Source organism: Melanotaenia boesemani, chromosome 16 (genome assembly GCF_017639745.1).
Source record: "Melanotaenia boesemani isolate fMelBoe1 chromosome 16, fMelBoe1.pri, whole genome shotgun sequence".
Lineage (NCBI taxonomy): Eukaryota > Metazoa > Chordata > Actinopteri > Atheriniformes > Melanotaeniidae > Melanotaenia > Melanotaenia boesemani.
Window position 1 is genome coordinate 26746495 of NC_055697.1, and position 275523 is coordinate 27022017.

General features: G+C 37.4%; 9 protein-coding genes and 2 long non-coding RNA genes across 16 annotated transcripts; 4 read left to right on the plus strand and 7 right to left on the minus strand.

Annotated features, from left to right (window-relative positions):
* The first annotated feature begins 25373 nt into the window (after window positions 1-25373).
* ciao2b (cytosolic iron-sulfur assembly component 2B) lies at window positions 25374-28268 on the plus strand. Of its 2 annotated transcripts, none has more exons than XM_042011256.1 (5): window positions 25374-25594; window positions 25775-25854; window positions 27362-27487; window positions 27581-27643; window positions 27748-28268. In XM_042011256.1, exons 1-4 carry the CDS (start codon window positions 25456-25458, stop codon window positions 27641-27643), a joined length of 408 nt encoding a protein of 135 aa, XP_041867190.1. In that variant the 5' UTR covers window positions 25374-25455; the 3' UTR covers window positions 27748-28268. The 2 variants fall into 2 exon arrangements, with proteins under 2 accessions (XP_041867190.1, XP_041867189.1); XM_042011255.1 differs by having other exon boundaries at window positions 27581-27626.
* A 3220-nt stretch (window positions 28269-31488) lies between these two features.
* Window positions 31489-54857, plus strand: wipf1b (WAS/WASL interacting protein family, member 1b). Of its 3 annotated transcripts, XM_042009857.1 has the most exons (10): window positions 31489-31625; window positions 37757-37848; window positions 48275-48377; window positions 48645-48774; window positions 49138-49293; window positions 49393-50110; window positions 50212-50312; window positions 50490-50711; window positions 51273-51386; window positions 53304-54857. In XM_042009857.1, the coding sequence occupies exons 3-10, from the start codon at window positions 48318-48320 to the stop codon at window positions 53354-53356; spliced, it is 1554 nt and encodes a 517-aa protein (XP_041865791.1). In that variant the 5' UTR covers window positions 31489-31625; window positions 37757-37848; window positions 48275-48317; the 3' UTR covers window positions 53357-54857. The 3 variants fall into 3 exon arrangements, with proteins under 3 accessions (XP_041865791.1, XP_041865793.1, XP_041865792.1); XM_042009859.1 differs by lacking the exon at window positions 37757-37848; XM_042009858.1 differs by lacking the exon at window positions 31489-31625 and having other exon boundaries at window positions 37449-37848.
* Window positions 54858-55452: 595 nt separating this feature from the next.
* gpr155b (G protein-coupled receptor 155b) lies at window positions 55453-63464 on the plus strand. Of its 2 annotated transcripts, none has more exons than XM_042009855.1 (20): window positions 55453-55570; window positions 56031-56227; window positions 56351-56498; window positions 56614-56743; window positions 56828-57006; window positions 57091-57243; window positions 57319-57386; window positions 57723-57894; window positions 58451-58606; window positions 58895-58978; window positions 59142-59265; window positions 59394-59478; window positions 59679-59766; window positions 60537-60744; window positions 60884-60961; window positions 61327-61484; window positions 61821-61916; window positions 62017-62081; window positions 62187-62324; window positions 62783-63464. In XM_042009855.1, the coding sequence occupies exons 2-20, from the start codon at window positions 56073-56075 to the stop codon at window positions 63285-63287; spliced, it is 2790 nt and encodes a 929-aa protein (XP_041865789.1). In that variant the 5' UTR covers window positions 55453-55570; window positions 56031-56072; the 3' UTR covers window positions 63288-63464. The 2 variants fall into 2 exon arrangements, with proteins under 2 accessions (XP_041865789.1, XP_041865790.1); XM_042009856.1 differs by having other exon boundaries at window positions 62725-62915.
* Window positions 63465-65874: 2410 nt separating this feature from the next.
* On the minus strand, window positions 65875-73105 carry LOC121655292 (transmembrane protein 41A-B-like). Its single transcript, XM_042009860.1, has 5 exons — window positions 72774-73105; window positions 69199-69349; window positions 68928-69089; window positions 68480-68618; window positions 65875-68391 (listed from the first exon to the last, which is right to left on the minus strand). The coding sequence occupies exons 1-5, from the start codon at window positions 72911-72913 to the stop codon at window positions 68156-68158; spliced, it is 828 nt and encodes a 275-aa protein (XP_041865794.1). The 5' UTR covers window positions 72914-73105; the 3' UTR covers window positions 65875-68155.
* On the plus strand, window positions 73059-76693 carry LOC121655295. Its single transcript, XR_006013136.1, has 3 exons — window positions 73059-73126; window positions 73230-73390; window positions 76398-76693. It is a non-coding gene; the product is annotated as an uncharacterized LOC121655295 (long non-coding RNA).
* Window positions 73637-75436, minus strand: LOC121655294. Its single transcript, XR_006013135.1, has 4 exons — window positions 75315-75436; window positions 75149-75236; window positions 74962-75055; window positions 73637-73975 (listed from the first exon to the last, which is right to left on the minus strand). It is a non-coding gene; the product is annotated as an uncharacterized LOC121655294 (long non-coding RNA).
* Window positions 76694-81470: 4777 nt separating the features above from the next.
* Window positions 81471-134124, minus strand: bean1 (brain expressed, associated with NEDD4, 1). Its single transcript, XM_042009861.1, has 5 exons — window positions 133601-134124; window positions 122486-122605; window positions 93997-94200; window positions 93541-93682; window positions 81471-84073 (listed from the first exon to the last, which is right to left on the minus strand). The coding sequence occupies exons 2-5, from the start codon at window positions 122508-122510 to the stop codon at window positions 83719-83721; spliced, it is 726 nt and encodes a 241-aa protein (XP_041865795.1). The 5' UTR covers window positions 122511-122605; window positions 133601-134124; the 3' UTR covers window positions 81471-83718.
* A 9379-nt stretch (window positions 134125-143503) lies between these two features.
* On the minus strand, window positions 143504-179845 carry cdh5 (cadherin 5). Of its 2 annotated transcripts, none has more exons than XM_042010254.1 (15): window positions 179519-179845; window positions 169201-169440; window positions 168654-168933; window positions 165910-166041; window positions 165610-165777; window positions 165326-165507; window positions 162733-162846; window positions 162368-162510; window positions 162132-162265; window positions 160796-160905; window positions 160473-160575; window positions 156477-156598; window positions 156211-156325; window positions 150889-151021; window positions 143504-149362 (listed from the first exon to the last, which is right to left on the minus strand). In XM_042010254.1, the coding sequence occupies exons 2-15, from the start codon at window positions 169438-169440 to the stop codon at window positions 148978-148980; spliced, it is 2361 nt and encodes a 786-aa protein (XP_041866188.1). In that variant the 5' UTR covers window positions 179519-179845; the 3' UTR covers window positions 143504-148977. The 2 variants fall into 2 exon arrangements, with proteins under 2 accessions (XP_041866188.1, XP_041866187.1); XM_042010253.1 differs by having other exon boundaries at window positions 178989-179845.
* A 45458-nt stretch (window positions 179846-225303) lies between these two features.
* Window positions 225304-233346, minus strand: mtx2 (metaxin 2). Its single transcript, XM_042011046.1, has 10 exons — window positions 233183-233346; window positions 231782-231829; window positions 231648-231694; window positions 230387-230459; window positions 227710-227786; window positions 227449-227541; window positions 227310-227348; window positions 227105-227230; window positions 226934-227010; window positions 225304-226472 (listed from the first exon to the last, which is right to left on the minus strand). The coding sequence occupies exons 1-10, from the start codon at window positions 233220-233222 to the stop codon at window positions 226313-226315; spliced, it is 780 nt and encodes a 259-aa protein (XP_041866980.1). The 5' UTR covers window positions 233223-233346; the 3' UTR covers window positions 225304-226312.
* A 1466-nt stretch (window positions 233347-234812) lies between these two features.
* Window positions 234813-237230, minus strand: LOC121655785 (homeobox protein Hox-D4b-like). The gene is made up of 2 exons (XM_042010626.1): window positions 236792-237230; window positions 234813-236077 (listed from the first exon to the last, which is right to left on the minus strand). Exons 1-2 carry the CDS (start codon window positions 237228-237230, stop codon window positions 235773-235775), a joined length of 744 nt encoding a protein of 247 aa, XP_041866560.1. The 3' UTR covers window positions 234813-235772.
* Window positions 237231-256748: 19518 nt separating this feature from the next.
* On the minus strand, window positions 256749-259436 carry LOC121655890 (homeobox protein Hox-D9b-like). Its single transcript, XM_042010800.1, has 2 exons — window positions 258752-259436; window positions 256749-256993 (listed from the first exon to the last, which is right to left on the minus strand). Exons 1-2 carry the CDS (start codon window positions 259434-259436, stop codon window positions 256749-256751), a joined length of 930 nt encoding a protein of 309 aa, XP_041866734.1.
* Window positions 259437-275523: the final 16087 nt, after the last annotated feature.

The following is a 275523-nucleotide window of genomic DNA, read 5'->3' on the forward strand; positions in this document are numbered from 1 at the left end:
CAGACAGTTTCTAGGAGATTTGGTCCACTATCAAGCAGTGCACCATCAACACTGTGTACAGTGGGGATGGGGGGGGTTGCTTACCTGAACTTGGGACATTGTGAGCCGGTGGAAGGAATATTTTAAAGATCTCCTTAATCACACACACGTCTTCGAATGAGGAAGAAGAGCCTAGTCCAGGGGTGGGCTGTCCTATCATAGAGGCTGAGGTCACTGAGGTGGTTAAAAGCTCCTCGGTGGCAGGGCCCCGGGGGGTAGATGAGATTTGCCCAGAGTTCTTCATGACTCTGGATGCTGTGAGGCTGCATTGCGTAGACATAGGCTCTTCTTTCTCAGGAAGTTGAAGCGGATGGGACACTTTTCTCATCTGTTTGTGAACTTTTACAGAGCCATCACTGAGAGCATCCTGTATCTCGCTGACGGTGAGGTATAGCAGCTGCACAGCACATAAGAGGAACTTGGTGAGGACAGCTCAGGGGATTGTGCCCCCATCTACCAGATATGTACCCAGACAAGTACTCCATCTACACCACCTGACTCCAGAAGAGGGCCAGATACACTGCAGCCGATTCCATCAGGAAAGCAGTACAGAAACATTAAAACCACCACAAAAACTCAGAAACAGTTTCTTCCCCGGAGCTGTGAAAGCAATACCCCCCTGTAATTCTAAACATGGAGAAGCAGCATTTAGCTGTTATGCTGCAAACAAATGGAACAAACTGCCAGTGGAGATTAAACTTTCCCCAAATGTAGACATTTTTAAATCCAGGTTAAAAACATTTCTTTTCTCATGGGCCTATGCATGAAATCTGCACGGTAACTTTTTTTTAACTAATCTTGCTTTTAATCATTTTAATGTAATTTATTATTTTATTGTGATTATGTGTTGATTATGTGTTGATGCCTTTTACTATTCTAAATATCTGTAATATCTTTGTTTTATGTAAAGTACTTTGAATTGTCCTGTACATGAAATGTGCTATACAAATAAACTGCCTTGCCTTGCCTAATTCAACACTTACAACCCCCTGGTTCACTGAAGGGTGTGCTCCAACTATTAGGAGATCACACTCCTTAGCCTCCCTGGTAAAGTCTGTTCAGGGCTCCTAGAGAGGAGTATCCATCAGATAGTCAAGTTCAATCTTCAAAGTACAATTTATTTTAATGAGCAACTTTTAAAAAGGGGCTGTAAACTCGTGTGATTTCAATGGCTTTATGGTTTTGATTAAACCAGTCTTTCTCCTATGCTGATGCCTCAAAGAAACAAAGGACCTTGGACTACCTTGGACTTTCTACAGACAAAGACTGAAAGAATAGAATAGAAATAATCCTCAAAGGGGAAATTCATTTGTCCAGCAGTTCACATTAAAAGGCACAACAACAGTTAAAAAAATAAATAAGTAGATAGAAATCCACTAAAAGTAGTCCAAACACAAAATAAAAGTAGACTCAGACAGTAAAAACAGACCAGATAGAAATGCGAAGGGCTAAACATTAAAATTGAATTGTCTTGTGGTACAAATGAGTGCCTAAATTTCTCTGTCCGGCAGTGCAGAGAAGTGAGCTGTTCACTGTGATAGCTCCTTCGACCAGCAGAAACGTGATGGAAAGAATGGTCTTTGTTGTCCAACACTGCCTGGTCCTTCCTCTATTTGCATCTCTTCACCACAGTGCACAGTGAATCCAGCCTCAGACCCACCACTGAAAAAGCCTACTCTTTGTCCTCTTTAATGCTACCTCCCCAGCAGACAGCTTCAGTAACAGTTTGATGTTTAAAAGAGTGAGCTCATCACCACAGATTGGTAAAACACGTGGAGCATCTTGCTGCAGACATTGAAGAACCTCAAACTCCTGAGGAATTACAGACAACTCTGTTCTTTCTTGTAGAGCCTCCATGTTCCCAGTCCAGTTCAGGTGGTGGTTTAAGTGGACACCCAAATACTTGTAGCTCTCCACTACCTCAGTGTCTGTATTCTGAATCTGCAGAGGCTGACTCTTGGACCCTGTCCTATGAAAATACATGACCAACTCCTCAGTCTTTGCAATATTCAAAAGCTGAGCATTCTTGTTGCTCCACTAACTGAAGGCCTCTATCAGCTGCCTGTACTCGTCCTCCTGCCCATTCCTGATACATGTCACCAGCTCTGTATCATCTGAATATTTCTGGAGTTGGCCCTGACAATAAGCTTTTTAAAGACAGTTTAATTTAAATTAGATGTGTCACAGCAGAAAAACGTGTAAAATATGCAGGATGGTATAGTCTTCGAGGACTGGAATTTGTGACCCTGTTTTACTTGATGCATTGTAAAAATTGTGTACTTTCCACTTTGATGAACCTCTTGTGTCTCAGGGAAAAATGTCAATAACAACTTTCTGCTTTTCCAATTTGACCATTGCACTTTTGTTGTGCCAAAGTTTTTCTTATGAACATTTTCCCAAACAACCAACAGTAACCTTAGAGCTTTGCATGGTAAATAGGAGCTACAAGTTGGGCTTATTTTAGCCACCTTATAAAGTTCCTGTGAGCCAAACTGTGCAACAGACATCTAATGATCTTCCCCACAGCATCATCAAATCCAGTGTACATACAGTAGGTACGCTCACATTTTCCCTTTGAAATATCAAGACTAAATGAGGCAGTGGTAGGGTGTGAAATTATGATAATACTAATGAGACCAAGGGTAGGACATTAGTGGGTCTTCTTGTGCAAATGTGGGTGTTGTCACCAGTCCTTTCCAATCCAACACAGATTTTATAGCTATACAGCAGCATCAAAAAACATATTTTTATGGGGAAAAAAATAATAAATGAGCCAGTGCAAGCCATTTCACATTTATTTTGTTTTGTCTTTCTTTTTCCACACATGAGAAACATGCCTTGTTTGAGTCTTTTCTGGGTAATGTTAATTGAGTTTTGCTAAAACTAAATGCTGATTGTCAGGTGTTTTCTCCATGATATCCAGAAGCATTTAATCAGCCTTAAACTAATGTGCTTGCTGCTTATCCTTGAAGTTGTTATCATGCCTTCCATGGAGCAAATTGATTTCTGATGCTGGTGATAGGTGCTGCTGATTGATTGCTCAGTGATTTGTTGGAAAGATGCGGGTGGCTGTGATTGCCAAGGATCACCGTGCTGGCAGAGACTTAATTTAAACAGAGATTAGAAAAGGGAGATAGAGTCTTAATTTTAAGAAAAAAGAGGGGAGCCTAATCCTTTTTCAGCTAACAAAGAAATATTTCCAAACATGCAATTTATACAATTTATATAGGTTTTACCAAAAAAGAAGTACAACTAATGCCGCTGTCAATTTGTCATAGCAACCCTTTAAATATCTCAGGGACTAAAATACAAAGAGACACACCTATTACAAATAAGCAAACTGACCTCAAGCACTTAAAGGGAAAAGTGGAATTTATAATTAAGATAATTATGGAGAATACATTTTTACTCTCTCACAAGACTTGGTAACACACAAGTTTCTTTCTTCTACTTAAATCACAATTCTTTGGAAGTCAAACCACAAGAAAGGAAATTCTTGTCTTTTCAGGGTAATGTTAAATGAGCTTTACCAAAAAACCAGGGGCTGTAAATGTCATAATGTGCATGGACACCATTTTGCAATGAAAATAACTGTATCTTCAATGTAATGTGTTTTATATTCCACTGTTTTTAATGTACAACTCTCCCATCACCCCCAATTTACACAGGTGGATGGGCACCGCTTTGGCTGCGCTGCGGTGGGTCAATCTACACAGGGAGCATGTCAGGTGCTGAGTTTTTTTAATGGTTTTTTAAGTTTTTTTGTAGTTTTTGTAAGTCATTTTGTTTAAATACAAACATTACGATTTTATCAATCAGTATCAACTTGGGCATAAGTGCACACAGCTTATTCAGTACTTGGTTGAGCCAAAGAGCTGGACAAATCTTTCTAACTCATTCTGTTGAGTAGAAGAGTTAAGCTAAGTGTGGAAATGCTCCTTAAACAACTGAGTCTTTAGCTTGCTTTTAAAAGTGGATAAGGACTCTGCGGATCGGACGGAGTTAGGTAGATCGTTCCACCACTGGGGAACAACAGAGGAAAAAAATCTAGCTACTGATTTTGCACCACGTTGTGGTGGGAGCGCTGTACATTTTTTGCTGGCAAAGCGTAACTGTGGAGAGGGAGTGTAGCTCTGGATTAAGGAGTGATGGTAGACAGGAGCCGTTTGGGTTATTGTTTTGTAAGCCAGAAGCAGAGCTTTGAATTTGATGTGCGCTGCAACTGAAAGCCAGTGAAGAGCAATTAGCAGCGGAGTGGCATGAGCTCTTTTGGGCTGGTTGAAGACCAGACGTGCTGCTGCATTCTGGATCATCTGCAGAGGTTTAACTGAGCATGCAGGCAGGCCAGCCAGTAAGGAGTTGCAGTAGTCAATGCGTGAAATGACCAGAGCCTGAACCAGGAGCTGAGCCATGTGTTCAGTCAGGTAGGGTCTGATCCTCCTGATGTTGTAGAGAGCAAATCGGCAAGACCGAGCAAACGAGGCAACATTGTCCTTAAAGGTCAGTTGGTTGTCTACCATGACACCAAGATTCCTGGTAGAAGACGTAGGCACAAGCGTGATAGAGTCAAGCTGCACGCTTATCTGTGGCAGTAAGTAAATATTGGCTGGAACCATTGCCTTGGTTCCCTGATTTTTATATACCCTGACATTTCAAAGGAATTTAAAAAAATGTATGAACTCAATCTTAAACACCTGATCACACACCTTTCTATGACCTTGCTGCCTCCCTGTACACCCTAACATCTCTTTAAAGATGAATGTTTTCACGAGGATTCCCACTGAGGAATGTGAAAGCTATTGATTTTTTCCTACACAGATCAATCAGTCCTGGAAGCTGAATTTGATCCTTGATGATTTTGGCATGATAGCTCCTTCTAGGACAGCGTTTCTCAATATTGGTCCTCAGGGACCACTGCCCTGCATGTTTTAGTTCTTTCCAACTCCCGCACACCTTATGCAGATTAATTGAACTGCTTGTCAAGTTCTTTGCAAGCCTGCTAATGAGCCATTAATTTGAGTCAGGTGTGTTAAAGATGAATACCTCTAAAATGTGCAGGGCAGTGGTCCGCAAGGACCAGGATTGAGAAACACTGTTCTAGAAGGTCATTTATACTTACTGCATACATGATCTTACACAGGATTAGATTAGATCTAAATCATTTTCTTTTTTAATATGAAGCTACACCCAGGAGTTTTTCATTGGAGCGAAAGATTTAAATTTTACTCATGTGATTGTACATACAATGCACACCACAGCAGTTGAAAACTATAGTATTCAGGAAAGCTTTTTGTTGTTGATTATTTATGAAATTATGTAGTTTTATTGCACCCATTTTATGTACAGCACTGTGATTTTTATTTGTGAAAAGTGCTTTATAAATAAACTTTACTTACTTTCTAAGGTTGGAGATCTTTTAAAGACACTTAGGCTTTTACGCTGTCCTAGCTCACATTATGATATATTACCAGTTGTTTCTTTTCATTTGTCTGAAAGTGAAAGTCATCCTGATCATTAAAGCTGTGTATTCAGCGAACAGAAGTCTCAGTCCTAAGAAGCTGTGCTCACCATTTCACATGCTCATACGCATAGTCCAGCAATCTGAACAAAGTGGCCAATTTTCTGACATTTAGCCTGATGAGTGATGAGGGAATTGCATCGTCCTGAATTAATGGGATTTATCCAGAAAGGCCAATGTGCTGATTGAATGGCATGTCTCCTTCTCTGATCTTTTAGTGGCCAGCAGACTTTTCCCCTAAAAGACTAAAACAAAAAGACAAAGCTCAAACTGCTCAAACATTTGGTATAATTAAAAATAATAATATAATATTATATATATATATATGTATATATATATATATATATATATATATATATATATATATATATATATATATATATAAAATCTATATATATATATATCATGGTCTGGGTGAATACTCAATTCTGATTGGCTGGAGGGTGCTCATCAAAAAGTGATAATGGACACCTATAAAAGAAGTTCCGGTCAAATAGCCTCATGCTGTAAATGATTGCGCTGTCTAAACTGTAGTTGGTAACCGTGGCAACAAAAACTCAGAGGCCAGGCGGCAGACACGCCAGATCAGAGCAGCCTGCAGGCTTATTGAACGATGTAGGAAACTATCTGTGTACTTTCACTGTTTGAAACAAAATGTCGCATCATCCTCTTGATACACACAAGCTATAAGAGCTGAACCCACCCTCTGAAATGACTCTTTGTGTCACGTAACATAATGTTTAGCAATCATCTCCCTTCCCTCCACCGATCAGGTTTGTCACAACAGCTGCGGCCAACCGAGCTGCAGGATCGGTGTTAAAGGGGGGGTAAGAGTCGCCGCTGGAGACACGTCAGATCACGTCTGTGACGGGGCGTTGCTATGAAAGCAGCCTGCAGGCCTATTTAACGATGTAGGAAACTATCTGTGGACTTTGACTGTTTGAAACAAAATGTTGCATCATCCTCTGGACACACACAAGCTGTAAGAGCTGCACCCGCCCTGTGAAATGACACTTTGTGTCACCTAACATTCTGCGGCCGACTGAGCTGCAGGTTCTGTGTCAGAGCCGGTTACCTTGGCAACGCGTCACAAAGAAACAATTTTATTGTTCAGGAAAACTTATTTACATATTGTTAAGAGCGAATTCGTCCTGAAAATCGGCTCTGAAACGGGTTGTGGCCGACAATTGAAAATATTAAACATGTTCAATATTTCCGACCAAAAATCTCAACGTGTTTGGAAAGTCGACGACTTCTGAATTGTAACTCTGTGGATTGTGAGGTGGAACAGACTGTAGCCAGTCCAGAAAGCAAGCTGGCTGGGGAGCAGGGAAGGATATAAAATCAACGTTCACACTGTCTCCAGTCTTTTCCTTTTTTTCTTTTCTGGATTTTACTGTTAATAATAGCTGTAAGACCACCATCATTATTTTATTATTTATATCCTCTGCCATGCTGGGTGTTGTGTTTTCCAGTTGTTGCCATGGTTCTTCTTCTTTGTTTTTGTTAGATCATGTCTGATCACGAAGATTTCTGGCTCGGAGGACTAGATTCTAGATCGCCTGCGTTACAGAATCATTATGTCTGTGTTGTTCTGTGCTGAGACACAGTGCTGAGACACACAGTAGGATCAAAACTGTAAAATGCCTGATTTTTTTCTTCATGTGTGGGGTCTAACAGATAAAAAAATCTCTTCAGATTTAAAAAATCCTATCGTGTGTACCAGTCTTTACATATTTTGCCATCAAAATCAAAGCTCCTCTGCATCCTGAATTCAACAAGCTGCACTGCCTGAGACATGCAAAGAATCTATTAGTCTATAACACTCCTCCTGGAATATTGTACATATTACAGCAAATTAATTCAATTCTGCACATGATTATTGATTCAAAACTGATCACTTTTTCTGTGCTGTGAGATTTCCAGCTACTGAAAGTAAAGCAATTCAGTCTCGTGAGAGATGCATTCACAGCAAACCTTCACTGTCAATGTAGTTAAAATAAATAAAAACAAAACAGCCTTCCTTTGTTCTAACAAAGCATAAATACAATGAAAGGCTTCATAAATACTGAACAATGCTTTGTGAAGCAGAATACTCTCCCAGTGGTTTCAATTAGCCGGAGCTGTGCTCCTTTTCCTCCCAGTCCTGTTTCAACCTGCGTTAAATTGCTTCGTATTATTGGGGGCAGAGTGAGATTCTGCTTGGCTTTTAAAGCCTGCAGTCACTCAGGCCTATCTTAATAGAGTTCTTCTCAGGCTGAACAATCTATTGAATCTTGTCACTCTGAAAGTGAATAGCACCTGAAAACAAAGGATGCTCAAGGGCTAAAACCTGCAGAGTGTGGGGGCAAAACATGTGTTGCCCAGTTAAACAAACAAGTTTTTCAGCATAGAGACTGAGAGCTTGCAGGTTGTTGGAGATTTTTTTTCTTTGGCTAAACTGAATAGTTGTGTGAAACTGAAATTTACTTTTTTTCTCTCTCTTTTTTTCTTTTTTTTTTTTTTTTTTTTACTTTCTACATTTGCAGAGGTATTGGGACCTGCATTCTGGTAACACAACCAAAAGAGATGTTTCTATTATCTATTATGAATGGTCCATTTCAAAGCAGCACAGCTGAACTCTAGCTTCCCCAAGAAACATCTGATTTGGCATCTGTCTTACATTCTGTCTTTTCTGAGCTTTCGAGTAAGTCAGTCAGTCTGCTGGTGCCTGTTGTCTTAACTCTTGCTCTGTCATTTTCTTTTACTCTTTTCCTCGCCTCCCCAGATAATGTCCTCTTGTGTTTCTTGTCTGAATCAGCCATGGTTATTGATATCCTGTTTCTGGTTGAAGTGTCACATGGTGCCACCAAGCAAATCACAACTGTCACGTGATGCTCCAGACTGGAAAACAAGGTTTGGTTTCTTAGTTTCCAGACCCTGCTGGACAATGATGTCTTTGGAAATGTGCACAATAAATGTCATTGTGCCATCAAAACATATCAGAAGCACAGATTTTTATGGTTTGAAACTTATGCAGGGTTACTGTAAGGTCAAATGTGATACTGTCCTAACCTAACCAAGTAATTTTTAATGCCTAACGCTAACAAATGACATCACAATGGTTAAACCTAACCACAAAAAAAATTTGCAAATTCATGTGAGTTTAGAAAGTTTTTTTTTTTTTTTTACTTAAGATGAAACTCTGATATGTTATTTGTGTATAACTCCACCACTAAATTCTTTTTTTCCCCTTATGTAGATTTTTTTCTTGCTTAGTCTGATTTAATGACAGGTTCAAATGAGTCTGTGCCGTTAGCTGACAGAAATGGTGGAAATTGTTGTCTTGTGCATAAGCTGCTACATAGAACCCATTTCGAGTCCTATTTTTGGTTCAAACAAGGGACAAAGTTAAGTAGGACTACTTTCATAGGGTTTGTGGTGCTGTCCCAGAACACAAAGTTCAGTGAGAGCAGTAGCATAGCTGAGTCTCGATGTGCTTTGTTGTCAATTCCTATTTTTATTTTTGATAGCCTGTTGAAGCTTCTCTGCTAAGTTTATCTTTCTTTTCCCTGGTGATCAGGGTGACAGTTCCCCATGTGATTGCTTACAGAAATGTCCAGTCAGAGGAACATGGAACAGCTGCACAGAATAGTTCAATCAATATTATCTTCAGATAATTTCCAACAAATCCTCCGGTTAAAATGACCAAGTAGGTAATTTTGTTAATAAATGATTATGACTCCTAATGGTGCCCTCTAAAATATTAACAATACAGGCAGCAGGAGGGAAATACGACTTGTGAGAGCTTATTAAAAACAAGCCTTAAAGCCCTCTTGAGGGCTTTAGTGGGAAGATTGTATAGTTATACAAAACACCCTAATTTTCTGCCTTTTCACTAATTTACAACAATTTAGTGCAAGTTCCTCGTTGATTTTAGGCAATGATAGATTTTGGCTGAGGTTAGAAATGAAAACAAAATAAATGGACTTAAAAAGCTACTACAACACCCTCACCTAAATGAATACCAGTTTTATATCCATTACAAGCACATCTTTGAACATAATTATAGGTCAGTTCTACCTGCATAAACCATATTTATTTCAGTTCGTTTCGGGCACGATGAGTCTTTCATTTTCCTGGTAGTGGCAGAATATGGTTGCGCTCACACACACACAAACACACACACACACACACACACAAACACACACACACACACCTCATTGATAACAAATGAAAAAAGTGCTGGTGCGAGGGGGGAATAAGAATAATTACTGAGATGTGAGATGTCAGTTATCAACTGAATAATCAGTATTTTATTTTTCTACTCAACTTATGTATGGATCAGAGTTGCATTAAAGAAAAAAAAAATCACAATTTCACTCATTTCTTTATGAGGATCTGTGTAATTTGTGAAGATATTTTGGGGAAATTCGTGCAGTCTCCATGTCTCCAAATATCTGTTAAAGGTCAAGCTCTTCTTATTGGATTATATGTAGAAATATTAAACATTGTACTGTAACCAAGCACAAAATTAACCAGGGTCTTGAATACTTTCCTTCCTTTGAGGAGTCAGATCTTTGTCTGAGTTTCCAGTACCTAAAGTGAACTTAGGCTTGGTTTGCCTTTCTTTGAATGGTTCTCTGCAAATCAGCAATTTTTCCAACTTGCTTAAGTTTTTTTGACTTTCAAATAAAGTGTGTATTTAATGAGTTAGTCCTGTAAACAAACTCTTAAAATATACAGTAGTATTTGCATGCATTTCTTAACATGTTAGGAAAACAGCACGGTTGCATCTTTTAGTTTTTATGAATTTATATTTGAGAGTTTAAGTGAATGTTAATAACGTCACACTAATATCATTAATTTATCACTAATTACTGATTGATGAATTGTGATTTTCAGTCATATAATCTCTTTCCCTCTATCTGATTATAAAAGGCTCATGTCAGATACTGAACTCCAAAGCAATGCACAAATTTTGTATTTTTTATGAAAATAATCTTAAAACAAACTCTCCCAATGTCACTTTTTATAGTTTTAATGAAACTTTATTGTGCATTTAGTCCACCTGAGTTCTTGTTTTTGAAATGCCAGCAGTGCCTAAAATAACTGGAAATTCAAAGACTACTGTAAGAATGGGCCCGTTCGTTTCTATGTATGACTACAAATTGGGTCCCAGTTTATAATGTTGGGATTTTTTTCATTACTTTCCTCCAACTGTTACACTCTGAATTCTTCATAAGATATGATGAGTAATACATTATTGAGTCATAATCCTTATTTGATATTAGAGAAATAGCAAAGAAATATGTCAGAAAGATGATATTCTATTTAAATACTGTCTGCTACCCTATTCCTTCTCCCCTCAGACTCTCCTCTATCAGTCTATCGGGATGTTGAATCCTGAAAGCCCTGATACATCAAGCTACAGTGTTTAGAAAGATCTGTTTTTCAACTATTGCACTAACAGTAAATCATTTTATATAAGTCACTGCTCAGCTGGAAGTTGCGACTGCTCCAAAAAATAGAGGGCCACACAATAAGAACAGATGGATGGAAGGATGGATGGATGGATAGATGAATGCCTTTCTTTGTACACTTAGTCTTTTTCCTGTTGTACTTCTTGTTGTAGACTGCAATTTTGCGGTCAGTCGGTTCTTTCTGCAAGGCCAAATATGAATTAGACTGAGAGCAGCTGACAAGCCGCACTGACAGAACGTAATTACAGTAAAAGGTCAACAGAGATCCAATCTGCTGTAATGACAGGATGGGAAGTGTTGGCTGAGCCAGGGGGTGTTAGACGCTGGCAGAGGGAGAGACACAGCTGCTGGTCGTTACCGAGCTGGTTGAAGCAACTGCACTGCACAAGCTGTTCGTACAGATGCATCTCCACTAGACTGTTGTTAATGCTAGCTAATTGTTTAGATGTTACAGCGCATTGTCCTGTATTGTGGTTTTTGTTGGTGGTGCTCATCTACGTCCAATGTAATGCCCTGGCATAATATACAGCCATAGGTCCCACAGTCAATAATAAAACATACAAACTGAGGAATAATTATCCAAATGTGTTATTTGCTGTAGTTATTATGTATTCTTTTCCAGGCTCATAAATCAAGCAATACATGTTGTTTCCCAGGTTGTTTTTGGTAAAGATTTTGTTGTTTTGGCCTTGTCCTTAACATGTACTTTTTTTCTTCTTTTCTTTTTTGGCTGAACTTTTAATTTTTAAAGCCATTATTCATACACACCTGATGATGGTAAGCTACATGTGTAGCCACAGCTACCCTGGGGCAGACGGGAAATGTGCCAGCAAGGAATGCCAACACTGGAGACAAGGAGGGTATGTCCTCTTGCCCACAGATATAACCATAGATTGACTGGGGGAGTGAGATTCAAACTTTCCGGTCACTGGATTGCTTGCTTTACCACCTGAGCCATTGCCACCCCTTTAGATATTTGCACATAAATATCCAGTTACTCAACAACTATATTAAGGAATGAAGGTGTCAGAATGTCTCATGCAGAATTTGGCTATTTAAAACAACACTTTAATGACACAGAATTTGATGCCTGATTTTAAATCCGACCCAGTCAGGCCTCAAGTTGGTGGGACAACTTTGAGAAAAGGATTTCTGCTGAAGAACGGCAGAATAATACTCTTACGTTCTGATACTCTGTCCAGAGGTTTGTTTTGGTGAATAGTTTTGACTTTTGTCCTGGACCCGTGCCCCGGTCTGGGTCCGACACCATGCAGCATAATTAGACTGACTGGTTTTGCAACTTCAGTTGTCTTATGAGAAAGTGTGAGAAGTTGTGACTGACAGTTTTGAGGAATCTGCAGCAGTATGAGTGGAAAAGAAGCATGGTAAGGCATCAATGATCAATCAGTGATTTGTCACCACATCAAGCTGATATAAGGTTACTATTACACTGATGCATTTTAAGAAAATCATGATTAAATAAAAAGATCTAATGTATGTAAATAGTAGTAACAGGTTTGATCTAGTTTGTTATTGACACACTGTTTTTATCTTGTATCAGAGATAGAAACTATATGAAATCCCTTCTCTATCTACCACATTCTTATGTTCTCTTAAATCTCAAGACTGCCTCTGGAACCTCGTGTTTCTCCCTTATCTCTCCAAAGACAGCAGCTACATTTATCATAGTCTTTCTTGTATGAATTTGAATTAATAGGGAGAAAAACAACTGTCTCCCGTTTGCTGCTGAGCAAGCCTAAGTGTCTTATTGCCCATCAGCTTGTTTTTATAATCCATCTCTGCTGTCTCTCTCCTTTTAGAAAATAAACAGACTTCTGGCTGCTCGTGTCAGAACATGCTGTCTTTTTTCTTTGAACAAATAAACATTTTTCCTCAGCCAGCCTTAACTAACAATTACCTGAAAGGCATATGGAAACCTGTCAGACCTTGATCAGTTTTCCTTGTCTTTTGTTCTGTCTCAGACTTTAAAACAATAAATTTTTCTTTCACATCAGTTTCCACACAATACTTGACAAAACAAAACAAAGTTTTTGAATGCTTTCTGAATTTAATGAAAGATGTACTCAGACCCTTTGTTTGGACATTCACTGAGCTGTGGGGCATCAGATGTTAGTTGTTATTTAGATTATTTCTAAAAGACTAGTACATCTCACCCTAGCTGAATTCAATTGACATAAAAAATGTCTCACAGCTGATTACTGAGTGTATGTAAAAATTAAAATGAAGTCATGTAGTGTGGAGAATTGCCTTTACATCTGGCACAGTAATGACCATTTTTCCAAGATGGAACAAACTAAGGGTGTAGAATTGATTCTTGACATTGGTAGGGACATAAAAGTGGCTCACAGGTGCCTCTGGAAGCCAAGTGTTTTGCTGCACTTATGACAGTATGACAGACATTTATTTGCAGAATCATATAATTGAGTAGATACGACATCTGAACAAGCACAACTTTAAAATGAAATTCTATTCAAGTATTGACAATAAATAAAGGTTTTTTTGTTTTGTTATGTTTTTTTTTTTTGTTTGTTTTTTTTTGTTTTTTTTTGGGGGGGGGGGGGTGGGTGATTTCCCCAAATTCTGACCCCTGAAAGTTGCAGCTAAAATGGAGACCAGTTTTGGTGAGTCTGTGTGATTTTTATAGCCTCAATTCCCTGTTCTTGGTGTGGTCTTCTGTTGTTGTAGCCTATCTACTTCAAGATCTGACATGTTGTATGTTCTAAGATTGATAGCATACCTTTGTTGTAACAATGTGTGTGTCTGTAGACTAAAGCATAGTATGGGCAAAATTTTAAAAGGTTTGAAATCTTTCTGTGTGCACAGCAGTTCTGTAGTCTAATTGTAAGGTGGACTCTTGGTTTTTAAAATGTCCTTACAAATCTTTTGTTTCCCCATGTGGTCTCCTTTCATGGTTTATGAGATCAGAAAGGAAATGTCAGTTCAAAGTTTCAACATGTAAGGCTTTTGAAAAAAAAAAAAACAACCATAAAATCAACCAAAATGCTCTACAGAGACAATTCACAAGTCTTGCAAGAGGAAAAAAAGCTTTGAAATAAAATTCAGAAAGAATAAGAAGCATAAAAAATCTTGCAGCACTTTCAAAGCAGACATTTGCTGTTTGGTGGATCACACACATAAAGAGCAGTCAGCCTGAGAAAACACAAGGGAACAGCAGAGAGTCGAGGCATTGATGTCTCCAGCTTCTGAAATATTTCCAAAAAAATGTAAAACCAGATCATCTGTTCTTGCCAGCATGAATGTCGATACTAACTGATGCTGATCTTTCCAGGTATGTTGGACCTCTAAGGATTCAGCCAACAGCAAACCTGCAAACATCAAAGAAACTTTACAGATCATGCTGGAAATTTCACAAGCTGGTTTTAGACTCCAGAGAAAAACAAGAAACAAAACCATATATATATATATATATATATATATATATTATACACTATCGTTCAAAAGTTTGGGGTCACTTTGCCATGGGATTCAATAGGGAAGTGACCCCAAACTTTTGAACGGTAGTGTATGTATATATATATATATATATATATATATATATATATATTTATACATTTTTGTTTCTTTCCTTGAGATTAAAATATTGCAAGTGTTTTTCACCAGCTCTCTTGACATTCAACTCTAATAATAAAAGATAATGAGAGATGACAAGTGACTCTGCTCAAATAAATAATCACATTTTATTCTCCCTCGCTCTGTTTTGTCTTCCTGGAAACTCTGCTGCTACTCTCCTGGGTCCCAGTCTTGAAATGATTAATTAACACTGCCTCTGGAAATAAACCCCAATATCCTGCAGAGTGCCATCAAATCTGCTCTGAAGAGCTGAGCTCACGTCACTACAAACAGTGAACAGAAAATAAGTTCTGTGAAGCTGCCTTGTCTCATTTAAGACAAATATTGTGTACCACGTCATAGTATATTATATTAAACTTGCTCAAATTAAAGGTAACATCTATTTGTTGTTTCCTATTAAATTTAATTGATTCTTCCATTGTTTATCTATCCAGTGTCAGAGTTTCTATGGCTGCGGCTTTGTTAATATTTGAAAAAAGAAAACTACTCTGCTGCTTTTGGCCATGTGTTTAACTTTGACCTTGCAAATGCAAATACAGTGTATGGTATCATAAATGATAGAAAGCACCTCTCTTTCAGAGAGCGTGCAGAGACTCTCTGTGGAAGAGCAAAACCTTAAACAAAGTAAAGTCTGCATAACATACATTAGGTTATTCACCAAAAACTGGATTAGAAAAAGCCATGGGCTTTATCATACAGTAACAAATCAAGTAGTAAATCTTTAACAATCCAAACCTGTTACTTTGCCTTCACTTATTATGTCTTCAGTATATCTTCCAAGTGGTTATTGATATGTTTAAAATTATAAAAATGGAATTAACTTAAGTTTATTTCCATATTATGCTCTCAGAGTTGATGGCATTTCCAGGTTTAGTGTACTGGAATATCTGCCTTTGTCTTGTTTCTCTTAAATGTGTTTGTAAGATTGTAACAAATCTGTGAGAATTTTCCTCCATGTTTTTAGTCAGGACTTTCTTTAGGATTCTTTTAAGACACTGAGATAGGGCATAATCTTTATTTATTTACTCTTTATTACCAAACAATATACTGACTTGCATCAGACAAGTTTAAAAGCCAGAGAGTGCTTGAATCACATATTATAGATAGTGTTTCTAACCTTACTGTCTTAAATAAGCACAGGCCAGGAGAACATTTCTGATCTAGCTATTCTTTGCATGGCAAAATTTTAAAGTGCTTTTGTAAATAAAATTAAAACTAGGGGTGGGAAATTTTTGGTACCTCATGAGTTAATTAGATCATTATTTTCAAATGGCTGATAGATGCATCTTTTTACTACATCAGTGGTTTTTCGTTTTTGTCAAGATGAACAACGAAGAAGAAAACTCACTCAGTTGTTGGTTAATGGTGAACAACTTCTGTTTCTGCAACATTAGAGAAAAGCTGCATCATATCATCTTCTCCTGGCTATCATCCTACATGCACATACATTTTGAAGTATTTACCCACAATGCCCTTTGCATATTACTCTGCTTCCTGTACAAGGTTCACTTGAGCCACCCTTAGAAGTTGAAGTACTTCTACCCGTTAGTGTTTTTTTTTTTTTTTTTGCTGTTTTGTTTTGTTTTTTATGTTATATAAATGGCAGCCCTTGATGTTTGGAATATTTTTATTATTTTTGTTATAATCTTCTTTTTTTTAGTCTTGATATGTCAGTGCTGAACCTGACAGGGAGACAGACGAAGAGATAAAAAGAGAAAATGACAGAAGTGAAATGTGGAAATAAAAGTTGTCTAGGCTGCCTAAATCACATCAGTATTCACAAAAACAATATAAACTACCACAGTACTACATGATACATAAAGAAACTATGATAATGATGATATGAAAACGTACAACAGTCATCAAACGTACCTGTAGAGAAACGTACCAACACACAAACATCAGCAACATCTAGTTGGAAGCAAATGGAGAGATGAGCACGTTTGTGAGCATGCACATGTGAGCGTGAACATGCATGTGTGACCATGCAACAAGGATGAAACATGTGCTTGCAAGTGGGCCGTGACCACGCTACAACCCGAAGCATCCAGGGGAGACAGGGGAGCCCGAGCCCCCAACGGCCAAGACCATCATCTAGTGGACTAGGTTTAAGCCAGTTTAGGACATATTGCAACCTATTAGCTAGGAAGTAATGTTGAAATTTAGGCAGATCTAATCCTTCCCTATCTTTAGGCTTCTGTAAAGTTTTTAAACTGATCCAGGGTGGTTAATTTTTCCAGAGAAATTGTGTGATTCTAGCGATTTAAACCAGGTGGGGTAGAACCATCATTTTTATAGTGGCAACTCTCCCCATAAATGAAATGGGTGGAGATTTCCAGAGAGCGGAGAGGTTTGATCATTTGTTCTAACACTCGCATTAGGAGAACTGAATAAGATTTTAATCCAGTTAAGAAAAGACGGTCCAAAGCCGAATCTGTTTAAAGTAGCTAGTAAATATTTCTAGTTTACATGATCAAAAGATTTCTCTGCATCTAAAGAAACTATTATTGTTTTCAGGTTATTGATGGTAGAATAATCTATGATATTAATTAGTCTCCGCATGTTAACAGAGGAATATCTGCCCTTCATAAGCCCTGCTTAATCAGGGTGTATAATGACAGGAGTTACTTTCTCTAACCTTCCAGCTAATGCTTTGCAGATTATTTTAAGGTCAGCATTTATCAGTGATATAGGTCTGTAGCTAGATGGTATTGTGGGGTCTTTACCTGGTTTTAATAGTACAGTAATGGTGGCAGAGTTTATGTTTGGAGGTAAGTAACCATTTTCCTTTATTTGTGTCACCATATTAAAAAATGTAGGGGCCGTGTTGACCAGAATTCTTTATAAAACTCTGCTGGGAAGCCATCCGAACCTGGGGCTTTTCTACAGGGCATATGTTTAAGGGCTTCATGTAGCTCCTCCACTGTGAGGGGGAAATCTAAGGCCGTGACTTGTTCCTGCTGTAAACCTGGAAGATCTATATTGAGTTTTTTAGAAATCTCTAAAGATGTTGTTTATTGCTGCTGGGTCATGCGTAATATTACCTACTGAATCTTTAACAGCTGATATTGTAGATTTTTCCTTATTTATTTTTAACTGATCAGCTAAAAATCTTCCAGCTTCATTACTGTGTTCAAATGTCTCCAAGCGTAATCTTTGCACCAGAATGGCTCTGTTCTCTTGTTGATTATTTTATTTAATTTAAGTCTAGCCTTCCTTATTTGGTTCATTGTTGGTTCATTTAGTGAAGAACTGTAGGAGTCCTCTAATGATTTAATTCTTAGTTCTAATTCTAATATTTTTTAGTTTTCTTTCTTTTTTTTTATGTGATGCAAAAGAGATAATTATCGCCTTCCCTGCTTCCCACAGAACACATGGTAAGACCCCTAATTTGTCATTGCTTTCTAAGTTTATAGGCCTTTCTTTTGTGAAGTAGCTGATAAAGTCAGGATCTTTAAGCAATGCTGTATTAAATCTCCAGCTTTTGGCCAGTGGTGTGATTCTTGTGTTCCTCAAAGTGAAGGAAACTGATGCATGGTCGCTGATAGTAATGCAGTGAATCTGGGTCTCTAAATTCTTACTCACCCAAGAGCTGCTAACCAGAAAATAATCTAGCCTAGAGTGTGAACGGTAAACTCGTTAGCTTTTAATACAGAGGTTACTGGTCGGATGTCACGCTCAGCCATCGTCTCCATTATGTCAATGCCACAGACTGACTGCTCTTCTGCAATTATGAGTTCTCAGCATTGTGTAATTATTAAACAGCTAAATGTCGACTTCTTTTAACATTTGTAAATTGCTTACAAATTCTCCACATCCACATCTTGATGCATCTACAAAACAACTTTTCCCGCACCCCTATGGCAAACTTCTCACTGTTATACAGTTTTTTAAGTGTTTCTGAGTTCACGGAAAGTTCTCTACACCTAAATTAGGCCTGCTTGTTATAAAGGGCAGCCTGACAACCCCAAGATGGCTTCAAAACACCTGCACCACACTTGCCAATGCTGTAATTGAGCCATGAATGCCAGTCATGTTTTAGTCAAACTGATATTTGCTGAACATGACCTTCCTAAGACTGCTGATTCATAGTGTATCATTGCCAATAAATCCCTATAATATGTGTTTTATAGTTATGTTATTAGATAGAATGGTTCCAAATTAAAATAATGCCAAATATCATTAAATACAATACCAAGGCCAAGCACAGTTGTGAATGGACGGTGGTCATCAGTGTCCAGAATTCTTAAAAACACAAACATGTTTTCATCTACAAAATTTAGTGGCCTCAGGTGCAGCAATAACTGCACTACATGTATGTAATACTTAAAAATGATGTACTTGTGTACTGCCTTCTATGTGCCTTTTAAGGTGTTATTCATCCCAAATGGTGCTCTTGCACCAATCAAACAAAGCTGGTAGTGCAGTTTTAAAGCTCAGAGGGTTCTCACTTCACACACAGAGTTGTTTGTCCATTCAGAGACACCATAGTGAAAATGGCGGCACAAACATGGCAGCTGCCATGTATGTGGACCTACAATAAGTAAATATAAATAGGTCATTCTAAGAACGTAAAGATACAATAGTTATTTTTAAAAAAGTGATTAAATACCAATAGAAACAGTTTTAATGTATCTTTTTTTTTCAATGAGCATTGATTTTGTTACACACTGCATCTCTAAAAGTCTTTAATATGATTATGAAAATAGTAAAGACTGGCATAATTTATATATTTTTAACTTCAGTCTAAATCATGGCAAAGGGATTTACAAAGTCTTAGGAGAGTCTTTCCTGGGTCTAAACCATTTCAGGGGTTGTTGCGTGTTTTAGTTTGTGAAATCTATCAGTTAACAAAATAATAGGACAAACACAATACATTAACTTTGAGGGATAAAAAAATACTTGAAGAAAAAAAACACCCTTTGAAAAGACTTTTAACCATTTAACTCCTCACACTAAAAAGGGCAGAAAATTATATATTTTTTCTTCATTTTGATCTTTTTACCAAAGTGTAAAGAAGAAGAAGAAGAAACAGAAAAATTTTGCATCTGTTTTTCAGAATTATTGTAGTAAATAAAACACACACACACACACACACACACACACACACACACACATTAAAAAATAAATAAAAAAAAAAGGATTATTGTAGTGCACATAGTGTTCACTAGGGCGAGAAGACAAGAATCTTATTGTATACAAGAGGGTTTTGAGTTTTCACCATAAGATAATACAATAGGTCTCACAAAAAGTATGTATCTAAAATTATACAATAGGTGATTAGGGGTTAAATTTAAATAAAATGAACTTCATGAGGCTTTTGTTTCCTCAAATAACAATATTTGGGTATATAGGCTCACAGTTTCTTTTCATATCCATTCATGAAACTAACCCATTGCCAACAATCTTCATCAATGTGAAATATTCCACTTTTTCTTTTTTTATATATATTTTAGAATTTTGCAACCTTTAAATATTTTGCCACCTCTGTTCTAACTTTTGTGAAAACATGTTGATGGCATCAAATTTTGTTGAGGCATTTAACTTTATATCCCAATCTTTTTTTTTTTTTTTTTTTTTTTGTTAGGATTTTTCCATAATCAGACAAACTGACTTCCATAAACTTGATTAGTCGGTAAGCATGAAACCTGTTTAAGAGAAAAAAACATGTCACCTTTTTCCTTGTTGACAATTTGTGTTTCAACAAATTCACATTTGTGATCACTCTCGTTTCTGTTAGTCTTTCATTTATTGAATAGAGGATGTGAGTGCCTCTCTGATGAGGAAAACATCCATCCATCAATTTTCTGCCGCTTATCTGGAGTCGGGTTGGGGGGGAGGCTGCCTAAGCAAGGAAACACAGACTTTCCTCTCCCTGGCCACATTTACCAGCTCATCCAGAGGGACCCCGAGGCATTCTCAGGCCAGCCAAGAGATGTAGTCCGTCCAGCGTGTCCTGGGTCTTCCCCGGGGCCTCTTTCCTTGTGGGACGTGCCGGTAACACTTCACCAGGGAGGCATCCAGGAGGCATCCTAACCAGATGCCCGAGCCACCTCATCTGGCTCCTCTCGATGTGGAGGAGCAGCGGCTCTACTCTGAGCCCCTCCCGGATCACCGAGCTTCTCACCCTATCTCTAAGAGAGAGCCCGGCCACCCTGTGGAGAAAACTCATTTCGGCCGCTTGTATTCGCAATCTTGTTCTTTTGGTCACTAACCACAGCTCGTGACCATAGGTGAGGGTAAGAATGTAGATCGACCGGTAAATCGAGAGCTTTGCCTTTTGGCTCAGCTCCTTCACCATGACAGACCGATGCAGAGTCCGCATCAATGCAGACCCGCACTGATCCGCCTGTTGATCTCCTGCTCCATCCTTCCCTCACTCGTACACAAGACCCCAAGATACGGGAACTAGGGTCCTATTGCAGACCCGGAGAGAGCACTCCACCCTTTTCCGGCTGAGGACCACGGTCTTTGAGGTGCTGGTTGTCATCCCAGCCGATTCACACTCGGCTGCAAATCGCTCCAGTGAGAGCTGAAGATCACGGCCCGATGAAGCAAACAGAACCACATCATCCGCAAAGAGCAGAGACCCAATCCTGAGGCCACTGAACCGGATCCCCTGCACACCTCGGCTGCGCCTAGAAATTCTGTCTATAAAAGTTATGAACAGAATCGGTGACAGAGGGCAGCCTTAGTGGAGTCCAACCCGCACTGGAAACGATTCTGATTTACTGCCGGCAATGCGGACCAAGCTCTGACACCGGTCGTACAGGGACTGGACAGCTCGTGCAAGCGGGTCCGGCACTCCATACTCCCAGAGTACCCCCCACAGGAGTCCCTGGGGGACACTGTCGAATGCCTTCTCCAAGTCCACAAAGCACATGTATATTGGTTGAGCAAACTCCCATGCCCCCTCAAAGACCCTGAAGAGTGTGTAGAGCTGGTCTACTGTTCCACGACCGGGACAAAAACCACACTGCTCCTCTTCAATCCGAGGTTCGACTATCCGACAGACTCTTCTCTCCAGCACCCCTGAATAGACCTTACCAGGGAGGCTGAGACGTGTGATCCCCCTGTAGTTGAAGCACACCCTCCTGTCCCCCTTTTTGAAGAGGGGGAAAACATTATCCTGCTCAATCTAATCTGTAGCATTTCATTAACTGGCTGTCATTCATCAGTTTACACCTTTTTTTCTTTTTTTTCTGCTTTAGAAACTCTTGAGCCTCTGAAAAGACCTCCTCTCTACTCCTAACAGTTTCTCACAACAGCAAGTCTCGAGGGCTAACATTCTTTGTTAAAACTTTGATCTTTACCAGGATCTAGTCATAAGCTTTTTATAAAAGGTTTGGGACAGTTCTGCTATTTTAATATAAAAAAGTAACTAAGTAAAACTTCAGAAGAAAAAAGCCTGAGAAAAGTGTTTAGACCAAGAACATTGTCTACACGAGTCAGGGGATGTCAGATAACGCCATGTGTCACAAATGACATAGCTCCCTGACTATTAAACTGTGCAGCATGAGCCGTTTTCAGATGCTGTGTAATAAATAGAAATAACTCTATATCCTTTTCAAGTCTGATGTTTGTGAATAGATGCAAAATGTCATGCATTAGTTTGGAAAATAATATGCACATAAGTCTGTATATTGCTGACCATTGCAGCTATTAATATTGCAGGTTGTTGGCTGGCTGTCAGCAGCTTTGCCGCCTTATTAAAAGCACATAAGGTATGCTGTTCTGGACTTAGCATCAGCTTAAGCTGATGACAGAGATCTGGTTCCATGTGAATACAGGACTCAGCATGCACTGGAGACAAGAAAAGCATACTAGAATTACTTATGTAATACACACATTGCAGAACAGCACAAACATTGATTTGACAGAATTATTTCAGTACTATTTCCAATTTTTCCTCTGGGATAAATAAAATGTACTTCATTTAAAGTTTATTTCATAAGACTGGTTTAACTGCAGAGGATAAGGGAATAACACTTTGAGTGTTAACTTGATACAAACATCACTCATTTCCACAAAGTTTTCACAAGTCAGATTTTATGTCTTTTATGAGATGCAGTGACCTGTCTTTATACACACACACACACACACACACACACATATATATATATATATATGTATATATATATATACATATATATTTATGAAACTTCATAATCATTTCAACGGGTTTACTTGTCTTTCTAGTAAATCTTTTTGTTATCTAAAGGAAGTGGGAATCTGCAGGTTGGATATTTATATGGTGACAATTAGCGAAGTATTTCACACTTCACCTCTGCTACTGCCTATATTCATGACGTTTTTATCACTAAGTTTCAGACATGTGTTTGCAGCCTCATTATGCACACTTTTTTTTTCACCAAAAGGTGAACATATCAAGTTGAGGGGAAGTGTTTTATATCGACCTGTCTCCCACATTTCTACTGACTTCAGCAGCTCATTAGGATTCTTGCCTGATGAAATCAGCAACCTTTCCAGATAAGAAACTAATTGGGGCCCGTATTTGGGGAGTTGTGGTTCATTTTTTTTCCATTATTTGTCAAAGAATGCAAAAAGTGCACACAATCTTTACTCAAGCTGAAGTACTTGCGATTAAAAAAACATACTTTCGTGAAACAGAAACACTGATTTCTAACTTCTTTAAGTCAAAGTCAAAGCAAACTGGACCACAATTATTACATAATTAAATAATATTTATATTTCCTCATGTCAAGCACAATAAAGAACAATGTACTGCAAATAAACACATTGCAACAACCAAGAATTTTTCTCAGAGCCAATAAACTTAAAAACTTAATTCTCTTAAATAAATCTTAAATGATTTGTTGCATTGGATCAGATTATACTTGCTGTGTAATTTGCTTCACTTTACATACTTAAAATAATCCAATGGATCATTATTTCTAAGTGTTGCTCAATGTAAAGGTGAAAATAATCTAAATGTTGAGGAGACACACAATGATAAAAAAGCAAACAAAAAAAAATCAAACAAATATGTATACATATATATATATATATATATATATATATATATATATATATGTGTGTGTGTCATCAAATACTTAAACCCTAAATTGCCATAAGGTAGATCTGGGACATTCTTAATCTGTCTGGTTTATGATGGACTTGGTTCATCGTAACCCAAACACCTTCAGCTTTTCTGGGAAAGCTTTAGGATTGTGTTTATGGGAATTTTTTTACCATTCTTCCAGAAGAGCATTCATGAGGTCAGGCACTGATGTTGGGTGAGAAAGCCTGATTCAAAGTCTCTGCTCTATTACACCCCAAAGGTGTTCTTTTAAACTGAGATCAAGTTCCTCCACACCAGAAGTCTTCACCCTTGTCTTTACAGACCTGAGCACCTGAATTCAATGATTTGAAGGGGTGTCCCAATACTTCTGTCAACACATTTACATCTGTTATATATGTACTGTATATTTATTGTACACACAAACATTTAGTCAGTTTTCTGACTAGTCCATTATATCCTGTTGATCTCAAATATATTAGGAAAAACTGAGAAAATTCAGTCTATTGAATTTATTTCAATAGATTTTTCTTACATAATTTACTTCATTTGCTCTGAGACTGACATCACCTTCACTATTATAATATAGTGCCATAGCTATGAGGTTAAATTTTTAAGAGATTTGTGCAGCTGGATATAAACCACAGACATATACCAATTCACAAATTTACGATTCACCAACTACCAGTTTTCTTATTACTCTTCTATTTTAGCTTAATTGCAGCAACATTGTTCTATATTGCCATAATGACTTTTCAGAAACAAATATTTTTCACAGCCTACTGTTTGTGCACAGATCATGATCATGTATTATCTCTGGGTACAGTTTTAAATTTTGTCTAGCAAGCTAATGGAAAGTAAGCCTGGCTGTGTTGAATTTGTTTCATAAACATCTCCTCTGACAAACAGGAGCAGTGTGATCATTCCACATGATGTGTGGGCTGGATAAATGTGACAGGTGTGGGCCAAATCTGAACCACAACAGCCATCCCATCATATGTGGTTCTACATGAAGGATGATTGTGACACTGTAGTGGTGCTGAGGTGAAGTACTGTATAAATAATATGTAATATTTTTTCTTGCCACAAACATTTTTGTTTTCATATAGCACTCCTGGCAAAAACATACTTATACATTTGTAGGGGAACAAGAAATATATTAAATGCTTGCACATAATGTTAAAATCAACTAATATATTCTTGAAATGTGCTGAAAACATCATTAAAAGTGAATCACACAAGTGTGATAAAATTAGGTTCTGTGATGCTTATTTGCCATAATGTCCCCTGTACTAATTGTGCCATGAAGACCATTTCTCTGTTTCTTCAAACCATTTGTAATGTTTTTGTAATGCCAACTTTTTAAAAGAGTTTAACTGAAGTTTAACCGAAGGTGATGTCCACGAAAAGAGAGCGCCGTATTTTATAGTGACTGAATAAAACCAATAGTGATGCTGACTAGCTTGTAAAATAGGAAGTAACTGCCATCTAGTGGACAAATAGGGAGTTACAACCAGCTTGTAAAGAAATGTTCATCACTAAAGTCATAGTAATTAGAAGTCATATTTAAAAACTATACTGTAAAAAGTACTGTGCTTTTTTAAATGTTTATGGGCTTGGGAAACTCACAAAAAATACTTTGGGTGAGATATTTCTTTAAGACTTCCACTGGAGACTTTTGTCCGGTGTCGCTTTCCGTAATTCCAGGAAGCGTATTGGATGCTAGTTGAAGTGAAGCGCCGTTGGTTGCAGCTAAAGGGTGTTTAGTTTTAACGGGGGCTGAAATGTCGTCTAAAATGTCAACAGGGTCTCAGCTGGAGAATGCTAACCCTGTTATCTTCCAGCGGTCCGGGGAGAGACTGCTCACGGCGTCCGAGGAGGATGAAGACGTTCACGACCCCATCGACGACAGAGAAATATTCGATATCCTGTTTTTAAATATAAATTCTTCTCGGGTTCAGGCTGGTTTTACATTAATTTACTTGTTTAATTATTTGAAAGCAAACGTTTAAAAGCTAATTGACAACATGTATTTACTGATGGGTGGATCTAACCACATGTTTTTTTTTATTAGTTTGTTTTAAATTCTTTAATTGATATTACATCTGATCAGATCCATCAATGACCCAGAACATCCTCTGTCTCTGGAGGAGCTCAATGTAGTGGAACAAGTTCGAGTCAAGGTATGGATGGATAATCAGCTGGGTTTGAACTTGGCTGCACACATATGTGTATATTTATATAATCAGTTAAAGACAGAAAAGAAAACGTACAGACTATGATTCGCCGGTGTTAAATCCACCTGTATAAGCAACCAGATATCTGGTCAGATAGTCTTTGTTTTTGCTTCAAATAGTTTCTACTTGAGTGAAATGACCAGTAAGTATGTCGGAGCCATGATAAGAGCTTCTTGAAAGATCTCAGTGCAAGAGGCAAAATGCTTCAGTCCCTCATTATTTCTTTAATTGCTGGAATATCCTTTCAGAAGGAGAGGGAGAAATTCTGTTTTTCAACTCTGCAACTTTCAGATTGACATTCGATCACATTTCTTAGTTAATATTAAGATCATACTATATTTTAATTTATTTTAATTAAGAGTTGTGTGGATAAATATGACAGCCATATGATGACAGCAAACATTTTTCATTTTTGTGCCTTTTTCTTTCTGTTAATCTTAATATACTAGTTTGATATTTAACCTTTGTGTAACAATATGATGACATTAGATTAAACATCTAAATCTTGTTTTCTGGAAAATGAATTGAACCTCTGTAGAGTCAGTCCTGCAGATGTGTGTTGTCACATTCTTATATTTTTCTTAGTCATTACAGATTTCTCCTACCATCCTCCCTTAACCCAAGGAAAAGACACTAAGCATAAGAACATTAGGTGCATATTTGTGCAAAATAACAGACATGCAAAGAGATTTTCATATCCTGATTGGACAAAAAATGCAAATCCTAATGGCCTCCAATTTTATGTAGATTGTTAAATAGTTTTCACTCAAAAAATAGACCCATTTATTTTGTAAATGGATTCATCCTTTTTACTGAGCACTTCTATTAAACTTCTATTTCATCAGCCCTTCAACTCTTATTGTAACAAATCAGTACATGATGGTATGAGGAAAAAAGGATTATTGGATTTCATTATTGCCTCCTGAGAGTTTTTGTTGTAGCATTTGCTTTCCTTTCAAACCCTTTTAGCAAAAACTAAATTCTAACAACTTTGTTCCACCAGTCCTCAAGAGGTAAGAGTTCATGCTGGTGTATTTTTATAATTATGAGAATATGGGCATTCTCCAAGTGTGTGTGTATATATATAACTGATTTGACTTAAGTCTCTTCAGTAAGTGGTAACTCATTAAAGGACAAACACCAGAACAACAGCTTACGAGGCAGTCAGTATGAGTTAGTCTGGAAACATGAAGCTTATTGCTGCTTCTTGTGGAAAGATGTATAATGAACATATGCATTTACTGATGAATTAGCTCAAATGTACTCTACTATAATTGAATGAACCCCTCCTTCCTTTCCAAATGCCATGAGAACGATCTGTTTATGTTGGAAATACCTGGTTCTTTTGTGTCCAGTGTTTTGGTAAATTCTCCTCATGCTTTCAGACAGCTCTGACTCTCTATGCAGAATGTTATTTTTAAAGTCCCTCTCTATGTGTTTCTCTTTTCCTCAGGTTAATGATGCAGAGAGTACTGTGGGTGTTGAGTTCACACCGACAATCCCTCACTGCAGCATGGCGACACTCATCGGTCTGTCAATTAAAGTCAAGCTTCTGCGCTCCCTGCCGGACAGGTTCAAAGTATGTTCATGGATATTCTCACAGCTGATGCACATTTAACATCCTGTCTTTGTAGACTGTTAGTTAATGAGTTGTGTTTTTATTTTCCCTCAGATTGATGTTCATATAACTCCTGGGACGCATGCCTCGGAGGAAGCAGGTAAAACACTTATATAGGTAGTGAATTTTCTGAATCTGCTTATTACCATTAAATGCATAGGCTTTGTTTTTCAGTTGAAGTGACTAAAATATGGATTTTGTTTCTGATGTTTTGTGTGCAGTGAACAAACAGCTTGCAGACAAAGAAAGGGTGGCTGCAGCATTGGAGAACTCATCTTTGCTGGAGGTGGTCAACCAGTGCCTTTCCACCAGGAGCATCTGAGCATTTCTGTAGTTATCAAGCTTGAACCACTAATTTTTCCAGCACAACTCTGAACAGGAGGACATTTTTCATGCATTTACCCTGGGATGCTTCTCCCAAGCTTCATATGCTTTCCCTTTTAGTGACTGAAGAGCTACAACTGCTTTACAGTGAAGCAGAAAACAATGGGGATCATAAAAAGTCCTGAAGACATGGTGAGATGCGTTTAGAGAAAACCACAACATCATTAGCTGAGTGGGAAAATGGAAAAACTGCACAAGTCTATTATGTTCATTTTTAATAGAAGTATATTTGAAGTCTGCAGCATCATCTGTCACTTGTATATAATGCTTCTGAAGTTTTAATAAATGTGTACAGATCTGTAATAGTTTTTTTCTCCTTGTAGTTTATTTTATCTGATAATAAAAAAATGTAATTTTGTACCGAGTTAAGTTGGATTTTATAGCACTTTTCAAGAGCAAACGTCACAGTAATTAATAAAATTCAGCAAATGTAAAAACCAAACTATCCATTATTATTCAAATAAAGACACTTCAGTGTTTTGCCTACTTGAGTAGCAATAAAGACAACCAGAAAATTCCTGAAGAAATTTTCCAGGGTGCCAATGCAGCTACTGCCCACTCATAAACATGCCTACTGGCTATGGCATGTATCATGGGGGCAGCCATGGTGACAGAAAAGGCCGTAATGAGTGAGAGACTTGCTGTAGACAGAAACTCTGATGCATGAAGACACATTATGATGTATAGTGTGTAAATGAATGAGAGACAACGCGTGCTGATACGCTGTGTGATGGCACTGATTCACTGACATTTATTATAAAATAAAAATGTGGATGGTTCATTGGATGCATTCTGTTCCGCTGAATCACTATACATTAGTGATGTGTTGTTCATGACCGAACCAGCTGAAGAGCTGATTCCTGTCGGACAGAGCCGAATCTTTAGAAGAGGGAGAGGCTTTACTTTGATAGGCACCCCATGCGGCCAATGACATGTGAGGAAAGACAAGGACTATACCACAATGTGAAGACAAGGCATGTAGTGGTACAGACCAGGTACACAGAGAGAGATGGAGGGCCAGATTTAAGTTACAAGTCTGTCAGGAAAAAGTGTCATAATGTTCATACTTAGGCCTTTTTATTTGATTTACTTGGTGTGGTTCTGTGTTTAGCTGTTTGTTTATGTTTTTGATTTGAATGTAAAACATAACTATACTTTTTTGGGGGTTTTTTAAGCACAAAAATAAGGCTTTTATTTTGTAAAACAAAAAAAAAAAAATGCTTACCAACATACAAACAGCTCATAATTGCTAAATAAGACTACAATAGAATCTCTGAGTGATACTAAATGAAAAATTATTTAAGAGACGAATTTTCTAAGGGAGCCGAGTCCAAAGAGCCAAACTTCCCATCACTACTATAACTATCTGTGAAGCGTGTGCATAATTCCAATGTTACACATGCAAAACTGTGCATGCTGGCTGCCGTTGCTATGGCGACAAAGACGTTTTCTGTCTGCTGAGTCACTCAGAAACTGCAGGTGGATATATGAACATGATGAGATGAATATTTTTCTTGCTGATTTCTTGATCATAGTCATGATCAATAATTAAAGGCAAAATTATTAAAGGATTGTGAAATTTTAAGCAAAAGTATTGCTATCGTATCGGTATTGCTGATACTTGCACTGGATTTACTTGGTATTGGATCGATACTGAAATTTGCAGTATCACCCAGCCCTATTACACGTTAAAACTTTCAAATGGTGTCTGTGCTGTCGCAGAAGCCATGAGGCGACCCTTAATTCTTCATATTTTTTAAGGGAGCTGGATAGTTCTGAGGGTTTCTAAGGATCTTTGAACGACTCTCTGAACCAATATAATGTTGATATACAACAGACAACGTGGCAATGAAACTATTTTAGATGGTATCTTTAGAGGCTTCTTTAGTAGGAACCTGTTTACAAATACATTCCTATTTGTTTGACTGTATCTACACAAAATATGTTAGAGTAAACACATTTTGACTGGCATAAAAAATGATTTTGTACTAATAAAGTTCTTCATGGGAAACTGTTTTCTGAAAACTTGGCACATCTTTGCATGATGTGCAGTTTGCTCTTAGGGACGGGAAATGGGAAAATAGCCCGGATTATGCCAAATGATCCAAGAACAGAACTGAAAATCAGTAACAACAGATCTTATGGAATAGTGAATCCTCCCCAAAGTCTGGGCCTCATTGTTACAGTTTGGAACTATTTTTAAAGAAACGAGAACAACAAGCAGCCAACATACCAAAGGTGCTTTGGAAAGTCTTGGACAATAAGCCATGTACTTCTCAAGTTTACATTTTTCCACTAGGAGGCGCCATTCAATCATTGTACATTTAGAGCTACTGTAATGAGGTTTTTTCTCCATCAGATGAGGGGAGGCAGTCTGACAGAGCGCGCCGCAGTTCCGATGACAAACATGTTGTCCACATGTTCACTAAACAGTTTTCCATTAAAACATAATTCATGCAGACAAACTATAATTGTAGTCTACAATTATATTAACTTATTTTTAAAACTTGGAAATATGACTAACTTATTGGGTGGTATTAGTAACCACTGAACAAAAGGCCTATTAAAATTCTTACGTGAAATGTATTCAAGCAGAAAGGGATGGTTAAATGTATTCATTTGGATGTACTTGCTTTTTACAGTTTCTCAGACTAGTATATTGTATTAGTTTGCGGTCCCATGTTAAAGTTGACGCATACTGTATTGCGAAATAACAAGATAAATTGTTCCTCTGGCAAAGCTAACACATGCCTGTTTCTTCTTCTCTTCTTCCACATCTGGAAACATTGCATCAGTGTTAAAACCCCGGATAAAAGACACAGCCGCACAGCTGCATTAGGCGAAACCAGAGCGTTACATAAAGAAGGTTGAGTCAACGGAAACGGTCAAAACTAGTCAAGCTTGTGACGTCTCTCTCTCTCTCTCTCTCTCTCCCCCTTGCTTGCTTGTTTTAACAACACAAATAAAGTGCTTAAAAAGAGAGAGAGAGAGAAAGAGAGAGCGAGAAAATAAAACATCAATAATATTAGCTCATTTTAAATAGATAATTGTTAGTTTAGCAGTTGTCCTGCTTTCAGAGGTCACCACCTGTTAAATTAACCATAATGGAGAAAGACTCAAGTGGTTTGGTAAATTTTAACAAAGATATAAATGTATGTAAATGTAATGTAAACAATACCAACAGCATCCATTTGTCACTTGTGACTGTTTTTTTTATAAGATCATAACAGCAAAACTTGGCTTTTCAGCTAATGTTGGCATTTACAGTTAACCATAAGCTACCAAACTTCCTGTGTTTTAAATGGAGACCATTTATACTGCTTTTATAATACAATGTATGATGGGAAGTAAACTGTAAGATGGATGAAATTTCAGAGAACTTCCACTTTTGAAGGTGCATACCACAGAGGGACTTAATATGGTTGTAATTATTAACTCTGGTGACATTAGAAGTTAACGTTATGCTTTATACCAATTACTTTTGAGCAATTTAAAACTAAAACATTTAGGTTACCCAAGAGTTTCTGAAACCTTTGCTCAACCCAGTTTACGCAGGGCTCTGGGTTGGGCCAGTTAGCTTCTCTTCTCTCTGCCTGCCAGTCCTCCCTTACAGACTGCAGGATTGGCTGTTCAGCTGTCCTGAACACAAGAACCGCAGTATATTGACGGTCGATGGAAGATTATTAGCCGTGCACAGCATTTCATACTTCCAAAGGTAGGCTAAGCAAAGTTTACTTTAAGTTTGGTCTAAGTCTTGTTTTTGTGTGCGGGAGTGGAAAATAGCCTCACTCAAGCGGAAACTGAGCCCCGAGTTTGGTTTACAAGCAAAAAGAAGTTGTCAACTGCCAGAAAGGCAGCTGGGAATGATTCCAGCAGTGATGGCGAGTGAAATGAATTGTTTATTTCACCGTCTTAAGAAGAATTTAGTCGGTTACAGACGTCTTGCAGGCAAGGATGTAGCGTGGGTTTTGGCAGCAGCCCTGTTTGTTCTTCCTTCCACTCACAAATAATGGTTAGTATAAGGATTTTCTACTAAATCTCAATGTTGTTAAAGACTGAGGATGTCACGTATAGGCAAGCATGTGTTTTGAATTGCCAAGAGAGCTGCAAAACGGGGTTACAATGTTTTTCCACATATTTGTGTTTTTCCTCAAGAAAGCTTTGCTGGGAGAGGGGGCCACTGGTGGGTGCACGCACACATGCATGAACAACAAGAAGCCCTTGAATTTAGCTGCACAGAAATATCAAAGACGCAGAGTACAATATTTGTGGAGGACTATGTTCACAACCTGTTTGATTGCATGCCATTTAGCAGTGAGCAGCCACTGCATGTGCTTAAGGCACATTCTGTAGTGCTGTTTTTTTTACTCTTGTGAATGATTTCAGTTATATAAAACGGGTTTTTTTTTAAATTGCAGTAGTCTTCGAAGTTGATGTCTCTGTGCAGCTGGAGTGGAATTTTCTTATTGTGCAACTGGTCATCTTACACTTGTTATGAATACTTCTCCTTTTGCTGAAAGGGTGACATGTTCCTGATGTGAAAGATGGTCATGTAGCAAGGTTGAAACAAATACCAAACATGTAAAACAAGAAATGTTGTTAGAGTTCCAGTCCTGAGACACGTATTTGCAGTTATTGGAAGAAGCATTGTACTTGCAGTAGCTCTGATCTTGTGGATTTACTCAGGTCACCGGAATTCATTGTCTTTTGCAGTCACATTGAGTTATGTGAAGTTTTTGCACGTGTGTTTGCACTGATGTGTTTTAACTTGTTAATGTTTCATAGATTGTAGATAGGAAGTATGCTTTTTGAACATTTGGTCATCCCCTTCCTGTTTTTTATAGCAAGAATTGACTATATTTGGATAGAATGGCAGAAAGGGAAATAAAATAGGGAAACTGACTGAACAAAAATAAAATTGATCACAAGGAGTAAATTTAACTAGTCACGTCATAATTTATTGATTAATTAGATAATTTCCTGTTTTAAATCTAAGAAAGTGCAGACAAACCCAACAAACTAGAGCATCCAGATGACAGCAGATCATAAGCAACTAGTTCCTGTTTCACATGAGTCTTTCCCATTTAGCAATGACATGTTTTATCATAACTCTGAATAGAACAGCCATGTTGTGAAGAGGCTGGTGTCTTAACGTCTTGAGTGTTAATTTAAATTCCACGTATAATGTTTGTGTGGAAAGTAAATATGTTGTAATGTTTCCTGCAATAATATGCTGAATAAGTGTATGTATATATTTCTACATGTGCAATTTATCATAAATGAAAAACAGACTTAATTAACCCCTGCAATAATTTACAACATTTACAGTCACAGACTCAAACTCAATAAAAGAGAAACTGCTGACATCTAGTGGTCAAGTTGGAGATGGCAGCCATCTCAGTGCTGTCCACCCACTACCGTTTGGAAAAAGGCACATTATTTTTGGCGCTTTATGCCAACATTGATACAAAATTTGCTTCACTTTTTATGTTTTAGTTTACTTTTCCAAAGGTCAGTTCATGTTTGCATGATTACCACTGCTCAAATGTTTTTAAGGGGATTTTAATGTTGCTTTAAGTTGCCTTCAATTTTATTCATTTATTTATTTATTACAATTTTAAGCTCCGTGTATTTGATCCAATAATAAACAAACATTTATGCATTCTTCATTTTGGACTAGCTAGCTACTCTTGTGCCCGTCAGTTTATGGTAAGGTTTTATCAAAATATGTATTAGTCATTGAACAACAAAGAAGAGCCGTTTGCATGTGCTCATGTTGCCGCTGGTTGTGTTTTAATTCATGTGCTTTGTCACTGAACTGGGTTTAGCTCATTGTAGCTCTAAGTTCTTGGCATTCCTCAGGAACACAGTGGGACAATCCCAGCACCAGTTAGAAAGCGAGGAGCTGTGGGGGTTTCAGCCATGTCCTCCCTGATCTTCATTTGGGTCTGAGATGAACAGATCTTACAGAAACAGAATGACACTGTTCCTGGTTTTGTGGTCAGAGAAGAGGCTTGTATTTGTTTAGTGTGTGTGGATATTACCAAAAACATATTGAAATATTGTGCTTTCTTTTTGTGTTTTCTCTGTTTCCTGTGGGAGCATGTGTCCATCCAACACTGAAACTCATGACCAGGTCCCTCGTGTTGGTAGTGCAGCCAGCTCAGTATCCAGTCATAAATTAAACAATGATTTGTATGGTCAGGAAGTTCCACGGTCAAAGACTGCTGCATCTGATTAGTGTTCATCTTACAGTTCTGAGCTTTCTCTTTGTGTTGGCTTTGTGACAGCACTATTATTGGTCTGTATTTCATAAGTCGTATGTTGTCTGATGTCAGATTGCTGAGCATTCAAAGTGACAGAGTGGCCTCCAGGCAAGCTGCAGTAATGTTCATGTGACTGTGACATGAGCAGTGAGCCTGGAGCCAGACTATTAAGTCAAAGCACACTAATTAAACTGCTGCAGTTCCTCAAATGCTCACTTTAATTTAAATTTTTTCTTGTCCTGTCCAGCATGGTGGCAGGCAGAATGATGGTTTAAAAAAAAAAAAAAAAAAAAAAAAAAATTGCTTTGCCAAGGAGAGCTTTATGGGTGTATGGCTCCTCTTGATAATCTGATTTATTTATTTAGAATTATGGAATTTATAAAAACTTGCCGGACATGACATGAAGAGACAGAAAAAAAGGAGAATAATGAAGAGAAGTAAAGAGGAAAGTAGAAAAAAGGAAGCGACAGAGACACAATAGATAGAAGCAACAGCCCTTCAGTCCAACCTAACACCAGACAACCAACTGCTACACCTGTACAGAAACACCACTGACAATTTTCTACGGCTTTTACAGATAAACTAAGCTGACAATCATTAGGAGTTCCTAAAAAACAAAAAAAAAAGAAAAAAACAAGACAGTGACAGCATGGGGGTAGATGATTGATGTCTATCAAACTCCAAGCTGCCTGTAGCTAAGAGCTAACTGAGCCAACTCTGACCTAACTCGAGCAAACTGGCTAATGAAGGTAGGTGGGCTAAAGCTAAGGTGCACTGTTAGCCGGCTAAAAACCACGTTTGTGCTGCACTCTCTCTTCTTGCCACAGATATTTATACCTGTCAATGAAAAGGACATGCCCCTAATTATGAAACGGGGCACAGACCCATCCAGGCCAGAGAGAAGGGCACCATTAGTTTTGGTATTAATAGCTGTTTTTCATCACGACAGCAGTAACGTGGCTGAGTATGAATATGACTCAGTTGCATTGTATTAAAGTATAACATTATGGACGGTCACTTTGAGTCACGGGGCTCTCTTAATTGCTGTTGCTGATAGCAAGTATATTCGTAATTTTCTCATGTTCTCATACTTTGCATAACCTCTTGCTGCAAAAATACCCCAAAGAGCATCAACCAAAAGACAAGTTCATTTTGTCTGCTCCTTGCTGCTGAACTTTAGAGTTAGAACACTGAAGCTCAGCCGATGGTTTGTTGGCAGGCTAACTGACAAGCTTGAAACTTCAAACATTTTTCTACAAAACAATGGCAACATTAATCTTTTACATATTCAGTTTTTCAGTAAAATGCACTACTGTGGTTATATCACTTTGCTGCTTTCACTTGAACAGGCCCAGTTGAAGTCGATCATTTGGGCCAGTTAAATTGATTAGACATGAAATCATCATTTAAGTAGCATTACATAACTTTCTGTGTCTAATGATGAAGATTATTCAACATCCATCTTTAGTCCTACCTGTACTCTGATGTCTCTCCAGTGAGTAAAAGTCAGTCCAGTATTGACTGTTGTCTTATCTCTTGCTCTGTCCCTTTCTCTTTTTCTTTTCTTTCTCCGGTTATGTTCTTTTGCACTTTCAAAATGGTCAGTGTTGATATCCAGTTGCTGCCATGTGACATGCAGCGTAATGAGAAGTACGTTCTCTCAGCCTCAGAACGCTGCTGGGCAACAACGGCTCCAGGAATGTAATTAAAAAATGTCAAAGCAATTCAAACACATATTTTTTTTAAGGTTAGAAAGTTACGTTGTGCTATTTTAACTAAAACTTTGCGTTTAATGTGTTTAATTTTCCATATAAAAGCAAAAGTCAAATTCCTGTATAATTAGCATATGAAACTGATTCCTGTTTAATTCTCTGCCAGAAAATGTAATTCTTCCTTTGAAGGGTTTATAAATAGGCTAAAAGATTGCTCTTAACCTCAGCATATTCACATGATCTGTATAATCAAAGCTAGGGAACAACAAATTTGATTTCAAGGTAGCTTTAGAGCTGACTTGTGAGTTGCTGTGAATATGGTTTAAAATAGTTTTTATTGCAGCTTTAAGTAGTTTAAGCCTGAACTGCTGGTGCTGTAGTAGGACACTGCAGCATTATGTAAAGGGAAACATCAACCATCATACTGGTTTAAAGTGGAAAATAAAATAGATGGAAAACCGCATTTTAATAAAAAGGAAACTACTGTTCTGAAAGACACCTGGCCACAAGCTTTAACAGTAGAAAAGGTTTGACATGCGCTCAGTCATATTTTTTTTTAATTCGTATATCTGTATTTCTGAGGATCTGACTTATATTTTAACCTTTGTAGAGGGATGTTTGACTCTCTGACATTTTCTCATATCACTCATTTCAGGTCAAAATCAGTTTCCAGTATCTGGAATGACTCAAGGTTTCCATTCCTTTACACGAGTCACAAAGTCATTGTTGAATTTTTATGTGAGGGTGAAGCGCTGACTTATATAAGCATTTTATCTGATGCATTTACAAATTATAATGTGGGGAACACTGGACTTTTTATTCAATTAGCCAAAGTACCAGCTCAGATATATTTTTTCCCTTCTGTGGAGATGAAAGTCAGATGAAGAAAAACAGCTGAGTACACGGGAGCAAGCTAAGGTGGCTCTTTGTTGCTGAAGTTGGCTTTAAAGTGGAGATGAGAGTCAGAACACTGAAGAACAGCGATGGTGGGTTGGCAAACTGCCTCTGACTGTGTTGCGAGGCAGGAAGTGTGACACAGAGTACAGGAAGCGACTGCTGCGGAGCTACGCTAAACTTTTTGTCCAGCTGCACCATGAGCTGGGATTAATTTACGCTGAGCTAAATAATGGCTCTTTCTCTCTTCTTTCACACACCCACACACACACACACACATACACATAAATATATCTGTATGCAAATTCTAAACCATAAACCATTGTCTGGAAACAGTTTATCTATTTTTAACTTCTCTTTAAATTTAATTGCATCCATGTACATTATTGGCCATTTTGAACATTTATTTGTTTTCTGGTGATTTCATCATTGAATTGGGTGGAGATCATATAAGTTTCAGGTAAACTTGGCCTGACTGTCTGGTTATGAAAATATTGATGCATTACTGTATTTATGTATAAAAGTATCATGGAAGTTTGCAGCTAATTTCTGCTTATTTTATCCACCTATCAATTAAAAGATCTTTTTTGTAAAATAGTATGACATTAGCTAAAAGTCCATTCTTTTTTTGTATAAGCTACATTTAGAAGATTGTGTATAGCCTCAGTGGGTGATTTAGTTTGTTGTCATAGTGCTCGATTATTGCCTAGATGACTGAATATATCTTAAATGCTTTAGGAGTCCACTTTTTCTCAAGTGGGGACACCACTTCCCTCCCCCCTCCACCAGGTGGGGAACTGAAAAAGAGGAAGTGTTGTATACGTGTGTGTTGAAGTGGGACTTCTCTGAATGCATGTGCTGTGCATTTAGAGGAAGAGGATTCAAGACGTTTGCCAGTGCTAAATGTTTTTTCAAGGTTTTTAGATGCTGCTAACCTTCTGCTTTTTTTCGTTTTCTGCTGTATGTGGCTGCAGTTCACATTTTGCCTTTTTATGAGGAATGAACAAAGGCGCTTCTTCTACTGTCTTCTGAACATACGGCTAATTCTTCTATGGACACACACTGAGTAAGTAGGCTCCTTTTTATTTTCTTTCACTTTCAAATGTTCAACACAATTTGATTTTTGTTATGTTTAAATGTTCTTGTACATTACTGATAGATCTATTACTGTTGTAATCTCTCTGTCTTTAGTCTGGTCGTCACCAGATCAGATTGATTTACTGTAGATGATGTGATTTACTCCATCAGTAAAGAGCATGCCACCTGTTTATTTAATAAGCTTTCTACTAGCTTTGGGAGTATATTTACACACACACACACACACACACTGTTTTGCATCTGTACCACAGGAACTGTGAATGTAGTTCATGGCACTCACTTTAACTGGGTCTTACTATGTCCTATAGTAGTAACTTTCCCAACTTAAGGAGATTCATCTATCCAGTAACTGAAAGATGATTGATGAAGATGATTTAGGCTGGTGGTCACACAACCAATAATACAATCCACTGTTTGAGAAAAGAGGAAAAAAATCTTGTGATTATTGGAAATGGGTTGCCAATTTGTGCAACAATTCTTCCCATCTGTAGTCATGAATTCAACCAGAGAAGCCCCGTTGAAATAATCTGTTTTTAGGGATTATAACCCTCAGAATGCCCACAAAACCTTTTACTTCATGTCTGCCTTTTGGCAGCCATACATGCTCAAGCCATAAGAGAAGCACTGCTTTAGTAGACAAGATGTGTCTGAGAGATCTCTTGGCTTCCTGTGCAGGAACAAAGTGGTTTTACCTCTTGATGCAAATGTTCTCTCAGGAGAATGACTTCTCTCCTTGACCCCTCCATTTTCACAGTTATCCTGTTCACATCTACAATTCTTTTTTAAGTGTCATAGATTTTTATTTTTTTTTCCTGTTGTGGCTGCCTATGTCAAGCATGTCTTCCTCATACTCAGAAAACTCTGAGAATCTTTCAGTAAACTCTGAGCTCTTTTCTGAATGAGCAAATTTTGTAACAACACACTGTTGCTCCAAGCACTGGCTTTGGAGTCTTAAAAAGTCTTGTTTTCAGAGACATTTCTGTCAGTATGCACCAGGGGTGCCCATGTTCAGTCCTCGAGATCTGTTATCCTGCAACTTTTAGATGCATCCCTTCTCCAACACACCTGAATCAAATAAATGGTTGTCATATTATTTTGAAGAATACTTTTAGGTGAAAGATTATTAAAAAAAATCATTAAAGTAACACTATGTATGTAGTGTTTGTGTTTTTGACTTGTTTTGATGGTGCGCTGACATTCGTTATGCATATTCTTGGAGCTGTTGTTGCCCTGCAGCATCCTGAGGCGGAGAAACCACATTTCTGAATTTTCCTTTTTCCAGCCAGAAGTGTCATGTCCCACGTTTTGCTTTATGGTGCAATGTCACACCAGCAGCTGGATGTCAACATGGTGGCCATTTTGAATGTGCATCATGTCTGACTCAGCACAGAAACACAAAAAGACAATATAAAAGAAGCAAGGAAAAGAAAGAGAGAAAGTGACCGAGCAAGAGATAAAAGAAGATGAGCATCAGATTGACTTTTATTTGCTGGAGAGAGCTCCGATAGAGGCCGAATATAGAGCAGGGATGCCCGAGTTCGGTCCTCGAGATCTACCATCATGCAACTTTTAGATGTAACCCTTCTCCAACACACTTGAATCAGATGTCATTTGCATGTCATTCAGCTCTGCAGAGGCCTGGTAACGAGCCAGTCATTTGATTCAGGTGTGTTGGAGAAGGGTTGCATCTAAAAGTTGCAGGATGGTAGATCTGAAGGACCGGACTTGGGCACCTCTGACATGTACCGAATTAGCCTTCATTAGGGGATGCAGTGTGTGAAAATCTGCTTAAGTTTTGTAATGTGGCATTAGGATAGGTGTTTTGCTTTGTGATACAAACAGAAGGTAATAATGGTGTTCTTTTTTGGAAGAGGTATGTACCAGGAAATGATAGAAAATATTTTTAAATGTGGCTTTATTGCACTTTGCTTGGTACTTGGATTTTAAAAGGCTCCCCGTCTTCATGCTGAGACAGATTATATTTGAAGGTATGTACATTTGAGCGGGATTGCTGCTGATCGCCTGGGTCTCTGGGCCGCCCTAGTCTGCCTCTAGCCTCTGTGGAGGCGTGGTCACATTTGCACCATCACACTCATCTCTGATCACTCCTCTTTCCTCATACTCTGCATGCTGACAGTCACTGAGTTGTCCAGTGGGTTTGTTTAGGTTTTCTTTTGTGTGTGTGTGTGTGTGTGTGTGTTTCTGGTAATTTGGTGGTTGTTGTGATACATGTTGTTGTCTTGAATAATTATTTATTTTATTTTTTTGGGGACTCCTGATTGACGGCTTAGTTTATCTGTAAAAGTTGTAGAAAATTCTCTGTTATGTTTCTATACAGGTGTAGCGGTTGGATGTCTGGTGTTAGGTTGGATTGAAGGGCTGTTGCTTCTGTCTACTGTATCTTTGTCTCCTCTTTCTATTTTCCACTTTCCTTTTTACTTCTCTTCGTTATTCTCCTGTTTTTTTTGTCCCTTCCAGTCAGGTCCAGCAAGATTACATAATTTAAAAAAAAGAAAATCAGATTATCAAGAGGAGCCATACACTCATAAAGCTCCCCTTGGCAAAGCAAATTTGTCACACAACATAGCTGTCAGACCATCATTCTGCCTGCCACCATGCTGGACAGGAAAAGTAAAAAAAAAAAAAAAAAAAAGTATGCACATCACATTCCTCAAAATAAACAGACGTCCAGCATAGTCAGCATTTAAGTTTCTTTTAAAGATGCTGTAGGGGTGAAAGTAACCTGCTGAACCAAGGACTAATATGTCAGAAAGAGAACATCTGTGACCACTGCTGTGTGTGTGTGTGTGCACACATCTGAGCAGGTTCACGGGTATATACCACAGGATGTTAGCTTTGCTACTCAGCACTGTTTCTGTACAGCCTTAGACACATTTATTACTGCCCTGCACTTTATTCACAATGTCTAAATTTACTTTAGCCTCAAACTCAGTCACGTTTTCTGTAAGAAGTAATTCTGTACATTTCATTCATTTAAAGACATACCTGTATACACATGGTATATTTATAATTCTGATAGTGTGTTTGATTTGTGTTATGGTTTCTGTTACCTTTTGATTTGGTGAAGAATGATGGGAGGTTTCCCTTAATGTTACAACCCTTCAACCTAACATGGAACATATGTATTTCTTTTCTTTTTTTTTTCCTGTATTTTAAGCAAAGCCAAAGAATTGGTTAAATTAAGACCATTTGAGTCAGTGGTTTCCTTTCTCCTCATTTGCACTGCAATGTAAAACCATGTTTGTCAGGCTGACAAAGGAAAGTCAACCATCTCATCAATGCACACTTGATCTGTGATCTGTTTCTGGATTTTGAAGCTTTGAATCTTGTGTGTTTGAAGAAAAATCTATTGCAGTTCTAAAGCAGAGGATGTTCATGGGCAGGGTAAAGAAGCATTTTTTATGGCCATGTGTAAACTAAAACATGTGTGAACCATATTGAGTGTGTGTTTAGGTTTATCTCCTCATACCTCCTTTGCTTTTTTCGCTGTAAGAGGAGCCTTTACTAATAATAGGTGGTGTGCAAGCAGGAGATAGAGAGAAGTTGTGTAGTCTATTTAAATTTCAACACAAGTCTGTTGACTATAGCAGAACTAGCTGCGTAATCATCATCTGTAAATCCAACTCTTTATTACTGAAACAAGATTCTGCAGTAACATGTTGTTAAATTCTAAATTCCCCCTCATCACTTGAAGCCTCTAAGAGTCCCAACTGCTGGTCTTTTTATCTGCAGTTGTGTTGGTCTTATTTCATTATGGCTACAGGAAATGAGTTGACGTGTGAGCCTCAGTATCTTGTGCAAAACTGTGAAAACAAATGAGTCATATGAAAAGAAACTAACCACAAATTAAAATAAGACTCCATGGGCTTCACTGTCAGCGTTCCTCTGATGACCATCCTCCTCTTCAAGGTCAGCATTACTTGCTAACATTTCATGAATTCAGCTTATCTCCTTAACCCTTTACAATGCAGACGTACCGGTCCCGGTACACGACTACTAATCAGCAACATTGCAGCCATGTGTGCAAGCCCCTCCATCATGAATGCCCACAATATACAAATAAAATGAAAGCTCAAAGTCTCGTCTTTCCGATGATATAAACCATTTTGACACGCAACAACCACAGCGCTAACACTAAAGCCTTTTTTACAGAATAGCAGAAAGTTTAAATGTTGACTTTCCTTACCTTTGAGGGCTCTTTATAGGTCAAACATCAATATTTCCCATCAAGATTGGTCTCATTCTGTCAGTACAGGTTAGGCGAGGACAAAAAAATATTGTTTTCTGTGTGTTCTAAAGTGTATAACTTTTTATCAGTAATGCTTACAGTGATTCTGATTGCTGTGGGTGAAACTAGAGAGTGTTACCTTTACAAAAAGCCCAGGCCTGTACTTAAAATCCAGAGGGTTCAATAACAGCAGTAATTCTAATTTGGAGAGGTCATATTACAGGCTTTTTTGTCAAAATGACCCCTCTTGATAAGGGGTTAATAAACAGTTACACAGGAGCAGAGGCCAGACAGAATCATGTGTTTGCAAAGTGGTTTTAAATGCAGTTTATTGGGCGCTTCTTAATTTACAGGCCTATTTTCTAAGCGAAAGTTGGCTCATTAAGCTAAATTCATTTTTAAAATTTTTTTTTTTATTTAGTCAAATAGTAATAAATAAATATGTATTAAATTCATTCAAACTTTAAATGTAGTTCCCCTAAAAGGAGAAGACATTAACAGGAAGATGAGAAGATGTAATCTGGTTTGCTCAGATACAGATGATGCAGACTGCAGCCCTCAATTCATTTAGATGTTTTTAAATTATAGAGTATAATTTACTTATTAAAATCTTAACACCTTGCATCAAAAAATAGTTTTGAAGCTTGAGTAAATTTATACAATTTGAATTTGTAGAACTTCAATTAGTACGTACGTGAAGTTGAGCAAGAAACTTAATCAAATTTCTGTAAGTTGGGAATGATGCTTCACAGTACACATGATGATGTTCAGCATACTTAGATTAACTGATTAACTTAAACTGAGTGTTTTTCATTTGCTATTGTGTAATAAAATGGTGTAAATGTTGCCCTTGTGAAACTAATAAGGCACAGTTACGGTGCACCAGATGTCTGCACGATTGTACCCTAGGAGGTGGAGATTATCAAGGGTGACATGGGATGCGTTATTACTATGGTAAAATATGATGATTAGAATTTTTAATCAGATTGATCACACCTTTCAAATTAATTAATCATGATTAATCACAGCTTTGAAAGTGTGTTTAAATCAATCAAAGCTTACAAATTAATCATGATTAATCACCTTTCTCAAGTTTTTATATACCTGAAATTTGCCAGTTTTTACTGTATTGTAGACTGAAAGAGCCAATGCTTACAAATATTTAGTGTTACTGATCTTGAATGGTCAGTAAATGGAGCATGTAATGTACTTCTAAATGTTGTTGTAAATCATCTCTACTGTGTTCGAGATCATAATTCAGTATTCATATATCATCATCTCACCAACCATCTCCATGGTGATAATTTCTGACACAAAACCACCAGATGTGACGACTGAAGTTAAACAGCCGACATTGATGAAGAAACACATTTTTCCTTTTATCATATCAGTGTGAGTGTTTGTGCAGCAGTAATAAAAGTCCCTACAGCAGCATCATCAAACGTAAACACCTGTTGATAAAATAGATCATTGGCTGTTTTTCTGTTTTTCTTTTTTTCTTTTTTTTTACATTAGATGATCACTTTAGTTGTAATAATCAGTTCAATATTTCATAAAATCTAGACCTAAAAAATGTCTCATTTGTGCCCCTCTTTTTCCTGATCAGAACTTTTCTAGACCCGCCCCTGCATAGCTGAAATATAAATCTTTTCTACAGCTACATCCTTTTGTCAGCTACTTTGTTAGAGAAAGTTCTGATAAAAACAATACTTTAGGGTAAAAATGTGACTGTGTGAACCCTGAACCACTAGTTTCCTCCTTCTCAGCTGAACGATAAATGCAACGAGAGAGAAAAGCCGATCAGCTTGCTAACTGCTTGCTGCAAAGCTCATTTAGGTTCCAACTCACTTATTATCTATTTCTCTCATTAAATGATGTGTCAGTAATTTCCCACAACTCATTAGGGTAACAAGTTAAATTCATTTCTTCTGATCATAGAGTCGGTGGTTCATTTTCTATTAAGAATATATGGGCCCTCTAAAAGGCAAGTGTCAAGTTACACTCTCCAGCACCAGCCTCTTTTTTCTAAATATGGTATCTTCTGTCTCCAGAAAGGCCAAAATACTTACAACCTAACACAACAGTAGCTACCACAGAAAAAGACAACTGTACATCTTCACAGTCATAACTAATTTAATTCTCCAAATAACTGAACATGCATTTCTTTAAACTGTGAAGAAACTTAGTGTTTTACTTATTAAGCGCCAGGACAGTAAAATTATACAAAGTCCACACAGAAAGTCCTCAGTAAAGCACCACAGATTCTTTATAATCCTGTGTATTTCAAAATGTGCTTATATTTTACATCTTTTTGCCCATTTAAATAGATAATAACAAAAATAAACCAATAAAATGAGGTCTGTGTTGGACACACTGACTGGATTTTCAATTTTTTTTATGAAAGTACTACCCGCTTGCTGTGTAGTTGCTTCCTTATCTTTCTTTTTTAATATTATATTTAGTTTTTCTTGTGTTATTATTTCTGCTGACTAATAATGGGTTTGATGTTTAACATGAAAAGAGCAGTACAGTTACAGCAAGTTTAACCACTTAATCTGCATATTAGCTCTGAATATAGCTTCCAGCTGTTACCATCAGACCCTCCTCCTGGTCTGTATTAGTGGTAAGAGATGTCTTTAATTAACATGTAAACTACATCGAATGACACCATTAATATTTGCAAGTTTGTAGGTGAACCCTGTGAGGTGCTGCCTGGTATGGTGACAGTGGTGTATAACTGGCATAAGTCTGCATATGTGAAGCAGCAGCTTTGATGCACTGACAGTAATGTCACTGCACTGTTCATCAAGCTATAATGTTGAAACTGATTTGCTTTCAGATTTCAAATCACAGTCCTTTTTTGCATGCATTCCTTTGTGTAGTCAGAATAAAGCTACTATCCTCAATCTGCTTTAGATCTGCTGTTTCTGTCTACTTGGAATTCCTCACTTATTTGAATTGGACCACAGATTTGTGAAGCTAAATTCATATCCTTCAGTTTCTGTGTACTCCAGCTTCTCCTTAACATTGTTGGGGTTTTACTTTAGTGTTTGATGAAATTCACACAGTCATTTCCATGATAATTATGACAGGCTCACACTCTGATACTGAGACATGCGCACTGTACATGTTGTCCTGTTTAAGCTTATTTGCTGAGGTTCTATGTAAAAAGCCTAAATTCAACATGGAAGTTTGTTGAATGAGGTGAAGTTGGCATTAAGAGGATTAAAGAACAAGACTAGATGGCATGAAAGCCTTTGAAGTTGTAAAGGTGAATGTTAAGGTTGTGGAAAAAGATTAAGAGAGCAAACTAAAGGTGGAAGACAGATAAAGTGATAAACTAGTGCAGCCGACTAGTTGAAAATTTGAATACATGCTGAGGTGTCATTATCATCATCTTGGCAGGCGGATAGCTGCGGTGCTGGAGGCGCGTGGTGACTTCCTGTTTGTTGTAGAATGCAGGAAATAAGAGGCCCCTTGAGGATGGTCTGAAATGTGTGTGACTTAAAAAAAAAAGTGAGAAGCCAAGCTGTGTAAGTGTGTTTCTAAGGTGGATGAAGGGGTTTTCAGTATGAACTTGTGTACGTATTTGTGAGAGTCTGTAGCGTGCCGTTTTAACTGGCTTCCTGGTTCGTGGAAATTCACCCCACCTGGCCGCTGTAATCTTATTTATTTTCAAAGTTAATAAAGCAGGTGATATTAATGCTACTGAACAGATATCATATGTTCGGATATATATTTATTTTCAATTTTTAATTACATGGATTGAACATGTACATGTCATGTTTGAATCAGCACCTAAATGATTTCCTGTAGCATTTTAACAGATAATTGGATTTTTATCAAGATGTCATATATCAAATTCAACATGGCGCAAATCTAAACTGCCTCAGTAACATGAGCGAACAGATAGACATCACAGCTCTTCAGAGGGACTGATAGATTGGAAAAATAAATAATAGTGCCATACAAATGATTTCCTTACAATAATTCACCTTTTTTTCTTTCAGAATCTGAGCCAGTTTTTAAAAAATAAATTGAAATTGGTTGAGGTGCAGCTGCAGGTTCTGCTCTCTGATGGATACCTTTGTGTTAATAATTTCAGCTTCCCCCATTCAAACGGTTTTTAATTTATTTATGTAAATTACATGATGAGATGCAGAAGTTGGCATCAGCTATGTTGTAACTGTAATGCTTAAAACAGAAAGACAATTTGTTTTCTAAAGTTGCAACCAAAATGCGAAATGATATCTATATTCATATTAATCCAGTAATGCGTGAAATGAAGAAGAATATGGCTTCCTCTAAGTAGTCAAGTAGTACAGCTATTTTCTCCAAGTAGCAGAGTAGATTTCCTGGTAAGAATTAACTCAAACTGCACATCATGTTTAGAAGTTTAGTTTTAGGGAACTTAGCACTCAAGTTCCTTGTAGATGACACATTTATTGTAATCATGTCATGTCTGTGTGAGTCTATTAAATTATTTTTATTTATTACCTGCAGTTAATCCAGAATTTCAGACATATAATCTTGGATTCACAAGCTTCCCTGTATGTTTACTGATTTCTTTCACCTCCATTTCCTCCATAGATTATCTCACTGGGATGGAAAAGAAGTTGTATAAATCAGCACTGGCTTGTCAGTTTGGTCAATTACTGCAATTTTTACCCTTTAGAATCACTTTAGTCACTTTTCTACATGTTACTTTTCTACATTTCTACATGTCAACAAAACATATTTGAGGGAAATGAAAGTAGCTGCTGTGACCACTGCTTTTTGAATACTAAAGATGGAAGAGTTTCAGTATTTAAGAGTTGTTTTTTTTGTCCCCCCTTTTCTGCAGAGCCTGGTGCAAACATCTTGTTGTCATTAGATGCAACTGAGATTTTTAAATCTCAGTTCAACTTTTTTTCCTCCTTCAGTTATGTTATCATTCACTGCTTTAAATAAATTCCAGTGACGTGGTTAAACGTGAGAGTCTCGTCTGTCTGTGTAGGAAAAAAGATTCATCTTGAAACAGAGTCCTGCAACGGGTCAGGTATCCAACGGGTAAAAATAACCCACCGGTAGATTCATTTTCACAGGTACTGGTGTGGGCAGATAGTAAGATAGTTTTTTGGTTTTTTTTTGTGCAGATAAGACAAGTGTTTTACTTACCAGGCGCCATGGTCACCTTTTTTGTGTGGCCTTGCAAGAGTACTTCCAAACCTTGTTCTTATTACAAGGAATGTCCTCGTCATTCTGGCGTCCAGCGCAACCAGTGAGGGAGATTTTCCCACTGCTGGTTGTGTGATTTAGGAACTAAGAACGCAACTGAAAGCAAGGATAGTCAAAGCAATCTCCCAATTAAATGAATAAAGCCCCCAAGTGGCAAAATAGCAGAGACTATAGGGAGGTAGTCTAGTGCAGTGGTTCCCAACCTGTGAACCCCCAAGGGGGTCCCGCAGAACACACGGGACCCTGTGGCTTTAAACATTCAGAGCCATTGTGATTAATGTCCATACATTGTCCATATTTTAAGAAAAAATAATAAGGTTATATGTTAATTTGATTAACTTTAATAAACTTTGGCTTTATCAAAGGACAGCACTACAATATTTATGATGAGAATCTTCCTTTTTAAAGCATAAAACCAAGCCAAACCAAACCAGCATGGGGTGGGCAGGGGGTCCGTGGCTTTTTGGTGTAAACATGAAGGGGGTCTCCAAGGAAAATAAGCCATTGGTCTAGTGGTTCACTGCCATGTTATGCAAGTTGAACAATGTTAAGAGCAAGTTCTTCATAAAATAAACCTGAAAATAAATTTACCGTGTTGTCCTGTTTTATTTATTGTAAATAAAAATGATGATAAAACAACAGTATCGCATTCAGTATAAGAATGAATATTGAAAAGTAATGCAATGAAAGGAGAGACTGGGGTGTATTTACGGTTAGCCTACTTACTGTGTTAGGGGCAGGTCGCGGGTTACACATCGACGGGTCGGGTTTGGTAATCATCCTAACAGGTTCGGGTGGGTGTGTGTTGGACTCGTTCAAGACTTTATCTTGAAACGTGTTCAGCTGGAAGCATTCTTGTGTGTGTGTGTGTGCTGGTGGTTTTAAAATGTGAAGATTGCAATTTTATTAACTGTGCTTTGTCCTCCAGGGGTCGGCATCCAGTGCAAACAGAGTAAAGCCCAGAGCAGGAGATGCCAGCCCCACCTCCCCCACCACCCCCAGGGCCTCCCCCTCCTCCCACCTTTGCTGCTGTAAGTAGTTGTCTGGACCTGCTCAGCAGAGACATCTTGCGGATAAACCATGTCACAACACATGCTCTTCTGTTTGAGCTGTTGTAGAGAAAAGATTTATGTTTTTTTTCCACCACCCACAGTTTAATCTCCCTGTCATGATTCATTTAATTTCAAAACGCAAATATCCATAAGTTATAAAAAGGTTTAGTCACTTTTATGCTTTTCCTCTGGAGCTTTGATCATTTCTTTCATGATGACATGTTGATTCCTTTGTTTCTGTTTCAGGCCAACACAGAGAAGCCATCTCTAAACCGTTCCGAGCAGCAGGGAAGGAATGCTCTCTTGACCGATATTTGTAAAGGCTCCAGACTAAAGAAAACTGTTACAAATGACCGCAGTACACCCGTATTCGAGAGTAAGTCAAAGCAGAGCAAGAATAATCTTTGCTATTGGATATGCATTCTGAGTGCTGTACACTGAGACAAACTCTGTGCTTTTATTTGCATCAGACAAATTCTTTTAAATGACTGACCTCATTGTGTAAAGCAGGGGTGTAAAACTCAAATACACAGCTGGCCAAAATGAAAAAATTGGAACAAGTCGAGGGCTGGCCTGGTTCAATGTTTATTAAAACTTTTTTTAAAATTACCTTATTGCACATATTGAACCTGAAACTATCCTTGTGTCAGTGCACTCTTACAGAACATCATTCTAAAACAAACAATTCATATAAATTAAAACAATGTAGAGCACTTAAGTGTCTTTTCTCTTTTTTCAGAACCCAAAGGAGGTGGAAGTGGTGGAGGAGGAGGAGGAGGAGGTGGCGGTGGTGGTGGTGGTGGAGGTTTAGGTGGTGGAGCTCCTGGTGGTTTAGGAGGCCTGTTTGCAGGGGGGATACCAAAACTGAGGTCTTCAGGAAACAGAGACTCCAATGGTAAATGTCCTAACAGAACAATCCAGAAACGCATCATCTGTTGAGACCTGATAATTCAGTTTCTTTTCTTTTTTTTCTTTCTTTTTTTTTTCTTTTTAGACTCAGGACCTAGTCGCGGACCCATTCTCCCACCAGGAGGCCGTTCAAGTGGACCCACTCCTTTCGGAGGTGGTGGCAGCTCTCCTGGTCCACCTAAACTCCCAGGTGTTCCTGGTGGTCCTCGTAACAATGCCCCCGATCTTCCCAAGGGCCGCCCTAATTTTTTATCCAGACAAGACACTCCAGGAGGAGCCCCTCCCCCTGTACCAAACACACCTAGACCAAACCAGAACTTCCAGTCTCGTGGGGGTCCACCTCCACCTTCGCTCCCTGCAGCACCCAGACCTAGCCCTGCCTGTGCACCACCTCCTCCTAGTGTACCCCCAGCGAGGCACGGATCCTTACCTCCTCCGCCAGGAAACTCCTCACCTGGGTCTCGACCAGGTTTATCTGCACCTCTTCCTCCTCCTCCGAACAGCAGCAGACCTTCCTTACCTCCAGCTCCAGGAGGAAGACCTCCGCTTCCTGATGAACGGCCACCGCCACCGCCGGCTCCCATTGGAGGCCATCGGCCATCTATGCCCCGCGACATGCCCCCGCCTCCCCCCTCCTTTAACTCCAAACCATCTCCCTCTTCCAACCGTTCCCCAGTCAGTGGGGGTGCACCACCTCTACCACCGGGACGACCAGGCCCTCCACCCATCCCACCCACCCCAGCAGTTGGAGGGGAAGACCACAGCACGCCTCGCCTACCCCAGAGGAACAGCTCCCTCAACAGGTACTGGCAAAAAGACAGATCTGCTTAAAGTCTTGGGCTTATATTAAGATTATTTTATGTACAGCTGATGTGTAGTTTAAGATTCTGTTTCTCCTCATCAGCCATGGTCCGGCACCGCCACTTGGTCGAACAGGACCTCTCCCTCCTCCACCAAATGAGAGGCCACCATCTCTGGGAAAGAGCCAGTCATCAATACGCACAAGTGAATAGTCTTCAATTATCAAATGAAATATATGTTACTGCAGCTCACTAAACACTAGATTAGAAATCTCAAGGATACACCTTAACCGTTCACATTATTTATATTAAGAGCCAAATACAAGGTGGAAAATCCAGTTGATTAAAGAATTTCTATTTTTTTTTTTTTTTACTTCCAAAGGCCCTCTTCCTCCTCCACCTCCTTCAGGTCGCATGGGCGGCAGTAGTATGAAGTCTTCACCAGCTGCTTCTCCTATTGGCCGACCAGGTCCAGAGCCACCAAGAAGTGGACCCGGAGGCCGACCTCCCCTGCCTCCAGATAGGCCGGGGGCAGGAGGGGGCTTTCCTCCTCCTCCACCTATGGGGAATGGTTTCCAAAACTCTCACCACAACCAGATACAAGGTGTGTAATTCTTCGAAGTCTGATTAAGATGGAGTAAGAGTTAAACTGGATTTAAATCTATAAAACTACTTTTACTCCTGGATGGAAAAAGAACAAAATTAGGCTGAAATATAAACATTTTGACTATTTTGGAGAAAATATTAAGAGATATTCATGTGTGCCATGGAAGGCTTTGTAGGCATCAGCAGCAACTCCACCTTGTAGATAATTGGCCGTCTCTTTCAGATCGTGTTATGATAGTCTCAAAAAGAAAAACCCACTGCCCTCAATGTTGTTTTTACCACATGGTTCAGCTAAAGCAGAACCATGTGACCTCCATTTCTGCCATTTTATCCTCTCAGCCAAGCAGGCAAGTTTGTTTTGGAAGGCAGCAAGGACAAGGAGTCACAGGGGGGCTTAAAAGTCATGCCTCACAAAAGCAGACAGTAGTTTCTGATCATATTTCCTGCACTTCTATAGACATCTATCCCCTCCATTCATATTCTGTCAGGCATCATGTGAGATTAGTCACTGATGGAGACAAAATAAAACACTCAAACCTGAATTTCTTTCCTTGAACAGACGAGTGGGAGTGTCGGTTCACTTTTCATCCAGTGTCGGACTTTCCTCCACCTGAGCCCTACGTGCCGTTTCAGAAGACTTATCCCAGCATGGTTACAAAGACGGACGGCAAAGGTGAGTCACTCGTGTAGCAAAGCACACAGCTTATATGTCACAGCTCCAAAATAACTTGTAAGGAACTACAGAAAATGAGCAGAGCTCTCAGTTCCCACTTTACCCAGCAGCCATTAAAATCAGTGCCTGGTGGGTTTTTCAGTCATGGCAAGAATCATAATCCAGATTATTTTTATCGATATTAAGATGATGATTGTTATTGAATTTAAAAGAAACATATTCGTCCTTGTGGTTTGTTTTCAGACTCTGAAGCTAAAATGTTTCTTGACAACTGTATTTCTTCATCACCTTCATTTCATCTTTATTTGAAACTGTCGTTCACTTTGCTTTGATCTGATTTTAGTTGCCGCAGCCTGACAGGAAGTGAAATTGAGCCGTAAAGGAAGTGTAAAACTGCAATCTGTATAAGAAAAGGGTGCACTGAATTCATGACATTACTGTCAAACAAATCATTTAGTTATCAGGGCTTACTTTATTTCATAATAATTCCTCAAAGAACAAGCAAACTAGTATTTCTGTTTTATACTGACCCAGGCCCACTTTACCCTTTAAGCCAGGGGTGCCCGAGTCCAGTACTCGAGATCTACTGTCCTGCAAATTTTAGATGCATCCCTTGTCCAACATACCTGGAAATAATGGAAATAATGGATGCTTCACATCTGTTTATCAGTTTGGAAGTACTTGCCCACTCTGAACTGATTAAAATTATGCCCAATTAATGAATGAAAGAAGGAGACTGAGGAAAAAAAAAAGCACGAGCGTTAACAATGGCCTTTTGTGGAGCAATGTCTCCTACTTTTGTACAGAGGCATGTACAGACAATGCAGACGAGTCTTGCACGGGTCCAATTTTACCAACCTGCACCCGCCCGAACCTGTTAGGATGATTTCCGAACCCGATCCGTGGATAGAATTGTTAGCATGGTGTTATCTTCGGTCAGATAGGGGACAGAAAAAAAGGCCAGAATAGAAATGTTAAAGTTCTCTTCTTTTTTACGGTAATTTACTCAGGGATAGTAACAAACACAAAATTTTTTACACTGGGAATACATTGTTTGAGGTCCCTAGGTACCAAGTACCTGAATCTAAAAACATGCTATTTTGGAGCAATTCTTTGTTTTCTTTACTCTTATTTTTACAGAAAATATGACAAAGGCTTAAAGCCCCAGTGCTGAACTTTGACGGATTTCTATGCTTTAGCGCCCACTTAATGAAGGCTAATTCAGCATCCAAAAAAAAAGTTGTGAAAAGTGGTTTCTCAGCCTTGGGACGCTGTAGAGCAGTGACAGCTCCAGGAATGTACATAATGCCAGTGTACCATTGACATGAGTCAGAAGCAAGGAGTTTTAAGGTTGGAAAATAATGCAGTGTTGTTTTAAGGGTTAACATAAAAATGGCCTGAAATTCTCCAAGATCCCTGCTAGCTGTTCTTATTCTTCAAAAATGTCTCAGTACATGACAGTTTTTGTCCACTTCTGTATAGACTCCCACATATAAATCTACATTTTTGTCTTATTTTTTTATCTGATAAAATAATGGTTGAGATTTTGAAGATATTTTAATTCACCTTCCACATTTGTGTCACATCTAAAGGATTGCTTGTAATTACTCAAATCTATTAGAAGAATTTGCTTTTTAGCAGTCAGCAACCCAACTCATCTTACAAGTCCACACTTGGACCTGCTTCATCACAAAGCAGTCCAATTTGATTTAAATTTAGCACCTAACTGCTTATGTTGAACAACTACATTTGCAGAAGCCAAAGTTAATCTGTACCAGATGTGTCATGAAATCTCATTTCAATTTAAACATGAAGCTTGTGGGAATTAAAATATATAACCTGACTAGTACCACCTAGTAGAAGAAAATATATTTTTTTTAAATAATGAATGCCCTCTGTTCCTTTGCTTTGTTTCAGGTCCTGGTAAAAAGGAACGGGGAGCTCCTCCTCTTCCTCCTTTACCCAGGTGAAGAAAAGATGACAGCCATCTTGTAACTCCCTTCTGTTTCTATGCCTGTCTTTTTTTTTCTTTCCTCTGTTGCTCATTGTGCTTTGACCTGCAGCATGCCGTTCATATGAAGACTGCAGCATGAAAAATGGACCTTAAATGCAGTCGACCAAAATGAGATGAACAAATTTACAATGTTGAGTTTACATTAAGTGCCTCTGTAGTTGAAGAATGTCCGTGTTAAAGGCCAAAGCTTGTTATTACTCTGGTACAGGTATTTTTCACTTTTCTGTGCTGTTTTTAGATGCTGTTTGGGCAGCTGTTAAAAATTTTGCTCTGAATCAGATCTTTATTTCTGTTTTCTTGATGCAATTAGCTTTACTTCATTAACTTTTTGAAGTCTTAGCTTACACTGATTAATTGCATAAAAAGCTTGCAAAATATAATTTGATTACCAGTAGGCTACTGGCCACATCATTAAAGAACAATATAAAACTGTTATGTGACAAACATTGCAAACAGCTTTTGTTTGTGACTTTTACAAACAGCACAAATATGAGGTGAGACTGCAGTAACTCCATATATTAAAGTAATATTAAAATTATGTGTAAAGTAATTTTAATGGCATAGCAGTGCATAAGCCACTTTTTTTTCGTGTCACCCCTTGTGCCTTTTTCCATTGTGATTGCAACGCAAGATGCTTAACAGTAAATGGGAGGAATGCATATTGTGTCTCAAGATTATATGTTTGTGCTTCTCCTTGTTTGGGATCACCCCTGTTTGACATGTAAAGCTAAAGACAGTCTGGTTTAATCATGTAGCAGCAGTATTTTTAACCAAACAATAAACTGCCCCAACTTGCAGCCTTCACTGCATGAAACATCAGGGAAACATGGGTGTTTAATTAGCCAAAGCCACATGTGCCTTCACAACCTGAATGTAGATTAATCTGTGTGTTTCTGTTGGAACCACTGATCGGTACATTTTAATTACACAGTAATGTGATATTAATGTTTATGATTCTGATGTTTCTAAGGACGTTGTTGGGGCTTATGACAACATCAGTGAACAGTTGAGCTGATTTCTGTATTGCTGTTGAAGCTCTTTCGACTTAGAATGAAGGGCAAGTATGTGTATGTGTATGATTTGATCAAGTGACAATGATGGATGATATTATTTTAAGTTATGTTTGTGTTATGGTTTTGCTTTACACAGCACTGCTTTGAATGATCTTTTGTATACAAGATGTGTTATTATCATGTGTAAGTGTCAAAGAAATCTTTTCTTCAAGACAATCATACAGAAGTAAAACTAATAACATAAAAATAATTGCTTCAAGATGCTTTACTGAAGAATACTGGGAGTGAAAATGGTCTGTTTTTATGTCAATATTCCTTTAGGATCTTCATTTGATCACAGACGACAGCACACTGAATTAAAGTGTCAACAGTAAGATGAAGCAACAGCGTTTGATAAAGCATATGAATAATTTACATATTTGTGCAATAAAATTGGAAATAAATTCCAACAAGAGTGTGTGATTCTTTTTAAAAACGTCTGTTTGTATGAATCTTTCTTACTTTATTTTTTCCTGTCTGTAAATCTGTGTAGATCATGTCATTTAATACTTCACACCATAAAATCAAGTAGTAACTCAGTATGCCACACAGCACGTGGTGCAGGTCATGGTTTTGCAGTTAATCCGCCCACAATGCTGCAGCACATCTGGTGTTTGATATAAAAAAAAAACGAGTGGTAAAGGCGTTGGATTCGAAATTCAATGGCTATTACCCACGCAGGGTCAAATCCTGCTTACAGCGATGATCAGGATCCCTTTGCTCAAACTAAATTAAGTGCACAATTAATAGTTTCTATGAGCCTTGAAAAACCGTCCTTAGATGTTTTCATAATAAGCTTAAATAGCACGAGCACATATGTAAATATAAAACAAATAAAATGTGACAGTTGGTTTAAATAGTACATATAAATATAGTTTATTGCCCATTTGATTTATATACACTGCTCTTTGACGCTGATTTGATCCAATCACAGTTCACGCCAGAGCATGTCTCTACAATGATTGGTTGACTTTCCTGTCAGTCTTCCTCAGGGCGTTCCCATTTTTGCAGCTGTCAGATCAAGACCAAACGGCAAAAACAACAACTTGTTAAAGAAGTAACACAGGGAAATTATGGTCTTCGTCGTAATAATGGGCGTCTAATACACATATATGTAGGTAAGGAATATAACTGTTAAAAACCTCATTCAGATACGTGCTCATGTTGTGCAGAGTTTAGCATCTCCGATTTGTTTTTAGCATGCAGCAATGCTAGCTCTAACGGTCAGCTGACAATGACAATGGAGCTCTCATAGAAAACTAGTTGATCTGTTAGCCCTTTGATGTGACATTACATTTGCTTTAGCTTTCTTGTGTTGTTATGATGTTGAAATCCTTTGTAAGTGGATGAAATATTTTGACTTGGCCGCTGTAAAATAGCTAATGCTAATACAGATGGTGGAGTCCCCGTCAACCGCTGTCCTCCCTATGCAGTGTTTTACTATTCTCTCCAGAGAGGATGCATTGATTTCCAAATAGCTATTTAAAACAAGTTTAGTCTCACTCTTATTCTTTTGCTAATGTTTGTTGCTCATTTTGACTTGATTTACCCCTATACTTTGAATGACTGCAGTGTTGGTACTCATCGCCTGACACCTTTGATTGCTATACCATCATCACCATGGAGACTACCAACTATGTGTTGATCCATGGGAAGAACATATCCCATAACACCCTGACAGGCGCTGCAGCAGGGCCGCACATGTCCATTGATAAGCTTTTCCCAGCTCTCCTTGAATGTTTTGGCATCATACTGTGTGGTTATATAGCTGGCAGGTAGGTTTACTGATGAACATTTAAAAACTCTACATATATACAATATATACATATTTCATAGTGGGAACTTCATATTTAAACCTGAAAGGGGTTATGTGTCTTTCTTTTTTTTTCCTCCTGTAGGGCTGATATCATCACAGAGAGTCAGGCAAAGGGTTTGGGAAACTTTGTGTCTAAGTTTGCTCTTCCAGCTTTACTCTTTAAAAACATGGTGTTGTTGGACTTTGGAGACGTCATATGGGCATTTTTGTGGAGTGTCCTGGTTGCAAAGGTTTGTGTCTGTCACAACCTAAAATATTTTCTTTTCTTTGCATCCAAAATGAATGAGCCCTTGTGAGTTTATTTGAAACTGTAAATGTGAGTTGATTGCTTTGGTTTTTGTGTAGGTCACAGTGTTTGTGCTGGTATGTGTGCTGACACTGATGGTGGCCAGTCCAGACTGCAGATACAGCAAAGCTGGTCTGTATGCCATCTTTGCTACTCAGAGTAATGACTTTGCCTTGGGATACCCAATAGGTGAGACAGACAAAACTGACTCAACGTTTTCAGCTGAGGGATTTCTTCACATTTAGCTTTATGTTTCTGTCTCCCTTCTTCTAGTTGATGCTTTGTATCGAAGCACGTATCCAGAATATCTCCAGTATATATACCTTGTTGCCCCAGTCTCCCTCATGCTTCTCAATCCGATCGGCTTCGCTCTTTGTGAGGTGCAGAGGTGGAGGCAGACTAGCCATCCACAGCGCAGTAGTCTTGCCATCATGGGAGTTGTAGTCTTACAGGTATATACAAGTATTTATCACAAGTCTATTTATCCATATTATTTTTAGGTGTTGATTTTTTTACTCTCATTTTCACATATCAAGGTGTTGAAGAACCCAATAGTGTTCATGGTGATAGTGGGAATCGTCTCCCACTTTGCCCTGGGCCAGCAGATTCCTGCCGTGCTGTCGGAGTTCATAGATGGACTAGCTAACTCTTTTGGAGGCGCAGCTTTGTTCTACCTTGGCCTCACCATGGTAAGGTGTAACTCTTTTGTTGACTAAAACTTAAAAGCATAACACCACTATAAAACAGCTGTTTTTTTGTGGCAGGTTGGCCAGCTTAGAAAACTGACCAGAGACACTGGAGTTGCCTTGATACTCCTGATCACAGCTAAACTGTAAGTATACTTGCACGGAGTGTGTACTAGTTTTTATTTAAAACAAAAAGAAAGGACAGGGCTTATGGCTATGACTAGTTATTGGGATGTGTTGGACTGCTTTATATGCTCAGGAAATATGAGGGCTATAACTTGTTTAATGTATGTTTTCTGAAGTAAATCAAAAAGCTTTCAAGCTTCACAAGGGAAGTACCTTTTACAAACTACAGGAACCAGTTTAAAATTCTTATCTGGAGAAAGATTTTGGACTTTAGACTGAGATGACTTTTCATTTACTGTAATTGCACATCTAATTGTATGTTTTTGAATTTTTATCTCTTAATGCCCTCTTTTTAGCCTGGTGATGCCGCTGGTCTGTAAAGACATGGTTGACATTTTGGATGTTGGAGTGAATAGCACGAGCGCCAACCACACAAGTTTGTCCAACTTTGCCTTTCTGTATGGAGTCTTCCCAACTGCACCTAGTGTGGCCATCTATGCCGGACATTATAACATAGAGTTAGAGGTGGTAAGTGCTGCAAATGATGTGATTGTACTTAAACAACAGCTTGCACAAAATTTGTTTTAATTACATACAATTAAAGTTAAATATAGTATTTCTCAGATTTTAAAAGTTAAAATTCTGAAATTGGGACTGATAAAGAAAAGATGATCCCATTCTGATTTTAAAGGTGAATTCCTTTCTTTTTTTAAAGCTGTCCCATTTAAAACAAAGACAGCGCTCATCTCTTGAGCGTTTCACATGACAAGAATAAGCCTTAATGCGTAAGGGATCAAACCCACACATGTACAAAGCGAGGAAGATTGAGATTTTCTGGTAGTCATCTGCCATTCAGCTGCATTTGCAGTACTTTGTTCTCATTTCACTCTAAGATTCCTCCACCCCATGCTTTGGCACTACACAGTGTCATTCTCCTACTTTGGTTTGTAATGTTTATTTCATTAAGAAAAAGAACCACTGTTAACATGTTGAATTAAACCTGACTGTATTAGTTACATAAATTTTTTTTTTTTAGGAAAAAGTAGAGGTAATGAAAATGTTTATGTGACTTTATGCTTTTTAGGTGACATCAGGGATGGTGATCAGTACATTTTTGTCTGCACCGATCATGTATGTGTCAGCCTGGTTATTGACGATCCCTTTAATGGACCCAACCCCCCTTGTGACAGAGCTGGAAAACATTAGCTTCAACATCAGTATTGTCAGCCTCATAGCACTGGTAAGTGATCTGTCACACATTTGTCACGGATGAAACTCAAAGCTTGTTTTTAAAGTCGCCTAGTGTTTCCATCACTGTGAGACAGAGAAATTAAGAAATGTGCAGCAATAAGTAAAACTCAGTTTAAATTTAGGAATACAGGCTGGACAAAAAAAGTAATATTCTCAGATTAAATAACATGGTAGCAGTAGACATGTTGTGTAAACAGAGCGTTGCTGAAATATGCTTATGAAAGATTCCCAAAGATAAACTTACAGTTTGCAGTGTTGCCCCTGTGTCCTCTCTCAGGTGTGGACCATTGCTGTGATGCTGCTGAGCAGAAAATTTAACAGACTTCCTCATCTCTTTTTGTTAAATCTTTTCCTGGCTCAGGTGAGTTGTTTTTATTATGCTATGCAGCATTTGATTTAAATGTTATACTTCTCATAGTGATTTTTGGAGGTGTTTATGGTTTAATGTCTCAGTTCATTAAGTTTTAGGTTTTTAACCCAGCTCTTTAAATTTATGCCGCTCATCTCTGTAATTTACTCCACAGTTCTTGGTGTGCGTCAGTATGATCTTATGGAACTTCTTGGTGAAACAAGAGGATAATCTTGTTGGAAAAATTCTCACCTTTACTATGTTGTATGGGTCTCTGTATAGCACATACATTTGGACAGGCAAGTTTATATCTTTGTGAAGTATTAATAATCAAATATGTTTTTTATGAATTACTAAAGTACAAATTGTATTTCGTTTGCACACACTGGTGTTTGCATGTGTGTGTTTTCTTCTGTTATTTTTTCAGGTTTGATCCCTCTCTGTCTGGCTTTGACTAACAGAGATGATCTGCTGAGACTCCGACCAGGAGTCTTCATGATTTTGGGTTGGGGGTAGGTCAAAAATTCCTGGTAGATTTACAGTTTGAATGAGATAATCAAACGTCAAATTTAAGCAGTTTTCATTATGATATTGTTCCAAAGTTTAAGGGTTGATTTGTAGCGATAAGTGAGGATTAAATTCTGTATGCATTTGCCAAAATGACAGATTAGTTGACTAAATTGGAATTTATTTGCTATTTCTACTTGTACAGGGTTCCTTTCCTTATGGTTGGATGTCTTCTGATGTCGGGGGAGAGGACAGACACCATAGACTCTGCTTTCTTCTATGGAAGAGCTCAGGTTGGAACAACTTCACATTAAACTGTTTTTCATTTTTAGCTGGTTATGTTTTAGGGTAAATAATCTTTAATCATCTCATGTTTTGATTTGATTATGATTCAGAGAACCATGATCCAGTTATACAACAGATATCAACATATCTTGATGGATCTTTTTTTTAAATTTTTTACAGGATGTTTTTTGTATTTCTCATTGTGTGACTTATTGGTACTTAAAAGCATTTGTAACAATCCATTATGTATTTATATATTAATTAAACAAATAGAGGAGTTGTAACCAGTCAGCTGGAAATGTACATATTTTCCAGTACTGAACATGAACCAACAAGAAAAGTGTGCCTGTAGTTGCATAACATGTAGATAGTTGATTTTTCACCATTCACATTTGAGTTTATGGTTATTGGGATTGGAAATGCAGTTAAATTTATGTACTATATTAAAAGGAATTCAATCTCTTACAGCAGGGATCTCAAACTCTGGTTCCGGAGGGTCACTGTCCTGCAGGTTTTAGGTGCTTTCCTGCTCCAACACACCTGATTCCACACTCCACAGCTGAATGGTTTCAGTAGCTTGTTGTCAAGTTCAAAACAATTTGAGCTAGTTGGGTTAAAGTAGGGAAACATCTAAAACCTGCAGGAGAGTGGCCCTCGTGGACCGAAAGATGAGATCCTGTGTTAGTGACCCATAATTTCATTACTTTATATTTTTTCCATGAGCTCCCAGAGCACTTTCTGTTCAGCAATTTTAATTATTTTTTTTCTGCTACTCCAGATAATCAGCTCTGCAGTGGTTCTTGCAGTGAGCCTGGTTCTTGGTGCCATATCTCTGATGGGTCTCAGCCAGGGAGACAAGGAGCAGAGTGGCTACCAGGCCCTGAGCAGAGCTACAGTAACAGATGAGCTGAGGCCCCCTGGTGGTTTGGAGGATCAACAACAGCAAACACAGATGGCAAATTCACCAGCCTGCAGTGTAAATTCAGGTACCTCTGTTCTGCCTTTTAATATGAATTTTTAGAAAGCCTGAGTCTGTCTGTAATTAATAATTCTGAAACTGCAACCATTTAATGTATAAAAATTAGTCTACTTTAAATGCATTTATCTTTTTGTCTTGCGTTGCAGACCTCCACAGTTTCTCCTCTCTCCAGCCAATACCAGACATGATAGCCAGCACTCAGAGGGAGCACACAAATAGCACAGGTGACAAGACTCTTTTGACTTTGTAAATGTATAAACTGAGTTCAAATATATTCAAAATTCACTCAGATATGAAATTAAGGACTAATAGATTACTTTATATAAATGTTTACAAGTGGGAAATAAAACAGTAGCAGTATATATTTGTTTTCCCTGTTTTGTTGAAAGAAATTATCAGTAATATAAGATGTGAATTCAGATTTATTTTACACATGAAACATCTTAAGTTGGTACCATTAACTTTAGTGAGAATACTAGGATTAAAAAAAGGAATAAAAATAAAACTGTGAAAAAATATATTTGTAGGATACAATGAATTTCTCCAGTTATACTGGAAAATGATTTGTAATTCTGGGTTTCCTCTCCAGGCCACAGTGGGGTGCTGTGTGATGGGCAGCAGCAACAAAGTTCTTCCACCTCAGAGCAGCCGTTGAATCTGCCTCCACCAGGACTTCAGTCCACAGACGATAAACAGACTGTAAGACATGTTCTTCTCTGTCTGCTGCTCATCATCAGCCTGCTTGCGGTAAGCATGAAATAAATCCCTGTGTAAATAAAAACATTAGTTTTCTGAGGTGTTAGAAGATTCTTTTGGCAGTTTTTAGGACCAAAGTATTATTTTAAGAAGAAGTATCAAGGGAAAAATGAGCACATCAAAGAGGTAACAGGTATCTTCAGCTTCTGCAGACATCGTTATAGTGTGTTGCACCACATGCCATCATCCAGGTTGATTTATGATAGCAATTTCTTAAAGATACAGTTTTTACTTTGCTGACCTGTATAAAATAAAACTGTACATAAAGCTGTGTTGGAAGCTGCTGAATAGTGTTTGGTGACCTCTGATTGGTGATGCTGTCTGTAGAATCTGTCCAGCTGTTTGTGGTGGTTGTTCAACAAAGATCCAGGAAGACTTTACCTGGAACTGCAGTTCTTCTGTGCTGTGGCAAACTATGGACAGGTACCACTGTCTGTATGTAAATCTGTACACGAGTTGGTATAAATGTAAATACTGCATGTTCAACTCTGTCTTCTATTTTAAATCTCGCTTTCTGCTCTAGGGTTTCCTGTCCTTTGGAATTTTTGGTCTGGACAGACACCTCATCATCTTGCCGTTCAAGAAGAGGTGAGCTGAGGCTTCAGCAGCTCATCTATCTCACCTTCTTCACTAATCTGGAATTTAATACTCATCATATACTCTTTTAATTTAATTAAATTTTATTTTTTAAAGGTTGCTCAGCCTGTGGCAGGGCAGGGTCAGTGAGGAGCTGAGTCCATCAGGTGTACCCGAGGAGGTCAGGCTCACTTGTACCCAGTTTGTCCGCTACCATAAAGATCAGTGTGTTCAAGACATAGTACACACACGCAGGTATAAAGACTACTTTGTGCATGCATCTATGGAGCCTTTACTTTACCTTCTTTTAAGCTGTTCTTTTTAATCTGAGACCCTGCATGTTAAATTTTTGTCCTGCTAACTTCCACATTACTGCTGTCACATTTTTCTTAAAACAAAGACATTTAGACTTTTGGACATGCAGATGCTGAATATGAAAATTTTACACACTATTAAAAAAAAAACAAAAAACAAAAAGAAACCTCTTGTGCTTAAGTTTTGAGTCTCGGGTGCTGTTCTTTGCTGCATTCTAACACCATTCCTTTCAGTTTTCTCTGATTAATCAATCCTTTCTTTGCTGTTTCTTCCCTTTATGTTCACTTGCCTCTCTTTCCTTGGTTGTTTCACCCTTCCTCTCCTCACCAACACCTCTTAGTGGCTCAGGGGAGAGTGTGAACACTTCGACAGGTGAATCCTTCCTCTGATTTGCACAGGCCTAGAGAAGGACTAAAAGAGGAGAATGGAGTTGGACATTTTCCTTCCCTTCATCCCCATTATGTGCACTCAGATCAGGATCCTCAGGAGCAGCAACAACATGAGTCGCACCAAAATCGCAATCCAGCCCAATCCAGCAGCCAAAGTTTTCAGTCCCTACACAGCCCAGAGGTAGAGGATGAACACCAAGCATATATATCCACCTTTGATGCACATGAAGAGCAGATATCTCAGCTACTGTCTTACCAAACTTACAATCCTGTCAGTCCTCATCACCTACACTCAGACCAGTCCCGTCTGGAAAGCTTTTTTCGAGGCAGCGATTTAGTCACCTGGCTGGTAGAACGAGGCCTGTGTGCAGGCCGAACTGAGGCCCAGTGTTACGGTGTTCACCTTCAGCAGGGAGGAGTGATCCATCATCTGACAGGCCAGCACAGCTTTGAGGATGAGCCCACCCTGCTGTACCACTTCACACTGGATCAGAGATGGTTGCAGAACATGTGAGAGGAAGTTAGGAGACAGAAGAGAGACTTTTGTGGTACAAGTACCATGGCTGAGTGCCAAAGCAGGAGTGCCTTATGGTGCACTTTTTCCAGCAACCACAAACCACTGCATTATATGGGAAACTTACAAATTCTCTTCAGAATCACAAAAAAAACAAAAATAAAGGTTTTGGGTGGGTGAACCAAAAAGAAGCTATTAACTGGTACTTTTGATGGCGTAATTTCAATAGTTGCATTTTCCCAGGCTACTTGCCTTATTTTTTGACTGCACACTCAAGCATCCAGACCAATTTTGATAACAGGCTATGCCCACTGTGAGGCTGTTATTAAGGGTGACATGAGAGGGAAAAAACAAACAAAAAAGAAGATTCTAAAGGTTTGTGTTGTGGAGTGGTTTAAAAAATTAAAATAATAAAAATGTGCAGGGTGAAAGAAGGAAATGCAGCCTTCTTGTACTTGACTCCTCGTGGACCAAGGTTTCTCCGTTTTACTTGGATTTCAGTTTTTCACGCCTGTGAACTTCTGGCTGTGAATGAAACTGAAACACTGCAAGATGTGACAAAAACAGTTTTTTCTTTCTCCCCTTTTGCCCCTGATCGCTGTGTACTAGGGGATTCATCATAAGACTCTAAGTTTGTACATATTTTTAAGGAAAGGTTGCTTTCTTCATCCTCATCCTCATGTGTTAAGTATCTTGCATATCTGTGCTGGTAGTCAGAGGACAAATGGAGCAGAATAATACACTGAATGGACTGCTGACAAAAATTCCCATGCCTTTTTGTAGGCATCATGTTTTCTTTCAGGTGACATTAACAGTTCCCCTGAATCTGCCTGTTACTTCACTATTTACTTTTGGACCTTGTGTCCTTGAACCACTCTTTGTTTATGCTGACTATTTGCATGACTCAGCAGTACGGATGTCTGCTCAGCACTGAACCATTTGCACTAACTGAATAACAATGTTCTTCATGTTAAAATTATGCAACTCACTGGATGTTTCCGTTATGAAATTGTTGTGGAAGATGTTTATCTTTGCATCTTGTAATTGTGTCATTTCTGTAAAGCTTCATGCTGTTCAGGACAGATTTTTTTTTTTACTGGGTCTCATTTCTTCTTGGCCAGACCTTGAAGTTTTTTGTTTAGTTTGTTTTGTTTTTTCCTGTTCCTGCTGAGTTGAACCTAAACTTTTATGAGCCTAAAGCATGTGGCTACTGTGACAGAACACATCTGTTGTCTTGAATTTTTTTACATATTTGTAGGCACAGTTAAAGCTTTGGTATATTTTTTTGTCTTGCAGTATATTTACTCAAACCCACATATGTTTACAGCTGTTATTTGCCTGTTACTTTGCTGCTGATTTGCAAAATGTTTACAGTATGTTGGCGAGGTTACAGAAGATTGATGGTGGTTTATGCACATATAAATGGCCAGAGAATGGACAGAGATCTAACTAATATCAAACTAAATTAATACTGGTTTTGAATGTGTTTTTGTTTGTTTTCCACAGTAAATCTCGTTGACAAACTATCTGCCATCCAGATTTCTATTAACCATGCAGATATTTGTTCTCTGAGCAAAATTTGTAATCATTTGTTGATACCTGACCTTTTTTTAGAGCATGATGTCTGAATAGAGACCTCCAACAAACTCAAAGGTGCATTTATTCCATCTTTTTGTCCACTGTTGAGAAACACACCAGGTCAAACTGTTAACATCAGGTTCTTATGTTAATTGAGTTTAAACAATTGTGCTTATTTTTTATATTTTTTTTTTAAGCGTGCCTGTGAAGGTGTGTGTTTGTGTGTGTTTGCATGAACAAAATTGTCTCTTTCTTTGTTTAAGTGTAAATCAAAGAAGAGAGGTCTCCATGTGGGGTGTGTGTGCGTGTTACTGACATAAGTGATACCATGGATGTTTTGTGTTGCTGTAATTTAACCAGGGTTGATGACTGATGATGAAAAAGTCACAAATAAAACACTATTTGCATCCAGAATCCCACATTTCACTTTGTCTCAATACGATGATTCTGATTAAGAAAACTGTATTATAAGCAATATAATAGATTCAGAACAGGGACCTCAATCCTGGTCGTCAAGGGCCACGGTCCGGCAGGTTTTAGAAGTTTCCCTGCTACAACAACTCAGACAAGCTCTGCACAAGTCTGCTAATTACACATTGATTTGAGTCAGGTGTGTTGCAGCAGGGAAATTTCTAAAACTTGCAGGATGCCAGCCCTCAAGTACCAGGAATCAGGATCCCTAATTTAGAATATGAAAGATAAAAGACTCCCCATTTTTCTTTTGGTCAAAAACAAAAATGTCATCCTCAGCTGCTCATATAAAGTTCTACAACTTTAAGCAGCATGGTCTAAATGGAAATATTTACAGTGTTCATAAAGACTAACAGTTAAATGTCTTGTTCTAAACTCCCCTTTTTTATCTTTTTTTTTTTTTTTTTTTTTTTTACACTTATGTGACAGTAAACTGTAGATAAATACAGAAAGTTGACATTTTGGGTGTTTTTACATTAAAAAATAGTAAATAGAGCTTAAAGTTTGTGTTGTGCGCATAAGAACTGAATGTGGGACACCACTTTTAACCTTTAATTATTGAAGATTTCTAGTTTACAATATAAAACTGATAGAAAACCACATGCTGACAAACAAAGCAAACAGCAGACACAGGTTTATGAAAAGCTTTTTTCCATTTTTTTCTTATGAATCCGTTTCTCAGCTCCATCTAAATTCATGTAGCTATTCCACATGCTCCAGTTTTTGATAAAAAGCGACAATTTAAGACTATTTTCTACTGTCTGTTTGCCCTTACTTTTAAAGTAAACAGACATCCAACCTTACAGTAAAATCACCACTGGGTTAGAAGCTTCACATTAACAGAAGCTTATGATGTGGTCTTCTCATGAAAGTCTGCAATTTAAATGTTGGAAGTAACTTAATTCCTGCTGGAAGCTGAATTGATATTGCACTGGAATTTTATTTTTAAAAAGTATGGTGGTAAACATCTGCAGCAAATTTCATGGTTTGTTTTACCTTTGATTCCGCAAAAATAAGACTAAAAGATTTACTAACCTTAAAACTTCTATAATTTAAAAGCATGCATTTATATTTTAAAGTTCAGTAATCTCCAAACCTCTAGGTTAAGGAGTTTAGAAAATCACCACTTTATGCATGTTTTGTCTTTGCTGATGACATGAGTAGATCACACCTATAACAGCCGAAGCCACATTAAGACATGTGCTAGTGCTTTAAGAAAAAAAAAATTCTGTCAGACATCTGAAAGTCTAAACATTTTGGAGATGCACTGATGCAGCTATAATATGTAGAATTAATGATCACCACAGTGTAGCTGATCTCTGTACACAGTAATGCAGACTCATGAATATAAAGCAGTAAGTGACTGTACAAACATTTGGAGCCAGATGCATAAACGTGTACACACAAAAGCATGCATACATCCCATCCTTAACACAAACTGGTATGTTTACAAAGGCAGAATTAGTGCTCCTTATTTGAGCAATTTAAGCAATCCTAAAGAAACAGACAAGATTATTTTGCTCTTTAATATAATGGATATATTTTTCTGATTATACTAATTGTTGAGAAAACAAGTATACAGAGACTGTTCCAATTTTCTGGGACAAGTCTTTGTTGGATCAAGTGCTGCTTCACTTTTTACAGGAATCTTCTTCAACTGTGTTAGGAACACTGTTGGCTTGACTTATTTTAGGAGATCAGCACATAAACTTGGCTTCCAAATCTAATTAAGAGATATATTAATTTCTGCCCTTATGCACATGAAGTTTGAGTTATGAAACTACAGGGAGTTTTATGCAACTGGCCTCTAAAAAAAACTACAAATTTCTTCTGCAAAAATGAGTTAACTCATTAAGACCTGATGTAATATACCATTTCAGGCTTCAATAGGATAAAAATCTGTGCTTGGCACAATAATAGCCTCCTTAACACACCAAGAATCTGATAAACCCTGACAAGCAGTGAGTCCAACTCAAAGGAAATATTTTGCAATTAAATATTAACACATAGATCTTAAAGAAAATCAGGCTAAAAAACACGTTTTTGCATCATAGGAAATGAAAACCTGACAGATAGTTTCACAAACAATCAAGTCAGTGAAATGCACCAACACTGGAAATTACATGTCTGTGTTTTTTCTTGTTTGGGGACCAAGTTTAGAGGAATTCCAAAATAATTCTCCTTTTAAAAAAAATATTAGTGTTAAATACTGCAACTAAAAAAAGGTGATGATTTTTGTTCTCTTCAATAATAAACTCAATATTTTTAGGTTCTGATCAAAGAGTTTTCAAAAATCAGTGACATTTAAACTTTTTCTGACATTTTTCAGACAAAACAAGGAATCTGTTAACCAAATAAATAAACTGAAGACTGATAAAAAATAATCTTTAACTGCAGCCTTATTAAATATTAAACACCTACTTTTTAATGGTACAAATTCAATACATTAATCTCAAAGCTGCAATTGCATTGCTTTTATAAAACTCTAATCATAGTATTTCTACGGGATGTGTTTAGCACTTTCAGAAACAACGTCTCAGCCTTGGCAGCTTTGAAGGTATTCTGAGGAACTCCCGGGAATTTTATTGCCCATCTCAGAAAACTGTGTTTATTTATATCAGCACTGTGAGATCTTCAGGAAACTACAGGACTAAACTGTAACATGATCGGAGGACAAGTTCAGAACAGATCATACCCTGAGTATGACGAGCTTTTAGTGTGACCTTACAGAAATCACACGGCTGGCCTGGATAAAAGGTCGCATGCCTTCAAGTTCATCTGACATGAACTTCCATGAAAAGTCCCTCCTCGCACAGCCATCATCGTGTCTTCCTGTCCTGACTGACGTTGGCCAGGCTGGTACCGTTGCTGTCCATGCCGTCCACCTTGAGGTGAGCTTTGCTGTAGTGTTTAATCAGTGCTCCAGGAAGGAGAGCCATGAGGGCGATGGCCAAGAGCTGAGCCAGCGTCCCCCAGGAGAAGATGTCATCCAGAGAGGAGATCTGCGACAGGATGGACCCCGTACGAACGCAGATGAAGTTATAGGGGATCAAGCCTGAAGGAGAAAGCAGCAGCTGGGTGACTGGTGTTCAGATTTGTTTGTTTTTATATGTGTGCCTTGCTGTATGTGTGTGGGAGCTCACCGATAAACACAGAGAAGAAAAAAATAGACATAGGGATGTTGAGGACAGGACAGGTGATGTTAAGGAACCAGTTAGGAGTCATAGGGAAGAAACGAAGGAAAAGGAGGAAGAAAAATAAACTGCTACGATTTTCCTCTACCTGACATGGGGTGGAAAACAACATGGAAGGAAAGAAGAGAAACAAGGAGAGAAAAATGAAAGACATCTGGCTATGAGATGTGCAGTTCAAATCACATTTTCACCATGGTTAAACTTAACTTGACCCTCTCTATTTAGCATTTATAAGCTGTTTATGAAATTCAGTAAAGTGGATCTACCACAAATGAATGCAGTTGTAAACTGAACTGATAATGAAAAATATAACCAGAAAACCAGGAAAGAGAAAAAGAAAAAAAGAGTAAAGCCAAAGTACCAATTGTAACTGAACATCCCCACCAAACATGCCTACCTTCCTCTGCAGTAAGGCCACCTTTTCAGGAAAGAAGTGAACCACATACTGCTTCCCAAACACTGAGGACAGCAGGAAGCAGAATGTGGAGCCTGAAGTAGTTAGAAGGCAGGCCAACACCAGACCCTCCCAGGGCCCAAATATTGCACCAGCTAACATGTTCTGAAACAGGAGAAAATAATAATGACCCAAAAACCTGTTAAACACTCCATCAGATGACGTGGTTTAGAGTTTTCAGACAAGGTGTGTATAAAGTATGTGTGTGTCTCACCAGGAAGGAGGAGCCAGGTATGGCGAAAGACTGCTTGTACAGGTACGCGCTGCAGAACAGCAGCAGAACGTAGCCGTGATTTTCTCTTTTATAAAACTTGAGCATGTCTGCGAGCTCCCGCAGAGACTCCAGGTCAGACGGGAACTTCAGACTGGATGGAAACAAAGACAGGACCACAGTTTAGTGCTGCCAAGGTTAAGTAACAGTGACATAAACTTTACAAATTCAGCACTGAATTTACAAAACCTACTTCTGCAGTGCTGATTAACACTGTTCCTTCAGCCACATAAAACATGCACTGAGATGAGTTTTATTGTTGTGTAGTTGTATTTTAAGGCATGATTTTTTTTTTGTTTTTCTGTTATTGGAAAATGCCTAATGAAGGAGCTAAATTAATCTGAACATCTGAAATGTATAATGTCTAATATTGTTAGTTTAATTTCAGTTTAAAAAACCACAAGCTTCATGCCACAAAATGTGAACAACTTTTACTATGGAAACATACAAGAGGAAAGGTTTTCGTGTGTGTGTGTGTGTGTGCAAAGCCAAGTGCAAGAGTAACTGGATACATTTGATTGAAAGATAGAAATAGCATCGCTGCCTGCAGACAGGAGCAGAGAAAGATGCTTCTCAAAACTCACACAGGCCAAAATCCCCCCATCTGAAACTCAAGATGCCGGTTTCCTCTACCATCTGCTTGGGCATCCAGCATTCCTTGTTTGTATTGGTCAGTGGACAAATATTCTGCTCTGTCATTGGTCAGCAGTCTGATTATGTATAAGTGCAGACACATGAAACTGCACAGATGTATGTACAGTATTTGAGGAGAGTTGTGTCATCGTAGGCACTTTTAATTTTGCTGACATGTAACCCCATGAGAAACACGCTGTCTCTTCATATAACACACTGACACACACTCATGTAAATATTCACACATAGAGCTAGGTTAAGAAATACTGACTCCCCATGGAGGGGGATTCAAATCTAAAGTCACTTGTCAGTAATATCAGGTTTAAAGTCATGGTAAAAACTTATTTTCAGACAGCTCTGATCTTATAAAATTAAAGTTTAAGTCAGATGATTATTTGTTATCTGTCATTAATGCCCAATCTTTCATTTCCTGTGTGCACTTACGATGTTTTTAAGACTTAAACATGCCGTGTGTGCAAACATCAAATTAATGAGTAACAGTATAACATGAGTAATATCAATTTTCTGTTTGTGAAAACACACGCATGCACAGATGCTGCGCTTGGCATCGAAGTGTCTACGTCAGTGTTATTCTATCGTACCCCGGTAACCTCACAGTTTCAAGACTCACTAAAATACACACACACTTTTACACTGAGACATCTGAACAGATCGGTGTTCACACAAAATCAGAGAAGTTATCTGGTCAGTCTGATATTTACTTCAGGAGAGACAAAAAAACATTTTAATATTAAACAAAGTTAATGTTTTGATCTGATTATGTTAAAGTAATACGTAGTTGTAAACACCTGGGGTCTCACTATTTAAATGAAATCTATAATATCAATGTTAAAGTTCTTAGTTTGACTTCATGTAAAAGATTCTTAAGTCATCAGACAAAAAATAATAAATAAATACAAATGCTTCAAGATAGTTTTTATTATATATATATATATATATATATATATATATATATATATATATATATATATATTTTTTTTTTTTTTTTCACTCCATTTGAAAGGGTGAAAAGGTTGCAGGGTGTCTGGACTTTAGGGAATGCCCTGGGGATTTCTTAAGACATATGAGTGTGTCAGGAAATAATCTGCTGTAAAAATTGATGCTGACTTCACTGACTGTCCTCCTATATTTACAATTTTCCTTTCACCACTCCGGGACTGAGATGTGTGAGATGGAAAAGTATACACCAAGCAGTCATTACAAATATCATCACCTACCTATCATAGAGTAGGTCTCTGATCAGTTACAGCATGGACAACGAACATCTGAGTTCCCTGGAGTGTCTGATACCAGGATGTTAGCAATAAAGTCGTTGCACCCTGTGGATCTGAATCAGATCCAGTCAGATTCGTATCCGGGGTGTTTGGAGGCATGGGGCCTGTTCCAGAAAGCGGGTTATGTTGAAACTCTGGGAAACTCTGGGTTGTCTTTTCCAGAAAGCAAGGTAAGTCTGTTACCAAGTTCCTGACCCTGTGAAGTGGACCTGCTCGCTAACAGGTTCACCATAAAGGTTTCACTCTGTTTCCGGAGATTTAGACGTGAATTCCATAAATGTGTAATGAGTAGAGATCTACTGTCGACCTCTACATCCCAGCACATTGTCTCCTCACAATCCTCTTCCTCTCCTGTGATATAAGTTAAATATTCGGTCAGCAGACAAGTGGATTCAAACTTCCACACTGACTCAAGCAGCAGTTTTCATCCATGATGCTTATCTGTACTTAGCAGCAGCAGCAGCAGCAGCAGCAGCAGTGTCCCCTTCTTTACAGAATGCCTATAGCCCCTATGCATGAATAAAAACTTCTCGCTCCAACCGGGGGAGATAACTCCCTTTTTGTCAACAGTTTCCATGGTGAATCCAAGTATCAGGGATCTATTGATGATGGCTTTCTCTTGGACGGGTTTGTACTGGAATGCAATGACAATAAAGTTTCATTCTTTCATTCATTCATATATATATATATCCCAGGAAGCAAGTTTCCACAATAGATCATATTTGGTATATTGCTTTAACTGAGGGCCCCTTATATTTATGGGATCCTCTTAAGAAATACATATAACTGTATTTTCTGAATCAAAGATGACGACAATTGTTATAGATGTATTCGTTCAATAAAGCCAGTGTTATATATGGCGTTAACCAGTGTGTGAAATAAGGGCGGACACAGTATAAGGACGAAAGGTTTGAGAGTTTGGTTGGTAATCCTCTGTTATACATAACAATAAATACACACTTTAATCAGAAATTTTAATCCCTGTATTTCACACACTGATGCTAACCAAAGTTAACAATAATCCTGCTGTAAATTAAATCTATGAATTGGGTACCCCTCACCAACTTCTGTCTTATCTTGGCCACCCCATTAGAAATTTCCTTGATACGCCACTGCTTGTACATTAAACATGCTATACAAATAAACTTACCATGCCTTGCCTTACTTTATCTGTAAATAATCTGAATCCTTTGGCCTGTCAATGTAAGAAGATAGAAATACCTGACAGAGCTCCAAAATGCTACTACAGCTAATTATAATGAACCTTTATTTGTCACAAGATGCCAGCTGTTGTAATAACCAGATAGATGATTTCAGTTTTAGCTGACACAACCTTTTGGAGTTGAATTGTAAAGATTTGCCGTCAAATAGTAATTGACAGTTAGGCCTGATAAGTAACAGTGTATTATCCATATCTGATATGAAACACTTGTAACAATGTCCTATGATTGTTGAATTAAACACAATTTTATTGGCTTTATCTAAGTACACTTCTTTTGAACACTACTTCTATGGATTAGAAAATGAATAACTCTGGTACTAATATTGTCATACTTCTCCATGCCTACGTTTAAAAATTTCAGTCTTTACCTATACTCCTCGACTTCCTCACCTTCCCCCTTAGAGGCCGGCTGGACCTGCTTCCGTCCCGGGGGAAGGTGCATCGACAGCAGGTAGAGGTAGACACTTGCCGCCGCCACGATGGCAGCCAGTCCCGCTAAAGAGCGCATGTTGCTTCCCAAAGATACTTTCCGTTCACCGTTTACTTTCGCTGAAAACTCGGGTTAAATTTAAGCGGAGGGGAAACCACCAGCGAGATAAAGTTGACGTGTTGTGGTTCAGTTGGACAGCACCGAGGTGAGGGGGTGTCAGTTACCGAGAGGCAGGCTACAGATGACGGTTGACATTCTGGCTGGGCGGCGGACGGATCATATGGCAGTTTGGTGACTAACAACTTTCTCCAGACTGATGGAAATGTCGCTGTGAACTTTTGTGCAACTCAAACAGATAGCTACAGCACCAGCTATTTAACTTTTTTTCTTTTAGGAACTGTCATACAGCCTTGTTGAACACACAGTGAGCCTCGGAGATTTTACGATGTTTGTGTACAGTATGGATGCGCACTAATGCGCTCAGACCACTAGAGGGCGGCATGCTAAAGCTCAACATGAGTTCACAGGAGTCATATATCAGGATCATTATTATGAGTAAGTCTGATTTTGTGTGGGTCAGTAAAAAGTATAAAAATATAATAGGCATTTAATCAGGATTATAGGGTTGTTAAAGTGTATTTTGTGGGCCTACGCTGTTAAATCTCTACACATTTTGTTTTTTATCCAGAGATGCGCACTTTGTGGGATGACATCAATGCACTATTACGGTTATTCGGTGGCTACCTCACGGCACTGATGCCCACCGGTGGTTTGAATTAAATAAATGAGACTTTGGCGTCTTCATGGTAAAAGTTTTATTCGCAGCTATTTTGTACAATAAATCATATAGTGTGTATAGAATGTGCCAGCGCTGGTGCTCTCTTCTGGTAGGATTTGCTGGCAAGTAGCTTCAGGTGTGTCTAATTAAGTCAATATAGACTTAATTTTGATTCTGTTTTGATATTGCTGTTCTTTTTGGTGCCACTTTCTCTGCATGTCTCTGTTTTATCGCATCACACACACTGGACCATGTGTTTGATTATATCTTGATTTATTGAACATGCTTTGGCTGACACAGTATAGGTCAAATTCAAAAGACATTTGTTAAACTCTTTCTTCTCTTTCTTCACTCATATCTATCTGCAAAGACAAAAAATATAATTCAGTTACAAAATAATGTCATGTAATTACACCACACCACTGCATAAAAAATTCTTACATACAAACGAAAGACAGCTGCTGTTCTTGACAATTCATCCAGCTCCTTCTGTCTTTAAACCCCTCATCCTTTAACTCATCCTTTACTTGACTAAAAAACAAATTAAATCTATTTTATGTTGTCCATAAATTTCTATAACTTGCAACATTACTCCAATATTCTTCTTAGTTATGTGAAATCATTGTGGTATCCACTGCAGTAAATGAGTGAAGCAGAAAAATGTTTTCTGTATGGAGTGAAACTCGTCTCACAGTGGTTACATTCGTGTATTACATCATTTACAAAGGTGTAAAACAATTTCTGATAAACTTTGGGTAGTTGTTCAACCAGTTCAACCATGAAACATAACTTTACACATGCACACATTGCAACCTGCACAAATATCAATATTTTGCATTTCAACGTTAGCTTCAACCTTTCATGTTCTCAAAGCTTCTTCTGCCCATATGATGACATCAAAAGAGAATATAGTCCATTGTGTATCCACTGATAACGTGCTGGGAACGGGATAATGAAGTTGTGGTCATGCTCTACTCAAACTTAACCAACGTCTGGATATTGTTTTCATTTCAAACAATGCATCTTAGGCACCCAAATTAGGCTTTTCTCATTAATCATAACACTGTGCTTAATAGCAAGAGATCACAGATTACCATTAGTATCCATCCCAAGAATAAAATGAAATGATATTTATCCAAAATTTCCTAAGTTATATACATCCTATAGCCACAAAGAAGCTTGCTCATTATCTTGTGGCCCTAGTTTAATTATCACTTATGTACATATTAAAACATAGCAACAGCTTAGCCATCTCCTTCCCATGTATAAGTTTTCCATGCTTTATTTTCTGTTGGTGTCACCAGATGGACATCTTACCTTGTAAAGAAATTGTTAAATTATTATTTACCTTTCAGATTTTCTAAATGTTTCCAGTGTAACTGGGCTCCCGTTGTTCACGACACCTTTATGTATTTCTTGTAAGGCTTCATCTTCTGGGATAACTAGAAAATTTAAGCACACACATTATTGAAATCAAATCTTCAAAGTTTTTCATCTGTCACTTAAGTTTTAGTAAGTAAGTAAAAAGCACACACCTTTTGAATCCCCATTAAATGTAATGGGTATCGCTTGAACCCCGACCACAAGAACGAGGAGCAGGAGAAGAATCTGAGCTTTCATTCTCTATCTCAGAACACAAAAAAATAAAAGTAATTTTCTGTCTTTTATCAATAAAATTCCCCAGAAAATAAAATAACTCACCTCTGGTATTAAACTCGTAGGCTGCTGCTGTCTGTTGGTTTTTAGAGTGAAGTTACTGTTCCTGGTGCTGAGTTTTGATTTGCATGCATCACACCTGACCAACAGGTTTTATGCTGGGTGTGTTAATGTCTGAAGCATCTTAACAATCTGCCCAAGTCAGTTAGAAGAAGAATAAATTCTAAAAATAAATCACCTACTATTTGTTTTCAGGAGTGCAAAGTTCAAGACCATCTCTAAGCTCCTCAAAGTCATGTGTGATTTAACTAGATGATGTGGGCTTGCAGCACAGAAAGCACTGTATACAGCACAGTCAAAAGAAAGTGACACAATGACTATGAGCTGTGGTGAAATTAAGATTCAGGACTATAGGGATTACAGCCATTTATATAAACAATGACTTGAAATCAGAGCACCAAGATGTGAATATCTACAAATCTATATTTCTATACGTTTTTCTGTGCATTTCAATGGCTCACTGCATGTTGTTGTTTCCGAACTTAAGCTTTGCTGAAAACATCGAGACACATCCGTAATCAGGCCTCAGTTGTGTTGAAACAAAATCTTAAAAATCAAGTAAGAAAATAAAAAAGTTGGCTGTTAGATGTTGTCAGGCTGATGCAGGCACATCCTGTTCAGGTGAGACCTCTACACGGTGTGTACAGTTTTTAAGACTTTGCTCCCATCTGACTGTTGTTACTTGGAGAAAATCAGTTTATATCAGTATAGTTCAGTATTTTAGTTATTTGCGGTTTCTTAAGAAAGCTTCTACTTTTTCCTAAAAATAAACAAAGTTTGAATGTAGTCAAAATAAAACAGTGACTCTTGCAGCTTGTTTGCAAAATTCTAATATTTTAGTGGATTGTTAAAGTTTTCTGAATTTTCTAGCAAACGTTTTTGTCATGTAAATTCAGCACAGACGTGTGAACCAAAGGGAGGTTTTCTGTGCTATTAAACATAGTATGGGTCATCATTGCAAAGTTATTATTTTTAAGTTCAATGACACTTAAAGTTTTTGTGCTCACTAGAATTCTCTTTTTTCAGCCGTTCTTTTTCTCCTTTCCCTCTTTCTGTCTCTGATTGCAGAAGTAGTTCCTGGTGTGCAGGATTGAGCTCCAGCTGTCAACCATCTCCAATCAAGCTAAAAGCTGGTCCTCCAATCCACGTCTTCACCTGATCCTAGACTAATCTACAAGTCAACCATATTCCAGCCCATCAACCTTACAAATGTCGCTTCCACCGTCTCTCTTAAACAAAGCTCAAGAGTTATTCCCATGCTGCCACTCTGAGTTCAGAAAGCCCCATTCTTAGAAAGGCCATTCTCCCATTAACCAGGGCAACTCCACTCAAGGTACAAGCTTCTCAGGCATTTTATCCTCTGGTTTTCAGGAATAAACAGTCAAACTTGCTCCAAAGACAGCCCTTTGCTTTTGGGTTTAGTTGAACATTTTAGATCTCTAGAAGTGATTAAATTTAGTAAATGTCCAAAGAACATGTGCACATAGTAGAATAAAAGCTGTCTGTGGGTTTTTCATGCAAATTTACCATATTTGTGATGGCACTTACATTTTTATGCTTAATTTCTTACAGCTTGTTCATATATGAAGTAACATACTTGAACACATAAATCACTGAAGTAACACAAGAGTAAATGAAATTAAGGAGATTAGTTCTTCTCAAAGGTATAATCATGTGAGCGTAAACATTTACTGAAGTTTCTGTAACAGCAGGGTCATACAATTTGTGGTCAAATTTAGTAGCTGAATTAATTAGTTAATTGTGCATGTCTTGAATGAGTTATACCAGCTTTTGTTCAGGGTTTAAATTACTAGATGTTGAAATAACCACAGAATATTTAATTTGTGTAAACCAGTGTGAAATAAAAATAAAAGCTGTCCAGTCTAGCACGATTGAGCACATTATCTTTCTAAAAGATGTCTTTATACTTTCAATTGCCTACATGTATGTTTTTACTCAGTAGGACTGAATTTAAATTCAATTAAGATTTTATTTTATCCACCCATATTTTAACCCACATGCTACAGTTTTAATAAAGTTAAATATTCGGTCAGTGGACCAGTGGATTCAAAGGTCCACATTGACTCAGGTAGAAGTTCTCTCCATAGCAGCAGCAGTGTTCACTTCTTTATAAAATACCTCTTTGTATTGCCCATATGCTTGAATAAAAATGCTCCAATCGGGAGAAATACCTAGTTTTTTGCCAGTGGTTGCCATGGTAATTCGGGGCTCCAATGATTATGGATTTTTGGTTCCCACCTCTGGGTAAAAATACTCATCGAACCAACTCACAGCAGCTGATTTGGAACCGAAAACACAGTTGCTCGGATAAAGTTAACCCAGAGTTTCTGACTAGACTCAGTAAGTTGAACCTCTTTTCTGGAACAGGCCCCAGGACCGCATGCTGGTCAAATGTTTTTGTTTTACCTGTGTGTGTAAGAATTACTAACATCTAGTGGTAAAGATGAAGATGATGCTACTTCAAACAAGCACAGTTGTGAATGGATGGTGGCCCTCGGTGTCCACAATTCTTCCAGACATAAACATGTTTTAATCAGTGAGTGGATCCACTGGCCTCAGGTGCAGCAATAACTGCACTATTGATAACTACTTCAAAATTGTGTACGTGTGTATTTTCTTCTGTGTACCTTTTTAAGGCAATGCTGGTATACGTACCAGATGTGCTCGGGTAGTCAAATCTGTTCAGGGCCCTGCGCTTGCCAACAATGTCATATTATAAGATTCACTGAACAGAAGTAGTTTTTGTGGCTTTTAGTTCTTTTATGTAGAAAACATGGATGAATTTTACAAAGAAATCCATCACCTGTTGAAAGGGACTTACCACAGCCTGGCCATCACCTCTAAAAGTTCAGAAAGCAGAAACGTCACCATTTGCAAAGCATAAAAATTACACAATAAAAGGAAGTAACAGTGTGACTTAATGTTAATGTTATCGACTCCTATTCATTGAAAGCCATTGTGTTTCTGGAGCTTCATTTATTCAAAACGTAACCAGTGTTTGCAACCATAGCTGATATAGTTAACTTGTGATGAGGTCTTTTAATATACATGTGTGTTTCTATGAACCATAAAAGCTGCAGTTAGTGGCAAAATATCACTTCACTATAAACCAGAATTAAGTATAAGTTAGTGCCTTGTAGTTAAAATCTGCAGGGCACTTATTTATGTCCGTCCCCGTGTTCGTACAGAGTGGAAAAATTGCTTTTCAGTACTGTGCTCCTTCCAGCTGAGACTGTACAAAACACCTTACACCTTCAAGACCTTGTCTCTTTTAATTTTAAAAACTAATTTGAAAGACATAAAAATGCAATCATTAACCTGTCATTATTTTAATTTACTTTTTTACTGTTTTTTCTGTCTTTATTGTAAGCATATATATATATATATATATATATATTACTGTAATCAAGATTTTCTTTAAATTCAGGGCTAAGCATTAACAAAAATCGACAGAGGGTGCAGGGACATGGTAAGTTATGCTAACATACAGGAAAGAGAAAATAAGCTAAACAAAACAGATGGGACCTAGTAAGCAAGTGACTGAGAGAAAATGAAGGAAAAGTATACATATAGTAATTGACATATACATATGCAGTCATTAGGATGGCTGAGAAAATAAATAAATGAAAAATAAATTATAACTAATAATAATAAATATATAAATCTATAAATATACAAAAAACTGTTTTTAATTGTGGTTGCATCCTGTTTGTGGGTTGTGCTGGTACATTTCTTGACCAGGTCTCCCTTTAAAAGAGGTCTATGATCTCATTGTGACTTTCCTGGTCAAACATTGGCTGTTTGACCAGGAAAGTCAAACAGCCAATGTTTGACTTTTGACAACGTTTGAAAAAAAAAGAAAAGAAAAAAAGGAAAAATGGGATTATAAGATAAACTCTTTAATATGAATCTGTTATGTCATTGTGTCTCAGTCTTTCTGTCTTCCAAAAAGCAACCACATAGATTTGATGAGTTCAGATTTATTCACTCTGTTCTACAGAAAAAAAAAAAAACAAAAAAAAACTTTTACAAAACATTTGAATGTACAAAGTAATGAAACATTATTTAAGAAGATTATTTTTAGCGCATAAAGGAAGAAAAACAGAGGAAGATTGATGGGGACGCTTACATATCATTTACTTACAGAGACTGTGCCTACAAATTAGTAAAAGCTGGTGCAACCATATGCAAACAAGTGTAAGACTGATGCATTGGAAATACATTTTTTCTAGTCTGACACAGAATGGAGTCAAGTGCTTTCTCGGTACGTGTTTAAAATGAACAGATACTGTAATACTGACTGTCTTTACATTTTCACTTCTGTTCTAATCTAATAAAGCATCATCTTGCTTCTCATTCTATATAAACACAGCAATACAGAGAAAAATGACTGTTCTAAATCTAATTAAGTTTAAGAATCAAACCACCTTCTCAGAGTGATTTAAAGAAGTGGATTCAAATAAAGCTGAATTTCCTATCATAGCTCTGCTGCACCCTCTAGTGAGTGACAGTAAAACTGGTTTGGGTTTCTTGTAAAGCTCGTTTTCTGATGACTGACAGGCTCTGTCTGCTTCCTCAAAAATGTTCAACATATGAAGAATGTTGGGTATTATGTGTGACACATATGTTGGGTGTTATGTGTGACTTAGGGAACATCGGTTTAAATTATTCCTTTTGAATAAAATTAAAGTATATTAACTTCAAATTGTGTTTTGGGTGCTAATTTCTGGACATGTCTATAGATTAACTTAACCCTGCAAGAAATTGTGTGAGAAATGCTGGGGTTGAAGGAGACTTAAAGAAGAAGCAAAGTAACTAAGTGTGGAAAGTGGATACAACTGACAACAGATACTTAATCTTTTTTTGTTTGCCACATGAAAAAAGTATAAAATCCTTTAACTCTTCTGGTCATAAGATTTAAAATTAGATCAACATCAGGTGAACAGCGACACATGGTAGATTTATACAATGTTATTATATACCCAATTAAAAAACGAAACAAAAATTCAGAAACAGAATGTGAAATATTAAATACAAAAATGACCGAATAACTTGCTGAATCACTTTTAGCAGAAGTACCTTGAAGTAGTAATTTTTCTGTATATCATCAGGATCAGATTGTAGATGAATTTAGCCTCAATTTCCTGCACAACATGGCTTCACTTCATTGAGGTTTGCAGCAGTGATTAACCACTTTATTGCAAACCATTCAGATTTTGGTCTGGAATTTGACAAGGCCATTGCGAAACTTTGACTCTTTAACTTTTAAGCCTGGTGTCATTGTTCCATTGTGTATGCTAGTTTGAGCCAAGCTTTAGCAGATGGCACTTTTGACTCAAGAATAAACTCAATGACTCTTTTACAGTATGAGGTGTTTGTACTGATATGCTGAGTTTAATATTCTCCAAACATGATGCTGTGCATTACAACAAAACATTTCCTCTTTGGTCTGGTCTCCCCTAAGGACAATTTCTTTTGTTCAGCTTTTTTGTAATTGTACTGAGACAGATTTTAAGATTTAACACGTTGATTGAAGCATGTTGACTCTTAGGTGTAGCTCTTGGGTTTTTTGCAGTTTCTCAGTCTCGCTAGGACATCCACTCCTGAGATGATTGGTAGCTGTCTTAAAAGCTTTTCCATTTGTGAATTATTATTCTCACTGATGGAACGAATGGTGACAAATAGTTCATATATGGCTTCATTACCCTTCAACAGTTGCTTCTCTAAAATCACCAGCTTTTACATGAACCAGACCAGCAAAATGCCAAAATTTCTGCTTTTATAGAAGTGATCACACTTACTTATTGTTAATTAACCAACTGCATTTGATTAACACCACCTGACTGCTATTTACCCTCTTAATTCCTAGGGAGACAGTGAGGGTGGACATTGTTATTCATACACTGCTTCTACATTTTGGTTAATGTTACGTAAAATAAATAACAGGTAAAAAGCTTGAAATTTTTCTATTTTAAGACTTGGTATGGACGTTTTTTAATTCTCTCTCTCTCTCTCTCTCTCTCTCTATATATATATATATATATATATATAATGCTTATTTATAGAAGTGTACTGCATTTTTCATATAAAAACTGAGGATGTGAGTTATGTTATCTGCTCCCAAACTAGAAGATGTGATCTTGTGAAGCTTAAAACAATCAAAACTATGTTTTTTCCCCCGTTGGATAAATCATCCCCATCATTATAACTTGCTTAATAATGATTCAGTGAAAGGCATTTTTTCAAACTCACATCAATAAATGAATATGTGACCATCAGATGTTTATCAGCAAAAAGCATGTAATGGGTTACTTTAAGATAATTATAGATACAATGTTTAGGCTAACAGTCATGGGAGCATCTAGGCACATTGTCAAACATAATACAACACAGCACAATCGCACAATGACCATTTTCCGAATCAAAGTAGAAAATAAATAAACTCATAATCTGGATAAATAAAGACAAATTACAAAAACAACATTTATATTGTTACAGAAGCTCAGTCTCAAGACTTCCTGCTTCAATAACTGGTGATAAATGGTGTCTACAGGTCTTAGTGTCTCCAGGATAACCAAGGTTTATCTTCCACACGCTCCTCACACACACAAACACTGCTCCTTTGCTTCATAAAAATATGTTAAATTCATGCTTTAAATAAAGATTGTTTTGAAGCGATGCATCAAGCTGGGGCTATTATTCCAACAAAACCTTAACTTTGCTATATTGATGTCCTTTATCCACTTCGTTTGTTGCTTCTGAGCCCACTGCAACAGTACATTTTGTGTGGAATTCATGCATTTTAGAATGAATGTAAAATGTTAGGTATGACTGATGGCTTTGATGTGAGACAGTGTGATCAGAATAAACAAGAATTGCCACAGTTACTAAAACTAGCTCCAAACTAAAATCTGTTATTTTCCTCTTAAATGCACTTCACTCTGCCTCATATTTACACTAAAAATGTTTCCAACGGGCATTGATTTTCTTTGCCTTTAAAGTGTTATGCAGTTGTGAAATTTTTCATCTCTCTTAGGATAAATACATTCAAAGACAATAACATTCACAACATTTGCTGTGTCCCTGATTAGGAAAATGATACATCAAACATGACACATGCAATGTAACTTATAATTGTGTGAATAAAGCAGAATTGGTGGTTTGTAAATGACGGTAAATTGAAATGTTTGGGTGTGGACTGAAACCAGAAATGTCACCTCATCATGATCTTTCTTTCTTTCTTTCTTTCTTTTACAAATTTCTTGATGACTGATTTATTTTTTACACAATATAGACATTTTTCACCATCTGAGTATGGTCTTTGAATTACAGCTCATATTAACTTTATTTTTTAACGATGCTAACAGATATCTTAGTTTGACAAACACAAACCAAACGTTTTCCAGACTGGGACACAGGATGGAAAATGTTGATCAAGGTCCAATTAAACTCTTTCATGTGCCAGAAGCATCTATTTCTCAGGGAATGGTTTGATAAAGTCTACAGTTTTCTGTGTAACGTCTCTGTTCCAGCAACCAAACCTCATGAGGAGGAAGGCTCCGAGCTACATTTTTCTGCTGGTGCCTAGTTTCAGCATTGATATTAAAACCAGAGCCCTTGAGAGTTATGGCAAACACTGAATAAATCGAGACCCCTCTCCTGTGGTGACAAATGCATGCTGCAAGAATTTAGCATTATCTTTCATAACAACAAAGTGTGCTGCTGAAAAGTCCTCCTTCGGTTATTTTGGTTGCTGTGGTCACAACTATTTCATCACAGTCTTTCTTCTAATAACTAAGATCTATCATCTCACTGGAAGCTAGAGAACAGCACACTGCTCTATTGTTAACACCCTATAGAGACTTTAGATATGTGGTGTGTTTGTAGTGTAAGGTATTACGATAACAAATAAAAAAATAATTGAAGGATGGTACTTGGTGTCCGTGTGTATAACCTAAACTACACAATTAAAAATCACTGTTTTTCTTCATTTGGTACCTTAAACTCCACACAATGAACAATTATTATATCTGTCCTAATTTAAGAAACAATAACATTGAAGACATGGGAGTAAATGAACTAAGTAATTTAACAGATGAGTCTCTGTCCAATGGAGCATTACTAGGATGAGTGGTCATTCCAGTAATGTGGTGGTTCAATGCTCTGACCACACTGGCTGCATTGCAGTCCACAGTGACATCTGAGTCTCATAAGGTGTTTGCAGATGTGTGAACAATGTGTACATCCCACTGGTGTCCATTGCTTGGTGTCACAGCTGCTCCTAACGACCTTTTCCCCGCATCTGAGCGTTAGTTTAATTCAACTGGGGAAGGCCAACAGCTTGAGTGAAGAAAACAAATTAATTGTCCTAAGAGATCTGGTTTGCTGGGAGTTGCTGGGAGCTTCCATCGTCCCCCCTCTCTGATTGGTGTTTATAAAGGTCACATGGCATAAGAGGGAGGGGCTGTCCTTGTTCAGCCAGCACTGACTCATAAGGCGGCGCTGCCTCCAGCGGGAAGGAGATGGATGCAATGTGTTGGTGCTCATGCAGTCCCAAGGGGTAGTGGGAGGGGGAGAGCCAGGCAGCACTGGCTGAAGCATCTGGACTTGGCTGCTCTTCTGACTCCGCCCCGTTCTCACAGGGGTCCAGTAGAGAGTATGGAGGTGGGTCATCTGTGGGGATGTAGATCTGAGTCGAACCAGGGCCAACACACTCATCATAGCTATAAAAATGAAAACAAAAGTGACATTATCAGTGATATGAAGCTGGCAAACTCTGAAGAATGTGAGAGCACAGCTTTAATTAGTTCATTTTCTTCTTCTTCTTCTTCTTCTTGTAGTCCTCATTTCTTGTGACATACAGTATGTAGCTGTGAAAGATCATCCTGCTAATTTTATTCTCAGACAATGTCAGCACTGATTTGTAGTTAAAAGACAACTTTCAATGAGCTTAAAGGTACAATGTGTAAGATTTACTGACATCTAGTGGTAAAGATGGGCATGCAAATTACATTAAATGCCAAATACAGTTGTGGATGGATGGTAGCCGTCAGTGGCCAAAATCCAGTGGCAGCCGATCCAGTGGCCACATGTGCAGTGATGACTGCACTACCTTTAACTACTTCTTTTTTTTTTTTTTTTTTTTTTTTAACTTGTCCTGTCCAGGATCATAGCAAGCAAAATAATAATCTGGTTGCTGTATCGTGCTGAACAAATTTGCTCTGCCAAGGGGAGGCTTATGGTAAGGCTCCTCTTGATAATCTGATTAATTTATTTACTTTGAATCACGAAATCTATGTAATCTTGCTGGACCTGACCGGAGGGGAAAGCAAAAGATGGAAAACAGCAAAAAGAGCAAAAGGGAAAGAAGAAAGGAGACAAAAAGATCACAGACAGAAGGAAACGACCTTTCAATCCACACCATCACCAGACAACAAACTGTTACACCTGAACACAAATATGGTAGCTGCCATGTATGTGGACCCATAGCAAGTAGTTATAAATGGCTCATTCTAAGAGAATAAGAACACAACAGCTATGATTAAATACCAATAAAAATACAGGTTTAAGATAAGTGACCTTTAAATTTTGTTACACAAAATTAAAATTAAAATCAGTCAGCGTTTGATTTAAGGCTTAAATGCTCACTTTGAATCTCTTAAATTGAATCTATCCAACTGAAAAATGAACAAGAAAAACCCTACTACAACATTGTAATTTTCCTCTGGGATAAATAAAATAAACATCCAAAGCTATCCAGAGAATTTTAACAACATCAAAACATGCAATACATGTAAGTAACTATACATTCTTTTGATGCACAGTATAATTAATGTACTGTAACTTAACCCTAGAACAGTAATGTCAGGTGAGTAGCCGTTCAAAACCATTGCAGTTAGGGTGAAAATCACCTGAGCTTAGAATGGAAAATTTAAGGGAGAAGGAAGTTCAGAGATTTGACCACTAGAAAGTCAACCAAATGCTGATAGAATAGGGGACACCAAAAGTAGATTCAACAAAACACATAAGCAGCTTAAAAAATCATTTACTCACTGAATCTTTCACTTACCAGTGAGCCAAAAATGGTGAGCAAACACCAGCATGAGTTAATCAACTGGAGAAGCAAAAACAAGCTCACAGTCAGTATGAAATTACATAATCAGTGGTTCTAATAGAAAAGCCACCCTGGTGGTAATACAACACTTGTATGATACAGAATCAAGCCCATAAAGCCATATTGGGTACTCAATAGCAAAGTACAGTGAGATTTGTGATGTAAAAATGCAACTTTTCAACATCAATGCATAGTCTAACACAACAGGAATTAGTGTTGGCAAACACGTGATTTTTGCCTTCAAAACCATTTTATTTCCAAAAAGCTGACTTTCTGATGTACTCCTGATTTCTGCCGACTTTCTCCTTTACTAAGCAGAAACAGGAGAGGATGGAGGAGATTGTAAAATCGAATAACAGTAAATAGAAAACAGAATTATAAAATAACTGCATGTGTGTGTAGCAGTTGGCAGATAAGGATGGGACAACAGGAAGCAGTAATTCAGAGTAACTCAATCAGCACAGTGGTTAATTAAATCAGTTTGCTTCTACTGCTGTAAGCGTGTGTTCAGAGAGATTTTCTGTCTCTATTACTTTCTTGGCTCCTTCTTTAAATGACATTTTCTTGCATTTGTGTGAAACACCTTTATTTCCATATATCCCATTGTTCCTAACCATGAACCTCTCTACAAATGCTTAAAGAACCATGGACATCATCTTCCACATCCTAACATGAACTTGAACTTTAACCACAACCAGAATCTCATGAACAACATTCTGCCTTTTAAACTGGGCTTTAATCTCACTACTAACAAGCTTAAAGGAACAGAAGAAGTTCTGTGATCCCATCAATCTATCCAGTAATTAAAAATTAGAGCCATTACTGTAAATAAGTGTGGTCGCTTTATTATTTTAGTAATTACAGGTTTTAATAAGGTAATTAAGGTTGTTTATTCATGTAACTGAATCACTTCTGATGTCTAATGGAAAAGATAACTTGGATCTGGATTCACACAGAGGAATAGCAGTTATTTTTAATTCCAATTAAACTTATTGTGAACCACATGCAGATTTATCCGCTTCTTCATTGTATAAAATAAAATTATGAATAAAATAAATACAATAAATAAATGTTTCAAAGTTATAATTTTAACATAAGCAGTTCTTTTGGATTTTTTTAAAATGATATTATCAGACTTTCTATTGATCTTTCTCTCAGTTTTACCCAGATTATTTATTTATTTATTTTGTGACCTTGTACATTTGTGAAATTAGCCTATTGAGGTGAAAATTGAAGACAGTGGAAAGTTTGCAGCAGCCACAATGAGGTGTAAACACACACTGTAAACCTCTGTGTCTCTGGCCTCTCAGGGGTAATATGCTCCTCAGCTCCCACTGTGGATTCTGCTACGTCTGTTTGCACAAACCTCACATTAGATAATGAATGTAGGTTTTGCCCATTTGTGTGTTCTGCTGTTATGTGTGTTAGCTAGGTGTGGCTAGAGTAAAAATAATTTGCTACCCGTGAGATACATCCAAGGAGATACACAACTGGATTCTGTTTATCAGCCTGTTTTGTTTTGAGATCCAGATCCATTATGTAAATTGTTTTAAAACCTTTTATTATCAATCGATAATGGACGTTATTGCTTAAGCTGGATTTACTCGTGCAGTGTCTGTGTACGGTAGGGCAGGTGTTACACCAAAATCTGTGACCCATCAGAATCTGTGACCACAGGGGGGCGATAGTGTACATTTCTCTGGATGTATAGACGACGAGCAAAGTCTTGAAAACATTAGGTCTGAGTTCATTGTAATGCGGATACAGTAAAATTACACACTCTGATAACAATCAGAAATGGTGACCTCTGTGTTCTTGGCTATATAAGGGTTACATATTGTGTTAAAAGAGTCCAGACTAAAATGGGCTCGATACACGGGGGGAAACCAAGGTGAAACACAACACATGGGACACAACAAACAACAGCGACAGCATCGCTCATCGCGCTATTGGATTGCCTGTCTCCAAGAAATTTGATTGGTTATGATTTTGGAGGAAATTTTGACATTTTCAAAGCAGTCCGTGACAGACAAGGCATGAAGGATGAAGAGTCAGACGCTTTCGCCTCGAATTGACAAAAATCTTGCTGTTGACACTATTAAACAAAAGAAAAAGACAATCCTCGGTACATTCTATTTTACAAACAAGGAAATAGCATGGTGAATGTCATCATTTGATGGCCGATCTCAAGGCTGATCAGGATAAATCCAGGATATATGTATGTAACGTTAAACATTATTTTTGTTTTATCTATCCTGACATAAGCTGGATCCTCGTGATGAAGAGATATATTCATGTACTTAGTTAATGGATTGACTGTACTGCTTCTGTTGGCAGCTCTATGGAGAATTTCTCTCTTTTTGAAACAGTTAAAAAAAAACAAAACAAACAAACAAACAAAAAAAAAACAACTCATTTGTGATTTTGCACATGAACGCTGTCAATCAACAGATATTAGTGAGTAAATAGTGTCTCATCCTGTTCCTGCATGCAGTGGAAGTTTCTTTCAGCAATAAGCCCACCTTTCTGTACAGCCAGTGCTTGTTTTTGGAAGTGGAAGCCAGATACACACAGGTCAGTAGAAAGGGAGGACCTTTGGCATCTATTCATGCAATGGTTGTGACGCTCCACAGAGCTGAGCACCGTACAGCTCTAGCTACAACTGACAGCATATGGTTGAGTGTGTCCATGTGAGTGTGTGTATTTATGGGTGTACATTATAGCTGGCACGGCTGTGCTTTGAACCACTGAGAAAGGAAGAGAAACCACACTGCACAGCCGAGGTGTGTGCGTAGGAAAAGCATGATTTGATTTTACAAATTTTATCAGATGCTGCCCAGTATAATAGTGTCTGAGATACGTGCAGTTCAGAACATCTTTGTACACGCTAGGAAGCACCAATTCCAACATGTAACATTCTGAAATCTCAGAAAGAAATTCAGCTAAAAGACTCTAGCAAGCACAGGCATCCAAACAAAACACAATTCAAACCCCAAGCAATGAGATGGGAATGCAATAAAACACGGGTACAGTGTGCCCGTTTTAATTTTTCCACTTAAAGCAAACCACACGAACAAGGTGTCATATAAAAGCAGAGACTGCTGTTTACAAAGATGTCTTTCTTATCACTGTGTGTGAGCTGGCAGCTAAAGTGTAGCAAACAAAAAATATATTCATAAATCATGCTACAGCTCTGCTAACGTGCTCTCTTACGATTTTGCATTTGTTTGAAATGACGCATGAAGGTCGTTTCCATGAAGATAATGCAAGTTTTATAATGAATTTTGGGGCTATCCCTAAATTTTCCTGACTCTGACTGACAGGCAAGGCAAGTTTATTTGTATAACACATTTCATCTACAAGACAATTCAAAATTCTTTTCATAAAATATTAAATGTTACAATTACATTAATGCATTACAATTAACTAATTTCACATGTTATCTTTTCAAATTTTATTGCTGTCATCTTAGAACTAACTTGTAAATAAGATTTTAAATCTCAATGGTTTTCTTGGTTTTTGTAAAAAAATGGAAAAGTTCAGTTCTGAAAGTGCAACATGAAATGCACCATTTAAAAATTTGTAAAGATTTTAATGTCACAGACAGAAATGAGTTCAAGGATACATAAATCTAACATAAGCATTAGCTTCCTTTAAAACTTTAGATGTATTTCTTTAAAATTCTTTTCACTAATTGTCACAATTTAATTTATTTTGTTCACTCTCAGGCAGCTGGTTTCTGTCAACTGACTAGTATCACATGGCTAAAAGACCAATGGAGCAATTTGAGTCACATAATTCCTACTGGAGAAAGAAAAAAAAAGTGTGTCTGTATATATATATATGTATATGGATGCTATATATATATGGTGTGTATATATATATATATACATACATATATATATACACTACCGTTCAAAAGTTTGGGGTCACTTTGCCATGGGATTCAATAGGGAAGTGACCCCAAACTTTTGAACGGTAGTGTATATATATATATATATATATATTTTTTTTTTCACATGCTTCTACTCTAATGTAAGCACTGCTTTGAAATCTGTATAGCAGGGATCCCCAACCCTGGTCCTCAAGGCCCACTAACACTGCTGCAACTCACCTGGTTCAAATTAAATAGATCTCCGACAAGCTCTGAACAAGTCTGCTAATGAGCCATTAATTTGAGTCAGGTGTGTTGAAGCAGGGAAACATTGAATGTCTGCAGGACAGTGAGCCCTGAGGACCAGAGTTGGGGATCCCTGCTGTATAGCATTTCTACTTTTGAAAGGTTCAACAAATTTTTTAGGAAACGCAAATAAGAAAACGATGAGTGTGTGTGTGCACGCATGTGTGTATGTGTGTGTGAAGCTTGCCCAGCTTCTCTCTGAGAGGAAGCAGGAGCTTTCAGTCTCCACAGGTGCGCCACTGATCTGTGAGTGTGAGTCACTTCAAGGTGAGAGTGCATACATGTGTATGTATCTGTGTGTGACTGTGTGTGTTTGTGTCGGAAGCGTTAACGTTCACAGTCTCAGTAGGTAAGCTGTTGATCTGAGTTCTCTGAGTTTCCCCCAACCATCTGTGGCCCATACATAAATACACACACACACACACATGCACACCCTGCAGGAGCATCACATGACTGCAGCTACCTGCTTGTTGACAATGTTCCAACCATCAACTTGCCAGAATTATGATAAACAAAATGTATCATTTGTATGTATGTGTAGATATGTGCATTTGTGTCTGTGTTGGCTGCACTCCCATCATGCAGGCCAAAAAGTCCGGCGCTCACACAGGCAGTCCAGAACACTCTGGTTCTCCGCCAAAGTACTGACGTAGTCTGCTAGCTCCCCTTTTTTTCTTCTATCATCGTGATGCTGTTTACTGTTACTTTCATCTTCTTACTAATTGAGCTGAAACAGTAAGTAGTACAGAAGTACAGACTTTGTGTGTTCACTGTCTTGCTACTGAATGAAATTGTCAGGAACCCCTTTGGGGCTGAAGTTGCTTATAGCAACAACCTCTTGACCCACATTAGACCAAGCATCATTTAAACACCACTAAACCCCGCTGCTTCCAGGTGCATCCCTTCATAGATGATGTACAGTCATGGACAAAATTGTTGGTACCCTTCGGTTAATGAAAGAAAATATCACAATGGTCACAGAAATAACTTGAATCTCACAAAAGTAATAATAAATAAAAATTCTATGAAATTTAACCAATGAAAGTCAGACATTGCTTTTCAACCATGTTTCAACAGAATTATTTAAAAAAATAAACTCATGAAACAGGCCTGGACAAAAATGATGGTACCCCTACAAAAGACTGAAAATAATGTGACCAAAGGGACGTGTTAATCCAAGGTGTGTCCACTAATTAGCATTACAGGTGTCTACGATCTTGTAACCAGTCAATGGGCCTATATATAAGCTACAGGTAGTCACTGTGCTGTTTGGTGACATGGTGTGTACCACACTCAATATGGACCAGAGGAAGCAACGGAAAGAGTTGTCTCAGGAGATTAGAAAGAAAATTATAGATAAGCATGTTAAAGGTAAAGGCTATAAGACCATCTCCAAGCAGCTTGATGTTCCTGTGACTACAGTTGCACATATTATTCAGAAATTTAAGATCCATGGGACTGTAGCCAACCTCCCTGGACGTGGCCGCAGGAGGAAAACTGATGACAAATCAAACAGACGGATAATACGAACGGTAACAAAAGAGCCCAGAAAAACTTTTAAAGAGAATAAAGGTCAACTTCAAGCTCAAGGAACATCAGTGTCAGATCGCACCATCCGTCGTCGTTTGAGCCAAAGTGGACTTAATGGGAGACGACCAAGGAGGACACCATTGTTGAAAACAAATCATAAAAAAGCCAAACTACATGTTGACAAGCCACAAAGCTTCTGGGAGAATGTCCTATGGACAGATGAGACAAAAATGGAACTTTTTGCCAAGGCTCATCAGCTCTATGTTTACAGATGGAAAAATGAAGCATATGAAGAAAAGAACACCGTCCCTACTTTGAAACATGGAGGAGGCTCTGTTATGTTCTGGGGCTGCTTTGCTGCATCTGGCACAGGGTGTCTTGAATCTGTGCCGGTACAATGAAATCTCAAGACTATCAAGAGATTCTAGAGAGAAATGTGCTGGCCAGTGTCAGAAAGCTTGGTCTCAGTCGCAGGTTATGGGTCTTGCAACAGGACAATGACCCAAAACACAGCTAAAATCACCCAAGAATGGCTAAGAACGAAACATTGGACTATTCTAAAGTGGCCTTCTATGAGCCCTGACCTAAATCGTATTGAGCATCTTTGGGAGGAGCTGAAACATGCCGTCTGGAAAAGGCTTCCTTCAAACCTGAGACAACTGGAGCAGTTTGCTTATGAGGAGTGGACCAAAATACCTGCTGAGAGGTGCAGAAGTCTCACTGACAGTTGCAGGAATCGTTTGATTGCAGTGATTGCCTCAAAAGGTTGTGCAACAAAATATTAAGTTAAGGGTACCATCATTTTTGTCCAGGCCTGTTTCATGAGTTTATTTTTTTAAATAATTCTGTTGAAACATGGTTGAAAAGCAGTGCCTGATTTTCATTGGTTAAATTTCATAGAATTTTTATTTATTATTACTTTTGTCAGATTCAAGTTATTACTGTGACCATTGTGATATTTTCTTTCATTAACCGAAGGGTACCAACAATTTTGTCCATGACTGTATTTGTCCTGCAGGATAATGCATTGTCTGTGAAAACAACAACACAAACACAAGCTTTGGGATAGGCCTCCAGACCACAATCCCAAAGCGTGGACTATCTTCAAATGCAACATGATGAATGTTAGGCTAAAAAACCCGCAAGAACTGTGCGGCGCTGTTGAATCAGCATGAGCTGAGATCCATACGGAATATCACCAACACTGTGCTGAGTCGGCTGAAACTTCAGCACAAAGGAGGGTGCAGTGGTGTGGTGAATGTCCAAAGAAAATCAATATCAGTTCAAGTCTTGTTCAGCTTCTGCGTTGATGCCGTAGGTGACTTGTAAAGAAGACAAGTTACTCAACAACATCAAAAGGTCTGATAAAGATAAAATAAGGGTTGAAACAGAAGTTTGCAATCACTCCCATGAAATAAAAAAAACATCCACTATGAAATTAAAATGAAGACATGCAATCTAGCCTCAGATGGGATAATTTGAATTAAGAGTGAATGTTTAAGGCAGTGCAAAGAGGAGGAGGAGGTCCATACACACTGCAGGGTAGGGATTTATGTGAATTATTAAAGTTGCCAATTAGGCCAGCTGACATTTAGATCAAAAACACCATGACATTGGCTTTTAGAAATCTCTTTCTTTCCCTCTCTCCATCACACAGACACAGAAGATTCACAATCATTTTGGCACCCCTCTAAAGGGCAAGAAAGGTAGCAGAGCTCTCTAATAAATGGATTACCACAGAAGATGGGTCAAACTAAGTAGACTGAGAGCAGTGGGGGACGCTGGATGAACGGTCAGTTACATTTTATGCTGACATTTGACATAATTGGCAAAAAAGGAGGGTCCACTCTCTTATTTTGCTGTTACTTGTGGATAACTTAAGATTTAATGTGAGTTTCTTACATACAAACAAATCTACTGTTACGCATTTCAGAAACATTATTTTTTAAATCCCAAATTGACAATTAGATTTCACAGCTTTCTTAGTTTATCTAATATAAATTTAAACTTCAGAATAATCAGAATTGATCTTTTTTTATTGATTTTCATGTAGAAAAGGAAATGAATATATCAAATAGGTAAACATGATCAACACAGCCATGATTGTACCATGGACCAGGGTTCTTCCACTGCAGTCCTTGAAGGCCACTGCCCTGCAGGTTTTAGTTGTTTCCCTCACTTCAGCTCACCCTGCTTCAAATGAGGCAGATCTCAACGCCCTGTTCTGGTCTTCTGCCCAAGCCTTATAAGGAGTCATTCATTTAGGACAGGTGATTGCAAGCAGGGAAACAACTAGAACCTGTAAGACAGTGGCCCTCGAGGACCAGAACTGAAGGACTCTGCCACAGACTGACACCAGGACTTACCATGGTGGTGAGTCAGGATACAGACTATTGATCTGTGACAGATTATCTCTGTACGCGTCAAAGTCTAAACCAGGAGGAAAGTCCTCTATGCAGCTAGACCTCAGTTCCCCTGCCGAGCCTCCATAAGAAAAACCGTCTGGTCCTGGAGAGACAGAGACAAGCTAATGTTGAGACATTTGATAATATTATGAAGAAAAACACAACAGCTTTAATATTTTTCATCTTCAGTGAATTGTTTGACAGTAAGTTGTGTCTTTACTTCCAATTAAGCCGATGTATGCTACTGTATAGCTTTTTAAATGGCAGCTAAGCCGGATTCATATGTGAAATTGCCAGAATTCTTACACAGTTACACACTTTACTTCTCAGTCCAGCATTTGTTTGTCAGTCAGATGCTTCATTATTAATCAGTTGTGTCTGCCTTGGCAGAAAATCAATAACATCTCAGAGACTGACCATAGCTTGCTCGAAGGTGTGGGTTTCTAAGTCGACTGTCTTTGCGTAGGCTGCCAACGATGATGGTGATGCAGGAGAGGAAGAGGACTAGACCTATAACAATCCCGGCCACCACCAGCGGAGACACCAGGAGTGATGCCTCCCCTCCTGACTCCCTCTCACTCCGACAGTCTGGGTACTCCCCATGGCTCTGGTTGGAGCTCACTGCAGGGAGACAGACAGATATAGAGAAGGTCAGGTTTAATGTGTTTTTGTGTGTGTTAGTGAACATATGTACACATTGTGTTTATTTGTCTTCAAGACTAATAGGGTGCAGTCTGAGAGGGATGATACTGTTTTAGATAATGAGCATTTTGAGAATTGTGTACATGCATTTAAACAGCCAACAAGCTGTTAGATCCATTTGATTTGAATCAGGTGTGTTGGAAAATGAAGTATCTAAAACCTACATTATGGTGGCCCTAGAGGACTGAAATTGCCCGTCCCGTCTATTGTGTTCAGTCACAATTTTTCACATATGGTTTTAGTAATCTTGGCATCAGGGTCAAATTAAACAGATCAATTCTCTGTAAAAGAGTTTATACTTCAAGACCTGATGACCATTTTCATTTATATTTATCTATTTAAGGCTTGAGAGACTTTCTTGCCCATGAATAAAAGAAAGAAAATGCTGCATAAATAAAATGCTACCCAACAATTATTGCACATGTGGTTAGTGTCTCAGATGTAACAGCATTTGGCTAATTTAATTATTCTAAATATAAAAATAAATTTAGGTTTTTATCATATTAGAGAAGTTCTTTCATAGAGTTCTTCTTGATGTTGGAGATACTTTGCATGTTGGGGTCTGGCAGCAATAAGTCTGGACTTACAAGAAGAGCAGTGCACCAGGGGGTCATGTTGCATCACTGCTGTGTTGCCAAGCACACGCCTTCCTCTCCACTCACCCCCTCTTTCCAGCTTACACTCCCTGAGGACTTATTCCATTTCAGTGTGTGGCAGATAATTAGAGCTGGAGCCTACACACACCGTCATCATTATCATTAGATTACAGAACGATCCTGTTCCTCTCTGTTTCTATTTAATGTCTCATCTGTCTGTTTTGCCCATCCACCTTCTGCCTGCTTTTCTCCCTTATGTCTTAGTGCCTGTTGCTTCAGTCATCCACTGTATAGCTTCAGTTTTAGTGAAATGTTGCATTTGTTTTATCAAAGCTTTAAGCAAATTACTTCTGATAATGACATGTACTCCCTCAGTGTCATAGATGGCAGATCTTATGTTTTAACCAACATTCATTTGGTTTTACAATTTTAAACAGGTGAGGCAGTATTACTGTATTTTACAAGATTGCAATTTAATAAAGAGAAAATCTTTGAAATACTTATAATGATGCTTGTCTGGTATTGATATTGTCATGAAAATTAGACCATTTTGAGAATTCATCAGGTCCAAATTCTAAATAATCTATGGAGTTCTTTATAAAAAGTAAGTCAGGAGCAAAAGATGGTGCAATGGTCAATGGATTTTTAATTTTCTTGAAAGACAGGTCTGTTTTACAGAATATATACAAACAGTAAAATTTATGGTGGGGGTAATTGACTGGACCTTTCTCAAGGTTTGATCCTATCCTGTAAAAACCTCCACTATTAAAGCGAATGACATGATTTAAATTAATTTCCAGTATAAACACAACAATGTTGACCACACTGCTGAACAATAAAACAATTCAAATCATTTATAAAAACATATATATCTATTCATACTAAATACACTAAAGCATAGGCCAAAAAACATCAAGTCAAGAACATTTTACAAAAAAAATCCTTTGGGGCCAGACACTAGAAGCATTCACACAGTCTTATATTGTAAATATAAGTGTCATGTTATTTACTTGATATGTTATGTACTAAGTTTAGATGACAACACTGTCCTGCTTAGCTTTAGGCTCTTAAAGTACTTGGTTAGGTTTAGGGAAGAGATCGTTCTCGGGTTTAAAATTTTGCATTTCATAATTGTTGAATCCAATTCTTTCATTGGAAACTCAAGAATAAAAAAACAAGAGAAGGTCTCTTTATATTCAACCAAGATTTATTCTAATTCAGGTCACAGGTAAAGCAATGCAGCGCTGGGCTCAGGGGACTGTTCATCCTGCTGAGCCCCAAACACTGGATGTGATCACATTTTATCTTCTTAGGCCGGGAGACTGCCTCGTACAATGGGATGGCTTGACACACAACCGATTGTAATTGGCCAACTATTACAGACATATCATAGACATGCTTTATTGTGTAGTGTTTTATTTTTAACTGTGGAGTGTTTGTTGTTCTATTGTTCAGCACTTTGGACAACTGCTGTTGCAGAAAATGTGCTATATAAATAAACCTGAACTTGAACTTGAATGATGGGCTGTTCAGTGTGTGTGAATGTTGAATTGAGGCATGTGTCTAATGCAAGAGACCTGACTGATATCTAACTGATGAGTTACATCCGCGTCTTACTTATCTGTCACTATGTACTGGATGTTTTAGCTGAAGGGCACACTGAGTCAGATGAGTTCTATTAAAAAACAAGTTTTAAACATTCATATCAGAGCTAAAGCTGTTCAGAATGTAACCAAATGCTATTGGTTACGATGTTGCCAGTGAGAATGGGATACATCAAAAAGGGCCCCAGTAAAGTCCTAGAAAATAGGTGCCGCCATGACTTTTCTCCAGCCATGAAACTGGAGGATAGGTAATTGATTTAAACCTTGACAGATTTTAGTAATCCAAAGGTAATAACTGTGACCTGATTTTAATTAAACAATCATTTAAACACAAATTAATGAAATGTAAATTTAGAAAACTTGTTGGCAACTTTCTGATTGAATTCTGGCTCCAAATAAAAGCATTTGCATAAGCAAATGTTTGAAAGTTTTCCACAACATTTAGAAATAAGTGCTAAATCACGTACATTAGCGACAGCCCTTTTCCCTAAAATTCACTGCAGACTTGTTCACTTAACATAAGCATTAAATAAAGACTTCAGAAAATGGAGATATTAAGGAGCAACATGCAGAACCTGCCTTTTGTTTATATGCAAATCTGCAGCAAATTGCATCTTTCTGGCATAAAAAGAAAAGGAAGTGACCCAGAAGAAAACGTCCACGACTGAAATAAACATCTCCTGTTGCTTTTCTCACTCTATATCTCTGCACTGAATATAAAGCAGGGGGAGCAATCAAGACCTCTAAATGTTTTACAATCACAATAGAATTTTCATTTCACTTTCTGCGCTCCTTCATTGCTCAGCTCTCGTCTCGTTCTCCCCTGAATGGCATCGTATGTAATTCAGTTGTCTATAGTAATTTGGTTTCACACAGATTCCCCAGAGGAGTGAAATGTTCTCTCGCCCAAACGATTCCCCGCAGACCTCTTTACTCTCTCTGTAATGTCTCATTTCCTACAGACTTCTTTGTCTTTCTCTCTCGCTCTCTCTCTAACATGATTTTCTCTTCATTTCACTTCTCATCTCTTCCTCATAAACTCCATTTTGTCTCATTACCCCAAGAGATAACTCACATAGAAATCTATAATTGTATAGATTTACATTCACATAGACCTTGCTGTCTTTGGCACAAACACGGGAATTTTTTTTTCTGTACAAATGTTTCTCAGGTTTTCTCAATTTTGAACTGACACATGGAGCAGAGCTGCAAAAATAATTACATTTTGTGGCCTTTCTGGTGGATTATTCTTTATTCCTTCTTACAGAAAAGTATTTAATCTAACATCTACAACCACTTCTTATCATTTTAAGTAATGTTGTTAAATTGCTCATGTCTAACCTACAATAAACTGAAGCTGCAGTGGTTTTTATGTCATAATATTCCTTAATAGAGTTTCCTGCACTGATAAACCAGCGTGTGTGACAAAATTTTAAGTCAAGGTTACATGAGGATGAAAAAACTAACTTTATATTTAAAAAGGACAATTTTAATTTCTTTCTACGCTTGCAACATGAAAAAAATGCATTTCATGCATAAAAATATAAATAATACACAGCAAACTGACCTTTATCATAATCTTATCACATTATATCACCAATATATATTCCTGTAGTTTAATGGGTTATCCCCTAATTGATGCAGTGCAGATATGTTTCCAGTTACAAGGGTAATCCCTTTTGCATCCACTTCATCAACATAAATCTTTTGCTCACAATAAACTGCAGTCAGTGCTCACATGGGATATAATCCATCTGGTTCACTCCATCTGGTCTGTGCTATACCAGTGATGCTAACTCTGCAGCTCTGAATAGATCATTCAAGCTCATTTGCGCTTTATATGCTGACTAAACCAGGTGATATTACTGCAAAATACCAAGGAAAATAAAGCTAAATTATGCTGTCTCTAACTTTGTTTTAATTTAGTCTCTGTCAGGTTAAAATGAATTATCATTTGGAAATATCAGTAATTTAAAACTATTTAATGACATTAAATATATAAACTAAGAGCACATTCTGTGTCATTTGCATTTTCATTTAGTTCTGACACAGCAAAAAAGGTTAAAAAGTTATGATGACACACACAGACACACACAAAAAGCATAAAAGGGATTTGAATTATATGTCACATGATCTGGTGTGTTAGTACAGACAATTTCATGACGCCAGGCTGCTCATATAACCCTGATTTGTTCATTCTGCTGGCAGTGCAAATTTTATTGTCTTGTTTAACTGTTGCTACTTTTTAAATATGATTAAAGCAATACAGAGAGGAAAGTAGGAGAGGGGACAAAAAGGCAAGCACTCAATAATTTTAAGGGTTGGTTGGTAAGACACAGAAAAGATAAAGGGAGGGAATACTGGTAATAAAAGATGATGATGATAGATTTTTAAACCCTGAGGGGACTGGACACAGCTGCACTGAAAAAGTAGAAAAGGAATAGAGAAATTGTTTGGATGTGTGTGTACTGAAGATTTTGGGGACTTTAAAAAATGAAACATATAAAATTGTATATGCTTATCCTAAATAGGTAATAAAGAGCAAAGCTGGTTAACAAAAATCTTCAATGTGAGAAGACATAAATGTGTTCTGGTTTCTTTGTCTTACTGGAATTGTTCATTGTCAAAGAAAAGAAATCGAATAAGGTGACAAATCATCTCGGGTTAAGCTGGAAACAGACGCTCATCTTAAAGCTGATGAAAGATGACAAAACCCCATAAGCACACACGGAAACCTAAACTTACACAAAGAGAAGCTGAAAATCTTTGGCTGCAACATAACATGGTTGTTTTGTTTGTTTTTTTATCTTAATATTTCTCTGTATTGGTCGCTGCATCAGAAACACAGTGACTTTTTCACCACTGGGCTACTGCTGTGTGTGTGACGGTGTATGGTTATGTATAATGGAGGAAAAAGAAAGGTAATTCACTTTGACAGCTTGTCACTAAAGTTTATTGTTGAAGGAGCACCCGCCTCCCACACTGTATACAGTTGTCCTTTACAAACGCTGGTTTATTATCCTGCACTTGACACAGACCCTAAGCTGAGTGAAGCTTATCTTCTACTTCCTAATGAACCCACGTCAAAGTTGCCTTGAGCATAATATCTGCTTTTACAGTCAGGAAGGATTTTAATCAAAGAGACAAGAGCTTAGAAATGTATTCATTTATTTATTTTGACTTGTGACAGGTCAGTGTTGGGCCACTGTACCGGGTTATGTTTTCAATCCTGTCAGTGGTTTATAGCAACAAAGATCTTGAGTCATGCTTTTGGCCATTTACTCTAACTGATCCAAGACAGCAGCATGTTGCCTGTCTTTAAGATTTCATTAGACATTCAACTTATTTGTCATCTTGGCTGCTTTGACAGCATTATCCTAACAACTCAGGATCATATCAAACTGCCTTCCAGGTCAGTTTTTCTGACCTGGAAATAAATAAAGTTGTTGGTCTGTCCATCTGTTAAATAATTCTGGTTTATAATGAAGTACTTCAGTAGATATTAATGATTTTTTTAATGAAAATTAATGGCCCACAGATTAGAAATCATCCATAAATGATAAATAAACTTGCCATCTTTTACCTGAATAGCATTACATGTTATCAGTTGTGTTTTTATGATCCATTTCTTGATGGTTATTAAATAAACTAAGAGGAAATTTGGTGTACATGTTAAAAGTAGGCACATGGTAAAAGCATAAAGGATAAAGCTGACTAACTTTTGCATGATAATAAAGGTGATTCAGTGAAACTGAATGTATTTCTCTGAATAAATACTGACATTTGTGCTCTGCAAAGAAGAAAGGATATCTGCAAATCCAACTAGATTCAAGTATGGCTACTTTGCTCTGTGAGCAAACTGCTTGAAGAGGACATACTATGTTGATTTTTAGGCTTTGATGTTCTTTTTCTTCTGGAACTGCACCAGAGTATAGCTTCACATGATTCAGTTATAAAAATAATAAAAAAGAAAGAATAAAGAAAAATTCTAAACTGGCCAATTTCTTCTTGTGTTTCTTTGCTGAATCAGCAAACTCACCTAATCTTGAATCTTGAAATTGTGAAACATTGCTTGGTTTAAAAAAGTTTCAAGGTGAGCTATACATCCACAAGGTCAAATAATGTTTTGTTCCGGATTAGAAATAATAAATGGGCAACAAACATCTACAACACTGACAATGTCAAGAGCTGAAAAGTCAGCTCTATTACTTGAAAGGCAACAGATAGTCATAAATAATACTCTGAATTGCCCATAGGAAAATATGGACACTACAACATTAAAAAAAAAAACCAAAACGAACCAAAACAAAACAAACAAACAAACCAAAAAAAAAAATTTTGATTTCATAAAGAAGTTAATGGTTAATACTTGCTAATATTTAAAGGAATAATCACATAATAATCAATTAAAGTCTTGAAGGCCTCTCCTTGTTTTTCTCTTGTATATGGTCAGGATAATTACTTTTTTTGTGTCTTCACCGGATCACAGCAGTGTTTCTTGTAGCTTTACGTAATGCTGCTTGCTTGGTAAGGTTCAAAAACACAGGATATACACAGTTTATTTGATCCAAACTAGTTAACAGAAACACAACTGTTGTTAAAGTAGGCCAATACCACTTGGATTACTTCTGTCCCACTGTTCTTAGACAACTTTCCATCTCCTCAGTAAAGTTCATGACAACACTGTGCAGGAGCTGTTTGAGTTCTGAACTGATTGAAACTGCTTTTGCTTTTGCTACTGTAGACAATGAATAAGTGAAGAGTGTGTTTAACCATGGTGTTTTGGCTTTGGAGCATTCCTCCCTTTGTTTGCACGGCAGTGAATCTGTTGTAGATCGCTATCTAGTTATTTGCAACTTTTTCTGTCTTTAATTTCTTGAATTTTTGTAGAAACCACACATGTGTATGAAGTCCACAAATGAGGGGCATTTTCATCAACCCTTTTCATAAGGAATAAAGTGTCCTATCTGAAACCTCTGAAAGATTTATGATTAAACCAGTCACTTTAGAGTTGGGCTGTGATCTGTGTAAGAAAGGTCCATCAGTCAGTCTGTTTCTTTTATCTGTGATAAATTTAATCTGTTCTATTTATTCAAAAGTTCACATCTGATTCACTTGACAGGTGGATAGAAACATCCATTGTAAGGCTGTAGATTAAAGCAGTTCCGCATACCTGCAGCTTTGCTTCAGTTTGTTACTAACTGAATTACAAAAGAACGAGTTCATGATAATGGTGCAAATGTTCCTGAGGAACAACCTTTTATTTTTTCATCATTTACAGAAATGAAATACTTATTGAGTTTCTAATCATTTAAACCATGCATATTGACAATGCATTGGGAGTGTATCTTCTTATCTCAGCTTACACTTTTTATGCATGTGTATGCACTAACTACTATTTGTCTTCAGGTGTCATGGCATACAAGTTAAGATCATGTGGTATTGACTGCTGCTGCATGTGCTGCACCACTTTATACATTAGCTGCATACATTATACAAAAGCATCATGCAGCCACTCAAATTCAGTCTGACAGATTGTCATTGTGAGTTAGAACCACCTTCTTTTTAATATGAAATATACCATAGGCTTTTTTTTTTACTGAACATGCACAGAATTCATAACAGAGGAAAAGAAGTTCCTCCTGGAGGAGTGTTTGAAAAGAAATGACAACAGATTAATCTTGAGACAACAATGTCAGATGTGGATATCAGAAGAACAACGCTATGCTGCTATTATTTTTACCACTAATCATCATCACTATACATTTCTACCACAGATTTTCCAACATGTGCTTCGGTATACAGAAAATGGTTTTAAATGCTTTAGTACTGAATAGGAACAAACTTGAAAAAGAGAGTACATAGAGCTCCTTAAATTAACGGTAAAGTTTAACTGCATTGTGATGACTCAAGATTAAGTAAGGGCATATTGCTTAAAGAACACTCAGTACTCTGACTGTTCTACAGTATATAACTTGCAGGAGTGTGTATTTATCTCCCAAAGTGGCATCCATTTATCACTTTCTCTGACCTTTTCTCTCTAACAAATTTACATTCTTCCTTCCCTCCTTCCATCTTTCCATTCCTTTATGATCCTCGTGGTAGAGGCAGCAACCCGTTCAAAGTATAAACAAATAGCTGCATCTCTTTTCATGGCTCACAGCAGCATCATTGATCTTTTTTCTTCAAGATCTGTTTAGGCTGTTTATCCACCATTAAGCTCTTTAGTGACAGTGACCAAAACAAACAAACAAGAAAAAATTACATAGCCATGCGAAATTACATTTAAATTCATCCGAGATTTCCTTGAGTCCTTTTGAGTTACATGAGTAATATTACATTGTTATAGTGGTGTTTGCACCCATCCGTTTTGTACAGAAACATACTATAGATCTGAATTTTAATATTGTAAGACACATCAATCATAATGGTGGAATTTGTTTGATTTACTGTGTGCAAACAATGGTTTGAATCACAGTTTTCACATGTAGAAGTACTGGCACTGAGCTGATGTTTGACCCCATATCTGTGTGGGCTGGAGAGCTGAGTTAGATCTGATGGTATTCACTGACCCTCTGTAACCCAGCTGTTGTTACAGAACTCTATCTCTTGCCAGTAATTTGTTGTAGATTTTTTTTAACATGAACCCAAGTAAGAATTGTTGCTATGGAAACAATTTTATATTTAACTTATTTATTTTCACAATTGATCATCCAGCTCTTAGTTCTCCTCTTATCTTTCAAAATATTTAAACCCTACTTCTTTTTCTCTGAAAACCTGGTGGCATACTTAGCTCTTATAAAAAAGACAGAGGTAAAAGTCTTTAGATAATTTTGTGCACTGCATGACAGCTGTTTCTAACTGTGCATGCATTTGAAGCTGGTGTTGTGCACATGAGGGTAAAAACATGAGCAATCCAAACATGCCTTCCTGGCATGCTCTCACTGATCTTATTATATCATGGCTGCTTGAAGCCTGATGTCTTAAAAAGGTCAGAATGTCATCTAAACATTTTCTCAGATTATTCAGACTTCACATGATAGCAGCAAAAAGGATTTAAGAGGTCTTGATTCTTTTTCAACCTTTCACTTACTGAATACAGAATAAATAATATACAAAGAATATTGATACAAATAAGAGCTGAAAAGACTGACTGATATAGAGTGAACATTTGCATAATTAATAATCCTGCAACACTGAACCACACAAAGCTGTGCATGCTATTGAGATTGCAGAGGTGCAAATGTTCAGGATTTCAGATCATAGACATCTTTGTAACAAACTACCCACACTGTAGGATAAAGATATAGTCTAGACATAGGCCTACACCAGATTCAGACCCAGTTTTGTTCACTTGTAAAGCTAAGTAAAGCCCAGCATTTATCTCATTTGATACTGGAAGTTAATTAACCCTTTTACACAAAACAATCCATATCTATACAGTTAGACTGGAAAGCTCATTAGGATTCATTAACGTCATTGCAAGTGTCTGGCCACACAGCTGGGTTTTAAAGCCAATTAGTCTAAGTGATATTGAAATCATCTCCAGCTCAGCATGTAGTCGTCTCTCATAGGGTAGTGTTAGATTGGATCAGTTCAGCTGTCTGAACCAAACGACCCTACTCTTAACACCAATCACAGCAGAGCATCTTCCCTCTGCTGCTTTCCCTCAGCTGACACAATCCAGCTTCAACATGTTAGCACGCAGCAAACACAGCAGTGTTAAGAAGACGCCCCTATTGCACATCTTCTTTTTTGGATAAAAAACAGTAATAGGTGGTGTAAAAAAATCAATCATCTCATTTTAATGTGAAATACTGTCATGATCTGAGTTTTGATTTAGGTTTTCATAGTCTTATCATGTTTAGTTCTCTTTTCCTTGTCTTATAGTTCTTGCGCTTGTGTATTGTTTTTTGCTTTCCGCTTCCTGCTCATTAGTACACCTGGTTTGATTTACTCATTCACTTCATCTGTTCATTAGTCTATCTGTGCATACTGTATATACTCCTTGGTTTCCTTTTCAAATTGCCACTGTCATTGTCATGTTTTGTCCGTGTCATGCACCTGTTGTGTTTCCCATCTGGGCCGCCAATATTAAAACTTTGTTACTGCACCCGTCTGCCTCCTGCCTCTCAGGTGTGCAATTCTGCTGCACTGTGACACATATGAAGAAAGCTTAGATGCTATTTTGACTAATACAGCTGACTTACTTGAAACTACCTCAGACCAAGCACACTCTGATGTGGCAATGAAATGCTGTAACAACAGTAGTCTGTGTGTTCTTTAAGAAATTTCTGAGCAGTTTTAGCAATATAATGGGGTACACAGAACAAAAGGATCTATTTTGAAAACCTAATATGATAGCACTTGTGGGATGTGCTGGAACAAGCCCAATGTACAAACACCCTACAACCTGCCAACAACCAATGGGATCCAAAGGAACTGCTACAAAGAGCCAGACCCCACAAGCGAGGTATTGGGTCCATACAACATAGCTGTTTTTGATGCATGACACACTACACAAATTTAACCAAACATTATTAATTTGTCATTTAATTCCTTTATATTTGCACAACATATTCTGGTCACCTCATTTCAGTTTCTCATGAGCCACAATTTTAAATGGATAAACCAAACTTACTGCATTTAAAAGATGTTTATGACAACAATATGGTTTCAAGCAGGATGTGAAAATGTAATTTTTTTTTTTATTGTCCACTTTACTATCCCCTTCCGAGGCAGTGGCTGCTAAAGATGTGAAAGCATCACTTTAGAGCCAGAGTTTAGTTTTGGTTTGTCCATTCCTGGCACCTGTAGAAAAATACTGTTGCAAAATGATGTACAGTATGGAAGTCTGTGGACATGAATGGTTTATTTTCCTCCCGCCCTCCAAGAATGTCCTCTTGTATTTCTTTGATAAATCGGCCATGGTGGACATTCAAAAGGGTTGGGGTGTCTGAGGCAGTGGGGGGCCCTTGATCCAGTTCAAACTCACGGGGGCTCAGGGGGGGCTGTGGGCAATTGTCTCTGGTCTACTGGGGCCCATACGCCATGGCCATGAAGGCTCTGATGCTAGCCGTCCTTGGCCTCTTTTCAGGTAGGTAGTTGGTCATCCCTGGGGTGGGCTGTTTTGGTTCTTTGCTCAGTGGTAGCTACAGGTAGCCCAATTCTCGGTGCTCTTACTGTCTGCTTCTCATTCTTGGAGGGGCACAGTTGCATTTGCACAGTCACTTAACACAACTCATTCATTCCTTGTACTTACACTCACACATACTTGCTGTTGTTGTGATTGTTCATAGTTTTCAATGACTGTCATCTTGCAGGTGCTCCTGATGATTGTCAGCTGTGTTTTCTTACAGAGACTGTGGGATGTTATCTGTTTCTTTACAGGTGTAGCAGCTGGTTGTCTGTTTTTTTATGTTTGGGTTTGACTGCACAGTTGTTTCCTGCCTTTTGTTCTTCCTGTCAGGTCCAGCATTAAAGACCATAATGTAACTTTCGGACCTTATAATTCAGTGTTCTGGACTAGTTTGATGCCACAGTGACATCTATCATGTGCATTTCTGGAGCTGTTGCTGCCTAGCAGCAATTTGAAGCTGAGAAATCGTACTATACAACGTTTTTATTCAGAATACCGTTGCAAGTGAGTTTTGCTTCACATGCTAGCAAGTGGATGTAAAAACAACGGACACTTTCAATGTGCACTGTGACTGATTCAACAAAGAAACACAAGAAGACATTATTGGAGGAAGAAAGAGGAAAAGGGGACAGAGCAAGAGTAAAGATAAGATAAGTACAGGTAGGATGCAAGATGAATGCCAAATTATCCATCAACAGGCAGTGCGTCACTGGGAAAATAGTAAAAGTTCTGTATTGTTTCTTTAATATGTAAATTTAGCAATAAAGAAAAAATAAATGAAGAATAAAAACTTAAGTATCAAGAGGAAGCCATATTGTATATCCATAAAACTTTCCTTGGTAAAGCAAATTTACTCAGCACAACATGGCAGCCAGACCATCAATCTGTTGTCATGATGCTGTACAAGGTACAAGGACAAGGTTTAAAAAATGTTTTTAAAAAGGCCACTGAAGTGTTGTTTTACGACTTGAACACTGCAGGGCAACAGCAGCTCCATAAGAAATGCCACTGTGCCATCAAAATGAGTCAAAAGCACAGAGTTTTAAGGTCTGAAAGTTGTGCAGCGTTGCTTTAAGCACAGGCTGATTGTCCTAAATTTGTTATTCAAATGACTGAATACCTGAAATTGTTGCCTTATGTGTAATCCATATTGTGATAATTGTGTGGTTTGTATTCATTATAACTTTACAGAGACAGAAATGGAAATTCCACTGTAAAGATGATTGCTAGGAGTGAGTTTTTGTCTTTCCTCTCCTCAGCCATGACTCAAACTTCTTCACATTTTCCACGACAGACTGAAGGTTCAACACATTGACTGTGACTCTGACCCACACTGGATTTGCATCAAGTACTTAACACTAATTAACCCACCAGCTGGTGTTATTTGTCCATAGCAATATGATTACTATGCTAACACTATTCTGAAAAAAATAAACAGAAGAAACTGTATCTCTCTGGGCACCAGAGATATTTCACTTTATTACATCCAAGCATTTTTTCTCTTTTTTCAACAAATGCAGTTTTGACACTAAAAAAATCCTTTCAAAGAGCCTCAAGTTAAATAAGATTGTTTCTATTGAATATGCAGGAGTTTAAATCAAGTGTAGCTGTAAGTACAGGAAGTGAAGCTTTTCTGCTGAAATTAAATTATAATAATAATAGTAATAATAATAACAATAATAAAAATATGTTTCCAACTATTCCCTTAACAGTTGTACAAATGCAGTTAATAATTCATACCACAGAAAAGAAATAAAGACTGGCGATGGGCCCCGATGACAACAGCAATTTATGACGGTTTTATTTGTTGGGTCTGTGGATGTGGCATCCAATGACAAATATTATCTCCTCACCTGTGTAGTGTGCTGGAAAAGCCTCGACCTTCCGACTGGCAGGTCAAAGGACCACAGGAGGCACAAGGAGAATATGTCTTGGACACGCACATCCTTCTTTCTCTCCTTCCCTAACTTTCATTTTTGCCTGGCTGCTCTCCTTCGTATTTCTGTCTGATTTTTCTGTTGTATCGAATGAATGCTGGGAGGGTTTTGGTGTTGAAGGACATAGGTCATTGGCCATTAAAGCACCATGTTATGTTACCACTGAAGCACGGGAAGAAGCACACTTCTTCAGATTAAAACAACAATAAAAACCATCTCACTAAGTAGTCTGAAAAAAATCTTTTTCCACAGAGCAACTTAACACCTCTCTTAGAAAAGCTGAAAATACTTAGCCTCTAAAGATAAAAGTTTCAATTCTCTATGGGTAAAGGAATAAAATGTGTTCTGTTTTTAACTTAACCAAATTAAACATGTCACTGGATGCATCAGTACATCAATGTACTAAGGTGCAACTCCAAGATGTACTCTACACTTGGTTTACTTGTCTGGAGACGCTTCTGGCTTAAACCCCCAAGACCATCATAAAAATCAACATAAATTCAGCTTGGACTCCCGTTTCAGCATCTCGTCTCAGGCTTGTGTGCTGTACAACTTTATATATCAGTACAGTCTTCGGATGTGAGAGGCAAGAGTTCCTCATTATAAAGTTTCAATCCAAAATAAAAGTGTCTCCCTTTTTTACAACAATCTGGCATAAATTTGTCCAAAAATTTATTTTTTTTTGGCCAAAATGTAACATAAAACCAATTGTATTAACATATCAGAAAAGGAAACACTTCAGTGCCCTTTCATGCAGTGATGCCAGCTGCAGAGGTGAAAATGGATGCTTCTACTTTAGCATACAGCCAGATTAGATTAAAGAGTGGTTAATATTTAACATTGTTGTCAGTTTTCTTTGTACAATTTTCAAGTTTTTAGTTCTGTTTTTGCTTTAGTTTTTTGCTATATTTCTGTAGCCTGCTCTTTGAGTTTTAGATAAGCATCTTCTTTTGTTACACATGGCTTCTGTTTCTTAATGATCACACCTGCTCTTTATTTAGTTGTTAGACCTCTTTATAAATAGTCCTGGGTTTCTCTTGCTTCTTGTAAGCTCCTCGTCAATCCTGTCCTGGTTCATTATTGGTGCTACTTGGCTTTTCCTTATTAAATGTCCTGAAATCTATTATTAGCTATGTTAGCTATGGTTTTGGTTCCAGGTCTTATTAATCATTCCATTGCAGCACTTTTCGTTTCATTGAATAAATCCTGTTTGTGTTGGCTTGTAGTCCTGCATTTGGTTTCTACCTCCCTCCATCTTTCTCATCCATGGCTCATGCCAGAAATAGCTGGCTGTTAGGAGTTTTCTTAGTCTTGCTCTGATTACTTTCCAAGTAGTTGCTACCCAGTTTATGCCCCTGTAAATACTGTGCACACTATATAGCTTTTTTTACAATTATTTTCGTCTCGACTGGGAAGACAGCCTTGCACAAAGGAACGGAGCTTGAGCTACACTTATCTAGCAGACAGGTAAAATTGATTGTTGTCTCTTTCTGTTTGCGAAATGTTGCCTTGTTTCAGTTTCAGTTCGAGATAATACAGTTGGTGAATATGCGTTTTTGTAGAGTTAAAATGAAATGCACCCACTCTAGGTTTCTGTGAAAACTTACAAGTGCAAATGGGTGTTTCATGTCCAGTAATGCCAAATGGAGCAAGAATGGATAAAAAAAAACCTGCAACCTGAAACATTTAGTCTGGGACTACATAACCACCGAAGTCAAAAGCCAGAAATTGGTGGGTGTAAGTGGGTGTTTTAGACTAGTGGGAAAAGCCTGGTCTTATAAAAAGGCAATTTTTGCACAAATGTGTCATTTCATGTTATGTACTGTGGGAGGACCTACTGCCCCTGTTATTACTTACTGTTAAAAGAAAAATACCCTTTAATTTCTGCTTTGTTGGCTTGAGTTACTTAAGTGTTTCATTCGTTTTCATTCAATGCACAAAGACAGTTCCATCACCTTGAACTCTGAAATATATTACCATCTCAGCTGCTTGGGCTTGTTTACTCTGGACTGAACAGTGCGGAGCTCATACTTGAGGCCAGCAGTGCAGTCATGCAGTAACACTAGAAAGCACACAGAGGCCAATCTAACTCCTCACCGGAGTAATCTCAGAACAGATCAAACGTTTTTTTTTTGTTGTTGTTGTTGTTTTATTCTGTATTGTTGAATAGTGAAACATGTTCAGCAATTCTCTCTGCAAGGTCTGGGAAAGCATGACACACACTTCCCTGATTTTGCCAAGATAAACTTGGCAGCTTGTTAGGATGATTGACAGTTGCAGTGGTATGAAATGAGTGATGAAGGGTCAAATGAAGCATCATGAACTTTACGGGGTTCAACCAAACAAGCAAATAGCTCCATAGCTGCATTTGCAGTCTGCTGTGTTACAAAAATCAGCTAATTGTTCATTTTTATTCATTTTTTTAAAATTTTATTTCCTCAGACTCATTAAACCAAATAAACAGCTCAACTGTTAACAAATTCAACGTATTAGGTCTGTGTATCATTCGTTCATTTAACATTCAATTCAAAATCAGGGATTAAAAACAAATAATCAGCTTGTTTATCATCATTCTTTTAAAAATCTGTAAAATAAATAAATAAATAAATAAATATAAAATCATCCTATAAATGTTAGGCTAGGGATAGGCAATACCAACAATTTTCCTGACCACCTGTCTACAATATCATTTTATGCTACTTTTTAGGTGATACCAATATCAATTCCTTTTTGGCCCCATGAAGGAAAATTATGATTGTATAGTGTACATTAATACTTTATTGCAAGGACAGTATGAAATATAAATAAGCTAAAAAAAAACATCAGTACTTAAAAAATGTATTTAAAACAATAAATTATACGGAAGTGTAAATTAAACAAAATTAAGATAAAATACAACATCAAAACAAAACCTCATCATCACTAACCGCAGCAGCATCATTAAGACATCTGATAGGCTACCACAATCATGTGACACAAAGAATCCACTGTTGCTGGGCTTCACATGCAATTTGTCACCTAAAAAGCTCAGAAGTGAAAACAAATGGCACATTTTGTATCAGCAGAGTGATATCTCAAAAAAATATTGAATCAGGTATTTCGATTGGCTGATATCGAACTATTGATCCGGCCATCCCTATGTAAGGCTTGAAAGCTGCCAGAATCTTCATAAATAATGACGATGAAGTGTTTTTTTTAGGTGGATTCAGGTCACTGCTATGACAAGGCACTTAAATACCCAAAATCAGCTTCTCTCACCGAGATTGTGGCAACTTTGGATTTTTAATATGGCATGAGTAATAACTTTATTTATTTGTATATATATATGTATAATACATTGGACTTTATCTTGGGACTCCCACTTTGAGAAAGGCTGTGAATGGCTCTCCCCAGCTGCTCCCAAAAGACACACAACTTTTGGGTGAGTGTTGATCCTTCAGGGAAACTGGCGGTGGGATGCACTGTGGCGAGTCTCCTGATGCAGCAGCAGCAGCTTCCCTGAAATCCAAGTGGCATTCACTACGGCGCACTTTGGCGAGTTGGGAGAATCTGCAGCACCTCAAGGTCACGGAAATCCGAAAAATTAAAGTCAAATTTCCAATGTCCATGGGTTGTTTTTCTAGTTTAATTTTATTTAGTCAAAACTTCAAATCAGAAGTACAAAAACAACCTGTTTTTAGGTTTTGTTTCAGATTCACTGAAGAAAAATGCAAAACAAGCTGATTATTTATATTTTGATCTTCAGTTTTGAATTAAGTATTAAATATTAAATAAACAAATGATACACAGACTGTAATATTTCCTAAAACTAAGATTTAATATGTGATGCTTAACACATAAAATTGGTTTATAATATTTATTAAGACTTCTTATCAGAGTTTAAACTTCAAACGTGACTGCGTTTTCTGCAGAGCGCTGTTTCTGGATGTCACAGCTGAGTGTGAAAGATAAATAGCATTAATCACCATCCAGTGAGCTGCTGGGATCTCCTGAAACCAAAACCTCACAGTATGCTGTGCTGCATCTAAAATGTAAGTTAACCAGTTATATAATCGTCATACTGCGTTGGTATTTGAAGCACCACAGAAAATTCCCAAACACAGACTCTCACTCACTATCATACACATTAGCATTAAATTGGACTATGTATTTAAATGTGGCAGAATATGGGTCAAAAGACATCAGTGTGTGTGTGTGTGTGTGTGTGTGTGTGTGTGTGTGTGTGTATGTGTGTGTGTGAATATGGGTCAGAATACATCATACTTCCCCTTAATCTCCCTCCCTCCCATGTGGGATAGTTGACAGAGAGACAGATTATCACACCCTGCTGGCCCATATTCCTGTTTTCCACTTGTTTAATCATCCACCCCTTTTTAATTCATTTATCTCCTGATGTCCCTTGTTGTTGTGATTACTTGTTCGAATTGTTTATCTCCATAAACCACCACTGACTGACTAATCAGCCCTAATTCTGATTAAATTAACAAACATGAAATAAGGGAGTAATTTTGATTTAGATCATAAGATTTCAGTTTTGGCTGTAGTGTTATCCAACAAGTCTACAAATATATCAGCTCTGCCAACATCTGCAATGAAGATGGATGGAGAATTATTTTACAAACAGATTAAGAAAAAAGAAACTCGGATCAGGTTTCAGGATTTGTTTCTATTCAGATTTCTGGAATCACTTTGGATAGTTTGCAGTTTACACTTTGTGTGTGAGTTTGGCTTAAAATTAAAGGGACAATAAGTAAAGAAGTGCGTACTTTCAAAGCAAAAGGGCAAAACAAAACGTTTGCCTGAAGATGACCAGGATCCGACCTTACCTCTAAAGACATAACAGCCGTTGTGAAGAAAAACATTATCCAATACGTTCTTACTCCTTACTTGTCATAGCTGTGAGACGATCGTACCACATTTCATATGCTATTCATATTCATATGCTATTCCAAAATAAGGGAACAGACTCCTTTGCATTCTCATCTCGTCAATTACCAGCGTTTAGGGAGCCTTATAACATTCAAGCAGTGCACCCTGTAAGTCAATTACTGACAAGAGGGGGGTACCTGAAGCGTGAATATGTGACCCCGAGGGAGCCTGACCAAGGAAAGTGTTTTTATTTCCTATTTTTAGCTGGAATCACAAACAGAACCTCAGGCTCAGGTCGATGTAAAGGACCCCTGCAGAGTATTAAAGTCTTTTAACAGGACTGCCTAAAAAGAGCATTAAATGCTGCTGCTAGAGTTTTAATCAGGACTAAGAGATCTGAACACATCACACCAGTTTTGAAATCTTTACACTGGCTTCCAGTCAGTCACAGAATAGATTTTAAAACCCTTCTGATTGTTTACAAATCCCTGAACAGTTTAGGCCCAGAATACATCTATGATATGTTCAGAGAATATAAACCTAGCAGAGCTCTTAGATCCAAAGACTCTGGTCAACTAGTCCAGACTAAACATGGAGAAGCAGCATTTAGCTGTTATGCTGCAAACGAGTGGAACAAACTGCCAGTGGAGATTAAACTTTCACCAAATGTAGACGTTTTTAAATCCAGGTTAAAAACATTTCATAAAATCTGGACAACTTTTGAACTTATCTTAATATACTTTTATTGTGATTTTTGCTATTTCTTGCTGCCTTTTACTACTTTTTAATGCTTTCTTTGCACCATCTGTAATGCTTTTAATGTTTGATGTAAAGCACTTTGAATTGTCTCGGACAATTCAAAGCAATGATCAGACTACAACAACAAAGCAGCCATCTTTATGAAGCCCAGCTGCAGCTATGTATTAGCTATCTGTGGCACCACAGCTATGAAAGAAAATTAATAACCCACCTGATAAAATAAATAAAAATAAATTGACTTTATGCTATTCAATATCAAGCTTGACTTGTCATGCAGTGATGTTTGCGTATATGTCATCAATATTTGTTACATCAGCCCTGGAGACTATTATATTTGGACTTTTTCCATAAAACAGTTCATAGTGAAAAATATTAGTTGGTGTGGTTTTGTTAGGAAGACGGAGTTGAGGTGTTTTAACATGAACAGGTGCACTGGAGGCCCTGGAGATTTACTAGATCTCCTTTGGTCTGGTTGTGTCACAGCTTAGAGCTACAGAACTACTAAAAATGTGTTTTTATTCCCTTTTAGAGCAAACAGGAATCGTACAAACCTAGATTTTCTGTGGCACATCTGTGGTGCAAACCAAACTGGAGATAAATCCTGCCAATGGCTGCAATATATCCTGCTGTGATTGGTTAGTCATCTCTCTAAATCCAGCTTTGATTGCTCAGTAAACACCATCCTTCAAGTCATGATTGGCCAGTGATGGAAGCAGTTCTTATTGGAGAATGAACAGCTTAAATTCAGTGAACACTTTAAGTCCAGCTATGACTGGCAATTCAAGACTCCAGGAAATGGACCACCATATGTGGTCCGTTCATACACACACTCACTAAAAACATTATATTACTAGTGGAAGAACAGATCTTATATGTATTTGTGTTTCTGAATATCTAGAAAGTGTAAAAGAGTTTTTTATTTATTTATTTTTATAATTCACGATGAGCTAGTGTTGCTTCTGTTCTGTGAATTTCTTGTTTTTATTATTTTTTGATTTAACCTTTATTTAACCAGGAAGTCCCACTGAGATTAAAAACCTCTTTTGCAAGGGAGTCCTGGCCAAGAGGCAGCAAAAAATATAACACAATCAGATCCAGAGGCCATGGATAAATAACTTTTGAATTGTAAATATAGTTCTTAGGCTCATAAGAGAATTCACTTTTTAAATTGATTTTGTGTGAGTCCAGCTTCTGGCATAAGTAGTTGCTTGTTGAATTATTGTAAGGGGCAAATTCTTACAAAAAAGAAATAGTATATTTTTAAATCAAAATAAAATTGCTTGGCGCTTGTTCATTGATTAGCCATTAAAACAATTTGACAGAAAAAAGTCAGGAGTCCAGCAAAACACAGGAACGAGCTTATACATGTTTTTTATTTTTTTTATTTTTCCTGCTGATCTGATCGTGAAAAAGGTTTAAACCACCAACTGGATTTAAAATTCTTTCCGATTCAGGGTGATCAGATAAGCTGACATGTTTGACGCATTTTTATTCTAACTGGTCGTTCAGTCGGATCAAAGTGCTCCATGTCAATGGAGCTGATGTTAGGGAGACCAGATCTGAGATTAGACTAGAAATGTGGTGCTGCTGTTACCTGAGAATCTTGTCATTAACGCTCACTTTGTGATAGTTCAGACCCACACTTTCTCTGCATTTTTCTAAAATACATGGTTGGAAGTTTAAAAAGTTCACATAGTCAAAAGCTACAAATGTTTCTATTTATGAGTCGCGATTACTGTAATCTCACAATACTACTATTACTACTACTACAGTTTACAAATGAAGGAACTATTCTACATGATTTCTTGTGAGACTGAGCTTACACTCCACCACCAAAGGCCTTTGTGCTGCTGATGCTGTAAAATTATTTTTAAAAAAGTATTTTCTAATATTCTAGCCAGCATAAAATCTAAAAACTGGGTTCAATTGGGCAAAAAAGGCATTTTCAGCAGCTTTTACTAACATTCATATTTCTATATTGAGTTACAATGAAACTCAACCTGCCCGGCTTTAAAACATATACTTCTAGAAATTAACTGTATGTAACGGAATCTCTTTAAACTCTGAACATTTTCAACATTATCACCTTTGGCCCAATGAGACATATAAAAGTTGTAAAATTGGTCAGGTATATATGTTTTTCTTTATTCTAAAAAAGAAAAAAAGAAGAAAAGCTGAGTTGTCGACTGAGAGTTGGACAAGCAACCACATGCCCACCTGAGCAACCTCACAGGACACAAACACACCCTGGTTTTGGTGAAAATGTAACTCTGCTCAGCTTCAAACACAAATTAGAAAGATGTCTGAAGGTATTGCTTTGAATTTCTATTTCACTGCTTTATACTTTATATCATATCACACAGTCTGTTACATTAAAAATCCTTTGTATGATTTGTTGAAAATCTTTCTATTTCTGACCATCTAGGTTGACAATCTGCAGTGACAAACCTTCCGTGTTTTTTTTTTTTTATTTGGGGCGTATAATTATGCCCAATCCAGTCAGCAACAGTGGCAAAAGAGCTGGTAGAACAGTCACATAAATAGAAGCAGAAGTAGTCATAACAGCATATATCACAGAAACCCATTTCAGATGGATATCTCCCTTCTGAATGACACGACTCATCTCTTCCTCCTTGACCCTCTTCAACACACACTGGCGTCTTTTCGACTGGGAATCGATGTCTAGCCCTTTTAAGTCTTTCCTCCCCACTTTCAATCGCTCTACCTCTTTCTCAGAAGTGCTGTGTTGGGGAAAATGATGGGTGAGAAGAGGGAGGGCAGAGAAGATGATGAAATAGGAGTGGAAAGATGAGGAAGTGGTGGTGTTTAATCCCTTTAAAACACACACCGTGCTGTGTTAGCCTTTTCCCCTCTGGACCCTCACACACATGTACCAACACTTTTATAGATTGTGATGTGTCTTGAAATAAAGCAGTCAGTGCCAGGATAGGAGTAAGATAAACCCTTTCCTTAACTTACATAATTTATCATTTTTAAGTAATAAGGTCCAATCAATTCCAGTTAATTTCACACCTATGAACATTTTAACTAATCAGTACAAATATACTCACACTGTGGTCATTTAGTAGCTTTTATCTTTTTCACTTGTTTTGAAATTCTGGACATTTTCTTTGAATAATCTCTGAACTGTTTCTGTGAATGGATTTATTACTTTTAGCCTGATATGTCCTCTCTGTTAACTGAATGTGATTTGTGCAAAAAAAGAAGAAAAAAAAAAAAGAAAAGAAAAAAGTATGACCAGTTGTTTGTGCTTATAGCTAAATGTGTTTTTTTTATTTGTTTTATATATATATGTGTGTATATATTCAGCTATTGTTAAACCAGAAATATAGTTTTTAATCTGAAACAAGGTGTTAACTTGTCTACCATAAAGGAGACTTGATCAAAAATGATCAAAGGTCTAGCATACCTTAATTTTTCTGAGTGCCAAAAACTCTTTAGTTATTTCCAGGGAATAGCATGCAGCGGCCTACACGTAAAGTGCTGCATATTTTTTTAAAAAGTGCTTTTAATTGTAATAAATCCCCTTACAGCCTTTCCTTAAGTGCTGCAAAGGCAATAAATCACATGAGTTCAACTGATCATTGTGGTGAACAATTAAATGAACTCAAACCGTATTTGTCTATCCCGATAATGTCAAGAATTTCAGTGTGCTTGCATTAAATCTAAAACATTTTACCATCAGCTGACTCTGTATATTGCTGGTGAGCTGACGCATGCTCAGGATGGGGGAATGAACTGAAGTCAAGCTTCGATCCAATCTGTTGATTTCTTCAGCTAGGCGATTATCTTTTGTGAATTGGTTTGTATGAATACTGATTGGATCACAATGAATTGGCTTCAATCGATCAGTCTGTAAAGTGCCGAGATGAAATTGTTCTGAAATGGTGCTATACAAATAAAGCTAAATTGAATTGGATTATTAACTGTACATGTTGCGAGTTTGTTGTCATGGTACCACATGAGTGCTGGGGGCTTCTGGGTGCTCCATAAAGGGCTATTTATGGACTAATAACATAACATTACACAATATCTCCAAAATGAATAACTTACTCTCGGCAACACAGCAACAGAAATGGGCTATTTAAGAAATTCTAAAGCTGGATTTATACTCGGGCAGCGTCTGCGTAAGGTTGGTTATGGTGTAGCTGATGCTGATGAAGTGTGCTCTCACACTTGAGCATAGGGATTACGCATCGCTTTGGTGCCGTGTTGCAGTTTCACTTTCTAATCTGAAGGTGGCAGCAGGGGTGGTATCGGCTGGTACACTCAACAGGACGGAGTTCTTTTTAAATCAGCAATGGCCTCCAACATAGTGCAGTGTCTTCATGCGCTTGTGGAAGCAAATGAAAAAATAATTTGATCAACCTTGTTTTTAAAAATGGCGGTTACCACACACATTCAGCATGATGATCCAGAAATCCGAAAACGCTTAATCCCAGACTGACCAATCACAAGGGAGTACTTCCATGTAACCGTCTGCATAACAGGGGTGCATGTCAGGTCTGGAAGAGGTGCACGTCAAGCCTCCGCAGACCTACACGATGCCTACGGCGGTGACGCCACACGGGTATAAATCCAGCTTAAGAACTGTGGGCTTTAGTAATGCCTAAATCTTATCCTTTTATACTCTGGACATCCATCCATTCATTCCTCTATCTATCCATCCATCCATCCATCCATTTATCATATTGACATTGAACAGATGGGACAATACATCCATTTTTAAATGACAGAGCTAATGAACTGAAGAGGACAATGAAGAGTAAGTATGCTAAAGTCACAGGGAGCCAGTGTTAGTCAATACTGGAACCAAAGACATTAGCAGATACTTTTACCCTTCACTTCTCCTTCTTTCCTCTCTCTCACTCTTTTCTTACTCTGTTCTTTTACCTATTCTGAGCCATCTTTCCCTCATTTCCTTCCTCTCACTCAAGAATGACATTGCACCCCCGCCCCCCCAAATAATATCACTTCTTTCTTATTTGAGATGTGCTTTATCAGATAGATAGATAGATAGATAGATAGATAGATAGATAGGTAGATAGGTAGATAGATAGATAGATAGATAGATAGATAGATAGGTAGATAGGTAGATAGATAGATAGATAGATAGATAGATAGATAGATAGATAGATAGATAGATAGATAGATAGATAGATAGATAGATAGAGTAAACAGTCACTGTCTCAAATCAGGTTTCTTTCATCTCTTCTTTTCATATGCACATGCTCAAACTTGACCACCTGTGTTGTGTATTAATTGTCAGTGGGCTCTGATCGGGAGTTAGTGAGCTGGAACAGCCTTGGTATTTGCTGACCTGCCGGGCCGTGAAATCTCCCTGCACATGCACATGCCTCATATCCATTTAAATAGATTTAAATAAATGACCTTACACTGTGACTAGATTGGATGAGGGCATAGGCAGGTGGATGGATGGATGGTCAAAGACAGATAGGTGGATGGAATGGAAGGTAAAATGCCATTAGATGCAGTTTTTCCTCTTATTTCCATAAGGCATGGGAATGTGATGATTGATGGCTCGGTGTTGGGAAGGAAAGGCATTGTGCAGCACTGATTGATGGATAGATGATGTGTGCAGCGAGGGGGAACAGAAGGAGATTCTATTTCAGATCTTCTCTCATCTGATGCACGCATATGCCATTGCTCTAATATGTAGATAGTTTATCTTCAGCAGTGATATGAGAGGTGGAGCATGAGCACACACACATAAATGAAAACAAACCCTCCACCTGCAGGTATTCAGACATAATAAGTGTTAGGTGTAAAATGGGACACACAGAAATACTCTTTTTCAGAAAAATATAATAATTCTGCAACTTTATGGAGTACCTTTCCAATAATAACGACAGCTTAGTTCGTTTGGGTCGTTGGTTTGAAATCAACATTATATGTGGTTTTATATATATATATATATATATATATATATATAGGAACAAACATATTTTCTGACAGATGTGAATGTTTTTGCTGACAGATGGGGACTGCATGCCCTTCACTTGGATAGATCAGCGTCAATCCTCAGGCACAACTGCTGCCATGTGGTACATGACAGTCTCCTTCACACTCTGCAAAAGCATTCAAAAACAGTGACCCTAACAGCTCAGTGAAAGCAAAACATGTATAAACAGAGCTTGAAACAACAGCTTGAAAACTAAGAAACAAAACATGTCTTCCTAAAGTTAGCTTGGGAAAACCTTTGCATCAGAAATACAAAAAACAGCTATGCAGTATTGGCTATTAATGTGTTGAAAATGAATGCCTGCATGATGAAAGCTATGTTTGCAGGATGTCAGTTTGCAGATTTAGCATGTTGGATGCATGAACTTCATTGCATGACAACCAACAAAAGTCCATATTAGGAGTAAGGGGGAATGGTGGTGAAGTGGCACAATGAAAATGTAGGCTTTAAACATGTTTAACCCTTTGAGCCCTGTGGCTATTTATCAGGCCTTGGGTTGCACTAATGTCTGCAACCACATGGTCTATTTAATTACATTTGGAGTAATTGTACAGGGGACAATTGTGAGATTTATTAAGGGGTATAAATATCAGTAGTTGATATTTGTTACTGGTGAAGAATCTATAAAGATGGTACACAGCACAAAACGTTCGGGCTTGCCTAAAAAAACAACGTACAGGAAAAAATATGAATAACTCTAAAATGATACAGCTGCAGCTTTAAACCTCTATCAAGTCTTTATCAAATCATGGTAGAATATGTAAGCATTATCTTAAGGCTATGTGATCAAGTTAAACAGAAGGTTTCTGTTTTTGTCAGGAATGTATTTTACTAATATTTTGTCATGTTCTGTTTTTGTTACTTGTGGTTCAGAGATCTTATTGGGCGTGGTGGTGCTAATTGGAGATTCTCCTCACCTGGTGGTAATGGGAGATGCCACTCACCTGCTGCTGTTTGACTTTCCCAGCCTACATAAGAGCCAGTTTGCAGTCCACTCATCGCCAGATCGTTGCCTTACCCTAGTGGTACAACACCGGCCATTAAGAGATTAGGTTGAGTTTTTTTGTGTACAGTCTTATGCGTAACTTTTGTCCTGTCTACCTACCAGAAGAGTGCCACCTTCCCAGTCTGAAAATCCCACCACAAGCTGTCATTCTAGCCTGTTGCCCTGCCACCAGCCCTGCCTCATTTGCTTCCCAAGGACTCTGGACTCACTTTAAATAAACCTGTTACCGCTTTACAGAATCTGCTGTCTGCTCCTTCCTGGTTGCTGCCTGTCTTCCTGCAAACCTTAACAGTTTTCTGTTTCTTTATAGGTGTAGCAGCTGGTTATTTTCAGTTTGGTTTTGACTGTACAGTAGTGGTTTTCTTCCAAATGACCTCTGCAACATTCAATCCTGATGTCTTTTACAGCGCTTTGTGATCAGTTAGTTTTATTCTTTTTACATTTTTACTTTTTAATTTGATTTTGATTAATCATATTGTTTTACCAATACATTTTATTGTCATTGACTTTTAGCTGGTCTGTTGATTGTTTTAGATTTTGTTTTATACTATTGTAATGCTTGATTGCATTTTTAAAGTGTTGTCTTTGTATGAAGCACTTTGAGTCGCAGTTGTGCTTGAAATGTGTTATATACATAAATGACTTACTTACTAATACTAAAGGACTGAGTACATAAGGGTTAAGCAGAAGTGAGACGGTGATCTATAGCCTGATATTACAAAATGAGGTACAGCATGAATAACAGGACAAGTAATGTTGCATGTTATTACATTGAGAATCCTTTACTTTTCATGTCTTTTCACACCATTTAGTCGTCAAGGAAAACAACACCCAGCCCTACTACTAGCCCTTTTAGCATGTCACTTGACACCAAATAATGGAACCAGAAGCTAAAAAGAAAAGAACATGACACATAAAGTGTTAAAACTGTGTTAAATTTCTATGCAATAATGTCACTTTAAACGCTTTTTTCACTGCATGTCTGCAAACTGAGTAATTTACAGTTACACACAAAGTAGTCTTTGTAAAATTACATGGGACTGTGTAAAATGTCAACCTGCACAATGCACCACATGAAGAAATACCTTGGCATATCTATAGAGCCTCCCATCCCAAAGCTTTTTATCTGTCTCTTCGCTCTGTTCTTTTATTCATCATTCTATTTCTTTTCCTAGAAGGGAAGCACTGTTGGTGGAGGTCTAAATGCCCTGAAGGGAATGGAGAGATTTCAGGTGCCAAGGGAAAGAGAGGAAAAGTCAGAGAAGGATGTGAATAATAGATCAGAGAGGTGAAAGAGAAAGTGAAAAGAGTCAGGAGGAGAGAAAGGGGAGACATTAAAGGTGGGAAAGAGGGAGAGGTGAATTGAAAGGAAGAGAAACAGATATAAAAGAGGCATCAAAAGGACAGAAAGGAAGCCAAAATTATTCATGAGAGTGAAAGAGGGAGAAAGAAGGATAGATCATTTTCTTGGAGGGCAACCTTGACAGGAAAGCATAGCATCTGTCCATCCACTGATCTGTCCATCCATCCATCTGTTCCTCCATCCTTTCCTGCCTCCAGTGTGGTCAGGAGTTCTTGCATAAGACAGCAATTCATCTTTTATTGAGATGGGAACCTTCTATAAATATGTCTACCTTGTTCTCTGGAGCTTAAAAAGCTTAATATGTGATCCAGCTAAAAATAAATAGAGGATACCCACCACCACCACCACAACAAAACAAATTATACTGTGTGATGTTTTTAAAACTCTGTATAAATTTATGAGATGTTATCAGATATTTCAAAATAAATATTCCAGGTACTGGACCTGCTGGTTTTAATTAACTGTTTGAATTTGTTATTTCAAAATCAGAGACTGTTAAAAAAGACCAATGAATTAATACCAACTAAAGCAGAAGTGTGTATTGTAAAAACAGTTGTATAGTTTAGTAAGAGGGTAAACTAAGTGGTTTATCATCATGATTTGTCTAACTGCACATTTTTATTCAGTTATCTGTTAAACGATAATTTCAACTTATTTTATTTAAAATCTGACAACACTTAGAAAAATGCAATTGAACGCATTCCTGTGGAGAACAAAACAGTTTTTCCCTTTTTTAAAATGATTCTTTTATATTGACGGGAGCCATTCATGTTCAACTTTTCTTATATTTTTCTTTCATATCATCACCCTTTCTACATTACATGAAAGGAAAAATACAAATCTTAAAGATTTTGCGGAATAAATAATACTATTAATGAACAAAAACTAAATGAAAAAGAGGAAGAAAAAAAGGGTCTTTGGTCTTACCTGAGCAGATCAATTTCATCAGCATGAACCCCCCTTCAAAGTGTCTCCTATTGGCACATCTCAGCAGGCAGGAAGCCAACTTGAACTGCTCTCTACCACACACTGCTGCTGTGTATGAGACTACAAAGGCAGGAAGAGAGAGGAAGAGATGGGAAGATCAGCACATTAGTGAGAAGAAAATGTGAGGTGCAGGCCTAAAGAGAGCAGGGAAAGACAACAAACAGCAGGCGGCTCGATGGCAAACGAGAGAAATAAATGAAAGAACATGAGAGAAGCTGTGTTGTTTTAGAGAGGAAAGGGGGAGGGAAGGAGGGAGGGAGGCAGCTGAGACTGATGTGAGAGTCACAACCTCCAAGCCCGGCTGTTTATAAAGCCCCAGGCAGTTTGCGTATGTGTGTATGTGTGTGTGAGGCAGTCAAATGGTTGCCCACACCAACCTGTGACTGTATAGACGTGTGTGTGTGCCAGTGTGTGTGTGTGTGTGTGTGTGTGTGTGTGTGTGTGTGTGTGTACATTTGTATACGTGCGATCATTGCTGTTTCCGGAACATGGCCACAGGGTGGAAGTGTTCCAATCAATACCTTAACCACACACACACATGCACACACACAAACACGTAAATACTACTGTTTTACTTCAAGACTGTCAGACTTGTAGTTTTAACTATAAATATGAGCGGTCGTCAAGGAAGCAGGCAAAGTAGCGACCCTGTAAATATATTTAATGGATAATTTAATCTAGTTATTACTAATCTTTAATAAGTCATATGAAGTTTGGAGTGCAAAAGGCTGACTAAATTAATGGACTTAAGCTGAATCAATACAAATGAGATGAGTACATGAAAAATTGTGAGGGTGGGGGAGGGGTAGTATTGTAGTACAATGTTGTCTTGCATCAATAACAAATTTGGGGTAATTCATTGTATGCAACTTTGCCCTTTTTACTTAGCTAGCTTAGTAATAGTTAAAATTATTCAGTACTTTTTCATTTTTTTTATTTATGTATTTATTTGGTTGATCAGTTATGGAAATGATAATAAAAAACATCCGTGTGTTTCCCTGTTTCACAGATGTGTTGAAACAGGGAAACATCTAAAACCTGCAAAGAACCAGCCCTCAAGAAGCAGGATTAGGGATCCTAGTAATAATAACTGAAAATTGTACAAAAACAAAGTCAGAGGGAAAATATTTCACTCTTGACTGCGCTACATTCAATGACAGATAAGTCTCTTTTCAGATGACGACATTTACAGCCTTTTGAAACGCAACACATAGTTTGTGATTTAATCAGAGGGTTCCAACCTCTTTAGCTTCTGGCATTTTACATAAATCAGTGTATAGTCAGGAAGATGGATCAGACAGCTCCTACTTTTTCTTTCTCATTTTAGGTTTACTGAACTGTACATTTGAACTGTACATAACATTAGTTGCTGTACCTCCAGCAGCTACAACTGTGACATGCTGCTCTCACACTGATCAATATTAATTATAGATGCTAATAAAATCATAGATGGTATTTAAAGATATGCATGTGGTCTTAAAAAAATTAGGCCAGTGCAGAAATGCCTCTTAACTGGCTTCCATCTAATGAACAGCAGGGGGTGATACAACTTCTTACTAAACTTAAAGAAAACTGTTTCTTCAGCAAACATGTCACTGTTTTCAAGGACTCTCAATGCATGTCTTCATTTTTGTGAATTGGATAGCCCTACATTTAATATAGTAAAATAAAAACAAAGCCTTTATGGCATCATCAGTTTGCGAACTGCTGTTTTAAAGCCTCGAGTTCAGCATTTGCTTGTTACCATGTTGGTTTATCAGGAAGATGAAGATGGAGAGTTATATTTTACAGCTAATTGGAAATAAGTGCCTTTATTTGAGGACTTATAGCAATTAAATTATTGAATTAGTTTGAGAAGGACCACCAGCACACAGTTCAGAGAGAGTGAATAGCAAACGAGACCCTAATGAGTCATGGTGAAAAGTGAATTAGGGTTTAATGAGAGATGTGGAGCTTTTTTGATTGGGAGATTAAGGCAGAAATCCTTTAGAGTCAATGTGAGCAGACATAGATGAAATTGCATTTAAAAGTACTCCTACATCAGCTTAATCTCCAACAGCACATGACTTTGTCAATCATTTGTGCAGTTTATGGATAAAGCAGCATATACTTTGAAGCAAGGCAGCCGCTTCATTGACAGGTTTCTACCTAATGGGTATGAATGGTTTCTAGAATTCTTAATCGAATTCGAGCCTTCAAGTCATGCACAGGGTATGGCACTGACATTTTCTGAAGTCAAATATATAATACAGGTATTTTTCCGGTAGGATTTTTCATATGTAACTAATATCAAAAACATAAAGCCTATACCCAAAAGGAGTTATGCAACACTTGCTGTAACAAAATTCATTAACACCTTCTTATCCTTTGTTCTCTATTTTTTTATATTTGTTGTGTTTTACTTAGAACACAATCCCTTCTTTAGCCAGGAAATCATCATTCACATTTTTACCACTGTTGTCCTTGTATGCAGAAGAATAATTTATGTCCACACATCTTAATTTTCGACATATTCACTGTTAGCTAAATCATGGTCAGTTTTAATGGACTGCTTCTCACAAGTATGCATACAGTCTTATCCTGAACCATAAAAACAATAATCCATTATTATTTGATATACTGAAAAGTCTAAAATGAGGAGTTTATCTATCAAAGTAGATCTGGTAAACTGTCTTTTTTTAACAGTATACCAAAGGGCCATTTCAAATATGCTAAGCAGGTTTAAGTTTATATAGACTGTTTTAGAGAAACAAAAAACAAACTACACTTGTGTTAAATTATAGACTCCTGGTTATCAACAGGTCTGCTGGTTTGTTAATCTTCTGATACATTATTGTGGTCAACATTAAAATTTGCTGATGGTTGTAGATCAGCACAAGTTTTTAACTTCACAAACAAAGCAAATGACACAATGCAGCTCAGCTGGTTATTTGTAATTACATACTTTAGTAAATCTGCCCTGATCTAAAAACCTTTTCCTCTACTGCTTAACATCATTATGACATGTGCAATAAGTAGAAGTACACTAATAACTATTTCTCTTTGAGCTTGGGTATTTCAGTAGCCATGTCATCTTTACTAGTTTCTACAGTCTGCTGACTCTGTCCATTGCTATTTTTATCACAACCAACCTTAACTTCCAATGTTGGCAATGCTATTTTGAGTTTATCTTATGTCAAAGTTTAGCATTAAGCAGATGCTGTGACTCTTCCATCTTTCATTACATCTTGTCCTCTCACCACACACTAGCTAAACAGGAGGTGGAACCATTTTTAAAACCCTATTTCTTTATGAGAAGTTTTATTGATGGTCATACGCTCTCTTGTCCTGGGCGATTTTGTAGCTTCACGTCCACAACTTATACATTTTAGACAGACTTGTCTGGTGTTCATTTTCCACTAATGAATCCCTTACTTCCAGTCTACACACACACGCAAATACACAGTTTGCACAGGAGTGTGACTGTATGTGCGTTTGTGAGTCACAAACCTGCAATCTATTCTGCATTGTTGTTACATAACTGTCCCTACTCACATAGACAGATATTACAGACAACACACTCTGGCAGCTAGACTGGACAATTTTTCCTTTTCTTCACAACATGCACATAAACAAATACACACAGACACACATACAGTGGATTGTTCTCACCCCAGTACTACAGTTGAGTAATTGTGTATCTTTGTGAGAGAGTGAACAGAACTCACAGGATTGGTGTCAACTCTGCAGCCGATGCACCAGGAAGAACTGAAGCTAACAGAGAAACTGCTACCGTGAGAGCCGTGAGAGAAAAAGTCCTCAATCTTCTGCTAAACAGTTGAATAATTTTTTGTGAAGAACTTTTATTGTATAGCAGTGTCTGATTTAATAGGTTGGTAGTTTTTCCATTCACGTTATGGTAGAGGAATTTCTATATTATCAGATTTACCAAGCATTCTGTTTTAACACATGAAATGTTTTCTCTAATACTAACCTGTCATTGACCTTGAAATTTTTTCTCTCCTTTTTTAATGAATGAGAACAATTTAAATTCTGCAGTCACCAAGTGGAAAATACAAGTGCTTTGTTCTTAATAAAAATATGAGGAATTTCCATTCTTTTCACTATGCTAAAAGGATGAAAAAGATTGTAATCATTTAACAACTACATTCTAAAGCTACAGTGTCTTTAAAACATCTTTATAGCCACATGCCTCTAATGTATATGTCAAGTTCTTGTGATGGAAATAAATAATTTAACAGATGCTTTAACTGGAAAAATTTGACATGTGGATTAGTTTTCAGACTTGAATGTGGTTTAAAAAAGGAAATGATATAATTTCTCTACAGAGTTGGTTCGCACACAGTTTGCCAACATGATACAACTGCCAATTTCTCAAAATCATGTGTAAGTGTCCTCAGAGAGAGTTGGTCAGAGATGAAAGGCTTGTGAAAATCCCAAAAGGACAGCCAGAGCAGAAAATGATGTAAATACTTCAAATTTCAAATGCAGCAAAGGAAACTACTTTTACATTGTAAAACAAAACATATAGAGGGTGTTTGAGGTTGATAACTGTGTGACTTTGTCACAAATCAGAACTTATATTGCATAAATACCAGTGTTGTTTGGTTGGAAAGCTGCTGTACTCACTGCAGAGAGCTTAATCGTCCACCAGATTAGACAAAAGCCAGCAGTGATGGAAGGAGGAAAAGAACAAGAGAGTGAGAGACAGGACCAGTTAGAGAAAGAAAAACTGACGATCATGTATTGCCTGTAGCTACCAGAGTACTCCATCATTTCTCCATCTCTCTTCCTGGTATTCCCTCTCTGTGATGCTCTCTGATGTCCCTTTCTCCCTCCTCTCATCCATCTCCTCCTAGCTCTCTCTGACAGTCCATTTGGCCCACACAGCCCTGTCATCCATTCAACCTGTCAGTCTTGGCTATGGCACCAATCTCACAGTGACTCGTGTTCGTAGTCGGGCAAGCAGGAACCATGGTCAGAGAATCCACGCCAATCGCTAAAAGCCCATGAGTTCAGTTTCCATGACAGCTGGGTCAAGGAGTCGACCCCACAGTGAGAAGATTAGAGGTTTGGTCTGTGCAGAATGGAGCATTGAGCATCGTTTAAAGGTTTTCACCCATCTTTGCTCGCTGCCAAATATACTTAATTTTTCAGTAGGACATTCCTGCTTTCCATTGAATAGCTTCTGACAGTTGTAACAAAATTAGACTCACCAGCTCAGTAACATATGAGGACTTTTGAAGACAAGTCCATCTATTCATCTTTTTCTTGCTATTTTTAATCAAGTCAATGAATTCTGAAAAATTTAGTTTTTATTTAATTTCTGGTGGTGTCTCTAAAAGCACCTGAAACTAGATCTGAGAGATATTGTCATATGTATTTGCATTTTGGTGGAAGATAATTAACAGTTTATAACTTTAAATTAAATTTAGGAAAGTAGTGTTAACTTATTTTGACTGAATGTGTGTGTGTGTATGATTGCTTGACTCGTTTACCCTGTGATAGACTGGCCACCTGTCCAGGTTTTACCTCACCACTCGCCTGAGACCCTGGACAGGATAGTATATGGATGAATGACTTCATGAAATAAGTAGCTGAGGGAATTTGAGCATTTGTAAGACACGAGGGTCTGCGGCACAGGGAACATAACTTCTTCATCCTAGCTACACAATTGGTGCCAAAACACTGAATAAATCAGATGAACATGTTTGCATGATTATTTTGGGTTACTTTTGATAAAAATCATCACAGAAAATAAATCACATTACAAGGCATAATGGCATACAACAAAGTCATAAAAGTTGCATTTTCTCATGCAAATGGACACAAATATAACTCAACAAACTGATGCAGTCTCATTGCATTTTATGAAGCTGTTACTGAAGGAGCAACTCAGCTTTCATTCATTCTTTGTACCGCTTAGTCCATTATGGGTCATTGGTAAGCTGGAGCCTATCCCTGCATTTTGGGCAGGTGAGAGGCAGGGTACACCCTGGACAGGTCACCAGTCCATCGCAGGGCCAACACAGAGAAACAAACAACCATTCACACACACACTCACTCCTAGGGAGAATTCAGAGTGATCAATTAACCGAACATACATGTCTTTGGACGGTAGGAGGAAGCCAGAGAACCCAGAGAGAACCCATGCATACACGAGGAGAACATGCAAACTCCACACAGAAAGGCCACCACCCCCCAGGTTTGAACCTCCCCCCATCCAAGGCTCGAACCAGCGACCTTCTTGCTGTGAGGCTGTGGTGCTAACCACCACACCACCATGCAGCGACACAGATTAAACAGGTGGAAAAAAAATCTGTTTTCAGTTTGACTGAGTTCAGATTTATTTGCATTGGTCGCAATTGAACACTGTCATTTCAAGACACTTTACGGGCAGAATCAGTTCAAGCCAATTCATTCACTTTTGTTCACACAAGCCAGTTCATAAAGAATGACTGCATACCTAAGGTGGCTTAGCTAGACTAAGGTGGCTGGACAGGTTCGGTGGTGAAGTTGCAAATAAGTGTCAAGCAGATCAAAGTTTATTAGCATTTTTTTAGGTATTTATAATAATAATAATAATAATAATAATAAAACATGTATCTTCTTAGTTCCTATCTTCTTAGTTTGATTTAGACTTGGGAAAAAAAGAGAATGAAACCTCTTTCAAAAATGTACAACTTAAAGTTGCCCTATAACACAATATACATTAACAATGCTATTTGAATCCATTGACATTGGTATGATGATTTTGCTGTGCATCTGTTTCACTTTGTACATGTGACAGGGTTGATACAGGTCATACAAACACACAGCCTATATAGGCCTCAACTCAAAATGTCAAAACAGCATCCAACACTACAAAAGGTTCTACTAACAAAAAAGGCAAAAGAGATGGAGCTCACTGATGGATTTGCGGCTTTATTGTGCAACCTTCAGATGACTAACTTTTCAACACTGACTTTGTCGTCATCAGTCACAAGTGAGCACAGCAAACGGGCAGACATTTATAGACTGCCCAAGTCCAGTCCTCGAGAGCTACATCCTGCAACTTTTAGATGCATTTCCTCTCCAATAAGCCTGAATCAAATGGCTAAACTCCTTCATTACATGCCACTCAGCTCTGCAGAGGCCTGGTAATGAGCCATTCATTTGATTCAGGTGTGTTGGAGAAGGGATACATCTAAAGGTTGAGAGAGCATATAGTGAACACATAGGCAAGCTCCACCTTACTCTGTTTTGGCTTGTGACATGACCTTACTCCACTTCTAATCAACTCCCTACACCTGCCTTAGACTGTCTATATTTATCAGCCCGTTTGCTGTGTTCACTTGTGACTCTGATGAAGACACAGAAAGTATTGAAATGCACATTAAAGCTGTAAATCCATCAGTGAGCTCCAGCTCTTTCTGCTTTTTTGTAAGTTTGATGTCCTTTATCTATGGCATACAGCTATTGCCTTTTTGTTTCTTTTCTTTTCTTTTCCTTTTTTTTTTGAAGAAGTGCAGCGTACATTGATTTGATTGGTTATACTAACTAATAAAGAATTGAGTAAATAAATATTATGTACATAAATATATTATAAAGGCTTAAATGTATCAATGTAAAAGCAATAAATGAAAGACTAAAATATAGTGTAATATAATATAAAAATATAAAATTAAAAATACATGTAATATATAAAGTGCCAATCTCAAACAGAAGAGATAATACCTCATTTTCAGTTATATTTAACACTTTCTAGTAAAAAGTTTATACTTTAATTTTGACTAAGTAATAACCAAAGCCAGCTAATGTATATAGTTTAACTTCAAGCTCATTATTGTGGTAGAAATGTATTTTACAAGTCCTGATATAATCATTTCTGTCATTTGGTCAAACAAAATGAGACAATACAATATGATTAGGGATAGTGAAACCAAACGCTGGTAAAGCAGTAGATCACTGACACATCTGCCATAAAATCAACACAGTGCTTCAAAGCTTTTGACACAGTTATAAAGTGCCATACGCTGGCTTTGTGTGTGATGCATTTGACGGAAAGTATTGGCAAATATTGTTTTTAAATGAGAAATGTAGGAGAAATAAGGTGCTTATGCAACTGGGATGGTGAGTGTTACTGTATTCTTAAAGCAATGAGACATTGATAAGCCCAGCCCCTTACGCATGCCTGATGTAGCAATGCCTCAGTTGTGACCTTTGGCATGTTAAAAAATGTATCTATTGAAACGATGCTCACAACACTTCCAGTTCATAACGTTGCTACAGAGACAATCTGACAGGCTCAAGTGAAACATGATGATACAATAAATTTTATTGTCCCAGTTAGAATATATGTTTTGAATTCATGTGCTGTTACATTAGCTACCTTTACAAAATCCACAGGCAGACAACACATAAATAATCCACTATACTCTGCAATGCAACCACACAGCAGAACACACATAGGTCTACATTAAAGAATACCTTTACATATGTCTCATATTTTTTGTAAAGTCTTTCTGCTAAAAGTGATTGAAGGAAAATGCACCATTTATGAGTGTTTCCACATCAAAGTAAATATCTCTGTCAAAGCAGCATAGGGTTTGCTTTTAACCAACGGCCTTTGTGAGATATGAACCTGAAATCAGTGGACCAACATCAGATCAACCTCAGCAGCACAACTACAGAAACAACAGACATCCTGTTTAGAATTATATATGTGAAAATATAAAAGAATCATGACATCAGTTAACATGCAGTTTTTTTAACAGCATGATCACCATCCTCATGGATGCCATGTTACATGTTGCCATGGTTACATGTAAACATAATATGTAATGGTGACTTTAGGCTGTAACATCAATTCATTTGAGTTAAAAAAAATTATCATTGTTAAGGTTAAAAATTTTCACCTACACATGTTATCATATCCACTAGAGAGGAGGATATTATGAATGTTATTTTAATCTTTTAATGTTATGTGCACATGCCACCTGGACACATTTTGGGGAGGAGGAAGTCTTATATTTTAAACTAAGTTCACATGAGCTGAACAGTATCTCTGTACAACCAGTGGCAGTAGTCTTGGTTTAATGTATTTGTTAGAAATCACAGTTTAAGTGTCAGACTAAAGTCAAGGGGCTTTTTGTTGCAATGACCTTCACAGCTGGCTGAAAAGGGGCACCTCTTAGATAACCCTCAGCAGGGCTTTAATGCTCTCCAGGGAATCCAGTACAAAGAACTACATGCAGTCTTGACTCTGTGAGGCTGTTTCAATCAAGTCACAGCTACATACATGCAACATCACACATATTAATCTTTAAACCTATTATGGGCTTTTACTTTTTAAAAAAAAAAAACTAGTTTTCCTTGTCTTGTGTATGTTTTTTTGTTTGTTTGTTTGTTTGTTTTTTTTATCCTTATTTGCCTATTTGGATTTTCCCTCTTACAGAGACTTAAGTACTGTTTTCTGTAAAAGCATTTTATTAATGGATCCCTTGCATTGTAATATTTGACCAGCAGTCCTCTGTGTTACTGTTGCTATGTGTGTAGGGTTGTAAGGCTACTGTACGTCACTGCTGAAACAAAGGAGTCAAAGTGTGTGGGAGGAAAGCTGAGCGAGAGAAAGATGAGTCCATCCAAAATCGCTATAATACACCTAAAACATGCCTCTTGGGATCGCCAGTGTGTTAGTGGTATTAAACATTAAGTTTCACCTTATGTTTAATTGCTTCCTAATGAAACTTATCATGCATCTATACTTATTATGAGCTCACACTCATTTATAAATGTTATTTCCCTAATTTGTTACATATAGCTTAAATTAGATATATAGTGAAAAGAGTGATTTGATGCTAATAACAATAAAAAGGCCATTTAGAAATTATCTACAACAAACTATGCAATTGAAATTAAATGTATTGCAGTGGAAATAATTAACGTATAATCAGATTTGTACCCCATTAGGCAGCTTTTATTTATTTTATCAATTATTTGAATATTGTTGACTAACAAATTAATTAATTTTGTAACAAGTGAATGAAATTGCATGCATCCTTTAAGTCTGTAACCCTAAATTGAAATTTATTTGTCCTTGCAATTTGCACTTATATTTGCTGGTTTCCCAACTCTTATTATATATGGGACACATCACTTGAAACCAAAGGGCAAACCAGTACCACTACCCCAAATGCCTCGAGGCTTTGGCAAGCCTCATAACCTCAATTCTAAGATGCATCAGGCTTCTTTAGATGTTTGTTTGCAAACCTCTGCAGCTGACTTTGGGGTGAGGAAGCAGTAAGGTTTTATTGATCACTTTTCTTTGAATGCATAGACTATATTTGTATGGGTGTGGCTGCACAGCTCTACAGTGTACAGCCACTCCAGAGTCTGATAAATCTTGAAGGTCCATGAAGGTCTTCAGCAGTCACACTGGGGTTTAAAATGCACTTTCCTTATAGACAGCTATCACCAAAAGTTTTTAAACTCCCCCTTTACTAACATTTCTTGCATAGGCTACAATGGAAAACAGAGTATTAATACAACTTTGAATTTTTATTAACTAGACTTTCCTACATGGAAATGTCACCTTGTTAAGAGTTAGAACACGCCCAGTGTTGATATGTGTTCAAAATAGGTTTTCCACTGTGATTTGCATAGTTTATTTTAATTACTTTTCTAAAATTTAAGCAAACATGCCAATTTTTTCTCTGCCTCAATAAACGCAACTGAAATACAGTAAGATGGAAATATTTCGTTAAAAAATGGAAACATAAATGCCGCAAGCGTTAGCAACAAAGCCTAAAGTAGTAGGCTACAATTCGTTTTATAGATTTTTATTAATCTCCTCTAAGTCTTGTGTTGGAATATTATATAACATTCAGTGGGAGGCAAATGTAGTGAAGAGGATGTCAGCACAAACTCCCAAATGCTTTAGATATTACCTGCAACCAAACCTCCATCAAACTCCCCAATCAAACGTTACTTTTGCAAGACATATTTCAGAAAGATATCAACAGAGTTCATTAATCGAGGAAAACAAGCACGTGACAGAGTCGATTAGCTGCTTACCTGCAAAAATACAGAAATGCGTGCCAGGTTTCTTTTCATCAGCTCCTTAATGTCGACTCACATTACTGACAACAGCAACAACATCCCAGTTTGGGCACCAGTACCCACTCCGATGGCCCTCCCTCCTTCTCTATTCTACCTCCGGGACTTGGCCCACCTCCTCAGAATAGCGCTTCGTTAAACTTACCAGTGATTTACCCACACGATTATCAAAACTGGGGAGAGAAGCGCTCCGGTCGTCCGAACATCCTCCTCGTTCTCTGTGCGGTCCTGTCCTCAAACATCCTCTCCATCACCCTTCTCCGTGCAGAGCTTTGTGTTTTTCTTATTCTTGTACGATTACCCCTCTCTCCATATCATCTACATCATCATCACCATTCCGTCTCATCTGCTTTTCTCCCCCGCATCATGATGTTTCTCTGACTCTGTCCTCTGGCTTCCTCGCCGAGTCTCTGTCCCGTGGCTTTGCTCTGCAGCCCAGTAAGTGTGTCATGCTTGGGAAAAAAGGAGTGCATCATCCAGAGCAGGCATATGCCGGCAGAGAGACAGCCAGCCAGGAAATCCCTTAGCAAACTAGCACAAAAATAAATAAATAAATAAATAAATATTATACCAACCTTCTTATAATTTATTTGGAAAATTGTCTATTTTGCAGAAAGCTACAAGTAACCTATCAGATTATTGCTATAGGCGGAAAAAAAACTTTTACATTTTTTTTAATATTTAAAATGCTAATAAAAGTACAAATGCTTACAAATCTGCTTTAACCGTTTACATTTTAATTTACATACATATAGCCACAAGTTTAAAAAAATAGCCTTTCACAAATTGGACTGCAGATAAATGTTTACAAAAAGTCACATAAGTGAAAGCCGGTTAAATAAAATGGCTAAATATAGCCTGTAACCTCCTATACTTAAAGTTATGTCAGATTTGCTTTTAAGCTGTTTGAGGTGGATCTTGATATTTCAATATTTACTTTACTCCAGCCTACAGAGAGCACAGTCTGCCCAAATGTTGCACAGGACTGCCACGTTACAGTCCCCTCTAGTGGTGGCCCTGATACCAATGGAAGCCCTTGATTTTTTTTTTTTATCAAATTAATCAATCAATAAATAGGATAACAAAAAAAAATTGTTGCGACTAGAAAGTGTGAAAAGTGTGAAAGCAGCTCTCTAACGAGCTATCCAGCTTAAATCACCTCAACTGCAGGCCAGATGTGGCTGTGCTCAGTAGCTCTCCGGCGTGACAGGGTTTCAGTAAAAGAAAGTTCACCTCTCAATGACAAGATGTCTTTATGTGTGCTCATTTTCCATTAAGCTAAAAATATTTTATTTTATAATTACTTAATTAAATATTTTTGTGTGTTTGTCTGTGTTTCTCTGTAGAAGAAAAAGCTGTCTTGCAAAAATCCTTGTTTTGGACTCCATCCAACACATTTGGGCTTAACTGAAGGGTTAGGCAGGCCTTACCTCCCAACAATCAGCAGATCTCATTAATGTTGTTGCTGCTGAGTGGAAATACCTGCAGCTCAGTTCTGAAATCTCTTTGGAAGTCGTACCTTAAAGAGGGGAAGCTGTTGTGGTACTGTGGTTACGCTCCTGCTTACAATAATAGTAAAATGTCCAAAAAGTTCTGATCTTTTAAGGTCTTGAAACATGCTGAATTCTGAATATTTTTTAGCTGTGTTCTTCTACACGATTAAAATTTCGTGGACATTTTTTTTTTTTTTTTTGGTCAAAATCTTTAGCGAGAAGAACACAAGTTTTATACCATCCAGGTTATTCATTGAAGTTGAAGAAATGGAGATGTGACTTAGCCTACTGGTTACAGAGGTGGGCTTGGGTCTGGAGAACCTGGGTTTAAATCCCTGCAATTATAGTAAAAACCACTGTGGGTCCCTGAGCAAGGTGCTTAACCCTCGACTGCTCCCAGGGCGCTGATACTGGCACCCCACTGCTCCTAGTGTCAGTAGTGATGGGTTAAAAGCAGAGAATGAATTTCAGTGTGTTTCACAAGATATGTACTGACAAAATAAAGTTAACTTAAAAAACAGGTTTGATCAAGGTTTAATTTCCCAACAGATGGGGTTATGAGGTGATTGAATCTTCATGCTGCATCAGGACTGAGAACTCTTTTGGCTAACAGAGGTTTTCAAAACAAATACATTTTACATAAAAAATGTTCAATGCTTTTTCTGTGGTAGTCTGTGATATTTTTGTGGTTTATTTTTCTTTATTTTATGCCATCTACACTCTGCATACCTTTTACATTTGCACGAAATCCCTTCAATGGCATTTCCCAGCGGAGTGGGAAGGAATATGGCCATACTGCAGTGTTAGAGATGGCTGAGTAGATTCCCTTACACTGTCCCTTAACCCTCCATCTTAACGTAATGCATAACCACATCAATGATATGTAAAACAATCACTATGACTGAAGAACACAAGCACATGTTCTGCAGAGATCTGTACTTGTGTCTGGCTCATTAGAACCCAGAGCTAGAGTATAGGCAGCTTTAGTTAGTGTTAGTTTTTATAATGTGATTTTAGGTACTCTGGTAGTTTAACCCTCTGATGCCACATTTACAGACATGAATAGCGATGCTTTATTTTTTTTTTATTCTATTTGACTTTTTGTTTAATTTATTTATTTTAATCTGTTCTATAAAATATTTATAAAATAATATATTGTCTAATTTATATAATACAAATATTCTATAAAAATAAACCTGTATCAGTTTCTTATCTCAGGCAAATTTGTTAGTATATATAAAATTGTATACTGTATCTACTTATTCTCTAGTGAATGGCAGCGTATTGGATGACTCACTGATGTCCAGCGAAGAGGGCAATTTGCAAATATAACATCCACACCCATGCAGATAATAGAAAAATACCCTATAACTATATGTTTACTATAGTGGACACTATGCATCAAAAGGTTAAGGGGATTAATTGAAACATTAATTCCTGAATTCCTGAACTATCAGGTAAAGAAAACGTGTTTTCTTGCTTTGCTTTAACTTTAAAGTATCCAATGAATTGCTGTTTTCTGTCTGAGTTAATGCACAAATAAGAAGACACACTTCTAAACCCTTTCCACGGATATTTGGACAATAAACTGGGGAACTCTTATCATCTCAATGCTTCAATGATTTAATTTTTCTATTTGAACAGACTTTTTTTTTAAGATTTTCCTCCAAGTAATGATTTTTTTTTAATTAGTGAAGGCACTGAAGTTTCCTTTGTTAGTATACCTAAATGTTTTTTCTTCTGCTTGGGTTGTGAATTATCCTGAAGGATTTTTATTGTTTAGCAGCATGCATCAAAATGTCTCACAGCTTCTGATGCAAGAAAAAAGGGTCTATTTTTTATAAAAATAAATAAATAAAAATAATATATATTAATGTTTGAATGCTCACTGGGAACATATTTGGACATAATAAATTATTTGCATATTTTCTGACTTCAAGATCAAAATATATGGTTAATGCAGCAAACTGCATTTTTAAATTCTTCATGAAATTAGACAAACTGTTGATGAAATGACTCAGCCTGTAGTTCATACTTTGAACCACATCATGGAGACAGAGAACCACTTTTTTCTGTTTTATTTTTCAGCAGGTTGCCACTTTCTACTGGTTTTCTCTTTTTTGGTTCATTTTAAAAGCATACAATATAATAGTCAACATTCCAAGCTTTGTTTATTTATTTATTTTAAATTATTTTCTTTAGCATTGTAGCAAGCAAAAGGATGGTCTGGTTGCCCTGTTGTGCTGAGCAAATTTGTTTGGCAATGGGGAGTTTTATGGATATAAAGGAAATAAAACTTTGTGGAAATAAAACTTTTCTTAATATTTAAGTATTTGTTTCTGTCTTTTTTTTTTTTTTTTAAAAATTGATTATTGCTGAATTACCTATTATGGCTGGACTTTAAAGAGGGAACAGAAGAAGATGGGGGAAGGGGTATGTGAACACACACACACAAAAAAAAGGGGGGGACAAAGATGCAAAAGATAGAAAACAACAGCAACACCTGTTCAATCAAAAACAAACAAACAAACAAACAAACAAACAAACAAACAAACAAACAAACAAAAACTAGCTGCTACTTTTCTAAAGAAACTTAACTAAATAATTTAATATGACCACTGTAAGAAAAACAAAGCAGAGAATCATCAAGAGCACCTACAGGAAGACAAACTGAGAAAAACATGAACAACAACAAAAGCAGCAACGAGTTTATTAAAACATAACTGTAGCTATAGGGGATTAAACCTGCACAACAACAGTGAAGCGTATGCTGGAGTGAAGGAATAAATTGTGTTTTATTATAAGTGTGCATGTGCAAATGCAACTACGCCCCCTCCAACGACCAGGAGCAGACAAATAGGGCCCCAAGACCCAAGCAACCAGCAGCCACTATCGTGCACAGAACCCTGGCATAACAGGTAAAATGACTGAATCTGCCCAGAAGGCAGCAGAGGAAGACCCCAGCCAGAGGCCCCACAGTCATGGAGCTCAAGTTTTAAGGGGCCAGGGATGACAGCCCACTGGCCCCACAAGGTGCCAGCCACCCAAGCATAAGTAGAGCACATGGCCCAGGATGTTAAAGTAACAACGTAAAACCCCAAAACAGATCTATGACCTGTTAATGTTCATTTATAATAAATTCATAATTTATTAGCAATAAAATCGATTTTGAATTGTTCAGGTCACATCAACAGTGTTAATGTGGAATCTTTCAAACAAATCAAAGTGTTTAATGATATTAATGTGGATACATGATCTTTTATTATTTCGACCTCAGTTAAATTATCCACACCTGAGCTGTTCTAAACTGTCCAAGTTGTTAGGTGGGCATGGATGTGAAATAAAAACAAAAATGGAGGATACAGAGGAGATGAAGCTAAAAGGAAAAAGGAATATCCTCTTCTTCACAAACAGGATATTATTGAAACTGTTGGAGTGCCAGTCTTTGTTTAAAGTACATTTTGTTTACCCGCTTTGGGTTTTTAAACAGAAAAATAATCATTCTTCAGTGTACCAGAGGAAAACATGTCCCAGAGGATTATTCACCAGAGCAGGCCTTGTATTTTGCTCTTTTTATTTTATTATAATTTTTTTATTTAAGTCCAACCACAGCATGTCTGTGGTTTTTTTTCAACCATTCAATGAAATGTTAGGCATAGGTGTCTAGATCCGCAGCTTTTGTAGCAGCTGCTTTGAAACCAGGCTTATTTGTCGGAGTGTCAATGGGATGTTTGATGCAGCTCTGCTTTTTGATGGTTGACTGCAGGGCTCCTCAGACCAGGAATTAGAGCTCGCCTTGTTTCCTTTGGGCAGGGTCACTGGTATTTTTCAGTAATCCTGCTTTGCCATGACTCAACTGTGGGGAATTACACCTCTAAATCTGGTAATACCACAGCCTATCCACTTTGCCACAGCACATGCCTGGGTTTTTATTTCTTCTCATGACAAAGACAACAACACACCTGCTTAACAGACCACCAGAGAAGCAGGAAACAAAAGCATCTTCTATGCAAATCCTGACACACATCATACATGTGGCAATGTTTAGTCTGTCCATGTTTGTGTTACACCACAGTAAAATATTTACACATCCAGTCCAATGAAAATAGTTTTTTTTCTATCTCTGCATTCACAATGGGACAGACTTTTTTATGTAAAAGATTTTAACAAAAGATGTTGGCAAGGAGACAAGTTGGCAGGTTTTAGAAAAAATTTCACTTTGTCCTTGACAATGGATTTGTTTCATATTAGACTTGACAGAAAGACGTTCAGATTCAGCTGAATTTGGCTTTAAAACCTTTAATACATTATGAAAACATGTTTCTTGTTAAAACCCGCTGACATTTTCACATGTCTTCTCTTTCTATTGTTTTCAGAGATTCCAAATAGCCGCATGTCTGGTGTGATTGTGCACATGTGTTTGAAGTAAGAAATAACTTTTGGGTTTTTGCATCTAGTGACAAGATTTGTAAAAAAGCTGTTTTGAATTTCATCGTCTTCATGTGATATTATTCTACAGCGTGAGGAATAATATTTTTCTTCCCCTTGATCTTTATTTCCCTCAAAGCTCTCAGATAGCTTCATATTGAGATCATTTGTTGGATGCATCACATACTTCTCATTTTTATGGCTGCAGCATCACAGTAAGCAACAAATTCAAGGTGATTTGTGCATCATTTTCCTGGAGTGGTTTGAAATTTGGAGATTACATTGAGAATCACAGCTTTTGCGGTTTGAATGCTGCTTGGGTGTATATCCAGCATCTGTAATGAATGACCAAAGGGGCTGTGGGGCTTGAAATGATAACAGCGTATGAATTGATTCCTTTCCTTGCAAGTGATAACATCTGTCTTTTTCTGCCCTCTGGGTTTATTTTGCTAGAGCTACATCTGTTAGGTGAAATGTTTCACGGCTAAAGGTTGATGTTTCTTAATACACCAGCAACATTGAACATTCTGAAGATATGAGATGTTTGCACATAATCATGACAATGCATGACAAGCAGTGGAAGATGAATAGATAAATAATGTTGGAAGAAGTTATGTTTTTCTCAAACAAATCAGAGATCAAATAATACTAGACATAAAAAGCACTCATGTCCATGTCAAATACCTTTATACAAATGCACAATGTGTATTCAACACAGAAATGTAAACTATAGTGTGAAATGAAGTTTTGCTGATCTCTCATTATCTCACAACTGCTGGTAACAGGATAAGGTATTCTTTAACTGGATTACATACTGTAGTCATGTAAACAGCTCAACTCTTTCTGCATGTAAACACAAACCAAAGCCCACTTCCAAATTCAGACTTTCTTTGATGAGGCTTCAAAGTATTATCCACTCGTAGTCCCCATGTAATCGTATTCAAGGATACAGCATGCCTCACTTTAATAGTCCAGTTTTGTAGTTTAAGCATATCACAATGTTTTGTGTTTGGCTGCTGGCTGGTCCTGTCCCATCCCTGACACAATTAAAATAAAACTGGGATGAGGATGAGAGATAATGAGGAGCAAAAATGAGAAGAAACTATATGCCTCTGTCCTCTCTGCCAATTTACCATCTTTCTTTCTTAACAGTATCCCTCCTTCCTGCAGACATCTGTCACATTTTCCAGCTATCCTCTGTGCCTGAATAACTAATGACAGTGCATTTGGTTTGTGGAGCTCACAGAACTCAGTAAAAGCTATTTCAAACCATGCCTCTTTCTCACAAGCCTGTATTAGAGTGTATTAGAGGACATATGAAAAAAAACAAAAAACATTTGCACCAGGTTTAATGGTGAAAAGGAGTTATAAGCTAAACCAGAACGATGTTGCCATTAGAAGCCCTGTAAGAAATGGTAATTCATGGCACAATAATAAAACCACTAACATATGTTAAAGCACAAACTATTGCAGACAATCCTTGGGTGCTTGGGACCAATAAAACCTCTTTGGTTGCAACAAAACACATCTGGTGATGAAGACTGCGCAGGAATAGTAAAATTGAAAAGGCTGAGTTTAAAATTCTCAGGTTAAAGTCTGACTAGGTACTCACAAGATACGCCTCATCTACCCTGGTCCACAAACGCCTCACTCTCTACAGACCCCTTTAGGATCAGATGGCATCACCTCCAAAGGTTTTGTGACTGTGTTTAGATGATACAGAGCTATTTTGAAGACAGTATTAAGCAGGCGGTTTTAGTGTTGTAGCTGATCTGCAGCATTATGTTTGATTGAAAGTGATTACTGTATTTTAAAGTCTCATCTAAATGTTTTTGGTGTGAAATTAAGTCTTTAGCAGAAAAATTGCAAAATGAGTTGATCATTCAAATGTAAAATAAATGTAACAACCACTATATACTGTCCCTTCTCCACAGCAGAGATAAAGTCTGGTGGTATAAGAAAGAAATCATAGTTTGCTGAAGTCATAAATCATTTTGTGATGCCAATTTGCATGATTTTGGACATCCTGAATGAGAGGCAATCATCTTTAGACAAGCGTGGTGATTTTGGTCATGGCACCTACCAATAGTCATTCAAAGAGGCTCAAAGATGGCTGGTGTCAGACAGTCTCAGATATTTTAAAAAGACCACCTCATACTAACTAACCCAAAGAAAACACAGCATGCAGTGATCAACTCACCACTTTGTGTGAAAATGAACATTGAACATTGTAGATAGAAGCCAAATTCATTTTAACATGTGAAATTCATTAAAGAAGCAGCTCTGGTTCAGTTTGAGCAGCAGAAGTCCTGCCTTTATGTACTCCTGCTCATACCATGACCACACAAAGAAAGATGCAGCTGCATCAGAAAGAAATGGAGGAGGAATTTTATTTTTTAAGTAAAGAGCAAAACAGTCAGCATATACACACTATTTTTACACATTAAAACTTTGAACTTAGAGCAAAGCTTAGTCTGAGCCTGCTCTAATTCAGCAGGTATCATGATCATCGCACCATTTTCACACATCAAACATGAAATAACAGAAATAACATATTTTATGTTTATGTTTCAGGACTTAAAAGGGTTTGTGTACATAGTTAGTAGTCTGACATAGAGGCTGAATATGTATACATCTGGTCTTATTTTAAAACTTGATCCATAAGCCAGAAATTAACGAAAGCTCCACTCTCAAGTTTTAAAGAGTGTACATGTGGGTGCATTCTTGTTTTTGTTACCTCATTTGGATCTTTTCTGGTATAATCACTAACCTCACATGCATTAAGTTTTCCTTATGGGGACCAAGGACTGACCCTAATGAGGCAGAATGTCATTCCTGAAGTCCTGGTAATGGTTAAGGCTGGGGTTAGGGTTTGGGTAAAGCTGTATACAAAGAGTGGAAGTAAAGCTATGTGTGTGCGTGCATTGTGCATTGAGTCTCCAGCATGTCTTAAGAGAGTTGTCACTTTGGCATTTCCCACTTGTCGAATGTCTGTTGCTCTCTCTTGTTTTCCCTCCTGTGATCCTGAACAATCAATCAGGTCTCATATGGACATGATCACACATAGGAGGTCTGTCCCTTTAACCCACAGGCCTCAAACAATAACAAAACCGCACGAACCTGTGGTGAATTTGCACTTGGACGAAAGAGGAAAAAAACACAGGATATCCTTGAGGTCACATCTGATCACATGTCAGAGATTACGGTGAAGGAGATCAGAGCCTTCCTCTCATGGCATCCTCCTATGTGATATTTGACACGAAGAAACCTAGCTGATCTCACAGCGTATGGACACATGCGGTTAATATGGGCCAGTGTTGTTTTCAGATCCATGTCCACACTTGAACCGTCGCCTACAAATCATCTAAGTGGCCTGCAGCAGTTGGTGGGTTATATTTATGAATTTCTCATCCCTCAGAAAGGAGTTTTTTTTCCAAATGACACCTTTTTTTTCTCAAAATTTTCAACTCATATTGCTGAATGATCCTTTATAATAATTTTAAAAAGATCATCAGTGAGATGAGACTTATTAAGTATGTGTGTTACTGGTGAATAATAAATGAAGATGACTCATAGCACAACTTTAAAAAGTTTCCGGCTTGCCTAAAAAGCCAACACCTTCAGCATGGAACTGAATATTCCTTTGTAATTATGCAGTTGTTGCTCTAAATCACTATTAAATCATAGTGCAATATGCAAAAATCTTTGCAAAGGCCAACTGTTAAAGTGAAGCTGCACAAAATTAGAGAGGCTGCAGTACAAACAGCTCAGGAGAGGTCTCCAAAATGGCCACTTTGGCAGTTTGGTGCCATCTGTTCTTAAATTCCCAAAATTTAAAACCTTTTAAAGGATAAATAAACGTTAAACTCATATGCTTTTGATCTTTTCTAAGCTTTTAAACTAAAGTAATTATGTTTTTAAAAAATCACAGACCAATAAAGATATTTGAGTGTTTATTTTGATTCTACACTTACAAAAATGTCAGGTAATAAAAAGTAGCTGCTATACACCATAAAAACAATATAGAAAAACATTGTGTTCCAACATAAAAAAAATAACAAAAAAGAAGTACAGTTTCTTTTTTTTAAGAATAAAGGCACATGTTGTTCACTTGTAGACCCCTATTGTATTTACAAAGAAAAAAAATCTTTATGTGTTGTTGTTTCTTATTGGTTTGACACTCATTTGTGTGTATGTACACGGGTACAGTCACAAGCATTCACAAGTACACATACAAGGAAAAAAAACATCACATATTCACTCAGACACTCACTCATTCATCAAATGCTGTTTTCCTTCATTTGTTGAAGATTTGTTAATCTTTTACAGCATTAAAAAAGTGAATGTCAAGTTTAAAATCCTTTAAATACAGTAATTAAAAAAGAAAAATGAAAAAGGAACAGAACAGTCAATATTAGGCACATTTTCCCCCACATACATTTCACTCAGAATTCAATCCCTTAATCAAACATGAAGTATGCAGAAAAAACCAATCAGATCACTTAAATTTTAAAACAGAATACAGAATTAAATAGAGGCCTTCTGATTGCCATGAATGCAAACAACTTTTTTTTTTTTGCCTGGATCCCACCCTGAGAGATTTATTTTAACTGTTGAATCCAAGCTGAATTATTTTGTAGAAGAGATAAATTATCTCACAAAATGATTAATACTCAAATAGCTTGACCTTGTTTAGCCAATCCTAGACATCATGAGCTCAAATAGCCTATTTATAAAAGTACAGAAATTGTCTAAATTTAGCCACGTTTTTTTTTCTTACAAATTTTTGTTTCTCTGGAAAAGCAAATTAAATCAGCACACATAAATAAAATGACTCTTTTGAGAACATTAGACATCTGAATACTAGCATTGGGATTTGAATGAACAGATATGTTGTATTAATTTCTCTTGCTCTTGTGGACAATTTCAGAACATAAAAGCAGGAAAAATAAAAGTTATATGAGTAAGAATTCTTTCCTTAAGTACTAGCCACTTATTGCTGTTGGAAATTAGATTATAGAGCATCGCTATCTGTTACTGCTGGTTTGGAAATATTCACTTCTTCACATATGGGATTTCTGGAACAATAATAGCTGCTGTTATGAAAACAATGATGAACCCAGAAAAATCAGCTCATGCATGCCTTGAGCTGGCAAAGAGTTTGAAATATGAGGAAAAAGTGTTTATTCTACTGTACAATGGAGCTAAATCGAAGCTTACTTCTCAAGGCCGTTTTATTTTTTTTCTTTCACCCAAAGAAAGCTGGCAGCCAGAAAAGCAAGTATTTTTATTTTAACTTGAAAATAATTATCAGTAAATCACTTAGTAAAACTAACAATGATGACAATAAAAGAGGCTTAAGATAAGTTCTTTAGATCTTTAAATGCAGCAATAGAATTTGGAAATGACCTCCATGATTAATTTTAATCAAGGGGGCAGTTTAGAAAAGTTACTTATTGCTTTATAGAGATGCCAGAATATTAAGAAGTTCACACCACTTTCATGTGTGCCTCAGCATTTTATCAAAGAAAGCTTTGTTTCTGCTCAGCAGGGAAACTCATCACTGCTCTACCTTGTTCCCCTTAATCTTTCTCCCCTGCTAACCTCCAACCTCATCCCGTGTTTCTCCTTGGCTTGCTCCCTCTACCCCCAGCAAGGCTATTTCCCAGGCTGAGCTAACAGGAAGTTAGCACAATGTGTTGGCTCACCAGAGAGATAACACACTGCAAGAAGGGGCGGGCACAGTTCCAAATGGACAGGAAGTTGAGTCTAGTGTTTGGTTTAGCTGATTAAAGGACAAAGAGAGGGACAGCATGGAGGAGATATGGTGAAGCAAACAAGGAGAGTAAGACTGAGAGTGAGGAGTAGAATCCCACGATTCTAATTATACATATATGAAACCAAGAAGAGAGCTGTGAAAGGGCTTCCAGCTATTGTAGTCATCGTTTATCAAATGAAATTCCAAGCAAGCTTGTTTTAAGGAAGCAAGTTTGAATCCAAACAAAACCAAATAAACAGCAGAAGATGTTATAAACTGGAATTACATCATGTTTAAAAAATAAAGAAACTGTCCTAATGACACAGTACTGTGTGACCGCACCCTCGCAGGGGTCCAAAGCACAGAATTAATGGGCAACACTTTGTAATCTGATTTATATGCTATATGTTAATGAACTTTAACTAGTGCAGGCCTTCATGAAGGACGTTTTTTAAGTGCACAAGCTATCATTTATTACAGGCGCATTCATTCACACAATAAGCCAAAAGGTCTGCTGTTATTATTTAAATGTTAGTGAGTGATTAATTGTTCTTGGCCAGGTGCTCTGCAGGGCCAGGCCAGGGGTCAGGCAGTCCACCGGGAACAGTTGTTCCTGATTACTTTAAGAGCTACTGAGGAGCAACAGCCTGCATATCAGCAAAGAACATTCAACACACAGAAAAGAAAGAATTTATGAAGGATTGGCACATAGACCAAAAAAATAAAAAACACAACATAAAAACTGTTGCACAAAATCCTAATTAGGATATATATATATATATATATATATATATGTATATATAGGGAAGTTTTTCTTTGTGTAAGGCAATGTTCAATGTCATGCCAACCTGCAACTTGGTGTTCACACATTTTTAAGCTAAACTGCATGTATGTTTGCTTTTGCTTTTGCTTTGCTGTGTTTTGACAACCAACCTCCTCTTAAACTGAGTTTGACAAATAAAAAATCCTTTGACAATATTGGGTTGAAAAGAAATGATAATGCAAATGACCAAAAAATGAATAAAAAACATAGATATGAAATATTTGTGGAACCTTGAAAATGTAGGTTTTGTTTTTCATGTGTTTATTTTTTTTTTGTTTGTTTGTTTGTTTGTTGTTTTTTTTTTTACGTTTCTAATGTGTAAACATTTCACACATTACAAAAAGTATACATGTTACAAAAGGTCTACAATGATATTAGAGTCCAGAAAACGTCAAATATGTATGATATTTGAGTTTTTACTGAGAAACTACTTCATTTTGCACTGTGTACTTAGATAAGTATCACACATTTTAGGTTGAGACTGAGTTGAAAACTGTCCATGTCCATTTTATAGCCAGATAGTGTTTTCCATGATGTAAAGAAAATGTTCATGGAGTGTGTTTATATTTTCAGGTAAATCAACAAGCTGAATGACATGAAGTAAACCTGTTCATGGTGAACAAATCTGTAGAGATTCTCCACAAAAACATAAATTTAATTTTGTGTTTAAAAAAAAAAAAAAATCCATGTCAGCGACACATTGAGTGGTAAAATCCGGAGAAATATTTACCAATTATTGATAAAGCAGGAACATTTAATAAAAGTGTAAGTAGAGCAGAAATCCTTTGCACTGATCTGTTTTGAGTTGTCTTATGTTATGACACATTAAGTATTAAATATTTACTTAGACTGTGCTTTTCTTTGCTTTTAAGATTAATTTTCCATCTTTTCCAGTTTACATGAATTATTTTAGTCTTGAAAGTGTAGCCTAATGCATACTCAAAGAGTAGCATAGCAGCTCCTTTAAAAATACAGATATAAACAGAAACATGTTAATTTTCTGACTTTGAACTCAGCTTAAAATTGTGACCATTGAATATAAATTGCTTCACTTCAATCCTGAAGAACTGAATGCTATGGTTTGTACAGACTGAATTATGAGTTTGCACAACACTCAAATCAGTTTTAAGGAGTTTACGGTCTTAAATAGTCATGATTGTCCCTTTTATATCACAAAAGCCTGTCAAATTTTATATGAAAGGTAAAAAAAAGAAAAGAAAAATCCTGAAAACCAGAAGAAAAACCTTCAAAGAACAAGTTCTCACACTAGTAGAGAAAAACAAACACCTCATTTTGTGAGCTTCTGTTATTTTACACCACTATGCCAGGTAAATATTTTAAAATAGCCAAAAGTTTTGGATATTTGTGATCAGAGGTGTTATGACCGGACAGAAGCCAGAAAGGATGAGAGGTTAAAGTTATTCAGTTCAGATCAGAGCCACTGTGGCAGCCCAACTAGCTGCTTTTGCAACTGTGAGCTTCCTGATTTGTCTGAATTACTTTTGTTCGAGTGGGCCACTGAGGATTTGGCTTTCATCACAACAATAACTGTGATGATGGGTTCTGTCAAATAAAACCTGGGACTGCACTATAATTCTGTCTCAGCTGCAGTAAAGCCATTTCCTTTCTTTCTATTGTCTCCTCAGAGCAGAGGATAACTGGGAAAATGGACGAAATGACTCACAAGGAAAATGGCTCCTCTGCAGATGGCTGGTTTCAGGAAAACAAAGAAGGTGCATTTCTTTTCAGGTTTTTACATTTTAAAAATACAATTAGTACTAGTAGTTAGTATTATTAGTATTTTGCTCTCAGTGAATGTACACTGTTAAGTTTACAAAGCTAAACTTTCTGGTCTTCTCTTATATCCAGATGAAGAAAATGCTGTGATTAAACACCTCAAATTCCTGTAGCTTTACGTCACTTATTCAACTTCACATGTGAAATTAAATCATCTTGTTTTGCCATTTTAGCGGACCTTTTCTTAAAAAGAAAACAAAAAAGAAGAATCAAGGTAAGAAAGAGATCCCAGGCCCTTAACAAAATAAATGAGAATAAAGAAAAGAGGAAAAAGAATAATGTGCTGCATTTTCCAATCCTAGTTGAACTTAAGTACACAAAATTTAAGTCTAGTAAGAGTCACAATGATTAAATGATCTTGCGTCTGTAATATATAATAACTGACAACATTCAAAGCTTTGTCTGATTTGTCTAACATTAAAACAAGAGTCTAATAGTCAACTGCATGCGTACTGATGACTCATTGCAGGTAAAGTAAAAGAGTTATGCTGTACAACTCACAAGGTTGCAGAAGAATAAAATCCATCCTCGCGATACTGTTCTCACATTGTCACCAAGAATCAGACTTAATGTGTGAGGCAGTTGGTTCTCACTTCATCCTATGGCGTCGTGTCTTTGTGTTACTTTAAAAATCTTTCCAGCACCTCACTGGAAATAAGAAAAGGACACCATGTCATTACAAAAAAAGAAAGAAAGAAAAAAAAAAGAGAGAAAGAAATCCTTGATTCAGGGGAGCTTCGTGGATTTTTGTCGAAGCTCTTATTATCTGACTGCAAGTGAACAGACAACAGGCACAACACACTAATAACGGATGATAACAGAAACTAGATGTCAGTGCTAGAAAAAAAAGCCCCTTGATTGTGTTTTGAGGAGCTGAAGAAGTCTCTGAAAAACACGGCTGTCTGGGTCTACTGTGTGTATGAATATGTATATTTCATGCATGCTTTTAGTCAGTGTGTTTTTATGGCTCTTTTTGACCACTGATCCACACCGTTTACATTTAGCATGTGTTAATTTTGGCATCATGGATGTACTATCAGTAGTGATTGTAGTAGTCAGATCCATCTACACCATACAGCTCAGCCAGGGCCCTGAACCTCGGCCCCCACTCATTGAGGAAGTCGTAATCCAAGTTCGAACCGGTGGAAGAACTTTCCAGAGAGCTCAGACTTCCAGCTAAAGACTCAGGTCCTTCGTAGCCATAGATGTGAAGAGTGTCGTATGGGAATCCGTCTCTGTCGTGATCAGCTTCATCTTTTTTCACCTCGATCATGGCAGCCATGTCACCTTTGCATGCGGTGGGCTGAGTGTGGTGGTGGGGTTTCTGGACCATGGCGTACAGGGAGGGGTGCGGGTGGTGATCTGGGTGGCGCAGCAGGGAGCCGTCATTGCAAGCAGAAGTGAGGATTGAGACGTCGTAGCTGAAAGAACGATAAACACCAGGTGTTCATTTGTTGAGAGCTGATGAATCATCATAGAAGGCTATCTCTGAACCGTGAGCAGAGTGGATTTATTTTCCAGTGCTACCATTTTGATTAACTTGCAGTGATTACAATTATTACTTTATTCTGAAGTTGTTAATGTCAGATTTTTTTTTTTTTTTTTTAGTTAAAGTAGAAACGCATGTTAGTTTCGTTTAGGGATTATTCTGGAGATATTTTATATATGTTATCGATTAAGTCCTTAATAATAATAAATTTGCATTAATATAATTGCAGCATATTTTCTTTTTTTTCAGAACTTGTCTTAACTCCCCTTGAATCCACTGCACATACTGATTTATTTACTTATGTGTGTCTTTTAAATCCCTTTTTCAGCCATGCCATCAGTCTTTTAACAAGATGTAGCCTGGTGCAGTTTAGATTTATATTAGAATTAGCTGAGATAAGGAGACAGAATTTAAAAAAAAGGACCTGTGTTAATCAAAATGATTTGTAAACAAGCATGTGCATAAGGCTATGTTAATGTTTGTTTTAACAATTTGTTATAACAATTTAAAAAAACACGTCATACATTTAGTATTAGCTAAATTACCAGTGTCATGTGTGTAGTGTAGCTGAGTGCAGCGCTTTAATTGTAGGTCTTTGTGACAATAATGTGTAACCACTTTATTACAAAAAATTTCACTTCCTGGTTGAGTTTAGATAAAAACATTGTTTTGGTAGAGTTAGAAAATGATCTTGTTTTAATCTAAAATACATAAATTTTACAATGCAAGCATCGTTTTCTTATGGATGCCATTTTACTCATTCCATGTAAAGTCGCCATATTGTGATGGAACTTTGTCACTGGCTGGTTGGCTTTAGGTCATAGCATCAGTTGGTTAGATATAGAAGTCAAAACTACTGATCATGACTGCAACAGCTTTCATAAAAACAAATTTTACCCTTAATATGTAGTTGCTGTTGCAACCACTAGGGGTGTCATATTTTTCAAATTTAAATATTCCATATCTAACTGTATGAAAGTACGCTAACATGGGCTTGTTTTGGGTCACTCTACTGACACATATCTTGCTAAGTGATTATACTGATCCTGGTGGACATTGCTGTCTTAGTATATTCTGCTAACAAACCACTGATTTGACCTTCACACTAACAAAGCAGTGGTAGACAGAAAATGGGAGTATTATTTCACCAACTTGCATACTCGAGTGAGTGACTCTGAGATCAGTCCCAAACATTTTTCACTGTTTAAAAACCTTTTTGATATCTGGACACTGTCTTACACAAAACAACACGCTAATTATGTGTTGCCATTTCACAGTTTATCACATGAGACAGCAACACGTTTGAGAGGCTGAGTGCAATCCAATATTTTAATTTCAAAACTTTAAACACATTCTGTGAATTGTTCAGGTGGTGTTTTTTAGTTTAAAAACTCTCTGTGCAAACAACAAAAAGGTTGCTGAAAAGTATCTTTGTGCTACTTTTTTCCATGAACATACCCATTAGTGTCCATCTCGCCTCCTCCCTCCTCATCGTATGTGACCAGCTGCTCGTGAATCTCTCCGCTGTTCTTCATGCTGGCAAGAGAATCTTTCTGGTAGCGTTTCCTCATCACAAATAGAATCACTATGACTATGAAGGGCACAGATGAGCAGAGGTGGAATACATTAATTCTTATTATTTACAGGATGCTTTTTTAAAGGGATGTTCAGCTGCATCGTGAAATCATCATCTAGGTAACGAGTAAATAAAGAAAATAAATAATGTATTTTGGAGACATATGACAGATACGAAGCTCAAAATCTCTTCGCTACATGTCTGATTTACTGAGAAAGCAACTGGGTAGGAAAAACTGCAGATATTTACAAGAGAACACAGATAGCATCTAGTTGCACACATCCTTTTATACCAAAAAATACAAAGACAGATAACTAGACAACCAAAACAGATCAGGTTCAGGAAACAAGTGAAAAAAATAAGCACTAACAACAGAATGAGAGTAAAAACAGCACAGGGATAAGCACAAGGGGTAGAAATTATTCACCTATGTCAAGAAAACTTGTAATGACTCTACTCAGCCAGAGAAAAGCAGGCAAAAAGTCAAAAAGAGACAGGGGTAGGGAGCACAAGAAACAGGAACAAAGATTCAGTAAACACAGGGGGGAAGTGGAAATGAATATGAGAAAACAAGGTGGAGGAGGATGGTGAAGAAAGAAGAATTGCTCCAAGCAGATGCAGAAGAAATAAACAACTGAAAGGAGAGGCAGGGGTGTCAAGAGGTGAAACAGAGGGAAGGAAATAAGAGAATAAAGATATGGATGGAACAATAGGAGTCTTAAAGCATTTAAACTGGAAGTTTGTTTATGCTAAAAGTGATTTTGAAAGACTTTCAGGAACAAAGATGGAAGAAGAATGACAACCACAGGGTAAAAAGGTTGACTGAATGTATCTCAAGAGGTCACAGATCACAACCCATACCAACAGATTTAACCAAACTTAACCATAGCCTTTTTTTTTTTTTATTATTATTATTCTTTGTCAACTAATACAAGAATCAGACAACCACATACAGGTACTCCATGATCAAAATGTCATGTAAAGCTCTTTCATCATTCATTTATGATACAACCTATGCAAAAAATTAAGAAAACTATCAAGAGATCAGATGCAAAGACTGTAAACGTCCCAATCGTTTTCCACAAAGTGCGATTGATAGCTTTGATTTAAGGGTTAAAGCTCAGAAACTAATACTAATGAGAATTAAGTCAGGATTCATTCAACAGAAACAAATGGCACTTGCATCAGAAAACCCCTCAGATTTGCATATCTTCTAACAAACCACAATCATCTTGTGCTTTACGTCTGGGATGCAGCAAAGGTGTATCTGCAAAATGTACGAGAGTAAAACTTGTTTTGAGAGAATGCCCAAGAGCCTCCTTGTTTGTGGCTCTGTGCTGTTTGTCATACAAAATAAGACTTTGAAATGATCAGAGGTGGATGCTAATCAAAATGGCAAACAAGTCAATCAAACTACGGTGTATCAGAATATTTCAACATCTCAACCACCAAGTCGCTACATTTCCTGCCATTTCTGCAGATGTTCAAACAAATAATCTGGAAATTTGGACAATTATTTCATTTGTTAATCAGAACATAAAGTATGCAAATTACAAGGCATGACATTATTAATTGGTTATATAATCTGTGCAAATATGTCTGCTCATAACTGTGCATGTTATTTCATGCATTGAAATGCTTTGCTGTGATATTGGGTTAAATAATTCTCATCTCCCAAATATAACTCAAAAAACACTGAATACAGAGTTGAACACTATGTATAAAACCCAACTTCATTAAAAAAATGTTCCAAGAGGAACTGAGTAAAGTGTTTTGCTTTCTCTTCCTTTGAGAGTGGCCTTAAAGAACAGGGATAAGGAAGCAGGAGGGAGAAAGAGAAGAAAACAAAAGAACAGAAGGAACAAATGAGGCAAGCAGCTGCTAACTAAGGGGAGGAGGAAGTGGAAGAAATGGGAGACTTAGGGGTGAAGAAATCAGGAATGAGGACAGATGAGCATAGAAGGAAAGGAGGAAGGATACATTTGACATTAGATTAGGCCGTAAGCTTGGGTCTTGATATAAACCTCTTTCTCTCTCAGCGGACAGGCAGCATTAGCCATGCCTTTTAGTTGAGGGCGAGCGGGACTAATTTAAGTTTGCATGGGAAACCAACAGATTAATCTTTTACAACACATGCTCTGCAGTTTAATAAGCTCTGGAGATAGCAGACTTAGAGGGACAAGAGAAGAGAGAGAGGAGCAAAAAAAGACGAAGGAGCCCTTTCTTTGTTGAAGATGACTGAGAAAATTTCTTTCCTTGTGTCAAACCTGACTTCATGTGAGAAATGTGCCTGTGAATGGAGAGCATGGTAAATTGCTTTGGGCACTGACAGATAATGACAAGTGCATTAAATAGTTAATCTTGCCTGCTTTGGGGGTGTTTGATAAAGAGAAAGAGAGATAGAAAGAGGAAGGGTGGTAGGCAAAGAGACAGACTGAGAGACCCAGAGGGAAAGCGAGAGAGGAAGAGAGAGATGAAGGAAAAATGAAAGGGAAAAGTAGCGCGATAGTGAAGGAGTGTATTAATAGTTAATAGGTTGAGTGTTTGGTGGTGTTTGATAAGCAGACGGCACCTAAAGAGCTGATAAACTCTCCTCATTACTACTGCTATTCTTCTGCAGCTTTTCCCACAATTCTCTTTGTCAACCTCTTCCTTCTTTAACCTCTTTCTGTCTCTCTGTCACTCATTTAGTCTCATTCAACATCAAAATCTCTGTCTCACTCGCCTGGTTTCACCCTTCTTAACATCCTATATCCAAGTCTAGATAAACATTTTATTTCATGTCTCTCTGTCTCCATCTCTCTGCATCATTAACTTCCAACTTCAGTGTGAGATCCCTCATGTTTGGCCAACTATCTCCTGTGTGCCTCTGATATAAAATGACAAGCACTTCTTTTTCCCCAGAAAAAATGGGGAGCAGGGGGCGAAGGTTTCAAAGAGAATATTGAGCTTATGGCCATGGGCATTATTTCCACATCCGCCACTGCATTATTCATAAAACTAACAACACCAGAAGGGGAGAAGTTCCCCACAAAACACAAATCTTATTTATTGCAGAGCAATGGCAAGTGAATCTGTACACAATACAATCACTCAGCACTAGATTTTTTGCATCCATCATGGATGCTATAAGTTCACGCATTCCTCTGTGAGGAAAAACAGCAGTGAGGATTTACATCATTTTTTTAAATCACATTTTAAAAAGGAACTAAATCTACCTTCACTGTAAGCAAAACATTAATACCAATGTTTTATAAGATGATTTATGTAGACAAATATGCATGTGTATATAGTTATGCTGTTTAATGAGCCGGTGATAAGTAAAAGTTATGCATTTTGTTTACCTCTTTGATTGTAATACAGATGTAATTGTAATTGAGCATTTCCTACTTCTAAAATCAAAAGAATAGAGCGGGGTCAGAGCTCAAGAAATGTTCTTAACATGACTGTCAGCAAAATAATAAAAAACTTCAAAATCAAAGTGTTTCAACGCCCTCTCTGTTCAGAACATTCATGTATTACCATCTTTATAATAGTACAGTCAGGGTTGCTCCTGGCACCAGTTAAAATCCTGAGGTGAACTGTCTTTGTTTGGTGAATTAAATATGGGAAAAGTAAAAAAATACTTGTAAAACATCCATCTATCCATCCATCTATCCATCCATCCATCCATCCATCTATAGTTTATGCTAATGAAGGGTCACATGAGGTAGGAGCCAATGGGGCAGAGTACACCCTGGTCAGGTTACCTGTTCATCACAGTTTTGTTTTATTTTATTTTATTTTATTTTATTTTATTTTATTTTATTTTATTTTATTTTATTTATTTTTATTTTTATTTTATTTTATTTTATTGATTATTTGCACGTTGTAGGACAAATCAATACTATTGCAGGCTTGCAGTTACTCTGTAATCCATCTGTATTTTGTGATCATTAAAACACTACATTCTGCAGTATATAAATAAACTAATTGATGCTTTATTCCTCCCAATCTTGAAGTTAGGCCCTAAATTTTACCCATCTTGCAGGTGAAGGGCGTTGCTCACCTGCCCACAGTGGTTCAAATCCACTAGACCAGAGGATCCCAATCTGGGATCATGGCACAAGACCACGAGACAAGGCTTTAAACATTCAGAGCCATTGTGATTAATGTCCACACAATGTCCCTTTTTAAAAAAAAGAACAAAAGCAAGACTATATGTTGTTAATTTTACTTTGGCTTCATTGAAGGACAGGACTCAGCCAGAGTTCATTATTTATGGTGAGAATCTCACTTTTGAATGCATAAAACCAAGCATGGTTTCAGCATAGGATGGGGCAGGGGGACTATGATGGTTTTAGTAGCATGAAGGGGGTCCTCAAGGAAAACAGGATCCACTTCACAAGACCGCCACTCTCTCCTAAGTTTGTTTGCTATGGTTGTAAATCGAGATTTGAAACCATCCAATGTTCTAAGACAAGGAGAACTTGTAGTTTTCTTTACAAAAGAAAAAAAACTTTATTGCTTTTGAACTTTTACAGCACTGAAACCTGATTTTTGTCTTTGATTTTCCTATTTTGGCATTTTGCATACACAAGCAGCAAAAGGTAAGTTTCTCCAGCAAACTTACCAGCAGTAAACACAGAGATCCTGCACCAATCTATAACTTCACTGCTGCATGATGATCAAATATTAAAGGGAAAGTAAAACTAAAGATAATCTTTTATTTTATTTTCAAAACCAAAGTTTACCCTAATACAACTCAAACATTTAGATAAAGTCTGTTACACCAGCAGCAACTAATATGTCCTCAAGCAGTAATATAGAACCAGCTATAAATGTTTGGTAAGCTCACCTCTTTCTTTCTCCACACCTCCCTTCCAGATTTTTTTCATTTTAAGTCATGCACAGTGACATCACTTAAGGGAATTTATCTGATTTTGTGCAACTCCCTCTGGAGCAACAAAAGGCTTTTTCACATGTGCTTCAGCACTCCCTAACACTTGTAAACAGATTTTACAGACCTGAAAACATGTGGAATTCCCCTTACAGGCACTTTCAAGGATGTTAAAATAGTGAAAAAGAAGTTTCTTCACTTTAAAGACAAGCTAGAAAACTTCTGCAAAAGCTACAGTATGTGCAGGAATATGGAGGATATGAAAGGAGGAAGAAAGATGCAGCAAAAAAGCAACTCATTAGGATAAGAGAAAAATTTAACTCACCTAGTATGGTAAGTATGCAAAGCAGTATGGCTATCAGGGCATGAACGCTGACGCCCATCCTCCGAGCACCAGCTTTGCAATGTGTGGGAGTCCTCCTTGCATCACACTGGCATGACTACAGGTAGCATAAACATAAAATAAACTGTCACTACATTTACCCGATTACTGCATCAAAAATTCTATTCAACCAAAGATTGTAACAACGAATTTTGCTGTTAATCTATTGCATTTTAAAATAAATAAACAAACAAAAACTGCACAGACACCTTGATTGCCAGTTTAGTGACACTGTTCAGTTCTCCATCACTGATATGCACATCCATGCTGTAATCATTGGGGTCCTCAAGGCTGAATGGACCTCGTTTCACTACTATGGCTGCCGTGCTGTCTGTAAGAGATGGCATGTTAATGCACAAAGTGTACAGATACCTGTGCTACTTTATGAAAAGTCTGTGTCTAAAATGCCGGATTCATCATCTTGTTTCCTTGAAGGGGATCTAATGTTTACTTGACAAGTCTGTAATGTGTGTTCATACAGGACATATGACATGAGACAGTGAGAATAGAGTCATCACCTAAAGGCAGATCGATAATTTGTGAATATCTGCTACTTTAATTCATTTAGGATTTAAATGATTAAAGATGACATATAACAAAGGAACATTAAAAAATACAATAGTTAATTAGATTGTAAAAGAAGTCTAAGCTTTTGTAACTGCTCAGATGCATGCAACAATATTGTTTACTTTCCTTTGCAGAAGAAAAATATCTCCCCAAAGACAATTAATATCTAGTTTGCAGTCTGAAGAGTTTGTGATCAGAGCTAGTGATTAGCAGTCATAACCATCAATTGGTTAAAAGTCATGAAACGTGTGGGGAAAATCAAAGCAAGGTCTTTTCTGCAGGCCTGACCAACAATACAGTCATTAGTCAAATTCTTGGCAGGCAGAAGTTTCCTGCTGAGATGATGTTTTCCACAATATTTAACAAGTGAAGGAATTTCAGAGAGCACAATCGCAGGAAAGACCCTTCTGCTCTCACACAAAGAATCAGCAGCTCTGTTTTAAGGGCAAGTTTGAATAAAAACACACTGAACTTCACTGATATTCAGAATTAAGACTGAAATTTAAGGACAAATGATGTTTGTGAAAGGAGAGTGGATCAATCTGAGACATTTGGCTCATCTATTTTGTTCCATTTGAGATTCAGGGCTCTACTATTCAGAGATCTTTAAAAATCAGAATGATTGTAAGCAATTTGTAAAATATTTCCAAAGTCTTCATGTAAATAAAAGACAATATATCAAATGCAAAGTGATTTGGAGATGCATAAATAAGCAGATGTTTGTTTTATTTTGTTTTTTTTATCGATGTGAGTTTCACTTAGCAGGACAAGCCCTGTGTGAAGGTTTGAGCTCACAAACTGATTTTGTGCCAGCGGACAATTATCATCAAAGAGTCGTGAAAACTGTTTGGACACTAAAAAGGGAACTCTGTGCCCAAAGCAGTCGCCTTCTGCAGAGCCGCAGATAGAAAACAGGTTTAAGGGACTTCTGATATGTCTTCGCTTGTCAGCCTCTGAGACTGTGTCCATCTTTCACACAGCCTTCTGATGGGGGGGACATGAGTACAGATGAAGCCTTAACTAACTGAATAAAAGATGAAAACAGCATCTGTCTGCCCTTCATCTCATCCCTCTTCTCCATCTCATCTTTCGCTCTTTCTTTGTTTGATTTCCTCTCTTTCCGGTCTCTCTGGATTTCTGGATATTTCTCACTGTCCTCTCTAGATTTCATTTGCTCTCTCCATCTCATTACTCTTTTTCGTCACATTTTTCCCTTTTTTTTTTTTTTTTCTTCTTCCGTCTGTCTGATGTGAACGTAGTGAGTTTCCTGCTCCGAACACTGAGTCCTTTCTGCTGTTACACTGACTCTGAGTCTGGGTGGTTGCTGTGATGAAGGTTGTTTTAAAAATTTTAGGAGCAAAAATGATAAATAAATAAATAAATGAATGAATGAATGAATGAATGGATGAATGAATGAATGTTTTTAGGTCTTGTGTGTGTGTGTGTGTGTGTTTCTGTATTAGGGAGTTGATAACCAGCAGTTATCTAAAACTTGTCCATTTCTCGTTTTCCTGTCTCTTTGTCCCTTCTTTTATTCTCCTGAACCTTTTTTTTTAACCTTTTAGACATTTGATGTTTCTGATGCCATCCTTTCTTCACACCATCATTTCCTCTCTCGTCTTTGCTGTTCAGTTTCTTCTTCTTTCTTTTCTTCTCTCCTTTTTCCCTTCCCTCATTGGCTTTTCTCTCCCTCTTTAAAATTTTCTCTCATTCTCATTTACACCGTTTTCTGTCTTGGTTTAGACTTCCTATTTTTAAACCTTCTTTCTGTCATCCTCATCTGTTACCTTTCCTACCTCTTTGTACTTGTGCTCCACATTTAACAGTATAACAGTATTATTACACTTATTCCTAGCTCCTGATCTCTCCCTTTTGCCTCCTTTCATCTTTTCTCCCACCTTTGCCTCATCTTCCTTTTCTTTTGCTTCCCTCTGTAGTCTTCTTGCTTTCCTCCATCAGTTCTACATGTCAAATCCTCCAGGCATAAGCGCAGTGGAAATGGATGAAGGAAGTTCAGCCCTTTTTTTTTCTGTTTATCTTCCTTTCAGCATGGTTCAAGTTTCACTAAAATGAAATATTAACCCTTCACCTAAATCTTTTATCTGACTACCTGAGGCTTTCATCCATTCAGACTTTGACTACAATAGTTGGTAAAATGCTTCTGCAAGCTTTCTGGATTTAAACAACATGTGATGATCATAAAAATTATGAGAACTGTTTTATGTGTTATGTTTTGCTCTGTGTTGAATAAACTAAATAAGCTTTGTTAATCTGACATAACTGAACACCAACCACTAAGCAAGTATCAGAATCTGGATCAAAGAAAATGTCTTTCAAGAGTTTTTCTTTACCATCATCTAGCTTTTTATTCAGCATTTACATACTTTTCATCCCAATGGCACCAGATCTCATTATTGTGGAGAGTTTCTTGTGATTAGAATAAACAAACAGCTTTATGTGAGCGATGATGGAGCTATAGCACCTGTCTGCTTGATTGCTGTATATTAAATATTTAGATTAAATTTGGCACCTATCGGGACCATTTTCCTTTCTTTTAAGATGCAATGAGACATTATGAAGTAAAACGTGTTTTATTTTAACTCAACAACCATACAGAGATATACTTTCCTTCAGTGCTTCATCAGAAGCCAAATGCCCCCAAATTTATGTTTTTATTTGTCAAAACAACAACACAAATCGACATACCATAACATAATAAATTAAGTTAATGGTATGGATGCAAAGAAACACTACTAAAAAACGGACACTTTGTCTTTTCTTTTCTTATGTTTTTTTCCAAAACAGCAACAGCAACAGAAACTGAGAAGATATCTGCAGATTCGTAGCCAAGCTCTTAAGAAAGGTACTAGCCATACCTTTTATCACTTCAAATAATCCCATTGTTATAGAAATCTTGGGTTTTTACATATTTGTAGCTATGGACAAATATAAATATATAAAGTAAATAGGGACATCTATGCATGTCAACATTCAGGAAACTATCCTAGGCACATAAATTGCGTCTGTGTACAGACTGTGTTCCAAAGATTCATGCAAACACATCTTTCTGTTAGAAGCAGACACAGTACAGTCTGTTTTTGCCATTTTTATCAGATAGGAATTGCTTGCCTAAGCAGCATGAATCAACAACATTTCCTAAGAATTGATCAACTAATAATACCAACATAAAACCTTGTTTTGTCATTGATTGATAAGATAATGTCATATTGACATACATTGCAAAACATATCATGTATAAACATTTAAAACAGTTTTAATTTTATGATCACTTTAAAGGAGTAGGGCATGTTGACACAACATGTTGCTTTAAAATCATCAGCTAAGACCCTAGCATCCCCATTCCTCTCACCCTCTTGCTTTCACTCATTTCTACATTTACTGTTTGGTATCCAAGACAGTGTTTATAGTCTCAGACAGGCTCCCTAAGTGGTTTGGAGGTCCTAATTATGCTTTAAAAGTTAAAATAATATCAAATTTTAGCATAAGAGCAATCTGTCTCAAATGGAGTCTCAGTTGTTGCATAGCAACAAGTGCAGAAGACAATGCAAGCCCATCTACTTGTTTAGAAAGCCAAGAAAATAAGTTTAAATATGTGCTCCGAGCAGAAAATGACTTACTGCCGTAGTCTCTAATGGAGAAGTTGGAGCTCGGACTGGCCAGTTTAAAAGTGAAGGTGGCTCGTTGGTCGTCTTTATCTGCAGCTTTCAAAATTCCTATTACCTGAAAAATGAGGATTAAGGTTAGAATTTAGAAATGTGGAGAAACAAAGCTAGATCTACCCTCCACATATTTAACTATAATGAACTATTATTGCATTTTTTTTTTTCATTTAATAAGTTAGTTGACTGAGATCGACTTGGTCTGGAAGTGCAATAAAAAATAAATAAAAAAAAAAAAAATAAAAAAAAATTTCCATAAAAAGTTTGATTCTTTTTCTTACTGTATTGGTGTTGTCCTTCTCACATACAAAGATGTCTCCCACATCCAGTTCAGGTGGGTGATCGTTGATGTCATCAACAATGATATTAACTTTTACTCTTGATGACAAACCTACAGAAGACAGACCAACAGCTCAAAGTTAAGTCTGTGTTGGTGGAGATGTGGTGAATGACTGCAGCAGAAGCTAATTTTGACATTTGCTCATGCAGCTGTGATGGGACTGAAAACTGAAAAAGTCCAACTACTTTAACAAGATCTATCAGCCTGTACAAAGTTCTTCAAAGAAAACATGCTAGAGGAGAAAACAAATTCTCACACTTTAATCTGTTGATGTAATCTCATTCAATATATGTGAAACTCAGTTCTGTGTGAAAATAAATAATCATGTTAAAACAGAGATTGTGGGACAAATGCATGCAAGTGCCCCTTTAAATCTTTTATTCATCATTATTTTTCAGATTATTATTTATTAAACCACAGTGAAATGGAATATTTAATTTTCACGGCTGAAAAATTTATTGTCATTTAAACAGCTTCTACATTTTTACCAAGTTTCCAAATATATTTGGAGAATTTTGCTCATCATTGCTCATACTTGATTTTTTTCTTGGATAGGTGAGCACACACAGCTTGTTTATTATTTACCTTAATGAGCATTATCAGCCACAATGAAAACCAGGTGTATGTAACTCTGTCATTAACAGATCTAAGGTCAACTGACTGGAAGGATTTAGATTTGAGATGTCTGCTTGGAAGTTATTTTTCTCTCATTAAAGCACCTTTTACATTCATTTTTCATCTCCAATGCTCCGTTCCAATATTCATCTTTTGATAAATATGAATGATTCTGCTGTCTCTTGTACTGAGATTTTGAAACTATCTTTAGTACAGTACAAATAGTGTATATTGAGGACCTTGTCAAGCTCAGGGGACCATTGTGTTCCTTAAACATTGTGACAAGCAACTAAAATAGATCTTTGAATTCCATTCATTGCTGATCTAAAAATATAGAGTTTGGCTTGGAAGCAGCAAGCGAACAAAGAAATGCACTAATGTGATTTTTCTGCTTACTCTCCCCTTCTCCATATGGGTCAACCAGGTGTTATAGCAGTGTGTTAAATCTATAAAAATCCTTGTTAATGTGCTACACTCCCATCCTTATAAACACATAAAAGAGTTGCACAGCAAACAAGAGAACACTGTGTCTCTTTTGGCCTCTCTTGTGTAACTCCCTCTGCACATTGCCATTGTTAGAGAAAACACATGGTTTTAATTTTTTATCTGAGGATCTATTGTTTAAAAGAAATGGGATTAATAAAGCCGTGCAAGTCTCATACCACTTGGCTCCTCCTGTGCTTCAACTTCAAATGTGTGTTTTGCCTTCTGCTCTCTGTCCAGCTTCCTCAGGGCGGACAGCTGACCTGTTGATGGGTTGATACTGATAGGACAATCCTCGTCTATGATGGAGTACCTAAAGAGCAAGAGCAAAAATTCAGCCAAACAACTCCTCCACACTGCAGCATTACAGCAAAAACATTCTTGGTTATTGCGGAGGCTGAGTGCACAATCGTACCGTATGGATTTCTTGATTTTGTCAGGATCTGTTGCTGTAACGATTCCTATTTTGTTCACCACCTGTTCTTCTACCACAGTAAAGTTGTAGATGGGCAGGGTGAAAACCGGGGGTTCGTCTACATCCAATACTCTGATGGTTACCTATAAGTTTTAAATATTTGTAACAGATAAACAAAAGGTTTGACTCAGGAAGTCAGGGAGGACCACCAAAACAGTTAGGTCATTTTGTTGGATAGTCCTTTTGCTGCAGGACTTTGCAACCTTTTTAGTTTGCTTGTGATAAAATAAAATAAAATAAAAAGAAAGATATTAACACCTTTTAAGGAGGGCTTAAAGACTCTAGCCACTATGTGTGGTACTTACCTGTGCAGTGGTGCTTGCACTGTTCAAGTTGTCTGCAGGAAAACTCAGCTTCATAAAGTTTTCCCGGACATAGACATCAAAAGTGTAGGTGTTCCTGGTCTCATAGTCCAAAGGCTAAAGACAGAGTTGAAGGAAATTAGTTAACAAAAAGGTTAAAAATGTGTGCTGTTTGGAGTGCAGCATGCTTATTCAACACCTCGTTATTGCAAGCAAAAATTTTAGATATATAAACATGATTTCTAACTACTAAAAGTGCCTTGACTTTATTTCGCTTGAACATTTGAAGATGAGGTGTTCCATGTTGGGATGCATTCTCAAGAGTGTACATACAACCATGTCCTGTGCTTTTTAGTTTCAAGACACATTGCATTTGCACCTTTTTTTTTTTTTTGGTGTACAAATGCATCACTTATGGTTGTCCTCAGAGAAATTGCACCTCTATGTGCTCACCAAGGATTATTAATGATTTCAGGTGTTAAAAGGTGGTCAGTTTGGCTGCAGCAACCTGACTGAGCTCATCCCAAGGATTTACACAGACTCTAAGTAGTGTGTGAAAGTGTGAGAAAGTTTAGCTACTGGTTTTCTCTCTTTTTTTGTTTATTTTTTTTTTTAAGGGTACATCCGGTTTCGTGGCTGATGCCTCTAATACTGAAACCTGAAAACCTGAAAGTGACCACCATGATTTCTGCAAAATAATGTATTTAACTGTATATGAATTACATTAGCCTGATGTTTTCATAAATGTAATCAAGCACTGTTACCTGTTTTTAACCAAGTGCTTTAATGTGTAACATAGTAGAACAATAATAGAGGGAATTAAGTAAAAATTCAGTTAAAATAGGAAATGACAAATAGAAAGGTTAGACTCAAACACAAATCTCATAGTTGGGAGCTGTGTGTCTATCATTTCTCCCCTATCCTCTGCTATAACCTCCTTACTCAGATTTTCTTTCTTCATAAGTCAGAACTATAAAATGACATTTTCCAGATGTTTTACTTTTGGCTCTGCTTGTACATAACTTATTGCTATAGAGGGATAAAGAGTATGCATCAGTTCGCTGTGATTTGGAATGTGATGTAACGGGAGTACCCTGTACTTCAAAAACAGATGTGAAATGACCAAAAGGTGTATGTGACAAGTTGGGAATAATAATGTGCCGATATATTAGTCTTGTCTCTCAGAAATAGATGATAACATCAAAAAGCATATCGGGGCTAATGTGGGGTCAGTGTCTTGCCCAAGAACACTTTAATATGTAGATACTGTGGATCAAACTCAAATGGAAACCACTCTACTAGCAGTAAAAAGGGAATACAGTAAGTCCTATCCCATCAACATATACAAAATATGGTTCAGGCATTGAAAAAAATCCAATATACAATATTTTTGCATTACATAACATCAAAGAAATGATCATTTTAAAAAAGAAATATGATTGCTCCTGAACATTTTCAATGACTCTACTAACTGACACAATATGTGCTTCAACTTTCTGTTGCCAACCACATGACAGCGAACACCGTGTCCCAAATTCCTACCAGAACTATCATTTCTTTCCAGTGTACCAAAAAACTGTTGTTTGTGTTTCATCTGTGAATGGGACACCACAGGTAGACAGGAATATTCTGTTAAATGGATTATCCATGGCAACAAGGACAATCAGTTGCAGGGTATCAAAGGCGTTTGTAAACAGCTTAAGAATAATACCTTAACCACACTGTGGCCGATAACCGGCTTATTTTGTACATGTAAACACAGCTGGTGAGAAAGATGAGAAGGGCTGCAGCTGAGGGGCGAGCTGAGCAGGGAGAAGATTGTGGTGCGATTCAGTTCCATGCCAACATGAGCCCAAGTTATTACTGAGCTCATTTCATTAGAATACACTTTCAGCTCTCTGATGTCCTAAACACTTTATCTGGAGAGTACAATCCAGTGAAGTAAACCAACTAAAATTCCCACAAGCATAAATATCTTTCCCAACCTAAACGAGGTGGTTTCAACTGTCATCCTGCAAAAACATATCACATTTGTTGCTGCAGGCTTAAATGTTATAGTGTAATTACTGGCCAAGTGGTGGCACAATGTACAAGGAGGTGTAAAAAAAAAACATAAAAATCTCAATATATTAGTGTACTAAAATTTATGGAAATCCTGTCACAAGTCTGTGAGTATCCTCCAAATGCTCAACTCCTGGATGTTAGTGGTGCCAGAATGTGCTTCTGTGTTCATCTTAGGCTGTTTGGGCAATAGTTTGAGCTTCCCATCAGTTTTGAGGGTTTGAACATTTTAGTATGAGGATGTTAGTCATCATAAACTCTTATTTAGTTTTGGAGCAAGTATTAAACTTAGCTATTAATGTGATATTTTTCTTCCTTTCAGTTATTTCCATCCAGCAGTACACATGTAAGTGCCAGTGGTATTGTGTCACAACTGTTATCAGGAATAGAGAATCTTGCTACCTATTCACAAAAAACATATATGTTTATATATATATATATATATATATATATATATATATATACATATGTATCACATACATATGTATTTGAATATATTTGCACCATCTCCTGTGCTACCATACAGGCCTCCTACCTGTCTGAGTATGAGGTTGCCATCTTTGTTAGGGCTGAGTACAAAGTTGAATATTTTATTGTAGTCACTTTGAATGGTCAACAAGGGCTCTTTATTCTGAATCTCATCTCTGTCCTCCAACTTCAGAGTGCCAATCTTCTCATTCAGCTTGCGATTCTCTGGAACATGCAGTTCATACGTCCCTGTGGGCAGAAAACACATGTCAGGTGTGATGCCATGTAAGCTGACTTACATTTTCCCCTTATTTGTTAAATAAGAATACAATCTAATGCTTTGTCTCTTACTATCAGTAAAATAAGCTACATTGTCGTTGGTGTCAGTGATGGTGATGGTTACAGAGGTGGTTGCTGTGCTGCCAGATTTCATTCCTCTCATGTCCTGAGCTTGAACCACCACCACATACTGGCTCTTGGTTTCACGGTCCAGAGTGTTTATCTTGCAGCTGATCATCCCTGCAAAGGAACAGAGAGGGTGTCAGCTTTGAGCTCCTCTCTGACTCATGCACAAGTTAAATTAGTATGGACAGCTTCCCTAATCTACAGCTTCCCTAATTTATTTGATAGACATCACTGCTGGCAGCCTACCTGTGGAGTCAATTTCGAAGGCAGGAACGTTTTCATACAAGGTGTGTCCATCTATCAAAGTGTACTTCAGCTCTGCGTTAGCGGTGGTGGGGTCATCTGCATCAGTTGCAATCACCTCAACAACTTTAGTTCCTAGATGAAAGAGATTATCATACACTCAAATTAAAGATTTTATTCTTTTTTTTTTTTTTTTTTTTTTTGAGTGATGCTTGAAAACAAAAATACTGATTTTCTTTTGGAGACAAAAAGTCTTTGTTTTTAATCCTTAAAATATCAGAGACTCTTTGTCAAAGCATATACAGTCATGGACAAAATTGTTGGTACCCTTCGGTTAATGAAAGAAAATATCACAATGGTCACAGAAATAACTTGAATCTCACAAAAGTAATAATAAATAAAAATTCTATGAAATTTAACCAATGAAAGTCAGACATTGCTTTTCAACCATGTTTCAACAGAATTATTTTAAAAAATAAACTTATGAAACAGGCCTGGACAAAAATGATGGTACCCCTACAAAAGACTGAAAATAATGTGACCAAAGGGACGTGTTAATCCAAGGTGTGTCCACTAATTAGCATTACAGGTGTCTACGATCTTGTAACCAGTCAATGGGCCTATATATAAGCTACAGGTAGTCACTGTGCTGTTTGGTGACATGGTGTGTACCACACTCAATATGGACCAGAGGAAGCAAAGGAAAGAGTTGTCTCAGGAGATTAGAAAGAAAATTATAGATAAGCATGTTAAAGGTAAAGGCTATAAGTACATCTCCAAGCAGCTTGATGTTCCTGTGACTACAGTTGCACATATTATTCAGAAATTTAAGATCCATGGGACTGTAGCCAACCTCCCTGGATGTGGCCGCAGGAGGAAAACTGATGACAAATCAAACAGACGGATAATACGAACGGTAACAAAAGAGCCCAGAAAAACTTTTAAAGAGAATAAAGGTCAACTTCAAGCTCAAGGAACATCAGTGTCAGATCGCACCATCCGTCGTCGTTTGAGCCAAAGTGGACTTAATGGGAGACGACCAAGGAGGACACCATTGTTGAAAACAAATCATAAAAAAGCCAAACTACATGTTGACAAGCCACAAAGCTTCTGGGAGAATGTCCTATGGACAGATGAGACAAAAATGGAACTTTTTGCCAAGGCTCATCAGCTCTATGTTTACAGATGGAAAAATGAAGCATATGAAGAAAAGAACACCGTCCCTACTTTGAAACATGGAGGAGGCTCTGTTATGTTCTGGGGCTGCTTTGCTGCATCTGGCACAGGGTGTCTTGAATCTGTGCCGGTACAATGAAATCTCAAGACTATCAAGAGATTCTAGAGAGAAATGTGCTGGCCAGTGTCAGAAAGCTTGGTCTCAGTCGCAGGTTATGGGTCTTGCAACAGGACAATGACCCAAAACACAGCTAAAAACACCCAAGAATGGCTAAGAATGAAACATTGGACTATTCTAAAGTGGCCTCTATGAGCCCTGACCTAAATCGTATTGAGCATCTTTGGGAGGAGCTGAAACATGCCGTCTGGAAAAGGCTTCCTTCAAACCTGAGACAACTGGAGCAGTTTGCTTATGAGGAGTGGACCAAAATACCTGCTGAGAGGTGCAGAAGTCTCACTGACAGTTACAGGAATTGTTTGATTGCAGTGATTGCCTCAAAAGGTTGTGCAACAAAATATTAAGTTAAGGGTACCATCATTTTTGTCCAGGCCTGTTTCATGAGTTTATTTTTTTAAATAATTCTGTTGAAACATGGTTGAAAAGCAGTGCCTGATTTTCATTGGTTAAATTTCATAGAATTTTTATTTATTATTACTTTTGTCAGATTCAAGTTATTTCTGTGACCATTGTGATATTTTCTTTCATTAACCGAAGGGTACCAACAATTTTGTCCATGACTGTATACTTTATTTGGACTTAATCACATTAGCTACTAGTATACAGTGAGAAACCTTAAGCTCATCTCTGGCCAGGACATATATGTTCCACATATAAGGCATGTGTAGAACAGCTTTCTTTCATTTAAATAAAGTATATATAAAAAAAAACAACTCCAGTCCATGTATTTATCTCACCTACGTTTGATTACAGTCATGCCATTTTTGCTGGTTGTACACATATTTCCCTTCAAAATATTTCCAGAACTCTGTTACTAGTGTTTTTACTGGTGCTGCCAAGATCTACAGTATTTCTCCAGTTTTATTTCTTCAGCCCTTCCAGTTCTATTTGTGTGTTTAATAAAGTGTTATATATAGATAAAGCTTTTCTAAACTTACTTGAGAGATTTACACTATCAATAGACATCTCATTATACTTTTATAGAATTTTCCAGAAATGTAATCAAATCAAGTTTAATATGTTTTGCATCATAGCTGTTTGACTGATTATTGAAATATGATTATGTGCTAAAATTTAGTTACTTGAGTCACTAATGTGTTTTATTTCACACATGAATGCACCAATGATTGTGACAGGATTAATATAAAATTTGGTGTTCCATACTTTCTCACAGTTGAGTCTATTTTTAATCTAAAGTAGGGTAGTTTAAGTGAAATGCATGTTTTCAATATCTTTTTTTTCCATTCCCTGTCTGATTTTGAATTATGGAGCACATTAAATATTGTTTAAGAGACTGTATCTACAAATAAACCTAAATTTGAGTCCAAGGTGTGTTGGAAAGAAATCAGCTCGTGATTTTAGTCAAATAACTCTATTGAAAGTGACTACATACCTATTTCAGACCTTTCCACAATGGATCCATTGTACTGTTTGGGGAAAACAGGGCTGTGGTCATTGATATCAGTCACATGGACGGCAAAGTCTCCAGAATTCTCAATCAGCTTGCCGTTCCCATCATACATCTTGGCAGTCAAATTATAACGGGCCTGCTTCTCCCTATCCAAAGATCTGGTCACAAACAGGTCCCCTTTTTGATCCACAGTGAAGATGGTGTTTGCTCCGTCACCATCTATTTCAAACTTCTTTACCCCCGCAGTCAAGGTTGATTCAAGCTAACAAAGACAAAGAAAAGGAAATTAATATTGCTTGTTTTATAGTCAGAAGTAAGGAGTCAAATCAACAACTCTTTACAAAATGTCTCCAAATAAAACACTGCTTACGGACGACAACAAGTTAATGCCCCAGAATTTTTAAACCCTACCGCATCAAACTGAATAGTTTAAACTAAAATATAATTTAGTCTTTTTTTCAGACAGAAGACTCAAGAAGCAAAAAACCTAAAACTGGACTGTGAGATCAAAATACTGATGTTAACCTACTTGTCCTATCTTGTAGGGGATAGGTGCAGGTTTCTCTTCTTCCACATAAAGATTGTTCCAGACCCATGCTCTCTTCTGTCTGTGCAGTACCGGATGGGACTCTTTCTTCACGATGTCACCTGAGTGTTGTCTTTCTGCTGTCACACCTTGAAGCTGATTGTCTTGAGCAATGACAGCAAAGTAGGACAATGCCAAAGATGCCATAAGACCCTTCATCCACACTTGGAGCCACGCCATCATCTAAGACAGTTTGGGATAAAAAAAAAAAGGTGAGAGAGTGAGAGTAATGAGAGGAAGAGGTGAGCAAAACGACAAGAGAAGGAATGAGGAATGGAGAGAGAAAAACTGAGGAAGAGGAAAAGAGCAAGGGAGCAGAAAAGAAGAGTGGAGATCACATTAAAACCACTTATCAGCTGTGGACAGACCCTTCACTGGGCCTGGGTGAGAATTAGAGTGAAGGCCAAGGACTCAGTGTCCCCTTACAGTTCTCTGCTGAGCTCGAGGTCTAGCTATCATTTAGGACCAGGGCTCTTAAACCTTGGCAGCCTGGGACCCGAGTGAAACATTTAGCCTCTCATCATGGGACCTACACTGAAAGCATATCACCACTGTGGTCATGTGGGGATCCATTAAACATAGGCCTGTGACCCATTTTAGGTCTTGACCCATTGGAGTGGTGAGAGAGAGCGGAAGACTGATGCAGACGGAGAGAGATGGCATTAAAACCATTTCAGATGTCTGTCTTTATCAGTCATTAGAAAGGCCATTTTCCAAAAAAGGGACTTTTTGACATTTTGAATTTGGGATTTCTATTTCATTTTTCTCTTTTAATGCGGCAAAGGAGGACAAGGAATAAGACACTGAGGGCTTTGTGGCTGATGGCAGTTCTTGATTCCAAGAATGAATCATGTTTTTATATTAATTAATGCACACTGACATACGTTAGCATCACATAAAAAGATATTGCTTTTTAAAGGTTGTGACACAGCATAGCGTCATCTGAAAAACTGCACCACACTGGCCTAAACAAACAGGCAAAACATCTTCTATGAATGGATGTGGGAATCCAGAAGAATAAATAAATGCCTTTGGGTAAAAAATCAGCACAGTCAGCAGATAATCAGGTAACAGAAATTCAAGTCAAGACCTCTTGTTGTGTACATCAGAACTAGAGGCTTGACTTTTTTTTACAGCCTAACATGACATTATCAAAATCCAGGCCATTCTTCCCATCATCTTTTGTTAAACTTTATTCCTTAATTTTGTTTAAAAATGTCACGAGGTTAAGGGAAAGGGGTGCAAAAAAATTAGACTCAAGAAATGATGACGACACTGCAATGACAATCATTAATAATAAGCACTAAAACTACAAACATTCTGGGAATATTTAACAAAAAGGGCTTTAGGTACTTTTTATAATGCTGTTTTTTTAGACTGCAGTCACACAGAGACTCTATCATATAAATATGTTAGTAAAATATTAAGGTTCCTTATTAAGGTTGATAATTAAAAAAGGTGCTAAAGTATAAATGTTGTCTCAGCTGCTCACTCATTTTATTTCATATTATTACACAAAAATCACAGTTAGAATGACTGAACGAATATAATCGAGCATCGTTTATTTATTTTATGGGGCAGAATTTTCCTTTCTTCATCAAGAATGGTCCAATGTTCTGTATGCTAAAGTGGATAATAGAGGAAGCATTGAAGCTGCTTTTCTTAAAGTTAAGAATATTCAAACAGCTATTATCATGATTGCCACTCATTTCACTCAGTTAGGAACTTCCACAGAAAAATAAAGACTATACAATAACAACCTTTGTGTTGTTCTTTGCTAAGCGATGAAAGACTAGCAAGCAATATCCTGACCATAATTTGGACTGAAACTGACTTTTAATAGCAGCAGAAGTTCCAGAATTAAAAATATGCTTTTCTGCCTTTAGATGCTGCATTCATATGGTAATATTTATTTGTTTGTCTATTTCAAGAAAGATTTGCTGTTTATCTGCCGTGTCACTTTTTTGTTGATGCTGTTTTACCCATGTTTGTTTAGGGTCCAGTGTGTAGGACCTGGTGGCATCTAAAGGCTAAAATATGGTAACACAGTACAGCCAGTGTTTTGTTTGTTCGGCTAAACACAGTGATGGAACCAGTGCTTTAAAAGTGGATTTAAAATGTTAAACAAAAATAAAGTAAAATTATGATATTTTACTGGATTATAATGCTATTAACATTAGTACACACAATAAAATCATTAAATATTTGTAGCTTCATAATTACTTAAAATCTTCATGATGAAAAATATTGCATTATTTATTTAATATGGTCCGTATTCAATACCTCAATATGACTAATCACCTTGTCTAAGGCAGGGGTTCTTAACCCCTCCCCCAACTTCTGTTCTCAGAGAAAACAGAAAATGACGAGGACCTTTAGTTTTTGGACATAATGGCTTATTCTTAGCTGAACAAACAGAGGGCAGATACTTGAGCTTTGCTCCTACACAGGCTGGTGATAGTGGTAGATTTCCTCATTTAGGCAATTCTTCTTCTTCTTTTTTTTTTTTTTAGAAATTATGAACATAAATATATAATGCATGTGTGTTGTTGAGAAGTCTTGGGATGATTAAGTCATGAATTGGAGCTATACAAATAAAGCTGGAGTGAATTTAAGGTAATAGATAAAATAAAATGGTGACAACTTTTAGGGTCATTACAAGTTCATGACATTTTGTACCTAATTTAACAACAATCCATGTAATAGATACAAACTGTTGCTATTAACTCGTAACTCATAACTTTTTTAATGGTTCAGTCTGAATCATAGCGGCTAAATTCACAGCAATGTTACAAGAGACTTTCTCAGCTATGTTGACATCAATATTGTACAATGTTGGATGACTCACATGTCTACCTGACTCCACCCTTAAGAGCTCTGAGAGTCAAAATATTTAAAACTTTAATGTTTCTCACCACCTCAGAGCTGTATTACATCATAAACTAGTGATATGATTCTCAATATAACACACATATTCAGGGGATTCGCTGCCCTGGCTCAAGCAGTCTCTTTTAAACTGTCAGAGGCCATAAGAATAATTCATATTCAATTTGAGATTTAAAAGAATTACATAAATAAAAAGCAAACTGGCATCTCATTTGATATATGGTGTTTGACTGGTTACAAGTTGGAAGACATTTCAATGTCTTGCATCACTTTTTCTGCCTACAAGCCATTTAGTGTCATTTAACCAAAATAAAAATGTACAAACACCAACAGTCAGTGAAGTGTTGTTGTTTTTTCTCTTTTTTTTCCACCCCTTTATTTCCCTCCCAATCTCTCTTACTGTCTTACCCTCTCTGTCTGTCTCTGTCTCCCCCCAATCGTTCATGTCTCCCCCCTCTGGGCTCTATCTAATAAAGCAGAAATGCCAGGGAAATAATCTTCAAAACACTTTAGCCTATGTGCTCTGCACTCCAGTAGATATCTCAACGCAGTCTGTGCCATCCCAGTAGACAGATTAGTCCATCTTATTGTCTTCCAGCCATTAGCAGCAGGAAGGGAGAAAGAGAGATTATGATGAGGGGATTATACTGGCACAGTTCTTCTCTCTTTAATGGCCTAATCTCATATTCTGCTGACCTCCCCTCACCTCTTCACACAGCTCCCCAGAAATCAGCATGCACAAAGACTCACCAGTGATTTCTGGCCTTTACTTGGCATCCTTTTGTTTAGGTTTTGTTTGTCACTTTGTGTTCTCTTGTTTAGTTTCCTTTCAGAACTCAATTAATTGAATTGAAGTGCATCTTCTTTTATTGCAATCAATATGAATTAATGTGTGATCAGTTTCTAATATAAAGGCAAATAGAATCAAATTACAACTTAATCAAATGTTATGTCCATGAGGCATTATTTCACCACCTTATGCAATAATCTCACTTGCTGTAGACTAACTTATGCTTCATGACATTGTTCTGGACTCATTCCATTGTGCTGAATAAATATTTGTAAGATCCAAATGTAATTACCTTTTTGTTCTGATCTCCTAAAGTCAGACATACACTGTGCCATTTTTCACTATTATAAACAAAAGTACCAATAATCCAAAATGTTACGCCCACATTACACTATGAGATGGGTTCTAGGATGAGATGGTGCCATAGGACTGAATTCTGATGCTATCAGAAAAAAGATGAATATCCAGCACTGTTACTGTTGCTACAACTTTCATCTATTATTTATCCAATAGAAGTATAGCAATAAATGACTTGATGATCAGTGCAATACTGGCAACCTCTGTAAAAACAGCAAATCAGTGAGGACATAATGACAAAGAAATGTGCAAAACAACATGTTTAGGATTTAAGCAAAGAAGAGAAACTAGCTCCACTGTATCAGCAGAAGTCTTGGTTTGATGTCTTCCAGCTGTTATCATTGCCACTCTCAGGAGAGTGTTACAGCACAAACATACTTGAGGAATTTCAGCTGTGCGCGGTCGACTGAGTGGAATTTTTCTTGCATATAGTCTGCATGTATCATACATGATGTTGAGCCTCAACTTGTTACTTTGATGGTGCAAAATGTGGCAAGCAATAAATTTGTAAGATTGCTGAAATGTTAAACTCTGTGTGTGTTTTAATGTGCATGGTGTGAGTTTTGTTGTCACACGAATCCTTACGAAACCACAAGTTTGAAACAAACACAATGGTGCTTCTGATAATTCGTCAAACACAAACATGAATGATTAAAGAATTATGTTGGCGGGATATTGGTGATTTGGGATTTCTAATGTTTTTTTTTGTTTTTTTATTTTTTTAAAGCCACGGAGTGTTGAATTGCATGAGGCTTTTTGTTCATATGCAGCGCCACATGTCATGATACTACAGAAGTTGACCGTTTTTGGCTTCTTCACCCCTGTTCACCTCACATTAAGACATAGCTGCTGTTTAAGCAGAGGTGTTTCCTGTGATGGTCCTTTTTAACTGTGCGTATCCTTCCTTCCAACAAGTTCTGAACAAACAAAGCAATCACACCTTGTTCTGCACTACTGTGTTCTCACAGAGAACTTAAATTACTTTCAAGAAGACAAAAAAAATCAAATGAGCTACATTTTTTGCTTTGAGTTAGTATCCTGTTAGCTTTAAATATATTGAACTTATTTAAATCTTCCACCAAATAAGAAAAGTTCTCTCTAACACAATATTTGGATAATTCCCCAAAATCTTAACTTATGTGAAGATATTCATCAGACAAGGTAAACTGAGTCTGATAATGTGATTCATTTTCTAAGAGGCTCTCCAGAGTGTGACTCATTCAGTGTAATTTGAAGGGAGTAATTGTGGGCATATCACATTAACTAATCTTCATTTCCCCCCCCTTGCTATAGCTAGAAATAAGTGTTTAGGACATTCATTGAAATGACTGTCTTAACATTTCATGAACAGTTGATCATGTCATTGTGGAATTAATTTAGCATTTTCACTAGTTTTCTGTCTGTGGTTGAACATCTTCTCTTTGGTTGGTCATATATGTGTAATAACAATTTCAGATTGAATTTATGACAGATTCATTTTAGAGGAGTTAAACTAAATTTAAGATACTGATTGTATTCCTCTTAGACAAACTGGACTTTTCCAGGATTTTTCCTCATCATTAGATTCAACATTACACATGTATTTAGAATTTCCAATGACGAAGTTCTGCACAGGCAGTCATTTCTGGGACGATGGAGACATTTTCCCTACAAGGGCATTTTTCAGAGAGCATTTCCTCCTTGAGGAGCCAGTGTCCACTCCTCCGCTTATCAGCACCAGGGAGTGTAAACACAATACCTTCGGGGAAACGCCAACGGGTCCGGTAATTTACGGTCATTAGCTAGTTGAAACACCCTTCCTGGTATTCACTCCAGCTGCTGACTGCATGTCTCCCCCAGTTTATGTCTTTCAGTGTTCAACGCTGCTTCAGCTTACGTCATATTTCATTTTTATTTTTTTATATATTTTTTTTTTTGGGGGGGTTCTTACAGTTTCTTTCTGCCTGTTGATCACTCACATTTTCTTCATTATCTTTCTAATGTGTTTTGACTAACTTGATCTTTTTTCCCTTTTTAATTTTTCCACATCTGGCTTGTTGAAACTCTCTAGGTGAAAGCTGAATCAACAATTTCTTACAAAATGTTTCTGTCTCATGTCAGTCATTCCTTCTTGTTCCTTTTCTCACCTCTTCATCATCACCTCTCATCTTTAACACCTCGTCATACTCTCCACCTCACCTTTCAAGCAGATTCTGCTTCAAATCTTTACAGTTTCATTAAAAATGGAAATGCAGGCTGATGCATTTAAATTCAAAGAATCATCCTCAGTTTGCTCTTGACAGTCTTATATAATAATTGCTGTAAGTGTCAGACACAGATTTCACTAGAAGATTATTCAAAGTTATTTACAGCTTCTATCAAAGGCGTGTTTTAGAGGTATGCAGAATAAATAACATCCAGGAATATCTGTAATTGCATCTGTACATTGTCCGCAGGCAAGAGAGCGCGTGTAACTGTGACGGATGTGCAAAAACAGACAGACGCAGAGATACAGTTGTCATTCTCCAGGATGTTTTGTGACTGACAAACAGGTCTGACCTAGTTTGAGTCAACCAAGGGCTAAAGCACAGAAACGAACAAGACTTCATAATCCTGCAGGTCGCTGAAGGGCATCTGAAGTTAATGTTTAACTCTTTTTGTCATTTCTGTGCTTTAAAGATGGAAATGCAATTTGATTTTTTTCCTCCATGATGTAATCGGTGGAGGGACTAAATCTGTCTTTCTTTTAATCTGTCTGTCACTCATCACATCTTCACACCTTGTGATTGTTAGCCAAGGACTCTTTTTGTTTCTCTTGTTGACAAAAGAATTCACAGAGTATAATTTTTGCAGTATTTTCTGTCAGGCTAAAAATGTATTGTTTCAAGTAAAGTCATTGCTGTTTTTATTGCAAGTTTGATCAGATTAGGTAAAGAGAAATAAAGATTAAAGGCACAATAGAACAGTTCCAGATACTGAATGATGCATCTTTAAATGTTATAAGCTGACTCACAAAAAATCTTAATGCTTTACTCATTGTGAGAAGGATTAGCGGCTCTAAAGAACTTGTTCATGAGAGGGTGTTCATAAGACAAATATGTCTCATCCCAGCTAAAAAGCACAAAACTGAAATATGAAAACTGAGGGAGATTAGCAGCATAGTACATGCATCCATGAGCAAAATATCTTAAGGAAACTAGCCATACCGCCATCATATACAGTATTTGTGCAGATATTTATCATTCCCACATGATAATGATGAGCACGTTAAGGCTCCACACAACAAAAAAATCTGAATACCATCTGAATACCATGCACTTTCCTGCTTCCTTTTGCTTGAACTATGCCATTTTTGAAACATGATCTCTCCTTCAATTTTAACCAATAATTCAAACTTTTAATTTTAAGCAGAAAATATTTATGGAAAAAGTGTATTTGCACATAATGTAACCTACAGCATAATGAAAAAGGTGGCTGTCTGCTTTACATTAGCCTACAGGTTTTCACTTAAATTAGATTATTCTTGTGCTGTGAATGTTTGAAACTCAGCATATTTCAACACTTTCTTATGGACATACTGGCTCCTAGAATCCCTAAAAGGTCTTCACTTACTATATTTGTCTCTAACACTGTTTATCTTGCTTTATTTAGCTTTCCTGGTACTCAAATTAGGGGTTTATTAACCTCTGTATTCCTGTCCTGTAGTGTCCATCTTTTGCAGAGATTTTGCTGTTCAATCACAGAGCAGCAATCCTCTAACAATCCATTTGCCAGCAAGTCACATCACAACTCTCTCTCTCTCTCTCACACACACACACACACACACACAGATACATAGCCACAAAGACTATCCTCACTGATGAAGTTAACAAGTCAAATCAGATGAATCAGATTTAAATACAGTTATGAATAATGGTGGGCAACTCCAAATCTGACTGAAAAACAATCATTTGAAAACAATGTATTGACTCATATGTTCACTTTGACTTAGCTCAGATATGAACACTGCAAGTCTCTGCTGAGGGCAAAAAAAACATCACTTATTCCAATTTAACCTGGCAGGAAAGCTGGAGCCTATCCCAGCAATTAGCAGGCTTGAACCAGGGTAAACCTGTACAGATCGCCAGGTTGTTAGGTGTCCAAACATTCTAAGTAAATAGGACCTGTTCATTTAAAGATAATCTAAATAACCAAAAAAAAAATAATCGAAATAAGACTTAAGTCAGCTTTCTCTTCTAAAAAAATCCAAGCTCTGTTTACACCTCCAGCTCTAAGCAACCCACCATGAGCAGAAAAGGTTTTATTTATTCTCTTGTGATTGCTTATCCCTAAAAACCCATTTGAAAATAATTGTTAAAAAATAGCAAACATTCCAATACAAGATTAAATGTTGTGTACTATGTTAAATGGAAAATACAACTCACTTTGTAAGAGTAAAACCTTAACTGGGTCTTTCAGCGGTAATCAGTGACTTCGGCTGAACTAACATCGTCACAGCTTGACAGCTTGTCAACCTCACTGACATATATCTGAACGAATGAATGCCTCTAATCATGAATCTTGTGTTTGTATTGTGTGTGTGTGTGTGTGTGTACGGGTGTGTCTGTGCGTGGGATTGCAAGTGTGTGGGAGGAAGGTTGAAGCCTCCCAGATGGCACCCAAAGGATTTTCCCTGATAGTTCCCTCTTCAGGAATTAGACCACTGGGTTTAGTTGCATCAACGGCTTTTGAAGTAACAACAAAATCAAATCACTTCCATCACTCTGGACTTGTCGGTCCAGACTCGCAAAAAAAAAAAAAAAAAAAATCAAAGAGGAAATTACAGGGTAAATATAACACACACACACACATACATACATTTACCTATTTAGAAATGAATAAAATCCAGGACAAGTACATGTCAAACTGCAGCTTCAGAATATACCAAAATAATTTCTCAAATAGTCTTCTTGTGTTTTTCTTGCTTTTGATTCAGAAAGGGGTGCTAAATTAGGTCTCTAACACATTGTATATGTATATCTGGGAAGTCTTCAGCTGACAAAATGACAGCACTCAACTGACAAGTTCTTCCCTACTTTTTAATATTAGATGTACATCATCAATACTTCATAGCTAAACCAACTTGAGCTTGACAGCTGTGATGACTTTTTTCCCCCCAGTGTGGAGCTCTTTAAAAATAAACACCTGAGGTCCTCCTGGTGGATTTAGTTAAATTTTTTCTTGCTGTGTCTACAGATTGTCCTGTACCATCTTAATGGCCACAGCCGTCTGTCTCCAGGAATGACACTCCACCCTCAGGAGATGGGGGCCAGGACTCAATTACAGCATTCAAATCTACACCGAGCTGTCCGAGATCATTGGCCTAACATATGTGAACAGTGACAGGGGCCGACAGCCTGTCCTTAAAGGGGTTATCACCATCATTTCAAGTTATTTCTGTGCCTTCTTTGAGACAGCTATACCAGTATTCATTAGTATTTCACCCCGGAGTGAATGGGAAAGTAGCCTGGGGCGTTTTCAAGGGATCTGGGTTACATTTTTTTGGCAGCGCTGCGGTACACAGCTTTTCAATCAGAGGGAAATGTATATTCACAGTCCCATTTGCTGAACACGAAAGCTCTAGATGTGGTGTCTGGCACCAGCTCACATGCACTCACATGAAACGCTTGAGCAATAAGGGTTTTTTTCTCCCCAACTAAAACAGAAAGAGAAAACTTACCAAACAAAAAGAAGGTTAAGTAGAACTTCTAGTCAGATCAGATCCAAATTTTTCCAGGTGTGCACTTGCTCTCTCAAATTGTAGTCTTTGCTTTAGGTTTTGGTGAGCTCAACAGAGGCTGAAACCACCGACTGATTCTACAATCCTCACTTGTGCTGCTTGTTATCTTTTTTTTTCCAATGTAGAAAAAGGAAGCAGGAGTTGTACAAGAGATTTGGCCCTTAGTTTGATTTTCCAGTACAAATCATTTTCTGGATTGTCAGCCAGATAGGAAAGTCTGAAATGATGAAAACTATGTCGATCCCTCTTGAATGAGACGGTACGCCAAAGATGGATCTCCAAAAACAAATTGAGACACTCTCAAAGAATCTCAGCAGCTATTTGCTGTGATGTAGCTCTAATTTTAAAAGTTTCTTCCTCTGGGAGGTTTTACTCAAGCAGGTAAAAACTTGACTTACTCCAAAAGAAGAGTTTTTACCCCAAAATGTCTTTATCGCCTTGACTCCCTCCTCAGGTTGTTGAGGTTTTACCCCAGGTGTGAATCCAACAGGTTCTGAGTCTTTCTTGCTCGCTTTCTTCCTGTTGCCTCTGATGTGGTTTTCTCATGAATACTGTTCAACCACAGCTGTCCGATTGCAGTCCTCTCTCACACACGGGTCACTGCCCACTTCCTCTTCCTGTTATTGTGGTTAGTCTTCTTTGCCGGTGCTCCCTGCTACTGCTCCTCTTCCTGTCCAAAAAGAGATGGCTACATGGATAGGTGTGGGATTGGCAGAAAGAGAAAGAAAAGAAAACAGCAGAGATGCAGAGGGAGAGCGCATATGTCAGAACAGCTCAAAGAAGCTCGGAGAGGCAGAGAAAGCAGCCGGCTCATGCTCATGAAGCAGATGGAGTGAATGTGTGAGGGAGGAAAGAAGAGGGAGGGTGATGGAGAGTAAGGTGAGAGAGGCGTTACTCCTCACTCCGTCTCAGAGAGAGGGAGCGAGATGGAGAGATGGGGGGGGGGGTTATTATTCATTTGTGTGAGATAAGGATTAAGTTAAACAGGTTACTGAGGATAATCCTCAGAGATTTCCCCACATGAAGCTAGTAAAATTTTTAGAGAGCTGACTTTGACTTTTGTGTGTGTGTGTAAGTGTATCTGAAAAAGAGATCTTGTCTAAGCTGGTAAATGAGATGAACGACATGCCACACACACACACAGACACACGCTTCTATTTAGCCCCCCTTTTTTTCTCTTCGGGGGGGAGATTTTCGTCAGTAATTTAGCGAATTGCACAGGAAAGCCAGCTGTGTGTTTTTACATGACGTCTCTCCTGTGGCAACAGCAGTCCGGTCTTTCTTTTTTTTTTTTTTGTAACTCCCCTCTTCTCTGGCTGTCTTTGTTGTCATTTACTCATTCTCATGTGAATTAAACAATTCTGGTCAGTTTCACTCTGCAACAAAACAAACATCAACATTTATTCTGAATCTGATTCGTCATGAAGGCTGAGTATGAATAGACTATTACTCAGTTTTAAATGAGACAGCAAATATATGTTGATGTTATATATATATATATTAAATATATATAACATCAAAGGCTGGTGGTGGGATTTAGGTTACCAACACGACTAAACTAACCAAAGGTGAGAGTGCCATTCTCTCAAAAAATGCAATTGTCTGCAGTGTGAATGTCGTATTTAAGCTCTTTCCCTCTTCATCATAAGGATGGAGGATAAAATTACTGGTGCCAGGATAATTAATACATCCTGCTTGTACCATTTTGAAAATGTTACGACACCTTTTCCTTTGAGACTATCACTCTTCTACTCTATTGAATGTTTTTGTCTCCCTGGTGAACCACACTTTTTAAGTGTCTTCTTGTTGCTGACAAAGAAGTAACATCTAACTTCAGGGAAAATCTTTCACCCTCCTCTCACCTTGAGGGGGTTGAAAGATTTTCCTGTCTGAAAATGGGTATGTATGTGTGAGGGTGTGTAAAACAGCCTTTTCAGGCAGATAAGAGACTCCTGGATGACAGTTGCCCACCAGAGAGAAATAAAAGGCTAAAAGACGGCAACTAAAAACTGATCTTATCTTCAAATCTATAACTCCCTTTTTCCATCTCAATATTTGATCATTAATATTATGTGATTCATAAATTATTTAAAATATGTTTTATATGTCATTTTTAATTAGCCTAAAGCACTAAGATTGTTTACAAATCACCTTACAACTGGATAAATCTGAATTGAAATGAGCAGGAACCTTGATTTGTGACATGTCTCTGTGTGCCAAGAAGAAACAAAGAGTGTGTCCTCATGCTGGCTGTCTGTTTTCCTATTGCAACAAGTACAAGAGTGACAGTTGTCTCTTTAACAAACAAACAAAATGTCACATGTATGATGGAAACACTTTTGTTTACACATAGCTTTCCCTGTACCCATTTGTGTCTCCCTGTCTTTCTCTTTTCAAATTTCCTCATGCTCTTGGCCTACTTTCCTATAAAACTCTTTGACTCTAAAAATTGCATCTGCGTTCCACTCTGGACATGTAAGGAAATGGGCAATATTCCCCCACTGGTGGTTTGACTGGAAGAAGACTACATGAGCAGAACATCGAGAACCGGAGGAATGAAAGTGAAGAAAGCGAATGAGAGATGGGAAAATGTTTACCATGACAGATCTTTTTAAATAGTGTCTATCCGCCTAGAGGGTCCCCTTTCGTCATTAACAACTACAATGCTTTACTTATAAACATTCTCAGAGAGCATGCCATATAGCATGAAATAAATCACCACTGGAAATGGTGCTGAAAAGTGGGTCACATGGTTAAAAGGCTCTGTTAGTCGATTCATGTTGCTCTGTAAATTCTGCAATATTTAAAACAAGTAATGCGACTGCTAATACGAGAAAGCAAATCCCAGCTCTCTGTGTGTCAGTGATGCTCATGACTTTACTGGTATTTTGACTTTCTAGGCTTTGTTCACATTGGAAACTATGGTGACATGGGTTATATCAGTTAACGACAATAAAATTATTTTGGTTTTCAGGTGTTATCCTTTTGTTGTTTGTACAAAAGTGACTTGTGAAAAAGTTAAATTTAACTTGTTAGTGGTAAGATGCAAGCTTTTTAGTTTAATTTCTAAGAGACATTCCCCACAAATTACTTTTTTAAAATGTGTACTTTAAATAAAAAAAAAATAATAATAATAAGGGTTCAGTTATGACTAGGTTTATACTTTTGCTTCACAAATTAAAGTAATAAATTCTGCTGGTATGTGCTCAGATGCCAAACATCTCCAATAGCTCCAATATAACTAATCAAATAATGGAAAGATGGTAACAATATGGAATTCAGTAGTTCTTAATGGCATGAAATGGATACCCAGGGTCACTTATCAAAGCAGAAGGCAACTTTTAGTGAATATTTTTAATGTGTCACACAATCATCTTCTAGTTGAGGTCCAAAAGTGAAATTATGAAACTGAAATTTATTCTCATCAAGATTTTTATGACTCAGGTTTCAGGGTTTCTTCATGCATGAATGAGTTTTTGTGTTCCAGCAAATCAGAGGGTATATTTGAGGCATGCTTTTAGTTTTCTTCATCTGTTGCTGCACTTATTTATTTGTGTGTGTTTTATTCCATGTAGATTTTCACGGGAGGATTTTGGAAGAGAAATTTTGCAGATGGGCAACAGAAGAACCGAGAAAAAGTTTTTGTGTATCCCATCTGCATCTCTTTCTACTGAGTATGTGAGGCTTCAAGGTAAATGCACTCTCTGATTACCTTTTATGAAACTTGTTTCTTTTTTTATATTAGTTTTACTTTCTTGTTGTACTTTAGACTTTTGGAGCAGTTGTCTGCTATATTCAGCCTCTAATCACACTTGCTGGTTCGCAACCTTTCATCACAACAGATTTCATTCCAGACATTGTTAACTGCAGGTACCTAACAGGATGTGTATAAAAGAGGAACTGACAGCAGCTGAACATATGTCCATCCAGGAAACTGGTGAAATGTCTAATTATCACCTAAAAGAAAAGTTAAATTATTTACCAACCTCTTTGTTAAAAACCATGACAAAGTTTTGCTGTATTTGAACATTTTCCACGGTTCAGGGAGCAGTTTTAGCAGCAAATAATCTTCTGTTTTGTGGAGGCTGCTGGATATTTCTTCTTTATATTTCCTTTTGCCTTTTGTCAATTAAGAAAATCAAGCCATTATTTCTGTATTTAAAATCTAACATTTCTCAAAGTAACACATTTTAATCTAAAGAGATCGATTGGAATTCTTGGAGCTGAAATGCGTCTTTCTTGCTGCAGTTTGGCCACTGCTTGCATCATAACCTGCAATATTTGGGGACACAAATAAAATGCACCAGCAAGACGGGGGTAACAACCAGTGTAGTGAAGCACAATAAATGTCTTTTGACAAAAGTACAACAATAAAACAGAAAGAATTTTGAATTAAGCTGCGAGAAAAGGCACCAACACATGTCCTTAGTGGATAGTTTTTTATCCAAAGCCATGCTAGCATGTGCTGTTTGCCCATAAGATCAATTATAAAGGGACATAAAACATGAAAATAAAATTCTGTAAATCAATGAAGAAATGTTAAATATATACGGATAAAAAAAACAAGGGTGGAAATTATCTGGTCATGAAAAGATGGAAAAAAAAAATTATTTGATCCAGCTGGAAGAATCCAAGGTTATACTTTTACTTTTCGGGAGCTGGCTGTGTAGATAAAGGTTAATAAATGCTCTGCTAAATCTTGCATTAAATAAAAGAGGTGGTTATACCTTTCTATACAAGCTCACCTGCATGCTGAAGAGCAAAGCTTCAATGCTAATTACCGCACAGGCTGATCTCTAAATAAATTTGATGTGTATTTTTAGTCATGATTCATTAGTTTCGCTGCTTGATAATTGTTAATCACCGAAGCACCACAAGAAGGGTGTTAGAAAAGCATAATGTAAATTTCAGCATAGTGATCAAAATGTGTTCTATAGGCTCCTTCGGTGTGTTTTTGCATCACAGGCACCACTCATTTTGACTGAAATGCTGTATATTACCTCATTCTTAGCAACTGTTTTTGGGTCAAACATACAGGGATTATCTATCTAATTTAACGTGGATACTTGAGCAGATAAATTGAAATATTCAATATTATTTCTGTGATTAGATGAGCTATCATTTTGTTAAGCCTGTATTCCTGGCTTAGCTTCCCTGATCTTAGTGGCCTAAATTGCTAACATATGCACTGATTTCCACTAGGCGCCATAGTGTGTAACGTACTATACTCAAGGGCAAAAGATACCATTAGCTGCCTCTCCGTCTGAAGCGAAAGGAAGAAAGAAAGTTATGAAGGTCCTCTCATCAGTCAATCTACATTAAAATAAGATTAAACAATACAATTAAACAATATTTCTTGTCTCTGGTAACAAATTTAGCAACTTTAAGATGCATTGGTGGTTGAGCTGGTTGAGATGCATAATGGATAATCATCAAACAATAATCTGCTGTCTGTCAAAACAGCTATGATGTTATTAGGAGGCTCCAGGAACTTTCAAAAACAAGAATGTAAAGAGTGATTTAATCAGCTTCAGCAAATCATTTTCTTTTCATTTGTTAACTACTTGGGGCATCAAAAAGAGTTTCTTATTCAACAGGTATGCATCTAAAACCTTTTAAAAACTGTCGTGGTGGGCGTGGCTCCGGTTTAGCTGTAGGGAGGAGGAGTGCTAGGGTTCAGGGAGCAGCAGGTGAGGCAGATTGGCCCAGCTGTACTGCATAAATAATCATGATCTGTCTTTATCTGCAGTGGTGTGCTGAGGCCCCAGTAGGTGATGCAGAGCTGAAAGTAGACAGCCAGGCTAGTCGTCCTGGTCTTCCTCACACACATATGAACCAAAACCACACTGTGCTGTTGCTGTGGCGGGTGCAACACTGCTACAAGAACATAAAGTCTCTTCACATGTTACAGGAATAGGAATATTAACATTTATTTAGAGAGGGTAAAAATCCAATATTTACACCCATGCTGGCTTTGGTCGGAATTTTACTGGATCCTGAAGGAAAACACTTCCACATACATCCTAGGAAATATGTGGATTTCTATCTGTTAAACGCTCTGCTATGTTTACATATCAGTGTCAGTATAAAAATTTCAGAGATGCTGTAAGCTTCATGCCCAGACATCTAACATGTTTGAAAATAGGTCACATTTTTGCAACAGATATTTTCAGACTTTTAAATTTGCAATCTTTAATCTTAGTTATGCCTGAATTACATTTCATTGCACTGGTGTATGTGTTTGTCTACAGTAGCAGCTTTCTACTGTGCTTAAATTTAATGATGCAATCATTTATGGGCTGTGTGACGAGGAAACATGAAACATTTTAAAAACATTTTACTAACATGTATATGTAAATCCTTACATCATTTGTTTTACATTGCTCCTTTTCCTCCTCAGCCACCTTTTTATTACCTCCCACCCCATTTTCTCTTTCTCTCTATCCATGTCACCCTTGGGCGATATTTCACATTACTATGAACATCAGTCACAGGGGCTCTAGATAAATGCACCTCATACCTCTTTGAATGCACTCACACGTTTATTAGCACACACATACACAGGGCATGTTGAAATCAGTCATGCATGATGACAGATCCTAATAGCTGTTACTTGTCTACACACATGCGGAAAACTCAAATACAGTAGAGGACCGCATGTTCTGGAATACACACACAGATCATTGTGGTATGTATGAATGCACGTGCACACACACAGATTAATGCACGCATACACACACACACACACACACACAATGTACCGTGTGTGTGTGTGTGTGTGCTTACCCTGAGCCGAGTAATGTTGACAGCGACCCTGCTATTTTTAAAGGGCACACTTCACAAGATATCATCTCCTCATCATTTGTCCTCAGGGATCTTTGTCTATTTACACAACACACACACACACACACACAAATGTAAGTAAGCATGATAAAGTCAGACTGAAGTACTAACACACATGAGCACAGTAGGGGTTAATGTCCTAACATATATCTCTCTGGATCTGTGTCACAACCACTTATGCTGGCAAAAACTGAAATGATGTTTTTGCAACCAAAGTCAAGGGAGAGGTTGTTTCATTGTTTATCACCACTCAATTTCCACCGTGGCTCCAAAGTCCACTGGATTAGTCAGGATTTGACTTTAAACTTAACATCTTTTAACCACAGAACAGAAAATAGGGTTTTTGGTAAAACAGCGTCATAAACTTGTGTTTTACATTAATAATTGCTGGAACAGCCATTGTGGCAGCAAAGATATCAAATCCATTTTGATGTTTTGTGATGATGAATAGCAGCAACAGAAATATTAAACTTTAATACTTAAATTTCATATGTTATGACCTGCACAGCTTTTTGTGGAAACCCGAAATTGGCCTCAAAACATCATAAACTTTTAGAGCTCAGATGTTCAGCTGACCGTGAACATAATAGAAAGCTTGACAGTTCTAATTTTTAGACACTGAGAAAAACACTAACTTATACATGTGCAGCTGAGTCTGACCTGTTATAAATGGTTGAGATGAAGCGGGACACCCACAGTTTGCCTGAGGCAGCCAGACAGATGAGTTTAACTCCTCTGTTTGGCTTTTCTTTGGGTTTCAATAGGCAGCAAGTCAAAGATCCTGTTACTGTGGAGGTCAAAGGCATTTTTCCACAACTAAAGCCTAGTACACACATAAAGATTATAGGGCTGTTTTTGTACTGATTTTGTACCTCCCCAACCAAGGACGGCAACACCTGATTATCTTGAGTCTTATAAGATTTTTCTGTACAATTACCATTTGGTCTGAGGTGTGTTATGAGATTTATCAGATTTGTCCGGATAATCAGATTTGAAATGGGTCGTAGCCGCGAATCGGAAATGTTGAACATGTTCAGTATTTATGACCCAATTTCTTCATATGTGTGAGGAAAGCCGATGATTCATGAATTGTGACTGTGGATGGTGATGTGACACGGAATGTGGCCAATCAGAGAGCTAGCTGACTAGGGAATAGGAAGGATATAAAGTCCGTGTTCACTCTGTCTCCTGTCATTTTTTTTTCAGTTCTGGCTTTTTCTGTTAACAATAGTCCCAAGACCCCCATCATTACCTCGTCCTATATATCCCCTTCCATGCTGGGTGTTCTTCTTCGTTTTTGTTCGATGACGTTTGGTCACGTGAGATGCCCGGCTTGGAGGACTAGATTGTAGATCAGTTGCAGGACATAATTTTTAGCAGGCTAGGTTAAAAAAAATTCAGTTCAACATATCCATTACATATTTTGTGTGGCGACTGAACCGTGTGATTCCACACATAAGTCCCTGATGACAAGACAACAAAACAGTGAGGCACAAAGTGATAATTCCTTCTTGTGTGTAAAAACATTTACAGTATTTTTGTTCAAAGCATGCTGAGAATGCCTCCCTTTAAATCCTCATTGATTGCTTTTTTTGTGTCAGTATCAAAGCCGTATCTATTTTGATATTTCTATAAAGTCAAGGAGTGATTGGAAAATAATATAGCTCAGCAGAAAAGAACATGAGTGTGCACATTAAGACAAAATTTCATAGCTTTAGAGGGATCCTCTGAAATCTGAAATTGTCATTTTTGAAGCCTATTTAAATTTTAATAACAGTATTATCACGAGAGAATCCAACTATTGACCAATCATTTGTAACAAATATTTTCTGACTTTGTATTGGTGAGATATGCAGAAGTAAATTTAATGGAAATCTAGTCACTCAACAAAAGGTTTTGAGCCAAAACACAGGAACATTCAATGGTTGCAATAGTTGCACAATGCTATATTGACACTGGAAAGGTTCTATTTTAAAGTATAAAAACAAAGAAAATGACATGTACCACATTTCCTGCCTGGCTCTCTATTTTAAAGGTAAATGCTGATTCAAGCTTCTATTTTCAGAGACCAGCCAATGTAGAAAAATAGAAGGGAAATATGATGGAGGTAAGGGAGGTGAAAAGGGTTCGGAGGCACTTAAGGATAAAGTGAATATTCTCATGCACAGATGCACACGCTTACAAGAATCCATATGCAACATCCCCATTAAAATCCCAAGATAACGACCTACAAATTTCTCCCTAACAGACTCTCCTCCCAGCTGCCTTGTCTTGTTTCACTTCGTCTCTTCTTGTATCTCCTACCTGTCTATCTCTTATTGCTGCTGTCTTTCATCACACCCTCCGCTCTGTGGCCAAAACCTGACAGAGGTTGAATCGGTGATGAGATGTCTGAGGGGGGATTTCTGTGTGCATATCTGAGAAAAAAGGCATGCATTTGCACATATGTGCATTTCATTTCTTCTTTATTGTAGAGACAGCATGTTGTTTTATGCGCTCTACCCAGTTCTCAATTCAGTATTTCATTCGTCTGAAAGTGAGAAAGAGGCACATTAGAAAATGTGTGTGCATGTGTTTGTGTGTGTTTCTTTCAGGATGCTAACTAGTATATGCTAAATAATGCATTGCTCTGCCGAATGCCTCTCCTCCCTGACAACATCCTGATTAGTGATTCGGGGTTTGAAAATGTTAAGGCTTTTAACGCAGTCACTCCTCATTCACATCAAACTGTCCAAAATAGCGGGACAGAAGAGCCTCACACATATAGTATTCACTTACATGGACAGCTGGAAAACTGGACAGACAGATTTGCATTAAATCACACACTGGCAAACAGGCACAATAATGCATGCATAACCCTTTCAAACAAAAAAAACAACTCTATAATGCACACATGTTGACATGCAGATGGGTAAATAAGGGGTTAGAAGAGCAGGACTTATGTATTATTGATTTATTATTGCTACTACAGTCTGTACTCTTGAATCATATGGTCTATTGTTTTCCACTCCATGTTTCTATCCTGATATTTTCCACTTTCAGTAGTATTTAAAACAAACAAGACCTATCTAATAAAATGCAGATTAATTTTGGTGACAGTTCTTTAGAATTTTTAAGGCAATACAGAGATTGGAAAAACTTTATTCCTGCGTAACTTTCCTACCAAATTTCTGAAGCATTTTAAGTCTCAGGTATCTTCTTATAAGATAATCTATGGACAAGATGAGAAGGAGATGGAAACTGACCTTTTTAGAACTAAGTATCTGTTTCTGTGAGTCATCTTGTGAATTTTTACAACTAAAATCATTGTCAACAAATTAGAAAAGCACAAGTTTATTAAAAATTTATTATTATTTTTTTTTTTTTTACTAAAGTGAGATAGCATTCATGTTTAACGTACTTGCCATATTCCTGCCAGTACTTTTGTCTCAATCAAAGAGGTTCAGAAATTCTTCATTTTGCACTTGTGAGCAGCACAGTTCAACACTTTGTTTACAGGCAAAGTGAGTGATGTTTGACTTAAAATGAGGAAACAGACAACCAGCTCACATAGTCGCACAGAGCATTAAAATGCAGAACCGTGAAACTGGCACACATTTTGTTTTCCCTTGTTTGAATTTTTGGTGGTACTCAGAAAACAAGGTGAAAAGAATGAGTTCCCATTTATAAAGGAAAAAAGTGGCAGAGAAAGACTTTATCTTTTCAAATGACTGAATTCAAATGAACTCACAGTGCGAAAGAAAATGTGCTCAGTATAAACTGCCTGAGGCAGAAAGGGAGAAATAAACATGCTGTGCACGCTTCCTTTTGTTATTCCTCCTGCATTTTGGTTAGAAAATGAAGGAATCTGTTTGCTATTTAATATTTACACAGAAAATATATTATAAGGTATGTTTTTGTTGCCTTTTATTGGTTTGGCTTTTTTATTATTTATATCCACCCTATATTTGATACATAATAAATGTTTACTCTTCTTTTATATTCATGATGTATTGTGTTCCCTTCTAATCTTCTGCTTTAGTGGCATTCTTATTTATTTATTTATTCTTTTTAATCATTTTGCCTCAGGTACAGAAATATTGTAGTTTTCTAGAAGCCATATTCTGCTGATCACTGTACGTCCCTGTGGATTTACATGACCACTAAATGTATTAAAAGATAAAAATGTCACATAAATGTAATGTAATTTTTCAAGGTCAGCAGACTGTGATTTTTGTTGACATGTAGTCATCCAGCTGTGATACAGAGAGCATCGAGGTTAAAATATTTTGATGTTTCCAGTAGGTGATTGCTCTCTCTCTCGCTCTCCTTCTCTCTCTGATGATGCAACCTCTCATCACTCCTTGCCAAACGGTGTTAACTAGTGCCAGACTCTAGGACTGCCTCTCTTGTGCCTTTGTGTGTGTGTGTGTGTATGTGTGCGTATGTGTGTTTCCTCCTTTATTGGTGTTTTTCCCCTCCGTGTGATTCAAATGCCCTCCCTAGAAGCGCACAGAGCACCAAGCAAGCCAAACAAATCTGACTGAGCTGTTTATCATTATCACTTGAATGTCAACTTGGCAAAACCTGCAGCTATAGCTGTTGTATGGAAAGGAGTGAGAGTAATTACACAGACTGGCAGACACACACAAAGCTCGCAAGAGATGCAACAGTGCAATCAGACACACAAACAGACACACACACAGGGTGTTTTTTTTAAATAATAAACAGACTGAGGCAATGCTTTCATGTCTCTTAGTTAACTGTGTGATGAAGCAATTAAATGTCTTTCTCTTTATTTAGTCTTTCTTTACCTCTTTTTGGTTTCCTCTAAGCCTACTTCCATTTTTCTGTGTTCTAACCTATTTCTGTCTTTTCACCTCTCTTCCTTTCCCCTTTGCCTCTTTTTCTTGCGTGGTTCAATGTTTGGAGACTTCAAATTGCCACTGAATTTCATCAGAAAACCCCACTCTCCTCTCTTGCTGCCCTTGTTGCCTCCTGCCAAACATACAAAGATATGCACACGCAAGCTCATGCTGACATGCCACCAGGACCAAATTCATTTAAAAACAACTGGAAAAAATTGAGCTCTAAAAAAATTAATACACACACATGAAAGTAAAAAATGGATGTCTTTTATTCGCAAAAGTGAAAAAAAAATCTTTTAAGGTGTTTGATGCACACGAATCAACAAAACCACACAAAATAGTAGAGAGACATAAGAATGGCTAAAATATTACATGCAAGTAGGCAGACAGTGTGTTTTGAGCTCAGTGATCTCCCTGTGGCTGCAATTAACTATTGCACAAACAGGCAAACATGCTGCCAAATTTATATGCAGGTACAATCACTACCCCCTGGATGGCCTTCAGGATTTGGGTGTTGCTTTTAAAATGTCACACATTTTTATTTCATTTCCTAATGCAAGTAAGCATCCTTGTCAGAGTAATTTCACCTGTTTAGTTAAAACTGTACTAAAATAGCCTCATGGGTCATTTGCTGATGTCTTTTATTACATTTCAAAACCATGCATAGACTATTGGTCGTCAGAGGATCTGAATAGAATGTGTCAAAATTATATCCACTGGCATGTTAATGAAGTATTAATATATTTTAGCTCAAGCTGTGCTTTTGTGTGTGTGTGTGTGTGTGTGTGTGAGTTTTAGTCCCTGTTTACACATTTCCATGAAAAATCCCACATTTTTACCTTTACATATTTAAAAGTAAATTGCATTTACACAATAGCAAAATGAAAACTGCCTCCAAATAGGCAGAAAACACAAATAAGACTTGAAAAGATGTGGTGTGCATGTCAGGCCTGTGGTGGGTGGTGAAACTTTTCAACGAAACACATGTGCACTACATCCTCATCAGACCTTTAAGCAGTGATCCCCAACCCTGGTCCTCAAGGCCCAATATTGTGCAGGTCTTAGATGTCTCCCTGCTGTAGCACACTTGATTCAAATTAGACACCTCTCTGACAAGCTCTGCACAAGTTTGCTAATGAGCCATTAATATGAGTTGGGTGTGTTGAAGCAGGGAAACATCAAATGTCTGCAGGACAGTGGGCCTTGAGGACCAAACATGGGGATCCCTGTCTTAAAGGGCAATAAGCAGAAATTCACCATTTCTAGATTGGAGGAATTAAAAATTGCTATGTGAAGAACTAGAGGTGTAATTTCATCTAGAGTAGGTGACATCACACACCGTCTATCTCTCCAGCCCCATGTCTACCAGCCGTCCGGCCGTGAGTTCATGTAGATTCATGTGAATCGCGTCCGCCTCTCTACTCTCCGAGCCCTCGGCCCTACCTTCCTATAAACCGCTAGAGCAAGCAGACAATGGCAGCTCAAATTTTTGAAACAAAAGGGCAGAGAGCGGAATGAAACCTTCGCCTGCAGACGGCCAGAATCGAACATTACATCTAAAAAAAAACTATGGTTATTGGCGAAGAAGTTATCGGATGAAGAAAGGGACATAACCCAGATTAACATTGGCCTGGTATTTTCAAAGTGAAAAGCATTGCAACAACTAAAGAGCTGACCAGAGCAAGCTTTTCTTCTCTTGGACAGTAAATAACATTGTTATAAGTTACTTAGATCACACAAAATTTTGATGTTGTTTTGCTCAGTGTGTTTGCACATTCGTTAGCTGATGGGACAAATTGGGGATGGAGGGGAGAGGTAGAGGGAATTGTGGGTCATGACACTTTGTTTTGGTCTTCAGGCAATGCACAACAGCAAACCTTGTGGTGAAACGGTTTCACTCTTTGCCACTTTCAGACTTAAAAATTAGTGATGTGTGATACCACTCATTTAAGCCAGTGTGTGGCTGCAAACATCCTTATTTTACTTCTACAACCTTCACTCCATGTTTCAACTGTTTGAAAAATGGAGCCAAAAAAGGTGAGCTATGAGAGGTGGATGGACAATGTCAGTGGATCTTTCAAGTTTCGACATTCTGCACGACAACAACAACAAGAATAGCTGACAAGGTTGCAGAGCTGAATGTAGGGCACACAGTAATAAATTCAGAAAAGGAGGCTAAAACAAGATTATAAGAAGATGAATGACCACAACAGCCGAAGGTGATCTGACTGCCGTACCAACAAGTGGTATCAGCCTGATTTGAATACATTTTCTGGAACTGTGGTGTGGTGGAAATGTAAACCATGCAGATTACCATAAATTCTTATACTCTGAAAAAAAAAAAAATTCCAGGTAATAAAAATGCCTGGAAATGTTAGTGGAAAACTCTTTAAAGTCCACATTTGAGGGTTCAAACAAATTACCCTTTAGGTCATTTGGATGAAATGACTTGATAGTCTAAGCTGCTTTCTCATAGGATGAAACAGAAGCTGTGCACTGTTTCTAAACCCATCCATGTCTATTTACTGCTTAATATAGACACAGCTCTACCAAGGGAGCCTTCTGAAGACTCCATACTGAAGTTAAAATAAGGTTGTCTTAGTTAGAGCGCTCTGTGACATGTCAACACCTCCAATCAGAGGGAATCTGGCAAATCCCAACAAAACATCCATCACAGATTCTTTGTCAGACGTTCTATCAAACAACTGATTGCCTAAAGTTGGTTCTCTAACGGCTTCATTTTTCTCTGAAGTGAGCCAGGAATTGGTTATTGTACAAGTGTAGCCCATGAATGAGTCCAAACTATAAACCCAAACTTCTATTTGTCCCTGAGCATTTCTTGAACCTACTCTGTCTTAACTGCTGCTTGTTTTCTCTTCATCTTTAAAAGTAAACTCAAGGCTTTCCTCCAACAGTTTGACAAATATATGCAGCATCCAAGTCTTCATCTGGGAAAATTAGCTACAGAATACTTTTTTGTTTACAACTGGCACCAAACTTGGACATGACTTGTATGTGTGCACTATGGATGGGTTTAAAAAATTCATTAACTTGGAGATCAATTTTTTATATGTCCTCTTTTCTTATAGCGTGACCTTAGTTTCATTTGACTTACCGATTTGGTTTCCTGTGTCACCTCCATCCAAAATCAGCTTCTCTTGCAGAGATTTTGTCAAACTCAGATGTTCACCAGTATGGGTTAAATTCTCCTATATTTTGCAGCATATTACTGCTGAAATTAGCAGCTAACTCCACTGCGTGCGCCACCACATTCAACAACAGAAAGTGATGTTACCATGAACGTACGTACTTCAATCTTTTGTGGTCTAGATGCAAAAAATACATAAATAAATGGGCCTTGTATTCATTTTCATAAATAGAATAAAGATTTCACATATCAGACGCTGTGTTTCAATTAATCTATCAGCTCTGTAGAATAATTCAGTCTTGCGGTTTTTCAGCAGTCTAATGTGCTCTGCGTGCCAAAAAGACAAAAACAAACCCTTAAACTTAATCTCTAATAAATGGACTGATGTTATTTACTTTATTTAAATGATGGCATGTCATTTCAGACTGTAGATGGTCGTATCCTCACAATCTGCCCCGATGTGCAAAGACAGGTGTGCACACCCCCACCAGCAGACATACAGAGACCATGTGTCCAAAAATATGTGGCATAAATAACAGGTAATAGCCAGACTTCACAAGGTTACCCTCCACCCCACCAACTAAACTAAGCTACCGACATTTAGCTACAGTATTCACCAACTTCTCTGCTCTATCTTAATCAAAGAGCCGATAGTGTAGATCTAAACTGCAGCTGGATCTCAACTACACCTTTTCCAAGCACCTGCTCAGCTTCTGTTTAGTTAGTAATGTGTTTGAGAGCAAAGCAGCCTTTCTGTCATAGCATTGGTAGATGAACGTGACAGTAGTCCACAGTAGTCCACAGTAGTGCACACATCAAGGTTTTCATTTGTCTCTTTATTCAGCGCAAAAACTCCACATGCCGGACATCTATCAGGTGCGGGAATATTTGACGCCCTGGAAAATGTCTTTAATATTCAAGAAAAATAAGTGGTGTTACACAATTCACTGTAAATGAATCAATATCAAATCAAATTGGATTTAATCAAAATCAAATCGAAATAGACTGTTGTGAATCAAATCAAAATGATTCAGGAAATTAGTGACGATACCCAGCCCTCGTGTGCACCTTTCTTTGTTGTATGTATGCCCTGCCCTCTCTCCATGCACAGCAAAAATCACATCCTATGTGAAAGTGGCTTCTGGATTAGGTAGTGGCTGGCAGGTTTCTCCAGGAATCAATATTCATGGATAGAGAGAAGTGTGTTAAAAGGTCCAAATCAGGCTGCTTATAGAGCAGTAATTCCTTCAATGCCAAAAATGAACTTAATTCGGTCTGAAAACGTGTTTTTAACAGAAAACAACAAGGAAAACAATACAGGTCATTTATCATTATCAAAAATTATCAAATTTCAGTCAAAGAGCATCCATGTGATATTCTTCTGTTTTCTGAGCACTAGCATTTGTTATAGTTGTCAATAAGAAAAGAACATACAAGAATCAAATGAGTAAGAAAACATTGGTGTGGTTAGAAGCTGGTCTCATAATTTAATACAGCAAAATGTAGAACTACACTGTTCATAAGCTAGAAGAATCACTCAGTGACACAAATACTTGTGTTCTGCTTGTTCCTACAGAGATCTGAGAAATAAGCAGAACATCTTGACACCGTGTGATATGGCGAGGTCATGTAACGTATTAAAATAATGTGCAGACATCACATAAAGCAACAAGCTTCTCCTCCATTGAACTGTAGTGTGTAAGATGTTTGTGTTTTTCTCTGTCAGGTGCCAGGCAGGAGCCAGGTTGACAAGTCTTCTTCAAGACACCACTTTCGTATCAGATGCAATAATTTAGAGCAGAGCAGAAATCAAATTCTATTCTAGTTTACTGGATAAAATTAGACAACTGCATATTTTCTTTACTGTAACCAAGATTTGTGAAATAAATCTCATACACAAAAATGCTAAAAAAAAAAACAAAATATAGTCAAAACCTCAAAAAAAATAATGTAATGTAATAAAACTAAAACTAAAACTATAAAATGTCAATTTTCAATTCAGTATTACTTGAATTTGAATGTGCTTTTGTCACTGCACACACTGAGTTTGCATTCAGCTCTTTGGCCTACCCTCATATTAATTATGCACTGGGATCAGACCTGGCGCTATGGGCGGGACCACATTGGATAAGACCCGCCCATTTATAAGTCTGGCCCGCCCATCTAGCCTTTTCATTTTAATATATATATACATTTCAATATCATTTGAATTTATAACTATTTAACAGTTATTTTTATAGTAGTACTAAATTTTAAAAAGTAGAATCAGTTCCCATATGTGCCTTTTTTTCCTGAGAGAAAGTTGTTTGTATTAACATCATAAATTTCCTCCTGGGATGTGGATTCTGTAAAAAAACCCAAAGTTGAGAACAGATTATCTAAAAGCTAAACGCTAGAATACTCGGCCAAGATTGTCACTTGTTATTACACTTTGATCTGTGCAGGTGTGGTCACATCATTGTTGGACTATTTACAAAAGGAAATTAGTCACAGACTTGGCAGTTGGTCACACAAACGTGTCTGACCAGGGTGAAATATTGAGGAATTTACCGTCAAGCACTGATCAGCTGAGTGTTTGTCTTCAACACATGAAATTAGACTGCCATTGAGAAAATTGAGGCTTACATCAAAAGATATTTCCATAAAAGGATTTCTTCTCGTGCACATCTGGGATAGCAGTGTGATTCAGTAGGGCATATTCATTTGCATGAGAGGAAGTGGGAAAAAAAAAGTCTTAATCTCATCTAAGCAATCCTTAATCAGCTCAGTCCAGCCCTTCCTCTCATGGTTTTTTGCTTCCTACTAACAGCTGTGTCAATCTTCCTCTAATGTGTTTAAAAAGTTTGATTCTGGGCCACGTACATGGTGCATGTTTTTGTGTCCTTATAGTCTCTCTGCATGGTTATCTCTGAAAGTGAAACAGTGTCCAATCAGATGTCAACTTTGAGTTTTTCTTTATTTATTTTTCATCATTTGGAGCCTCTGAAGCCACAAAACATCCATCCATACATACATTTTCCAAACCGCTTGTTCCAATTCAGGTTCGCGGGAAAGCTGGAGCCTATCCAAGCCATTTGCAGGCGAGGGGCATTTATATTAGACAAAATTAGCAACATTTCAATGATAGGGATTTTCTCTTGAAGTTTTGCCTTAAGTGAACATAACATCGAAACATGGAAAGGTTGTTCAGATTAAACTACAGAAAATGTAAACATTCACAAATATGGCCAATAAATTTGAAGTTTGTATGACTAAGAAGCTTTGAAATAATCCTATTTATTTATTTCTAAGTTTCTTTTAATTTGAGAAGCGCTCACCAATAAACAATGCCTTTAATGGCTTTTAAATGGGTGCGACTGCTATGGAGTTGTTTCAGTCAGATTAAAGTAACTGTTGTCCAGCTGTGGTCTGGTCAGAAGTTTCCATCAACTCAACAGGAAGACAAAGGTCACAGGGTTTCCCAGTGCTTTGTGTGTGTGTTGACTGTGGCTACTGTTTCAATGGGAGGAAGTCGGTGTGACCCTACACAGAAGAAGAATTCCTCAGTCGACTGCCATTCAAACTATTCACCTATTACACCGCCATGGCATCATGTTTCCTTTCCTGTTGGTCACTGCTGTTGACTCATGATGAACAAGTGAGTAATCTAATTAGATTTCAGGTGAGGAAAAGAATCTACATCAGCATTTCATTACAAAACAGCCAACTGAGAGTGTAACCTAAAGCAGAAGAGGCTTTTACTGGCATTGTCTGAGTTGTGCTTTGTTTTCCATTTCTGTGTTTAACTGTTGTGTTTTGGTTTTTCCATTGCCCGTATTCTAGTTTTTTTTTTATTATTGATTCACATCCTTGCTTCCTATTTTTCCAGAGATTTTCCCTTGTGTATTCTGCTGAGTTTGTGAGTTTGCTTCCATTCTTGTTTCAATGTCAGGTCTAAATTTGCTTGCCTCATGTACATCTTGTCATTATCTCCCTCAGTATATATAGTTTGGGGTTTTCTTTGTTCAGTGCCTCAACATCTACCTTGTGTTGTGTTGTGTGCTCCTTCTATCTGCCAGGTAAGTTTGTGGTTTAGTGCACTCGGTTTCTTGGCTGATGCTACTGAACCTCCTGTCATAGCAGTGCCTTCTTTTTTTAAAATAAAGTTTTATTATTGTACTTCACCTGCCTCTGGAACTTTGTCAGGATTTGTGACCTTTAAAATACTTTCACCTACTCAAAGAAGAAAAATATGAATCCACAAATTTAATTTAAAAACCATGAAAAAGATGGCCAGTTCCCATTAAACAAGCTCTTATTATAACCATTATGACTGAATATCTACACCAACAGATTCCCCTTCTTTTTCCTCTCTATTTAATAAATTTCATTAAAGCATTGATGTTTCAGTCATGGTCTTCATAAGGTCTACAAATAAGCTAACTCCTTCAAGCAACTTCTCCTGCTTATTTTGTGGGTACACCAGCAGTACTGCCATGTGAAGAGACATTAAGCATTAATATCATATTATTGTGAGGAGTGAGCTTTGCTTCTATAAGGAAAGGAGCACAGAAAACATAATCGTACAATTTCTAAGCCCTCACTGTAAAAATTAATTGTTTTGGAATGTGGACTAATGTAGCTATTAGAAGTTTAATTCTTAGATTATGCTAATAAAGAGATAAACCCATGTCCAGAAGGTTAAGCAAGGAAAGCAAACCTATTGAATATTGAAATCTGCAGTTATGTTTTGTGAATTGATCAAATTGTCACAGAGAGACTAAATGAGAATTGTGATAAAATTTCTTATATTTTTTTTGCATGTTGTGTTGTGCTCAGAATGGTAATTTTCTTTTTTTTCATTTTATATGTATGTACATATTTTGCCATGAGTTTTATGTTTTTATGGGGGTGGAATTGGTTTTAAACTTAAGGAAAACACACATTTTTCCCCACCTGTGTTGAACTCTGCTGAATAGTAGTAGCAGCTGCAGATGATTGCTGGCCAAATGACACTGGAGGGACAAAGAGGCTAAAAAGCAGACTGGTGGCGGCAGTAATGAGTCCCTGGTGTGTGTCCTACCCCAAGCTGCTATTTGTTAGTTATTGTTGTAAATATTTTGGTGGCTGTGTCTGGTTTCCTGTGTGGAGTTGCACAGAATCTGTGGATTTATAAATCCCTGTATGTAGTTCCCTGTCGCTGCGACAAGTGACCACCTCTGTCTAGCTGCCACTGGGATTCTGGCCTGTGATATCCTCTGCCCTGGATCTACATAGTCTCCGGCCCACCCCAAAGTGGTCGCCTGTGAGGTAGCTGGAAGTTATGGGAGCTAGATCTGTCTGCTCCCGGTATGATGGTGAGTCAAAGCAAAGAAAAAAAAAAACATACTGTAACCACACAAGGGAAAACTACTGAGACTGGCCTGCTACAAATAAATTATAGTTGACTGAGCTGTTTGTAGTTTGATTGTATTTTAGCCTAACTTCTTACCTTGGTGTTTGTATTACTTGTTTTGTGTGGAGACACTGCCGGCTTCTCTTTTATTTTTATTTTTTTCTTATTTTAATAAGACATTAATTGAAATAAAATTTACTTCTATACTTGAAATCGTTTGTCTGCTCTGTTGTGATTGCTCCCAGCAAACCATGACTTGTAGTATAGTCCCTGTTTTGCTGGGTGGCGTTGTCTGATAGTGTCTCACAAAATATCACCACAAAGACATGTTTGTGGTACACTTGACTTGATGCAATCCTTGGCTTACTAATAGGTGCTACTGCTAAGACAAATATTACCCTTGTCCCTGAAGGACTTGATGTAGGAAACATTTCAAATGGGTCTTACTTTAATAAAAATATTTATAAGAATCTTTTGCAGGGCAGGAAATCCAAGAAGTCTAAAAAGCATGAACCCAAACTTCAAACATACAGAATCATCTTCTGATTTTTAATTCACTAACTCGCATCTGCATTTGAGTCCTCTTTTTGAACACCTTACTCAATTTCCTCTCCAGGTTCTGTTCTGTCTGGTAATCCCCACGCTCTGGGGAAGCTAAGTCTTAGAAAGGATGCAACAAACTGAAACACTGAATGCCCTGTGTAGTAGCAGTTTACCTTTGTTTTTTGGTATATATTCCTTTGTGAAACATGGACATAAACCTAGTGATCATAAGATAAAAAAGGAATGCCGGAATTCCCATCAGCCTCCACTATACCATGTGTAAATCAAATCTTAGCAGGTTTATTCCACTATGTGGATTTTCTGTTCCATAACAGAGATGAATTGAAATAAGAGTTAAGAGGAGTGATACAGCTTTCAAGCGAAACCCAAATCCTCTTTCTCTCCCTTCCCATTTACACAAATCCTCACCTTCTTTCACCCTTTTCACAGTCAGTACATGTTACTTTATAAAGGCTTTGTATTTTTGCAATCTCGACAATCCCCTAGGGATCTAGATGTAAAAAGAAGTAGCTAGCTAAATATAAAATAAACAGGCTAAGGAAGGAGATATTAAAAAAAAAAAAAAAGCATTCAGAGTTCTGTGTTTTTGGTCAGTTCAGTCATAAGAGGACTTTAAAGTTAGAATAAATATACACAAAAAGGAGCTATTATCACATGAAATGAAAACTAATTTCATGTCCCAGTTGTGTATATGTAGTTTAAAAGAGGTCAACTAAATAATAGGAAGAATCTCTTCACTTCCTCAAAATATCTGCATACTAAAAACAACAGCACATAAGTCTGGCTGGAAAACTATTTTATACTAGCCCTAAAAAAGTGACATGTAAAATGAGTTTAAAAAAAAAACTTTTAAATGTAAAATATTTTAAATAATTTTTACTGAGTTTTCATTGTTGTTACTATAAATTGCTTTGGAAAATATATTTTTTAATGTGATTCTGTATGTGCACATGTATGTTTTTTTGGATATGAATGTTTTGTTTTGTCTATTGTTGATAGTGTTCAATTATTTTATTTATTTATTCATTCATTCATTCATTCATTTTCAGTATTGATAATTTTATGTTCAATTCAATTTCTTACCTTTTAGGTGTGGGGTGATAGGGGGCATGGGGTGGGTTGGGGTTTTGAGGTGTGGGTGTTAAATTGTATCGTGATTTATCTGTTTGAATAGAGCAATATTTCTTGTACTGATGCTCTATATATGGACCCCCAGAAGCCTTGCTGCAACCTAGCAGCAGATAATGGAGATCCTTCACACAATCACACACATATCATACCTGCTACAATCTGTGTCCAGATAATAAATCCAACTAGAGGGTTGACACATGAAAGCTTGCGCCATGTTCATCCGTTTAAGATCAAATTTGCATATAAGAATGGGTTTATTATGCAAAAAGAAGTTTTCAGTCACTTCACACAAATCTTCTTATTCATACCACTTAAAACATTTTAAATGTATTAGTTTGATATATTTTTCATATTTCTCTTGTATCATATTTAATATTTTTTATATTCCTTTTTGCATTTATATGATTCATTTTTATTTTGATTCCTTTTTATTATATCAACACCAAAATGACTTCAAACAACTGAAAAGACCAATAAATGATATGTTCCTAAATCCTAAATTCCAAAAATCAAAGTACTTAAGAACACATTTCAAAGACCTAGCAGCTGTCTGTGTTTTGAATGAGCTGTGACTCAAGAAAATCTGCAATATTACAGCAACGGTAAGAGACTGCTGCAGCGTTTAAACAACAATTCTGCGTGATTCATGTGTGAACTGTTTGATCTAAGCCTCCCGCCCTCTTGGGGACATTTCTGTGGTGGTCCCATGTTTCTATAACGTAACGGTCAAAAGATTTTCTGCATCTGCCCACAATGGGAAACCAGCTTAATTGTCATGCTTGCGCCTCCTCCACCGGGGCACTGATCTTCTCCGTCTACTGATCCCTGGTTCGGACTTCAATACCCATCATTTCTCTGCCTCTGCCATCTTGGATGCCACCTGTGATCAATCATCATCAGTCTCATGAACAACACCTGTCCACATTGTGACTTATACCATCAGTTCACCCTAGTCTTTGTGTAGTCTTGTTTCCATGCTCCTGTACTCATTCTGCTGACCACACTGGATCAAATCTTCTCACACTGCTGCCTGCGTATGTGTCTGCCTTTACCCTGGTCAGAGCTTACATTAATCTGGTGAAATCAAGAAAAAACTCTCATATCATTAACTTTCTTAGGAAGTAGTTGTTACAACATAAAAAATATTAATGACATTAAATAAATTTTGTTGCTGATATTTCATATATCCAAGACTCTAATCGCCATCAAAGCCTCTGCCCTGTAATGTTTATTTTATAGAAAATGTTAGTTTTATGTCTTTTGTCTATTAATTTAAATTATTAAACTGTCATTTCAAGGGTTAAAAGTCTTATAATGAAGGAAGGTATAAAGGTGTTTAAGTGAGTTATGAAAAAAAAAGTCAAATAAAATGCTCATGTATAATTTTGTTGCCAAATAAGGGATTTTCTGACAAAACATAAAAAAATACAAAGGGCATTACATCTAATTTAGTGTCTGATCACCACCAAAGACCATTCCCATTTTATATTTTTCATATGAAAATAATTCCATTTTTTTTCTTTTCTTTTTTTTCAATAATGAGGCCATAATTAAAATATTCAAACTAGGATTTAAAGGGTTAAGATCCTAAAAATGACTTAATGTCTTGCATGGGTTAAACTAAATCAGCTCTGTTTGCCTGGTTAGTGCAGTTCATTTGATCTGGTGTGAGAACTGTCAGTCACCAGCTACAGTTGACAGAAAAAAACACATTACATTCTTTTGTGATTTGGAAACATAATTTCATATACTCGGAAAGTTTACATCACTCATTTTTGTCTAAGTGGTTCAAACAAACCAGATAGATCTATCTATCAAACTACTGGAGATGGGTTGGTAGGTCAGTAAGTAGTCCTCAGGTTATAACTGACTAGTGTTGTTGTTCCCCAACGAGTCCGATATGGACATAAAGTGGTAAACAGTATATAATTTGTCCGTTTACCTTATAATATTGCATTTTCTCCTTTTTACTGCTCATTTGGTTTTCTTACACACTAAGTATTTTGCCATCATCAGTCCTTTTCCTTGTATTTAGTGCTAATGAAGTAGCTGACATTTATCTTTGCATTGTTATGCATTTAATAATTTTGTGATTATTTGCCCAAGTTAGTTCCATGCCAAAGTAGTCTGGCAGAACTTCTTTCCATGTTAACAACAACAACAACAAATCTGATCCTTTAACTTCTTGCATTTATTCTAAGTCCTGCACTAAAGGTCACTGACCCCGGTCACTGCCACAATGAAGAGGTGAGACAAAGGTAGAAAACACTGAAGCCCAGTCATAAACACAGGAGGCAGCGGTGGTTGGATTTTATCCCAGGCGACAACAGCATCTGGAGTGTGCATGTGTTAATCTGAGCAGAGTGTGTGTTTAAAGCGCTATTGGATGATCTGCCTTCCTATCCACTAGATAAGATGGAAGAGGGTGGGGGGTGGTCTAAGCTTGTTATTAGGAGCGGCCAGATTCTCTGGAAAGGGAGAGGAAATCCCTATCTGTTTCTGAATTTCCCATCTATCTCTGGATTTTGAGTTTCCACTCCCCCTCAAACAATCATCCTCCTCCACTGTTCCTGCAATGGTGGAATAAGAAGCATTTCCCAGAAAGCAACAGAAAATTGATTGTTAGAGGGTTTATCCAGTGCTAATGTCTACACAAAAATCCCCCCACAACCCCCTTCCCCACTCAAAGGAATGGGATTATAATAAAGTGCTGCAAGAATTGTAATACCTGCTCCATGTTTTTCATTATCTATATATGATGAAAAGAGACTCAGAAAACTAAAAGAATGAAAAGATTTAAAGGGTTAAAGGACAAATCCGGATTTTATTTTTAAGCCTTCAGAGTGTATGTTTTACTGTATGCATAGTTTACAATCCAAGATTACCCAAGCAGTAAATACGTAGTGTTTTGCTCAGTTTAATCAGTTTTGTTATATATGATACTGACCCCAATCCTTAAACCATTAATGTTTCTCTAACTTTATAAAATAGTTTTTAACCAAAACCAGAACCCTTCTCTAATCCTAACCAAGTTTTTGAAAATACACTTAACCAAATCTGAACCATACCAATCATAACATACATTTATTAGCTAATTTATTGTCAAAGATGCACTAACTGATTTTTGTAATATGAACAGTATTTTATTGATATGGACAGTAAGATACTGTAAAACATGTATAAAGTACAAATACTGTAAAGTGCAATGGGTTATGGGAAATTACATGCTCTCTACTGTAATTCCCCTGTACTGTAAATCAAATTATTATTGTAAAGCTACATGCAAAGCACTGGCCAATGACAAGGGAGGTTTTTCTCTTTTTTTTTCAACTCAAGAAGACAGAAAAAAACTTTACAAATTTTCAGAAATTCTACAAAAAGGTTAATAAACGATTTTTAAGTAAACCCCCACCCCCACGTTTTCAAATAATTTTGAAAGATAGCTTGCTTTTTTTTTTCTCATCTGTATTTTAATTTTTTGCAGTGTGGCCATAAATGGTGTTTATCACTCCTACTTTTATGGAAAGCTTTTGGTACGGTTGTACCTTGAGTTTAATTGACCACTAACTGATTAAAGACAGTATTTCATCTCAAACTGTACTTTTGAAAAGTGTTTCTGAAATACTGCATCTTGTGTTTATACACTGCTCAAAAAAATAAAGGGAACACTTGAACAACACATCTTAGATCTCAATGAATGAAATATTCCAGTTAAATATCTTCATTTATCACATAGTTGAATGTGTGTTGAGAATAAGACAGGATAAGAATTATCAATGGAAATCTAAATCATTAACTCATGGAGGTCTGGATTCAGACTCGTACTCAAACTAAAGTGGAAAGATCAGATCACAGGCTGACCCAGCTTCTGTGGAAATTCTTCAGGACAATTCAAAATGAAGTTCAGAAGTGTGTGATTGTCCTCCACGTGCCTATTTGCTTTCTCTACAACATCTGGGCATGCTCCTGATGAGATGACGAATGTTCTAAGGGATGCTCAATTGGATTCAGGTCAGGTGAACGGACAGGCCAGTCCATAGCATCAATGCCATTGTCATGCACGAGCTACTGATATGCTCCTGGCGCATTAAGTCAAACATTGTCATGCATTAGAAGGAACCAAGGCTCCACTGCAGCAGCATATGGCCTGACAATGGGTCTGAGGATCTCATCCTGGTACCTAATAGCAGTCAGGGACCCTCTGGCTAGCACATGAAGGTCTGTGTAGCCCTCTAAGGATATGCCTTCCCAGACCATCACTGACCCACTGCCAAACCGGTTATGCTGTAGGATGTTGCAGGCCAACTCTCCCACGTATGTAACATGCACTTAATGTGAACCTGCTCTCATCTATGAAAAGCACAGGGTGCCAATAGCTAATCTGCCAATCGTGTTCTTCTCTGGCAAATGCCAGTTGGGCTGCATGGTGTTGTGTTGTGAGCACAAGCCCCACTTGAGGACGTCAGGCCCTCATACCACCCTCACTAAGTCTGTTTCTGACAGTTTAAGCAGAAACATGCTCATTAGTGGCCTGCTGGAGGTCATTTTGTAAGGCTCTGGCAGCACTTCTCCTATTCCTCCTTGTACAAATGAGCAGATATCCGTCCTGCTGCTGGGTTGTTGTCCTCTAAAATTAAATGAAGACAAAACTGAGATTGTTGTTTGGTAGCAAAGAAAGTAGGATCAGCACTGGTAAACACCTGGAGACTCAGGCTCTTAAAATCACTGACCAAGTTCGCAACTTTGGAGTGTTGATAGGCTCAGATCTGACTTTCAGCAGCCACATTAAAGCTTCACTAAGAAACTTTTTACCAGCTCAGAAACGTCAACAGAATTAAATGTTTAGTCTCCCAAAAAGACCAAGAGAAACTCATCCATGCATTCATCTCAAGTAGACTGGATCACTGTAATGGTCTTTTAACAGGACTTCCTAAAAAGAGCATTAAACATCTGCAGCTCATCCAAAATGGTGCTGCTAGTTTTAACCAAGACTAAGAGATCTGAACACATCACACCAGTTTTGAAATCTTTACACTGGCTTCCAGTCAGTCACAGAATAGATTTTAAAACCCTTCTGATTGTTTACAAATCCCAGAACAGTTTAAGCCCAGAATATATCTGTGATGTGTTCAGAGAATATAAACCTAGCAGAGCTCTTAGATCCAAAGACTCTGGTCAACTAGTCCAGACCAGAGTCCAGACTAAACATGGAGAAGCAGCATTTAGCTGTTATGCTGCAAACAAGTGGAACAAACTGCCAGTGGAGATTAAACTTTCACCAAATGTAGACATTTTTAAATCCAGGTTAAAAACATTTCTTTTCTTATACACCTATTCATGAAATCTAGACAGTAACTTTTTAACTCATCTTGCTTTTAATCATTTTAATGTAATTCATTTTATTTTGATTCTTGCTATTTGTTGCTTTTACTTCTGAATATCTGTAATGTTTTTAATGTTTTATATAAAGCATTTTGAATTGTCCTATAGATGAAATGTACAATACAAATAAACTTGTCTTGGCTTGCTTCGCTTCTTACGGCCCCCTCCACATCTCCTTATGTACACTGCCTCACTGATGAGGGAACTGGCAAAATGCAAATGTGACCAAAAATCAGCCAGAAAAATGAAGTCAGGGAAACGGTCTGTGACCACCGCCTGCAGGACCATTCCTTTATAGGGGTTGTCTAGCTAATTGCTTCACATTTCCACTTGTTGTCTGATAAGCAAGACACTGTATCATGAATCACTTAAAGCCCAGTATACAAAAGAGTGCAAATCTGCTAGCATGCATTTGCTGAAGGATGTAAGATGCAAAAAATGGAAAAAAGATGGAAAGTTTTTTTTTCAGCAGTGCACATCTTCAGTAACCAAATATCCTGTACCAGGATTCTTTAGAAGTGGTAAACCGTGCTTATTCCTGCTGGAATCAAAAGGAACAGTTTGTCATTTTCATGACTGTCAGAAATTCTTCTTCAAAAAAGGTCTGCTATAAATTCCACACAGCTTGTTGTACTTTGTAAGATTTGAGGAATCTGGAAAAGACAGGACTGGTCAGAGTTAAAATAATCCAAGGAGCTGCTTTTAAAAATCACAGGACACAACCTTGGATCACACGTGATTTGTGATTTCAAACAAAACATTAGTATATCTAACAATTTCTGTCACTGTGCATCATTGACAGAAATACCTTTTACAATGTTCCAACCAAATTAGGCCTCACATGCACAAGCAAAGTTATAAAAAAAATCTTTAAATTAACTTTCCATGAACTCCCAGTTAGCTGATGTCCAAGGTTTTAAATGTGGCTCTGTGTGTAGTAGTGTTAGCTTTATGTATGGTCCAGGGCTCCCACCATGCTTAGGACAAACTCTTTGAAAGTGTAGTTTCCACAAATCGGGCAGTATTCATTAAGCAGCTTGTTGCTGTGGGGAAACATTTTCAGATACAACCAACTGAACAGGATTATATCTTTAATTATGCTGGCACCGATGTCAACAACAAACCTTGTGAAGTGTGCACAGAGTCAAAAGTTGGCAGGGAACCTTGCTCAGAACTAGTGTTTGCTCCGACTACTTCCTCAACGCGTAGGTGATCACATTACAAATCTGCTGGAGAATGAGATTTGGCAGTTATGCCTGTAGCTATGTGAGATAACTTATGTGGTGACAGCCCCCAAAATACATGCAAACTAGCATGTAGAATCTTTGAAAGTTCTCACTGAGAAGCAAATTGATGCAAGAACTTCACTCACAGCTACACCACTGAAAACATAGATTTTTTTTACTGTACTATCTAGAACTCACTTTGGTCCTCTAATTAATTTATGGATATTGCATTCTGAAAGCAAGCACACATTTTTCAAACAATGTGCAAGGAAGTTGCATAACTTCAAAAGGCTAAACAGGACTGGCAGAGAGACACAGTTTCTTCAATTTTATCCTAAGGCTGGCAATTTCTTGACATTGACAGCAAGCTGATGAGTTTGATAGCCGCTTCCATGGCATCCAGGAAGCTGTTAAATTAAGAGGGATCCAAGGGGGCACAGCAATAACACTTGCTACTACATACACTACCAGTCGTAAGTTTTGGGAAGCTTTTCAATTGGATTTAATGGGAAAGTGCTCCCAAAGTTATGACCAGAAGTGTACAAGAACTTTGTATGAAGCCGGAGTTATGTTCGCCACAGTTCTCTCCTTCAAGACAATTTGTTGACCACAGATGTTAAAGGGGCTAATGGGGCTGGCCATTATAAACAAAGGCTGAAACCAACAACACACTACAGGGTGTTAAAGCACAGTTCAGCCTGGCTAACAAAAAACACAGAAACATCAGAAACAGGAGATGCTTTATGTCCTTCTGTAGGCTCTAAACCATGAAACCAACCCTGAACCATCGGACCAAACCTGAACACAGAGGACCCTGACCACCCATTGCTTTATTTAGTCCTGCCATTTGGAAGTTTCCAGTGTTCTTCCACAATGGCTGATGCAGCAGCTCAAACAGATAACAGCAGATCAGTTGCAATGGTACAGTGACAGGAAAACAGCTGAAAAACTATTGAGAGTTTTCATGTGCCGTTACACAAACAAAAACATGTACTTGTCTGTGTGATTTACCATGTTCCATCCATCCATCCATTTTCTGTACCGTTTATTTCAGTTGAGGGTCATGGGGAAGCTAGATCCTGTCCCAGCAATTAGCAGGCAGGAGGTAGGGTAACCCCTGGACAGTTTGCCAGTCTATCACAGGACTATTACCATGTTTTATTTTATAATATTATTAGGGATGGGCACATTAATGCATTATTTTGGCACAGTTGTTCTTGGCTCTGAACACACCGACTAGGGCTGGAGGGATCAATCCAAATATCAGTCTGTCCTCCTGTCAAGTTCCTGGGTGTCATGAGGCTGAAAGTAAAAAGAGATAACTTGGACAATACTATTTCTCTAGTTATCAAATTAAAGCTGTGTCTAGTTAAGCTAAACAGTCAAGCTAAGAATGCAAAATTAGAGAATTTATGGCCAAGCATTCTGGATAATATACCACAGATGGGCAAAAAATAAATAAATAAAATAAAATATTCAAGATAAAATTATAGAATTATAGTAGATTTTACTGTATATTAAGACACTGTTTAATCCGGATCATGCTAATATTCTGGATGAAGTGATCCAGAAGTTTCAAAATATAGAGGGTACTGACCCAATGGCTTGGCCGAGGTCTGTGCTCTACTTCTGATTTTTATTAGAAAACATTTGATTCTAACGCTTACCATGAAAAGCCACTGACAGAAAGCTCTTTAGAATATGCAACATAAAAAATAATGGTGGCATACAAATGAAATTTATTGGTCAAACTTTACAAAACTTCAGTATTTGTAAGATAACGTTTTTACAGCTAAAGCAAATGTTAATCAAACAAGGTCTATTGTCTATAGGTGAAATTCATTTTAAGAAACTTCTATGAAAACAGCTCAAGAAATTATTGGTGAATGAGGTCCATTGTTAGGACAAAATAACCTTTTTTTATTATTATTATTTTTACTTTTGGGCTAAATTTAGTTTGCAATTAAATGGACCCTGGTATATGCATATTTTCATATTTAGTCTGCACTGAATCTGTAAAAAGGGTTTTAAGGTGTTTTGCATGGTCCACTTTACTTATGTTTGTGCACACAAAAATTTTTTCAATGCTGAAAATTCCTGTATCATTGCCAGCCCTATCTTAATACAGCTTTTTCAGATTTGGTCCCTAATTTAGAGTTTGGTTCCATCCATAACTTGTTTTCTTCCTCTTCCTGACTCTAAGCAAAGTCAGTTACTTATTTTATTCTTTTACTATAAATTCAGCATGTGATGAATTAATGTCTGTGTTGTAAATGTATTTATGTCTCATGTGACCTCTATGTTTTGTCAATTTTTAACATGATTTTTTTAAGAAGGATCCTGGTAGAATAACGTTGTCAGGTGGAGGAAATGATGAAGATTACTTATACCTCAGTAATACATAATCACCCAGCACTGATAATGAAACCGTGAACATTTCTGTTAAGAAATTTCTGTCAAACTCTAAGACTCTCCCAGGAAAACGGCAGAAAAAGGTTGCAGAATGGACCTCAATCAATAGTTCTCATGAACAAATTTGTTTTTAGTTCCTTCTTGTAAACTTTTTACAATGATTGTGGTGTTCACAAAAGTCTGAGTGTCCCTAGTTTATGCCATATTAATCTACATCTTTGCCTGTTTTAAGAAAGACTTGATACTCACTAGGGCAAATGGAGCAAACTTTGCTAACTACATCTGAAGATTTAAATGACATGACTCACCAGCCGTTTCCCTTCTGAGATGGAAAACAATAAACCAGTGATTGACCAGCATCTAAAAGTCATTGCTGAAGAAGAGTAACTATTTTTCTTGTAGATGTCCACCACAGTTGTTGCAACTTGGCTTCTTAAGTTTTTTTGTTTTGTTTTTTGTTGTATTTTTTTTGTTTTGTTTGTTTGTTTGTTTTTTTTTACATTTTCTATTTATTTATTTCCAATTACAACTTCCTCTATGAATTGCAGCCACAAGAAGGAAACCCCATGCTGCCCCCCTTTCAGATTTGGTACATTAGGGAATGGAGACCCTGCTCTAGTGGTGTTGGTAAGTAACTGACAAAAAGTCTAAATCATCAACTTGTCATCAGCCAGTTTGCAGTGGGAAAAGATATTTCCCTTTGCATATTTAGGTTCTTTAAATTTGCAGACCTTTTAAAAGGGTAATGTACTTAAAATGTGTTTTTTGAGCTATAAACAACACAGTATTACTTACCTGTGATGAAAACTACATATAGCCTACTGCTGATAAAATTAGTATTTTTTAAATTTATTTTAAAAACGGGATTTTGTGGGTAAAGAATTTAACAGCTTAGCTTTAGCCAACCTACTTCCATTAGCTGGTTATTTACCGTTGCTCGGGTTAGCTCAGTTAGCTCTTAGCTCCAGGCAGCTCTGAGTTTGATGGTTGTCAATCATCCACCCCCACCTTCACAGTCCCCCTCTCAGCTTGACCTCTCTGTCCTTTTTGGATTTTCTGGAACTAACGATATACATGACGCTATCAAGATGGCGACAGTAGGAACAGCACCAATGAGCTTCACTTTTGCTCTCCAGAAACCTACGGGTGACGTCACGGAGGCTCCGTCCATACAGTCTATGGTCATCGCCTAGCAGGCAAAGAAAACCTTGCCCACCAATGCATATGAAGGGATGTGAACTTATATGGTGTAGATTTGCTCATTCATACTTCTATTCTTTCACAGAGTTTCTGATAAAATATTTCTGCAATGGGACGGTTTTGTGCTTTTGAAGGGTGTAAAAGTAACACCGGACTTTATTCTTAACCTGCTGATCCTCATCTGGTGACAGACAGCAACTAAAATCATACCAGCGGCATTTCCTGCAGCTGCCACAAACACTGCGAGTCGCCACAGCTTTTGAGAGTCTGCTGGAGCTGATGACAGGCCAGCTTAACAACGTGGCTCAGAATAATGGGCAAGACACATGGGAGGCAACCAACAACATCAACAGGCAAAACTCATCGCCACCCTCATGAAACCGAACACACGGGACTCGACTGACAGCAGCGATGGCAGCAGTGTCGTGCATCGCGCTCTGAGATCGCTTTTCTTTAAGAAATTTGATTGGCTATGATATTAGAGAATTTTGACATTTTCAAACCGGTTCGTGACAGACAAAGTATGATGGATGAAGAGTCAGAAGTTCCATAGGAAATGAAGGAAAAAGGAGCAACGTCGCCTCCCATGTGTCTTGCCCATGATACGGTTCAGCGCCACCTTGTTCATGTGTAGCTGAGGAGATTTAGGAGGGGAAAGTCTTCCACATCAAAGACCGCCTTGTGGCATAGGTGCATAGTGAATATCGCTTTCCATCTTGCTAGTGAGCTGTAGTTACACTTTAATATGCACAAAAATGTATAAATCTATCTTTAGACATGAGGAAATAAAGTTAAAAATTATCAAACCAAATATTATCTTTTTTGTGTGATTTATGGCGCTATGACTAAAACCAAGCCAGGGGTTTTATGCAAAACAAGACAATCAGTTGTAACTTGAGACAGCCATCTATGATAAGGGCCCTTAGACTGTCATGGTAAGGCACTCCAAGAGGTCCATTTTCATGACCATCTAGGATCCACAGCAGGGTTTTACAGACATCCCTGGACAGTTTTAGAGATGTTTGATGGCTTTTAAACTTTGATTTAGACATTTGTAAAACTGCATTAATGTGAAAAAGGACCTTGCTTGAAAAACAATGCATGGAGCTCAACAAAACAGGGTTAGTGACAAATAAATTAAACCACCAGAATGAGGAGTGTAGCACTTATTTAGCATACAAAAATCAGATAACTATTTCACCATGTTGCAATTTCTGGCAAAGCAGCTAAAACTACAAATGGAAGAATTGGATTTTAGGACCAAAGCCCAGTTTCTCTGTAGCTCTGGGGCTAAAGGCTAATCGGACACTATAAAACATCAGTGAGGCATGATGGGGAAAAAATAAGTAAATAGAAGTGAGAACAAGGGAAACAAAAGCCTAAGGAGGGTATTTGTGGTGAACCCAAGCAATAAAAGATGGACACACACCCTGAAGTATTAAGTCAGTGGCCGGTGGCATGAGTTATATTTGATGCATGATTAACAAATTAATCTGTAGTCCCACTCAGTATGGATTAATGAGCCATAAATAGCTCCCATTAATCTTCCACCAAAATAATGACATTAGCATCATTAAGAGGATCTGAATAGTTTGCATCATTTTGGTTTTTCTACACCACTGCCCACTTTGTGTGTGTGTGTGTGTGTGTGTGTGTGTGTGTGTGTGTGTGTGTGTGTGTGTGTGTGTGTGTGGCTGTCTGTCTGTCTGTCTGTGTGTTTCTAAAATCAATCAAAATGCATTGACAAGAACAACTGTCAAAGTTAGGTGGTTAAAATCTGCTGAAAAAAATGGCAAGGCAAGTTTATTTGTATAGCACATTTCATGTTCAAGACTATTCAAAGTGCTTAACATAAAACATTAAATCAGAACAGATGGTTCAAAGAAAGCAACAGTAGTAAAAGGCAGCAACAAATAGCAAAAATCACAATGAAATCATAATAAAATCATAAAATTATTTAAAAACGTTAAACGCAAGATAAGTTAAAAGTTGCCATGCAGATTTCATGAATAGGCGCATGAGAAAAAAATGTTTTAACCTGGATTTAAAAGTCTCTAAATTTGGTGAAAGTTGTGGCAGTTTGTTCCATTTGTTTGCAGCATAACAGCTAAATGCTGCTTCTCCATGTTTAGTCTGGACTCTGGTCTGGACTAGTTGACAGATGTATTCTGGACCTAAACCATTCTGGGATTTGTAAATGATCATTCAGGTTTTCAAATCTATTCTGTGACTGACTGGAAACCAGTGTAAAGATTTTAAAACTGGTGTGATGTGTTCAGATCTCTTAGTCCTGGTTGAAACTCTAGCAGCAGCATTTTGGATGAGCTGTAGATGTTTAATGCTCTTTTTAGGAAGTCCTGTTAAAGACCAGTACAGTGATCCAGTCTACTGCAGATGGATGTATGGATAAATTGACTGTTACAGTAAATTACTAACTGCCATGGTTAGAAGCTCCTATTCCTGATTAATTCAATTAGCCACAAGCTCTGGTTCAAAGTCTGTTTTAATTATGTGTCAAGGAACGTGTGCAACCAGCTGACAAATAATGTCTAATGAAAAACTAATTTGCTTAAATGAGCTGTTTCCACTGTTGTCTGTGTGTGTGTATGTGTTGATGTACATCTTTATAATTAAGGTAGTAGAAAATTAAATTGATTTTTTTTTATTGTGCAGGTTTGACTCAATAATACTGCTTGATTTGATTCAGAGTAATAGTTTGCTATTGCAAAAAAAAAAAAAAAAAAAACAGATTTCATTGTGGTTAAGCACTGTGTATGTGTGGGTGTTTCTTAGAGAGTATGCCACCTACTTAATAGTTAAGATTTGATTATACAGTTTTAACATTGGGGTTATATATTGTCATGATTACAGACTTACATATAGTAAGGGGGTTGGGGCACATTTCATCTGCCTCTATTCTCTCTTTTTTTTTTTTTTTTTTTATTATTTATTTATTTTGTAGTTTTTAGTAAGAATTTCAGTCAGGAATGACAGCAGCGGCAAGTAAGTTTCCATGGCTTTTCCAGAAACTCGGACAAGATCCACATCATCCTGTAGCTTTTGTGAGTCCACAAAACGAACAGGAACCATATCGATCTACATGTTGGCTTTAACTCTTTAACATATTTTTCATTTTAATATGCTTGTCATTGGTAAGCACACACTGAAGTTGATACATATCTTAAAGAATTGTGAATGTAATCCTGCCTGAGTAAGGTTAAACAGAATTACATTCGTCCTTTTTTACGTTTTGAGGCTTTCAGCATGAAGCGACATCTCAGCTATTTAACAGACATTAATTCTAGTTTTCATTCTGCTAAATAATAATTTAAAAAAAACAAAGAAACTGTGGCCAACCCAACAACATTACCTTTTTTTATTTACTTGGCATTTAAGATCTACTTAAAGGCAAAATAAGTAACATTGACACCTAGTGTTTCAAATCAGAACTACAGTTGAAAGACTAAATTACACACAAATTACACACCAATTAATTTAATAAGTGCCGAGAAATAAAACTGACTAAAATATTTGTAAATCAAGATAAACTTTTTGATTAATTTAAGCAAAATTCCGGTGCTTACCTACTTTGCCAGCTCTGCATCCATCTTGACATTAATTTGGTCTCTCAGACTTCTCCACCTTTCAAAAGATTCTCCAATATTAATCCTTGTTTCATTCCGTTTTTGGTCATTTGCATTTTTAGCAGGATGCCAATGCTTTTTAGGTTTTTCCGAAACTATACTTCTTTTACTAGCTTCCATACCTGCACGCTGCTGCTCTTTTGCCAACAAAAAAAATACCAGACGCTGTGTTGTTTGGCAACTGTGGGAAGTCGGATATAATCGGTTAAGGAACCAGGAAGTAGGAAAGAGCTACACAGTGCACCGAAGATATTCCGTCACGTAACTCTTACTTTGAAAGGAGAAACACTTGATAAAAACGTTGTTAATGTAGAGAGACAGATTGTTTATAGGGAAGCTTCATTTTATCCCTCGCAACAAATGAGAACATTTTAAATTATTTTTACATAACAAAATCCTAATTATTTAGCCTTTATAAAATATATAGAACAGGATTAAAGGAAAACAGTCGACCATACCACAGACATAGAACACAGGACATACACACTACTTAAAAACATGATGGATTTCATTCTCATAAAATGTTGTAAAGTTATCTCTCTTCAATTTCCACTCTCCAGATGATCCTTAATTAGCCTGCAAGAATAGTCAGCCATTTACCTTGAGTAAAATATCTTGTAAAATAAAAAATTTATATTGGATGACTCTATGGACTCTATGTCTATGGACAAAAGAGTTTGCTAATACATTTTGAAGCTGTGGGACATTCCTGTGCCATATTTAGGTAGGTCAAAATGAGATTTATGTAGTTTCATTAATGGTGGAAGCTACACAGTTTCTAATTTGTAGATATCCCCAAGGAATGAGTCTTTTATTGAGAAACCACAGCACTGCTGCAATGTAATCCCAGACAGCTCTCCATGTGTTGGTCAGTGCAAACTTACAGAATGCATCAGATTTGGCCTGCCAGCAATCAGCCTTGAAGAAGATGTCTAATGATCAAAGAGGGCTTTCTGAGTGTTATATCGATAACTTAGTCTTCATAAGATGGAAAAACAGAGTGGTTTAAAACGTGGAATTCACCTCTAATGTCTGTGTGTTCTGGTTTTGGGGCTCAGGCAGCACTTACCAGACAATTACTTGTTAATGATTTTAAGGCTCTTTTCAAACTGATGTATTGTCACCAGATGTCTGTAACCTTTTTCCTCAGTTTACATTTTAGGGATACATAGTTTTTCCCTGACAGCAACAGCTTATTTGTTCAGGTGGAGAGTGACGGTAATTGCTCTATAAATGCAGGAAAAGTCTGAGTCATCCCCTGTCATGAAAACACATAATGGCCCATCTCTGCTAAAAGTTTCTGTTTCTTTTTTTTTTTTTTTTTTTTTACTTTTAATCACTGATATATATCAGTTTGAGCTGAACAACTATTCACTTTGAGTAAATGAGTTGAGTCTTATATTTTTTTCTTTAGCTGACTAAATTACCAAACATTTTGGCCAGTCATCAACAACAACGGAATCACATACATGGAAAAATAAATAGAATAACACAGCACATTTCTAAATACAGCATGTACAGAAATAATTGGCAGGAGGGAGGAAATTTAAGAAAGGAAAGTAAGGCAAGAATAAGAAAGAAAGCAGACGCTTGCTCACACACCTTCCGGTGTACAGTCTGCGAACATGACAAGTACATGAGGAGCACATTTCTCAACCCCCAATCACACATTTTCACTTTCAGCTCTCATGTTTCCAGTAAACATCTCTAACACACACAGAGAGCTGTTCCAGCTGTGCTGAATGTAGCCAACTGAAATACATAAAGAGAAGCAAAGACTATAAAAAACAAAACCAGCACAGGGACAATGCCATTGTTAAAACAGTACCATTGATAATAGTGTATATGCATTCTTCTTCATAAGCCAATAACTAAAATAATTTCATACAAAGAGAAACAATAACAGAACACAGCACTTTTTAAATAGTTTGTCCCCAAATTCTCCTCTAAGGTTTCTGACATAACAAAGCTCTTTTTACTTTTCTTGTCTCAGATGAATACAAAAGACTTTATAAAAGATGACAGAAAGGAAGTTTAAATTAAATAAATCCACTTACCTTCTGGATTAAACTGCTGGATCAGACTCCTTAAAACCTGTCTCAAGAAGGCAGAACATATAGCGTGGTTGGGGGTTGATGTGAGAGTATCTGCATGTGTGCGTCTGCGTGTTGTTTAAGGTCTAATGGTAATAGGTCTCATTATGAACAACCTCTAATCAGTAAAAATAGCAATGTAGGTCAGTGTTTAGACTGCACACACATGAATGTATCACAGCACTTTTTTTCTGTGTTTCACATGATCATTAAATTTCAGTGCACACACATGTGTATGTGTGTGATTACATGGTGTTGGGGTCTCTGAGGCCAGTTAAGTCCCTCGGTCGCAAAGGGCCTCTCGTGCATGCACAAACTCAGAGTGAGGTCATTGGAGAAAGAGTGACAGCCTCAGGAAATGAAACACACCTCAAATTACAGCTAAACAACATTAACTAACATGTAAAACATGTGGCTTGAAATGACTCGCCCTCTCCATCAGAACTGTGTGCTTCTTGATTGAAACCTTTCCCTCTTCTCTCAACTGCTAAGAACACAAACAGCAGAGTGTGAAGATGTCACGCTGAGAACACACAGTACTCTCACCAGGTTAAAAACTGCACTGGTTATTATTCTTCCTATTTTTGCTAAAAATGCTGCTTTCCCCTTTTTGCTTTTGCATTGTTCCTGCTGGTGTCTGCATACATTCAGCCTAGCAGGAGATATCGGGGCTTGTTTTCCTCCCTTCAGAAGACGCCATCTGCTGCTGTTTAATATTAAAATCGACTTTCTGATTTAAGTAAACCACCGCTGCAAACATGCACGTTTCTGTCGGGTGTTTTTGTATCAGCACATGCATTAAGTTACTCTTTGCCTGCTGTCAGTTTCTTTACATCACAACATTCTCCATCTGGAAATAATCTTCATAACTGTTATTGTACCTCACACACTCAAGTGTCGTGTCTATGCAGTGCTTCGATTGGAAGATAAAAGATGTCTTTCATCGAATCAGAAACTGTTGCACGCAGCCCATGTGAGAGCAGCTGGTTTTTATGAAGCTTGAATATAATCATAATATTTTATCAATTGCCTTCTTAGAGAAGAATAAAAATCCAATCAATTGTTAAGTATAATATTAATTATTCAGTCTCTCATCTGTGTGTGGTGGTTTCAGCCAATCTTTGTCAGGGATGTCATGTTATAATTTGCAAGTAGTTGTGTTTAGATGCACAATTCTACACACCACTGTGTCCTTTTGGATACCTCCAGTTTCACAAATCCCCTTTGGGTTTTTTTTTTTTTTTTTTTTTTTTTAGTACATCATGCATTTTTCCATACCCAGAAAATAAAGCTTTCTGGGATAACAATCAAAATGACCTGTGCTTTGTCACAAGAATTTAAGGGAAAATTAAGGAAATGATTTATTTTTTTTTCACCACAGTGTGTTTTGCTTGTTATTTAATATCAGCCAATGTTTATTCTGTAGAAGCAAATATGTTCATTTTGTCACTTGTGAATTAAATGGTAACTGTGTCAGAGCTTATCACTAAAGCTGTTTCTGTCCTTCCATATGTTCATTCAGCCCAGTCTCATGAGAAGACGTGTCATACATACATTCATCCACTTGTCCAAAATGCATCAGTGGCATAATTCATGGTTGTAGAATGTGAAATGGCAACATGTTACTTGGCTGTGGTTTTCTGTACGTGACATCACAGGAATCACATCACATAAATGTAAACAAGTATCAGCAATAACCAGGTAGAGTTTCATGACTGTTTTGTGTATTTTGCACTTTACTTTCTACCATTTTTTTAACCATGAGAGTGGTGAAGAAAAGTGAGGAATCATAGGGAAGTAGAAAATAACAATGATTGCTGAAAACATTATGAGTTTAGAATTAGAGTCAAATTTGACATCTCTCGCATGACAATGTCTCTAAGGTCCACATGGTCCATGTGTTTAGGGAGATGTGGTGGATGTCATCACGTAAGAACAAGTACAGAAATGTGGGACATTAAGGCATTGACAAAGAATGACAATCAAAACATAAGCTACCACAAATGTAGGTAATACATAAATAATTTATTTGCATTAACTCCTTTTCAAAGAAGTAAAAAAAACATTTAAAATGAGTATTAACATTTTTTTCTGAAACTGATGTGGTTTTGGATTAGACTGATTAAATCAATGCAAGTAACTGCAAGTAGCAGCCTGTTTACTTTCAGTGCTCGGAGGGCTGCAGCATACTTGGAGACCTGGAACAGCATCCATTAACTACAACCTCCCAAAGCTATGGCCACACAAAGGGATAGCAATATAAAGTCATTTAAAGTCTATATTTGACCACAGTTTAGCCAGTTTATTATTTTTGACTAAATCACAAAACTCAGTTGTCATTTTCACTTCAACTGAAACTGAGCTGTAAGTTGGTGGACAAAATTAATCTGTCTCGTTGTTGTTACTCTTAGTTTCAGATCTTTTATGTCACTGCAGAGCAGTGGCTTAATTTGAAGCATATCTATCTGTTGTTCCCATCAGTGGATAGAGAAGTAGAAGTAGGAGCCGATAAATACTTATGACACTTATGAACTGATATAAAAATGTACTTAAGGGAACATTAAGGATTTTTTTAAGATGTTAAGATGGGTAATGATGTATAAACATGAATGTATGTGCATGACCTGTTTTGTTGGCACATATGAAAATGTATATGCTTTTCAATAAAGGCAATGACTATGTCTCACTCTGTAGAAGGGAAACATCTTGTGGCTATTAAGCAAAGGAGAAAATCAGATTCTAAAATAATGGGTTGAAATAGTCACAAATAATATGTGTGTGCAATTAAAGCTAACAATACACGGGTTGGGGAAAAATGAAAAGATTTCTATATACTTTAAGTACAGTTTCAGTTATTTGAGAGTGAAATAGATCCTGTAAAAGGTTTGTAGTTTGCTCTGTCAGTGAAACTGGAAACTAAGATTTGTTCACAGCGGTTAGACTTGATTCCAACAGTGACATGCTTATATCATGAAGACGGTTATAAAACCCTTCTTACAGCGTAATCCTCTTCTCCTCCAGTCAACTGTATACTCATTATGTTCAAAAGATGCTCATATTTTCTGCCAAGATTTGACTAAACACACTTCATTTGTCTCAGTTTACACACACATCCCAGCAGCTCAGTTACTGATTGTACTGTAAACCAGACACAGACAGATGGAAATGGGTCTTACTGGTGGAAAATGGAACCAGGATTCCCTTCTGAAACAAGCAAAGTAATTGCTGTCTTGACCACAAAGCTAATGATAAATCATCACTGGAGTCACAAGCAGAACAGAAATATTAGATTTTTTTTCAAACATTGGCACAAAATCATCAAATAACTGCTTACTTGAAAGAGGATTTAAAGTGTTTGGGTATGAAACTCTTAGCTTTGATGGAAGAACTCCAACACAGAGTCTGGGCTCAAATTCAGCATGTTGGTCTTTTTTTTCCCCCTCTCCCTTAATTTCTAAACACATATTTATATTCAAAGAACTAAGTACTGGCATGTGCAGCAATCTTATTTTCACAGAAAATTAAAGTTAACTCTTTGTACATTACACTCAAAGTCTAAGACAGTTACAACATGCAACTTAAGAGAACATATGTGTTATTTTTTGTGTGGGACTGCAGAGAGCATTTAGTCTTTCTTCTAAACAGATGTTGCCAGGCTGAGAGTAAAACATTTGGTGATCTGTACGTAAAACTGAGAATTACTGTAAGATGAGTCGTGAAAATGAGAGCCTGAGACATTCAAATGTTAAAGCCTATTAGAGTAAACAGCAGCGTTGCCTAAGGCAAATCAGACTTATTTAGCTTTTTTTCCTCCAAATGTAAATTATGAGCTAGTCTGCAGCAGCAAAGCAGATTTATCTGCATGAACTGTGGAGGATGAGGTTGAGCATGACAATTAGACCCAACATGGCTGATAGGATGAGGCACGGAAGTCAGGAAAGAAGAAGGTAATTAAACATGAGAGTGCAAGAGTGTTCTTAGTATTGTAAGGAGAATGACTGTAACAATAGGAGAGGATTATCAATACTGCTTTGCCTCACATAGTTTGTGTGACAGCACACACTCACATATCCATCACCTTGAGACACTACAGAGGTCAATGTGAAACTTTGCAGGAAATGTACCTAAAGACAGAAACAGAGCCCAAAGACAAATATTAAAGCATCACATATACTTTGACATTGATAAACTACTGCTACATATGACCAAATAAAATGTAGAAGCAGATGTTAACCTGTAGCTTTTTATACAGTCCACTTTTAGCTGAAGACATAAATCTTTCTAAGCAGAGACAGTGTTTGGATCATTAAAATGCACCTGTATGGTTATGGCTGTTGTTCTTGCTTTAGTTAAAAGAACATTCTTGGTGTGGGACAGGAATGTCCTACAGTCCTCCAGGGCCACCATACTGCAGGTTTTAGGCTACGTTCACACTGCATTCGAAAGTGGCTTAAATTCAACTTTTTTTTTTCCATATGTGACCCATATCTGATCTTTTTATCACAGTCTGAACAGCACAAATCTGTTGTTTATTTGTTTGTTTTTTCAAATCTAACCTAGGCCACTTTCATATGTGGTACTAAATGGGATACTCATTCTTAAAGATCATGATGTATTTCATCTGACTTTTATGTTATTAAAGTGAGACATCACAAATGTGTGCCAAAGGGGGTTGAACATTGCATTTCATCCAAGTTGCTTCAGAGCCATAGACTGTTCACGCTGGAGTCTGATGTCAGTATTTCAGTTATAATGTGAACAACATGGCAAAAACAAAAAAAAAAAAAAAAGGTGAAACTCAGCAAAAAATCTAAACTGATCATAAAACCTACAGTGTCAACATAGCATTAGCTGTTTCTCTGCTCCGACACATCCGAATGAATCAGATGGATCATTAGGAGGCCTTTGAAAAACTTGACAAGTTGTTGAGGATGTCCTCTATATTTTAATCAGGAGCTTGGAGCAGGGAAATATTTAAAACCTGCAGGATTGTGGCCCTTGAGGACCGGAGCTGGAAATCCTAGGTGTAAGATAAGATATGAACTGTATTCTAATGCTTCGTTTTCTCACAAAGGAAACCCTTTCCTTGTGCTTTTTTTTCTAGCCCAACCTACCAACAAACTATTCACCAGCTGGTAACTGTTGCAGTGAAGTTGCAGAGGTTTGGGGATGTAACAAGCCAACAAGCACAAAATCATTGATTATGCATACAGATCATTTTATGCTTCTTATTGTCCACATCTTTTAAATCCAATTTTGTTAGGTTCAGTTAAGTCTCAAACAAAATCTGAGATAATCCTTTTTATTTTAGAAAGCTTGCAGGAGACAGAAGATATCTTGAAGGAGCTTTTGCAGCTGCTGCATGAATCCAAATCAAATTGATTTGGGTAAATTCAGCACAGTTGTCCTTTAACTTTAAGCATGACCATTCAAATTGGTTTTTCTAACATTTAAATAACTGAGGTAATTATATGTTTTGTTCCATTGAAAATTACTACAAGCAGATAGTTTTCTTTTTTCTTCCATGAGTATGTGATACGAGTCAAGAAGGGCAGGATTTCCTGCAGCGCAGTGCTGGCACAGAGTCACAGCAAAGTGGTGGGAAACAGTGAATGTCAGGGCTTGTGTCACATTATATTTTGCAAAAGTCAACCACCAAACCTCAGTGAAATATTTCTTTTTAAGGGTGTGCTGATTTTGCCATGTAAAGATGTAATGCACACAGACTTTTCTGTGCGTGCATAGCTTACACAGACAGACCCACAGTCCCTCAGCTCATTCTCTGCCTGCTTGAGGCGGCCAAAGAACTAAAGCTGCATCAGTGCTTTGACACCTGAGAAGTCATGCTGATCCAATTTATGCAAATGAGATTAGACATAAACTGGATCACCACTAGAGAAGCATATTGCATTGGTTTTATCAGACTAAAAGCATTTGCACCATATGCATACACATGCATAAACCAGCTCAACCCACCTACTGGATGCAATTAAAGTGACTCAGAAAACAATCTTCTTTTCATTGCTGATGTTCTCTTAAAGTCCAGATTATGAATCATCACTCACTCTGATTATCAAGCTGTGTAATTACTCGCCTCCAGACACATCGTCTAATCTGACACTTTGCATCACAGCTCGCGCACAAATGCACATTTACACCCTTGAACACAAAAACTTTTTTAATGCATTTCAACAACCTACCTCACATACACACACACAAACAAACACACACTTATCTTCGTAATTAGGACAGCTGTCTTTTTCATTTAAAGACCTGTAAACTAAACTGAAAACATAAGTGCATGTTTTTGAAGAAGTGGTAAAAACACTCATTTATTGGATGGTGCACACATCATCATTTTTATCTATGTGACAGTATTATTTTTGTCTATGTGACAGTATTATTGCATTATGTTTTTCCCCTGGAGAATGAATGATGTTAGGATTAATTAAAAAATGTTTATTTAAAGTGAAAGTTAGTGTAAAAGGGGTAAAAATCCAAAGCATTTTGGGAGGGAAAACTGTCAGCAGTTCTGTGATGAAATGATGTATCAAGCATCAATATTCATCAGAAAAACAAAAGCAAAAAGACATTACATCTACATTTCAGCTTTACTCATTTAAATTTCTCCTGTTTTTGCATTTTGTTGCATCATATTCCAGCATGCATATAAAGACAGAATGCCGATCAATGCAACTGGCTGTACAACATGGTGATGTGACTGCCAACTACTGCAATGAAAAAAGGTGTTAACCCCCTGCAGAGCTTCACATCATTAAAAATAAGAACTCAGAACTTTCTTCCTATTTTCTCTCTTTTTGATAATTAACAAAAACTACAATTAAAAACACAACATCATTCTGAGTGGAGGATGTTTACTCTCTCTTTAGCCTCATTTTTTCAGATATTAAAGACTTGCCAAAATCTTTATTGTCAGGTTATCAGTAAATCTGCAGCAACAAGACCCTTCTGTAGCCTCGCGCTGCCCCCTTCTGGAGAAAGTTGGTCATTACAACTTGCAGACTTTTTTTTTTTTTTTTTAACTAATGGGATAACTTAGTCGTTTGAAAAGAAAAATAAAAACAAACACTTAAGTGAATCTAGTCCCAAAGTTTCTTCCTCTAATTAAAAAGGCCAACAAAGATGTAAAATATCCCATCTACAGGTGACCAACAGAAATGCATGGAAAATGCCCAAAAATGTCACAAAATTTGCTTTATGTGACATAGAATGGCAACAGAGACACAAAACTATGATGTGGAACTAAACTGGGACCATAAAGACATAAAATGAACAGACCAAATAATTTTTAACAAGATTGAAATTAGCACTAGATATGAAAAATGATCAAAAATATACAAAAGATGGAGAAGAAACACAAATGTCTTTTATAGTCTGTCCATGACTACCACATGTTGAACATTTAATTCTCGGCCTTCCTAATGTCTGCTGGTTATCTCATCCTGCGAAGAGCAGGGGCTCCTTAAAATAATGGTTTAACCAAAGCTGCATATTGAAGCAGTCTCTGCCCATTGAGGGGACAATGTTGTGATTACATTAAAAGGTTAACAAGAGAATCACAGAACTAGAGGTAATCACCCTGCATGTCTACAGACTTCTTCAGCAGTGTCTCCTAGCAGGAGGGCAGAACGAAGGGCAATCAGGGAAAATTCTGCTCATCTGGTTTGACCTGTGAGGTTTTGCAAGTCAGGCTAATTGTATGTACAATGCCACATCCTTAGAACTCTTACTTTGACCAAGAACTAATTTAAGTTACAAATAACGTTCAGCCAATTTATTTTTCTTTTCTTGAGCTGTTACCTCATCGGTGGAGAACGATTGGTTATAAAACTTAAGTTTATCTCGTCTTCATTGGGTTGGTGTACGCCTGAGTTTCAGTGTACAGTTAAGGAATTAATATCTACAATTCATTGTAACTTAGTCATGGTCTGTAAAAGCAGAAATGACTGCAGTCTGCAATACTCTTCCTCAGCTGGATTTACCTTTGTGTTTATTTCGCTGTCTGCAGTTCAACTGATGACCTCCAGTTTTGCAGCATTTGGTCACTGTGGGTCATCACTCATGATGTCACAGCTCCTGGAAGTTCACAGGTCAAACCCTGACCTCACAGGAAACCTGGAAGACAGACACTCGCTCTGTCTGTCTCAAATACACAACCTGATCAGTCGCAGGGCAATTAGAGGTGATCAGACGCTACCAGTGAGCTTGTATGAGACCTGGAGGGACAAACAGTCAAGTCTGTGGTTCAGCAACCACAAAATTAAACTTCATGAAGCATTCTCCTAACCTTAATAATATTGGGCTACAAATGTTTCAGGAAAGTGTTAAGCTGTGTGTCAAGGTGCATTTTTATACCAAAGAATAAACATCAACTTTCAAATATGTTTTATTGGTGTTAGGTGAAGTGGTCGGGGGGGGGGTGGGGGTCTACTGAGAGGAGTCTCTTTATCATGTAGGCACTTCCCATTCACACAAAGAAAAACAATGTGGAAAAACCTCAAGAATAAATCACATCCTCATCATTATGTTCAAAGTTTTACTACATAAGAAAACAACTCTGATCCTTTGTTGTGGTATACCAAGACTGTTCTGCATTTCCTGCAAGCTTGCAAGTCCCCAAGAGGAAAAACACTGCATGCCATTTGACCTCAAAGTCAGGTCAAGTGGAGTTCTGCCTTCTGAAAGGGCGGTCATGTGACACAGCTGTGAAATCCATAATCCACCGCTCAGAGTGAGGGTGACTAAAGAGGGTTTACAATGGTATATCTAACAGGAAACAACATTCCGGTGAAATGGAGCAAAAAATTATAGAAACAGAGTAAATAAATAAGCCAACATCTCTGTATTGAGCATTCATCCAGCTAATGTACCACTGAAACCGACATTTAATCTCTGAAAGCTTTGAAGGTTCTGTTTATCATTAACAATGACTTTTCATCTATTTCTAGAGACTTGTTCAGCTAAAATAATCAAGGTTAATCAGGCTGACTTTGCTGCATTTCAACAATCACTCTGACATGGGTTCAACTTATATATTTCATATAGTATACATATGCTGATAATTATCCCAAAGAGTAGCATTTACTGCAATTTTAGTGTATTATTTTCCTGGGATTCTGATAAAGATCTCCCACTCTGGCACATCTATTCATGTATTGTTGACACATCAAAATTCTTAAAAGAACTGGCTTCTCTGCAGTCTTATCAGCTGCATGTAGCAATACACAAGCAGGAGGCAAAGGGAATTAAAGAAAAATAATTAAAATGGTCAGGTTTGAAGGTATGGGCAGTTTTTAGCTTCTCAGTGTAGAATTAAGGGGAATGAGAGAAGAAAATGTAGAATGTACATGTTGATATAACAGAAATTATTTTCAGTCCTTCAAGAAGTCTTGTCTTCAAAGTAGGTCTGCTCGATGCGTCTGCAGAAGGACAGGAGGTTGCTGTAACTTTTGATCCTCTCTGCCAGCTCTGTGCTGGTCAGTCTGGTGGTCAGTATAGTGAAGAGGTGACCAAAAACCAGCGCATCCAGCTCTGTAGGCCTACAACATACCAAGATATGTAGTTTGTTACTGCTGAACTCAAGCATTAAATTAATATGTACAAAAGCTGCATATGTAGCATGCTAAATCTTAGTGTCTGGCACAGATTAGATTAATAATCAACATCTGCAAATGTTCAAATTAATGTATAATGTTCAAACACATGAGTATTCTTAATAATACTTTCTACCACTTACTATTTAAAATGAGAACCTTCTTTGCACCTACTTGTGATTCACTTACATTTTTTATTTTGATTTTAAAAATGGTTAAAACTATATTTTTAAGAGAAATGAAAACCACCACTAGGTGGTGCCCAAGAGACGTCTCCACATTTTTGGCTCAATCCCCATAAAAAGTAGCTACTGAAGCAGAAACATCAACCAACAAAAACTAGTTTCTAGGAACACACTAGCCATGTAGCAGCAAAACAATCACATACAGACAGACAGAATACATACTGTTTATTAAAGAAGTATGGTTGTGTCCCCAGCCTCTGAGAAAGAGCTTGGCAGCACTGACTCACATCTTCATAAACCTAAAACATAAGTAAAACAAGAACATCAGTAATTACATTTTAAAATAAGTACATTTGATTCATCAGGCAAATCATTGTCTAGTTGGTGCTTTACCTGCTCCAGTGTTTTCCCTCCCCAGCCGATTGCATTCATCTTCCTGCGTACTTCCCACTGCTTCTGATAGGCGAGAATGCTACTGAGAGGCCACGAGTAGGGACTGCTGTACCTGGGACGAGAGATCTACAACAAATGTGTGAAAAAGAGGCCATGAGTAGTTCACTTACATCTGCTCTCAATATCGGATGACTAGAATACAGACCTCAGCAGCTGTAGCTTCATCACACCACTGGATGTATAACTGTAGAGGAAAGGGAATCTTGATGAGAGGCTGTTTCGCTGTATTTAGGCTCTACTATCAGCACCCTGTTTGAACTGTATTGTGCTACATGTGTTTGTACCTCAGCAGTTAGCAGCATGTTGTTGACCAGCTCCATGTAAGCTTTCATTTCAGCTCTCTGAACATCATCTAAGCCGTCACTCAGAGAGTGACCCTGAGCACCAAAAGATAATCACGATTTGTTTTTCTTCCTCCACAAAAATGATTAGAGTAACAGTATGGTATAAGCATAGAAATATGATTTGCAATCAGATAATCAACAGCTTCTGTGATTTAAAGTGTATCTGTTCATTTAAAAGCTGCTCCACATCTGTTACATCACCTTAGCTTTAGTGAACTGCACTATGGGCCCAAGTTCTGACACCACCTGGTTCCCTACATGAATAAAAGGAATTTTACCTGAAACAGAGGAGAGGAAAAAATGGCAATCAATAAAAATTCTTTGAATAGCTGCCCTTTCTGAACCAGCTACAGTAGTGGTATTGATATCTTAGCAAAGTACTGTGTTAGGGCTGGGCGATATGGCCTAAAAAATAAAATCTCCGATTTTTTATAACCAAATCCGATTTTAATTGACTTTTTTTTTCTTTTACAAAACATAAATAAACTTATTAAAAACATTTGTTTATATATATGAATGCCAGCAAAAATAAAGCATACAATGTCATAGCTTTTCCACCATATAAAGGACTTCATATCTTACATAGAAATATGCGTCATTTCTTTCCATCTGGATCCTCATACAGGATCCACTGCAGGAATAATTCCCCTGATGAAGGTTATCTCTTAACTAGGGTTTGTGGGCTAAAGTTGACTTCTGCATCTCATAGAGAGAGGCATTTCTCACTGCAGTTATACGCACAGCTAAATCCCAGGCGTGAGTGAAGGACCACTTCTGTCAGACAAACACCGTTTTGGTGTGGAGGGAGGGCTAAGTCTGCTGCTAACTAACTATGGAAAAAAATCCCGATTTTCACAAAAATAAATCTCCAGAAATGGAAAATTCTATTTATCGATTAATCGCCCAGCCCTATACTGTGTTTAGACATTGAGAGATACACTGCATGGCCAAAAAAAAAAGTTGCAACCAAAGACCCCCTTTTGCTTGAATGATGGCAGCATTCACAGTGCCATCGTTTCGATAAGCTTCTGCAATGTCTCAAGATTTATTTCCATCCAGTGTTGCATTAATTTTTCACCAAGATCTTGTATTGATGATGGGAGAGTCTGGCCACTGCAAAGAGACTTCTCCATACATCCCAAAGATTCTCACTAGGGTTCAGATCTGGACTTTGTGGTGGCCAATCCATGTGTGATGTCTCCTGCTACCTGAACCACTCTTTCACAATCTGAGTTTCATGAATCCTGGTATTGTCAGTTTGGAATATGGCCATACCATCAGGGATGAAAGAATCCATTAATGGAATAACCTGGTCAGTATATTCAGGTATCAGCTGACCTCATTCTTTGGCCACAAAATGATGCTGAACCTAGACCTGACCAACTGCAGCAACCCCAGATCATAGACTGCCCCCTCAGGCTTGTACAGTAGGCCTTCGGCATGATGGCCGCACTTCATCTTCATCTGCCTCTCTTCTTACCCTGATGCTCCCATCACTCTGGAACAGAATAACTCTGGACTCATCAGACCACATGACCTTCTTCCATTGCTCCAGAGTCCAATCTTTATGCTCCCTAGCAAACTGAAGCTTTTTTTTCTCCAGTTAGTCTCACTGATTAGTGGTTTTCTTAAAGCTACACAGCTGTTCAGTTCCAATCCTCTGCATTCCCTTAACATTATGAGTGTGAAAATGCTCTTACTTGCACTATTAAACATAACCACAAGTTCTACAGTTTTTTTTTCTTTGATTTGATTTCATTAGACACTCAAGTGATCTCCGATCGTGATCATTTAGGGTTTCTTCCAACCACATTTCTTCCTTAAAAACGATACTTCCCCACTATCCCACCAGATTTTAACTGTGTTGGACAGTTCTTTACCAAATTTTAATAGTTTATGCAATCACAATAGATCAGAAAAGGCTTCTTCGGGTCAGCTTCTACTAGAAGTCCCAAGGTCGAGATACAAACAGTGGGGTGATTGTTCTTTTGTGGTTGCTGCTCCTTGACTGTGGAAGAAACTGCCCCCCAACATTCGCATTACTACCGATCTCAGCCTATTTAAACTGAAGCGGAAGACAGACTTTTTTAGATTGGCTTGTATTTCTGACTAGGCAGTCTTGTTTCTAGGTGTATTTTGTTATTCTTATTTTGTTCCTTTTATGCACTTCTGGAAGACTCTTAATACTCTGCAATTATTTTATGTTTTTTATGCCTTGTCATTGTAAAGGGCTATACAAATAAAAATTTGACTGATTGATTGATGGATGGCTCGATCAGGAGTGCCGGAGTCTAGTCCTCAAGATCTACAATCCTGCACTTCTTACATGCATCTCTTCTCCTACAAACCTGAATCAAATGAATAGCTCGTTAGCAGGCCTCTGCAGAGGTGAATGACATGTGGATGAGGGAATTCAGTCATTTGATTCAAGTATTTTGGAGAAGGGTTGCATCTAAAAGCTGCAGGATGGTAGATCTTGAGGACTGGAATTCAGCACCCCTGCTTTAGATGTTTTCTCTGCTTGATGCCAATGATTTCACCCTTCTTAAACAGACTAATATCTTCTCTATGACCACAGAATCTGTCCTTCTACGTGGTTGTTTAAGAAATGAGAAACGACTCATTGCATCAGCTGAGGTTAAATAACTTATTGCCAGATGAAAGATAATCGCCATGCAGTAACTGTCCAATCGGGGGCTCGTACTTATTTGCTTAGTTCAACATAGGTGTTAACTCTTTTTTCTTTTGGCCAGACAGTGTACAAAGTTAACTTCTTTTGCTATTAAACTAAAAGGCAAAAACTGAGAGGAAATATCAGTACTAGGATTTAAACTCTATTCAGACTAATGACATTTGTTTCTGTAGCATCTATACTGACCAGACGGTGACATGTATTCAGCATTTGCTCTGTAAACCACCTCCACTGGTAGACCACACATCCGGAGGTAGGCCTGCAGAGAAGACACATAACAGTTAAAAAGTTGGGACAAGGTGTAACAAGTAAGAAAAAACACAATGCACTCATTCTCAATTGATTTCAAGCCAACTTTTGTAATACATCCACTGTTGAAAGTTATTTTAATAATATGCTCATTCTGCAAATGAAAGAAGTATTTTGAAGGAAGGTGCGGGTTATTCAGTTAGCTACAGTCTACAAACTTGAGCCCAAGATGTCACTACAAACACCATATTGGACATTTTCCAAAATTCTAAGAGCTGTTCTTGTTTCTGTTTTATGTGCCTCATTCTTTCTCTTTCCATTCAGCACCTGAATGGAAGGAATTTAATTTTTTTTAAATGGCAGAGCACAAGACAGTTTTTACTTCTCAATCCATCTTAAATGAGTTTAGGATCAAAGTATGTTTTGTTTTCTTTGCATAAAAGAGTTTTTTAACTTGGATTTGGTGTTGCCACAACCAGCTCCTGAATGACAATGCCTTTCAGAAGTGGTCCTATGATCATGAGGTATTTTTATCCAGCAGAATCATGCCCTTTGAATCAGAGCTTCAGACTTGTCTCCATGGTACAGGTACAACGATTTGACTAGATTCTCTGAATGGTTTGATGTCATTTACTGCAGTGTTTCTGTCCTTACTTTCAAACGTCTGTGTCGGCACTGTGCAGTCAGCTAAGTCAACTTTGCACCAGACAGCAAAAACTGCCAGATGTCTTGTTAAACCTAGATATGAATATAGTATGCAGATCCAGCCGGACACATGGAGGACACAAACACACAAAAAAGCTATATCATTCAGCCTTTCTATTATGCTGTTTTTTTTTGTTTGTTTGTTTGTTTTTTGTTTGTTTGTTTTTTGTTTTGTTTTTATTACTAACCTTTTAGAAATTAAGTTATATAGTTGTTAGACATTTTATTAGAGTTGCAGACTTCTTTTCATGTTTGTTGCCAAGCCCTCGTCTGAACATGACATTTAAGTCAAAACAAACATATTTTAAATAGAAAAGTATTATTTCTCAGTGTAAACATCTGATCTGTTCTTGATAATGTGGTTTAATCATTTGCAAATAACTGCACTGTTCTTATTTAGATGTACTAAATAATTCAGAAATGAAGAGGGATGCATAGTGTATGTGGAAAAAATATCCAAACATGATAAATTTCCAGAGAAAACAGAGCTCACCTGAACAGCAAGAGATGAGGCACAGTCTGAAAGCAGAATCTGATCCTCTGTTGAAACAAGGGCAAATTATTCTACAAAATTACATGGACGGTCATACAAACAATCCACATTGCTCATTCAATAGCCTGACTTACCCTTCAGTGGTTGGTACAAGGTCGCATTTTCAGGCCAAGGTTCAGCAGCTATCCGTGTCAAAAACAGACATGCAGGCAAGCATGAACACACAAAATAACAGAGTAGTTTTTCTGTTTAACTATGCAGTGGATTCAAAATTAAATCTCAATAAGCCTGAGTGTAAGTTAACTGCACTAACAGACACCATCTTCTCAGTCAAATCCCATTTGCCAGAGTTTTTCTTCTCTTATTTAAAAGTACTAAACAAATTCATTTCAATGTCAGAAGAGAAGTCTTATCAGTTTTTCACTGCAGCTGGTAACCAGCACATCTGGTTTATTTCTACCAGATGACCATGGGCATGAGATTATAACGTACCTTTGAACCTGGTCTGCCTTACAAATGCCAAGATAATTAGTGCACACAGGTCAGTTGACTTAATCATCATAATCATCATTAAGACTTGTGATCCTATTCAAAAATCACCACAAATGGCTTTTTCCTTATTTGATGCATCTATATTTCCACTTGTTACAATAACTCTAGCTTTAACTAGAAAGAAGCCTCTGTTTATCTGCCTACCCTGATTTACTTTACTCTAAGCTACAACATCGAATAATGACTTGATTAATGGGACTTTTAAGCCTACATCTCTCTGTAACATCTGCTTTGTTTCATGATCAAACCTACATCTGCTGGAACCCCAAAAAATATTAAGATATACCTCACTGAATGTCTGAAATGTTGACGTACGTTATTCAGTGTTTTCTCTCTCTCTCTCTCTCTCTCTCTCTCTCTCTCTATTCCGATGCGAAGCGGCTCGGGACCAGGATACTCAATCCTACCATAGAGATTATTATGCTAGCTTAAGCAAGGTATGCTGTAAAATAACTTCCCGCCACCAGAGAAATACCTCAGGTGAGATGTGTGGAGCATTACACCGGGTTGACCGAGGAAAACCGGCCATCTTTCATTTTACCAATACTACTTAATGCCGCTTTCATGCAGGCAAGTCGTGGTTTTGTGCATGGATATATAGCTACCACCAGCATGACCCATGATGTAGAGTTTCTGCCATGACATTGCAGCCCCCTCTGGTTTATAAATTTACAGTAGTTGAGAAAAAAGAGGTCTTTATGTTAAAGATATTCGACAAACATTTCTTGTAGCGCAATCGACAACGGAGTTGTTATAACAGGATGCTGCAGCAGAACTAGCGTTTAAGCTGTGAAAGATAATGTTCACAAAGGCAGCTATCGTATAGAATTTTGTCATACTACCCTGCCTTGTTCAACATGTAAAGATTACTGTTATGTATATGACCGACTGAAAAAATACTATACCATTAGCTGACATGACTTAGCAAGCTAAGTTAGCCAAATAAACATTCATGAAAGGACCAAACAAAGCCTAAACATTACCTGCTATCTGCGACACGAAAGCATCAGCCGCAAGAGGCATTGCGCTTTTATAATATCTTTTTTCACAGTAATTATAGTGAAAAAATATCTCAAAGGTACTTCATGTCAGGTTAAGGGCAAGTGTTGTTCTGCAGTCGTCTAGTGGTCCGCCTGCAATCAATGTCCGTAAGAGAAAATGTTACTGAGATGTTGGTTCCACATTACGCCTGAACCGCCTTAACAAATAGAATTCTCGCCTGTATTTTGGTCTAAAGCGACGTCTGAACTTAACTACTTCTGAATTGCTAAATTTATTCAATTCTGTGCTACTCTCCCCACCCCCCGTCTCTCTCTCTCTCTCTCTCTTTCTCTCTCTCTCTCTCTCTCTCTCTCTCTCTCTCTCTCTCTCTCTCTCTCTCTTTCTCTCTCTCTTTTACCCTAAAAGAATTAACTTTTAAGACACTAAACCATTTTATTAGTCCGAATGGTTGAAATGAAAACAACACGAAGTTATATGTTTATTTGTTAAAAATTAAAATATGTAAAAAGCATATTACCCATGCCTCAGCCTAAAAGGTCCCATCGATCGGGTTGGCTGCACTACCTAATGTTACCGCTCGGAGGCAGCTTCATCCCAATCATTCAGGAGAAAGAAAGGATTGTGTAAAATAAAAGTTAAAAACGTGAAATACACTTATTGCACGCTGAAAACAACAAGGCTATAAGTATTAATAATGTATATCAAAATATATTTTGTGCCATTTTTAATTTGCATTGTTCAGTTATAATTTGGTTTTTAAAATTAACTGCAAACATGCATAAATTTATGCCATTTGTTTCTGTTACAATCTGCTCGCTTCTCGGCCTTGCAACTTGTATCCATGATTGACTCACTAGTGTGTGGTATTCAGACTTGCTCCATGCCCCCCCTATCATTAGGCTTTCCTTCACTTCCACCAACCGGAAACTGTCAATTAACGGCTCTCAGCGCTCCGTCCTCTTAACTCAACCATGCCACAGAAAACTTTACAGTGTCTTCCTGCACCGTATACCATAATGATTACCTGGTAGCTTTTATAGAAGCTCACAGTTACAAGTTTTGATATTATAGGTCTATTAATTTATTTTAAGGACTTTATTTACGGGCCTATCTCTATGACTTTGCTGTAGGACCGCACGCACAGAAACAAACAAGCTGCAAGCCGGACATTGAAGGATTTCTGAAGTCTGCTCACTAGTTATCATAGGCTAACATTTATATATTTTAAGAACTTCAGCAAAACAGTTTTTTAACTTATATCCTGCATTCGTAATGTAGTCATATTCATTGCATTAATGATTACACACTTTCCCGCGAATAATTCGAAAGACAATGTAAATCCACCCACAGGGGACAATCCCGACATTTGAAATGCAGTTAGCTGAGTCATGAAGCTCCCAATTCTTGGTTTTCTGTGTGACAAAATGTGTCGCAGATGATCATTTTCCAAACACAGAACATCTGGAATACAATATTAAGGACTCTGCTGTTAAAACATTTTTTTATTTTATTTTTTTCATCTATTTTATCAAAACATTTATACATATAAAATTCTCACGAGTTTTTCTTTTCAAAAAACTTAATATATAAAATAACACATAAGGTGGTCGCTAAGAAGGAATAAAATATGGTGCTAAATAATAACGATAAGTACTGGCGTACAGGCTTTGATAGCATATCAAACTGGAATCAAAGAGAAAACATGTATTTTTATGCAACATTTGAGGGCCAGTCTAAACCTTTATCAAACATTTCTGGAAGTTATTTTCTTAAAACCCTGTAAACCTGAGAAAACGAGCTGGATTTAGTCAGTGTTGTGCATTGCAAACCTGTACCTCTAATTTGTCTGTTTTTGAATCCCCCAAATTATTGTTTTTGACATTTAAAAAGGAAAGATACATCTGCACAATATGGCTACATTCCTACGAAAAGCTATAACATTATTACAACCATTAAGAAAAAAAGTCATGTCAGCAAGTCAGTTAGCTGTTTCTGCTGATGTTTGCTGTTTTTCTGTTTATTGTTCTTACCCTTAAAGCGCCAGTTAGTGGAACATTTTGATAACGTGCATATTAGGTAGTATACAACCCTGTCTTATGTTTACCCTGTAGAAATAAAAACCCTGTTTTCTCCAAATAAAATAAAAAAGAAGGAAAAAAAAACCTCTCATCGTCGTGAGAGAGCTTGGCACTAAATACAGGCACCATGCTTTTGCGTCTTTCATGTCGCATCTCCAGCCATGAAACAAATTTCTTTTTTGCACCAGAGAGGAAACAGGCAGTCTAACTCCATATTCATCGGTTTATAATATAGAAGACTGGGACTAGATGCAGATAAAAGATAACTTTTAAATTATTTGAAATTTAAATCAGAATATAAAAACAAAATACATTAACGAAGTCACAAAGCTTTGTGTCGATCTATGCATGTCTAGTCTTGAATTTTTTTAAAGCAGTGTAGAATTGTTAGAGGACATCAGTCATTCTGAATCCATTTAGTAATTTTGGTTTTGGGGTGAAGGTGCTAACATGGCTGCCTTTGACGGCGAAACTCTGCTCCTGCATTCAGTTTTCAGACACTTATCACCGCCTTCACGTTATCGCTGCTGCTGTTGTTATTGTTGTCCGTTGCTTTCTTGTTCTTGCTCCTTCCTTTGGTGTTCGGCAGCTTGTTGTCTTTCTTCCAGCGCATGCGCCGGTTCTGGAACCACACCTTCACCTGCCGTTCGGACAGGCAGAGCGCGTGAGCCACCTCCACCCGGCGGCGGCGCGTGAGATAACGGCTAAAATGAAACTCCTTCTCAAGCTCCAGAACTTGCTGTCGCGTGTAGGCCGTCCGCAACCGCTTTGGCTCCGGGCCCAAGTGATTTGGATTTACTGTAAAGATACAATCAGAAGAGATACAAGACAATTACATTTTTTTCAATTATTATTTGGCATTGAAGCATCGTGTATTTCAATTTGCTAATTTTATTTTTTTATTACTAGTTTAAGGCTTAAAAATAACTTGGGCTGTATTATTAAATAAATTCAAATTCTTCTCTAAACATGGCTGCATTTCTTTCTCTCTTGTGTGTGTGTGTGTGTGTGTGTGTGTGTGGGTGTGTGTGTGTGGGTGTGTGTGTGTGTGTTAATCTTAATTTGTGGTTGACTGCGATAAGGTCCAAGAAATTATTTTTACTTTTGAATTGCAGCTTTCTGTTTGGCCGCATCTCGCCACATCAGATACGCACAATGTAGAGCGAGCAAGCACACACGTACACACACACGCGCACACACACACACACACGCATACACATTGTGGCAGGGTCATAAAACTTTATAGGGGCTGTAATTCTCGCTGGCTCTCACTGAGATCGTAAATAATCCGACAACAAAAACGATGCTCACAAATGGAAAGAAAAAAGAAAGAAAGAAAGAAAGAAAGAAAGAAAGAAAGAAAGAAAGAAAGAAAGAAAGAAAGAAAGAAAGAAAGAAAGAAGTGACACACACATGAAGACATAAATAATTAAATTAAGTTTAAATGACGCAGAAATTAAATGGCCAGTCGAGCTGGGGAGATTTAAATCTTAAGACTATCTTTGATCTCACCGTGAGCGACGTGCACTTTCTTCATCCACGGGTAGACAACAATGGGCGGCTTGTCTTTGCCCTGGTAGGCCGTTTTCCTTTGCACCTGAGCGGACTTAGTCGCACAGGTCATCCAGGCCTGGCTCTGCAGGTCACCCACGGGGAATCGCTCTTTACCAGCACTGTCTGACTCTCTGTAGGCCGGGTAGGTCGCACCGTGATGCTGCGAGTGGTCCTCTCCATCCTCTCGGTGATGACCCTGCAAAGAATGTTGATAGCCGGTTTGTTGTGGTGTGTATGGAGGCGGAGGAGGCTGCATTGGCTGATAGCCCCCTCCGTAACTACCACTGTCCTGGGGGTTGTTGTAATACCCCCCTTGGTCAGTAAAATTACTGTAATCTTCTTCACAAGGCGGGAACTGCGGCTCAGCATATTTACAGCTCACCACGTAGGACTCCATGATTGATTTATAGCGAGGCTAGTAGGAGAATACTAATTTTTCTTTCTCTCCCCTCTCTCTGTCTCTTTTTCCCCCTCTGGCATCTAGCCATCCTGCGGCTGTCAAATAGACGGACGGCCGTGCGGCTCACATGACCCTGTGGCCAGCCAATGAGAGGCGGCACTTTGGGTTGTTTATGTCAGACGTAATGGGATAATTTGGTGAGAAAAAAATGGGCATCGTAGCGCTAATGAGGATTTGCTTGCTAGGAAAATTACCACCATTAGACGTTTGTGGACCTTAAAAAATAACCTTTAGGAAGCAGATAAATTATCTATCTATCTATCTATCTATCTATCTATCTATCTATCTATCTATCTATCTATCTATCTATCTATCTATCTATCTATCTATCTATCTATCTATCTATCTATCCCACCCCTCCCGCAGGCAGCACCTATTGAAAACGCCCGGCCTGTAGATTTATGACTTTTAGCTGACTCCCTTTTTGCCCCCCACAGATGGCCGGAGCTGAAAAATTAATCTCGCCCATATTGAGAGATAGCGGGGCCATATTTGGCCTTGTGGCGAGTCAAAGGACGGACAACAAAACGTGGTTGGTCAGAAAAGCCTCAAATGAAAGAATAGGATAAAAGGTTCCCAGACAGTGACTAGTAGTTGGCTTTGTTAGGCCGGGGTCAGGCTGAGGTGTCCCGTTCACAACCACCAACGCAGCCGGAGGAGAGGAGGGGGTACAATGCATTGCTTTGCTTAAAAAATGATGCTAAATCGAGTTGATACGGAGAGAAATGCGACAGGTTCTTTAAAAAATGAAGCTCAATTAATGCAAAATCGAAAATGGTGAAAAAGAGCAGTGATTTTCTGAAAGGACACGAAGAAAAAGCGTTATAAAGGTGCACGAGGATGCTTTTTTTTTTTCTTCTTTTTTTGCCCCCCGCAGAAATAAGTTCTTTTCTTTTGTAAATCCTAAATCACACTTGTCAAGAACTCAGGACATCATCTTTGCGGTCTGGAATTGCCCATAAATCCGGGTTATATCAGGATTTCCTGAGGATTTATTCTTTGGCCGCAGCTGCTGTCTAAAGAGGCAGCAGGTCTGATGCTCAGCCAGAACCTTTAATAACTGTGATGTGTCATTGCATTGTAAAGAGAAAAGGAAGAGCTTGTTTTTGCTTGGCAGAGGTATGAAAAGAGCACATTAAGGATGTGATGGGTTTAGGTTTTGGAATACTGACAGTATGAGTGAAATAATTAATGTATGGAGGGTATCTGATTTATTGGGGCATTCCTCCTATAAGCCCATAATGAATGGGAAGTAGTTTTTATTGGCTAAACCTCACTATTTGTCGGTTTAAAAAAAGAAAAGAAAATCCCACTCTTCTAAATATGCAATGCATTTATAACATAAAATGAGTCATACACTAAAAGAAAACAGTCCAACAAGATGTATTTACACCATATTTTATTGTGAGATTGTGAGTACTTTTTTTCTTTTTGTGTTGTAAGTGTTCAAAAGATAATGCAGCCTTTCATCCAAAATATTTAGATTTCAAGTTCCAAAGCAATCTGTGTTGCTGATTTTGAGTTTATAAGGTTTACATGTGCACCTAGGTTAATGTTTCCATTTTTTTCATCAAAATATAACTTAGCAGACTAAAACAGATCAGCAGTCACAAACACAGCGGGAGCTACCCATGTGTGCAACAAAGGACAACAGGCTTCTCTTTTCAAAACACTACACAAACTCTAAGCAAAATTTCAATTTAAATCATATGAAGGAGGACTGAAGAAAGAGTGCTCCCTTGGCAAAGCAAAAGCACAGCAAACGGCCATCCGCTTTTTGTTCCCTGTCATGGATTTTGATGGATGCTAGTCATCACCCATAGACTCCCCTAGAACCCAATCTGTGACTGAGGCAGCTCCACACACATTCGGTTCTACAGGGTATATATAGGCGAAGCTTCACTTCATGGTTGGCTGCTGATGACTTCTTTTTGTTTTTGACAGAGATTTACACTCACTTTGAAATTTCTTTTTCTTTTTACAGAAGACATGGAACTGACTAATGTTTTGTTCCAACGTAATTACAGCACTTACAACTGTTGCTAGACCAAGCCTCTCATTTTTAAGATGTGCATGTTCCCGTTGTTTGGTGTCATTGCGTAATTTATTTGAACAAATGGTGCTGTAACATGCAGCTTTTGGCATCAATAACTCATTATAGGACATACCACATCAATTATGATACACTAAACCAACAAAAGCATTTAAGACTGGCATTTTCAGTTATGCATTGCTGGTGGATGTCAGGTTTGTGAAATATGTCTTTAACACAGTGGGGGGGATTTGCTGCAATATTGTCACATGTGATAAAAAATATGTGCAATAGAGTTTGTCATGTCTCATTAAATTACTATACCATGTATTAGATATCATATATTTAAAAACTGTCTATTTTGACTTTACCTTTCTTTCAGGGAATGTGATGTAAATCATCAGTGGTGGCCTCACTTGGATGAGCAAGCAAGTAAAGTCATTTACAACAACTGAAAACAAGCAAGAAACATATTTTACAGACATCGAAAGTCATCTTGCAGCCTGCCAGAACTCTTCTAAAGACAGTTGTCCCCCTGACAAAGTTGATGGGTTACACGCGACAAACCATGAGCAGCATTTGAAAGGCAGCTGGTGGTCATTCCTTGAGCTTGCCCTGGGCTTCAAATTGGACTAAAATGAGGATCTCAGTGCTTGAAAAGATTTAGCCTAAAGGGCAAAGCTAAACTTCTCATTTATATCCTGCTGTTTATGCTTGTTCACATCCCCAATAAATGTTTACCATTCAACATCTGCCATCAGCTGGCAGTGTGAGCACCAAGAGTTTTAATCAAGCTTGTTTGAGTAAAAATTAATGAAAGCATAGCTGGTGTTGTCATGCTGAATGTTTTTGCTTCAACAGCTCATATCTAAAACAATCAGTTATGGAGTGTCCCATATGTTAAACAGCTGGAACACAGCAGGTCTTGATTTTGGTCCTGCTAATTTTCTTTTTCCATTCTCACTCTCACATCTTTATTCAAGAACAAAATATTGCTGACAGCTACATTTGTATTCTAAGTTTTGGTCAAGATACCTTTGGAAGTTTATGTTTCCATTTCTTGCCTTGGGCAACCTTTTTTTTTTTTTTTTTTTTTTTGCTGTTTACACATCCCACTAAATTCCCATGGCTAGCTGAGTGAGAGGTTTGGTGAAAGCTCTATCAGAACCATTTGTCGCTCTGAAGCAAAAAAGATTTGGGTTTCACAGAGTGAGAAGAACAGCAAAACTTTATGTAGCGCATGATTGGTTTCACATTAAACAGTGGGAAAGCTAAACACAAAAGAGTTTTAAGCTGAAACAAACACGCTGATCCTGAACAATTCAGGCTGATTTGGTTGAGTAATGAAGGTGCACCTTTCTGCAGATGTCCAAATGGGCTAAATTCTATTCAGTTTAAACTATTAATCCATGCCATGGGTTAAAAAACAGAGGGACTTTGACCTAAAAACTTTCATTTTTCACAGTGATTCCAGCTTAGATTCTCCTGGTAAATAGGGGCGTTTGAAACCAGGAGTCATTAGCTCGCACCTTTTGAAAGGAGCTCCCCAGATCTGAACTTTGGTGGACTTCTTTTAGAGACAACAACAACAACAGAGTGATGTTTCGCTTTTTCAAAGAGCATTCTTCTTTAAGAATGTAGCCTAGCTGCCGTCAGGTCGCGTGAGGGTCAATTCAGAATCGTTGACCGCTGGTTCACCGTTTCATTAGTCCTCGCGCTGGACAGGGCAACGCAGGGGCTCGAGGTGGGGACCACGCAGAGTTCACGCGGCCTGCGGGAGTCGCGAGCCCATTGTTCCTCTGGTTCTCCTTCTCTTAGATTATTGTTGTGCAAAAGCAAATGCTGCTCCGGCGTTAAGGGGCAAAGCGTGAGAAGATGAAGACTGCAGCCGGTTCTGTTTTAAAATCTATTAACGTTATTTAAAAAGGGTGAGATTGTAATATATTTATTTATTTATTTATTTATTTATGACTGCACAACATATCCTGGACCATTGTTTGCTATAAGCTTCCCCTCGCCCATAATTGGGAATTAAAAACATCTTTCTGAATATTCTTGAAATGAATTTAGATGCTTTTTGATTTTATGACTTTGCATACAGACTCGCATGACTGCACATCCAAACAACAGTAACATTAGCTGGCACAAACAGCCTGTTCGTGTTTATAAAAGGATGCATAAATAAATTCGCCTCTAATCCAGGGTTGGCTCTGTGGTATAACGCTATTCAGTTGTGGCTTTTCTTTGGGGTCGTTTCACTTTTTCATCTTAGACAGGCTGACCGCCGGCTCACCCCTCCACCCCCGGCCCTCTGCCGGGTCAAAGCCGAGCTGGATGCTGCTTTAACCCGGTTTAGACATTAACTGCGACCTCCAGCCCTGGGAACCCATGCAACGTATCGGACTGGGCAGCGGGAAGACGTAGAAACCAAAAATATGGCTAAATTAGAAATAAAAAAGTACGGTAACAAATTAAATTAAATTAAATTAAACTAAATGCAATATCCATTCGCTGTTTGACGGCAAAAAAAATTGTTTTTAATTATATAATCTGTAAAACTGTAGGATCCATTGTTCTAGAATCATTCGTGTTGGTTTATTAGGCTATTAGCTAATTAAGTCTGAAATTTAATCAGATTAATTCATGTCCATGAAATTTGATTGTGTCAAGTAAATGAATAAATGAATGAATGAATGAAGTCTATGCAAAACAAACTAAAAACAAATCCCATCTATTTTATGCCATAAAATTATGGCGATATCAGAGTTAAAAACATAAAAAGGTTGTTTAATCATTCAGTTTTATTACGGAATAAAATAACACACTGTTGACAGACTTCGACTGGGAAAAAGCAAAGGTGGTGGTGGAAACCTTTACATACATACATAGGCTATATATATATATATATATATATATATATATATATATTGTGCAGAATTTTGTGCAGAATCCAATAAATTCTAAATATTTTTGTTGTTTAATATTCCGCCTGCCAGTATTTCTCAAATTGATTGATTTATTTTTCTCTAATTAAAGAAAATCTGTGAGTGTTCTAAATATTCTATTCTGCTGGTTTAAAACTTTTTGTGATCCTGACTCAAACACACAAACATCCACTAATGCGAATATTTTGAACTCGAAATCAATGCAGCCTCAATTAGTGAAGTTAAATCTTTTGTTATAAAACTTTATTAATACGCATTTTATTATTATTATTATTATTATTATTATTATTATTATTATTATTATTATTATTTATCTTGAATAAGATTATGGTGACTTACTGTACTGTAACTTCAGCACAAACGTCTCATGGAAATCACGCAAGCTGAAATTCGCATGTTCATTACTTACACAACACACTGAAGTGTTGCTTCCTACGGGAAAAAAATCTTCCACATAGAATCACGTAAGAGACTTAATTTCTTTCTGAAATCGCATAATTAATTAATACACTCTGAAGATAAACGGAGCTCCTGTAAGAGCCATTTCCCCTGACCCTCAAATATATTTTTAAAGATTTCTTGAATATAACCTACTGTACTGATAACGTTTAGTTCTTTAAATAACTTCTTTTTAAGAAATATCATTAAAATATTTGATTGAGTTGAAATATCAGTTGTCCCAGTTTTAATAGAGTCCGCACCCCCTTACAAATATTGTCTAAACTGAAGTGTGTTGATTGGATTTAGCGAAATATTATTTGTAGACACGCAAATAAATATTTTAAAAGAAGCCATGTTGACTCTTACTCCAGAAAAAAAGTTTCGTTTTGGCTTGAAAGGAACTTTCCTTTCAAGCCAAAACGAAACTTGTGGACTGAGTTAATTAAATTAGTATGTTTTGGACTACAGGTGGAATTCTGAACCCCCTCATTCACTCCAGGGGCCCTTTGGGGTCTCCCGACCACCACTTTAACTTGGAGAGTACTCCCATCCCCCAACCTTGTCTTTACCCCCCCTGCCCCTTACAGTCATAACTTCATATCACCAAATATGAAAACAAGGCTCACTTACTTGCTCCGTCCTGATCTCGCGTTAAAACACGATCGTTCGTTACAGTAAAGTCCCGTTGGAGCGGGTCGAGACTGATTATTGGATCCGTCTGTGTTGTTTCTCTCAGAGATACAAAGCGCATTCTGTTGATTTCGGACAAATATCGGCTACCAGTCCCATCTGTCCGCCTGTCGGCTATTCTCTCTGAGTTATATTTTGGGGCTTGTCAAACGCCAGCAATAAAACACACTTTATTACCGTCACGTGCTCAGCTTTTTCCCCCTGCTACTCCCACAAGGGTTCATAAATTATTAGACCCTGCACCACGAACCACTTTATTCGATAATGGCGCCAAAGGAAAAAGACCTTTAATCTATGAGGGGGTTGTGCTGTTGCAGAATTAACCGTTTTTGGGATTTTTTTCCCCTCTGTGTAGCTCTGTCTGCCCCTTTTTACTACTTTAAACATTTAATGTTCTATCTCCAGAATATTTTTTTCATTTCGCACGTTTTGTCATGTGCAAAGGAACGGATATTTAATGCAAACCAACCCAAACTTTTGTGCGTAAAAATGAGATTTTACGTGCGTAAAAACACCCCTTCGCGCTTTGCTTTAAAATAAGCTGAGACGCAAGACTGTTTCAGTTTTTCCGGATGTGTCTGGAATGCTGTTTGGAGCATTTGTTTCCTGCTTTGATTTCCGTAAATGGGGAGCAATAAAGCCATAAACTGGCTCTGTGAAAACACACCGCGGATCTGTGTTTGTGACTGTGTCAAACTGGACACCGCATTGCTTTTTTTTTTTTTTTTTTTTTTTTTTTTTTTTTTTTTTAAAGCAACTCTGAGGCTGCTCAAAAAACATTAAACCAAAAGTCACATTTAAAAATCTTGATCTTGATTTTAAAATAAATGATTAACTTGATTATATTTGATATAAAAACAAATATTTGCACAATTAATGCAAAATGATCAGATGATTTAAGTCATGTCATATAATTAAATGATCACATTATGGGGGGCTGTTTTATTCTCTTTTTTAAAATCTTTTGCAGACAGTTACTATACCTTAAACCAACATTAACAACCAAGTTTTAGTCAGAAATGTCGTGACATACCCTTCAAAGGCACAACAGCTACTGCTCCACAATATCTAAGATTTATAGTTATTCATCTTTTTATTTTAATATTTCCATTTGTAAATCATCATTTTCAGGCCTAATAACACCTCCGACACAGTCGCATTCAGACCAAACAAGAATTATCTCGGGACTGAAACTAGAGACAGTCACACTGTTTAGGTGCATTCATTGTGAATGGGAGAACTGAGTTCTCACGACCTCCAAGAGGACTGAGCTGCAAGGTGAGGATGAAGTGGAAGAAAATCCGCAGAGCTGTTCTAATAGATTATTCTAGTGTATATAGCGCCACCTCGTGTTTATAAGATAAATGCTTCCTCAGCCTTGTGAAGCCAAGGTCGCAGCAAGCAGCTGGAGGCTCATATGAAGGGTTTTTCTCTCCCAATACCTATTAACAAAAACAAGAAAGTTTAAGAATCTCATATGAATCAGTCGATTTTATTTGTCCCTCACATTGTTTATTTTTATGCAGAGCCCTCCTCCATGCAAATTTTTTTTATTCTTTCCAAAAAAAAAAAAAAAAAAATCCCACACATAAGCAGAGTGGAAAGTCCTGTTACACGTTCCTTGAGTGCTACCACCCCCTGGTGTTGCTTTCCAACATTACATTTTGCAGACAAATCTAAATGGTGGTTCAATAGTTTTTCTTTTTTTTTATCCATTTGTTTCAGCTTAGCTATACTGTTTTTGTTTGTTTAGTTTTACCTTATCAGATTATTCTAACTGCGTTGAGCTGTGTGAGCTCTGAAAGATTAATTTAATATAAAGAAAGATTTGATCAGTTAACTGATCAAGTTTACTATCAAAGAGAATAAAAATGCTCGTCCTCAATGCTCAGATTCAATGATGGTTTATAGAAACTTTGTTTGTTTGTTTGTTTGTTTGTTTTTCAGGACAAACCTGTAGGTTGCATTCAGCTTTTTCCATCTCCGTCTGGATCTAGATCTTGCACTATCCTGCAATGAGAGACAAGTATGATTTAAGTAACAAACAAATCTCACATGTCTGCATGCTTTTGTCTTTCCCTGGTTTTGTGTCTTTCTGTCTGCTGTGGGATTTAGTTTAATGTTTGCGTCATTGCCTTTCCTATCTCCTTGTGTTTCTATACACACTGACACATGAATGCACATACACATTTGTACGCACACACACACACAAACACACACAAACACACACACACACACACACACACACACACACACACACACACACACACACACACACACACACACACACACACACACACACACACACACACAGATTCTCTGCCGCATTGCAGTAGGTTGTAAATACTGAGTGCCAGCTGAGCTCGACTGAGCAGCACCAGTGAAATACTGTCTTTGTTTCTCTCCATCTCTCACACCCCAACTGCTGCCCTCATGAAATAAAGAAATGCAAAATTTAAGAAAAAAAGGGGGGAGAGAAAATACTGTCTCTTTGTTTCTCTGACACTCAGGCTGCCCTCATAAAACATAGCGTCAATGAAAACAAAAACAGAGAGGGGGAAAGGATTCCTTCTGTCTGCTTCTGTCCATCTGTCCAAGTGCCATTTCTAGACAAGGAATACGAAATCAATTTCCTATTCCATAAAGACTTTAAAACACATCGGAAGATGCATAATACAAAAATAATAGTAGAGTGTGCATCAGAGAATAAATAAATGCATTATAACCTTTTGGTATATCATCTTGAATAGTTTTTTAGTGAATGAAACTGTTACCATTGCCTTTGTGCATGAATGTGCATCAAGAATACTGTAAGTCTTTGTTAAAACTAAGACTAATGAATGCAGATCTAAACTTCTGGAGGGTACCTCACTAGACTAAACCAATAGATCAAATACAAACCCATGGATAGCTGGGAGTTTTCTGAATCATTTTTTGGGTAATAATCCAAATGCAATTATGTATATTAAATTATAGTGTGGCTGTAAAGCCTCTTTGTATTCCTTTTACTAACCATTTGACCTTATTGGAACATTTAGAAATACAGGAACAGTAACAGCCTACAGCGGTCCCTCTGTGCTACAGGCCTTGTTAGATGTACATACAATAGATCCTTTTGTGTCAATGAAATTATAAATTCGCATATAGATTATGAAAGAAGTGCAGTGCGCAGAAATTTTTCCGAGTTAAATTGTTCTAAATGCCACATAAAACAAAGCCCACTGAGTCTTTGATCAACTAAACATTGCTTGATACTGCATTACATTTACCCTTAAAATGATTATATAGCGTCATAATGGTTACGTTTCTGTGCTGATGTCAAAGCTTCGTGTTGTTACCTGTTGTGAGTGCTGTGCAGGACTCCATTTTCCTCTGCAACATCCTGAGAGCAACAGGAAAAAAATAATAAATAAAACAGACAACAAACAAATTAATAAGAATCAGAAAACATTTCGTTTACTGTGAGGAAGAAGAAAAAGAAAAAATAAAACAAGTTTAGCCCTGATAAAAACAAGCAGAATAAATCTACATCTTTGTCTAACATCTTATTGGTTGATCATCTTAATTTGTGCCAAATGTGTAGAAAGAAATAAACACTTGTTCCGTGTTTCAACACCGCAAGTGAACATTTAACGGATAAAACAAACAGATGAAGAATTGGATAACATGGCAGAATAATGATGAAAAAGAGGGATAAAGAAATGATAAACTGTTTACCAACCATTGAGGCGCGCGGATGTCGAGGTGCAGATCTGTGCTAACGTGAGCGCGCGGGGTAAGGCTGCCCGAGAGGGTGTCGCGGTGCATGCGCACACACGAACGTCAGCGGCCAATTGCCGGTAGTGTTGGCTCGTAAAACGGTTTTATGGCCTCTGTGTGTGTCTGTCTGTGTGTTTGTGTGAAAGAGATGTGCAGATAGAAAAAAAAAGAGTGCATTTGTGGTGGCTGTGCTCCAGAGAAAACTGGAAATAAAATAAAAAAAGCTTTTATATCTTTGCACAAACAAATGCATTTCTATCCAGTCTCATTTTTAAAGGTCTTTTACTTTTATTTTTTTTGTCCCTTTCACATCACGAGCCTGTCTTTTCTTTTGACTTTTTATTTTTTTAATCCCAAACACACAAATAGCGTTAAAAATATTACAATTAGCAACATTTATATTTAGTAAAAACAAGTGTCCTATTACTAACCGGATGTACCACGTTTTAATGCAATTTCACCTCCATTAAAATAATGTAAATAAACTAAATTTTCACTCAATTTGGCTGATTCTAAACACTAAAGAAATTTAACGGACACACAAAGCCCGTTTAATGTTGGCTATCATTAAAAATAGCAATCTAACTAAATTTCTTGAAATCGTTATTCATTTTCTTTTCGTTGCAGTGGTTAGAAAAATGTCCTGATAACTTTAAAAAGGATGATGTTTTCATGGAATTAATCGAAAGATGCTCGGCTGTTTCTGCCTGAAGCAAACGCGTTTCTTCTGTTGCTTTGATGCTCGGATAATACAACATATTCTCACCATTGGGCTGATTTATCTAAAAGATTCTGGAAAGTATAAGCACTGTGTTTCAGACAGACAGATGTATTTTATTAATCTAACGCTGGGTATTTTCACATCTACTGAAAGGAAGTAAGTTAGTGAATAAATTTGTATTTTTCTTTTGTGGTATTTTTCTTTTGCGGCAGATGTTGGAAACGACTGGAGTGGGCAATCGATCTGTTTTTGGCCCGATTATCATCTTTTATGCCACTATATGTATATATATATATATATATATATATATATATATATATATATATACACTATATATATATATATATGATATGTGTGTGTGTGTGTGTGTGTGTGTGTGTGTGATCTTGTACAAGACTATGCTGATTTACTCTCCAAAAGATCTCTCCAAACCTGATAGTAGAAATGTACCATTTCCCATCACAGTCGGTGCCAATTTATTTTGTTTTATGTGATAAAAAAAAAACAGTTATCCTATTTTTGAGTATTTCCCGCAAGTTGTGGCCCCAGCATTTTTGTTTAATTTACTTAAATGTGACATGGAAGAAAGGTTTTAGATTATAGCAGTGAAGGAAACTGTAATTTATTATTCTTTATACCACGCCTTGATTACAGTCCAGCCAAAGTAAAATAGTATCACGAACACGTTATTAAATTAGTTGCATTTCAGATTACAGATTTTCATAACGTTTATCTTTTTTTTTTATTTCTACAACCTGTTTTCCCCCCCTTTTTGTCTTCTTAAATCGTTTTTAATTACTCAGAAAATGTGTAAATTCTGTTCAGTTTTATTAGCACTCTCCCCGGCGTAGCGGCTGCAAGATACTGTGTGTGTGTTTGTGTTTGTGTGAGACTTTGAGTCAAAGTTTTATTTTGAAAAGGAATCAGAAAGCGGAAATAGCATCACAGCTTTGGCTGCAGAATCGGGTTCCAAATGAGCTCATCTTTGAAAAACGACAGGATAATAGAACTTTTTCTTAATATGAATAAGAAATAGACTTTATCTTCTGTTTCATTTATGGGATTCCTTAATGTGTGTAATTACTTTTTACTTTTATGTGTCTGAAAGTACTGACTGTTTCTAAAGTTGAAAAACAAAATAAAATTAAAATTCTTGTTAATTTAACATGTTTGATGAAAATGAACACTTAAACAACTGTTTAAACTTTTATTTAAATTTAACAGACAGTACAAAGTTAAAAGTTATCAGTGTCTTCACTGCAGCTGACACACCTGTATTTATAAGGAAGCTAAATTTTAATTTTCATCCCAAAAATTTCCCAGATTCTGAGAACTGGGAATGGTTGTTGGAGCTTTGCACAAAGAATCGGTGTCTGTTTTAAAGACAAGCTTTCAGATGCTACACCGATGGTAGTTTTCTGATGCGATGCTCCCTCCGTTTTCACTAAGACAGATCTGAACTGCAGTCAGTCCATTCAAGCACACACACCCTACATTGTTACAAGCCATGTAGAATATGGTCAGCCAATGCCCTGTTAAGCAACCACAAACATTCTGGAAAAGACTTGATAGAATCTATTTCTTAAAATGGCAACATACACACATACACTGATGAAACATAAATTTCTGCATCAGTTTCACGCATGTGTAAGCCAGAAATGCCATGGCACGAGGCACCCCCATATAATTAGATTTGCACCTTTCACTGATAATAACCTTGATGACCTTTTTCATTTTCTGCATACCAGGCATTTGTTTTTGTTTGGGTTTCATTTCCCCCACAAAGCACCTGAAACACAACAAATAAAATGTGTCCATTGTCTTTCTTTCCTTCTGAGATGAACTAATGTCCAGAGAATTTACATTTTGGATGCAGCTGTGGACTATGTTGACTGAAAATGGCTTTCCAAGGTACTTTAGGCAAGGCAAGGCAAATTTATTTGTATAGCACATTTATGTACAAGACAATTCGAAGTGCTTTACATAAAACATTTCAGCAGGGTGCAGAAAGCAATAATAATAATAATAATTAAAAAAAAAGATTAAAAAGATTAAAAGAAATGCAATTAATGAAATAAAACAGATAAAATGCAAGAAATAAAAATTTCAGTGTGGGGAAAGACAATAAAATAATAAATCACATTAAAATGATTAAAAGCAACTTAAGTTAAAAAGTTAACATGCAGATTTCATGCATAGGTTTTTAACCTGGATTTAAAAATGTCTTGGTGAAAGTTTAATCTCCACTGGCAGTTTGTACACTTGTTTGCAGCATAACAGCTAAATGCTGCTTCTCCATGTTTAGTCTGGACTCTGGTTTGGACTAGTTGACCAGAGTCTTTGGATCTAAGAGCTCTGCTAGGTTTATATTCTCTGAACATATCACAGATGTATTCTGGGCCTAAACCATTCTGGGATTTGTAAACAAGCAGAAGGGTTTTAAAATCTATTCTGTGACTGACTGGAAGTCAGTGTAAAGATTTCAAAACTGGTGTGATGTGTTCAGATCTCTTAGTACTGGTTAAAACTCTAGCAGCAGCAGCTTTAATGTGGTTCCATCTCAGTAGTTTCCATCCTTCCCCTAATGCACTGAGATTTCTCTCGAATTTGAATATATTCACAAAAAATTTGTACAGTTTACGATTTTTGAAGTGAAGATGAAATGAAGATTCTGCTATTTTAAACTTTCTCTCTTTATCACTCTGAAGTTTTCGTGTGTGTTAAAGGCATCAAATTCCTGATTTGTTCAAGTTTTGTAGATACAATGAAGTTGATCAAAAAAGACACTGAATGTTTCTTTCTGAGTGAGTCTTAAAGGCTCAAAAGAAACAAATAACTATTTTAAATGTTGTTTAATGTTAGAAAACCTTTTAACCTTTCTTGAAAAAACATATGACAGAATTTTAAAATATATGTTGAAAAGGTTTTGTAAGGGAATCTTAATGTCTTCCGAAATAAAATATTCAGTTGTTAGTGTTTTATTAAAACATCTGTTTTTCTAGGGCTATTTCTTGAACACCAAAAGAGGCTAAAAAAGAAGTATTTGGGGATGTTTGGTCCGATGTCTCTTTTGCTGTCTTATTGTGAAAGTTATATGTCAAAGTTCTTATTAAATTTGGAGTGAAATGGCTGGATTATGTGTCCAGGGTGCTCATTATTACAGAAGCAGTGAGCTGCAGAGCAACAACGGATGCAACAACACTCCCACCCAGTGGACGGAGTGTGTAACTACACAATGCGGCAACTGTTTTTTTTTTTTTTTTTTTTTAAGATTTTCGGTATTTCAAGTCATTCATAGAGAGTTTGAGTTAACAGGGGTATGTTGTAGAGAAAAACTGAATCCTTGTCTATGAATTTCCCCCAGTTATGATTTCCATTTGAAACGAGGTTTCTCAGCAAATGCAATGAAAATGTTTTTCACAATGAGCGTCATATTTATTTAAAATTACAAACGATAGAATGATCAACATTATTTTATTCTTATTAATTTAGAACTTGACTTATATGCTTAGCTCTTTCCCATTAAAGATTTTTTTTTCTTTTGTAACACGGCGGATTTAGCTTTCTCCGGCACAATAAATTATTGTTTAGCTCATTTAGGACCAGAGATTCATTTTATCTGATTCGTTTGTTTAAGTGTAAAACTACATGTTTTTGTTCTCTGTTAAAATAATTCGGCAGCAAATATGAGTGTATATGGTTTGGCTTGAGTTCTAATATTAACTGGAGAAAAGCAATTTTCGGCAGTTAAATTGTAAATGCAAACAAATATAGTCTTTAGGGAAAAAAATATAATAAAAAAAGAACTTCTTTTAATTAACGTAATAAGTCAGGATAAGTTTGACAGTGATTTCTTAAATAACCCAACATCAATGTTTCGTGTTTGCCATAAACAAATGAAAACATAGATGCATTTATATGTTTTTGTAAGTCTGTCTAAGCATGTGCTAGCTTTTTTTTTTTTGTCTTAATTCAGGTACATATATTAGATGCTTCTTGTAGTTTTTTTCTAAGGAATAACACCAACCACTGTAAAAGAATGGGTAAAATCCAACAAATGGGGACATCAAGCTAGTATGGCTTGTTTTGTCCATCACGGTCACACTTCTGCGTTAATATCCTAAAATACAGCCAGTAGTTTTGATTATTTTAATTTTATTTTAACAGGCGTCTGTAATGTGTGACTGAGGTTGTCTGGTCTCATCTGCAGACAATGACTTTAACATTTAGAAAGATAGTTAAGGCTCTAAGGCAGGAAAAGGGTGTCCAATAAAACCATATAGTCACGATGACTGTCTGGGCTAAATGACTTTATGGTACCTCTGTGTGCGCGTCTCTGTGTCTTGAGCTGGGCGGAAAGTCACGTTTATTCTCCAAATGCATGCTGTTGCTTTATGACCCTGCAGTAGGATGAGCGCTGAGATTATATAGCAGCAATAAATGAGGGAAACTACGAGGCGCTGCACTGACTTTGACAAAACAAGGAGGCAGAAATGCGTCTCTGCCGACTCAAACCCAGACTGCATACCTGAGAGCGTGCAGACACCTTGACAATGGAATATAATCATAATGAAAAAAAGCATTTAAAAATCGGATTACTGGCCTAAAATCCAGGTAAATGTCAGACTTGACACATTGATTTTTATTTTTCTCTTGTAAGATCATGGCATAACACTCATCAATCTGATGACGTGAAGCAAAAGCCAATGTTTCTTTTCTAACAAACTACATGCTTTTGTGTAGCTTATCTAACATAATTGAAAATGTAGTCGTTTTCATTGCTAATACACTCGTAAATATGGTCAAATACTTTACTACAACAACAGCCTCTTCAAGTATTATTTATGATATGATAATATCAGGTATAAAACTTAAAAACTAAAGTGAACCGACGCCCGAAAACCCCAAAGATTAAAAAGAAAGCAGACAAAAATAACAGATTAACAATGCCGATATAATCAGTCTTTTATTTCATTTATTAAAAATCACAATGAGCAGCATATTTAGTCTAAATGATTGGATGAAGGCCTTATTGATCACACCTTGACTCCAGTTTAATCACAGCACAGGCCCGCCGCTGTAGGCTAACATAGCCTGCTGTCCCTCTTTTTCTCCCAGAGAATGTGTTGCTTTTAGTCCATCTGTTCATCTTTAAAAAAGAGAAAAAAAACACTCACACACCAAGATACCTTTAATATATTCCTAATATAACAGTTAAACGTATTATCTATTTATTCCTAAACTGAATAGTTGTGCGTTGATTCTACATGTAATCCTGGTAGAAAAGCGTCTTACAGGTACTGTAGATGTTTATTCTTAGATGAGGTAAACAGAAAAAACAAACAACAGACTGCTGTCACGCCATAGCTTAGCCATGACTGGTGTGTGTATGTATAGTGGAATAGGCATGACCATATCTGCATATCAGAGCCACAGCAACAACAAATATACATAGATAACAACAGCAACAACCACAATAACAAATATGCCCATAAGGCTACATGCAAAGTTTAGAAAAAACAAATAAAACAAGTTTACAACATATTTAAAAGTCCCCTCTGCTTCCAACTTTAGGGGAGACCACGGTTAGCTGTAACACAGAATTTCTTTAATTAGCGTGACGCACACACACCTGTTATACATTAGGAAGCCTGTGGTACGTTCTATTAAACTTCATTAATTGCTTTCATTCTTTAATTATATACAAAATCTCACACGTTTGACAGAAACTTTGGTGATTGGTTAATCCATTCACGGGTCACAAATGTAAAACCCTTTGAGGTTGTAGACATATTTCTCACGATGTTGAGCTGAAACGCTCTCATTAAAACTGAAAGAGGTGGACATTCTGTTTTAAATCTAACCCTGCTTCCAAGAACACTGAGGCTGTGTTAAATGTAAATAAGAACTGAATCCTATGTGTAGGAATTTTATGTTTAATTTAAATTCCCTGTAAGACAACAGATTAAAACTCTTTTTAAAAAAAGGTGAGACAGGTTTGTTTATAACTTTTTTTTTTTTATCAGTTCCTCTTTTATCAGCACTCTGAGGCAACCAAATAAGGATGTAAAATGTTTTTCCTTTCTTAATTTATTTCAACTGCTAAACAGTTCATGGTCTCCTTTGTGTTACTGCTCATTTAATAAAAAGCCTTTTCAGTGGGTGTCAAGTCTGAATGGCAGGCTGGCCAGTCAGACTAGAAGCAAAGCCTTGATATTGGATTACTTGAAGGATATGGTTTGCCTTTGTCTTGCTGATTTAAGCAAGATCTGCTCTGGAAATAATATTGGCAAGATTAATATACATTTTGCTTGCAAAGCCATTCATTCACCTTCCAGCACTGATAGTGCCTTTACAGAGGTGCAAGTCCTCCCTGTGAACTAACGCACCCCAATACAAACATATGATGATAATTATGCGCTGACACATCCCCGTTTCAGAGGAGAATTGATATCTCCACAGTGCAAAACATAACAGGTTCACAATAAGAAAAAAAAATTAAAAATGTGCTGCATTTTCTGGTTGACAAAATCATTAAATGCTTAAACCTGCCTTTTACAATCATAACAGCCTATATGTATTGTCTCATGTAAAGATAAAGGATAACTGTAAGAGTTAAATAAGGCTTATAGAAAAGCTATGGGGATGGAAGCTGGTGTTACACCACTGTCACAAGAAAGAGCCTGGTTTGAGCCCCATTCAACTTAATATTGTCCAAAAACTTTTGATTTTTATACTTCACACTCAGATGTGGTTGGTAAAGGTTAGGTAACAAACACTTAGAGGGAGGGATGCAAGGGATGGGGGGAAGGGATGTGTTGCATACATTAAAAGAGGTTTGCATCACATTGCCTGAATGCTGCCTCTTAGAAAACAACACACAAAATAAGGTCACACAATTACACCACCTACCATCACTATGATATGGTATCATAAGGACCAGCTATCACTATTTTTCCTAAGGAAACAGCACACATTATTACCAAAAAATTTAAAATCTTTAGACCACAGTTTCTCATTCCTCACTCCATCTTATATGAACATGAGCTCAGAAACAGCAGTGCTGTTTGTGGACCTTGTTTAATTTATTTATATATATATGTATATATGTATATATATACATATATATATATATATATATATATATATATATATTTCGATGACTTAGTGAAATCACTGTCAAACTGTGCTCAGTGAGAATGTTTTTGAGAATGTAATATTGAGTCCATTCCATTATTTCCATCACAGTATTTCTTCTCCTCTGATTCTCTAAATCTGTTAATAATATTGTAAACATTTGATGACTTAAGTACCAAACTGGTCTGACTGTAAACCCCTCAATGTCTGCATCTCTGAGTCGCTCAGCATCTCATATACCTATCAATGACCTGATGTCAGTTTTTCCAAGTTTGACTTGTGTATCTTTCATAACTCTACATTACTTTTCCAATCTTTTAACCAGCTCTGTCCCAACGTTTTCAAAAGTGTTGTTGGCATCAATCTTAAAATAAGCTGAATTTTTCTAAAGATTAACAAAAAAATATGAATTTCCATTTCATATAGAATTCATATGATTTTAAAGTGAGAGAACGTATGTAAAAAATGATTTTGAGTACATCAAATATGCCAAATACACTGGTAGCATCTCTTCTTATTAATGTGTATTGGCTTGTTAGAGAGGAAATAATCATCTTTAATATCTTACGTCTGATTGTTTGACAGCTTGAGTTTCAAAGGAAGTTCACCATGATTTGCCCAAAGCATTACAAATATGACTTTACCACATCTCAAACACATTTACATGTTTGTCACATTTGCATGACCATGTGACCTTTAGCTACATACAACATTCAGATGTTTCACATACTTGTGTAAGGGCTGTGGCATGTGATGCATTCACTTTTTTTTGTTTGTTTGTTTTGTAAGATTAATGACATCAAAGGCTGTCTTGAACACTCAAACATGCAAATTATTTAAAAATACAATTTTTTTATTATAGTAAACTATCCATCCATCCCTTTTCTATGCCGCTTTGTCCAATTAAGGGTTGTGGGGAAGCAGGAGCTCATCCCAGCAATTAGCAGGCAAGAGACAAGGTACACTTGGGCAGGTCACAAGTCCATCGCAGTACACTAAACTAGTAATTTGAAAACATTTTATAAACTTTGAGCCATTCATCTTCTTTTGTTTATGTTTAAATCTCTGCCACTCTATTGTTTGTTTGAGGCCATTCCTCATCATGTAAGCTTTCATATAGTTTTGCCATTTTATCTGCAAGTAATTCATTTTAATTTCTTTCATTTCTAACACCCTGCATGTATTATGTAGGCCATACAAGCAAGTGTTCTACTTTGCAGTCACTCATAGGACATAGCTTCGTCTCGTTTACTTAAATATGTTCTCATGAGGATGATAGTTTCACTGTTAAATCACAAAACACGGTTCACATTTTAGCTGTAAGCACTGGCACTTTGTGGGAAGTCAAATATGTGTCAAATGCTTCCAGTTTCAGCCATGACAGATATGCAACCTCAGAAATAGGTTTTGAATGAGCAAGTCTTTGATATGAAATCTCTTGTATCTCCTTGTAAATGAAGCAGGTCGTCTTCATTTTCAAACATGCAGATTTTCTAACATTAAAAAAAGGAATTTTTTAAAGGTGTTACAGCTCATCCAGGTCTCCCCAGCTGAGTTTTACCACTGCAGTTTCCTAAGGCGGCTATATGTTAACTCCACAATCCGTTGCTTGGTAACAGCTGATCGTGGCTGTTGATGTTAGGTATCTTGGAGCATTGCATTTCCTTCATTAGCTATAACCTCGCCACCTCCTCCCATCCCTGGAAAAACGTGCCCACCCTCCAGATCTATCATTCATTGATACCCCTCCGCTCTCGGATCATCAGCTTCTTCATCTTCATCCGCCTGTTCTGGAACCAGATCTTCACCTGTCTTTCTGTCAGGTTTAAAAGTCCTGCCACCTCCAGGCGCCGATCCCTGGTCAGGTACATGTTATAGAGGAACTCCTTTTCCAGCTCCAGGGTCTGGTGTTTGGTGTATGGACATCTCTTTTTCCGGGTTGATTTGGCATGGATCCAACTGGCTGATGGATTTTCTGCGAAACAAGAGACGTGGAGGCATGGATTTTTACTTACAGCACTCACCAGTATATTTACTTTGCTCTTGCTGGTGTGCGTATGGGTGTGTGTGTGTGTGCTGTGATGGGGCTCAAAGACTGAAGAACACATACTAAGAAACAAACTTTATGAACCTACAACTTTTGGCTCATTAGGAAAAGAAACAGCACCACATGCTCCAAACAGGGCTTCATTAATGAAGACATGCTCACTCTTTTTTAATGTGTTTGTTTGATAAAGACAAAAAATATAACTGATTCACTTGAATAAATGTCACATAATGGTACACTGAATTAAGTTTGTGGTTTCTTATCCAGCTATAGACCCTTTTCAGATTAATTTTGGAAAGACACTAAATATAAATGCGGAGGTGGATAAACTAATAAAAATGGCCTAAATCTCAGTTTGAGTGGGCAAACAGCCACAAGCTTCACTTCTACATTACATAATTAAACTGCAGTATCCGAAACAGATATGACATTATTTCTGGCCAAGTACAAAAGTAACAGGATATCTTTTATTGCCATGTCTGAACTTTAGAATTAATGGCAATAGAGGATTAAATATGTTTCTGGTTGTTTAAAATCTCTTTTAAACACATTTTTAGTTCATTTGTTGCTGCTGAAAAGGTTTTAAAACTTATTCTGTTTTAAAACTTCATCAACTAATGTATATACATATATAACATACATATATATATATATATATATATATACATACACACACACACACACATACACACAGAGGGAAAACATGTTATTGAACTTATCTCTTGTGATGAACTTAAAACTGCTAAATAAAAAAAACTGATTAAGTTTAACTACTTCACACGTTCTCTTTATTTAAACTAGACAAGATCATTTATAATGACAAGCAACTAATTGCTTCATCATAAATACACCCTGTGTAATAATACTTGTCTTTTTAAAACATGAGTTTTAAAGAAAAATATTTATGTAAGGCAAAATCCAAGTTAAAAAAAAAATCATTAACCAAGAGCCAGAGATACACCTAAACGTTAATAAACGTAATGAAGATTTTATATCATCCACACAAAAACTGGCAGAACTGCAGCTTACAAACTCGCTGCAGACAAGTCCATTCTCATTTTTTATGACCTTTCTAACTCTTCTATTGATTTTTTTTTTTATTATTGTATTGTATTGTTTCTGTCTGTGTTCTTGTGGCTGCTTTTTGCTCTCTACACGGATAGATTCCAATCTCATTGAGAGTGCCATGCAATAAAAGTGCAAGATTGGATTAAAAAAATATATTGGCCTATTTTTTTCAAGTTAAAATATGCCAACTACTACCAGTAATACTTTGAGGCATGCTGTATGACTAGTCTGTGTAACTCGTATAAAAAAAAAGACTGCAAATAACCTAAATCTCATGAAAGACATCCCCGTAAGTTTTCATATATGTTTGGCTGATTATGAAGAAAACACGTCTCTACTTGCTCCACATCAGAAAAAAAAAAAAAAAACAAAAAAAACACGGCAAGCCAACCTGCTTTTCTCTTTTAGTGACAAATTGCTAAATAACAATAGCACCTTAATTATTTTAATGGACAATAAAGTTTTATATTTTACCGTTTACAAGACATTTATAGGGCTATAAAAGTTCCACACACTCGCTTACATACAATCCCCCTCTCAAACACACTCACACACACCTGTGTGTTGGCACTCCTCAGAGCTAATAAACATTCCTGAGATTAGTGTAAACGTCTTTACCCGGGTCATGCTGCTGCTGTGTTTTTCTCTCCTCGTCCTCCTTCTTTGGCTCGGGCTTCCTTCCCAGCTCCTCCACAGTCCCGAGCCGCTCCAGGACCACGTCAGCCGGACTGGCGAAGTTGGACTCGTCGGGGCTTTCGTGTGACAGCGGGGAACTCTCTGGTTTAATTGTGTTAAACGTCGGGCTTGGATTGGAGAGGTCGCCCTGGACGGGAAGACACGCGGGGAAACTTGCCGAAACTTGAGACAAAGCGGTCTCTGAAGTGGGGGTCGCCCCCTCCCAGCAGCGGACGAACCTGCTCTCGGACGCGGCCGCGGTTGCAAGGTGTTCGGCGTGGGTCGGAGCCTGTGGACCGTAGTAGGGGTGGTGGTGGTGGCTCAGGAGGGGATGTGGATGAAAAAGGCCGGGGATGGAGGCACCAGGGGCGGACTGCAGCTGTGGAGAAGATGGCGAAGGGGAAGTAGTGGTGTTTGTCCAAGGAGAAAAGCCATTTAGGCTTGCTTTGTTGGAAAAATGTGAAAAATCTGGGATGTGTGAGCCAGGGGTCCCCTCCTCTTCCTCCGCTCCTCTGGCTGGCTTCGCGCAACCGGCCGTCGAACCTTGCAAGCCTCCCGGGATGAAATGTGCACCATACGGCTCCTCGGTCTGGAGACCCATCATGGAATAATAATTCGTTAGCGACATGTTTATTTTATTATTTCAATAAAAGACACTTAAGTGCGACTGTAAAACGTTAGATGGGCTGGTATAGTGGCTTACATCCTCCCCTAAAATGGTAGTATTTTTTTTTCCTGCCCTTACCTTCTTCTCGACTGCCAATTGGTTACACTGTGGATCACATGATTAGACTGTATTCAGCCAGTATGGGAAATAAATCAAATCATTCTTTTGTGTTCAGATATGTGAAATCAGGCCTGCTGCAGATGGACTTGGATGTAGATTTATACTTCTCAAATTCTGTAGTGGATTTACAAGCTGAATAAATAGCAAGTAGCAGTTTTTGTTGGAAAATGGTGTTGCTGCTTTTAAATCATTTTCTTTACACATTGAATGCCTAAATTTTACTCGGGCGTTTGTTGGAGTGGTCGAGTGGTTTCCTTGATTTGTCCAATTTACAGTAAATATGTATATTCGCCCTGGAAATTCATTTTGGAGGACCCAAAGCTTTGTGTGTGTGTGTGTGTGTGTGTGTGTGTGTGTTTACGGCTGAAACTAATGTTCTAGATTCCAGTTTGTTATCATCTGGATTTGGACAGAGGACAAATCCTCTTCAGATCCATCAGATTTTTGTTTGCCACGTGTTTAATTTATTCACTCGTTGAGTAAGGTTGCTTTGCAACATATATATATATATATATATATATATATATATATATATATATACGGGAAAGAACATCTTTAACCAATAAATCTATCTATCTATCTATATATATATATATATATATATATATATATATAAGCTACATGTGTGGTTAGCGTGACGTTGAAACGTTTGGCTGTGCGCATGTTTGAAATTTGATTAGTCTTATTAGCAAATATAATTTATAATGATATAATTTGAATCTACTAGAAATTAAATATAATTTTTATGTAAAATGGTATGAAAAAGGTATGAAAATTTTGACGCTTTCATTTCTTTTAACTCAAACATATGGGCTACAAGATTGTTGACGATATCACAATCTTGTTAAAATCTACTGTTAAAAGGACAAAAATCACAACAATATTCATGCTATTATATAGATGCCACATGAACACTCAAGCTACTGTGAGCCAGTTTTAGATCAAATGTAGTTACAGCTTTAATCGGAGCCTTTTAAATCCTCGTTTAAATTATTGTTAATAGGATAATATATCTCCATTTATCTCAAGCGTTTACTTCCCACCTTAGCTGATTTTATGAAAAAATATTTTCTAACAGATATCTCGAGATTAATTTTGTATCTGACGCTCCAATGTCCATAAAGTTAGCTGCAACCAAATTGCATTTTTCGTTAGGGTTAATAGCGTCTAAACCTCCGTTTAGTTAAAGTGACCAGAGCTAATCGCTTCGATTTACAAACAACAAAAGTATAAGCCATCGTCTCAGCCGGTCAAATGAACCTGATCACAGCCCAATTTAGGAGATTCTTTAGAAGTAGAGCTGTCAATAAAACTGCAACCTGTTTGGATTACTTATTTGGTTTTCTTCAATTCGTCATGTTGTTCGTGTTTGTGTGTAAAAAGTGAAATTCCTTCAGCTGGAGAAGATGACCAGCAGGCCTCCAATGCTGACCTTCATCGCTCTTCTTTTATGCGTTCTGTGCGCCATCTGCCGGCTAGACGAGGAAAAATAGCGTGCAAGTTTTAAAGAATTTCTGAATGTAAACATTGAAAAGGGCTCAAAAAATAGGTTTTCATCTGAAGAAAAACAACGCTTGATTTGGTCATGTATATCACTATTTGGGGATATTTGGGCAAATAACTCCAGATATATTGTAAATAAGATTTTAAGTTCAATCTAAACAAAAGTGCTAATATAGGCTCATGGATCTTCCTATTATTTAAAATAGTCTAAAAATAGAGTTATGTGACTTTCTATGTCCAGCTTTGGCAGCCAGTCCACTTTTAGTCATAAATAACTCACTATTTAGACTGCCAACTCTGTATTTCAGCATTCAAGGCATTTCATTGCCTTTTCATTTAGCACATAAGTTCTATATCTGACAACTCCTTTTAGTGATAATATAAAGACATGCACGTTTAAGCGCCTATAATTCAGCAGCGTTGCACCCAGACGGATTTGGGCCAGAGGCACGTAGCAACGATTGAATGAAATGTGTCGTAACTGCCTGTAGGTGGCAGTGTCATAATAAATGTCCCAGTAATGAAGATGAGGGTCAAGCTAAAGCTGCTGTAAAAGAACGCGAAGTGTTGGCTGTGTAAAAGTCACTCACGACTGCCGTATAAATTTATATGACACTAAAAGAGGCAATGAGATGATGCTGGCAACGTTGCCCACAATGCATTGCACTGAGGGGATGCCAACAAGTTCTGGAGATAAGACAATCTCTTAGTCATGTATCAGGCTGCTGTAATGATAGTGAAATATACCTAAATCTCTATTTTATTTACACACCAGACTGAGATGTTCTGAGCTTTTATCTGTAATAAGAGAATTAAATTTTGCTGTTAACATCTAAAATTTCATGTACAACTAATTCTTTTAAAACCACCACTGTTACCACAACAGCTACATCATTTTCAGTCCAGCTATTATCTATTGATTTCAAACTGCTGCTACAACTAATACAAACCACTGTTTACCCAAACTGCCTCCTTCAATTTATAGCAAAAAAACAAAAAACAAAAACTTTTCCTGCACTCTATCCTTGAAAGTATTTGAATGAAAATAGCTCAATGTTTTGGTCCTAATGACAAAAATAAAAATAAATCAGCAGGAGAAGTATAGTTTTAGATTACATTGGGGGGTGTCAATAAACTCAGTTGCCTTGTAACTGAGTTTATTGTCGGTCATGAGGTTGAATTCCTTTAGCTCCAACCAGACACACAATCTACCCTTTCATCTCCTTGTCTTCCTTGACGTCACACATAAATACACTCAGCCACATTCCCACTCTCACACAGACTGAGAGAAAGTGTCAGACCAAGAAAGAGACACATGCAGACTCTCTGGACTGCCCCAATAAAAGTAATCAATGGTGGAAACGGCGGTTATGACGGTGGGGTGTGTTGTGATTTGTTTGCGGTTCAAGGTTTATTAGCAGCCTTGGACTCATTGTGTGTTTCTGCTGTCTGGACCCCTGTTGTTCAAAGTCAGAAGCCATTTGCAAAAAGAGACAGAATTCAAGACTGAGAAGCTCCTCTTCAACTTTATGTATTTTTTTTATTATTAATACATCATTTTGGCATTTCAGCTCATTGTTATGGAATGTGAACACTGAGGTCATAAAAAACTGCTTGATGGCATGCTTTTTAGTTTACAGTCTATTTAACCGGGCTTCTGGGCATGCTTAATTTGTTGCAAAAGTAATTGTGCATGACACTAACTTCACTTTGACACTGTATAAAAACACTTGGGAAACTGAGACCTCAGGCAGCAGTGCAACAAAGTTTCATTTAAAGTGAGGCCTATCAGCTTAGTTTCAGTTCATATGTCCTTATTTCAACACATGTTTAAAGCCTCTAAACTGGTTTACGCCACTATTTATCTTACAGTAATAAAAGCTATGAAAAGAACATCAAATTCAGATTTTGTTCAAGTGAGTTTTGAAACCTTGCAGATTTTAGAGCATAATACCAACTATGAAATGATATAATAAAGCGTTCACAACTGAGATTCTTAAAACTTTTAAAATCAAATATTAGTTTCTTACAGAGCTATTTTATTAAAGTATAAATAACAAAGTTGTTTATAATGTGAAAAAGCCATCTTACTGCGAAGTGATATATTTTAATTCTAAATCACTCAAGAATGTGTATGTCATTCACTTTTTTTTTTTTTTTTTTACAAATATTCAACTTGATCAGATTTTCAGGAATATTAAAATATTATATTTAGCTGAAATGGTGTTTATATGAAAACATAACATACAACATACTAATATAGGCTATGCAGTGAGTTTGCAGATGGAGCCAGTATGTACATTGTTTTGCATCTTCTGTCTGAAACTGTGTTACATTTCAAGACTATCACCATGCTGTTAAAGGGAAATGAACTTCTTTAAACCTCTGCAACTCAACATATTTGTTGAAAAGGCTGTGCATTATATGTGTCTGCAAGTTACTGTTTTGACTAATAAAAATCTTTAAATAAATTATTAACAGTTTACTCTCATAAGCAACACTAAATTATTTCAAAGAATAGACAAAATCTGAATAAAACCTACCAAAACTGAAACAGAAGTAACCGGTTTGATGTTTTGAGTGATTTGAAATGCTTGTCCAGTTATGATGCATTCAAATGATTTTTTCAACTTTTTTAAATCCAGTTATTAAAGTTTTTCAACTTTGAAACTCAAATGCAGAAAAAAACTCATAGTTTCACATTTATAAATCTTACACAGGTTCATTGCACAGAATAAGATAAGGGTTTATTATTATTATTATTATTTTATTTATTTATTTTAGCTTTTTAATGCTGCAGCCTTAAGGTTACATCGGCTGAATAAACCTTTTAATGTAGAGCTACCCGTGCTCCTATTGTCAACAACACTGTAAGTCAATCTAAACATGGTCCACCCTGGTTTCATATTAAATAAATAAATAAATAAATAAATTTAAGTAACCTAATTTTGTTTTTGATCAAGAAAACATTATGTCATGAACACGTTAAACTCCATTTCTATGATATGCTCAGGCACAGAAATGCCTGTGTGTATATATATATATATATATATATATATATATATATATATATATATATATTCCGCTATGTATATATTTTCCACTTCCAACCTTTTAACCATTACAAATATAATAGGCTTAGCTCCACATCCTGACATGAGACCTAAAATATAAGTTGCATTAACAAAATGTATAAGGTTTTTCCCTTGATATCTTTATACCCTCAAGATCTGAAACTGCCTCTTGGTATCTTTTGTTACCTGCTTGGCCTTGAGTCTGCTGACTGGGTCTCTGGAGAAACCTGAACCCTAAATCTTCAGGCTGAGCTGCATATTTTTACAGTTGGACCATGTCTAATCCAAGTTTGGGCAACCACAAACACACACATACACAGACACACAAAAATACACACCCAGCATTACTGAAAGTAGAGATGTCTCTACTTTAAAATATAAATTGATTACCAGAAGATGAAATGATGAAAAACATAAAAGTGCTATGAATAATAATAATAATAAAAAAAAAAAAATAATAATAATAATGATAAAAATAATAACAATAATAATAAATTAATAATAATAATAATAACGGTTTGCAGTTTTAAACACAAAGATGAACACGAGTTGCTTTTATGTGCGTATAAGAAAAATTGTTTGACATTTGTAACTCATTGTAACTTGTCTTATGTTCTCAAGCTGAGTCAAATTAATAGGAAATGTTCCTGTAATTCAATTAAAATTGCATTAAAGTGCTCTGTTCTTTGTCTTCATCTTCCATAATTAGATTTGTTAAATACAGTGATGCCTTCCATAAGGCTTTGTTGACAGGGATGTTAGGGAATGGCTGTGATACTTTGTCCATTTCTCTCAGCTACTAGAAGCATTTTGAATAAGACAAACTAAGTTTTTGAAAATTAAGCTGACATTTGTCTAATCACCCATACCATGACTACACAAAATTAATCACATTAACCATTAGAATGTTTTTTTTTTCTCAGTATACTTTGCAAGGTAAATAATTTTTCTTTTGTTGTATTCATTTTTGTGTGTGAATTTTTAAATCTTCACAATCTTATTAGTCTTCTGAATGTCTAAATGACTTTCTCTATTGGGACCAAACTACATTATTACTTCACTCTGTCTAACAATACAGATGAATAATGATTTACAAAGGTGTTTCACCATTATGCTGTAGCCCCTAAACAGTGGTTCCCAACATATTTTTTGTGTTTGTTTGTTTGTTTGTTTGTATGTATGTATGTATGTATGTATGTATGTATGTATGTATGTATGTATGTATGTATGTATACAGAGTATACTTGAACGCCGCACACGTTGTACTGCGCGAGCGCTGCCTCCTATATTTCTTGCAGACGGCCTGGTTCTTTACAGTCAAACCACTGCAGCTTTTATGGGTTTTCCTCTATCAGTCACTTCATTTGTTTAAATTCAGCCGCTCTTTTAGCTGCACTCTGTTCAGACAGCCGGTCGCAAACGATCCCACATGCGCTACGGCAAGCACGCAAACCAGTGGCTGTATGGCAGGGATCACCAACTCCGGACCTCTTGAGCCAGTGTCCTGCAGGTTTTCAATATCTCCATACTGCAGCACACCTGACTCAAATAATGGGCCGTTAAGAGGCTGGTGTAGACCTTGACTATTGACTATTTCATTTGAACCAGGTGTGTTGCAGCAGGGATGCAGTGAAAACCTGCAGGACACTGACTCAAGAGGTCCAGAGTTGGTGATCCCTGCTGTATGGCATGTCACGGCGAAAGTGCTCATGGGAATTGTAGTGAATATAAGTGTAGTTCGTCCAGACTCACAAGGTCTGGCGTCATCATGACGTTCTCGAGTGAGTGACGTTTCAAAGCATTGGGCGTGTCCAATAGAACCTCTATGATATAAAAAGCTGTCAGGTTTCCACTTCAGTATTAAACAAAGACAGACAGAAATAGGTTCACTGGTTTATAGATATTTTGTTTTTACAAAGTATTTAAACATGTCTTCAAACGATTTACAGACAGTACAAGGAACACACAAGGAACTTTGTGGCAACATGACAAACAGTGTTCTTAAGGAGCTTCAACATGAAAACCACAGTTTAAAAGAGGAAATAAAATATCTTCAACACATGATGATGAAGAATAGTTATGAGATGCATAAAGAAAACGATGGCCTTAGGCTGGAAATCGAAGTCCTGAAAAGAGAACTTGATAAGGCCAACAAAACTCCAAGAAATCCTGGATTTACACAGACTGACTGTTTAATTACAGAAGAAAATGAAGAGCTTCGCTATAAGATTTCCAGTCTGGAAAGCGACTTGTCCATCCTAAGGATAGACCTAAAGATAAAGGATGCAGAAATGGAAGGGATGAAAGCTCTGAAAAAGGTTGAGCACCAGATCTGTAAAAATGAGGAATCCAAAGAAGAGCTCAACAGGTTGAAAAAAGAGATTTGTATCTGGCCAGCTGGCACTCCGGACCAACAGGCAGTTCTGCAAAAAAAACAGTCTTTCAAAAAGGACGAGAACAATTTACAAAGTAAGTTGACAGTGAACACATGGTCGCAGGAACGTAGCATCCTGACAGATAAAATTAAAGTTTTGGAAGAAAAACTTAATAAGGCCAACACAGAGCTGAAAAGGTTTCAAGTAGGTGAGGATGCCCACCAGATAAAAGAAAATGAAGAACTCCTCAAAACGATTTCTTCTTTAAAAAGCGCTAATTCTAACCTACAAGAAAAAATAGAATCTCTCAATTTAAAGAAGACGAAATTAGAAGATATGTTACGCACTGAGGAAATTAAGACGACAGAAATGCAGAAACAGCTGAAATACCAGGAGCGTAAACATGAGGATTTAGTGAAAGACTTAGAAAAACAGCTACAAGTTAAAACTGATGAATACCAGAAACTTCATCAAAGCTGCCTGCCTTTAAATAAGGATGTGAAAGATTCCCAACATAACTTGACAGTGAACAAGAAATTGTCGTAGGAATATGATATTCTGAGAGACAAATTTAAAGTTGTGGAAGAAAAACTTTATAAGGCCAACACAAAGCTGAGAAGATTTCAAGAGTTAGAAATGCAGCTACAAGTTAAAACTGTTGAATACCAGAAACTTCATCAACACTGCCTGCCTTTAAAAAAGGAAATGAAAGATTTACAATTAAATTTGACAGTAAATAACAAATTGTTGGACATCCAGAAAAAAAAAGTCAAACTTTTGGAACAAGAACTTGATGTGACCAAAACATATCCGAGAAAGCTTCCAGAAGGTAAGGATGACTCTTTGGAAACGTCTACCCTATAAGAAAGATTAGAGGCAAGGCAAGGCAGTTAATTTGTAAAGTACAATTTATGTACAGGATAATCCAAAGTGCTTTACATGAAACAAAAGCATTACAGATATTGAGAAATAGTAAAAGATTTAGTGAAAGACTTAGAAAAACAGCTACAAGTTAAAACTGATGAATACCAGAAACTTCATCAACGCTGCCTGCCTTTCAAAATGGATGTGAAGATTTCCAACATAACTTGACAGTGAACAAGAAATTGTCGTAGGAATATGATATTCTAAGAGACAAATTTAAAGTTGTGGAAGACAAATTTAATAAGGCCAACACAAAGCTGAGAAGATTTCATGAGTTAGAAATGCAGCTACAAGTTAAAACTGTTGAATATCAGAAACTTCATCAACACTGCCTGCCTTTAAATAAGATGTGAACAAGAAATTGTCGCAGGATATCCTGAGAGACAAATTTAAAGTTGTGGAAGAAAAACTTTATAAGGCTGCCTGGCTTTAAAAAAGGAAATGAAAGATTTACAATGTAATTTGACAGTAAATAACAAATTGTTGGACATCCAGAAAAACAAAGTTAAACTTTTGGAACAAGAACTTGATGTAACTAAAACATATCTGAGCTTCAAGTAGGTAAAGATGACTCTTTGGAAACCTCTACCCTATAAGAAAGATTAGAGGCAAGGCAAGGCAGTTTATTTGTAAAGTACATTTCATGTACAGGACAATTCAAAGTGCTTTACATGAAACAAAAGCATCACAAATATTGAGGAATAGTAAAAGACAGCAACACATAAGAATTACAATAAAATCATAAATTACATTAAAATGATTCAAAGCAAGATAAGTTAAAAAGTTATCGTGAAGAATTCATGCCTAGGCGCATGAGAAAAGAAATGTTTTTAACCTGGATTTAAAAATGTCTACATTTGGTGAAAGTTTCATCTCCACTGGCAGTTTGTTTGCAGTATAACAGCTAAACGTTTAGTCTGGACTCTGGTCTGGACGAGTTGACCAGAGTCTTTGGATCTAAGAGCTCTGCTAGGTTTATATTCTCTGAACATATCACAAATGTGCTCTGGACTTAAACCGTTCTGGGATTTGTAAACGATCAGAAGGGTTTTAAAATCTATTCTGTGACTGACTGGAAGCCAGTGTAAAGATTTCAAAACTGGTGTGATGTGTTCAGATCTCTTAGTCCTGGTTAAAACTCCAGCAGCAGCGTTTTGGATGAGCTGCAGATGTTCAATGCTCTTTTTAGGAAGTCCTGTTAAAAGACCATTACAGTAATCCAGCCTACTGGAGATGAATGCATGGATGAGTCTCTCTTGGTCTTTCTGGGAGACTAAACTTTTAATTCTGTTGATGTTTCTGAGCTGGTAAAAAGCTTCTTAGTGACAGCTTTGAGGTCAGATCTGAATCCATCAACACTCCAAGGTTACAAACTTGGTCGGTGATTTTAAGAGCCCGAGTCTCCAGGTGTTTGCCAATGCTGACCCTTTTCTCTTTGCTACCAAACAGAATAATCTCAGTTTTGTCTTCATTTAATTGTAGACAATTCTCCTCATTCAGGTGTGTATTTGCTCCAGACACTGACACAATAAGTCTATTGGGCTGCAGTCGTCTGGTGACAGAGACACATAAAGTTGTGTACCATCTGCATAACTTTGATAATTAATGCTATAGTTCTGTAATATTTGACCCAAAGGGAGCATTTACGAGTTGAACAGAAGAGGTCTAGGGACTGACCCCTGGGGGACTCAACAAGTCATGGCCATTCACTCGGATTCATAGCTGCCGATCGTAGCAAAATAACTCTGGCCTTCTAAATAGGACCCGAACCAGTTAAGGACCGCTCCAGAAAGTCAAACCCAGTTTTCCAGCCTGTGCAACAGGAGGTGATCTACAGTGTCAAACGCAGCACTGAGATCCAGCAGAACCAGGACTGATACTTGAATCCATCATCTTCAATAAGAAAAAACACCAGGAGTTAAGAGTTAGAAAACAGCTACAAGTTCAAACTGCTGAATACTGGAAAGTTAATCAATGCTGCCTGCCTTTAAGATGGGAAGTAAAAATTTTAAAACGTGACTTGGATAAGAAGAACAGATTGTTGCAGGAACTAAGCAGACGGAGAGAGAAAGCTGAACCACAGCCTGGTGTGGCAAATAAACCCCAAAAAAACATGGGTAAGCCTCTTTCATTCGAAAAACCACTAATGAGACAACAAGAGGACTGGACAGAAATAACTGAGTAGGAAAAATAACAGGTTCACAACCATTTTTGGTGGCTGTAACAAAACCTCAATGAAAATCTCCAACAAAAAGACTAAACATACATAAAATCTGTATGAATGTAAAATAACACGAAAGCCCAACAAAATAATTACATTTACACACAAAATAAAAATGCTTTCATATACATGCACACACCATAACACATAAAAACAATTAAATTTACAAATAAAATATAGCAATAAAATCTATGCCATGCAAGGCCCATCAGGGGCAATTAGGCGTTCAGTGTCTTGCCTAAGGACACCTTGACATGAAACTTGACTTGGCCGAGGATCGAACCGGCAACCCTCGGATTACAAGATGACCGCTCTACCTTGCTGGTGGCTAGGTGGTTAAGATTATAAAATGTAATGGAAGCATCTAATGTTAACTAGTTTTTAATAATACCACATATGTGGTCAACCAGCTTAATGATGGAGACTGACCCAGATTGTGGACCATCCCTGCTTCTATGACACACATCAGTTACACCTACAAACAAAGTAGACAGAATCAGCTGAGGAAAGAGACACCTCAAGCAGGAGGTCCACCAGGATGCAGTCACTGGAGAGCAACAGACCATGAAGAGGACACCTGATGCTGGAGAGGAAAGCAGTCAGCTACAGACCAGAGAGGACACATAAGGCTGGAGAAGATGGTGATCAGCTGATCACAGAGGATAAGACACATGATGTGTACAGTTACAGTTGGAAGTTTTTTTCATACTATTTGTGCAAGCAAAAATGTGCAATTTTTTGTTTTTGTACATTGCTTAAACATGGATAATAAAGTGTGTCAGTTGCATTTTTTGTGTCTTTTTGACTCTTTGCTGCCTCTCTTAAGCACATATACAACCAGTGTCAGTTTTGATAATGAAAATTACATAAAATTTAAATTACATTAAAACATCTTGTGGAGATAAACACTGAATAGAATACATGATTGTTAACATAATACAACAAATACTATTAAAAAACTAGATACAGGAGCAAATAAGTAGCCAAACTGCAGTAGGGGTGGGTGAGTAGGTAGGTAGGTAGGTAGCTTTTGTCAGCTACTGAACTAAAGTAAAATGGTCATTGAAGTCTGGGAGGGAATGGGGAGATGTGTTGGGTTTGGGAGCTACCCTTCAAGCCTTTCTTTCTTCTTCCCATCCCCACTGTATTCTACCAGATGTAACACATATTAGGGAACTGTGTAGCAGCAACTAGTCCAGGTAGTATAGGTACAGGGTATAGGTTCATGTAGAAACCAACTACTGCACACCAGCAAAACAGAAATTGGAAGATGGACTGGCCAAATCCATAATTAATTAAACTAGTATAGTGGGATATATCAATGCATGATGACACCTGTGGTACAACCCTTTTACAGAGGTACAAGCACATCCATACATACATAGGAGGACCTACCTACCTACCTACCTACCTACCTACCTACCTACCTACTGAACCATCAACCCGTTACACACCAGACCTGTATGCGTATTTACATCACTGACCCATCCATATACAGCATTCCAGAACTGCAGTGTATCCTATCCCTCATACATGGGCATATACATCATTATGCACATATCATTCTGTCACAGATGTCATCTGTGTTGATATATCCCTACTTTAAAACATCCTATTTCGGGGAGGTGGGGTTGGGGGTGGCGTGTTAACTGGCATCCTGGCTCCCCCTTGAGGTAGCATTTAATGGCCTCACAGCCAGATTTGAACTCAGGTCTCCCCAGTTGGAGGCGGAAGCCCTGCCAGCTGTGATTCAATCGCTGATGGTACACTGGGGACTTCAACCCAGGTCTCCTGGACCAAAAACTACTTCGGTAAACATTACGCTACTTCTATACTCTGGAAAATAAAGTACAGTGGTAGATATGTGATAGTTTTCTCTCAAAACTTCTCTCTTTGGTATTCCCATTTAGGGATCAGCAAAGTCATTCATTCATTCATTCATTCATTCATTCATTCATTCATTCATTCATTCATTCATTCATTCATTCATTCAATCAACAACACACAAAGGTGATAAAAGTGCTTTCCAATATCACCAGTGTAAATGCAATAAAAAAAACAAAAAGTTCAAAAAGTGGAGGTAAGAACATTTTCCAGTCAAGTTTGTTTTTCATAAACCCCAAAAGTTGACTATATTTAGCGTACGCTGGTTTTTGTTCTTACACCAGTTTGATAAATGAGACCCCAGATTCGTATCAACGAACGCTGAAGTCGCCGTCTTTCAGTCCCTTTCTTTGTTGAGCTCACATACTGAAACGCTCACACACAGGGAGGAGTATGTAAAGGGTTAACAGTTGTGTTCCACAGGAACCAATGAGAATGGGGCACCACAACAGGAGGCTTTTTAGGGTGCTTGCTATATATTCACCCACCGCAGAGACTTGGGTGTCAGCAGACGCATCATCATTTGGTCTCGGAGCTGTTCTAAGCCAGAAACATTCGGAGAGCAGTGGATGGAAACCAGTGGTGTTCATCTCAAGAGCTTTGCTGGATGCTAAACAACACTATTCTCAGATTGAGTAGGAAGCATTGGCTGTGACCTGGGCATGTGAATGGTTGCAATCATACCTGCTTGGCATGAGATTTACACTGGAAATGGATCACAAACCACTCATCCCATTACTGAGCACAAAAGCACTGGACATGCTTCCCCCTCGAGTTTTGAGATTTTGCTTGAGATTGATGAAATTCACGTACAACACTGTGCACATTCCCCAAAATCATTTTATTGCTGCAGACACGCTGTCAGTAACACCAGTGAGATGTGCAGTCACTCAGGCTGAGAAAGATCACGAGGCAGATGTTGAGATATTCGTGGACTCAGTGAGACAAGCACCTCCGGCTACTGAGGGGAGACTACAGCAGCTGGTGCAAAAGCAGAAGGACGACCCAATCTGCAGCACACTTATTCACTACTGTCGAACACGATGGCCTGACAAAAGCCACTTGCCATCTGATATTGGACGATACTGGAACGAGAGACAGAACCTGTCGCTGGCTGGAGATCTTCTCCTATAAGGACAAAAGATTGTAATCCCCAGCTCACTGAGAGATGGCATACTCAATATCCTCCATCAGGGCCACCAAGATATAGTCAAGTGTTGAGCCAGGGCCCAGCAGTCAGTCTGGTGGCCAGGACTTTCTGCTGACATCAGCCAGAAAGTGAAAAAAAATGTCTCACGTGTATAAAACACAGAGCGACATACAGAGAACCCCTGCTAACCACTCCTGTACCTGAGAGGCCATGGCAACGTGTTGGTACAGACATATATTTAGCTGGAACAAGAACAACTATCTGTTAGTGGTTGACATTTTCTCCCAATGTATTGAAGTTGCCCACCTCAATGTCGCTACAGCTAACACAGTCATTGCAGCTTTAAAGAACATTTTTGACTGGCATGGCGTCCCGGAACTTCTGATGTATGTCGTTGCTCTCTTAAAGGACTTTGCCATTGAGTATGGATTTACTCACATTACTAGCAGCCCAAAGTACCCCCAGGCCAATAAAAGGCTTGTGGAAAGAAGGTGGGAATTATGCTAAAGCTCTGCTCAGTTACCGAGCCACCACACTGGAGAATGGTTTCTCTCCAGCACAGCTCCTCATGGGAAGGCAGACGAGAACACCATTGCCTCAACTTCCCAAAGCTCTGTTCCCACGCTGGCCTAACATCAAAAAGTTCCGTAAGATGGAGACACAAGGAAAGAAGAAACAAGAAAAACTATATAACAAACGTCACAAAGCGCATCAAACGGACTTGTATCCAGGTCAGACTGTATGGGTCACCACAGGAAACACTTATGGGACAGTTGTACAACAAACAGCAGCCCCAAGGTCAGAACAGATGAGGGACGGTTGACTGTTGAGAAGGACCGGTACACACCTGAAAGCAACTCATCAGCCATCAGCTGCAGCAGAGACCCAGGTTCCACCTGGTACAGACGTTGGATGTGATGTCAGTACTGCAGGTGATACACTGACCACACAAACAACTCAACATGCAGCGTTTGTCACAAGATCAGGCAGACTTTCACGTCCACCTAAGAGAACGGACATATGAAGAGACTGATCTTTGGACTAAAGATTCATAGTATAACGGAATATTTAAGAAAAGAAAAAAAAAGTTTATTGGTAATTACTTAAAGGCTTAACAGTTGTGTTCCACAGGAATCCACAGGAACCAATGAGAAGGCTTGTTCTTGTGGTGTGCTGGTTCCTATCGGGAAGTAAAGGACACAGTAAAACAGTTCGCTCTGTCTGGGTATTACACTGATAACATAACAGGAGGTTTGAACCTGGGGGCCGTGGCCTTTCTGTGTGGAGTATGCATGTTCTATCTGTGTATGCGTGAGTTCTCGCCGGGTACTCCGGCTTCCTCCCACCGTCCAAAGACATGCATGTTACGTTAATTGGCCACTAAATTCTCCCTAGGAGTGAGTAACAAGGACCCCGGCCTTCAAAGACCAGGACTGAGAATCCCTGCTGGAAAGAATGACATAAAAAGCTTGCAGAGAAAGGAGTAAATACCTAAATATCTTTCAGCGCCTGCAGGATGACCACCAGCTTTGTACGCTAAGTAAAAGTAAATAAACAATAACTGGGTGGAACGATGTTATGTTGACCTAAGTATGGCCGGAGGTTATTTTTCTCCTGGTAACCATATGGCGCTGCCAGTTTTGCAAACCGCTGGTGGTGCTGGGGATCTTTTTAAAAAGCAGATGTGTTTGGCCAGACGATCGCTCTTCCGTCTAAGCTTTCTGCTCTGCCGGTGTTCTGTCAGTTTAGCATACATTGTCAGATCAGCATACGCATAGTGCAAACTAACTGCCCCTAACCCTAACCCTAACCTTAGCCCGCATGCACATTAACGTAATGTATGCTACTCTGATGCGTATGCTAAACTGACAAAACACTGGTTCAGCCTCCAATCCGGTCTCTTCAGTTCGGACGTGGGGTTGGCCAAGCAGGCTTGTGTGGTTTTAACAAGTTGTTTAAGGATTTTGTATTAATTTAGCTGCTTACTTGGATGCATTATTTTGTATAATTTTTTTTTTTTTTTTTTTGCATGATTCCTAATTTGGCATGTTATTTGGTCCTAAATGTGTTGCCCTGAAGTTAGGTTTTAATTGATTTTCCTCTTTTTTTTTGTCAGGTGTGGTGGGCCCAGGGCGGCCAATCCTTGGTGATGGTTCATGACTCCCCCTCCTTGCTGTGTGTGTGAGTACTAGCACGGGTGACGACTCTTTTCCCCTTTTTAGTGGTTGGACCTGCCTTGTGGTAAGCCCGCACGCTGACGTGGTTTCCCTCCTCCACCTCAGGGCACCCATTTCTGGACGTGTGTTTTATGATCTGTTTAAGTATTATTGTTTTGTTTGAATAAAATTTTTTTTATATGATAACACCTCTCTGCTCGTGGTAAGAATCTGTCTGTAAGGTGGACAGGGTTGTGCTGTAGCGTGGGGTGCCTCGGTGGCGCAAATTGGTTGCCGTTGTCACAGCTGGTGACTGCTGATTTGAACTTTATACAAGAGAAGTTACAGTGTTATCAGTATAACACAGAAAATATTTGTAGTAGACAAGTTAATTAGTTGTAACATTTGTTGATGATTGATCTCAATTGTTAAATACAAGCAAAATACTCCAACTAAAGTAGTCAACTCTGTCAGTTCATTCCCTTTACTGAAACTGCTCTGTAAAAGGAAGACCTTGTGGCATAAAAAGATAAGTTATTTCCTAATAGAAATATGACTAATCAATATCAGAGGTTGACTCACTGAAAGGAGATTTGTGCTGTTCTAATGGAAAGATCACACTCACATACAGTCCAGAGTGA

Coding starts and splice junctions, on each gene's coding strand:
- LOC121655890 (XM_042010800.1), bottom strand. CDS start 259,436: ATGTCGCTAACGAATTATTATTCCATGATGGGTCTCCAGACCGAGGAG. Junction 256,994..258,751: donor ACAGCAGCAGCATGACCCGG/GTAAAGACGTTT, acceptor CTTGTTTCGCAG/AAAATCCATCAGCCAGTTGG.
- LOC121655292 (XM_042009860.1), bottom strand. CDS start 72,913: ATGCGCTCTTTAGCGGGACTGGCTGCCATCGTGGCGGCGGCAAGTGTC. Junction 69,090..69,198: donor TACCTGGCTCCTCCTTCCTG/GTGAGACACACA, acceptor CTCCTGTTTCAG/AACATGTTAGCTGGTGCAAT. Junction 68,619..68,927: donor TGGCCTTACTGCAGAGGAAG/GTAGGCATGTTT, acceptor ACCCCATGTCAG/GTAGAGGAAAATCGTAGCAG.
- mtx2 (XM_042011046.1), bottom strand. CDS start 233,222: ATGCCTCTTGCGGCTGATGCTTTCGTGTCGCAGATAGCAG. Junction 230,460..231,647: donor CCTCATCTCTTGCTGTTCAG/GTGAGCTCTGTT, acceptor TCTTCTCTGCAG/GCCTACCTCCGGATGTGTGG. Junction 227,011..227,104: donor GAGGGAAAACACTGGAGCAG/GTAAAGCACCAA, acceptor CTTATGTTTTAG/GTTTATGAAGATGTGAGTCA.
- bean1 (XM_042009861.1), bottom strand. CDS start 122,510: ATGCTGATGAAATTGATCTGCTCAG. Junction 94,201..122,485: donor GATGAAATTGATCTGCTCAG/GTAAGACCAAAG, acceptor GTCTCCCTGCAG/TGAGCTCCAACCAGAGCCAT. Junction 84,074..93,540: donor TATCCTGACTCACCACCATG/GTAAGTCCTGGT, acceptor TCATTTTTATAG/CTATGATGAGTGTGTTGGCC.
- wipf1b (XM_042009857.1), top strand. CDS start 48,318: ATGCCAGCCCCACCTCCCCCACCACCCCCAGGGCCTCCCCCTCCTCCC. Junction 50,111..50,211: donor AGGAACAGCTCCCTCAACAG/GTACTGGCAAAA, acceptor TCTCCTCATCAG/CCATGGTCCGGCACCGCCAC. Junction 50,313..50,489: donor CCAGTCATCAATACGCACAA/GTGAATAGTCTT, acceptor TTACTTCCAAAG/GCCCTCTTCCTCCTCCACCT.
- LOC121655785 (XM_042010626.1), bottom strand. CDS start 237,230: ATGGAGTCCTACGTGGTGAGCTGTAAATATGCTGAGCCGCAGTTCCCG. Junction 236,078..236,791: donor GAAAGTGCACGTCGCTCACG/GTGAGATCAAAG, acceptor GTATCTTTACAG/TAAATCCAAATCACTTGGGC.
- ciao2b (XM_042011255.1), top strand. CDS start 25,456: ATGTCGTCTAAAATGTCAACAGGGTCTCAGCTGGAGAATGCTAACCCT. Junction 25,855..27,361: donor TGGAACAAGTTCGAGTCAAG/GTATGGATGGAT, acceptor TCTTTTCCTCAG/GTTAATGATGCAGAGAGTAC. Junction 27,488..27,580: donor CCCTGCCGGACAGGTTCAAA/GTATGTTCATGG, acceptor ATTTTCCCTCAG/ATTGATGTTCATATAACTCC.
- cdh5 (XM_042010254.1), bottom strand. CDS start 169,440: ATGATGGCGTGGCTCCAAGTGTGGATGAAGGGTCTTATGGCATCTTTG. Junction 165,778..165,909: donor CTTCGAAATTGACTCCACAG/GTAGGCTGCCAG, acceptor GTTCCTTTGCAG/GGATGATCAGCTGCAAGATA. Junction 162,511..162,732: donor GTGCAAGCACCACTGCACAG/GTAAGTACCACA, acceptor TAAAACTTATAG/GTAACCATCAGAGTATTGGA.
- gpr155b (XM_042009855.1), top strand. CDS start 56,073: ATGGAGACTACCAACTATGTGTTGATCCATGGGAAGAACATATCCCAT. Junction 56,744..56,827: donor TGCCTTGGGATACCCAATAG/GTGAGACAGACA, acceptor CCCTTCTTCTAG/TTGATGCTTTGTATCGAAGC. Junction 59,767..60,536: donor TCTTCTATGGAAGAGCTCAG/GTTGGAACAACT, acceptor CTGCTACTCCAG/ATAATCAGCTCTGCAGTGGT.